The sequence below is a fragment of the Pelobates fuscus genome, chromosome 10 (assembly GCF_036172605.1).
Source record: "Pelobates fuscus isolate aPelFus1 chromosome 10, aPelFus1.pri, whole genome shotgun sequence".
Lineage (NCBI taxonomy): Eukaryota > Metazoa > Chordata > Amphibia > Anura > Pelobatidae > Pelobates > Pelobates fuscus.
The window spans coordinates 92,054,295-92,342,652 of record NC_086326.1 but is presented as its reverse complement, the minus strand read 5'-3'; the positions used below and the strand labels follow the sequence as shown (position 1 = coordinate 92,342,652).

The 288,358-nt window shown below is 44.0% G+C and overlaps 1 protein-coding gene across 1 annotated transcript; it reads right to left on the bottom strand.

Annotated features, from left to right (window-relative positions):
* Positions 1–137,991: 137,991 nt before the first annotated feature.
* Positions 137,992–258,351, bottom strand: LOC134574890 (membrane-spanning 4-domains subfamily A member 4A-like). The gene is made up of 7 exons (XM_063433940.1): positions 258,333–258,351; positions 249,432–249,577; positions 200,674–200,793; positions 178,698–178,754; positions 144,985–145,122; positions 140,442–140,564; positions 137,992–139,045 (listed from the first exon to the last, which is right to left on the bottom strand). Exons 2-7 carry the CDS (start codon positions 249,567–249,569, stop codon positions 138,890–138,892), a joined length of 732 nt encoding a protein of 243 aa, XP_063290010.1. The 5' UTR covers positions 249,570–249,577; positions 258,333–258,351; the 3' UTR covers positions 137,992–138,889.
* Positions 258,352–288,358: the final 30,007 nt, after the last annotated feature.

The following is a 288,358-nucleotide window of genomic DNA, read 5'->3' as shown; positions in this document are numbered from 1 at the left end:
GTTCTTGGAGTACAGTAGGTTATATAGTTTCCTCGTACCATCCGCTCCCTGCCTCCCTTTTACAAACCCCACTTGATCTTGATGGATGATGGTGGGTATCATATCCGCCACTCTCGTGGCGTATAGTTTAGCTAGAATTTTGGCATCTGTATTTAGCAGAGATATAGGCCTCAAGTTTTGTGGTTTGGTTGGCGGTTTGCCCGGTTTCGGCAAGGTAACTATATTAGCGGTCAGCATTTCTTGAGGTATATCACCTGTGGTAATTATATGGTTGAATGTATTTACAAGATGTGGACCTATAGTGCGACTGAATGTTTTGTAGTAAGTATTGGTAAGGCCGTCTGGGCCAGGTGATTTGCCTTTGGGTAATGATTTGATCGTTTGTGTGATTTCGTTCAGGGTTATAGGTGCACTAATTGCCTCTTGTTGTGCTAGTGTGAGGTTAGGTAGCTTTACCTTGGAGAGGAAGTGTTGTATTTCTGTTGGGGTTGGTTGATGGGAGTTCGGGTCATTTCGTAGATTATATAAGGTGGTGTAAAAGTTGGCCATTTCTGTGAGGACTTCCTGTGGATGGTATGTTTTCCCTCCCGCTTGGTTGTGCAGGTAGGGGATTTTTGATTGAGCAAGTTTCTGTCTCAGTAAGGACGCTAGAGCTTTCCCAGCTCTATTGCCCTGTGTGTAGTTGCGCATTCTTAATTGTTGGAGTATATATGCCGTGTTATCTAAGAGCAGCTCGTTTATTTGGTCCGTGACCAGTGTTATTTCTTTTTCTTTTTCTAAGGTGGGGTTTATGTACTGGGTATTTTGCAAGTCGCGCAAGGTTATTAGTAGATCGCGATATCGCCTTTCCCTTGTCTTTTTTATGTGGGATGCCCTACTTATAAAAAGACCCCTTACTACTGCCTTATGGGCCTGCCATGTCGTTGTCGGTTGCAGTTCAGGGAGTGTATTGATTTTAAAGTATTCAGTGATATCTTGTGTGATCTGCGTGCAAAATTCCGTATTATTAAGTAACGTGTCATTTAATCTCCAGGCCGCTCGTCCCCTGTGTTCGTAATTTGCCTGTAAGATTGCTGTTACAGGAGCGTGATCGGACCAGTAAATGTCTCCGATTTCACTGGTGGTAACTTTTGGTAATAAGTCTCTAGAGATCAGGATCATGTCAATCCTGGAATATGATTTGTGGACTTGGGAGAAGTAAATATACCCCTTTTCGTTTGGATGGTGTACCCTCCATACATCATATAGATTATGTTCCTGCATAAGCTTGGTTAACGTTTTGCATTGCTGTGTTAGTTGTTTGATTCTGGGTGCCTCTGGACTAAGGGAGGTGTCTGCCGTTGCGTGCATGACATGATTAATAGCACCGCAGAGGATCATCGATTTTTTCTGCATAGGCGGGATTTTATTTAGAACCTTAAGTAAAAAAGTTCTTTGGTTCGTGTTAGGCCCATATATCCCCACTAAGGTATAATCTACCATATTGATGTTGCAATAGAGTACAAGGTATCTTCCCTGCGTGTCTTTGTGGATTTGTTTTAGTTCAAAGGTGAGGGATTTATGGATGAGGAACGTTACCCCCCTAGATTTAGAGGAGTGGGTCGTATGGTACTGTATGGGGTAGTCCCTGGTTCCAAACGTTGGGGTTTTGTTATGTTTAAAATGTGTCTCCTGTAGGCACATTATATCTACGTGTTCTTTTTTCATATTTTCCAGGAGCACCCTCCTTTTGTGTGGGGTATTAAGTCCTCTCACATTATGAGTTTGTATCTTTATGCTCATTTGATAGGTAAGAAGTAATGCTGGTAACCATATATTGTTAGTTTATATCGTCTTCGTGTATTGCGAAACACCCTTAATTTTACTGTTCGTGTGTGCTGTTGAGACCTGGAGATCATGTCGTATACTCTGGGGGTGAACAGGGTTGACGGGAAACCGGGGTAGGTATAACTGGGATATGTACAAATTGCCCCTAGCGGGGTCATGGCGCCTGACTGTGGAGCCATGGGGGGTAGATAACAAAATATCTTTGCGAGTGGCTAACGGCCTTATGGGTTATTCATGAGGGTTTGGACCTGTCTATAAAGTGTTTCTTTCGTGTAACAACCTGCATGTGCTATACCAACATTCGGGAGGCATCTCCACTAACCAGTCACCCGTGCTTTTAATTACAGTTGGTGCCCCTAGATGCCTTTGTACCTCTGTCTAATGAGTATGTAATGACATCCATTAACCATATAACATTTGATCAAGACATAACATTTTGTTCAGAACCCGGCTTGGTTTAGTAAACAATAGAGTGGTACCTAGCGATTTAGCTCAGCAGTTCTGTTCCAAATTCCTATTTACATCAAGTTTTTACCGGTTGCTTTAGCATATAATCTATACATTCTATTTTTTTTTCTTTCTTTTTTTTTTTTTTTCTTTTTTTTTTTTTTTTGTTTTTTTTTGTTTTTAACCATGTATTTAAGAGAGGACAACAATTCAATCAACTGGGAATGTCTACCTTAGTGGTAATTCGCCCTTTCGGGCGCATACCTGAGCCTCATACCGATGGTGTGATCTGGAGAAGAGGGACGGAGGGTAGTTATATACATGCCATAAGTCTGACCGCATTCGGGTCTGAGAAGTCATGGCTTGAAAGTCTCAGTTCCATAGTCAGTCCCATCTTTGTCTTCACTCAGAGTTCTTCACGTGGCTGTACCTTAGGTAGATCTTCTCAGCGCCAAAATGGAGTCTGTATTTGCGCGTAAGTACCATTACGGGATCTTCTCCTTTTGAGCTGTGTGGGTTCGTCGACCAAGGGTTGAATCAGGTAATGCCGGGCCCCTGACGTGGAGACGCCTCCAGAAATAGGAAGCAGTTCGGCTGCTTTCTTGTAAGTTGTGAGCAGGCAGCAGGGTTGTTCACTTGACGCAATTAACAGTCCTCTCGTCGGGCTGGAGGTGCACTCCAGTCTACCTGCATTCTGCGGGTCGGGAGCCGTGTTGTGTCTGTCGAGCGTTCCATGATGCCCCATGTTTGGAGCTTTTTCATGCCGTCTTCTGGGGATGATATCACGTGCAGTGCTCCTTCTCTTGTAACGAGCATTTTGGTGGGGTATCCCCAGCGGAATCTTAGGTTATGTGCCCGCAGTGTGTCCGCAATGGAGGCGAATTCCTTCCTTCTCCGCAATGTGGATGCCGACAGGTCGGCAAATATTTTCACAGTCGGGTAATCTTTGTGAGGAGTGGGTTTGTTTCTACTCGTGCGTATGATCAAGTCTTTTATGTGAAAGTAGTGGACTTTTGTAAGTACATCTCGTGGGATATCACCTGAGAGATGTCGTGGTTTTGGGAGTCTATGTACTCGGTCCAGGAGTAGCATTTCTTCCGGTATGTCTGGCGCATAGGCCCTCAGCAGGCCTCTAACATACCTTTGCAGCTCCTCCTGCGGAATCGTTTCAGGAATCCCTCGCAGCCGCAGGTTATTCCTTCTGGAGCGATCTTCGAGATCTGCTAGTTTAGATTCAGTCGATAGCAGTTTCTGTTCGAGTTGTTCCACATGGGATGAGAGATCATTGTGTGCTGTTGCAAAGTCATCCATCTTGGATTCTACATGTGTTGTTCTTTTACTGAGTTCTTGTACCTCTCTCCTCAGGGAATCCATGGAGTGCTGCCAGGACATGATGAGCTTCTGGGAGAGCGTATCCAGTGCCTCAAGTAAGTAGCTTTTAGTAATTTGATCAGTCGCCATAACGCGGACTGTGTCCTGTTGTGGGTCTTGGGAGTGTTGGTGTTCAGGGCTCCCAGCGCCATCTTGGGAAGGCCGGAGGTGCTCCAGGCTGTCTACAGACTGTTTGCTGCCAAAGAAATTTAATTTGTCAGCTTTAGTTGATCCTTTTCTTTGTTTAGTCTGTGCCATCTTCTGTTTTGCTGCTTTTGCAGGTCCAAAGTGTGCAGATTACAACGGATTATAGGCCTTGGTAGCCGGAGCTCAGGTTCAAGTGACCATTCAGCTCGGCAGTTAGCCACGCCCCCGAGTATGTGTTTTCTTATAGCTGAATCCTTTGAGTTTCCCTCCAACACCAACTCCACCAGATACATAACGCTTGAGAGGTATGACTGTTTTTGTGTTTTTGGTCGATAAGATTTTGTAATTAGGCCCCATCATAATTGTCAGCACCAGGCCCACTGGGCTCTTAATCCGGCCCTGCTTAGAGTAGGCGTGCTGCTGGTACTCATGTGTTGATCCCATAGGCGTTTGTGATGTGAGATCATGTGCCTACGCAAAGCAGTTGTACCTAGGTGGGTGTTGGACCTCCCACGACTCAGTTTCCTTTGGCATTGCTGTTGTCCGAGGCAGACACACAAAAAAATGCCACACTGCTGAGCTCTGCAATGACGGCATTCTGGTGGTGGACACAGCATGCGTTGATTGGCGTGCTGTCGGGCTGACCCCGGGTGCCAATGCATGCTGTCTGACTGTGCCACTAGCTCCTTGCGACGACCCCCCCTGCTTCCAACTCGTCTCCTCCTCCTCTCTTTCTCCCCATCTGAACTTTCGCCCTGTTCTTCTTCTTGCCGAGCGGGCACCCACGTGACATCCATGGACGCATCGTCATCATCAACCGCTTCGCTTGTATCTGACAACTCAGAAAAGGAAGCAGCAGCGGGTACAACATCATCATCATCACACCGTACCTCCATGTGTTTAATGCTGCCTGCCTGAGACATATCCCTGTTATCTACATCCTCTAGCAATAATGGTTGCGCATCACTCATTTCTTCAAACGGGTGTGTGAATAACTCCTCTGACATACCAAGTAAAGTTCCATATTTTTTTTCCATATTGATAAACCGTATTGGCGAAACGCGTATGTGGACTTTTACTGTGTATTTTATTATATTAAAGATTATTTGGTCACTTTTTTATTGGTACCATCTATCTATTTAATACACTGAGCACTGTTTTTATACCTGTTTACTACCTGGCATCATTTTGGACCCCAAGCAATCCCCAGGTGGGGATAATACCACCAACGCTATCATCAAGGAGCAGTTGGTCTGCTCCATCCTTGTGAGTATTATTTTTATTTCCCTTTTATCCGTGGATTTTACCCAGTGAGCACTATTTGTTGTCTCCTTTCTTTTCTATATATTTGACCACTGACGGAGGAACCTTCCATATATCCCATAAGCGGGGATTATACCGCTGCACGCCTTTCATACTAGAGCAAGTTATAGCTCCTCCACATGTGAGTTTTATACCAGCTTTTAGACTGTTGTATCTTTTTATCAGACGTATTGCACTATCTTTTCTCTCTATTTTTCCCTATATCTGAGTGAATCCCTAAGAAGGAGGAGAAAGAGGATATCCGCTCCGGACCAACATCCACAGATCCTACGTCCCCTATTGGACCTGTTCCAGATAAGACTTTCTTTCCCTTTTTTTATTTGGACTATTTTATATACTGACGTTTTGTGGCGCAGCCCTTCCTCCTATTTCTTGTATCTGCCATTTGTTTAAGGGTTTTTTGAGAGATCCCCTTATAGGGTTGCTGCCTTTTGGGTATTTAGCGCTTACTCTTATTTTCTGTTTATACCAAGTAAAGTGGCTGTGGTGCTAGTTTTGGTGGTGGCGGCAGGCGGGTGAGTGGTAACTTGAGAGGTGCCCGAAGCTAAGCTGGAGGAGGATGGTGCGTCAAGGTTCCGAGCGGAAGCTGTAGAAGATTGTGTGTCCTGTGTTAGCCAGTCAACTATGTCCTCAGAACTTTTCGAGTTCAGGGTACGTGGCTTCTGAAAACTGGGCATTATTCTAGGGCAAAAGGGAATCACAGCACCACGACCACGACGGCCCCTGCGGGGTGGCCTGCCTCTGCCTGTCATTTTTTGGGGGATTAGTGGTACTATGCGTGCAAGCTACTGTGAGACCAGATATGATTGGCAATGTGAACTGTAACAGTTCTGCAGAGCACACACTGTAGGCCTGACACACCAGCTTGAAGACAAGTAACTGCTATTCAATCTATAACAGTGAAAAACAAATTTTGTTTTTAAAAGCACGCTATAGAGACACAAGATATGATTGGCAATGTGCACTGGAACAGTTCTGCAGAGCACACGCTGAAGGAAGGACTGACAGAGCCGCTTGAAGGACACTGACTGGCTGCTATTAGCTTACACTAGAAACCTTTTTTCTTTGTAAAAGCACGCTATAGAGACACCAGATATGATTGGCAACTGTCAAAGCACGCTGGCACAGGTCTGCAGAGCACACGCTGAAGGAAGGACTGACAGAGCCGCTTGAAGGACACTGACTGGCTGCTATTAGCTTACACTAGAAACCTTTTTTTCTTTGTAAAAGCACACTATAGAGACACCAGATATGATTGGCAATGTGCACTTGAACAGTTCTGCAGAGCACACACTGTAGGCCTGACACACCCGCTTGAAGACAAGTAACTGCTATTCAATCTATAACAGTGAAAAAAGAATTTTGTTTTTAAAAGCACGCTATAGAGACACAAGATATGATTGGCAATGAGCACTTGAACAGTTCTGCAGAGCACACACTGTAGGCCTGACACACCCGCTTGAAGACAAGTAACTGCTATTCAATCTATAACAGTGAAAAAAAAATTTTGGTTTTAAAAGCACGCTATAGAGACACCAGATATGATTGGCAATGTGCACTGGAACAGTTCTGCAGAGCACACGCTGAAGGAAGGACTGACAGAGCCGCTTGAAGGACACTGACTGGCTGCTATTAGCTTACACTAGAAACCTTTTTTCTTTGTAAAAGCACGCTATAGAGACACCAGATATGATTGGCAATGTGCACTTGAACAGTTCTGCAGAGCACACACTGTAGGCCTAACACACCCGCTTGAAGACAAGTAACTGCTATTCAATCTATAACAGTGAAAAAAAAATTTTGTTTTTAAAAGCACGCTATAGAGACACCAGATATGATTGGCAATGTGCACTTGAACAGTTCTGCAGAGCACACGCTGAAGGAAGGACTGACAGAGCCGCTTGAAGGACACTGACTGGCTGCTATTAGCTTACACTAAAAACCTTTTTTCTTTGTAAAAGCACGCTATAGAGACACCAGATATGATTGGCAACTGTCAAAGCACGCTGGCACAGGTCTGCAGAGCACACGCTGAAGGAAGGACTGCCAGAGCCGCTTGAAGGACACTGACTGGCTGCTATTAGCTTACACTAGAAACCTTTTTTCTTTGTAAAAGCACGCTATAGAGACACCAGATATGATTGGCAATGTGCACTTGAACAGTTCTGCAGAGCACACACTGTAGGCCTGACACACCCGCTTGAAGACAAGTAACTGCTATTCAATCTGTAACAGTGAAAAAAAAATTGTTTTTAAAAGCACGCTATAGAGACACCAGATATGATTGGCAATGTGCACTGGAACAGTTCTGCAGAGCACACGCTGAAGGAAGGACTGACAGAGCCGCTTGAAGGACACTGACTGGCTGCTATTAGCTTACACTAGAAACCTTTTTTCTTTGTAAAAGCACGCTATAGAGACACCAGATATGATTGGCAACTGTCAAAGCACGCTGGCACAGGTCTGCAGAGCACACGCTGAAGGAAGGACTGACAGAGCCGCTTGAAGGACACTGACTGGCTGCTATTAGCTTACACTAGAAACCTTTTTTTCGTTGTAAAAGCACACTATAGAGACACCAGATATGATTGGCAATGTGCACTTGAACAGTTCTGCAGAGCACACACTGTAGGCCTGACACACCCGCTTGAAGACAAGTAACTGCTATTCAATCTATAACAGTGAAAAAAGAATTTTGTTTTTAAAAGCACGCTATAGAGACACAAGATATGATTGGCAATGAGCACTTGAACAGTTCTGCAGAGCACACACTGTAGGCCTGACACACCCGCTTGAAGACAAGTAACTGCTATTCAATCTATAACAGTGAAAAAAAAAATTGTTTTTAAAAGCACGCTATAGAGACACCAGATATGATTGGCAATGTGCACTGGAACAGTTCTGCAGAGCACACGCTGAAGGAAGGACTGACAGAGCCGCTTGAAGGACACTGACTGGCTGCTATTAGCTTACACTAGAAACCTATTTTCTTTGTAAAAGCACGCTATAGAGACACCAGATATGATTGGCAACTGTCAAAGCACGCTGGCACAGGTCTGCAGAGCACACGCTGAAGTAGGCCTGACACCCAGACGCTTGCAGACAACTAACTGCTCTTCTATTACAGTGAAAAAAAATATGTATTTTAAATGTAAAGCTTAACCTATTGTAAAAACAGATATGAGTGGTGGCACTGACTGTGCAAATGGGCAAGGCATCCAACCTGACACAGAAGCTGGCAGGCAGGCAACTGCTCTTCTATTGCAGTGAAAAAAAATTATTTCTTTTAAATGTAAAGCTTAACCTATTGTTAAAACAGATATGAGTGGTGGCACTGACTGTGCAAATGGGCAAGGCATCCAACCTGACACAGAAGCTGGCAGGCAGGAAACTGCTCTTCTATTACAGTGAAAAAAAATTATTTCTTTTAAATGTAAAGCTTAACCTATTGTTAAAACAGATATGAGTGGTGGCACTGACTGTGCAAATGGGCAAGGCATCCAACCTGACACAGAAGCTGGCAGGCAGGCAACTGCTCTTCTATTACAGTGAAAAAAAATTATTTCTTTTAAATGTAAAGCTTAACCTATTGTTAAAACAGATATGAGTGGTGGCACTGACTGTGCAAATGGGCAAGGCATCCAACCTGACACAGAAGCTGGCAGGCAGGCAACTGCTCTTCTATTACAGTGAAAAAAATATATTTCTTTTAAATGTAAAGCTTAACCTATTGTAAAAACAGATATGAGTGGTGGCACTGGGCAAGTAGGCACAGTATCCAATGTGAACCTCACACAGAAGCTGGCAGGCAGGCACCTGCAATTACATTACACAGGAAAAAAAAAAAAAAAAAGCAGCCTGATGTTCTAGCCCTAAAAAGGGCTTTTTGGGGTGCTGTCCTTACAGCAGAGATCAGATGAGTCCTTCAGGATTGTAGTGGACACTGAATACCCTAGCCTAGCTATCAATTTCCCTATCTAATCAGCAGCAGCTAAACTTTCCCTCCTCTCAGAATGAATCGAAAATGGATGCTGGGAGGGAGGTTGGAGGGTGTGGAAGGGAGGGAGTGCTGCTGATTGGCTGGAATGTGTCTGCTGACCGAGAGGCACAGGGTCAAAGTTTGCCCAATGATGACGAATAGGGGGCGGATCGAACTGCGCATGTGTCCGCCCGCCGCGGCGAACGCGAACACGTTAAGTTCGCCGTGAACTGTTCGCCGGCGGACAGTTCGGTACATCACTATTTAGGACAGTTCATGGCTCAATTATCTCCCAGGCACAGGGGAGGGATTATCCTATTTTGTATGGGAATGTCCTGGACCTGAGAGCCATTGTAATTGTGTAGATGTTTTTATGGTAGTCTACTCTCAGGTCCAGGGGGGAGTGCCCCTTGCATTGGGACTGACATAAAAGGCCAGTTGTGGCTACCAATAAATCCGTTCCTGCTTGCCCTCAACATAGAGTCTCATCTCATGTTTGTAGGTTACCGCTACACCAGCTATAATCACCAGCTCTTATAAGAGCTAAACAGCTATACCGTGCTTGGATGATCATGCTGGGGATGGATGGAATTGCTAAAACATTAAATTGCTAAGAATAGCAACCTGGGGGAACAAGAATAGTACACTTTAAGGTTAGGAATGGAGAAGCACCAGGGGTGGGATGTTCAGAGTAATTTTAGGTGACTTTTTAATAGCATTTATGCAACTAAACTAAATGTCTATTCCAGTATACTGTGAGAGAATTATTTTTTCAGAGCAGTCTTCTGCCCTTGGTCCTGATATCACTCATCTGACCTCTACAATACAAAAACTGTATCAAGTACTATACTGTAGTGGTTATGATACAAGGAATTCCCTAATGCCATCCATTGTAAGTAGTCAACACTTTTCTGATTGATATTTATCTGGGTACCTGTGGGGCCATAGTCCAGCATGCTTTTGTGATAGCACCTCCTGCTTTCTCTCTTTTTTTTTTTTTTTAGTATAAATCTTTATTTGGTTTTAAACAAGAATAATTTACAAATATCTCACACCAAAATAAAAACAAAAACAACAATAAATATCTAACATTCAATCTCTACAATTACTTCTAACATACACCATTCATACACAGAAAGAGTGGGATAAGGACACAGCATACATAGGATACATTATATATCTCTTATAAAAAATAAAAACAAAAACAACAATAAATATCTAACATTCAATCTCTACAATTACTTCTAACATACACCATTCATACACAGAAAGAGTGGGATAAGGACACAGCATACGTAGGATACATTATATATCTCTTATTCTTTAACATCTCAAAAATCTGAAGTGAGTCAGTGAACTACTCATAGTCTTCTAGAATTTGTAAACACTTTTTTCCCATCTCATATTTCTGTACATTATCTTTCCCCCTATATATATCTATCTCATTCTTGATCTGAGAAAACAGCTGTTTCTCCCAATGTTTACAATCAATTACCATATAATTTTTCCAGCTTCTTGCTATCAGGATCTTCACTGCCATGAAAGAATGAATAGTTAAAAAATGTTGGTATATGGTATATCAGGCCAGTGGAGATGTAGAAGCGCCGAAGTTGGAGATTGATCTATCAAAATTTTATCCCAGACATATAATCTTCTGAAAACCTCATCCCATAGTTTCTTAATTTTATAACATGACAGGAGGCTTCGTATTTGCTTAAGTCTCTCTTTACTAGAACTCCACAGCAGCACAGAAAAACAACCAATCAGAAAAAAGTTAGGTACTATAAAACTCCCCTCCCCATGCATCATTTCCTCTTTCTTTGCTGCTCTGCAGACAGTACAGGTCAGAGTACCACTGCCTCCTGCTTATTGTGGGTGGCTTTGGAATTTAATATGACTTATTTAGGGTTAATATTTGATATCATATTATATTTGTTATTTATATTTTATGTTTTTAGTTATATATTCATTCTTTTATGCTATTATTTTATTTATTGCTTATATTTATTTTTATGCATACTGTAGATATACTTTGGTTATGTCTTATAGATTATTTTCTTTTTATATATTTAATATTTATATTTGGGGTTCAGCCTTTCCTTTATTAGGCTTCCAGTTTGGGGCTTACTATCCTTCTGATTCTTTCCTTCCCCTGTACCCCCGGGGATTTTTTCCCTCCACGTGGTGGTTCTTGGGGATCCCTTTTGGTGCTTCCCCTCCCCCACCCTCTAACACCATGCGTTCTGCCAGGATTGCGCTGGCTGCAGTGTGCGCTCGGGGTGTCAGGAGACTAGCCGTCTGGCTGCCTCCTCTGACTCCCCGAGCTCCTTCATGTGTGTCTCGGCGGCCGGCCCGCTCGAACATGTGGCCGCCTTCCGCGATCAGCTCCTTCTAGAGCCGCGGGTGTCCGACCAGGTAGAGGAGGGTGCTCCTGCTCGCGGCCCCTCCTCCATCCACGGTGGTCGGATCTCGGCTGGCGCTACCATGCGGTCTGCGCCGGCTGATTTCATCTGGAGCTTCCTCTCTGAGAGGACAGCTCATGCGGATCACTGTTTTCCTATGACAGTGTTTCTATATTGAGTACAGGGTCTGTGTCCCAGCCGGCTGTAACGTTAGGCAGATTTCTCCTCAGTTTTCTGGTTTGCTGGGTAGATGGCACGGCTTGCTGTGGGTGCTTATGGCAGTTTTTCTCCACAGATCACTGTGTCCCATATATATATATATATATCAGAGATTGCTGTGTCTATTACTGACTGTGTATATTTCACAGATTCTGTGTCTTTTTCTAACAGTGTATATTTCGCAGATTCTGTGTCCTTTGCTGACTGTGTATTACACGGATTCTGTGCCTTTTTGCTGACTGTGTATTACGCAGATTCTGTGTCTTTTACTGACTGTGTATTACACAGACTCTGTGTCTTTTACTGACTGTGTATTACACGGATTCTGTGTCTTTTTCTGGCTGTGTATTACACAGATTCTGTGTCTTTTACTGACTGTGTATTACGCAGATTCTGTGTATTTTTCTGACTGTGTATTACACAGATTCTGCGTCTTTTACTGGCTGTGTATTACACACTGACTGCGTATTACACAGTTTCTGTGTCTTTTGCTGGCGATGTGTACTTCACAGATTCTGTGAGTTTTGCGGTGTATATCACAGATTGCTGGGTGTTTACTGACAGTGTGTTTCTAGCTCTAGTCTTGCTAACCGTGTAGGTCACGGATTGCTGTGAGTTCTTCTGACAGTGTATACCACGGATTCCTGTGAGTTACAGATATTTATGAACTCTGTTATACAAACTCCGTGCAGGGTGTATACGGTGTCAGTTGGCTCTAGGATTCATGTGCCTCTCAGTATATACTTCTTCCGGTCCTGCTATTAGGTCTCAGATGCGACTACTCTGGTATGTATTCTCTGTCCATGGAGACCCTTCTACGCTGATACTATACAATTCTATCAGATTCTCAGGGGAATTCATTGAGTTGGCTATCGTTAGCTCTGCAGTGTCCATGGTTACAATACCCTTCAGGTGGCATGATGATGGTAATCTATAATAATGATAAGAAATTTGAACAGATTCTGTGTGAACATGGGCATACCAACTCACAGTTTAAGGTGAGTATTGTTCAGTGGATCTTACACTCATGGACATGATGGTAACTGGAACAATTTCCGCTTATACCCGATACAGCTGGAATACCACTATTTTCCTGCTGGGCATTTAGGGACTGCCAGTCCCGGTTCAGGCTATTCACACGGCATTACGCTGTCTAAAAGGGTTGATTGTCTGAGAGTCCTAGGTCACAAGATGCCCTGAGGATCTACAATTTCTAGGGACCTCTACCCGTACTCAATGGTCCTCGTTACTCATTCAATACCCACCGTAAAGCGCTACGGAATTGGAAGGCGCTATATAAATACGTGTTAATAATGATATTATGGTAATACACAACCCATTGATTGGCCTGCTATGTCTGTGCCCCATTGATTGGCCTGCTATGTCTGTGCCCATAAGAACGGCCTGCTATGTCTGTGCCCATAAGAACGGCCTGCTATGTCTGTGCCCATAAGAATGGCCTGCTATGTCTGTGCCCATAAGAACGGCCTGCTATGTCTGTGCCCACAAGAACGGCCTGCTATGTCTGTGCCCATAAGAACGGCCTGCTATGTCTGTGCCCATAAGAACGGCCTGCTATTGTCTGTGCCCATAAGAACGGCCTGCTATTGTCTGTGCCCATAAGAACGGCCTGCTATTGTCTGTGCCCATAAGAACGGCCTGCTATTGTCTGTGCCCATAAGAACGGCCTGCTTTTGTCTGTGCCCATAAGAACGGCCTGCTATTGTCTGTGCCCATAAGATCGGCCGGCTATGTCTGTGCCCACAAGAACGGCCTGCTGTGTCTGTGCCCATAAGAACGGGCTGCTATGTCTGTGCCCATAAGTACGGCCTCTGTGCCCATAAGTACGGCCTGCTATGTCGGTGCCCCATTTATTGGCCTCCTATTTTCTTGGCCAACTATTCTGTGTCCATTAGTTGGCCTGCTGGGCCTGCTCTATCCCTTTTGGCCGCAGGCCTGGGGGAATACCACTGAGGAGAAGCCAGTGCCCACCAGTGACATGGAAATAGGCAGGTGTCCGGACAAGCACCATTGCCATACTATCCAAGAGGACACCAATATACGGCCATCTGGATATGACAGGTAGGGTGAAGGCCCTAAACCTCAGACCTGAAGGGCAAGTTTTTCCTATGAAGACCCCGGACACACATCCGGTTTGCGCCAATCCGGCGACGGCACACCTCCAAGGAGAACTTTGCACAGGCAAGGACCGGTACTCAGACACCTACAGGAGAACGCAGTGTTTTCCTTGTCTTTATCAACTAACTTCGTATCTGCCTCCCGGTATCCGGATAGCTATCGGTAGTTATCCCTGCGTGAGGTTAGCTCCTGGCCCTGTTCAGTGGGGCTTACTTGTCTTGCCTTCTGGCCTGCCTTTTGCCTTCTAGCTGAGATAGAATTTGCATTTTTTCTCGTATCTACGTTATTGTTGTCTTTTTCGTTTTCGTGACTTCCTTTTCCTTTCGCTCGGGTCGTCGAGAGGCCGGACTCGACCTCCTCCGACCTCCTGGGTACTCGTGGATTGCGGAGAACGTCTCCAGCTTTCCTCAGACTACCAACGGTCCGCCTGGACCCCGCGCGCGCGCACGGGATCTGGACGGTCAGTTGATAGTTTTTCCAGTGTTTTCCCTTAGATTTCCCTCAGCCTTATGCTGATACTCGTACTTGGTGTACCCTTTAGTTGGTCACCCTGAGCCTCTAGGGACTCTAGCTTGGATCACAGGAGGGTGCGGCCCTCCATCTCTTCGATCCGAGAATATTTTATCTTCCGGAGCAGAGAGCGAACCCTCTCAGATACGGAACCGGACACTGATTTGTTATTGGAGGGCGCAGCCCTCCCTCAACCTCAGCCAGAGACTGAGCTGGATACAGGGGTCATGTTTGGAGGAAACATTTTCATAGAGAGGAACGGTCACGGATGCAGACTCTACTGTTTGGTTATTTTACGGGTGCGGCCCGCTCAGGCTATCAGCCGGACGCTGGCACGTTTTTTGATCACATTAGTAGAGAGCGCGGCTCTCTCATACACTCGACGCTCTACGGTGCCATCCATTTGTTCAGCACACAGACTTGTACCTGTGCAAGACGTCGATGACTACATGGAGGGGCGTCCCTCCTGCACTCCAGTAGATCTGACGTCCGTGCTCCTGATTTCGATATAGAGGACTGCCTGGTCATGCGAGATATCCATATTTAGACTGGATCCCTCTAGTCTATCTACTGTAATGGAGGGATATTCTCACAGGGGTATAACGAGGGGTGACCCCCTCTTATTTATACACATTCCTGGAGACGGTACGGCTATCGGATGGGACTCAGGTATTATGTGAGTGCAGGTTTTGGGTATATTCTGCACCGTAAAAAAAAAAAAAAAGAGGATTGCTTTCTGTTTTTGGATATCCAGACCATTGTGAAAAACTGCTCAGACAGTTTCTCCCATAATTGAGTGGCAGGAGATACGGGGACCCTCATGGAGCAAATGGGCTCTGCCCTGCTCGGGTAACAGGATTAGGAGGGCCCATTACCCACTCTGAGGGTAAAAATCGTACGTATGTTCACATGGTAAGACCGGATAACCCGGTTTGTCTTGACCTCCCCGGTCATCAGATCTTGGGATAAGATGGCAGGACTGCCCCGTCTTCTCGAATAAGAATCCTGGTGATCAGGGTTCGGAGATGGAGGACCCCCCGTCTATACTCTAGTTATTCCTCACTGGAGCCGTTTTTGTTGGATTCGCGCTACCCTACTTTTCAACTATCGTCGAGGAGACCTACGAGACCTTATGGTGGTACCTGGTATACCCCGACTCCTACACAGACATCTTTCACTCTTGGACGGGGGCATTTCTGGATGGGAATCTGCGTTCCTGTTTGCACTTCCCGTTCCTTTGAAGATTTCCGGGATTCCCTATTCCCAGAATAGTCGACCACCGTTCCTCCACTCAAGTTCACGTCGGAACCCTGAATGGACGTCCTTTGGAGCCTTTTCTCTACGACGTCCGAAGTTTACACAGTCCGTTTGGAATGTTGGAATCACTTAGTATACGGCTGGTTTGGCCACACTCTCGCCTGCATTATGAATTTATGCTCGGATGAGACACCCCACCGGGTAGGACAGGAAGGTACGAAAGTTCCTCCTCGGTTACTATTGCGATTTTGGTGGTGGTCTTCGGTGCGTTCCTTGAGATTGGAGATCTCCCTGCAAGGCCGCATCGCGAATGGCCCTGGCACGATCGGAGGAACCGCCTTACGGATCATGAGTTGTGATTTGGTGTCAGTCTTCTTCTCGCGACCCTAAGTCCTAGATCGGATTTCGAAGTTATACTACTACAGGAAGGTAGCTAATAGGTCAGCTTATCAGCTCATGGACCGACTTCTAGGAAACAGGTTGCTACACCACGTACAATGGATTTACCGGCGGAGGGTGCTTTTTTCCGTATTTGAGATACTTCGTCAGTTGACATCTTCTTTGACCCGTCGGCTGTCATTTATCGTATTTGGAATGTCCGATTAGGATTACTCTGATATTTCCTGGAATAATTACCAGCGACACAAACAGCGTTGGATTGGGGAACTGAGCGTTGAAACAGCAAATACGAAGCCTCCTGTCATGTTATAAAATTGTAGATTATGCTAGCTTTAGTGTACCTATAATCTTAATTTTATTAATGACAGGAGGCGAGTATTTCCCACCCATTCTTGTCCCTCCCTTGTTTAATGTTATGGTTTAGATTTTCAGGTAAGTATGCAACTCTGTTTGTTGTCTCTGCTACCTGTCGCTTGTTCCTTATGCCTGTTTTTTTCCATAAGTAGGGTTGGGATATTTACATATTAGGTTAATTTGGTTGCTACATTGGGTACCTACATGTTTATTCAGAGTACATTTCATTGGATAATCAACCTGTTCGATTCTGTTTTTCTCTCGTTTCAGTTTACAGTCCATCTACACTATCTAGATTGACGGTTACACTTGGATGGTGGACATCGTTATATTCATCGTACCTAGGACTTCGTTTCTTCCCCATGATGTTCTCTGCCTTTTATTCTGTTTTGTCGCAGCTTGAAAGAGGAAATGATGCATGGGGAGGGGAGTTTTATAGTACCTAACTTTTTTCTGATTGGTTGTTTTTCTGTGCTGCTGTGGAGTTCTAGTAAAGAGAGACTTAAGCAAATACTCGCCTCCTGTCATTAATAAAATTAAGATTATAGGTACACTAAAGCTAGCATAATCTACAATTAATTTGCAACTCCACCAAATATGGATAAAGCTTCCAGTTTCACTCTCACATCTCCAACAAATGTCAGACTCATTATGGTCAATTCTGTTTAGTCTACTTGGCACTAAATACCAACGATAGCATATTTTATAATACGTCTCAAACAAAATCGTATTATGAATATATTATTTTTAGCTTTAGCATCATATTACCCCAGATCGTGAAAACAATTTTTAAGTTGCATTCCTTTTCCCATCTTTTATTTGTTTAGACATTATGTCTTTAAGAGCCGATCTTATCAAAGCATAGCAAATAGCCATATTTTTCCTAGGACTTTCACTTCCAAAAATTTGCTTTATAAGACCACTGCTTGTTGTGTTACCCTTATCAAGAGATTTCCCTACAAAATACTTTATTCTTAAATACCGGAAGGCCTCTACTTGAAGAAGGCCAAATTCTTTAGACAGAGTTAAAAAATCTTTCATTTTGTCCCTTATTATTATATCATCCAATGTTTGAATATTACAATCTTTCCAGGAATCTATTTTTAAGTCGGGCATTAAAGCCTCCAATAATTCTATCTCCATAAAGCCAAAAATATTACCCACATTTTTTTTATTTTTTCCTTATCGTAAACCAATTATTAAATAAATGATTGAAAATTATATTTTTAACTTCCTTCCCAGTATTCTTGGGTTGCCAAAGATACTTAATTAGTTCCTTCCTATTCAATGATTGGGTCTCTAGTCCAAACCAGCCAGTTTTTTTCAGAATCTTTTTTGCCCAATACTGGGTATGGTATATGATAGTGGCTTCATAATGACTTATAATATTTGGAAAGTTTACCCCTCCTTGCCCTATAGTATTCGTTAATTGGTCTAAACTAATCCGAGGCTTTTTCCCTTTCCAGATAAAATTCTTAAATAGCCTTTGTATTATTTCCAACCATGGTAAGGGAATTTTTAAGGGAACCATTCTAAAGAAGTAGGTCCATCTTAGAACTATATATGCATTTATTATGTTTATCCTTCCCATCCAACTAAAAAACAAATGATTCCATTTTTTTAACGATATCCCAGTGGATTTCAATAGCCTTGTAAAATTAATCTCTACCATTTTTTCTATATTATCCGATATAAGTACTCCCAAATATTCAAAGCTACCATTAGCATCCGTAAAACCATTTGTCTTTATAAATTCATTCTTCCACTCTTTTTTACAATTTTTAAACATCACTATTGTTTTTTCTGTGTTTATCTTATAATTTGAAATATTGCTGTATGCTTCTATTTCCTTCATCAAGTTATTGACCGATTTAGTGGGATCTGTAAGAGTCAGAATAGTGTCATCTGCATACATGCTAATTTTTAGATCTCTATCAGGGGTTGGTACCCCCCTAATAGCAGGGTTATCTCTTATTCTAATTGCAAGAGCTTCCATAGATAGGATATATAGTATTGGTGACAACGGACACCCTTGTCGGGTGCCGTTTTTTAATGGAAACCAATCTGAGCATAAGTCTATACCCACCACCCTCGCCATCGGATTTTGATAAATAGAACCTATTGCTGTCAACATCCGTCCATCTATACCCATTGCCTTCAGAACCCCCATCATAAATCCCCACCCGACCCTGTCAAAGGCCTTTTCTGCATCCAGTGACAGGGGCAGGAGGGCAATAGAGAGTTCTATCTCCCCAATCCAGAACGTAATCATTCTTCTTATATTGGTACTCGCTTGTCTAGTAGGGACAAACCCTATCTGATCTCTATCCACCAAATCCATAACTATTCTTTTTAGCCTGTCGGCTAGTATGGATGAAAATAATTTGGATTCCACATTAATAAGCAAAATTGGACGGTAGTTCTTTAGTTCTTGAGGATCCTTATCTTTTTTTATGAATTGGAATTATATTTGCGTATAATAATTTTTTAGGGCCTAAACCTTTCAATGAAATTTCATTATATATTTTAGTTAAGTGTTCTACCAAGATATCTCCATATATTTTATAAAATCTATTGGTCAGACCATCTGGACCAGGGGTTTTATATCTCACAAGTTTCTTAATGGCAGCTGTAAATTCCATCTTTTGCAGGGGAGCATTTAGTATTTTTTTTTGTTCCTCTGAAAGCTTTGGAAAATTTATTTCCCTCAGATACTCTTATTATATTCTCTTTTGGTTGATTAGGTATATTATACAGCTCTTCATAATATGTTTGAAAAGCTTTGGCTATACTTTCTGTTTTTTTATATAATATTAAATCCTTTCTGATACTGCTGATCCTATTCTTGCCGTTTGTTTTCTTAAGTTTTTTAGTTAGCCATTTATTGATCTTATTATTGTCATAATAAAAGTTTACTTTCATCCTCTCCATATTTTTTCTATTCGTTCTCTTTCTATTTTCTCCATTTTCGTTTTAATTAGAGATGTCCCGAATAGTTCGCTGGCGAATAGTTCCTGGCGAACATAGCTTGTTCGCGTTCGCCACAGTGGGCGAACATATGCGATGTTCGGTCCGCCCCCTATTCGTCATCATTGAGTAAACTTTGACCCTGTACCTCACAGTCAGCAGACACATTCCAGCCAATCAGCAGCAGACCCTCCCTCCCAGATCCTCCCACCTCCTGGACAGCATCCATTTTTTTTTAAAATACTTTATTTTTGCATCCTGTCGGACAAAGAGGAATGATAACATTGCATGGGCTTACGCAGAAGCCACAAAATATATATATGTATAGGAATAACATCCATGAAAACTGTACATAAACTTCAAAATATTTTACACGAGGCTTGATGTCGTCACTGTCTCTGTCCACCAGGGGATTTTTTCCTTTTTAGAGATCCGCATCACATCGTGCTGGTGATACCATTTGAAAGAAGAAACAACCGTGGAACATAAAATATTATATATAACCTCATGCATTGTAACCTGATAGGGTTGCCTCATCCCGTAATATAAAGGGTTTACCCTGGTGCACCTTGCCTTGTGCCTATCTTGTAGCGCAACTTGAGTGTAGAGTGCGTTTAGGGTCATGTTGCGTGGTTATACACCGTTGTTGAGCATCCATTTTAGATTCATTCGGAAGCTGCATTTTTTTTTATTCTTTATTTTTGAAGTGCAGTGAACATACACGAAGTGACAATGACATATGGTGCAATGCAAAACGTTGGAATACAGACTTAGAGTTATGAAACAAAATGTCAAGAGGAACTGCACATTTTTAAAATATAAAACAATCATGCTAGGTAAACTTGTCTTGATATAAGTGAAAAGCATGGCATAGGGAAATCGTCAGACATGTTGAGAGTGTTCGTAAGTTTGAATACACATGCTTGAACTGAAGAGGGGTAAGGGGATTAACACCACCAGTTATAGATCAACTTGTGCGAATCAGAATATCAAAACTAGAAATAAGTAGACTAAATAACCTCTTAGTGAGTGCTGTTAAATGCTAGATAACTGACTACACCTCATAACAAGGGCATTTTAGATTCTCAGCAGCAGAAATGTTTTAGCAAATTCCTCTGACATGCTTCCATAGAGTGGTCGTCTCTACTCGCATCCATGTGCCGCTTAGTAGTGCTTCCACTGCCTGCCGGGTGCACCAGAGGATCGCTCAGACCACGAGGGTCAGCAGGTCGGTGCATCAGCACCCTTGCTCCCTGAGCCCAGTCCACTGTGGAAGAAGATGCCTGGTCGCCCCCCAGCCCTCCAGCTTCAGTGTAAGTAACCTGTGAGGTTCTGGGATCGGTCCTGTTCAGTCATGGGCGGCTGGTTGGCGTGCCATCCCCCTGGCTCTATGTTCCAAAGGAGAGCACAATGCTGGGGCACCTCTGGAGATCTCCTCCATCCTAGGTGAGGTGAGTAGCAAAGCCCTCTCCTGTGATTCAATCCGATTCCAGAAGGCTGCACAGAGAGCATCAAAGGCTGCATGGAACTTAGCTTCCCAGTGTGGGCTTGATTGCTCGGGGCTGTAGATATGAGGTGCAGACACGATGAGAGCTCCAGGCCGGGAGATCGGCCGCTTCTCCCTGCCACAGAACCCCCAGAGCAGATAGGCCGCAGGACAGTGTGTAGTCATAGGCTGCTACAAACTTGATCAGGTAAGCTCCCTGGTGTTCAGGAACAGGTAAGTGTTCAGTGAGCAACCTCCAAAGGTATTATTCCCTCTGTGGGTCTCACTTTGCAGGCTGTATGCAGGGAGCTCACTTCATGCACGTCTGTCCTCCATGCTGGCCAGGCCGTGCCCCCCCGGAAGCTGCATTCTTAGTGAGCGGAGGGACAGTGTAGCTGCTGCTGATTTAATAGGGAAATCGATAGCTAGGCTAGTGTATTTAGTGTCCACTACAGTCCTGAAGGACTCATCAGATCTCTGCTGTAAGGACAGCACCCCAAAAAGCCCTTTTTAGGGCTAGAACATCAGCCTGCTTTTTTTTTTTGTGTAATCTAATTGCAGTTGCCTGCCTGCCAGCGTGTGTGTCAGGCTCACAGCGTATACTGTGCCCACTTGTCCAGTGCCACCACTCATATCTCGTGTCACAATAGCTTGCATTTAAAAAAAACTAAAAAGTTTTTGACTGTAATATAATAGCAGTCAGTTTCCTTCACATGTGTGCGTTTCAGAGCCTGCCAGGGCACAGTGTCACACCAGTGCAACTCATATCTGGTGTAACAGTAGTGTACATTTAAAAAAAAAAAAAAAAAACTAGAAATTTGACTGTGAAATAATAGCAGTCAGTTTCCTTCACACGTGTGCGTTTCATGGCCTGCCAGGGCACAGTGTCACACCAGTGCAACTCATATCTGGTGTAACAGTAGTGTACATCAAAAAAAAAATTGAAATTTGACTGTGAAATAATAGCAGTCAGTTTCCTTCACACGTGTGCGTTTCAGGGCCTGCCAGGGCACAGTGTCACACCAGTGCAACTTATATCTGGTGTAACAGTAGTGTACATTTAAAAAAAAAAAAAAACTAGAAATTTGACTGTGAAATAATAGCAGTCAGTTTCCTTCACACGTGTGCGTTTCATGGCCTGCCAGGGCACAGTGTCACACCAGTGCAACTCATATCTGGTGTAACAGTAGTGTACATTTTAAAAAAAAAATAATACAATTTTGACTCTAATAGATTGAATAGCAGTTAGTTGTCTGCAAGCGTGTGTGTCAGGCTCACAGCGTCTACTCTGCCAACTTCTGCCACTGCACAGTGCCACTCATATCTTTTGTCACAATAGCTTGCACGCATAGTACCACTAATCGAAGAAAGGCAGGCAGAGGCGGGCCACCCCGCAGGGGCCGTCGTGGTCATGGTGCGGTGATTCCCTTTGGCCCTAGAATAATGCCCAGTGTTCAGAGGCCACGTACCCTGAACTCGAAAAGTTCTGAGGACATAGTTGACTGGCTAACAGAGGACACACAATCTTCTACAGCTTCCGCTCGGAACCTTGACGCACCATCCTCCTCCAGCTTAGCTTCGGGCACCTCTCAAGTTACCACTCACCCGCCTGCCGCCACCACCAACACTAGCACCACAGCCACTTCACTTGATCTGTCAGAGGAGTTATTCACACATCAGTTGGAAGAAATGAGTGATGCGCAACCATTATTGCCAGATGATGTAGATAATAGGGATATGTCTCAGTCAGGCAGCATTACACACATGGACGTACGGTGTGATGATGTTGTACCCGCTGCTGCTTCCTTTTCTGAGTTGTCAGATACAAGTGAAGAGGTTGATGATGACGATGCGTCCGTGGATGTCACATGGGTGCCCGCTAGAAGAGAAGAAGAACAGGGGGAAAGTTCAGATGGGGAGACAGAGAGGAGGAGGAGACGAGTTGGAAGCAGGGGGAGGTCGTCGCAAGGAGCTAGTGGCACAGTTAGACAGCATGCATCGGCACCCGGGATCAGCCAGACAGCACGCCAATCAACGCATGCTGTTGCCACCACCAGAATGCCGTCATTGCAAAGCTCAGCAGTGTGGCATTTTTTTTGTGTGTCTGCCTCTGACAACAGCGATGCCATTTGCAACCTGTGCCAAGAGAAACTGAGTACAACTGCTTTGCGAAGGCACATCACAAACACCTATGGGATCAACACATGAGTATAAGCAGCACACAAACTCAAAGCCGCCATCCTCCTCCTGGTCCAGCATCTTCAGCCACGTCAACCACTGCTTTCCTCCTTGCCCCCTCTCAACCATCCGCCACTCCATCTCTCGCCTTGAGCAGTTCCTGCTCATCTGCCCACAGTCAGGTGTCTGTCAAGGACATGTTTGAGTGTAAGAAGCCAATGTCACAAAGTCACCCCCTTGCCCGGCATCTGACAGCTGGCTTGTCTGAACTCTTACTCCGCCAGCTTTTACCATACCAAAATGTTTTAGCTATTGGGACACTGCACTGGAAGGTACCCGACCGAAATTTCTTTGCACAAAAGGCAATCCCCAACCTGTACTCGATTGTGCAAAAGGAAGCAGGGCCGCCATCAGGGGGTGACAACCTTGACGGTTGTCACGGGCCCGGCGTTCCTGGGGGGCCCGGACTGCTTTGGCAGTCCAGGGCCCCACAATTACTCTCTGCACCTATATATAGCGATGATCGCTATATTTAGGTGCAACCGCGGGCCCCCCCCCCGGCTCCCTATACTTGCAGAGGGGGCCTAGCGGACTGTAGCTGTACTTTACAGCATTTCCTGCTCTCTAACTCCCGCGAGATGTGCGGCCGTTAAAGCGTTGCCATGGCAACGCTCCACGCGGCGCTCACACCACATCTCGCGGTTAGAGAGCAGGAAATGCTGTAAAGTACAGCTACAGTCCGCTGGGACCCTCTGCAAGTATAGGGAGCCGGGGGCACACAATGGCACCGGACCACCAGGGATCAAAGAATGTTCCCCCCTCCCTGAACCAGGTAAGAAACAGGGAGGGGGGAATAACATTACATTTACATGCATACACTGCAAAACACACACACACACACACACTGCATCAACTACACTGACACATACACTGCATCCACTACACTGACACACACACTGCATCCACTACACTAACACACACTGCATCCACTACACTAACACACACTGCATCCATTACACTGACATACACACTGCATCCACTACACTGACACACACACTGCATCCATTACACTGACACACACTCTGCATCCACTACACTGACACGCACTCTGCGTCCACTACAATGACACACACACTGCATCCACTACAATGACACACACACTGCATCCACTACACTGACATACACTGCATCCATTACACTGACACACACACTGCATCCACTACACTGACACACACACTGCATCCATTACACTGACACACACACTGCATCCACTACACTGACACACACACACTGCATCCACTACACTGACACACCCTGCATCCATTACACTGACACACACACTGCATCCACTACACTGACACACACACACACACTGAATCCACTACACTGACACACACACTGCCTCCACTACACTGACACATACACTGCATTCACTACACTGACACACACTGCATCCATTACACTGACACACACACTGCATCCACTACACTGACACATCCACTGCATCCACTACACTGACACACACTGCATCCATTACACTGACACACACACTGCATCCACTACACTGACACATCCACTGCATCCACTACACTGACACACACACTGCATTCATTACACTAACACACACTGCATTCATTGCGGGGGAGGCTGGCCGGGCGTGGGGGGGGGGGGGTGTGGGGGCCTAGACCTTGTGCTTGGGCGGCCATGAAAGGAAGTAATGGCATGTCTGGCACACAGTGTTGGGGCAAGGGTCCATCTGACCACTGATACCTGGTCTGCAAAGCATGGTCAGGGCAGGTATATCACCTACACTGCACATTGTGTAAACCTGCTGACGGCTGCCAAGCCTGGAATGCGTGGCTCTGCAGAGGAGTTGGTGACACCGCCACGAGTTGCAGGCAGGCCTGCTGCCACCTCCTCTACTCCTCCTACTCCATCCTCTTCCATAACCTCCTCGGCTGAGTCCTCTTCTGCTGCTGCATCTTGCTCCACATCAACAGCACCCCCCCCAGCTCCCCAGGTACTATTCCACATCCCAGATACGGCAATATCAGGCCGTCTTGGGGTTGACTTGCCTGAAAGCAGAGAGTCACACCGGACCAGCACTTCTGTCCACCCTGAACGCACAGGTGGATCAGTGGCTGACTCCGCACCAAATGGAGATCGGCAAAGTGGTTTGTGACAACGTAAGAAATTTGTTGGCGGCATTGAATTTGGGCAAGTTGACACATGTGCCGTGCATGGCACATGTGTGTAATCTGATCGTACAACGCTTTGTGCATAAGTACCCAGGCTTACATGATGTCCTGAAGCAGGCCAGGAAGGTGTGTGGCCATTTCAGGCATTCCTACATGGCCATGGCGCACTTTTCAGATATCCAGCGGCGAAACAACATGCCAGTGAGGCGCTTGATTTGCGACAGCCCGACACGTTGGAATTCAACACTCCTAATGTTCGACCGCCTGCTCCAACAAGAAAAAGCTGTTAACGAGTATTTGTATGACCGGGGTGCTAGGACAGCCTCTGTGGAGCTGGGAATTTTTTTGCCACGTTACTGGACGCTCATGCACAATGCCTGTAGGCTCATGCGTCCTTTTGAGGAGGTGACAAACCTAGTCAGTCGCACCGAAGGCACCATCAGCGACATCATACCATTTGTTTTCTTCCTGGAGCGTGCCCTGCGAAGAGTGCTGGATCAGGCCGTAGATGAGCGTGAAGAGGAAGAGTTGTGGTCACCATCACCACCAGAAACAGCCGTATCATCATCGCTTGCTGGACCTGTGGCAATGCTGGAAGAGGATTGTGAGGAAGAGGAGTCAGAGGAGGAATGTGGCTTTGAGGAGGAGGAGGAAGACCAACCACAACAGGCATCCCAGGGTGCTCGTTGTAACCTATCTGGTACCCGTGGTGTTGTACGTGGCTGGGGGGAAGAACATACCTTCAGTGAGATCACTGAGGACGAGGAACGGGACATGAGTAGCTCGGCATCCAACCTTGTGCAAATGGGGTCTTTCATGCTGTCCTGCCTGTTGAGGGACCCTCGTATAAAAAGACTGAAGGAGAACGACCTGTACTGGGTGTCCACGCTACTAGACCTCGGTATAAGCAGAAAGTGCCTGAAATGTTACCGAATTACCGCAAGTCGGAAAGGATGCAGCAGTTCCAAAATAAATTAAAAAGTATGCTTTACACAGCGTATAAGGGTGGTGTCACAGCACAACAGGAATCTAACAGGGGAAGAGGTGAAAGTAATCCTCCTCCTCCCACGACCATGCCGGCAAGGACAGGACGCTTTACAGGCGTGTTGTTGATGGAGGACATGCAGAGCTTTTTAAGTCCTACGCATCGCCACAGCCCTACGGGGTCCACCCTCAGAGAACGACTCGACTGACAGGTAGCAGACTACCTCGCCTTAACTGCAGATATCGACACTCTGAGGAGCGATGAACCCCTTGACTACTGGGTGTGCAGGCTTGACCTGTGGCCTGAGCTATCCCAATTTGCAATAGAACTTCTGGCCTGCCCCGCTTCAAGTGTCCTGTCAGAAAGGACCTTCAGTGCAGCAGGAGGTATTGTCACTGAGAAGAGAAGTCGCCTAGGTCAAAAAAGTCTAGATTACCTCACCTTTATTAAGATGAATGAGGGATGGATCCCGAAGGGACTGACAGTGGGCGATACATTCGACTAAAAAAGGCCTGATGAGGGGGACGTAACAGGGATTAAACTGATAAGAATAGTACTACTTAACACACCACTCCTATCTCGTGGCACATTAGATTGCACGCGCAGTGCCCCAAATTTGAAGTAGGAGGACCGACCAAGCATCTTTTTCCATTTCTTTTGGTTCCTAAAATCGATGCCATATACACGTCCCCTGATAGGGGACGTAACAGGGATTAAACTGATAAGAATAGTACTACTTAACACACCACTCCTATCTGGTGGCACATTAGATTGCATGGGCAGTGCCCCAAATTTGAAATAGGAGGACCAACCAAGCATCTTTTTCCATCTCCCGGTTCCTAAAATCGATGCCATATACACGTCCCCTGTAAATGTCTTTCTTGTTTCTGTTTATCTTTGGCAGAGACATATTTTCTTTCCCTTGCTTTTAAACTGTATAAAAAACAACAACTCATAGACAGTAACTATTTTCTTTGACTAATGAATGGCCTGCAGCTCTCCAGTTAAAAGAAAAGCTTCACTGTCTTAGAAGCTAGCTAGATTTTGACATTACAATGTATAGATGATTTTCTATCAGATCCATCTGTATTTTTCTTAAACGTATTAAGTCAGGTCATACTTGATCACAAAAAGGTCAGAGGACTTAATGCTTGTTTATGCCAAAAAAAGTCTGCCTCACTTAGTTTGTGTCATAAACCACTAGTTTAACAGCTCCAAATGCAATAAATTAGAACAGACAGTATTCAGAATGCTGCCGTCAGTGAATTTTCTGTACCATTAACGTTTGATGAGGAAGTTCATGTCCTTTTTGAAAGCTACAAGAAAGGAAGGAGAGGTGGGAATGTGCTCTTTTATAATTTGTTATTGCGGCTTCTTCTTCATGGATAATATATCAAAACCGTACTTAATCTGCAAATTTTAAACTATGACGAAGAAACAGAATGAAAAGTTCAGTTGCCTCTCTCATTAGTGTTATTTCAGATGATGGACAAATTGTCTTTTACTGTTTTCTTTTTAAAAATCTTCAGATATTTCCGTTAAACATGTATGTATTAAATCCTCATGGAAAGATAATCAGCATAAATTTTCTTCATGGTTCAAAAGTTTATAGACTTTGCCTAAAATTGAATGATGCTAGTTACACAACAACATATTTCCTAATCTAGGAGCAGCAGACATTTCGAAGAATATAAAAGGTCAACATCGAATGTCCTACTTTTGTTTACATACTGGTAGAAATTAATCATTATCTATAGTTTGATAATTATCTATGTATAAATAATTGCTGATGTCTTGTGGATGTTTGTCCCTTAACCTCCCTTTTGTGTAATTTTGTGTACGTTATCCATCTTGTGTCTCTTACACCACTTGTATCTCTTAACCCCCTTATATCTCTTAACTCCTTTTTATTTCTTAACACTTTTGTGTCTCTTACTATTATTTTAGCCACGTTCTGTCACATACTCCCCCACGTGCCTATCAACTATCTGTTTTTCTTACTCCCTCTCCCTTTCTATCTTTTTCACATCTATTTCTGCTATTGATCGAAAACAAATGACACAAAGTCCAGTTTGATACTATTTCCAACAAACTAGCAAAAATGAATTCTAGACACCAAAATGGCTGTTAGTTCTCTCCTTTAATTAAATACTTGTTATCCTACATATTAAATATTACATCACTGAATATTATGCTTTTGCAAGAATTATGTTTGAAAATCTGTACAGACTCTGATAAAAACACCTCTTCTGGCAGATAACTCCACATCCTTGTTGTTCTTACTGTAAAAAAAAACAACAACTTTTATTTATGGCTGCTGTTGCCACCTTATGGTAACATCGGCCCTTGGTAAAACGAACAGCAGAGGGATAGTTTACCCTAATGGGCAGCACATTCCATCTTTTTCTCTCCTTCAGCCATTGATAAGAACATAACACATGAAAATGGGGTCAGGTGTAACACGTTTATATGAGCTTAGTCACTTTTTTTTTTTTTTTATCCAAACATTGGTACATGCTTTATTATTCCAGGAGTATCTATTGTACCCCTTTTCCATGTAACTTGTTTCTCCATCATCAGATCTATTAAAACTACTCTTTAGCTGTATACCTGTATACCAGCTCTATAGTTGTTTTATATCTTCTTTAAACTGTATTAACTGTTAATTATAGTTTGACCAACTAATGGCATATAATGACAGAGCAGTGCTTATTCAATAGTTGAGACTGTAAAAGTGTAACCTTCCTCGTTTTTGTATCATGTCAATATATAAAAGCATATACTCACTCACTTTAATTAAAACAATTCAAATATCTGCTCTCTACTCCTAAATCTCAAAAACAAAAAATCCACCTGTGACACCAGTGAATTGTGCAAAAAATGATAACAAAAACTTAACTTATAGATATACAGCCTCCCAAGGTTATCTCCCATATGATAACCAACCAGCATAGATATAAACAACATAGAAAATTTAGGGATCCTGCTAGTGTACCTAAAAACAAGGATAAGACATAGTGCAGTATTGACTGTAAACAATCAAAAAACAGATATTCAATTGTACTCACAAATTGCAGATTATTCAAGTGCCTTATAGGTGCCACCCTTGATGTTATTTGAAAACAAATAGTTTTCATTTTGTTGGTGATTTGCGTCTGTCCCTGAGGACTACAGAACTGACAACAAATCCATGTTTTTGAATTCTGCATCTGCTGTTTTAAAATTACATGTAAGTGATTAAAATAGTTATGCACTTTATTTTCAAACTTGCACTACAATTTTTGCACTTTATCTCCCCATGAATGATCCTGAGACTTTCAAGGGTCTGAAGCAAGAGAGTGATCTCTTAAAAGATTATCTGAAAGCTTGAAGTTGGTATTAAAAGTGTGAGTGACCAATTGAACTTTTAACAAAGGTTTATACACATGTAAACACTATGTTGTGTCTTTCGTATTTCCCTTAGCGAAATCACCCCTACTTTCTTGTTTTAAAATATGGGGTACCTCTAGATTTATGAAGAGTCACTCTTGAGCACTCGAGAGAGGAAAAACCCACTGTGGAGGAAACCTCAGAGGAACCATGGTTTGAAGGACTGCCCTTCCCTCCATGCATTAAGAGACAAATACAGAGAATTGAATAGATACAGGCAGGGGCGGACTGAGAACCCTCAGGGCCCCGGGCAAAATAAATCAAGGGCCCCCTTACAGGCCCCACCCATACTCCGCAGCAAGCGCCACCCATGTCCCGCCTCAATGCACCGCCTCCAGCCACACCCTACACAATCTTTAGACACAAGGAACAAAAGTGCAATAATCCCTTCGAGGCCCCAGTAGAGACTACAATTGAGGGCTAATGGGCCATGGAGGGGGGTCTTTCTAGCAGAGGCTATCTCAGTGTCCTTTAGAGAGTGTGTTAGAAAGAATTTCCTCCAGGTCCCATTAGAGACTACAATGGAGTCTAATGGGGCCTGGAGGGGGGTCTCTCCAACACTCTGGTTCCTATTCACAATATAGCAACACAACATAGCTCGCTGATACCTAGGCCAAGTTAGCTCCTCTTACCTTAATTACTGTTGCTGGCTGGCAGTCTGTGGGCTTGCTGGAAGGCTGTGGGATTACTGGCTGCGGCTGGCAGGCTGTGGGCTTGCTGGCAGGCTGTGGGCTTGCTGGCTACTGCCGGCAGGCTGTGGGCTTGCTGGCTACTGCCGGCAGGCTGTGGGCTTGCTGGGTACTGCCAGCAGGCTGTGGGCTTGCTGGCTGTGGCTGGCAGGCTGTTGGCTTGCTGGCTGCGGCTGGCAGGCTGTTGGCTTGCTGGCTGTGGCTTGCTGGCTGCGGTTGGCAGGCTGCGGGCTTGCTGGCTGTAAGCCTAACTGGTGGCCTGTGGGCTGGCTGGCCGGCCTGTGGGCTGGCTTGCTTGCTGGCTACTGGGGCACTTGTAGATTATTTAAAGAAATAATCCATGCACAATAACCACTACTGCTCTGTGTAGTCGTTATGGTGCAAGGAGGGCCGGACCCCCCTTTCAGAGTAAGTAGTCAAACCGTTTAAGAACAGTTTGACAACTTACCTGGGGTCTGCTGGGATATGAGGCTGTAGTAGGGTATAAAAGCAGTGGTGCAATGTGTAAGGGGTGCAGTGTGTGTGAAAGGTTCAGTGTGTGTGAGGGGGTGTAGTGTGTGAATGTGTAGGGTGTGTGGGGCAATGTGTGTATGAGGGGGCTGTGTATGTGTGTGGCAATGTTAGTATGGGGGGCTGTGTGTGTATGGGTGGGCAGTGTATGTGTGTGTGTGTGGCAATGTGTGTAAATGTGTATGGTGTGTGTGGGTGTATGGTGGGCAGTGTGTGAATGTGTATGGTGTGTGGGGGCAGTGTGTTTATGGGGCTAGAGTTCACTCTCACCACTGCGACCACCAGGAATCCCTGGTGGTCACAGTGTTGAGAGTGAACTCTAGCCCGTAGCTCCAGGGCTAGAGTTTACTCTCGCAAGAGCCGTAACGTTGCCGTGGTAACCGCGGCAACGATCTGTGCTCATGCAAGAAGGACCCAGAGGAGCTGCAGGCTGAGCTCCCGGGTCCTCTCTTCCTCCCTCCCCTGCCGGCTGCCCGCACGGTGCCTGCGGACAGGGGAGGGGGCAATTGCCCTCCTCTTACTCCCCCCCTCCCCTTAATCCCCCCTCACTCTCTTCTTACCCCCCTTCTTACTCTCCCCCTCTTCTTACAAACCCCTCCCCCTCTTCTTACTCCCACCTCTTCTTACTCCTCCCTCTTCTTACTCCCCTCCCCCCTCTTCTTACCCCCGTCACCCCTCTTCTTACCCCCTCCCTCTCTTCTTACCCCCCTTCCTCTCTCTTCTTACCCCCTCCCTCTCTTCTCCTAACCCCACCTCTCTCTTCCTACCCCCCTCCCTCTCTCTTCCTACCCCCTCCCTCTCTCTTCTTACCCCCCTTCCTCTCTCTTCTTACCCCCCTCCCTTTCTCTTCTTACCCCCTCCCTTTCTCTTCTTAACCCCCTCCCTTTCTCTTCTTACCCCCCCTCCCTTTCTCTTCTTACCCCCCTCCCTTTCTCTTCTTACCCCCCTCCCTTTCTCTTCTCCCCCTCCCTTTCTCTTCTCCCCCCTCACCCTCTCTCTTCTTACCCCCCCTCCCTCTCTCTTCTTACCCCCCCTCCCTCTCTCTTCTTACCCCCCCTCCCTCTCTCTTCTTACCCCCCTCCCTCTCTCTTCTTACCCCCCCTCCCTCTTTCTTCTTACCCCCCCCTCCCTCTCTGTTCATTTCCCCCCCTCCCTCTCTGTTCATTCCCCCCCCACCCCGTCCCTCTCTGTTAATTCCCGTCCCTCTCTCTTAATTCCCCCTCACCCTGTTAATTCCCCCCACCCCCTCCCTCTCTGTTAATTTTCCCCCCACCCCCTCCCTCTCTGTTAATTTCCCCCCCACCCCCTCCCTCTCTGTTAATTTCCCCCCCACCCCCTCCCTCTCTGTTAATTTCCCCCCCACCCCCTCTCTCTCTGTTAATTTCCCCCCACCATCCCCTCTCTCTCTGTTAATTTCCCCCCACCACCCCCTCCCTCTCTGTTAATTTCCCCCCCACCCCCTCCCTCTCTGTTAATTCCCCCCCTCTCTGTAAATTCCCCCCCCCTCTCTGTAAATTTCCCCCCACCCCCTCCCTCTCTGTTAATTTCCCCCCCCACCCCCTCCCTCTCTGTTAATTTCCCCCCCCCCACACACGCCCTCCCTCTCTGTTTCTTACCCACCCCTCCTCTGTAGTGTGGCCGAGCTGCTGTGCGGTCCGGTGCCCGGCCGGAGTGATAGGAAGGTGCACACTGAGTGTGCACCTTCCTGTCAGTCCGGCCGGGTACAGGAAACAGAAACTCCTGTTCCGCGTGGAACAGGAGTTTCTGTTTCCTGTACCCGGCCGGACTGACAGGAAGGTGCACACTGAGCACCTTCCTATCACTCCAGCCGGGCACCGGACCGCACAGCAGCTCGGCCACGCTACAGAGGAGGGGAGGTGAGAAGCTGCAGCCGCCTGAGCGCTCTTTAGAGAGCGCTCTTAAGAGAGCGCTCTTAAGAGAGCGCTCAGGCCATGTCCGAAGTGCCCGACCGGTCAGTCCGCCCCTGGATACAGGGCTTACTCTTTTATAAATTATTTAACTTGGCAGAGAGACAAACATATAGACATAGATACATACAGATATACATAGAGAGAAAGACAGGGGATGTACCTAGGCAGATAGACAGATATCTATCTAAACAAATTATGAAAGAAGATTAAACAGAGCTTACGAGATGAAACCTGAAAAAAACAAAAAAAACTGTATTCCAGGCAATTCCATCCTTCCCCTATTTGCAATCCACCCAGTGCAGCACACATAATGCTTAAAATACCCGTTGAAGAACTCTTGATAAGGGGTATATGAGTAGCTGCCCAAAATGTAACGCCTCCTGTTAGAACCTCCATTCCTGAAATTAGATTGAGGGTTATTCAAGCTCCAAGTCTTCAGACACATCCAAATGAGGCATATATCTCTATGCCATTGAAATGGTATGAGAACCATAAGTATAGGTGAAGCTCTGTCAGAGCCTTAGTTATAACTGGGAGGAAATAGAATGTTCAAACAGTTATTATTATTATTATTATTATTATTATTATTATTATTATTATTGCCATTTATATAGCGCCAACAGATTCCGTATCGCTTTACAATATTATGAGAGGGGATTTAACTATAAATAGGACAATTACAAATAAACTTACGGGAACAATAGGTTGAAGAGGACCCTGCTCAATTGAGCTTACATTCTATAGGAGGTGGGGTGTAAAACACATTAGGACAGGAATTTGCAGTCAAATAAGGTGGGCTGTCCTTTAGGAGAGGGCAAGAGAAAGGTATGTGAGGTAGGGGTTAGTCTTGGAGGCCATAAGCTTTCCTAAAGAGATGGGTTTTAAGGCACTTCTTAAAAGATGCAAGACTAGGGGAGAGTCTGATGGCGGTAGGCAGGCTATTCTATAGGAAGGGAGCCGTCCTCGAGAAGTCCTGCAAGCGTGAGTTGGCCATACGGGTGCGGACAACGGACAGGAGGTGGTCACAGGCAAAGCGGAGAGACAGAGAAGGGACATACCTATGGATCTGTGAGGAGATAAAAGAGGGGCTAGAGTTGTTCAGTGCTTTATAGGTGTGAGTTAGTACCTTGAATTGACTCCTATAGCATACAGGAAGCCAATGTAAGGACTGGCAGAGGGGTGAGGTGTGAGAGAAACGATTAGAGAGGAAAATCAGTCTAGCAGCAGCGTTCATTATGGACTGTAGGGGTGCAGTTACAGCAGTAGTTATGTTTATCACATCACAGCATGTCATCACCTATTATGATTTAATTGCTAAGGTTCCTGAGGTGAAAATTATCATTATTAATATAAAAGAGGACTGTGATAAACATATTTACATGTAAATATAAATTATATATGAATTTAAAAGTAAACTTTATAATCCCGTTTGATTTACTCATTGTATCCCTCTTAGAGATACAATTGTTATTCATATATCTACTTTTATCTGTTTCCAACCACCTTATATTGTTTCTATTTAGTTGTCATTCTAAACATGTTACTTATCTTTTTTCTCCCCATACAGTCAGTATCAAATGATATTCTCCATATTATTATTTCTCAACATAGTATATTCAGAAATTTGTGATGAGTTTAGCAAATAAAAAAGTAAAAATCTGTTTTTAGAGTACAGTTGATAATTAAGAGATATTTTTTAACGTAGGATGATCAACATGGTATTATATATTCTGGGAGTGAGCACAATTTTTCAGCTCCCTTTAATTTGTACCAGGAAGGTATGATGAAGGGACAGAGCACTGAGTTAGAGGATGCTATGATGAAGCAATGATGTTGTAAGGGGCTATGATAAAGTTGCTCATTGTTTATTCCACGCCCCCTTTGGTCACAGAAAGCAGCAGTAGAAGAAAAATAATAACCTCTACCGCAGTCCGTGAGGCCATGCTACAGACAATGACAGGTGGGAGGGGATAGCTCTGTGCAGCCCTATGCCCCCCCCCCCCCCCCCCACACTTCTTAAATTTGTGCCGCCCCAGGCCGGTGGGCCCTAATGTGGCTGCCTGCACTGTTTTATGGAATTTTTGGCCCTTTTCATGTGTGCTTTGGTCTAATACATGCCCACAGGAAACTAATATAGAGGAGTTTGTAGGCTGATGTCTCACAACACTCTAACTATAATCTTTTTTGAGCCAACTTCAGCTCAACCTAACTTGTGTGCTGCTGCATTTGTTCACTGTGAAACATTTAAGTTGAGCAGTAGTTGGTCAGATGATAGTAGAATGTGAGCCAACAAGACATTTCAGCCAGAAAAAAAAAATATATATATACACTTTCCCAAAAATAAATAAATATAATTTATATGGTTAAATCTAATTAAAGCACATCAATCCAACCTATTTTCATACTACTTGCATGCAGTGATTGTTAAGACTCCCCAGTCTTCTGAGTCTTATTGCTATCAGGGAACTGATGGCGCTGGGGACCGTTATAACAGTCATGATGGAGATGCAACTGAAAAAGTAAACATTATTGAATTAAAGAAGCTTATTCATTTCTTTTGAAAGTATATCAAGGAAGAGTCAATTAAAACTAGCCTTGGGGCAGATATCGCTCTTTAACAAGTGAAACAGGTACAAAGCTCTATTCACATTGCACTGCTCATGTAACTGCAGGCTCAACAGTGTGAAGGAAAAAATACTCTCACTGCAGCTTTCCCAAGAGGATATAGATAATAAAACAAGGAGGCAGAATCTAAAACGCAGCGGTATACAAAATACCTTAATCAATGTAGAGTGTTTTATACCTTTTTTGTTTAATCCCCTGTTACCAAACATGGCTGAAAATACAATGATTGTGTGACAGAACCCCGGTTGCTCATGTATTCCCCCTGTCTTTATTATGTATGCTACAATGTGTGTTTGTGCAAGATGCCTGTTCCCTGTTCGGGAGTGCCTCCACAAAGGGAATCCATTCGCCTCCTGAACGGGGACCACCCCAATAACCCATTTAGAATGCTCATTAGAACGTTCTCAGCTCGATCTGATGCTAAAACCGCAAGGGAAGCCTTGACGTGTGCCATCCCTAGAGTGGCCGCCAGTTCGTATAGACGAACGCCATCTGTCATCCAGGGGGTGCATTCGTAAACTGCTTCCCACCCCGTTCGGTTCCCGAATGGGGACCTCCCCAGTGCCCATTGGAATGTTCATACCAATCAATTAGAATGTTAACAACACACAACATAAGTTTGAAATCACAAGGGAAGTAATTAATGAGTGCTTCCCTGGGTGGCTGCCGTTCATATAGATGAACACCAACCAGCGGGGGCATTCGTATCTTGAAAGGTGACGCTTCCCTTGCCTGGTTTCACACAGGGCCCCCGTGAACGGAGGGTGTTCACGACAGGTACCGTTCTGGGGGTACCTGGGGTTAGTGTGGGCATCCTTTGGGGACAATGGCTGGGTTGGGCGGGCTTTCTGTAACTGGGAGTCAAAGAGGCGGGTGGTTTTCCTGTGCTGTGACTCCCAGGTGCCAAGGCTCATGGGAAGAAGACCCCCTGTAACCAGAAGTTGGAAACCCTGTACTTGGGTGGCAGGAACAGGGGACAAAGGGACTGGAACTCCTGTGTCACGCTAAGACCTCTGGGAGGGGGAGGACCCTGGGAGGGACACAGTACTTGTGTGGTGTTCACCCCTTGCATGGGGTTTTATTTAAAAGCCATGTGTGGCCAAGAAAGTGTTCTTCTACATCCAGTATTCGGTCGCGTACAGTTACTGGGGGGAGGAAATGGGTCTCTGTATATTTTAAGTGGTTCCTGACTGACTAAAGGAAGGAAAACTAGGGGAGGTAACCGTTTGGGTTACCCGTGGCTCGCTACAATACCTTTTTTTGTTTAAACCTCTGTTACCAAACATGGCTAAAAATACATTGACGTAGGATAGGCATGCAATTTGACCATGGACTCAGAGATGTATCTCGGCCCCATTTACCACCCATTGAAATACTAACTATTATCCTCCAATGGGAAGCTACTTTATGAATAATATTTACGTATGCATTTTTTAATATCCTGTTACAAACTACTCTCAGTTGTTGGCTACTAACCACATTAGATATCACTGAGGTTTTCCATTTCAACTGATTGTTGCTAAGAATGGGAAACTATACATTCTCACTTCATTCATTATAAGTATGAATTTCTAGAAGTTCTCAAGTTCACTACCTTCATGAACTTCATGCCCCACTCAAGATAATCCAATTCAACAGAGCTCAACAGAACCCGTGGCTGGCTTGAATATCACTACACGGAGGTCTAATACTAGTAGTGGGTCTCTGCCACTACCCACAGAAAACGTTTTAGGACAGTGGCATGCCAAAGGGGCTGACAGCTTGAAATGGACTTTACCAAATAGATCAGACAGACAGGTGATGACCACTTGGGGTTACATTTTTGCTGGCTACCCTATGGATACTTACATTTTGTTACATTCTACTTAATATATTCCTTGTATTACTTGTTTTCTTTTAAATATATTAGGAGTCAATTTTGACTGTCATTAACATTATATTGAAAAAGTACTATCAAATCTAAATTTGAATTATGCTAGATACTGTTTCTATTTTTAAATTGGTACACATGTAACATGACATTGGCATTGGACAAGTGATCTACTGTAAGAATCCCCCCTCTACCTCCTGGCAGATTAATTTTAGAAGACTCAGCATCCAGTATTGTCATAGATGTTACCCAAGTCACATCTGTGGCACCCTCCATCATGTCAATTATGTGGTAAGTTACCCCAAGAGTGTCGCTGGCTACACCTTCAACATATAGATGGAAAACTCATCACATGAAAGAAAAAAACAACTAAAATTCATAGGATAGTATATACATATTGTCAAGGGTCTGATTGGGAAGGCATGCTGACTGGTGCAGCAACCTCTATAGGGTGGAACTCAGAATGCAAAGAAATCAACATACACACACATCAAGGCAAAAAAACAAGTGTATTAATATTTACAAAGAAGACAATAAAATCAAATACAAGAACAGATAATGGAATGTAAGAGAAGGGTCTCTGGATACAGGGATGCAGGGTCTCTGGATACAGGGAATTCAGGAAAGGCAGCTAGCATAGGAACTTAGGAAGGAGAGCAGCCAGCTCAGGAACTCAAGAAAGCAACCAACTCAGGAACACAGGTGTCACGGGAGAAGGGACTCCTTGTACGTGTTCCCTTAATTATACTTTGTATCATTTAATATTTCCCTGCATTCAAATGGAATTGTTCCCTTCTGTTCAGTTACCAAACAGATTCTGTGGGGTCCCCTTGTTCATAAATCATGTTTAGTCTTGATTGGAGGATCGTGCTTGTCCCATTCTAAATATGATAAAAATGGGGCTTGAGTATTAATCTGTGGATAGGTATTAATGCCTCTTTTGGATATGATAGTGGAACACAAGGCTTGTTCATATCAAATGACTCCTTATCTAAGAAGGAATCAAGACATATGGCAAATGAGAGAGTTAGTTTATACTGAAACTAGACTTCCAGGTCACTTACGTGTGACTTCTCACACCTTACAGAGTAGCTCTGCTGGGGTCCCAGCTTCAAAGAGGAATTTAGGTTGTAAGCTCTGACCTCCCATCCAATCAAATTAACCCCTTTTGAAATTGACAATACCAAATCTACCAGGCAGCCAGTTCATATATGCATGAACATAACTTTTGTTTTACCGAACCGATCTGAGCGCTTTTTGGATATGTTGTGCACTCAGATGGGGGCTATTAGGTAATAACATTTGGGGTTCTGATCCTGTTGTCATGTATTTTTGTGATATATGTAAAATTGTATATAAGTTTTCCAATCTGAGAGATAATTGGATTAGCTTAATTGGAGCTCAATTATCTCTCAAACGCAATAGCTTGTGGGAAGGAAACCCCTGTGATTCTGTGTTAGACACCCCATGCTAGGGGCACTGCATAACAAGCTGAGTCTGGCCAAAAAAAGTCAGATTGCTGCTTTTACCCAGTACGACTGGTTGCGTCCATTATATAGGGGAAAGTCTACACAAAGGAAATACATTCACTATATTCAGCGCATCTGGAATTAGAACTAGTGGAGGATTGAAGGAATAATAGCAATAGACTGACAAACCCGTGACAACAGGGGTTGCAGCTAGCTCAGATATACAGGAGAAAAGGACCAGGCCAACAACATTATTAACATTAATGAACTGGCAAACAAGAAGGGGCGAGTTTCAACTAAAAAAGAGGGTAGTGGATGCATGGAATAGCCTTCCAGCTGAAGTGGTAGAGGTTAACACAGTAAAGGAGTTTAAGCACGCGTGGGATAGGCATAAGGCTATCCTAACTATAAGATAAGGCCAGGGACTAATGAAAGTATTTAGAAAATTGGGCAGACTAGATGGGCCGAATGGTTCTTATCTGCCATCACATTCTATGTTTCTATGTTTCTATGTAAATAGGGAGAAGATAATTACAAAGAAAGGGCAGCTGGGAACTGAGAGAGTGCAGCAGCTTGCAAAAGCACCACAGACAGATAGTGGCACTGTGAGGTACTACCTCAGACTGAGAGTAAACTGAATCATGACACAGTGGTAAATAAATACAGTTTAAGGTTAAAAGACAGACAGAATAAAACAAAGGTGCTTCAATCACCTAAAGTGAGTCACTTAAACACTAAAAAGTGAATAATAAACAATACAAAATTTGGTGAGAGCACACTATACACAATATAAACTTTACCCTTAGCAATCTGAGAATTGGTAACTTTTGCTTAAAGGGATCCTGCATATAAAATATAAAAACAGGAAAAAATGCACATAGCGTAGTAACGTTTGAGTCTGATTGATACTTTCAACTTGATGAAGGTTTCACTCACATGATTTTGAGCCACTTAATATAAGCTGGCTCAAACTACAGGCAGGAATAATGTAAACACGTGATCTCCACACACCAGGCTGCTCCCCCTCCGTGGTCCTTCCGTTATAATCAAGTATTTCCAGGATGCAAGGAATTATAAATTACAATTTATTGGACACAATTGAATGGGGTTAAAACAAACACTGGGTACATAAAATAAGGAGTCCACTGTGCAAAAATGCAAAAGACTTGACGGTTTCGGCCTGGGCCTTTTTCAAAAGTCTTAATTTCTTCTCATTAACATTCACTTAAAAATGTCCTGTTTTGGCGCCCTTTTCAATTTTGGCGCCAAATTCTTCTAGCTTCCGGTATCAGGGCCGCATCCCCTGCCCTGACTCTTCCTCCAAAGCACTTCCGGTTCGTACTCCGTAGCGTCTGACGCAACTTCCGGTTCCTGCGTCATGGAACTTCCAATCAGACGTACTTCCGGTTCGGACTTGAAACAAAAATGTTTGCCAGTACTCAAAATGTCTTTATCAGCATTGCACATTGGCAAATCTTTTTACATAGAAACATAGAATGTGACGGCAGATAAGAACCATTCGGCCCATCTAGTCTGCCCAGTAATTAAAAGTTATAAAATTATAACCTCTAACATCTTCTCTATACATTTATACTTAAAAAACACATATTACTTAGCTAAAAGTTTACTTTAAAGGGGTAATTATCCTCTTTATTCTTAATACCAACAATATTGTCTCAATCAAAGGACAACAAAACACAACAAAATATAATAAATATAATAAATTAAAGAAAAAGGGGAGAAGAAGGAATGAAATGGTTAGTTATAAATTTACAAAAAAGGAATTAAACTTAAAAATATATAATTGCAATAATTATTTAAATATAAACAACATATACAAAAATTGTATCCCATGCACCAAATATCAGGTAATATATAGTTTAAATGGTCATATTAAGATCAACCCATCTCAAATATAAAATTAATAAAAAATTTATAAATTGTCTAGGTCTAAATAGTGATATACCTTAACAAAAAAATAAAATAAAAAAAATATATATATATATATATATATACATATATATATACATAAAAAATATATTCAAAAAATCTAAAATGAATACATACCACTAAAACCATCTAATAAAAAACTATTTAAAAAAAAGAGACAATAAAAGAACAATAATTAAACACATATAAAAAATTATATATATGGGGTGATCTCAAAGTCGACATTTAACCCTTGTGGTGTTAATGCATCGATATCGAAAATCCACTTCATTTCATTTCTATTCAGGAGGCGTTCCTTATCTCCTCCTCTCCAATGTACTTTTATTTGTTCAATTCCAATGAAGTCTACATTTTTTGGATCTGCGTTATGACATTCCAAAAAATGTTTGGATACACTATGGTTTTCATACTTTCGATTAATATTATAGATGTGTTCCCTAATTCTTATTTTTTTACTCCGTGAGGTTCTACCTACACATTGTAAGCCACAAGGGCAGATGAGCATATATATCACATCCTTACTATTACAGGAAATAAAATATCTAATTTTATATTCTTTCTTTGTAGTATTTTATGTGAACTTTAAAATCTTTTTATGGTTTTCTTTCCTCAATTTACACCTGTCACGTATTCATCTGCTTATAAAAATGTGATTAATGACATTTACTGTCCACACAGGAAAAGTTGTGCCGAGCAGCAACCAAATCCACAGAAGGGTTAATGCTGAGCAGCAATTATGCAAATGGGAACCTGGTAACTGCTTTGGGGTCAAAGGCCGGTTACAGCCTATCAGATCTAGAGGAGGGGTATTTAGGCCCAGTTCTCATCCTGCTCAGTGCCCTGTCGTGGTTTCCCTTGTGATTGTCCTAGAGCGCGTTATTGGTTCTGGTAATTCTGGTTATTTGACTTTGGCATTGTTTTTGACTTCCCTGTTTTCTGGCATCCCTGACTCCTGGCTTTTCCTTGTCGTTGTGTCTCTTTCTGTTTCCCTTGACCTCGGCTATTCCTGACTATTCTTTGGTACGTTAGTCCGGCCATTCTAAGGTCCGGTATACGTTACCTATCAGTCCTCTGTGTTACACAATTCTACGTGCTGGATCATTCTGTAATGTTGACATTACGACATGGCCATAGATCCTGTAGAATTGTGTAAGCACATAGCTGCTTGCGAAAGGAAACTAGAGGAGAATGATCATTGCTTGGATTAATTTGCCCAGGCTTTCAGTACGCTTCTTACTCGTACAGAGCATCTGCAACCTTGAGGCCTCACCGGGATCTTTTTCCACAGACAGAGCTAAAATTGGTTACCTGATGAATAAATTAAAAGGTAAAGCTTTAGCTTGGGCCAATCCATTATGGGAGAGTAATAGGAGTGTGGCACACAATTACCAGGAGTTTATTACGGAATTTAAACTTACGTTTGAACCATTATGCAGGGAGGAAGACTCCTCTACTGCCCTGATGCATATCAGACAAGGGAACCGGTCTATCTCGGAGTATGCCATAGAATTTCGTACCCTAGCTTCCGAGGTAGACTGGACTAATAGTGGGTTAATCTCTGCATTTAAAAAGGGACTATCTGAAACTATGCTAGATGAGATTGCCGCCAAAGACTTACCCAAAAAGCTTAATGAATGTATCACTTTTGTCATGCATATTGATAATAGATTGAGAACCAGAGAAGCTACTAGAAACAAGACCAGACACATGAATATGCCTTTGGCACCCCACTTCTCCAAACCTATTGTCACTGAATTTCCTGTACAGTCCGAACCCGAACCCATGCAGTTGGGGGTCACTAGACTCTCGGAAGCAGAAAGACAATATAGGAGAAAATAAGGCCTATGTCTATACTGCGGTAGAAAAGGACATATGAGAAACAATTGTCCCATACGTCCGGAAAACTACCGCACCTTAAGGGGACAGGTCTTAGGTGTAATGGAAACGTCCTCTGGAATGAATAAAAATAGGTTTCTCCTTGATATTTCTATTGCCTTTGAAAATAAGACCTTTTCATGCAAAGCCCTGATGGATTCAGGTGCCGCTGGAAACTTCATCGACGTTCCATTTGTTAAAGGTAATACTATATCTATCAAGGAGAGACTATCACCCCTAGCTGTTGAAGCTATTGATGGGAGACCACTCTCACAACCATTGATTACACACAAAACCTTACCCATTAAATTGTCCATTGGTGCCTTGCATAAGGAAGAGATTACATTTCAGGTTATTGCATCCCCTTCCTGTCCGATCATATTAGGCTTTCCATGGCTTAACAAGCATAACCCTCATATTGACTGGGCTAATGGGGAAATATTAGAATGGGGTAAGGATTGTTATGAAAGGTGTATATTTAATATTGCCAAAAGAGTGGGCACTATTGGATTACCCACTAGTACACCTCAAAACCCGGAAATCCCTATACAGTACATTAAAGAAGTATTCAGCAAAACTCAGTCGAATACTCTACCTCCTCACAGACCTTATGACTGTTCCATTGATTTACTACCTGGCGCTATGCCACCTAAGGGAGCAGTCTATGCTCTGTCACCTCAGGAGAGTAGAGTAATGGAGGAATATATTAAAGATTCCTTGAATAAAGGCCACATACGAAAATCATCCTCGCCTGCTGGGGCAGGATTCTTTTTTGTATCTAAAAAGGATGGTGAGTTGCGCCCATGTATCGATTACAGGGCATTGAACAAAATCACCATTAGGAACGCCTACCCCATTCCTCTTATTGCTTAATTATTTGATAGACTCCAAGGCGCTAAAGTATTTACTAAGCTTGATCTTAGAAGTGCTTACAATTTAGTAAGAATCAAGGAAAACCACGAGTGAAAGACTGCATTTAATACCAGAAGTGGACACTATGAATATCTAGTGATGCCATTCGGGTTGTGCAATGCTCCAGCGGTTTTCCAAGATTTCATAAATGATGTACTCAGGGATTACATTTACTCGTTTGTCTTGGTCTATCTGGATGATATCCTTATTTATTCTCCTGACATTCAGACTCACCACAATCACGTTAGACAAGTTCTGCAGACCTTAAAGAATCAACTTTATTGTAAATTAGAAAAATGCATCTTTGACCAATCTGAAGTACAGTTTTTGGGATATAATATCTCTGCCTCGGGGTTTCAGATGGATCCTAAAAAGCTGGAATCGGTTATACAATGGCCTTTACCCACTGGTTTGAAAGCCATTCAAAGGTTCATTGGTTTTGCCAATTATTACAGAAGGTTTATAAAGGGATTTTCTTCAGTAATAGCCCCCATCACCAATATGACACGCAAGGGGGTTAGCAGTACGATACGGTCTAAGGAGGCTATAGAAGCCTTTGAAACTCTCAAGCAGCGATTTGCCTCCACCGACATATTGATACATCCTGACAACATTAAACCTTTCATACTGGAAGTTGATGCATCAGAGACAGGGGTAGGGGCAGTTCTCTCCCAGAGGGAGAGCCAGGATACTCCATTGCATCCTTGTGGTTACTTCTCTAAAAAGTTGTCTCCTGCTGAGTGCAATTATGATATTAGCAAAAGGGAATTGTTGGCCATTATTCTAGCTCTCAAGGAGTGGCGACATCTTTTAGAGGGTTCCAAGGACCCCCTTTTGATTATTACTGATCACAAAAACCTGGCTTACATAGGAGATGCTAAACGATTGTCTTCTAGACAAGCTAGGTGGTCTCTGTTCCTTTCTTGCTTTAATTTTGTTATTACTTATAGACCTGGTTCTAAAAATGTCAAGGCTGATGCCTTATCCAGACAGTTTGATACTGAGTCTATACAAGAGCAAGAAAAGTCCCATATAATTCCCCCGGAATGTATCATTGCTTCCATTATCCTTTCATTGTCCTCTCCGCTGCTTGGCTCCATCATGGAGGCTCAGTCTCAGGCACCCCGCGGTAAACCTCAGGACAAATTGTTCGTTCCATTGGGGGAAAGGGTTAATATCATGAAGGTGTTTCACGACAATGTGTCTGCTGGTCACCCAGATATTAATAAATCCACTTCTGCTATCATGAGGTCATTCTCATGATTCCAGGTTTTCTCGGGGCACTTTACAGTACTTGGTGGATTGGAAAGGTTATGGACCAGCCAATCGTTCTTGGGTTCCGGCATCTGATATACATGCTGGCCGCAAGATTTGCTATTTTCACGCCACATTTTCTCTCAAGCCTGGTCCTGCCCGCCCGGTGGGCATTCTTCAGGTGGGGGGTAATGTCACGTATTCATCCGCTTATAAAAATGTAGTGAATGACATTTACTGTCCACACAGGAAAAGTTGTGCCGAGCAGCAACCAAATCCACAGAAGGGTTAATGCTGGGCAGCAATTATGCAAATGGGAACCTGGTAATTGCTTTGGGGTCAAAGGCCGGTTACAGCCTATCAGATCTAGAGGAGGGGTATTTAGGCCCAGTTCTCATCCTGCTCAGTGCCTTGTCGTGGTTTCCCTTGTGGTTGTCCTAGAGCGCGTTATTGATTCTGGTAATTCTGGTTATTTGACTTTGGCATTGTTTTTGACTTCCCTGTTTTCTGGCATTCCTGACTCCTGGCTTTTTCTTATCGTTGTGTCTCTTTCTGTTTCCCTTGAACTCGGCTATTCCTGACTATTCTTTGGTACGTTAGTCCGGCCATTCTAAGGTCCGGTATACGTTACCTATCAGTCCTCTGTGTTACACAATTCTATGTGCTTGATCATTCAGTAATCCTGACAACACCCCCTACACTTGCCACAATAGAAAAATCCATTAGCTTGTTTTAAACAATTATTATTAGTTCTTTTATCCTCAACATTTAAACATTTTTTTGTTAAAATCTGTTTTAGGTTCTTTGCATCTCTGAAGATTATCTTCGGTTTATCTTCAATAAAATTAGACAGCTTGTCATCAGATTTTAAAATGTGCCAATTTCTGTTTATAATTCTCTTCAAGTCCTGATTATTCTTACAATAATTAAAACATTAATGGTACCTTTTCCCTCTCAGTCTGAATCACATTTTTATCCTTATATTTCAAAAGTTGCTTCCTTTCAACTTGTTCAACATCACTAGAGGCTTTTCTTAAAAAGACTTTCATCATATCCTTTATCCCTAAACTGCTCTTGCAGATGCATTACTTGTTGTTTATATTCTTCCTTCACTGTACAATTTCGTTTCAGTCTTAGCATTTGCCCTTTAGGGATGTTGTCTAACCATGGTTTAAAGTGGCAACTTGTGCAATCAATAAAACTATTCACGTCCACAGATTTAAAATATGTTCTACACTTAATTTGTTGATCCTCTGTATAGATGGATAAATCTAAAAAGTTTTCTCCATGACGGCTAAAATCGTATGTGAGGGTAATGTTCCATTCATTTACATTTAAAAAATAAAAAAACGATTTTAAATATTCCTCACTCCCATTCCATATTATAAAAACGTCATCAATATAACGCTTATAGAGGACCAGATTTGCCCCAAATTCCTCATTGGAATAAATAAATAAGTCTTCCCAATAGGACATAAATAAATTAGCGTAACTCGGGGCAAATCTGGTCCCCATAGCCGTCCCCATAGCCATAGGCTAACATCGCAAGTTGCCATTATAAAATTCTCATTCCACTTAAAACCATCTAAAATATTTAAAAAGCTCAAAGTGTCTTTAAGATAGGCCTTACACTTTTTCACAGGACTTTGTAAAAAATAATCAATGTATTGCGATAGTGGCGATAAAAGTGAGCCAATTCCCGACACAATAGGTCTCCCCGCGGGTTATTCATATTTTTGTGAACTTTTGGGAGAATGTATAAAACAGGTATCCTTGGGAACTTAACATTTAAAAAGTCAAACTCTTTCTTGTCTAAAATTTCCTCCTCCAATCCCTCATTTAAAAATACTTGATAAACTGCCATAATATCTGTCAAAGGATAATTAATAATTATGTATGGGAAACTCTACACAAAGGGAATACATTCACTATATTCAGCACATCTGGAATTAGGACTAGAGGAGGATTGAAGGAATAATAGCAATAGACTGAAAAACCTGTGACAACAGGGGTTGCAGCTAGCTCAGATATACAGGAGAAAAGGACCAGGCCAACAACATTATTAACATTAATGAACTGGCAAACAAGAAGGGGTGAGTCTCAACTAAAAAAGAGGGTAGTGGATGCATTGAATAGCCTTCCAGCTGAAGTGGTAGAGATTAACACAGTAAAGGAGTTTAAGCATGCGTGGGATAGGCATAAGGCTATCCTAACTATAAGATAAGGCCAGGGACTAATGAAAGTATTTAGAAAATTGGGCAGACTAGATGGGCCGAATGGTTCTTATCTGGCCTCACATTCTATGTTTCTATGTTTCTATGTAAATAGGGAGAAGATAATTACAAAGAAAGGGCAGCTGGGAACTGAGAGAGTGCAGCAGCTTGCAAAAGCACCACAGACAGATAGTGGCACTGTGAGGTACTACCTCAGACAGAGAGTAAACTGAATCATGAGACATATAAATATTAATATAATAGTTGTGCCAAGGGCCCACTTACACAATAAAAAGATTAGCCAAGGTCAAGTTATAATGAGCATTGACGGTATAATCCCCATCTTCAGATATGTGTAGGTACACTTGTGAAAACATTGGATATAGTTGGCTCAGGATGATCTGGCTCAAACCTTTGTGTGAATTTGATGAATATAGAAAATGTAGCTCTAGTCTAGAGTTTGAAACTCTGTAAAATATCGTTGCAATTCAAAGTAATGGCTTTTTTGTGCGTTTCCTTTGTTTAATTATTAAAGTAGAGCAAAATTCCAAAGATCATCACAGCTTTGTAACTTACAATTAATTTAAATCCAGCTACAGGCATATTTGAAACATTCAAATGGAGGATTCAGTGTCCAGAGAGGCCTTGCTGGTCATGATGATGGTTTACCAGGTTTTACATGGCATGGAGTCACTTCAGGAAGTTTTGGCTGTGGTACCTGGTGATGGTGGAGAACAGGAGCTTGGCAGGTCATCTATGCCAGTACACAGATGAAGGGCCAGACATTCACAGCCTCATTTGCATTTTGGTGTATCTTTTAGAACTAAGGAACAATGGGGCTGCTTGTGCTTTGGTTGAAAGGAGCCTATCAGCAATGTTGTTTCTCTTGCAGGCGTACTGTTGGATGGACCTTTAAAAAGACTACCTCCAGCATATGATAAAAGGCTCAAAAAATTGTGTCACCGGAGGAGGCTGATGCCGGTGAACATTCTCTGGTGTACTTTTCTAGCAATTGGTCATAGTCTACGTGTCGCAATATGAATTCTTCTGTTCCAGGTTGCTTTCTCTATGTTTTTTTTTTTTTTTTTATGGAGCTCTCAGAGTAGGCAAGTTTGTAGCTCCCATTGTGTGCATCTCAGTTCATTTTCTCTTGTCAGACTTCTTGATAGCGCACCAACATATAGGCTTGTTCATGCGGTGGTTGAAGACCGAATGTAACAGGAAGACATAGTTCTTTGGATTTGAACCACTGGAGAAGGGTTTGCCCAGTGTGCTTATTTTTTGCCTTTCTAGCTATTAGGTCTTCCTCTTTTTAATCCATTAAGAGCTATGCACCCAGACTTGTGGTGTATTACCAAACTCTATAAATTATTATGTACACATACACATATAAACTCTGGTCCGTCTACTTTAACAAATATTTATTCAGAGACAAAACAACAACAACATACAAATAATGACACACAATCTAACTAACTATACCAACAACAACAACAACAACAGCAACAGCAACAGCAACAACAACCTAACTAACAATAACAACTAAATCTTATAAAATCCCCAGATCCCACTCACAGTTCACCATGATAAAAATTAGCCCATGTCTGCTTAAGGGTCTGCTTAGTAGCACAGCCAAGAAGGAACAGAAAGGAATGGGTATAGGGGGGAGTGGTTATCTCTTTCCTGACCTGTAAAGGTATTGAATTACCATATCAAAGGTAAAGCTTATCCCACTGTGAGAAAGGCATACATGAGCTTGGTCACATGACCCCTGGTCACCATATTAGTTTGATGACAGAATGTCACCACATTCCCTCACTTTTTTTTTCTCTTATGTTGAGCACATTTAAAAGTGAGAGAAAGAATATAGTCAAACAGGGGTTGCATCACCCCACAAGACTCATTAACAGTTTTCGAGGATATTCCACTCGTACCTAGAGGGTTGATCCGACAGGATATTCCTTGCACTCCTTTTGCATTGGCACTGTCACACAAGTAAGTGAGTTTGGGCTTTCAGATAGGAAGCTACAGCATTTGGGCAGGTGGGGATCACTTCTGTCTGCACATTTGCCCACGTGTGTTATTTCCTTGTAGATGTTCTGACATGTTTCATATGGATTATTGGGCATTTGTTCATTTACTGGGTAACAATTGTATGTGGACTCGGAGTGTGTTTTTCTGAACAGGTTTGTCTCTTGGCTCCTTACATTACTTTCATGCTGTGGGCAATATCTTAGGGCATAGTAGTGTAGACCTATTCATGCTATAAAGCATGCTATGAAGCATGACAATGCACACAGTTTCTCACTTGGTTTGGTGCATTCTCGGTTTAGAAAAGGGTAGGAGAAAGCTCCATATGTACATATTTTGTTTTGTGAGGATTATGGGATATGATATTCATCACAGGTAGCTTGAAGGGGAGAACGACAATCTTATGAGGGCTGTCCAGTTTATTTAAATTTAATTGGTTTAGACATCTTTAATGTAGGATGGCAGACAGGCATCAAAGTGGTGCTGGCTGCTAGGGGTGGGCGTAATCTTAGCCCCAAGTAAATTTAGCCCCAAGTAAATGTATCTGTCTGTCCGTTCTCTCCCAGCAGCTGACAGGTTATTAGTTTGACTGGTTGCTGGCAGATTATGCAAATATAAAATAAAGCTGTGGCCTATGCTGTATGCAATTGAAGTTGTTGTCTGACTTATTATTGGGTTGGGGCAGCGGTAGGAGGTGTGGTGGGGAAATGGGGCATCAGTCATGATTTTTTCATATGGTGACTCTCAATGCAGCAATTATTATTTAAGTATAAATAAACCATCTCAGTCAGTCTACATACCAATTTATAATGAAATATTTTGATTTGGTTCTTTCACTGTACTGCGAAAAGAGAATGGTTACACGAAGCTTGTTCACCCCATTTTCATTAAATCATGGCATTTTCCTACTTTTTGTTGTTTAGTAACTTTACCTAAACCTTGGGCTTAGTAACTTTAACTTTGTAACTAGACACATTTAGAGGTCTTGATTCGATGTATCAGAGTTGTTTTGGCAGCACGAGAGGGACCTACACTATATTAGGCAGATGGCTTTAATGTTGTGGCTGATCAGTGTATATTAACCATTAGCACAAACTCCTATCATAATCATAATCATCATATCATACCATAAAAAAGTTAGTTTATGCTCATAAAATATAAACCTGCCAACATAAAAGCAAACCTTTAGATCAGTGTTTCTCAACCTTTTACGAAGTACCCTGGCAGGTACCAAATAAATGAGAGTACCAAATGAGATACCAAATTCTAAATGAAACATGTAGGCACTGATATTTCAGTTAATACCATATTTGAGGAGTAGTAAAGGTAGTAATGGATTTAAAAAATACACATATATGTCATAATGGGATTATTGTGTAAGTGAGGAGGAGTCTATGAACTATTCATCTGAACTATAAAAGTCACAAAATAAAAATATAACACAAATAATAGTTACACACAGAGGACACTGAAACACACATAGAGGACATTGAAACATACAGTTATATACAGAACACACTGACACACACACACACACATTTACACACAGAAAACAGTGCCACACACTCAGTTACACATAATGGACATTGACACACATACACTCACTGACAGACACACTTATTGACATATCATGTCATCTGCATAGAAATATAATTTCTATGCAGATGACATGAAAATCTACCTGTCCTCTCCAGATCTCTCCCCGTCCCTCTTGACTAGTGTATCTGACTGCCTCTCTGCTATTTCTAACTGGATGGCTGCCCACTTCCTTAAACTAAACTTGACCAAAACTGAAATTCTGGTCTTTCCTCCCTGAAGTGTTGTTACTTCTGTGTCTCCCTCCCTTCAAGTCAACGGTGCTACCATCAGCTCCACCACGCAGGCTTGCTGCCTAGGTGTTTTCTTTGACTCCGACCTCTCCTTCAAGCCTCATGTTCAATCTATCGCCAAATCCTGTCATTTCCATCTCAAAAACATTGCGCGCATCCACCCCTACTTAACGCCAGATGCGACTAAGGTGTTGGTCCATTCCACTGTCCTTTCTTGCCTTGACTACTGTAATCCTCTTCTCAGTGGTCTTACGTGCTCCCAACCTGCAACGTTACAGTCCATAATGAATGCAGTGAGGCTCATCTTCCTGTCTGCCCGCACCTCCCATGCCTCACCCTTCTGTCAGTCCCTACATTGGCTTCCTATAAAATATAGAGCTCAATTTAAAATTCTGGTTCTTGCTTTCAAATCTCTACATAATGCTGCTCCCACCTATCTATCCTCCCTTATACACAAGTATGTCCCGTCTAGGCCCTTACGATCTGCTGAAGACTTACATCTATATTCTGTCCGTACTCCCACCTCTGATGCACGCCTTCAAGATTTCTCGAGGGCTGCACCGTTCCTGTGGAACTCGCTTCCCTCCTCCGTTAGATGCTCACCCAGTCTCCACTCCTTCAAAAAATCATTAAAAACACACTTCTTCATAAAAGCGTATCAATTAAACTGTTAATAGCTCCTGACTGATTCCTCGGCTGCAACTGCCACTAGTCTAATACTATCCTTACCTTTTTGTGTCATTTTACCCCACTCCCTCTAGCATGTAAGCTCATTGAGCAGGGCCCTCAACCCCTCTGTTCCTGTGTGTCCAACTTGTCTGGTTACAACTACATGTCTGTTCGTCCACCCATTGTAAAGCACTGCGGAAATTGATGGCGCTCTATAAATAATAACATAATAATAATAATAATAATTGACACACATTCTTTCAGACACATACACATTCTCTTACACATAATTATTATTTTATTATTTTTATTTTAGTCCACCAAGACTCCCTTCCATTGGAGAGCTGGAATGGATCCTTTCCATGGACAGAGCAAGCACCTGCTGATGTCTACTCTGCGGCTGTCTCCGGTGGGGACTAAGCTGGCCAGCCAGACAGTTTTTGCCATACCCTTTGCTTGTGGTGTGTGTACCCTCTGGGTACACAAAAGAGATGTCTTCAAAACTGGTACTTATTTCAGGCATATGTAATACAATTGGTAATTTATAAAATAGCTCCAGTCTCTTTCTTAGTGTAGCTGTAGTTTTTTTTCCATTCTGCTCCAGGCTATGCACTAAGCCACTGCAGGGATGTTAGCTCCAGTAACTCATGCACTACAATTTTGGTAAAGCAGTGATCATTCAGGCCCTGGGGAGATAGCGCAGCTAAGCGGACAAGGGCACATTTATGAGTGTGGGTATGGATGCTTGTGATTGGCTGTATGTGTGTATGGGAGTGGTTATGTGTTTGGGAGTGGTCAGTATCTCTTGGGATTTAGGCCAGCAAACAACTTCTTACACCCGGCTTGTTCCTGTTTGTCCTGGGCTTTTTTTTATTTCTCTGCTTGAGGATGGATGTGGAATCAACCCTGTCTGCCTCAGAGCTGCAGCTGCCCTGGATGGTGGCAGGCACCTTCGTGAACAATTTGCTCACATTCAGCCTGGTTTGGCTGCCAGTGTGGTTCCCCCCCCATGGCCAGGCCTCTTCTGGGACCTCCCGTGCGGCCACAACCCCTGGAGGCCGCACTAGCAGGGGGCAACGTTCCCGCCTGCCTGCTCATCTGAGCCCTGACATGGTGCCTTGGGACATTATCAGAATTGGAGCGCGGGCCTGAGGCCCCTCCCGACATACAGCCTGCTCCCCCCGTGACTGAAAGAGTGCTCCGCGGCAGTAGGAATCGGCCGTGGGAGCAAATAGAAGGCTGGTGCGGCGCAGACAGCAGGAGGCATCCGGAAGGCCTTCCCAGGCACCTCATGGTTAGCGGGACGACGGACCTATGGAGGTTCCTGCGGTGGTGAGTGGGCCATTGCTCTCTCTCTGTTTGATCCCATTTGTATTGCGAACTTGGTCCATTTACTTTAAGCACTCCCACTTGTGGGCTTCAACTACTAAACATTAATCCCGACACTTGTATACATGCTATGTAAGGTTGGCATTTCTTAAGATCCCGATAGAGGATACTTTTACTTGAAGAATTTAGCCCCTTAACATTGTACGACACTATTTCCATAATATGACAGAGCAAATAACTGCAGCTAATAGATAATCACCTATATTGTACAGGTGTGGATGTAGTAAGAGGACTGGCCAGGCTGTTATGACCAGAAGGGTGTTAGTGTACCTGTAAGGTGGGGAAGGAAGGAGTCTGCAGACTGATGTGTATCTGAGGGTATTGGCCACATTGGGCCAATGAGATTCAGACATGCCATCATGCCAAAATAAGGATTGGTACAGGTCTGGGCATGTTTACTATTTCAATAAGAATTTTAAAAATATCGTTGCAACATTTACCTGGTGTGGTTGCCTTAGGTATCCCTCCATAATACTGGTCCATAAGACCACAAGGACTAGTAACAAATGGACCAGGGATGGGGGTAATGGACAAGGGATTTGTGGAGACCCCTGCTACTAGGAGTTGCTAGTCAGGACAAGGAGATAGTCATTTTATGGCCATATATTGTGCAAAGATGTGGAGGTTACTTTTTTTTTTTATAGGGCTACAGGGATTTGGCACCATCTGGCCCATGTGTGTACTCAAACTGGGGACTAGGTAGCCTCTGGGTTATAGTGGGTTGTTGTATAGATAGGGTTTGTTTATTTATTGGTTGCATACTGGTTATTTACTTTTTTGCTGACACACATGAAGTGAAGGGAGAAGGTATAAACCTTGTACATCCTGGGTATTTCTTGCAATCCTGGGGGCACCACAATGCTTCTTTCTAAATTCCTACATGTGAACCACAGGACTAATGTCATTGCTTTCCACCTGCATTCCCATTTACCATGCCTTTCAACCATTGGCAGAAGGTGAGGGGTCAAAAAATGAAATTAGGATGGGAGAAATGTGTTCAAATTGGGGAGCCCTGGCCAAATGTTTCCATTATATGTAGGAGCAAAAGATTGCATGCCCTCTTGCTCCTAGCCACATTATCCCATTGCAGAATGAGGGAATTAAATGTTTAAAACATTTCTTCTCCCATTCCCTGGACTGTGGGATGGGAGATCACTTTAAATTGTGGTAGACATGGCCAAATATACATTTTGCCTTCTGATCCTTCCTTCAAATTTTAAATGCAGCCCTAACCCTGGTGAAGGTAAGGACATTTGGCCAGCTTTCCCCAATTTTAAAAGCTTTCCAACTATAAACCCAAGGGTTGGGAGTTAAAATCGGCATGCTTCATTTTTTTAACCCCTCTCTTGAATGTAAGAGGCTTGCTAGAAGCTTGTGTGTTACATTGAGATGTCAGCATGCAAATCGCAGGGAGACATGACCAAATGTACTTACCTCAAACTCAGTCAACCAGATGAGGCATTTAAATTTAAAAGGACAGGAGTGGTAGACTAAAGTAGATGAAGACCTAGACAGCATGAATCTGCAGATAATTTCCAAGTGGAATTAATTTAAAGATTAAGGTCGGTAGAAATGTCAGTTAGCAAATAGACCTGTATGTTTATAATTGTTAAACCTCTATAATTGTATTGTGTGGCAATTCATACATATAGTTTATGGGTGCTGAACTCTAAAAACAATTTGAATACAAAATCAACAGGAAATAGGACAGGAAAATCTGGATCTCAAAAAGGGTTACTTTGGTGGTCCGAACATGTAGAATTCGGCTAATGAAATGCAAATTAGAAATATTCAAATTAATACTTTAATCCAGCTTCCTTAATGTAAGATCTTGATTAAATGAATTTTAATTGCTGGTCATGCTAATGAAAGTTTGCAATCATTCAATTACAATAATAATGAGACCAGAAGTAAACATTTCTGAAAATTATGCAATTCTAGCAGTTATTTTAATTTACAAGGCAATTATAATATCACAGAAAATTTACATTGGTACCCATTAAATAGTATTTAGGTTAATAACAATTTTGTTGAGAAAAAATGGGTTTCAGAGATATAAAGTAATAAAAATACATAAAAATACACAATAGTGTAGCTGCAAGCAATGCTGGTGCTGAATACATATCATTGTATAACAAATTGCTTAGTGATACCGGAGAAACTGACGGAAGCCAAGCACAGAGAGATGGACACAGGTTTCTTCAGGAAGGAAGAGATTCTTTATTCGGTTCACCGATCGGGACTCAGAGGGACTAATGTCACCAAAATACAACAAGTTCTGAGCCCCGGACAATAGTGCAGGCTCCTTATATAGGCACATAACTCCTCCCATATTAAGCTCCACCCGCACATTCTCTTGACCAATCAATACGAACAAGAACTAACTTCCTGCTTGACCGCATGGCTTGTCCAGCACAATGGAGGAGGGGAATACTACATCCTGTATTCTCGCACATGCTCCGTACACTACTGATCGTATCTTGCCACGTGCAACCAACTGACCGATACGTCAGTATATGCACGTACACATGCCACGTGGTAATCTCGGCCTACTAAATTTATTTCTACCGAGATTCCACCACATTCCACCCTTTGATGCCTCTTGATATTTCACAATTACTTGAGGCATCACTTAACCTTGGTTTGCATACACCTCAGGTTACCATGAACCAAACCAGACTTTTCTTATGATGTGAATCCCTCAACACTCCTCTACCTGCATTGGTTCTCCCTGATTTAGAGCCTCATATTTATATATGGCCATTATCTGTGTTGCAGCCTTCCTTTCTGCTATATTTTCTATCAGGCTTTGCACAGACTTAACTACTAAGGGAATAAGACAAGGCAGGAGCAGACACAACATTAAAATCAGTATGACTCCGCCTACCAATGCCTTAAGCCCTCCAAACTGCTCATACCAGTTACCAAACCAACTACTTGGATTGTACCCTTTCCATACCTGAGTAGGCACATGCGCTAGTTTAACCATATGGCTAGTAAGCTCAGCTATTGCTTGCCCTTCGTCATCTATTTGAAGACAGCAATTGCTCAGGTTAAACTTCCCACATACACCTCCTTCTACTGCCAATAGGTAATCCAAGGCTAATCTATTTTGGTACACTGCTGTCCTCATCCTGGTATTATGCTTCGCTAGTAGATTGAGCGCTTGTGAGGTCTCATTAGTAATTATCTCAACCACCGCCTGTAACCTTATAATGCGGTTGAGCATATAAATTGGGGTACTATATCCGAAAGTACCATCCTCTGCCCACGTGGCTGGCCCATAATAATCTATAATACGCTGGGGAGGCCATTCATCATCTTCCCAGGCACCTATCTCTATGGGTCCCCTTTTCTTCCTATGATTCACATCATATACTTTAACACCCAAAGTCTCACCTGTTTCAATAGGTAACAAGAAGAAGGATGGTTTGAGCATACCTAACACACATGCCCCTTCCCAGTCCTGTGGCAACTCCGAATAGGCCTTCTTACCACAGATCCAGTACAAATTTGCTGGGGCTTTCCAACTAGATGTGATAGATAAATCAAACCATACGTCCTTTAAATTGGCATATCTTGCAAACGGGTTAGATGGTTCTGAGACATTTGAAGCCGACCACCAAGTTGTATTCTTTGTATCATCATCATAAGCTTTTTGCCCTAGACAAGTTAACTCTCCTACAGAAGTATTAAACATCATTCCTTTCCTTGCTATGCAAACATAACCTATGATGGAGGTCTTTAATCTCCACTCAGATTTACCTCTAACACTCATCTGATAATCGGCTTGTGAAGATATTAATTGTTCAACTGCCTCAGAACTGGACATTACCTCCTTTGCTTCCCAAGGCCATTGGTCTCCCATGTTAGTACCTCCACACACATAGCAGTTGGTTACATTAAGACTACCGGCAATACTCTCAGCTAAATCTATGAACAGGTTTTTAGCGTTATGGGGGATCTAATTATCTATACTCATCTCTTCATAAAACGAATGGAATACCTGAAGAGTTTGGGAGATTACCGTATCGGTCTCTATCCCTATAAACAATACTGTCCCAGGGTCTAAACCCGTCCCGTATATTTGAAACCCAAATAAGTTACCATATCTATCTAAGAATTGGTCAGGATTGTTTATAAGAATATGGACTGGATTGCATTCCATAGACTTACAGTATGGATTGGTAGGCAACTTAGTCACAATCATGTCCTTGTCTGCTGTCTGTCCCCAAGTTGCCCATCCCACACAAGACCAATATGGGCAAAAATTATAATCCCTATTTGGGCATCTAGGACTCACATACTTATTTTTACTACTGGGACATATATATTTATCATTAGACCCATACGTTCTCTCCCATCTCAGATCCCCACATACATTCCACGGCTTTCTACCACTTGATATTGCTTTACATGCATCAAATAGCAGAACACCCGAAGAATGTACGGATTCTAACACCGTTTTATTTATTAGGGTCCCCTGAGGATCTCCATTCCTGAGAGTCAACCAAATTGTACGGGCTTGATACTCTGGATTGAAGCACTTAGGTTCTCCTATCCCTAAATGGCATACACTATACTCTACATTTAAGTATCTACACCTGGACACATCACCTTTACATTCATATTGCGAATGCTAAATTAGGGTCTGGGAAATATGGTTACCTGTTCTTGTAGTCTTAATGCATACCTCACAGCTAGGAGTGTCGGTACCTCTACCTTCCTGAATATAAAAATACATATAAATAAACATTATCACAAATACATCTTTCGTCGGCTGCATCCTCAGTCATCGTCCGTGCGATGGCACCTCAGCTTCCAGGATGTAAGGGCTGCAGGGAATCAGTCTTTAACCACTCCTCTTCTTGAGCTGTATAAACCGGAGTCCATTGAGACAGTGGAGTTGGAATAAGAGCAGCTATATGTTCCACATATTCCTGTCTTCCTGATTCAGCGGCACGCTTAGCTGCACTATCTGCCATCCGATTTCCTTTGGTTACATCACCATCTCCTATCAGATGCGCTAGACAATGTATAATACCGACTTCTTTCGGTTCCCATACTGCTTCCAATAGTTGTAGTATTTCAGCTGCGTACTTGATTTCTTTGCCCTCTGAATTCAATAGTCCTCTTTCTTTATACAAAGCTCCGTGGGCATGAGTGGTTAAAAACGCATACTTGGAGTCCGTGTAGATGTTCAATCTTAAACCTTCAGCCAATTGTAACGCTCGTGTCAGTGCTATCAATTCTGCCTTTTGTGCTGATGTTCCTTTTGACAGTGGCCGAGCTTCTATCACCTTATCTATCGTCGTTACTGCATATCCTGCATAGCGAATCCCTTCTTTCACATAACTACTGCCGTCTGTATAATATTGGACATCGGGGTTCTGGATGGGAAAATCACGAAGATCTGGTCTACTTGAAAATACTTCATCCATCACTTCCAAACAATCGTGTTGACTTTCAGTAGGTTGCGGCAGAAGGGTAGCTGGATTTAAGGTATTTACAGTCTCTAAATGCACTCTTGGGTTTTCACACAACATTGCTTGATACTTGGTCATACGGCTGTTACTAAACCAATGATTTCCTTTGTAATCCAACAACGTCTGTACTGCATGTGGAACTCGTACATAAAGTTCTTGACCCAGAGTGAGTTTATCGGCTTCAGCTACCAGCAGGGCGGCTGCAGCTACGGCTCTTAGACAAGGTGGAAGACCGCTGGCCACTGTGTCCAGTTGCTTAGACATGTAGGCAACAGGTCTTTGCCTTGATCCCAAGTACTGTGTCAATACTCCCACAGCCATTGGGTGTTGGTATTTGGCACACAGCTTCTTTTCTCTCTGGCCCCATTACTCTTTGACCTTCAGAGATATGGAATCCCAGATATTTGACAGTTGGCAGACACAACTGAGCCTTCTTCCTAGACACCTTGTATTCTGCCTTCCAGAGAATGTGTAGTAGATCGTGTGTTGCTTGCTGACATATTTCTCTTGTAACTGCTGCTATCAACAAATCATCTACATATTGTAATAATACACACTCTCCTGGGATGGACTTGAAATCCAGTAGATCTTGACTCAGAGCTGAACCAAATAGGGTCGGTGAGTTTTTAAACCCTTGGGGCAGTCTTGTCCAAGTCATCTGGCGTTTCGAGCCCGTTACAGCATTTTCCCATTGGAAAGCGAAGATACATTGGCTTTCTGCGGCAATTCGAAAGCAAAAGAAGGCATCTTTGAGGTCCAAGACTGTAAAATAGGTAGCCCCGCCCGGAATTAAAGCAAGCAGGTTATAAGGATTGGGCACAACTGGGTGTATACTAACAACCGCATCATTGACTGCTCTCAAGTCCTGCACAGGACGATACTCATCTGTACCGGGCTTTTGAACAGGCAGCAATGGGGTGTTCCAGGGGGAAGTACAGAATTTTAGGATACCATACCGTATGAACTTATCCAGATAAGAATATTTTTCTTAGCCTTCTGCGGGATGTGATATTGCCGTAGGCTCACTGGATAAACCCCAAGCTTTAGTTCGATTCGAATGGGTGGAATATTGCGGGCCAGTCCTGGTGGGTTGTTCTCTGCCCAAAATCCTGGTATGTTGAATAAGGATTCATCACTCTTAGGGTTTTGGCTAGTCAACGCTGTATAAAGTCGCCACTCTTCTTCCTTTGGTACGGATAATGTCATAATGCCTGAAGGTCCATTAAACTTTAAAGATGTTGTTCCGTTTGGTAGGAACGTAATCTGCGCTTGTAATTTGGATAGCATATCACGTCCCAGCAATTGGACTGGACATTCAGGCATGTAAAGGAATTTATGTTTTACTACGTGGCCTCCCAATGTACAGAGTCGACTTTTAAGAACCGGTTTTGCAGCACTCCTTCCAGTTGCTCCTATTACGGTAATAGTTCTTCCAGATGGAGGAGCAACTAGGTCAGTCACCACCGAATGTTCAGCACCAGTGTCGATCATGAATGCACTCCTTTTTCCCCCTATTGATACATCGACCATAGGCTCCGCTCGACCAAGGGGGATGGAGCCCGGTCGGTATCAATAGTTCTCCATGACCGTGTCAGCCAATCCTACAAAGTCCCTATCTTCTCTATCGCGGGACCTTTGCGCTGCGGGATAGTATCTATCTTCTCTTACACTTCCTCTGTTACCACTATTACTCCCTCCGGGACCTCCTCTACCTCTCGCTCTGCCTCTAAAGTTTCCATAACCTGCCCTGGGTGGGTCTCTCTCGTATTGCTCTCTTTTTGGACACTCGCTTCTCCAATGCCCTTCTTCTCTACAATACGCGCACTGATTCCTACTCAGGGGTTCCCTATTCCACCTACTATCGCCTCTATCTGGGCCCCGTCTATCTACGCCTGCGATTGCTACCGCTAGCATATCCGCCTTTTTACGCATCTTGCGCTCTTCCTCTTTCTTACTTTCTGATTCCCTATTCATGTACACCTTATTTGCTACCTCCATTAGTTGGGTGATGGACATTCCTGCAAACCCTTCTAACTTCTGTAGCTTGCGCTTAATATCTCCGTAAGCTTGGCTGACAAAGGCAGAGTTTACCATTCGGGAATTCTCAGTGTCTTCCGGATTAAAGGGGGTATACAAACGGTATGCCTCCAGTAATCGGTCATAAAAGACACTAGGTGCTTCATCACTTTTCTGAATCACCTCAACCGTCTTCGACATATTTATGGCTTTCTTCCCTCCGGCTTTCATGCCAGCAATTATAGCGTCTCTATAGGCTTTTAGTTGAACCATATCTGCGCCATTAACATTCCAGTCGGGATCGGTATTAGGATAATGAGTTGCGGCCCATGCTGCTGGATTTGCTTGGTTTAAAGTACGGGCTTCTTCCTCCAGTGCTTTAATAGCCGCTTGATTTATCCTAGTCCTCTCCTCGTTATTAAACAATGTCATTAATAATTGCTGGCAATCAGCCCAAGTTGGATTATGCGTCTGGACTATCGCGGTGAACAAGTCGGTCATGGCTTGTGGCTTTTCAGTATACGAGGAATTGTGGGTCTTCCAATTCAAGAGATCGGTAGTCGTGAACGGGACATATACGAAGACTGGGTCAGCATACACTATTTGACCTAAATCATTAAGATAGGCTGACCCAGGATTCAAACGAAGAGGCATCTGGTAATGTTTAGGTTTTTGGGTTCCAGTCAGTTGTCGGGTTAGTATAGGGCTTCGTGGAGGGGCGTCGGTTAGAGGTTCCGGTCGGGGGGTAATAAGACGTGCGGATAGGGAAGCTTTATCATGGGGAAGGCCAGTGAATAAAATATTCCGAGCCGGGCTAGAGGAAGCCTGACCGGAAGCTTGAAATGGCGCCAAATCGGAATAGATGGACTTAACGGGGGCTGGTGTCGGAAGGGGAGGTTTATTATGGCGTGGGGTGGATTCTGAACTGGAGGAGGAAGTAGATGGGGAAAATGGGTGAGGGGGTGTGGAACTTCCTGTACTTGTATCACCTCCCCCTACAGGGAAATAAGGGGGCGGCATAGGGATCTCGGACTCAGGGGGCGTGTCCAAAATGGGCTTAACCGTAGTCCTAGTGGACAAACAAGTCCTGACCACCATGAGGCGACATTGCTCCTCGTGGCATATTCGGACCCATCTTGGCAAGTCGTTTACGGCCTGCCTCCAACAATCAATGTATGGAAACTGTCCGTAAAGTTCAGGCCTACCTGATACAGCCACGTGTACACGCTGTACCAGATTTGGATCTAAACTGCCACGTGGCGGCCATGCCGCAACCAAAGTAGGCCATACCCTAGTGCACAAAGTGATCAAACGTGCAGGAGACATTTTAACCCCAAAATCACATACTGTGAATCCCTTTTTAAAATTCTTTACCATACATCCTAAGGGATCCAAAATCGTCAACTCCGACGCGCCCATACTTATCAATGGAGCGTCGTTGACAACGAACACTCTATTCAACAGTCACACCCGTTCCTTCGGCAACAGCACCACGTGGTACAGTTACCAAGTGAAACGTACACAGTAACACAATAAAAACACTCAGGGAATTCCCGTACACACACAGCTGTTACACCAGTCACTAAGTAATCAATATTATGCCCTTTGGCGAAACTATACCGTCACCCACGCTATAATTCTCTATATATGAATTACCCGTCTATAACACACCCCAGTAACATCGTCTTTTACAAACAGCAGTTACAGTACGGTTAGCATAGGTCAAAGTACAATGTAAGGTCACAATACAATTATTAGTGGTTATGGTGTTAGACATGCAATAGGCGACAATTATTAGTACTTATATACAGTGTCAGTAAATATACAGGGTTATGGTACCGTGCACTATAATACAGCAACACACTATTAACACTCTCGCTAGACGGCAGAGCTCACGCTATCTAGCAAGATATACACGCTACTAAACAATCTTTAACACATATACAATCCCAACTAATCTATTGGCCAGTACCTTGATGGACTACCTAAAACTATCTACATCCATTTTGGTTAGCCACACTGCCCAAGCACCACATATAGCGAACTAGAGGGCGGAATTTACAACAGAACCCTTTTAGTCTTTCTACTCTATCAATAGTCTAGTGGGTTCCAAATTTACACGCCTTCCCACTTAGCCAAGATAGGTTGAGAGCTAGCGGACCGAATTTACACAGACGCCGCTTAGTCTCCCGGTCCCTCCGACCTAGCGAACAAATTGTACACCCTAGAACGCTAGTCTAGACAAGACACCGGTGTCCGGCTAGGGCTATTTACACAGAACCCCGCCTGACTCCAAACCAAATCAAACGGTCTTACTAAAGAGCGTTCGATTGAGCGGTGCGCCTCCGCTCCTTCCCTCCGACAGAGGGGGCAGATTCCATACACAGATTAGCCCCTTATGGGCCTACCGCACAATCGGTATACCCCTAGTGGGTCCGCCGTCTAAAACAGCGGTCGTCTTACCTCCTCGTTCCTGAACCTGAGTTCACACTCATCGACGGGGACACCCCAGCACTTACTACGTAGAGGCCGATGATCTCCTGGACAACAGACCAGTGGCGCCGAGACGAAGGGAGGTCCACGCAGAAGTTCAGGGGTGCAGCCGTAGAGAACGTGGGCAAAGATAGACCGTCTCACGCCTCTGCTTCTCAGCTACCGTTGAACGATGAGCTTCCCGGCCAATGCACCAAATGATACCGGAGAAACTGACGGAAGCCAAGCACAGAGAGATGGACACAGGTTTCTTCAGGAAGGAAGAGATTCTTTATTCGGTTCACCGATCGGGACTCAGAGGGACTAATGTCACCAAAATACAACAAGTTCTGAGCCCCGGACAATAGTGCAGGCTCCTTATATAGGCACATAACTCCTCCCATATTAAGCTCCACCCGCACATTCTCTTGACCAATCAATACGAACAAGAACTAACTTCCTGCTTGACCGCATGGCTTGTCCAGCACAATGGAGGAGGGGAATACTACATCCTGTATTCTCGCACATGCTCCGTACACTACTGATCGTATCTTGCCACGTGCAACCAACCGACCGATACGTCAGCATATGCACGTACACATGCCACGTGGTAATCTCGGCCTACTAAATTTATTTCTACCGAGATTCCACCACATTAGCACATTTAACACTTCAAAGTGCTAAGAGATTACCTGTTACATCATATCAGGGCCGGACTGTCCAACCGGGATACCGGGAAATTTCCCGGTGTGCCGTCGGCACCTGGGGCCGGGGAGACATGTGGGTGTCCTGTGGCCGCATGGAAAGCTTGGATGGTGGCCGCAGGGGAAGCTCTTCTGGCGGCCGCTGGGGGAGCAGGCTGTTCTGTCTCTGCTCCCCCTCCCTCGCGTGCAGCTTAATGAGACCGGGGACGGAATATGACGTCATATACCGGCCCCGATCTATTTCTAGCGCGCGAGGGAGGGGGAGCAGAGACAGGAAGCGCCTCTAGTGACCGTCTGAGTGTCTGTCACTAGATGTGTCACTAGGAAGCAATGTAAACACTGCCTTTTCTCTGAAAAGTCAGTGCTTACATTCAAAAACCTGCAGGGACAGGCTATAGACACCAGAACCACTACATTAAGCTGTGTGTGTGTGCGCCTGCTAGTGAGTGAGCTTGCTTGCATGTGTGTGTGTGCCTGCTAGTGAGTGAGCTTGTGTTTTTATGTCAATGAGCTTATGTATATTAGTGAAATTGTTTGTCTATGAGGCTGTGTATCAATGAGCTTGTGTGTGTCAGTGAGATTGTCTGTGTCTGCATGTGAGTATGCTTACTGTATAATTAAATGTTTTACTCTGAAAGGACCAATATTTTATATTAGAAAAAGCAATATATATATATATATATATATATATATATATATACAAAAAACAATATTGCTCCTGCACTCACGCTTAAAGGTCCTTTATGAGCCGGGTGCCAACCAAAAAAGACAGCTTCGATATCCAAATAATTCAAAGGAATGGTTGCACTCACGTAGTTAAAAGTCCAAAGTTTAATGGGAATAATTAAAAATCCAGGATCAACGTTTCAGTCACTACTGACTTTCATCAGGATCATGATCCTGATGATAGTCAGTAGTGACTGAAACGTTGATCCTGGATTTTTAATTATTCCCATTAAACTTTGGACTTTTAACTACGTGAGTGCAACCATTCCTTTGAATTATTTATATATATATATATATATATATATATATATATATATATATATATATATATATATACTCAATCATCTGGGGTGAAGTCTGGTCCATAGGTGAAATCAGTGAAGTCTGGTCCATAGGAGCAGATGGGTAGTGACACCAGGCTATGTTGCAATATTAAAAACAAAAAAACAAAAAAAAAACAGATTTAATGGCATAGAAATAACTCATGATTATTGTGCTACAAAAGAATAACTTGTCCCTGCCCGGTTTTCAAGTTTTTCTTCCACCTACATTTTTTTGTTGGCTTGATATGTTGATGTGAGATTGAGCAATTAATAGTATCATTATTTTAAGGTATCAGATTTCTGATGTCACGTATTGGCTTTTCATTGGGCTTCCAGATCATGGATGTCCTGAGAGCCAGGCATGTATTTTAGGGAAATTATTGGGTGCCAGCTACACGCAATGAGGTCAGACCTCTTTAAAATATTTGTTACTCGAATAGATTTATCTATGGATATATGGTGTTGTATAGGCCATGATAGCTTATTGAGTCAGTGGTAGTGTACTTTGGGATACGTGGGTAGAGCCCAACAAGTCTGGTAATAGATATATTCTGGAGGTATAGTCTAGCAATCTACCATCTGTAAAACAAAAAAGCATCAGCGGTCATGACTAATAACCAGACATCTCTGGAAGATCATAGATGATTGCAGAAGATGAGTGAGTAGAGTATGTCTGATAGTAATAAAAGTGAACTCAAAGGGGAGGTAAAAGACACACTAAGGGTAGTAGAGCAATAGAGACAAATGAAGGAAGGGGGGACAAGAGTTGCAAGTTGTGGTAGGGACAAACGTAATTGGTGAACTGTACAACAGGCCACCTGCTATTTTAATTTTCAGAAGAATGCTTTGAGACTGCTGCCCACGGCCCTCCTGCCAGCCCTCCCATGCAAGTGGCCCTGGGAAATATTTCCTCTTGCTCTTCAGCCCTCTCATGTTCTAGTCATAGAAGAGCCTGCAAAGAAATTATAATTTGATATACTCTTTCGAGTTGTAGTCGGTGAGTACATATAGATATACAGATGTTACTCTTAGTTTCTATAGGGAAGTCATTTTCTAAAAGAAAAGAGAGAGCTATTTTCAGGAAATTACATAAGTCTTAGCATGATATGCTTCATACAACACTGACCAAAGACAAGCTCTCCATGTTTACCGGAGGTAGTTTCGGGTCTGGGTTTACCTACAATTCCATGATTTTTACACACTCCATGCAGCAATCTGCAATAAATGTAATGATATGCAATATTTCCCAAAGATTATGTAGGGGCAATCATTTCCTATATTTTTGAAGCATACAATTCGATATTTCATCCACTAAATTAAGTTATAAGTGGAAGTGCATAAATAAAATGAACAATCTTGTAAAGTAGGGTTGTTTTAACTACAGTGGCCCGACCAATCCAGAACAAGTGTTAACAATTAAAATGTAAACAGTACAATCTAAATGGAAACCAATCTCTCAGAGGGCATAACATTTAAATCTGTAATGGAGGTGTTCAAAATGTGAGACTTATTGTAATTACTTGGATTTCAAGATCAGAGACAATATGGGTTTACTTCAGGCAGATCATGCCAAACTAATCTTATTGATTTTTTTTGATAGGGTAATGAAAATAATAGACCAGAGTGGTGCAGTAGGCATTGCTTACCTAGATTTAAGTAAGGCTTTTGACACTGTTCCACATAGAAGGCTCATCAATAAACGGCAATCTTTACGTTTGGATTTAAATATTGTTGAATGGGTTAGGCAGTGGCTAAATGACAGGCAACAGAGGGTTGTTGTCAACTGAGGATATTCAAAGCAAGGTCTAGTTACCAGTGGGGTACCTCAGGGATCTGTACTTGGACCCATTCTCTTTAATATTTTTATTAGTGATATTGCAGAAGGTCTTGATGGTAAGGTATGTCTTTTTGCTGATGATACTAAGATATGTAACAGGGTTGATGTTCCAGGAGAGATAAGCCAAATAGCAAATTATTTAGGTAAACTAGAAAAATGGTCAGAGCTGTAGCAACTGACATTTAATGTGGATAAGTGCAAGATAATGCATCTTGGACGTAAAAACCCAAGGGTAGAGTACAAAATATTTGATAGAGTCCTAACCTCAACATCTGAGGAAAGGGATTAGGGGTGATTATTTCTGATGACTTAAAGGTAGGAAGACAATGTAATAGAGCAGCAGGAAATGCTAGCAGAATGCTTGGTTGTATAGGGAGAGGCATTAGCAGTAGAAAGATGGAAGTGCTCATGCCATTGTATAGAACACTGGTGAGACCTCACTTGGAGTATTGTACGCAGTACTGGAGACCGTATCTTCAGAAGGATATTGATACTCTAGAAAGAGTTCAGAAAAGGGCTACTAAGCTGGTTCATGGATTGCAAGATAAAACTTATCAGGAAAGGTTAAAGGATCTTAACATGTATAGCTTGGAGGAAAGGCGAGACAGGGGGGATTGGATGGAAACATTTAAATACATAAAGGGAATCAACATAGTAAAGGAGGAGACTATATTTAAAAGAAGAAATACTATCACAACAAGAGGCCATAGTCTTAAATTAGAGGGGCAAAGGTTTAAAAATAATATCAGGAAGTATTACTTTACTGAGAGGGTAGTGGATGCATTGAATAGCCTTTCAGCTGAAGTGGTAGAGGTTAACACAGTGAGAGAGTTTAAGCATGCATGGGATAGGCATAAGCCTATCCTAGACTTAAGATAAGGCCAGGGATTAATTAAAAGTATTTTGAAATATTGGGCAGACTAGATGGGCCGAGTGGTTCTTATCTGCCGTCACATTCTATGTTTCTATGTTTCTACTTTCAGGTTTGAACATTCATAATTAACTTGAGACTCTGATAAAATTGCTTTCAGAGAGTTTCTTAACTCCAAAATCAGAAAAAAGGGTGTCATTTGTATGTACACAGAGAGTTAAATCAGAACCAATGTGTTATTTAGTAAGTTTACCATCAAGACTTACCTCCATTCCCTCATTGCTCTGGCGGAGCCTCCAAGTCATGGCAGCGCGAGGGTGGTCTGAGACCTCAGAACTTTGATCGCATCACATCTCCCAGGCAACGATGGATGCATCGGAGACGTGCATGACCATTCCATGTCGCAGGGCACAACTGTGGGAGCGGCTAGAATCAGTTACAGCAGTATTAATTCCCATGGCAAGTCCTGCTGACTGACATGCCCAAACACTAATATGGTGTTTTAGAGGCATATACGAATAGGTGTGTCTTGAGTTTGGCACCCTATTAAAACTGTGAATAGATGAGCTTTAGTTATTTTATTATAAGTGAGTCTGTCAATTCTCCAAATCAAAATGTTATAGTTTATTACGCTTAATTAATGTATGTTTTAGTGCTTACACATTAAAACAAAGATGTTATGCATGTCATATATGATAGATGAATGATCTAATTACTCATTAGAACAATAATTTTGCATGATACTAAGAGAGTGAATGCAATGTATTTGTTACAATAGGAATATTTGTGTACTTCAATTGGTGGCACAGAAATAGCACTTCACCTATTCTGACTCAGTTATACTTTAGATGTCAAGTCTATAAACTGTGACAGAAAATCGATTGGGAAATCTTTAAATATCATTATTTCATGACAGATTGAAGTTGCTAGTCTGATCGTGCTTTGTATTTTAAAGTCTTAGAGAACATACATTAATCACAAAGAGGGGCATAAAACAAATGTTGAATTTGCAGTGGCAAGTCCTGACAAAAAAATTTGGGGCACTTCAAAACAATTATGTGATTTTATTAAGACATAACACACCATATTTATTTTGGAATAATTAGCAAATTTTAAACTTTAAACTAATACTTATTTTTCCAAAACAAGATTGATCACAATTAAAACCACATAAAGGCTGAAGAGCTGAAAAAAATATATATTTTGTGATGAATCCATGCTTTAATAAAAATATTTAAGTTCAACGGTTATCAGTGCATTCAAATTAATCTGGAATAGCGAAAGTGTAAGATCCCACTACAATTGGACTAAATTATGGATCAAAATGAAAAGCTCACCATAAAACAATAAAGAAGCTAAACACTTTATTCCATTCATTAAAAGGCATATATACTGGAGAGGTGAAAAAATAGATTATAAACAAATACCGTATTTTTCGCTCCATAAGACGCACTTTTTTTCCCCTCAAAAGTGAGGGGAAATGTCTGTGCGTCTTATGGAGCGAATGTGAAGGTTTACTTACCTGTCTTGTAGTGTGGGCGGGCCTTACAGCACGCACCGCGGTACAGGAACTTCAATTTCAGGTTCCGGTTTCCAGCAGGACTGAAAGGAAGTGTGCACACTTCCTTTCAGTCCCGCTGGAAACCGGAACCTGAAATTGAAGTTCCAGTACCGCGGTGCGCGCTGTAAGGCCGGTCCACGCTACAAGACAGGTAAGTAATTATGGGACAAGGGGAGGGGAGGGGGACAGTATGGGAGAGGAGAGAACACTATGGGAGGGGGAGGAGACTATGGGGGGAGAAGACTATGGGAGAGAGGAGAAGACTATGGGACAGGGGAGAAGACTATGGGACAGGGGAGAAGACTATGGGACAGGGGAGAAGACTGTGGGGGGGGAGAAGACTATGGGAGAGAGGAGAAGACTGTGGGGGGGAGAAGACTATGGGAGGGGGGGAGAAGACTATGGGAGAGAGGGGAAGACTATGGGGGGAGAAAACTATGGGAGAGAGGAGAAGACTATGGGAGAGAGGAGAAGACTATGGGAGAGAGGAGAAGACTATGGGAGAGGGGAGAAGACTATGGGAGGGGGGGAGAAGACTATGGGAGAGAGGAGAAGACTATGGGAGGCGGGGGGAGAAGACTATGGGAGGGGGGAGAAGACTATGGGAGAGAGGAGAAAACTATGGGAGGGGGGAGAAGACTATGGGAGAGAGGAGAAGACTATGGGAGGGGGGAGAAGACTATGTGAGAGAGGAGAAGACAATGGGAGGGGGGGAGAAGACTATGGGTGAGATGAGAAAACTATGGGAGAGAGGAGAAGACTATGGGAGGGGGGAGAAGACTATGGGAGAGAGGAGAAGACCATGGGAGGGGAGAAGACTATGGGAGAGAGGAGAAGACTATGGGGGGAGAAGACTATGGGAGAGAGGAGAAGACTATGGGAGGGGGGGAGAAGACTATGGGAGTGAGGAGAAGACTATGGGAGGGGGTGGGAGAAGACTATGGGAGAGAGGAGAAGACTATGGGAGGGGGCGGGTGAAGACTATGGGAGAGAGGAGAAGACTATGGGAGGGGGGCGGAGAACACTATGGGAGAGGGGAGAACACTATGGGACAGGGAAGAAAAAAAAATATTCTGAAGAAACTGTCCCATAGTAAGAAACACTATGGGACAGTTTGTTCAGAATATTTTTTTTTCTGGGTTTCTTCCTCTAAAAACTAGGTGCGTCTTATGGTGTGGTGTGTCTTATGGAGCGAAAAATACGGTATCTTACTTGCTCCATGCTTGACTGTTCTAACCTGGTGCTGAATTTACGCCTCTACAGGTGGAACCTGTGGAATAATAATAAAAATTCCTAAAATGTAAATTGTACCCTACATTTGATCTCGCTTCCAATAAAAAAAGTATTATTGGAATTATTATTAAAATTATTATTATATTTTTATTATTATTATTTCACAGGTTTATTTTACACACACACACACACACACACACACACACACACACACACACTTCTATTTATATATATATATATATATTTTTTTTTTTTTTCATGGACCTTGAGCAGTGAAGGACAAATGAGCTGTGAAGTAGGATATGACTTGGGATGATTAGGAATGGGCAGATTGATAGGATAGGTGGGAGTTTATGTCTGGTTAAGTGTAAGGAGATTGTTGGGGGAGCTAAGAAACTCATGGGGCAGGGCAACACTGTAAAGACAGATTCCAGGTATCACTAAACTGGGAACTGTAAACAAGTGACGAGGAAAGTGAACATTATAGAAGGGCTGAAAAAAAAATGATATGAAGATTTTTTTAATTTTATTTGTTTGATACAATTTGCTATATTGTTGTTAGCTCATCAAAATTCTCAGTTTAGTGAACAAACCCTACAGAGATGTAAATTTGAGTTTGTGAAAAAATGTGTTGATACTGAACAGCAAATGGCTAAGGTGAAGAAGCTCCATGCAGATAAAGAGTTCATAATTATAAGCATACATTGTCAGAACTGAATATATAAGGCAGACTGGTGAAGAAGAGATTGGCAGCTTTCAAAGCAATTCTGGAATAAAAAAAATAGTTTCAAGTGCCTTTCAAGTATCTGAATGCATAATCTAAAGTTAGAAAGTAGAAGACTAAAATAAAATACAGAACCAGAATGGCTGCATATTTTCAAGAAGAGAGAAAAGTAACGTTAGCTGTTTTTTCCAGCATTTTCTATTTGGTCTTTAAGTAATGCATCTATGTATGACTGATTGATAGGGAAATTACTTTTACCACCTCTGACCTTTCTGATGAGCAATCTGCATACTGCAAGTTTCCTTTGATAAGTTGGCTCATCGATCCTTTAACATAAAAATAGAGAACATCACGAGTTAAAAATCAATCTAGAATTTGAAATGTTATAATTTATGTTTCATCAAAGAATCATATTAAGTAATTGGAACTTCTAATATTTGAGAGATAGGCTGCTTTGGGAAATCCATAATCCATCACGTTGAAAGCAACCTCATCTGCAGGAGTTACAGAGATGTGTGTTAGAGATTGACAAAGGTGGGTACACAGGTTATCTACTCCCACCCTTGCAAGGTGTCTGAATGTCTGAATGTTGAATGGTAGACTGGCCATCCACCATACCAAACTAATAGATGTAATAGTAATGGCTCTAAATAGCAAGGGGTAGACCTATTGTCCTCCACACACTCCTTCCATTGGTGATGGGTGGGACCTCTAAATAATGAGTTAAATAATAAGGGGGTATAGCTATTGTCCCCCATTGGTGGCTTCTAAATAAAATTAATTGCCCCCACCTGTTCCCTAGAGCAAGGTCTACTAAAATAAATAAAGGAGCTAGTGTCCCTCTCCAGACCCCCCTTTCCCTTGTGGCAACAGCACCAGTGGACATGATCCCTGCCCTATTGCCTACGTTCTTCTTCTTCCATCAGTAATACACATTTGTGGTATCTTTGCAGATTTTGTTTCATACCAACACTGGTGAGATGACCCTTCACTAACCCCCTACTCACCTCCTTGCTGCACAATGTGCACTTTGTAAGTCGGTCTACTTGATTACATACTTTGCTTCACTGATAAAATACAGTAACCTCAACACTTTAGATGCAGGTGGATTTGTATCTGTGAAAGTGGAATCTGTTGCAACACTAGCCTCTACAGCAGCATTGATGGTATCGCTACTGGTGATGTTGATATTGGTGGTATTCGTAGAGGTGGTGCTCATGGTTGTGCTGTTGATGGTAATATTGACAGTGGGTGAGCTACTTGTGTCAGTGGTAGCAAGCGCAGATGATGTCGCTACTGTTTCCTTTCGATGAGGCAATTCTACAGGAGATACAGGTGGACTTGAAGATAGTGGGCAAGATGCAGGAGGAGAGTACACAGTAGCTTTCAGAGAAAGTACTGGGCTATTGCCTGTCATCTTCACACTCTCCTCTTCTAATTTCTTAGACTCATAGTTGAGTAGAGGTGAAAGCAATATGTTTGCAGTGGTAAGGGAAACAGAATTATCAACAAGAGAGTCATCACTGCCACCACGAGCAACACCAGACACTGTAAGTCCTCACTAACGAGTGATGACCCCCTTAATAGTTCATGGGGGGCACCAAGAAGGTATAAAGGGGCTGAAATAGAAAAACTGCAGTGTCAGAGAAAGCAGCAGCAGCACAAGTTGTTGCCGTATAAATAGGAAGGCCTCCTGGTTGCTGAATTGGACGTCATTGACATGTTGCCTATCTCACTATCCTAAGACTGAATACTACTACTGGTGGAGAAAACGGTAGCGGAGATGTTAGGAGTCCTCATGGCCATGGAAGAGGTTTTCCCGCTCATGAAAGTCATGACACTACTACAGATGGTAGATTGGGGAACATGACCCATGTCTCTACCTCTACCATCCCTCAATTTCAGTTTGATAGTAGTACATTACATTGATGATGGTGAGTTTGTTTTTCTCATTAAAATAAACTAGACAAGGTATATAAATGATTGTGTATTGTGTAAAGTAACTAGACTTTATTCAGTAAAAATAGGTGTTTTCATGTGCCAGAACTAATGTAGAGAGCAATGTTTGTGCGTTTCAAGATAAGCATGTTGTTTTCTTTATGTGTGTGTGCATGTAGGGATATATTTGTATGTACCGCTGCCATTGTAATGCAGTAGTGTACTTCTCTAATGTGTTTGTATGTAGTGTTGGCTATTAAATGCAAGTGTACTTGTGTGTGCATGGTCGGTGCTTAAATGAAGGGTGTTTTTCAATAATTTGGGTATTTTAATGTTTCTCTTTGATTACAGGGCTGGTGGGGGTGGGGGGCTAAATGTTTTGATTGCTGGGATGTATGCATATCTAAACATATACTGCCAATCAATACATACTTACACATATGCACCTACACATTGACACACACACATACACACATACTCTGATAGACACATACAGCACACTGATACATGCATAAATACTCACTCAGACATACACACAGATACACATATGTACACAAACTGACACACATAAAGATAAACACATTGCCACATACACACATACTGACACAGACACAAATATACACACAGTGACACATACACAAAGACTGACACACACACACACAAATATACACACAGTGACACACAGATGCACATATATACACCCACTTATATATACACACATACTGAAAAACACACATACATACACACTGACCTTTGGTGTCGGGAGGGTAGCTTCACTGGGGTTCTGCTGCTAACTGAGGCTGATGTGAGTGTGGGTCTGATGCAGGTTTTCTCTTTGCTCTACCCCTTGCTGTCTGGGCCTCTGCCTCATCTTTGCTTCCCCACGCAGCTCTTCCTGTAGTTGGGAGGAAGTGACATGCTCTCAATTCTTCCCAGCATCACAGATATTACAGAGGCTCAGTCTTGCTGTTAAAGTGCGCTTAGCTCAATTTTCTCTTTTTAGCAACTTCAATCAAGCATATATCTTTTTAAATAAAAACATAAAGTGCAATAGTGTGAAATCTTTTAAACTGTTAAAAGTGTATGGATTGTCAATGTAACACTCACACTTTCCAGAGCTATATGGCCTAGCTCTGGTATGTATTGCTTGTTGGTCCGTTTTGGGATACCACTCCCCTTATTGGTGTAGTAGTTATGGTGTTGACTTTTCATAATGGGACACAATGTGTTCAATCATTAAAATAATCAGCATATTTAGTAATTAGCATAATTAATTAATATCATGATTACTCTGTTGCTAGAGTCACTTATGCAAACAGTAGTGGTTGCTCAACACATACTGAAGAATATACAGAAAACCACATATCTTTATGTGATTATTCATTGTGTAAAATTTCAACATATTATTCTCATCATAAAGTGAATACCATTTTAATTAAAGTGTCCCATGCTTAAAATGTGTTGGTGTGGGTCATAAATGGTCAATAACCATTTATTAAAGCAGGAGATACATCTCTTTCCTCATTAACTCCCTTAGCAAACAAGAATTGTGAATCATAAATTATCTGCTTATCAAATTCTAGCGTAAAGGAAATGATTTAGATCTGGCAGTCTTTTTTAAATTTTAATCTTGTTGCATCTTCTGCCCACAAAAAGTAAATATTGTCTTTTTATCTGTAACAGGAATGCACATATCATTGAAACAAATCTACCTTATAAACAGATGCTTCTTCAAATGTCACCATAACCAAATTGGCACCATATTAGACCCCATTACTGTGCCCTGTACCCGCAAGTAACATCTGTCTTCAAAAGAAAAATAGTTCTAAATAAAAGGTTAATAACTCCATTAGAAACTATATGTGCTCACTACTTGCTCACAAATGTTGTAAAGCAGCAATGCAGCCTTTAGATAATTGAGAAGTAGCACACGTTTACACAATCAGCCTGCCTTGTGGGTCAGTTATACTATTTTTGATAGGACATAGATTTAAGGAATTTGGGGAAATACCACATTTAAGAAATTAAAATGATTCTGACTAATATGGTATTCATTCATGACTTATATGGTATTCATGGCATTCATTTGTGTTTTTGCAGCATCCACAAGAGTCTTTATCATGACTTGTATCTCATCCATTAGATCTGTCTCCAATATATGTAATGCTGACCATTAACCTACAGTCGATTCATTTCACCAACATATTGCTTAATGTCCATCACAATGATTGCATCTCCCATACCAGCTGGCTTTCTTGACAGGCCACCATCCCAACAATCCTATAAGTGCTCTTAACTGCTCTGGGGAGAGATTTGATATAACCAAATCCTACATATGTCTAATATCTAATTTTACATATGTCTGAATCCTACATATGTCTAATATCTAATTTTACATATGTCTGAATCCTACATATGTCTAACATCTAATTTGCAAGCTTTAATAAAAGTCTCAATGCATGCATTGGTCATGGGAGGCGAGAACATACTTTTTGATTGACAGCCAGCCAGATCAAACTTAGCAGATTTCACAGTTTCTGCTACAGTGTTAATATCTGGAACATATTCCTGGGGGGGGGGAAAGAAACAGGCAGACATTTTAGTCGGTAGAGACATTCCAATTTAATATCCATTAATAGTTTATTCCAAAACTAAATGGGAACAAAACCAAAACCCCTCTCTGATTTACTCAAATAAATAAATGTAAAAAAAAAACATAGATGACTTGGATAATGTCAGGTGCTTTGGGCAATTTGGCATGATCTTGGCAGGGATGTAACAAAGTTAATTTATACGTTATATTTTTATAACAGTGCCAATTTCTGTGGAAATCTGCACTTTTTGTAAAATGAAAAAAGAAGACATACACTTCACACATAATGTACTTCAGCAAGATAAAGTGCTTTAGGTGTTTGGAATGTTCCTTAAATGAGCTTCCATCATCAGTGATTTACTCACAACAGTGGCCTTATTCTCCAATTTAAAGCCTTTAGTCTTAGCTTCAGCAATTTGCTCTTGGTCTCATCTAATCCTGTTGCAAGTCCTCTATGGGCAAGGCAATGAGTTCTAAACTACACTTATTGAGTATTGTATACACATTTATTTAAACCTCTTTAAGTGCTTCATATTCTTCCACAAGGGATCCACTTCACTCTCAAATACTCAATGGTAAGGGTAAAATAACATAGACCATCTTTGATATAAGCATCCATATTGTTTGTATTTAAATTGAGCTATACAGCAGAATGAGCTAATAATGGTTTGAAAAGTTAAGGTAAGCATGTTTAACAAAGACATCCTTGCTCGATCCACCCAGATTCTTTAAGCTCACCCTGTGCATGATAGCATGCTTCATAGTCGATCAGTTGTCAGCAGTCAGAGAATAGGAGGCTCTTACCTATTTGCTAAGTTAAATCCAGGTGGCAGTGTATTTAAGTTCAACATATTTTCTTTCCTCTGCACTACTGAGTATATATATTTATTTTCTCCCTTTTTTATATATATTTGCTTCTCTTTTTTCCACACATATTTCTAATTCTTGTTTTCATTTCTTACATATGGACTTCATGCATAACGAGTGCCTTCAGCGCAAAGGATTATAGACCTTGTAGTGTGAATATGAGACACGCTGTAGCAGAGCTCCAATATCTAGCACAGGTATCTCTGCTATTCCTTCTTCATAGCTGAAATAAGCGGTGTAATAATCCAAGACACTCCCCCCCCCCCCAGCAGCTAGACGACACATGGTTCTAGGAGTCAACTGATTTTATTTTGGCCACATATGGCTTGTATGCACAGACCCCTACATGGGGTCTCCCATACAGTAATGTAGGGCTTTTCCTCCCAGTATCCTCTACAGAAAAATATAATATTCTAAAACACTCTAAAAATACATTTTAACAACTTCGGAACCCCACAAAAGTAATATCACCGAATAGCTCGAATCTGAGCGCACACTTTGCCAAAATATCACTCAGATTCCTTTATTGGTTTCTTTCCCTTAGAGCTACTACACAAGCGCAGTGGGTGGGAAGCCAAAAAAAAAAAAAAAGAACAAGTGCTGACAAGCGAGCCCTCTCCTATTGCATCTCTCATCTGGGGGAGGTGTCACGGCAAGGGTACATAATTCATTGTTGCAATATAGAATATTGCCATTTAATTTATTTGTGTAGTGCATATATGAATTGGCTGCCTGGTAGAGGTGGTATTGTCAATTTCAAAAGGGGTTACTTGATTGTATGGAAGGTCAGAAGGTGTCATGCCTTAATTACGGTATTCCCTTACTTCCTGGTTCCACGGAGCCTAGCCACACCTCTTCATGACACGGTCTGCCTATTTAATCTGACCGCACCAGCTGATCGACGCTGGATTATTAAACTACGTTCAGTACCTACCAACCGGTACAACTTCGTTGTGAAAGCCTCTGCTTCCAGACCGGACTGAAAGACTCTGCAAAGTTCCCTTCACCTCTCCTCATCCACGACTAAAGCTTAAACACTCTTCATCCGCCTCTGAGGAGATCTCGGGAACCAGTGTTCTATGTGCCGGAAGCTAAGTAAAACCAATGTGATAAGCATTGCATCTAAAAGCTGTTATTACCTGTCTCCAAAGTCCTACGGTAAAACCAACCCCGTTACAGCTAACTTCAACTCATACTTCATATCAGTTATCTGCATCAGTCTTGCTTCAGTTAAAGTTATGGAACACTATTGTGACTACTTATCACCTAAACCGTTAATTCTACTAAGAGACTTTATTTGATTCAGTATCTGCAATTTACTATCGTTTACTCCTTAAAGCTACAGTGCCTATAATTGTGGACTTCAGTTATCGTTTACTACTTAAAGCTACAGTGCCTATAATTGTGGACTTCAGTTATCGTTTACTACTTAAAGCTACAGTGCCTATAATTGTGGACTTCAGTTATCGTTTACTACTTAAAGCTACAGTGCCTATAATTGTGGACTTTAGTTATCGTTTATTACTTAAAGCTACAGTACCTGTAAATTGGAATTATAGTCAATACCTTTTACTTTTTATAATAAATATTCAAACTATAAGAAATCTGCAGTTGTGTTCCTTCATAACAAATGTTTAGACGTGACAGAATAATCCAGCCCTTGTAATGGATCCAGCAGATTTCGATTCTACTATAACTACACTGAATCAAAGAGTTGATACACTAGCCCAAGGTGTGCAAGACCTGCAAGTTACTAACGAAAGAATTCTCACTTATGTCAGAGATCTACAAACTCATACTCCTCATACTATTCTGCACTCGGCTAGTGATCCTGCTGTATGTAACCCAGAAAAGTTCTCTGGAGATCGTTCAAAATACAGGGAGTTCCTCAACACCTGCAAATCATTAATTGCTTTGAAACCCAGATCTTATCCTACAGAAAGAACTAAAGTGTGTTCGGTTATTTCCTTTCTAAGAGGTGAACCTATGTCATGGGCCCATTCCTTTCTGGAAAACGACGACCCCATCTTAGACTCACTGGATGAATTTTTTGAAGCCATGTCTCTTCTCTATGAAGATCCTAACAAACAAGCAACAGCTGATTTAACAATCAGAACACTACAGCAAAGAAATAGACCCGTTGAAGATTATATTGCTGAATTCAAAAGATGGGCTGTTGAAACGCAATGGAATGACATCACGTTGCGCAATCAGTTTCGAATTGGTTTATCTGAAGCTGTAAAAGATGAACTCTCTAGAACAGAACTCCCTACTACTTTGAACGCTCTAATCCACTTATCAATTAGCATTGATAGAAGATTAAAGGGACACTATAGTCACCTGAACAACTTCAGCTTAATGAGGTTGTTTAGGTGAGTGCTACAGCTACCCGGAGCCTTTTTCTTGTAAGCACTGTATTTTCTGAGAAAATGCAGTGTTTACATTGGAAGCTTGGAACACCTCTTGTTGCAGTCAATCAGACGGCCACCAGAGGGACTTCCGAGTTCAGAGGCCTTAAAAAGGCCTCTCGTCCGATGCATTCTGGGTGAATGCATCAGACGGGCTATCAGCACACAAAGCACTGTGAACGCGCTTTGTGTGCTGACAGCCTGTCAGCACTGCTGTGGGCGTGGCTTCAGCTGACAGCTGAAGCCCGAACCCACAGGGATGCTGTCTGGCCACAATAGTGGTTGAAGGGAGGGGGGGGACGGACCTACTCTCCTCCCCCCCCCCCCCCCCGGCCCCCACCCCTGAGCGGTGAGTGGGGGCCCTAAAAATAAGGGTGGCACATACTGCCCCCCCGGCCCCCACCCCTGTGCGGCGGGTGGGGGCACTAAAATTATCAATAAGGGGGGACCTATTGTCCCCCCCGGCCCCCACCCCTGTGCGGTGGGTGGGGGCCTTAAAATAAAAAATAAGGGGGGGACATACTGCCCCCCCCGGCCCCCACCCCTGTGCGGCGGGTGGGGGCCCTAAAATTCACAATAAGGGGGGGGCCTACTGCCCCCCCCCCCGGCCCCCACCCCTGAGCGGTGGGTGGGGGCCCTAAAATTCACAATAAGGGGGGGGGCCTACTGCCCCCCCCCCCGGCCCCCACCCCTGAGCGGTGGGTGGGGGCCCTAAAATTCACAATAGGGGGGGGACCTACTGTCCCCCCCCGGCCCCCACCCCTGTGCGGCGGGTGGGGGCCCTAAAATTCACAATAAGGGGGGGGACCTACTGCCCCCCCCCCGGCCCCCACCCCTGAGCGGTGGGTGGGGGCCCTAAAATTATCAATAGGGGGGGACCTATTGTCCCCCCCCCGGCCCCCACCCCTGAGCGGTGGGTGGGGGCCCTAAAATTCACAATAAGGGGGGGGCCTACTGCCCCCCCCCCCCGGCCCCCACCCCTGTGCGGCGGGTGGGGGCCCTAAAATTCACAATAAGGGGGGGGCCTACTGCCCCCCCCCCCGGCCCCCACCCCTGAGCGGTGGGTGGGGGCCCTAAAATTCACAATAAGGGGGGGGGCCTACTGCCCCCCCCCCCGGCCCCCACCCCTGAGCGGTGGGTGGGGGCCCTAAAATTCACAATAGGGGGGGGACCTACTGTCCCCCCCCGGCCCCCACCCCTGTGCGGCGGGTGGGGGCCCTAAAATTCACAATAAGGGGGGGGACCTACTGCCCCCCCCCCGGCCCCCACCCCTGAGCGGTGGGTGGGGGCCCTAAAATTATCAATAGGGGGGGACCTATTGTCCCCCCCCGGCCCCCACCCCTGAGCGGTGGGTGGGGGCCCTAAATACAAAGGGGGTGGGGACCCTAGTTAACCCTCTCCCCCCCCCCCCCCAAAAAAAAAAAAAACTTATCTCCCTACCTACCCCCTCACCCTAAAAATAATGAGGGGGGACCCTTTAACTAAAAACCTGTAAAGAAAAAAAAAATAAGATAAAAACAACTTGCCATTCGATGTTTTCTTTCTTCTAAAATCTTCTTTCTTCAGCCCCAAAAAAGGCCAAATAAAAATCCATAATAACCGACGCAATAAAAAAAAAAAAAAAAAAAACCCGAGCGCAAAAAAAATAATCCATCTTCACCCATGGAGGGCTCCGCGCAGACTGAGCTCCGCAGGGCGGGGGAAGGCTTATAAAGCCTTGCCCCGCCCTGCAATTAGGCTAAGAACACTCTGATTGGTGGGTTTAAGCCAATCAGAGTGCTCTTTGTCATTTTACAAGCGTGGGAAAGTTCTTTGGAATTTTCCCACGCTTGTAAAATGACACAGAGCAATGTGATTGGATGGCTTGAAATCCATCCAATCACAGTGCTCTTTGTCATTTTACAAGCGTGGGAAAGTTCTTTGGAATTTTCCCACGCTTGTAAAATGACACAGAGCACTGTGATTGGATGGATTTCAAGCCATCCAATCACATTGCTCTGTGTCATTTTACAAGCGTGGGAAAATTCCAAAGAACTTTCCCACGCTTGTAAAATGACAAAGAGCACTGTGATTGGATGGCTTGAAATCCATCCAATCACAGTGCTCTTTGTCATTTTACAAGCGTGGGAAAATTCCAAAGAACTTTCCCACGCTTGTAAAATGACACAGAGCACGGTAATTGGATGGCTTGAAATCCATCCAATCACAGTGCTCTTTGTCATTTTACAAGCGTGGGAAAATTCCAAAGAACTTTCCCACGCTTGTAAAATGACACAGAGCACTGTGATTGGATGGCTTGAAATCCATCCAATCACAGTGCTCTGTGTCATTTTACAAGCGTGGGAAAATTCCAAAGAACTTTCCCACGCTTGTAAAATGACAAAGAGCACTCTGATTGGCTTAAACCCACCAATCAGAGTGTTCTTAGCCTAATTGCAGGGCGGGGCAAGGCTTTATAAGCCTTCCCCCGCCCTGCGGAGCTCAGTCTGCGCGGAGCCCTCCATGGGTGAAGATGGATTATTTTTTTTTGCGCTCGTTTTTTTTTTTTTTTTTTAATTGCGTCGGTTATTATGGATTTTTATTTGGCCTTTTTTGGGGCTGAAGAAAGAAGATTTTAGAAGAAAGAAAACATCGAATGGTAAGTTGATTTTATCTCATTTTTTTACAGGTTTTTAGTTAATGGTCCCCCCTCATTATTTTTAGGGTGAGGGGGGTAGGTAGGGAGATATTTTTTTTGGGGGGGGGAGGGTTAACTAGGGTCCCCCCCCCTTTGTATTTAGGGCCCCCACCCACCGCTCAGGGGTGGGGGCCGGGGGGGGACAATAGGTCCCCCCCCTTATTGATAATTTTAGGGCCCCCACCCGCCGCTCAGGGGTGGGGGCCGGGGGGGGGGGACAGTAGGTCCCCCCCCCTTATTGATAATTTTAGGGCCCCCACCCGCCGCTCAGGGGTGGGGGCCGGGGGGGGGGACAGTAGGTCCCCCCCCCTTACTGATCATTTTAGGGCCCCCACCCGCCGCTCAGGGGTGGGGGCCGGGGGGGGGCAGTAGGTCCCCCCCCTCATTGATAATTGTAGGGCCCCCACCCGCCGCTCAGGGGTGGGGGCCGGGGGGGGGACAGTAGGTCCCCCCCCTCATTGATAATTTTAGGGCCCCCACCCACCGCACAGGGGTGGGGGCCGGGGGGGGACAGTAGGTCCCCCCCTCATTGATAATTTTAGGGCCCCCACCCGCCGCACAGGGGTGGGGGCCGGGGGGGGGACAGTAGGTCCCCCCCCCCTCATTGATAATTTTAGGGCCCCCACCCGCCGCACAGGGCGGGTGGGGGCCCTAAATTATTATTGATAATTTTAGAAAGCGAGCTGAGCTGTCAGTCAGACAGCTCAGCTCGCGAACGCGCATTCCGCGCACATGCGCGGTAAAGCGCTGAGGTTCTTCATAGGGCGGCATTCAATGCCGCTCTATGAAGAACGCGATTGGTCCAGCGCGAAGCCGTCCCATTGGGCCCCGCGATTTCGTCATTTTGACGAAAAAGGGGGCGCGGCCTAGCGGGGAGCTCGGCGCTGGAACGGAGGTAAGTTTTTAATATAAAAACACCGATTTTTTTTTTTTAATGAATGAAAGTTCATATAAAAGCAAGAAGGAAGGCTGGGGGACCTGTCTTTCTTGCTTTTATATGGTGACTATAGAGTCCCTTTAAGAGAAAGAAAGGCAGAAAAAGCCCTTTTTCATTCTAAAGACCGAAAACCTTTTACTCCCTCAAAAGCTCCAGAAAAAACTTCTTTACCAAGTGAACCTATGGAAATAGGGGTAATAAGAAGTCCTCTCACTCCTGCAGAAAAGAACCGAAGACGTCAATTAAACCTATGCATGTATTGTGCCTCTCAAGATCATCTGGTCTCTGATTGTCCCTTATTAAAACGGACAAAGGCCGGTAGACAAGCCTATACCTCTGCGATCTTCAGTGCACTCCCCTCAACATCGACCACTCCGTTCACACCTGTATCCCTTGTAATACAGTGGGATAAGGTGAGAATTGTGACTGAAGCTCTCATCGATTCTGGTGCACATGGAGTATACATCGATTCAACCTTTGTAACAAAGAATAAAATTCCTTGTGTTCAAAAAGCCATTTCTGTTCCTATTAAAGTGATTGACGGCTCCTTTATCTCTTCGGGACCGATTCTTCATGAAACCATCCCTCTAAAGGTAACCACCAATCATATTCATACTGAATTTCTAGTATTTGATGTTATTCCATCACCTCTCTATCCCGTTATAATAGGGATCAATTGGTTAAGGAACCACAACCCTCAAATTTCATGGTCTCCTTTCTCTATCACCTTTAACTCACATTATTGTAAAGAAACATGTTTACAGCAAATTCCTATTCTTCAAATCTCCAAAGAACCAACCATACCTTCTTGTTATTCAGACTTTTCAGATGTCTTCAGTAAAAAAGAAGCTGAAACGCTCCCGCCTCATCGTTCCTACGATTGTCCTATAGACCTCATACCTGGTGCCCCAGTACCTTTTGGGCACATCTACCCTCTCTCTGAGGCTGAATTACAAATTCTCAAAGAATATCTAGATGAAAACCTACGGAAAGGGTTCATTAGACCCTCTAGTTCACCTGCTGCCTCAAGTATGTTTTTCGTAAGAAACAAAGACCAGACTATACGTCCTATCATTGATTACAGAGCCTTAAACAAAATAACAGTTAAAAATCGTTATCCTCTTCCTCTCATCAATGAACTGGTTGAACGATTGAAAACTGCTACCATCTACACTAAGCTTGACCTTCGCGGGGCATATAATCTCATCAGGATAAAGGCTAATGATGAATGGAAAACTGCTTTCCGAACAAGATATGGCCTCTTCGAATATCTGGTGATGCCTTTTGGCCTCTGCAACGCCCCTGCAACTTTTCAACATTTCATAAATGATATCTTTAGAGACCTATTGGACGTCTGTGTCATCATTTATTTAGATGATATTCTCATATACTCCAACACTCCTGAGGAACATAGAAAACATGTCAGATGGGTGTTATCAAGACTCAGAACTCACAAATTATTCGCTAAACCCGAAAAATGTATTTTTCACGTCAAAGAAATAACCTTCTTAGGTTATGTCATCTCCCCTCATTCAATAGGTATGGATAATTCAAAAGTCGATTGTATTATCAACTGGCCTGTTCCCTCTACAGTAAAAGAATTACAACGATTTCTAGGGTTCGCCAACTTCTACAGAAAATTTATTAAAAACTACGCTGAGATAGCTCACCCTCTCAATCAACTTAACAGTAAAAAACATCCCTTCAATTGGAACGAGAAGGCTCAAACTGCCTTCACTGAATTAAAGAGAAAGCTTACAACAGCTCCTATTCTTCAACTTCCAAATCCTTCATATCTTTATGTCCTTGAAACGGATGCTTCGGAAGTTGCAATTGGAGCCGTCCTCTCTCAACATAAAACTCCTCAAGAACCTCTTCATCCTGTCGCCTTCTTCTCACGATCATTATCTCCTGCCGAAAAGAATTATCCTACAGGAGAAAAAGAATTATTAATTATCAAAGTGGCTTTAGAAACCTGGAGACACCTTCTTGAAGGCGCTCGGAACTCTTTAATCATTTATACTGACCATAAAAATCTCGAATATCTTCACTCCAATAAAACACTGTCTGCTCGACAAGTAAGATGGAATCTCTTTTTTTCCCGGTTCAACTTCCAAATCGTCTTTAGACCTGGGTCTAGAAACAAAGAGGCTGATGCCCTTTCCAGGATCCATAAAGACACTAAAATTGAACCTTCTTCGCCTAAAGTCATTGGAATCTTATCTTCTCTTATTGATGACATTAAAGATCTCAGTGAAGATGCTCTCGAACTTCCTAAATCAATTAAATTATCCAAGAAAAACGGTCTCTACTATTTCAAAGACCGGATTTACGTACCTCCCTCTTTCAGAATTAAAGTACTCGAATTCATTCATGATTCTCCTCTGGCAGGTCATCCAGGTATAAAAAAGACCCTTGAATTGTCTAAAAGATACTATTGGTGGCCTCGTCAAGACCAAACTATTGAATCTTATGTCAAATCTTGTTCTGTATGCCAAAGATCAAAACATGTCCATCATCAACCATTTGGTCAATTATTGAATTTACCAATACCTGAACGACCTTGGCAATCCATTTCTATGGATTTTCTGGTAGAATTACCTCCTTCTCATCATCATACCACCATTTTAGTGGTGGTAGACCACTTCACGAAAATGTCTCATTTCATTCCTTTAAAGAAGTTACCCACATCCTCTGAACTTTCGAAAATATTTCTTGATAACATAGTTAAACTTCACGGACTGCCAGACGAAATCATTTCAGACCGAGGAACTCAGTTTACCTCCAAATTTTGGAATGCATTATGTGCCACTCTTCATATCCAACGTAAACTTTCATCTGCATATCATCCTCAAACAGATGGACAAACTGAAAGAGTCAACCAATGCTTAGAACAATATCTACGATGTTATTGCTCTCACTTACAAGACGATTGGATAACTTGGTTACCTATGGCAGAATTCGCATACAATAACTCTTTTCATACCAGCAGTAAAATGACTCCATTTCTATCCAATTATGGATTTCATCCTTCCTCGTTTCCTGCTCAGACAGTTTCTTCATCTAATCTCTCCGATTCGAATCAAATCTCTCATATGTCCTCTTTATTCAAGAAATTGCATGAGAATCTAGAATTGGCCTCCTCCAATCAAAAGAAGTTTTTTGATACAAAAAGACAACCTTCACCTTCTTATAAAATCGGTGATCTTGTCTGGCTTTCCTCAAAGAACATCTCTACAAATCGTCCATCAAAGAAGTTAAGTTCTCTTTTCCTTGGTCCTTTTCCAATCATATCGGTTATCAACCGTAATGTTGTTAAATTGAAACTTCCACCAACTTTAAAGCTACATCCTGTTTTTCATGTGTCCTTGTTGAAGCCTCATCATCCTGACCCTTTCCAAAGAAATGTCACTACTTCTCCTGATCCCATATTGGTCCAGGGTGAAGAAGAATACGAAATTCAAAGTATACTGGATTCAAGGATCCATCGTGGCTCCTTACAATACCTCATCAGATGGAAAGGATATGGAATTGATGAAGATACATGGGAAAACTCCTCTGACGTTCATGCCGACAAATTAATTTCCAAATTTCACAAACGTTACCCTTCTAAGCCAAGTCAATAGCACCCAGAGGTTGCTCATTAAGGAGGGGATACTGTCATGCCTTAATTACGGTATTCCCTTACTTCCTGGTTCCACGGAGCCTAGCCACACCTCTTTATGACACGGTCTGCCTATTTAATCTGACCGCACCAGCTGATCGACGCTGGATTATTAAACTACGTTCAGTACCTACCAACCGGTACAACTTCGTTGTGAAAGCCTCTGCTTCCAGACCGGACTGAAAGACTCTGCAAAGTTCCCTTCACCTCTCCTCATCCACGACTAAAGCTTAAACACTCTTCATCCGCCTCTGAGGAGATCTCGGGAACCAGTGTTCTATGTGCCGGAAGCTAAGTAAAACCAATGTGATAAGCATTGCATCTAAAAGCTGTTATTACCTGTCTCCAAAGTCCTACGGTAAAACCAACCCCGTTACAGCTAACTTCAACTCATACTTCATATCAGTTATCTGCATCAGTCTTGCTTCAGTTGAAGTTATGGAACAGCTATTGTGACTACTTATCACCTAAACCGTTTATTCTACTAAGAGACTTTATTTGATTCAGTATCTGCAATTTACTATCGTTTACTCCTTAAAGCTACAGTGCCTATAATTGTGGACTTCAGTTATCGTTTACTACTTAAAGCTACAGTGCCTATAATTGTGGACTTCAGTTATTGTTTACTACTTAAAGCTACAGTGCCTATAATTGTGGACTTCAGTTATCGTTTACTACTTAAAGCTACAGTGCCTATAATTGTGGACTTTAGTTATCGTTTATTACTTAAAGCTACAGTACCTGTAAATTGGAATTAAAGTCAATACCTTTTACTTTTTATAATAAATATTCAAACTATAAGAAATCTGCAGTTGTGTTCCTTCATAACAAATGTTTAGACGTGACAGAAGGCTTACAACCTAAATTCCTCTGTTCTCTGCCTACTTCTCCGACCTGGCTCAGTACCGCTCCCAATCTGAACATTCAAGCATCTGGACCTCAGAGTGCTAGCGGTTCTCCGCGGTGTAAACTTGGGACCTGGTGGTGAGTGGGTAGGTTTCTATAGTGGTCTGAGATGGCAGGAACACTGAAGTCAACTGACTGAGGTCGTTCCCAGGCAAGATGTCAGTGGGGAGCTCCTGTATCAGCCCCACATCAATCATACTGGACCTGGCACCCTAATTCAAGTGGCCCATCGCAGTGGGTAGCCGATGTACTGCTCCCAAGGGTAGAGAAATTTAGTCTGCTCTAAACTGAGATGGCATCTTGTACAACATATGCAAACTGGAAGCTGTGATGACGGTAGAAATCTTTATTGGTATTCACAGAATAAAAATGCTTTCCAGGCTGTAAAGTCCCTTCATGTAATGTTTCCTCCATGTAGTAATGAGCTTTTAGGCTCCTCTGGTCCTGCCCCTGCGTTTTACAGGACACTGAGTGCCGGACACAGTCTCTCTCAGTCTACACTTCCGGGAGACGGGGCTTGCGGCCGTTGAGCGTAACGACGTGATTACGTCACAACGTGATGACGCATTTCACCGAAATAGTCGGCTTCATCAGATCTGCCCACAGTTCACCACAGTCTTAATTTAAGTCCCATTGAGGGGCGTGATTGCCCAAAAGAATCTCTCCAATTGGCTATAACTTTATATCTGATTTGCATAAATAATGAGTGCAGACATATGCGGTCGAAGTAATGGGGATTATCATCTAAACTACTAAAAAGTCCAAATGTAAATTTTTTTTTAATTATTTCTGTCATTCTCAAATGTAGGTACTTTACTGAATCTCAGTCCTCTAAGAGTAATATTTTCTTTTAAATATCTTTCCATGGTTGCAATCTCCCACTTGTACTTGATCTCTTTGGCTAATAGTTTTTTAACTAGTTCCTTCAATTTAGCCAAATTCCTCTTAGTTTTAACTGTTAGTTCATCATGATCTTTTGTGCCTACAGTGGGTTCCAATACCTTTTTTATATTACAAATTTGTTCGTCCAATGTAGTGAGGGATTCTTTTCTACATGCAATTACAATACCTATCATTTCTCTCTCGAATCTCTCTAAAGTGTTGTCTACTGTGTTCGGCACTCAGTGTCCTGTAAAACGCCGGCGCAGGACCAGAGGAGCTTAAAAGCTCATTACTACATGGAGGAAGCATTACAGGAAGGGACTTTACAGCCTGGAAAGCGGTTTTTATTCTGTGAATACCAATAAAGATTTCTACCGTCACCACAGCTTCCAGTTTGTATATGTTGCACAAGATGCCATCTAAGTTTAGAGCAGACTAAATTGCTCTACCCTTGTGAGTGTTTTTTTCCATATTTTATACATTTATTTATCAAACATACTGTCCTATGATTGTGTATTTCCTCTTGTGTTCAAAGGTATATTCCAAAGTGGGAAATAAGCCAAGTATTTTTGTGTGGTTTAAAATGTCACTATTTTTGCAGAATATTTGCACAGATTTTTAAGTGTGATTTTGCACGTATGCACTTGATCACTTTCTGTGTTATATAATATTACACATATTATTCTCACTTTATTTCAATATTTGTTGGTCTTAAAGGCACAGCGCACTTTCTGGATTTATTTTTATATGGTCACATGTGATTGAGCTTGTTCACTGTATATAGTGCTGCTTATTATATATGTATCATTAATTAACCAGCGCCATAACATTACTTGTGTGTTTTTTAGTAGATGTACTGCTCCCCCTGCTACCCGCTCTGCTATTGAAGCTCTGGTTCGGTCGGCATCGGGGACTGTCGCTTTACCAATGTTAGGGTGGTTCCCGTGTCTTGGAGACCTTGGGCTGGCTTTCCGTTCGACTGGTGATGGTGCTGCCGGTTATCCGTAGCGACTTGGCTTCATGGAGGGTACCCCATTGTTCCTAGTTGTATTCGGACCTGGGTATGAATGAGGGGGCCTCTGCAGGATAGTAGTGGGCCGCTGCCCTCGCTGTAGGAAGTTGGCCCTGGTCGAATCCACAAAGCTTAGTATCTCCCCTGGGTATAGTCTCATCAATAGTGCCCAAACTGCTTGCACATGTGGCACTGTATCCCACTGCGGGATGGGAATATAAGTACCTGCGAGTTGGAGGGGGGGTGATCCTGTGGTAGTTGTGGTCATGGGGGTGTGATTCTGGGCCTGGGCACTGGTTTGGGGCTAGGTTGTTGCTGCCTGTGAACATGATAGTAGTGGACTGCTGCCTGCGCGGGGGAAGGTGGCACTGTTCAAATCCATGAAGCTTGGCTTCTTCTCTGGTCACAGTTTCTCTGGTAGTGTCCAAACTGTTTGCACCGATGGCACTATATTCTGCTGCATGCTGGGTGTCTGGGTGCTTGAGGGCTGAGGTTGTGTCCTCCTTGTTGCTGTACTGGCGGCCCCGGGTACATGCTCAGGGGTTTGGGCATTGGCCTGATACTGGGTTGCTGCTGCCTGTGGATGCCATCAGCTTGGCGTGCAGCTTCTGTCAGGGTAGTTGGCTTCCGGTCTCTTACCCACTCCTGTATCTCTGGACTTAGTCCATTGTAAAACTGCTCCAACAGGATTATTTGTGTGATCTCCTCTCCATTGTTAGCTTGGCTTGCTTGGAACCAGGCTAGGGCTGCTCGCAGCATTAGGCAGGTCCATTCTGTGTGTGAGTCTTTCTTCTGCCTTTTCATCTCCTGAAAGCATCTCCTGTAAGCTTCGGTTATTATGGCGCATCTTGCCAATATCACCTCCTTCACCCAAATATAGTCTGTTCTCTCTTCAACTATTATGGCTCTGTAAGCTTCCGCTGCTCTGTTAGAAAGCTTACCAGACAGGATATGCACCCAATCTTTTGGTGATGCCTGATACAGGCGGCACTGCCGTTCAAAGTATTGTAGGAAGCCATCTATAGCTTTCTCAGCTTCCACAAATTTTTTAAAGGCATCATGAAGAATCTTGGTTTGTACCTCTGCAGTGGTTGTGGTAGCTGGCAATCTTTCCAGGGCGTGCTGTTCAGCTAACCAAAGCTGTTTCACCCTTTCCGCCTGTGCTGATATAAAGGCATCTACCTGGGCCAAAGTTGCTTGTCTGATTTCTATCAGGTGGTTCTCTCCGTAGAACGCTAGCCTACATTTCACTTATTTATCAAAGTCTGTCTCCCTGGTTTCCTGTTCCAGCATTACATTCCAAAAGAGACATAAACACTTACCCACAGATTAATACTTAAACCTCATTTCTATTACATTTAGAATGAGACAAGCATAATCTTCTAATCAAGCCTAAACATGATTTGCAAACAAGAGGACCACACAAAGTTGGTTCAGTAAACGAACGAGGGTGGTGGGGGTGGGGGGTAAGGACAGCCAAACAAAGGGAATAAAGGTGTAGTTAGATCCTCTATCCCGCTACACGCGCTGTTGAAGCAGAAGTGACACGTCACATCCGGTTCCACATGGAACGCTTTTACCGAAAGAATGAGGAGAAGTAGACGATTATGGGAGACACAGGATGGTCACCCCAGGAACAAATGTTCTGTCCCGCCCATCAAATGGTGAAAATTCATTTGGGCACATACCAAAGACTTACCCTATATAGGGACGAACCCTAGGACATACAACACCGATTGAAAAATCCCAGGAATCGTATGAAACACGTCTAGGAGGCCTTAAGAACTTGTATGTTTACAAACACTTGTATGCATTTTATATTTTATGTTTATTTTATTTTCTATTAAAGTTATAATTTTTTATAATACAACACTACAGTCTACCGGCCTGATACTTACTACCTTGGGTTTGGATAAAGGGGGAACTGCCACTCCTTATTTGACAGTGTGTTTTCGAACTTGGAGCCAGTATTCTATGGACTCCAGAAAAAGTTGAGCAATACTAACACATCGGTGCACTATTTAATCACTTTTAAAGAGGTACTTTCACCATTGTGTGCTCCTTTTATGTCTTTTATGTATTGCATTGGAGGATTTTGACCTAGAAAAGAGGTTAAGTTGCTGCCAGAAGGGTATGTTTGTGTGTACATTTAGAGCCATATCGTTCAAAAGGCTCTAAACACTGTGAGCATAGATCTACCATACGCTTATATACAACTTATTAGTGTTGCACTATTGTATTTTTTCTTTCTCTTTCTTTTCTATGTATATGAGAGTATACAACCCTAAGTCTATACATAGGATACGTTCTTTATAAGTGCTGCACTTACACTTTGATGTTCTAAGGTGGTGGTGTATCACCTAAACATTGCGGTATTCATACACTGAAAATGAGTCTACATTTTTAGCTTCCCTTATTCCACAGTTTTGAATTTAGAATTTCTTATCTCCTGCTCTGTTGATAGCCTGCTAGATCCTGCAACTGCCTGTGTGTGATTGAAATGAATAGAACAAGATATCTTCTAAACCAAATACACTGTGCTGTAATTTTTTTCATGGAGGCTGTGTGAGTCACAGCTGTGGGTGGGATGACTATAACTACATAAGCTAATCAATTTAACTCCAAAATGGCAGAGAAATCTTTCTCTTTGTGTATATGCATATATTGGTTAGCCACAACATTAAAACCACATATAGGTGAACTGAATAACATTGACTATATCATTACAATGACTCCTGTCAAGGGGTGGGATATATTAGACAGCAAGTGAACAGTCAGTTCTTGAATTGCATGTGTTGGAACAGGAAAAATGGTCAAGTGAGAAGATCTGAGGAACTTTGAAAAGGGTCAAATAGTTATGGCTAGACAACTGGGTCAGAGGATTTTCAAAAATGCAAGTCTTGTGGGTGTTCCTGGTATGCAAGTTTATTGAGACACATTGAGGACCAAAGGATAGCCCATCTGGTTTGATCACACAGAAGATCTACTGTAGCTCAAATTGCTGAAAAAATAATGCTAACCATTAAAGATAGGTGTCTGAAAACACAGTGCATCACAGTTTGCTGTGCAAGGGGCTGCATGATTATTATTGATATATTAAGCACTTGTTACAAATATGAAAAATCTATGCCGTTTACTTGACAAGTTGGAGAACTTCATAATTCAACAATCTATATTAACTGTGCTTGGAGTTTAATTTTTCTTTTTTTTGCTTTGTGGCTTAATGTTTATAATTAATGGAACATTTCAATCAATCTGTGTGCTTTTTTCCCCTCTAAGGAACTAATTATCTTTCTTACTACACTGCAATTATCAAAGAGATGAATCCATCATTATTATTTCATTTGCTCCTCAATGCATGTTTATTTACTATAATCAATTACTCCAAAATACTTTGTATTAACTATTAAATGAACAGAACAAATAGCATGTGATATGCATTCTAAATTCTATTTCAGGATTTTTTTGTCATCTTTAGCATTTTTTTTATACAATAACATTGTCTCTAAATTTTATAGATAGTATTTAAAGCCAGCTAAATATCTGTATATATGCAGAATATATTTAACATATACTCAAACACACATATATACATACACATACACACACATGTATGTATACCAGACGACCTCGTTTCACTCCCCACAAGCATCAATGAGCCTTTGGCGCCCATCATCCTGACGCTGGTTCACTAGATGTTCTTCCTTGTACCACTTTTGCTAGGTACTAACTCATTTATACCAGGAACAACCCACACGACTTGTCGTTTTGGAGACGTCATCTAGCCATCACCATGTGGCCCTTTTTAAAGTCGCTCATGTTGTGGCTGATCAGTGAATAAAACAAAGAGTCAAGCTTGTTACTGTAATTCCTCCTTTTCTACTAGTAATATGCAACATAAATGATATATATCCTTTCTTTTTCTCCCGATGGGAAAAAAATCAGAGCAATGCAAGGTAGTTTGGAAGCAAAATATTGGTGGACGTTCACCTCATAAGTTTAACGGACAGGCAGGATCCAACAAGCAAAGATACGGGACGCAAATACTCAAAAACCAGAGAGCGTAATACCGAACCTTAGAACAGTTAGATTAAATGCAAAATAAATAATACAAGACAAGCAAGCAGGGATACATAAGTCAGAATAAACGTGGGGTAAAGCCAAAGGTCAAGGAAAATCAGAAGGGAGAATAGTCAAAGATAAGCCAAGGTCAAAATTCCAGAAATACAAGAGAATAATTGCACTCTTGGATAAACCAAATAAATGGAAACCACAACAGGGCATCAAACAAAGTGAGTTTAAATAGCCCAAGAAGGGCTCCCATTGGTTACTCGGAACTGGTGACACCAACACGCATGTCCGCATCACCAGCGTCAAAATTAGTGACTGTGTCCTGAAATTGTGAACTTTGGAAGCGTCGGGCATCCATGGAATGCCAGCGTGGCTTCCGGCCATGTAGCATGGAGAACAGGGGGACACCTGGCAAGAGGTAAGCAAACTACTTTTAATTTGTCCACGCTATTTGGGTGCGGACAGGCGGTCAGACGGGCAAGGCGCGAGCACGAGGCTGCGCCTGTCTGGCTGTGTGACAATAAGACACTCTCTAAAATTTCCCAAACCACCTCTGAATTGACACAGATAAAGTTCAAACTAGACCCTATCTGAACCTAAAATATCCTCAAATTTCCTCACAAAATTGTCAACAGAGCTGAGCAGCCATGAAATTTAACATGGAGTTGAAGCCTTTAATATGCCTTCTGTCTGAGGAGGACTGCTCCTTTGCCCCTAGATGCCCTACTAGCCTAACTAGTGGATTATGTTGAGTGTACATATTCTTTCCTCATGTAAATAGGGAAGGAAAGTCGTAAGATTAGCATCCCCCTGCCATTTTAGCCTCAACCCACCCACTTAATTTTGGTCACTTGATCTCACACGTGAGTAAACCCATACTTTTGCTGATCTTTCTGCTTGTTTTCTTAACCATCTGATGTTTAAATCCCCCTGGTTATGTGTCCTACTTTTTATCATCCCATTAGGCAGGCTTTAGTCTGCACTCAGAATGGCTTCAGAAGCCAAGTTCATATTACATTCAAAAGGGGCCTTGGGCAGTTAGCCAAACTTTAGTCTCGGGCACTTCTCCCACCATAAATATGTTGCATACTTTTTTTTTTAACACAAACTATACCTTACGTAATTAAAAAAAAAGAAAAAAAAGGAGAAGCAATATATACATTTTTTTTTCGAGTCCACCATCAAATACAAGCCAATGTTCATGATCTTTATTTTTATTTAAAAATAACACATTAGTGGAATGGAGACTTAAATGGATGAATTGGTAACAGAGATGACAATTTGGCTCCACATTATGATATACCCCAAATGACTCCCACTCTCCCCCCCAAAAAAATAAAAAAATAGCATAAACCATACACATGCCTATGTGGTCCAAATTTGGCTATCTCTGTTACATGGTAATAGCTGATAATTTATTTTTAATTTTCTAATTGTCTTTCATATGTTCAACATTTTTGACTGTCTCCTTGATTTCGCACTCAGTCTTACTAATGAATGAGTAAGAGAATCACAAAGGTGAATTAGTAACACAGCCAGTCTCAGCACAGAGGCTTGTTTGCAATCATTTTCTTTCATGCGCTCTCTCCAGGTATTAACTTCTCAATCTGGGCGACTATTCTTCCGCTTTGCCTTCAGTTATAAAGAAGATTGGCGGCAGTTATTGTCTTGGTGCTTGAGCAGCTCGGAGCTGTGGGCTGGCAGATTGTGTGTGGAACAAGTCAGTCAGTTTTTCTTCTGGAAAGAACATGATTGAACGAAGCAGACTTATTTAACCCTTGCCTTTTATATTTTAGTGAAGTATATAGGATTCAAAATTTGCCATTTCATCTGTGCAAATCATTTCGTATTTTATTTTTCAAATATATGTGGGCTTTTGCTGCCACCTCTGCCTAATATTAATTACATTTATACAGTATATATATTTTGTTATCATTATAATCCAATTCTAAATATTAGACTTGGAGATTTATTTAGTTATGAACTGCAATCTGTCTGAATTTGGGCAGATTGGGGGATCATATGCATTCTTTAAATCTGAGCTGAAATGTAACCAAATCAGAAACCAAATGAATCGAGGTATTATATATGATTTGGAATTTTGCATATAGCGCCAAAAAAAAAAAGATGACTGATGAGAAAAAAAACTGATTGTCGTGCCCTTTGACTCGTCTGATAAATTTTCTTGAATTTTCTTGACAACAAAATTTGTGTGAGCAGAACCACCACATGGCAAAAATTAAGCAGTTCTTGTTTGAAACGAATTTTTTCATTGTGCACAAGTCTACTAGTTAAAAAAAAAAAAGTGTTTTTTTTGTGGGGGTTTTTCAGGATAAATCGTTCAGTAAAACCCTCTTTTGCAGCTTTTCTTTTCACTGGATGCAGGCTATTATGTCATCAATAAGAATAGGTCAAACATTTAGCAGAAAACAATAGGGAAATAGCACATTTTTATTTTGGAAACTTTTACACGAAATAGAATGTATTATTCTCACCATGGCCCTCTTTTTCAGTTCTAGAACCAGATCCAAACACTCAAGTTAGTTATTCATTAATCTGGGGGAGGTTGTTGTGTATATCTTGTCCTCTGGATTTGCCACTGATCCAATCTCTTACTAAAAGAGAGCCAGCATGGAGGTGAGTTTGGAGGTGAACACTCATTCACTAGATTAAGGTACCCAAGAAGTTACTTATATGATCAAGGGTTACCTTACGGATGACAATATACATTTTTTTCATGTCTCTAAATCAGCTGTTGATTCGGCACCCATAATGCAAACAAAAAAAAAAAATCATTATTTCCAATTATTATTTTTTTAGCAATTTCATGCACTTTCTTACACATAAAGGTTAATTTAGCACATCATTATTTTAATGGGAGACAAATTAAAAACCGTGTTGTGTGGTAATCAGTCCCAGCTCAGGTATAAGCCCGGTTTTCAGGTTGTGTTACAGATCGAGAAGATCAAGTTCTGAAAATGGCCAAAGCTGTCTTTAGTTTTGTTTTGCCAGACACAGTAACATGAACCCCATGATGTGACACAATGTGATCTGTTACTTATTTGAAGTTTAGTAGTAGAATTTGTGGAATATACTTTATTTTAAAATGGTAATAAAAATAGCAATAAGCTAATTATTCTGTGAATAGATTCCATGAGGATATTGACAGAAGTAAGAGAACTGTCTGAACACTTTTGCAAGGCATATTTGAGCTGAGAAAAATGTGCATTTATTGTGATAACAATGGATGGAACCTTAATAACCCGGTAATCAATATGAAATTAACTTGCTTTGCTCATATTCTCAGTATTTCCAGATTGTAACAGGTGATGCAGAAGTCAATAGATTAAACATATTTTTTTTGCCTTGCAACAGAATGTAGTTAGCCAGCCTGCCATCAGTTATGTTCAGTAAATGAACACGTCTCATGTCCTGTGTAGCTAAAGATTTAAAAAGATGTCAATGCACGGTTTGGCTATCAAATAAATTAAAAAAAAACAGTTCAACCATTTTATATCAAAGGCCCTACTACATAAAATCAATTGTTGTTAATGATGGTGCAATATTGTGCAATATTGTGCAGCAGCCAGGGTTCAAGTACTGATGAATAAAGTGTGGGAACTCACCCAAGATCCCCCCCCCAAAAAAAATAATAATAATATACACCCGTATATATATATATATATATATATATATATATATATATATATGTATACGCATGCACACACACACACTGACACACATACTCAGACACACACACACATACAAACAGACACACACACTCACAGACACACACAGACACACACACACACACAGACACACACACACAGACACACATACACAGACACACACACATACACACACATACACTCACAGATACACACAGACAGACACACACTCACAGACACACACTCACTCAGACACACACACACACACACTCACACACTCACAGACACACATACACACTCACAGACACTCACACACACATGCACTCACAGATACACACATACTCAGACACACACACACTCACAGACATTCACATATTCAGACACACACACTCACAGACACACACATACTCAGATACACACAGACACACACACACAGACACACACACACACATACACAGACACACATACACAGACACACATACACAGGCACACACATACACTCACAATTTTTTTTTTTAGATTAAAAAATGTCCACCCAGCCTCCTTACCTGGAGAGCTGGCGTGAACCTGTCCCTGGGGTCCAGTGGGGCAGGCGCTTGTCTCCCGGTCAGACGTGGCGAGGGAGATGTGTTCTCTCTGCTCCCTCTCGTCGCCTGGGCTGTCTGCTGATGGTGGGAGCCTGAATATGACATCATCAGCAACAGGCTACCTCTTGGGCCCACCCCATGACAGGGGGAACACGGGAGCATTTGGGGGTGCCATTTTTTGCCGCCCCCTGAGTGCCTGCAGGAACAGCGGGAACGGCGTTCCTGCTGTAAAAAAGTACAGGAACACCGTTCCCACGCGTTTCTGCAGGACTCAAGCCCTGGCAGCAGCAGAGATGAATGGTAATCCAAGGAAGTAGTCAGAAATAGATCAAGGGTCAGCAGGCAACAATTGATAATACGTACATCAGAGAGAGTATACAGGAACAGAAATTGAGGTCTGCACCAATGATGAACGGAGTAATTGGACAGGTTACTTTGGACCCACAAGGACTGAGGATGCAAAAAACAAGCAAGACAAGTCAGGGTGACTCAATAATCATGCAGGAAAGCCAGGGGCAATGGTTACATTGTCAATAATTGATGATAAGAAACAGAGTCAATCAAACATGGAATCATGAGCAAGGAACGTAGACCTAAGCTAACCCTTCCCTGGGGCAATCTGGCAACAGCATTAAACAAAACTATCAGGATTATTACAAAATACACATTGTCTGGGCTTGGTCTAGCAATTACAAATTGTATGCTAAAACAGCTGAACTGGAAAAAAATGTCAACAAAGCTGGATTTCAAACTTGTTTTTTTTTTGGAACAAAATTAATAATCCCTTGGTCAAACAAAAAATCAATCCAAGTTTTAACCCTGATAGAAAAAACAAAGATGAATAAAATTTGGTTGGTTTAAGACAATCCTGAGATAATTTCAATGGAATTTTCTATATTATCTAAGACCTTAAACAGGGATAGTCAACCTTTGACACACCAGATGTTGTGGACTACATCTCTCATAAGGCTCTTACAACCATTATGCTGGCAAAGCTTAACGGGGGATGTAGTCCACAACAGTTGGAGTGTCAAAGGTTGCCTACCCTTGCTCTAAGAAAAAAACTCGAATTGATTTGAATTTGTCCAGAACCAGATTGCTATTGAATCACCTCTTCCCCCATTACCCAATCCATCAAGAAGAAGCTTCACTATTTTCTACTTCACCTACTTAATCTGCAGGGAATTTGTCAAAGCTGAAGAGCAACGTCAACGGTTTGAATAAACCTGTCTATATCACATTTGCTTTAGAGAAAGTTACAATAGGCTTCTAAGGATGTTTTTACTTTGGCTATTTCTATGGCAGACGATGACACATTTTGGTTGACAATAATGAAGAAAAAAGGTTTTAAATGTCTGCCTTTTCCTCATCCTCTTTTACTATAAAACCTACCTCTGTTCTCAGTGAATGGACATTTTCATTGTTGAATTGCAGGTCTTAGCTCACAAAAGCTTTATATTCCCTCTTCTTATTTTTTTTCATTTCTTGACTGAGATTCCTCCTAAGCCACATTGGTTTTAATTAGATTCTTTTGAATTTATTATCTAATGGTATATTCTGAAATGAGTATTTTTGCAATACATGTTTCAAGATATTCCATCTTTATCTTCTGTGTTTTTCTCAGAGAAGAGTTTATGCCAATCAATTGTAAAGTTGTCCTTATCTTACTACCCCCCCCATCCCCCTATAAATACATTTTAACCCATCATCTGCCACATATATTATGTAACAGGAAAGGCACTATCACTGGGTTACTACTGCTTACTCAAAGGTTATGTGATCTTTGCTTCTATCTTTTGTACATCATTTTATAACTATTTGTAAATAGTCAAACATTGCAGACTTCTGCAGTTTTTCTTGCAAGATACCGGCAAGCAGAAATCTCGAAGTGTCTCCAAAAGTGTTCACACAGAAACAGCTTGGTACATTTTTGATAAATATCTGAACGGCACACTTTTTATTGTATTCAACTATTTTTACTGTTAATTTGTCTCCTGTGAGGGGCCAAGCTTAACCTGAGAAATATACAAAATTAGCAAATTTTTTATATTTCTCAGGACTGGCCTTCAAATTGTCTTTTTTATAAATTCTTTATTTATAAAGATTTTGATTTTTAGGGGGTAAGGGTACAGAAGAGAAACTGGAAGTAGACAGTTACGATTTAGTTTATACAGCATTTGCATTTGCTTTTACTTTCGTACAATTTTTCAATACATTTGGTTACATAATTTTTTCTAGGATCACTTGGATTTTTTTTAACCAGCAAGCATACCCTTTTCCACAAATATACAAACTAAAATAAGGCAAGAAATGTTTGAAAAGTATGTGATAAATCTTCATAAACTTACTATAATTGTCAGTTTGCTTTCTCTGGCAGAGAGTTTCTTCAGACACCCCCAGCCTCTGACCTACCCACTAACCCATCCAACTCAGTTTCACATGAACTAGAACTAGTGATGTATGAGAAACTAGGTGCACATTCATAATTTTTGCAAGAGAAAAGAATGCTGAGAGTTATGGAAACAATATTGAAAAATTGATTCTCTACATCTCTGCATACAGAAAAGAAAGAGCAAATGTAACGATATATTGAAAGGCTTGGCCTGAAGTTGAGGGAGGGGCTTATGAACCTTTAAAAGTCCCCCCCTTCCCTACCCTACCGTGTTTGGTCTGACGTGCTGCAGGCTGATGAGACCGTTAGGGCTTAACGCTGATTTTGATTTAATCTGTTTTTTATAATTCTTTTTTTATATAATTTTACATTTTTATTTATTTTTATTTTTATTTTCATTTTGATTTTTATATTTATTTTTATTTATTTTTTCATCTTCTTCATTCTATACGTTTTTGGTTTGTTTTCTCCAGAATCCTTCCCTTTATAACTTATAATTTATAATTTATAACTTTTAATTTGTTACTTATTATGTATATTTTATCTGTATAATTGGTTTCGATATATTGGAAATTCCAATGATGTTGATATCCATTCTATTGCATTCATTGCATCTATTGCTTCATCTAACATTTTGCACAGGTGTTTCTATGTGATTAAATATACAAAATCTCATCATACTAATAATCTTCTTTATTTGTATGTTACTGTTTTCTATATCATATGCTAATGTGGACTAATTACAAGGACTACCCTGATGCAAACTGAGAACGAAGTGGAACGCATGAGCGTTCCAGCTGGAGAACGAAGTGGAGCGCATATAAACGAAGTGGAACGCATGTGCATTCCAGCCGCAGGAAGATGACGCGGCCAAACCAGAGGATGAGGATGGAAGGCTTCCGGGTAGGTGAAGCCCGTATAAGGAAGAAAACAAACGAAGAAGTGAAGACAGGTGATACAGGGATCGCGGATTGTCTGTTTGGACTCTAACAACAATAGGAGAGACTTCTAAATAGAGCTTAGGCTATGGACATGCTACAGCACTTTATTTGCACATAATTTGATTTTACTTGTACTTGTACTATTCTATTTTATTTCTCCTGAGGAAGTCTACATACAGTAGACGAAACGCGTAGAGCATACTTTTGTTATTTTATATTTTTATTGATTGTTTCATCAATTTTTGCCTGAGACTTCTGTGCTTAACCTCTATCTTTATTGGGACAGAGGGACGCAAAGACAATTGATGGGCTGTTTTACTGCATGTACATCATAAGTGTACTGAATAAAGCGTGTGATTTATAATTTCAAGCAGTGCTATACTATGTCCATTTGTATATCTCTTTTATGCACCCACGGACACTGAGATCTGAGAGATGGCGAAGTCCTAAGAATTTAAAGCTATATTGATGGGCCTGAAAAATCCATTCAGTCTGTGAGTGCAATATAATTATAAGGGGCCATTCTTTGTCATAGGGTATTTCCTCCCTATGAGTTTTTTTCTCTGTTGATATTTAGGTGTATCTTATACATACATTTGTCTTTTGAGGATTGAGAGGAATCCTTTTGCTACTACCTATCAAAAAGGGAAGTAATTACCTTTCTTTCCATTGTTTATTACTGCACCTGGGTGGTCTTTCTCTATTTTGTTCATTGACTTCTATTATATGTCTTGGCCCCCTACATGGCTAAGTGTCGCTATTGACTGGATTAATCATGTCAAGCCCAGCTTGGGCCTACAAATATGGTTCACAAATATAATCGAACTTGTATATACATTCACTGTACTTACATTAACTACAACTTTTATGGGACTCATCGGCTATCAAAGGTTTACTTTGTTTTAGTTATACTAATAAGGGGTTTTTGGCTTGCTTCCCTTACACTTGTTAGTTTGAATTGCCCACCGTTTTGGTCCCTGTAGATACTTTTCATCGTATATTCTTGTTGTTACTGATACTAGTTACCTATGCTATTTTTGTTATCTTCACTGTTGATACTTTTCCAATTTTAAACCCTTTCTACTCTATTATTTCCCCTATATAAGTTGTATTTAGACATAGTAGACAATCCTTTTAAACATGTGCAGTATTCTAATCGACAGCCACTAGAGGCGCTTCCGCGATATTTAATGCAAAAATCGCATTGAGCACGCTGAACATTCATGGGAAAGCATTGAGTAATATGCGCATTCGGCTCCACTCGGGAGCTGACGTCGGCAGGGGAGGAGAGGTCATCAGCGCCGAGGGAGCCCGGATAAAGGTAAGTGGCTGAAGGGTGGGGGGGGGGAGGGAGCACCTGAGGGTGGTGGGGGGAGGCTAATAATCCTATAGTGCCAGGAAAATTAGAAAAAACTAAACATATTACTATAGCCCTTGATTTTTTTTTTTTTTTTTTAAAGAACATGGAACAAAACTTTTAAATGTAATGCTTTCTAATGAGGTTGGAGTAAATATTCTAAAAAGATGAAATATTCTCTTGTGCTGCTATGTGGATGGAGCCTTGCAAGCAATAACATCATGGGTTCATTTTATGAAGTTATCATTATCTGAGCATGGCTATTAAGTGTATTTGCAATGCATTCCTAAAGGGTAGGGCCAGTATGGCAGCACAGGCGGCTTCCTTCACATGCCTGAATGGGGTTACCGTATCTCTTCAAAAAAATGCAATGTACTTTTTTATTTAATACATTGCTGAAATTCATTTATTTGTTATTGTTTGGTCAGGAAGGGGTGCTGACCACAGCAGCAACCACTATAGGTTGGAACTCATAAGGCAAGAAAACCAGAATACAGCCAAAAACTATGTTTATTATATGCAAGAAACACAAAAGAATAACAAATACAAAACAGATAATGCAATATGAGGAAGGGAGCAGGGCCTTTGGATACACCAGGGGTTTGCACAGGAAAGCAACTGGCTCTGGAACACAGATAATTTGCATAGGAAAGCCTTGTGATTTGCACAGGAGAACAGCCTACTCTTGAACGTTGAGGGTAACAGAGGATACAGGAACTAGACCTAAAACAACATTAATGCACTGGCCAACAAGAAGGGGCGAGTCTTAACTAAATAGAGATGATATAATCGCACAGTAGGGTCAACTGGGAACATAATTAGATCTCTTTAGGTTGGCTATAGCAACCTACAACAGCACCACAGAAAGGTGGCACTGTGAAGTACTGCATGAGACTGATGAGAGAATACAGAATCATGAAAATATTAAAAAAAAAAAAGAAACCCTGGTGGTCCAAATGGAGAGTGTATGCACCACCAGCTAGCACAAGCCACTCTACACTCTACTTCATGGCTGTGGTGCTCAGTTAGGATGTCACAGGGCCGTCTCTAGGATTCCCAGCCTGCACTCTAACTCCTCAACGAACTGGAAGCAGCAATTATTAAGGTCCGCACCAGTCAGAGGTGCAGAATTAAGGAAAAAATTGTGGTTAAATAGCTAAACTAGCAAAGTTGTAATTATAGCTGATTTATATAATAGATAATTTCTCTAAATCAGCTATACTTGTCTTAATTTTGCAATTTGGGATTCAAATCGTTACAATTTAGAGTTTAGTGAGTAGCCCTGCCTGATTTCTCATTAACTCCACGCTACTGCTATATACTGCTGACCAGTGTGTAAGAAATGACCAACAGAATGCATAATTCATAAATGTCCCTAAACAAAAAAAACTAGTCACAGAAGCCAATATGTTTAGGACAGTGTCTGAAAATTGAAATATAAGTTTAGGATAGAATGTAGAGGCACCGAAAAAGGACTTTTACAAATTATTTGCATTAATTTTTAAGTAGTTTTACTCTTTGCTAAAGGTGGTCAACGAATAGAAAAAAATAATGTCAGAAACACTGTGATTTATTTTGTGTGGTCCCATAGAATTATTATTATTTAATTCAGAAAAGTAATAGTTGAAGGATGGGGCTACACTATGACTAGACAATTCTGTGTGCAGTGCTGAACATATTGCTATCACTAAGAGAGATGTTCTAATACATTATAGCCTGATAGATCACTCCTTTATTAGCTTAATAATTTGCTTCATTAACCTTCAGTGTTGCTCATCAAAACAATCTATCTTTGTGGCAAGTAACTAATAATTTAGAATAAGCCAATAAAATCATTATTATATAGCACACTTGGCTGGCAGTCTAATCCTATCCATAATTACTACCATTTTGATAAACTATGTATATATTTTTATTTATTGATGATAATTAGTGTTGTCGCGAACCCGAAATTTTCGGTTCGCGAACGGCGAACGCGAACTTCCGCAAATGTTCGCGAACCGCCATTGACTTCAATGGGCAGGCGAATTTTAAAACCAACAGGGACTCTTTCTGGCCACAATAGTGATGGAAAAGTTGTTTCAAGGGGACTAACACCTGGACTGTGGCATGCCAGAGGGGGATCCATGGCAAAACTCCCATGGAAAATTGCACAGTTGATGCAGAGTCTGCTTTTAATCCATAAAGGGCAGAAATCACCTAACATTGACACCTGTCCTCAAAGCCCAGCCCTGATACACACTGACACAGAGCAGAATAGAGACTGTTCCCCCTACATAGGGTCACTTGGCAGATATGGATTGACACCTGTCCTCAAAACCCCTGATACACACTGACACAGAGCAGAATAGGGACTGTTCCCCCTACATAGGGTCACTTGGCAGATATGGATTGACACCTGTCCTCAAAACCCCTGATACACACTGACACAGAGCAGAATAGAGACTGTTCCCCCTACATAGGGTCACTTGGCAGATATGGATTGACACCTGTCCTCAAAACCCCTGATACACACTGACACAGAGCAGAATAGAGACTGTTCCCCCTACATAGGGTCACTTGGCAGATATGGATTGACACCTGTCCTCCAAACCCCTGATACACACTGACACAGAGCAGAATAGAGACTGTTCCCCCTACATAGGGTCACTTGGCAGATATGGATTGACACCTGTCCTCAAAACCCCTGATACACACTGACACAGAGCAGAATAGAGACTGTTCCCCCTACATAGGGTCACTTGGCAGATATGGATTGACACCTGTCCTCAAAACCCCTGATACACACTGACACAGAGCAGAATAGGGACTGTTCCCCCTACATAGGGTCACTTGGCAGATATGGATTGACACCTATCCTAATGATCCCTGATACACACTGACACAGAGCAGAATAGAGACTGTTCCCCCTACATAGGGTCACTTGGCAGATATGGATTGACACCTGTCCTCAAAACCCCTGATACACACTGACACAGAGCAGAATAGAGACTGTTCCCCCTACATAGGGTCACTTGGCAGATATGGATTGACACCTGTCCTCCAAACCCCTGATACACACTGACACAGAGCAGAATAGGGACTGTTCCCCCTACATAGGGTCACTTGGCAGATATGGATTGACACCTGTCCTCAAAACCCCTGATACACACTGACACAGAGCAGAATAGGGACTGTTTCCCCTACATAGGGTCACTTGGCAGGTATGGATTGACACCTGTCCTCAAAGCCCCTGATACACACTGGGGGGAGCTACTGTCCTCCCCAACCCCTGCGCGGTGGGTGGGGGCCATAAATCACAATGGGGTGACGTACTGTCCTCCCCCCTCGGCTCCCACCCCTGCGCGGTGGGTGGGGGGCATAAATCACAATGGGGGGGCCTACTTTCCTCCCCCCGGCCCCCATCCCTGCGCGGCTGGTGGGGGGCATAAATCACAATGGGAAGGACCTACTGATAGGAGTGGAGTATTGTTCATATCAGTTTAATACCTTCCGCGTCTCCTATCACTGGACGTGTAAATGGCAGAGATTTTTAATTGTTGAATCACCTCCCCTTTTTAGGCCAAGGTGGGAAGATGCTTAGACCACTGGTATATTGGTGCCATCTTGGAGGATTTTAATTTTTGGTTTGGTTTTTGAAGCCACAGTGCTGCACCAGTGGGCCTAAAAATTAGGCATGTACACATGCCTGAAAAATTTGGTATTGTTGCAGCCGCTGCTGTAGCAGCGGCCAGAAAAATTGATGTTTGTTTCACAGGCAGAAAGTGCCCTAAAACATGGCGGCTTGAACCCTAGTTGGTGGCGGATAAGTCACGCAAGTCAAACGTCATTCAGAGCTAAAATACAGCAGCGTGTGGACCATTTTTAGCCCAAGGCAGCTCATCTCATCAGGCCTTTTTTAAGCGAATGTATCGCCCAGTGTCAGTCCCTTCGGGATCCATCCCTCATTCATCTTAATAAAGGTGAGGTAATCTAGACTTTTTTGACCTAGGCGACTTCTCTTCTATGTGACAATACCTCCTGCTGCACTGAAGGTCCTTTCTGACAGGACACTTGAAGCGGGGCAGGCCAGAAGTTCTATCGCAAATTGGGATAGCTCAGGCCACAGGTCAAGCCTGCACACCCAGTAGTCAAGGGGTTCATCGCTCCTCAGAGTGTCGATATCTGCAGTTAAGGCGAGGTAGTCTGCTACCTGTCGGTCGAGTCGCTCTCTGAGGGTGGATCCCGAAGGGCTTTGGCGATGCATAGGACTTAAAAAGGTCCGCATGTCCTCCATCAACAACACGTCTTTAAAGCGTCCTGTCCTTGCCGGCGTGGTCGTGGGAGGAGGAGGAGGAGATTAGACTGTTAGATTCCCGTTGTGCTGTGACATCACCCTTATACGCTGTGTAAAGCATACTTTTTAATTTATTTTGCAAATGCTGCATCCTTTCCGACTTGTTGTAATTGGGTAACATTTCCGCCACTTTCTGCTTATACCGGGGGTCTAGTAGCATGGACACCCAGTACAGGTCATTCTCCTTCAGCCTTTTTATACGAGGGTCCCTCAACAGGCAGGACAGCATGAAAGACCCCATTTGCACAAGGTTGGATGCCGAGCTACTCATTTCCCGTTCCTCCTCCTCACTGATGTCATTGAAGGTATGTTCTTCCCCCCAGCCACGTACAACACCACGGGTACCAGATAGGTGACAACGAGCACCCTGGGATGCCTGTTGTGTTTGGTCTTGCTCCTCCTCCTCCTCCTCAAAGCTACAATCCTCCTCTGACTCCTCTTCCTCACAATCCTCTTCCAGCGTTGCCGCAGGTCCAGCAAGCGATGCTGATAAGGCTGTTTCTGATGGTGATGGTGACCACAACTCTTCCTCTTCCTCTTCACGCTCATCTACAGCCTGATCCAGCACTCTTCGCAGGGCACGCTCCATGAAGAAAACAAATGGTATGATGTCACTGATGGTGCCTTCGTTGCTGACTAGGTTTGTCACCTCCTCAAAAGGATGCATGAGCCTACAGGCATTGCGCATGAGCGTCCAGTAACGTGGCAAAAAAATTCCCAGCTCCCCAGAGGCTGTCCTAGCACCCCGGTCACACAAATATTCATTAACAGCTTTTTCTTGTTGGAGCAGGCGGTCGAACATTAGGAGCGTTGAATTCCAACGTGTAGGGCTGTCGCAAATCAAGCGCCTCACTGGCATGTTGTTTCGCCGCTGGATATCGGCAAAGTGAGCCATGGCCGTGTAGGAACGCCTGAAATGGCCACACACCTTCCTGGCCTGCTTCAGGACGTCCTGTAAGCCTGTGTACTTATGCACAAAGCGTTGTACGATCAGATTACACACGTGTCATGCACGGCACATGTGTCAACTTGCCCAACTTCAATGCCGCTATCAAATTTTTTCCGTTGTCACACACCACTTTGCCGATATCCAGTTGCTGCGGAGTCAGCCACTTTTCCACCTGTGCGTTCAGGGCGGACAGGAGTGCTTGTCCGGTGTGACTCTCTGCTTTCAAGCAAGTCAAACCCAAGACGGCGTGACACTGCCGTATCCGGGATGTGGAATAGTACCTGGGGAGCTGGGGGGGTGCCGTTGATGTGGAGCAAGAAGCAGCGGCACAAGAGGACTCAGCCGAGGAGGTCATGGAAGAGGATGGAGTAGGAGGGGTAGAGGAGGTGGCAGCAGGACTGCCTGCAATTCGTGGCGGTGTCACCAACTCCTCTGCAATGCCACGCATTCCTTGCTTGTCAGCCGTCAGCAGGTTTACCCAATGCGCAGTGTAGGTGATATACCTGCCCTGACCATGCTTTGCAGACCAGGTATCAGTGGTCAGATGGACCCTTGCCCCAACACTGTGTGCCAGACATGCCATGACTTCCTTTTGCACAATCGAGTACAAGTTGGGGATTGCCTTTTGTGAAAAGAAATTCCGTCCGGGTACCTTCCACTGCGGTGTCCCAATAGCTACAAATTTTTTGAACGCCTCAGACTCAACCAGATTGTATGGTAAAAGCTGGCGGGCTAATAGTTCGGACAAGCCAGCTGTCAGACGCTGGGCAAGGGGTTGACTTGGTGACATTGGCTTCTTACGCTCAAACATGTCCTTGACAGACACATGACTGTGGGCAGATGAGCGGGAACTGCTCAAGGCGGGAGACGGAGTGGAGGATGGTTGAGAGGGGGCAAGAAGGACAGCAGTGGTTGACGTGGCTGAAGATGCTGGACCAGTAGGAGGATGGCGGCTTAGAGTAGGCGTGCTGCTTGTACTCATGTGTTGATCCCATAAAAGCACGCTAAAGAGACACCAGATATGATTGGCAACTGTCAAAGCACGCTGGCACAGGTCTGCAGAGCACACGCTGAAGTAGGCCTGACACCCCGACACTTGCAGACAACTAACTGCTCTTCTATTACAGTGAAAAAAAAATATCTATTTTAAATCTAAAGCTTAACCAATTGTTAAAACAGATATGAGTGGTGGCACTGGGCTAGTGGGCACAGTATCCAATGTGAACCTCACACAGAAGCTGGCAGGCAGGCAACTGCTCTTCTATTACAGTGGAAACAAAATTTTGGTTGTAAAAGCACGCTATAGAGACACAAGATATGAGTGGCAACTGTCAAAGCACGCTGGCACAGGTCTGCAGAGCACACGCTGAAGTAGGCCTGAAACACAGACGCTTGCAGACAACTAACTGCTCTTCTATTACAGTGAAAAAAAAATATTTATTTTAAATGTAAAGCTTAACCAATTGTTAAAACAGATATGAGTGGTGGCACTGGGCTAGTGGGCACAGTATCCAATGTGAACCTCACACAGAAGCTGGCAGGCGGCAACTGCTCTTCTATTACAGTGGAAACAAAATTTTGGTTGTAAAAGCACGCTATAGAGACACAAGATATGAGTGGCAACTGTCAAAGCACGCTGGCAGGGTTGTGCAGGGCACACGCTGAAGGAAGGCCTGACAGAGCCGCTTGAAGGACACTGACTGTCTGCTATTAGCTTACACTGGAAACCTTTTTTCTTTGTAAAAGCACGCTAAAGAGACACCAGATATGATTGGCAACTGTCAAAGCACGCTGGCACAGGTCTGCAGAGCACACGCTGAAGTAGGCCTGACACCCAGACGCTTGCAGACAACTAACTGATCTTCTATTACAGTGAAAAAAAATGATTTCTTTAAAATCTAAAGCTTAAGCTATTGTTAAAACAGATATGAGTGGTGGCACTGACTGTGCAAATGGGCAAGGCATCCAACCTGACACAGAAGCTGGCAGGCAGGCAACTGCTCTTCTATTACAGTGAAAAAAAAATTATTTATTTTAAATCTAAAGCTTAACCAATTGTTAAAACAGATATGAGTGGTGGCACTGGGCTAGTGGGCACAGTATCCAATGTGAACCTCACACAGAAGCTGGCAGGCAGGCAACTGCTCTTCTATTACAGTGAAAAAAATGATTTATTTAAAATCTAAAGCTTAACCAATTGTTAAAACAGATATGAGTGGTGGCACTGACTGTGCAAATGGGCAAGGCATCCAACCTGACACAGAAGCTGGCAGGCAGGCAACTGCTCTTCTATTACAGTGAATTTTTTTTATTTATTTTAAATCTAAAGCTTAACCAATTGTTAAAACAGATATGAGTGGTGGCACTGACTGTGCAAATGGGCAAGGCATCCAACCTCACACAGAAGCTGGCAGGCAGGCAACTGCTCTTCTATTACAGTGAAAAAAAAATATTTATTTTAAATGTAAAGCTTAACCAAATGTTAAATCAGATATGAGTGGTGGCACTGGGCAAATAGGCACAGTATCCAATGTGAACCTCACACAGAAGCTGGCAGGCAGGCACCTGCAATTACATTACACAGGAAAAAAAAAAAAGCAGCCTGATGTTATAGCCCTAAAAAGGGCTTTTTGGGGTGCTGTCCTTACAGCAGAGATCAGATGAGTCCTTCAGGATTGTAGTGGACACTGAATACCCTAGCCTAGCTATCAATTTCCCTATCTAATCAGCAGCAGCTAAACTTTCCCTCCTCTCACTAAGCATGCATCTTCCGAATGAATCGAAAATGGATGCTGGGAGGGAGGTTGGAGGGTGTGGAAGGGAGGGAGTGCTGCTGATTGGCTGGAATGTGTCTGCTGACCGAGAGGCACAGGGTCAAAGTTTACTCAATGATGACGAATAGGGGGCGGATCGAACTGCTTATGTGTCCGCCGCCGTGGCGAACGCGAACACGCTAAGTTCGCCGGGAACTGTTCGCCGGCGGACAGTTCGGTACATCACTAATGATAATTATGCAATGCAATATTCTATAAGCTTAGGGTCTTAACTCTACAGTTTATGTTGCCAATGCATTCTGGTGCCTTTTTTAAACACAGGATTTTCTGTGTAGAATGGAAATCAGGGTCTACAGATTTTTTTGGGGACCTACCACACACTAATCTAAGTGGATTTATTCTTCAATATTGAATTCTAATTGGAATACAGGGTGTCAGTCCTAGGCTTGAGGTTGAGAACCAACCTGTTACACCATGTGTCCCTTCTTCAAACCAAGAGAACTCAAGGAAGTTATAAGTACTACTTGACTTGCAGTACTTTAAATCACAGTAGAGCTGCCCAACTGTACTGCAGCCAGACACGAGATAGGGTGGAAAAGAAATCTTTTTTTTTATTATTGGGAGAACAAGGTCATTTTATATCTTGCATATTCCATTTTTTTTTTACTATTTTGAAGATTTGCATATTGTATAACTTTATTATTTAATTTTTGTATTATTTTAATTTATTTTTCATTTATGTATTTTTTCTTACCAGCATGTATCCTCTTAATTTGTATTATCATTATTACTAGCAGTTTTTTTAAGATATGCTGTTGTGATGGAACGCCATCACTGAGTACCATGCCCACATTTGCCTACCCACTTGTCCAGTCACATTGGACCCCCCAGGACTTGGACTGTGGACTTAGGGGAGTCAAACAGTTGTTGAAGGCCTGTCGTGGGTCTGGCCACAAGTCTGTCTATTTCTATGGCAGGAAGATGGATGGCCTGATTTGTTTGGCACAAGCCACAAGCTTGCGGTGCCACTTTTGTGAAGGGTTTCCATTTATCTAGATATCGCTGCATTGTGTACCCATATTCTACATAGAGCAGTGTGTGTGTATGTATATGCAGGTGTGGGTCAACAAAGGAGGGCGGGCAGACACATGGAACACTCCCAACACCGGACAGCAAAGAACCCTACCGTAGCATTTGACAATTGAAAACTCGATTCAATGTAAGTATAATACGTATTCAATTCAATAACATTTCTGAATTACCTCATGTGGGGTTATTTTCCTTGATCAACTACGCACACTAAGTGCACACAAGGTAAATTGCAGATTGTGGGAATTGGACCTTTTGGCAAACAGCTAGCTGCTCTGCTATAAAGTAAGCATATTTGCACTTTATGTTATGAAATCATCTTAAGACCCTGCACATGCACTTCTTATGTTTTGGGGATTTTTGTTTTACAAATTGTACTTTATCGAAACACGCATGTCATATAATAGCACAGTCGTCAAATAACGTAAAATGCATTAATTAAAAGAGCACCTACACAGAGGAGGCCACTTTGCTGTTTAAAAGATAAATTGTAATCACACATATTTTGTCATGCATATGACAAGGTAATAAAATAGATACAAAGAAAAAATATTCACATATGCAATGGCAAAAAAAAAACGAAAGAAAAAGCAAAATAGCCACAAGTAAAAAAAAAAAACATAAAAAGAACTTGAAAAGAAAACTAAAAACGATCATCATGGGACCGTCCCCTGGTTCGAATCCCTACCTCCCTTACTAAACCTAATAAAATGATAATGTATTGTGTATAGTACCTGGCTCTAGGACATTGGTGCAATCCAGGCCTACCAACTTTTTGTTATTTTAAGAAGGCCCCTTGTGTACTCTCCTCATTTACTTGATACCATGGCTCCAACATGAGAGCTATTTGTTTCTTCTGTGGTGCTGTGGCCATGGCCTGTACATAGGTATGATTAAGAGTGGCTATTGGACATTTCATAGTTTTCCAATGTAGGGCTATCAAATGTCAAGCAGCCAAAGCTATATGAAAAAATAATACCGGAGCGCGCTATCAGCTGCAATAAGTACAGTATTTTCAAGTGTACAATCTTGAACAGATAATAAAAATATATAGTGCAGACTATCTGGTTACACCAAAATAGAAATACTGGAGTGTGTCTGGGAGAAAACTCACATGTACCAGAGCCCTATCACCCCTGGCTCTGGGTTTGAATAGCTCCACTTGAGAGGGATATTTCCCACAGCTTATATCCGAAGAGATGTTCGCTATTCCATCATATATGTAACTGGTGCTTCTGTGCAGTATAAGAGGGATAGAGAGGCAAGGACCCCAAATTGAATAGTATCTTAAAACAATTTATTGACATAAAAGGTTAAAAGCTCTTACTTAAGTGGTCAGTTTTCCAGCAATAAACCCACAACTCGGCAAGCAGAGATCAATATACAAAAACGGAAGCAGTCTGTAGTCACTTCTGGGTTTCAGCACTACTCCGATCACTTGACAACTGGAACCGTCTCTTCATGACGTCATGCCACACAGAAAACCACACCACCGACCAATAGGTGAATGAAATGGGAGGCGCCAGGCACTTAAAAGGATGGGCTGAATACTATGACATCGTCGGAAGAAGCACAGGGATGTGGGCTAAACGCGTCACGCATGACGTCATTGAGAGGTGGTCCCAAGAAACCTCTCCAGTACCATTTGCATATACTTCCAATTCAGTCAATCAAATGCCTTTTCTGCATTGAGTGCCAAGACACTTCATCTGATTTAAAGTGGCATGGCAGAGAATATTAAGAAGGTGCCTGGAGTTATCAAGCCCTTCTTACCCTTAACAAAGCCACACTGGTTATAGTGCATGAGTAAAGAACGCAAGCGTGTTAACTATTCCTTCCAATTCAATAGCTGAGTTAGTAACTGTATAGCCGGTGGCCAGAAGTGAGGCAAATGCACTGAATCTAGAAATTAAAAAAAATAATGTATGGGCATAGGAACTAGTACCGACTCTTCCTCTTTTAAATTATACAATTGGCCATTAGTGATGTACCGAACTGTCCGCCGGCGAACAGTTCCTGGCGAAATTAGCGTGTTCGCGTTCGCCGCGGCGGGCGGACACATGCGCAGTTCGATCCGCCCCCTATTCGTCATCATTGGGCAAACTTTGACCCTGTGCCTCTCGGTCAGCAGACACATTCCAGCCAATCAGCAGCACTCCCTCCCTTCCACACCCTCCAACCTCCCTCCCAGCATCCATTTTCGATTCATTCGGAAGATGCATGCTTAGTGAGAGGAGGGAAAGTTTAGCTACTGCTGATTAGATAGGGAAATTGATAGCTAGGCTAGGGTATTCAGTGTCCACTACAATCCTGAAGGACTCATCTGATCTCTGCTGTAAGGACAGCACCCCAAAAAGCCCTTTTTAGGGCTATAACATCAGGCTGCTTTTTTTTTTTTTTTCCCTGTGTAATGTAATTGCAGGTGCCTGCCTGCCAGCTTCTGTGTGAGGTTCACATTGGATACTGTGCCTATTTGCCCAGTGCCACCACTCATATCTGTTTTAACAATAGGTTAAGCTTTACATTTAAAATAAATATTTTTTTTCACTGTAATAGAAGAGCAGTTGCCTGCCTGCCAGCTTCTGTGTGAGGTTGGATGCCTTGCCCATTTGCACAGTCAGTGCCACCACTCATATCTGTTTTAACAATTGGTTAAGCTTTAGATTTAAAATAAATATTTTTTTTTCACTGTAATAGAAGAGCAGTTGCCTGCCTGCCAGCTTCTGTGTGAGGTTGGATGCCTTGCCCATTTGCACAGTCAGTGCCACCACTCATATCTGTTTTAACAATTGGTTAAGCTTTAGATTTAAAATAAATAATTTTTTTCACTGTAATAGAAGAGCAGTTAGTTGTCTGCAAGCGTCTGTGTTTCAGGCCTACTTCAGCGTGTGCTCCGCAGACCTGTGCCAGCGTGCTTTGACAGTTGCCACTCATATCTTGTGTCTCTATAGCGTGCTTTTACAACCAAAATTTTGTTTCCACTGTAATAGAAGAGCAGTTGCCTGCCTGCCAGCTTCTGTGTGAGGTTCACATTGGATACTGTGCCCACTAGCCCAGTGCCACCACTCATATCTGTTTTAACAATTGGTTAAGCTTTAGATTTAAAATAAATATTTTTTTTCACTGTAATAGAAGATCAGTTAGTTGTCTGCAAGCAAGCGTCTGGGTGTCAGGCCTACTTCAGCGTGTGCTCTGTAGACCTGTTCCAGCGTGCTTTGACAGTTGCCAATCATATTTGGTGTCTCTATAGCGTGCTTATAAAACCAAAATTTGTTTTTCACTGTTATAGATTGAATAGCAGTTACTTGTCTTCAAGCGGGTGTCTCAGGCCTACAGTGTGTGCTCTGCAGAACTGTTCCAGTGCACATTGCCAATCATATCTGGTGTCTCTATAGCGTGCTTTTAAAACCAAAATTTGTTTTTCACTGTTATAGATTGAATAGCAGTTACTTGTCTTCAAGCGGGTGTCTCAGGCCTACAGTGTGTGCTCTGCAGAACTGTTCCAGTGCACATTGCCAATCATATCTGGTGTCTCTATAGCGTGCTTTTAAAACCAAAATTTATTTTTCACTGTTATAGATTGAATAGCAGTTACTTGTCTTCAAGCGGGTGTCTCAGGCCTACAGTGTGTGCTCTGCAGAACTGTTACAGTTCACATTGCCAATCATATCTGGTCTCACAGTAGCTCTCACGCATAGTACCACTAATCCCCCAAAAAATGACAGGCAGAGGCAGGCCACCCCGCAGGGGCCGTCGTGGTCGTGGTGCTGTGATTCCCTTTTGCCCTAGAATAATGCCCAGTTTTCAGAAGCCACGTACCCTGAACTTGAAAAGTTCTGAGGACTTAGTTGACTGGCTAACACAGGACACCCAATCTTGTACAGCCTCCGCTCGGAACCTTGACGCACCATCCTCCTCCAGCTTAGTTTCAGGCACCTCTCAAGATAGCACTCACCCGCCTGCCGCCACCACCAAAACTAGCACCACAGCCGCTTTACTTGGTATGTCAGAGGAGTTATTCACACACCCGTTTGAAGAAATGAGTGATGCGCAACCATTATTGCTAGAGGATGTAGATAACAGGGATATGTCTCAGGCAGGCAGCATTAAACACATGGAGGTACGGTGTGATGATGATGATGATGATGTTGTACCCGCTGCTGCTTCCTTTTCTGAGTTGTCAGATACAAGCGAAGCGGTTGATGATGACGATGCGTCCATGGATGTCACGTGGGTGCCCGCTCGGCAAGAAGAAGAACAGGGCGAAAGTTCAGATGGGGAGACAGAGAGGAGGAGGAGGAGACGAGTTGGAAGCAGGGGGGGGTCGTCGCAAGGAGCTAGTGGCACAGTCAGACAGCATGCATCGGCACCCGGGGTCAGCGCGACAGCACGCCAATCAACGCATGCTGTGTCCACCACCAGAATGCCGTCATTGCAGAGCTCAGCAGTGTGGCATTTTTTTTGTGTGTCTGCCTCGGACAACAGCGATGCCATTTGCAACCTGTGCCAAAGGAAACTAAGTCGTGGGAGGTCCAACACCCACCTAGGTACAACTGCTTTGCGTAGGCACATGATCTCACATCACAAACGCCTATGGGATCAACACATGAGTACAAGCAGCACGCCTACTCTAAGCCGCCATCCTCCTCCTGGTCCAGCATCTTCAGCCACGTCAACCACTGCTGTCCTTCTTGCCCCCTCTCAACCATCCGCCACTCCGTCTCCCGCCTTGAGCAGTTCCCGCTCATCTGCCCACAGTCATGTGTTTCTGTCAAGGACATGTTTGAGCGTAAGAAGCCAATGTCACCAAGTCACCCCCTTGCCCAGCGTCTGACAGCTGGCTTTTCCGAACTATTAGCCCGCCAGCTTTTACCATACAATCTGGTTGAGTCTGAGGCGTTCAAAAAATTTGTAGCTATTGGGACACCGCAGTGGAAGGTACCCGGACGGAATTTCTTTTCACAAAAGGCAATCCCCAACTTGTACTCGATTGTGCAAAAGGAAGTCATGGCATGTCTGGCACACAGTGTTGGGGCAAGGGTCCATCTGACCACTGATACCTGGTCTGCAAAGCATGGTCAGGGCAGGTATATCACCTACACTGTGCATTGGGTAAACCTGCTGACGGCTGACAAGCAAGGAATGCGTGGCATTGCAGAGGAGTTGGTGACACCGCCACGAATTGCAGGCAGTCCTGCTGCCACCTCCTCTACTCCTCCTACTCCATCCTCTTCCATAACCTCCTCGGCTGAGTCCTCTTGTGTCGCTGCTTCTTGCTCCACATCAACGGCACCTCCCCAGCTCCCCAGGTACTATTCCACATCCCGGATACGGCAGTGACACGCCGTCTTGGGTTTGACTTGCTTGAAAGCAGAGAGTCCCACCGGACAAGCACTCCTGTCCGCCCTGAACGCACAGGTGGAAAAGTGGCTGACTCCGCAGCAACTGGATATTGGCAAAGTGGTGTGTGACAACGGAAAAAATTTGATAGCGGCATTGAAGTTGGGCAAGTTGACACATGTGCCGTGCATGGCACATGTGTGTAATCTGATCGTACAACGCTTTGTGCATAAGTACACAGGCTTACAGGACGTCCTGAAGCAGGCCAGGAAGGTGTGGGGCTATGGCTCACTTTGCCGATATCCAGCGGCGAAACAACATGCCAGTGAGGCGCTTGATTTGCGACAGCCCTACACGTTGGAATTCAACACTCCTAATGTTCGACCGCCTGCTCCAACAAGAAAAAGCTGTTAATGAATATTTGTATGACCGGGGTGCTAGGACAGCCTCTGGGGAGCTGGGAATTTTTTTGCCACGTTACTGGACGCTCATGCGCAATGCCTGTAGGCTCATGCGTCCTTTTGAGGAGGTGACAAACCTAGTCAGTCGCAGTTGTGTGTGTGCGTGTGTATGGCTGTCTGCCTGTGTGTGTGTGTGTGACAGGGTGAAGATTTCTTGCACATGGGTGTGACAGGGTGAAGATTTCTTGCACAGGGCACCCAAAGGCCTAAGGCTGGCCCTGCGCATGGGTCAGTGGCTCTGCACCAGACTTCCCTCCAATTGATCAAAGTTAAAGGATTTCAAGTGGACTGATTACAATTACAGGGCCTCTAAAGAGTCCTGTATTGTTATTTGTCGTCACTACCTTCCCGCGTCAGAAGTGGGTCATTTGCGCCCCTGCTGCCTTCCTTGCATGTGGTAGCTGTTTGTCAGGGATTTGTCAATCCATATCTGCCAAGTGACCCTATGACAGGGTTAAGATTTCTTGCACATGGGTGTGACAGGGTGAAGATTTCTTGCACAGGGCGCCCAAAGGCCTAAGGCTGGCCCTGCGCATGGGTCAGTGGCTCTGCACCAGACTTCCCTCCAATTGATCAAAGTTAAAGGATTTCAAGTGGACTGATTACAATTACAGGGCCTCTAAAGAGTCCTGTATTGTTATTTGTCGTCACTACCTTCCCGCGTCGGGAGTGGGTCATTTGCGCCCCTGCTGCCTTCCTTGCATGTGGTAGCTGTTTGTCAGGGATTTGTCAATCCATATCTGCCAAGTGACCCTATGACAGGGTAAAGATTTCTTGCACATGGGTGTGACAGGGTGAAGATTTCTTGCACAGGGCGCCCAAAGGCCTAAGGCTGCCCTGCGCATGGGTCAGTGGCTCTGCACCAGACTTCCCTCCAATTGATCAAAGTTAAAGGATTTCAAGTGGACTGATTACAATTACAGGGCCTCTAAAGAGTCCTGTATTGTTATTTGTCGTCACTACCTTCCCGCGTCGGGAGTGGGTCATTTGCGCCCCTGCTGCCTTCCTTGCATGTGGTAGCTGTTTGTCAGGGATTTGTCAATCCATATCTGCCAAGTGACCCTATGACAGGGTGAAGATTTCTTGCACAGGGCGCCCAAAGGCCTAAGGCTGGCCCTGCGCATGGGTCAGTGGCTCTGCACCAGACTTCCCTCTAATTGATCAAAGTTAAAGGATTTCAAGTGGACTGATTACAATTACAGGGCCTCTAAAGAGTCCTGTATTGTTATTTGTCGTCACTACCTTCCCGCGTCAGGAGTGGGTCATTTGCGCCCCTGCTGCCTTCCTTGCATGTGGTAGCTGTTTGTCAGGGATTTGTCAATCCATATCTGCCAAGTGACCCTATGTAGGGGTAACAGTCCCTATTCTGCTCTGTGTCAGTGTGTATCATGGTCTCTGTGGACAGGGAACAGTCTCTATTCTGCTCTGTGTCAGTGTGTATCAGGGGTTTTGAGGACAGGTGTCAATCCATATCTGCCAAGTGACCCTATGTATATCTGCTGTCAGTACACAGGAAAAGTTTAAATATTTCTTGTTCTACGTTCTCTGCAACTCCATGCACCGACTCATCCAATACGTGAAGATCTGGGGTTTCTCTGACTCTTCTCAGTAGTGTATCAAACAGAGTCTGCACTGTGGTAACACGGACATCTTCAGGACATAACTCAACTATTTGCAGATAGGCAGTCTGCAGCTTCTCTTTCACCTGTTCTCTTCTTTCTCTTATGCGTATTCTTGTCTATATGCAGGTGGTCTCTTGCCTTTCTTTTAACCAATTCGTTCCTTCCATATGGTTTCAAAAGATCTCTGGCATCATTACTTTCAACGCAAATAACGTCATCATAGTTAGTCTCCTCATTATTCACCGGGAAGAGAGTGTTTGCACTGACTACCCACAGCATGCTCTTGCCATTGCCTACTCCACCTTCAACGACAGGGTGCAAGTCCCAAGGAGAAGGATCATTCACTTTATTATCTGTCTTTATTTCACAAGTAGTGCCTGGAACATCCTCATGGGTCACAAGATGTAAATCTGGACTAATGTCAACCCCAGGGTCTGGAAAATCATCAATTTGACATTTTTCGAATAATCCCAGTGGGCTGCCACATTTTTCCTCCTCTGATGGTATTAAAGTTTGCAGAGATTCACTATGGGGTGGTGTCAAGCATTTTGGAGAACAATTAAGCATCTCCATCCCAATACGTTTCAGATGTCCTATCAGCTCTTCCACCCTATGCGATACTATGGGCAGGCTACCAGTGACGTCATTACTCACGACCCTATTTCACGCGGACACTCTGTGTCAGTGTGTATCATGGTGTCTGTGGACAGGGAACAGTCTCTATTCTGCTCTGTGTCAGTGTGTATCATGGTCTCTGTGGACGGTGAACAGTCTCTATTCTGCTCTGTGTCAGTGTGTATCATGGTCTCTGTGGACAGGGAACAGTCTCTATTCTGCTCTGTGTCAGTGTGTATCAGGGGTTTTGAGGACAGGTGTCAATCCATATCTGCCAAGTGACCCTATGTAGGGGTAACAGTCCCTATTCTGCTCTGTGTCAGTGTGTATCATGGTCTCTGTGGACGGTGAACAGTCTCTATTCTGCTCTGTGTCAGTGTGTATCATGGTCTCTGTGGACAGGGAACAGTCTCTATTCTGCTCTGTGTCAGTGTGTATCAGGGGTTTTGAGGACAGGTGTCAATCCATATCTGCCAAGTGACCCTATGTAGGGGGAACAGTCCCTATTCTGCTCTGTGTCATTGTGTATCAGGGGTTTTGAGGACAGGTGTCAATCCATATCTGCCAAGTGACCCTATGTAGGAGGAACAGTCCCTATTCTGCTCTGTGTCAGTGTGTATCAGGGATCATTAGGATAGGTGTCAATCCATATCTGCCAAGTGACCCTATGTAGGGGGAACAGTCTCTATTCTGCTCTGTGTCAGTGTGTATCAGGGGTTTTGAGGACAGGTGTCAATCCATATCTGCCAAGTGACCCTATGTAGGGGGAACAGTCTCTATTCTGCTCTGTGTCAGTGTGTATCAGGGATCATTAGGATAGGTGTCAATCCATATCTGCCAAGTGACCCTATGTAGGGGGAACAGTCCCTATTCTGCTCTGTGTCAGTGTGTATCAGGGGTTTTGAGGACAGGTGTCAATCCATATCTGCCAAGTGACCCTATGTAGGGGTAACAGTCCCTATTCTGCTCTGAGTCAGTGTGTATCATGGTCTCTGTGGACGGTGAACAGTCTCTATTCTGCTCTGTGTCAGTGTGTATCATGGTCTCTGTGGACAGGGAACAGTCTCTATTCTGCTCTGTGTCAGTGTGTATCAGGGGTTTTGAGGACAGGTGTCAATCCATATCTGCCAAGTGACCCTATGTAGGGGGAACAGTCCCTATTCTGCTCTGTGTCAGTGTGTATCAGGGGTTTTGAGGACAGGTGTCAATCCATATCTGCCAAGTGACCCTATGTAGGAGGAACAGTCCCTATTCTGCTCTGTGTCAGTGTGTATCAGGGATCATTAGGATAGGTGTCAATCCATATCTGCCAAGTGACCCTATGTAGGGGGAACAGTCTCTATTCTGCTCTGTGTCAGTGTGTATCAGGGGTTTTGAGGACAGGTGTCAATCCATATCTGCCAAGTGACCCTATGTAGGGGGAACAGTCTCTATTCTGCTCTGTGTCAGTGTGTATCAGGGATCATTAGGATAGGTGTCAATCCATATCTGCCAAGTGACCCTATGTAGGGGGAACAGTCCCTATTCTGCTCTGTGTCAGTGTGTATCAGGGGTTTTGAGGACAGGTGTCAATCCATATCTGCCAAGTGACCCGATGTAGGGGGAACAGTCTCTATTCTGCTCTGTGTCAGTGTGTATCAGGGCTGGGCTTTGAGGACAGGTGTCAATGTTAGGTGATTTCTGCCCTTTATGGATTAAAAGCAGACTCTGCATCAACTGTGCAATTTTCCATGGGAGTTTTGCCATGGATCCCCCTCTGGCATGCCACAGTCCAGGTGTTAGTCCCCTTGAAACAACTTTTCCATCACTATTGTGGCCAGAAAGAGTCCCTGTTGTTTTTAAAATTCGCCTGCCCATTGAAGTCAATGGCGGTTCGCGCGGTTCGCCGGTTCGCGAACATTTGCGGAAGTTCGCGTTCGCCGTTTGCGAACCGAAAATTTCGGGTTCGCGACAACACTATTGGCCATAGTATTTTGCAAATTGTTCTACATTACCCTTAGGGTGGATGATTTTTCTCGTCACCTAATCATCAGGTTTTGTTTTACTTAGTATAGACAGTTCAGCTTGACATAGGTTTTTCAGTTCAAAATTGGTTCAAATTCAATTCATCACGTAATAGTAATTGCATAATTGACCATTTTTTGCTGTTTTTGTTGTTAAACTGATGGGGAACATCCTACTGATCATTTACTGAAGAGAGGGCTCGTTATCTTTTTTTTATTGCATTTTAGTGCCTTTTATATCTGAAATGCATTAAGAAATGAAAGGAGGACAGGGATCAAGAGATCAGAGATTATGTACTACATAGGCAAATATGCTATGTTATGTTATTAGCAACTATAATGTTATCAGCAACTGTTACAAAACTGTTAAAAAAAAGCGCAAAGCTTTGCTTATATAATATCGCTAAAAATAAAGCTTCACATAATGAACGCACACCACATAATGGTCACACCCCTATTTTTAAGGAAAGGAATTAGGTATAAAATCTGTGACCATTATGCAGTGAAATATGGTATGTAAAAGTGCCTAATAGGTAAGGCATAACAGTAGTGGTAGCATAAAGGCATGAAACATTTAAATGGGCTCAAAAGAGATAATTGTCCGCCATGTTCAACCTTCCTCACATCAGTTTTTTGCTGTTTTGCTGTTGATCCAAAAGAAGCCAAAAAAAAAAACAGTTTTAAGCACTTCCAATTTTGCAACAAACTAGGAAATTCCTTCTTGACCCCAGAATGGCAGTTAGATTTATCCTTGGATCAAGAAGCTATTACCCTACAAGTGAAAAATTATATCCTTGAATATTCTGTTTTTGCAAGTATGCATTTAGTTGCTGTTTAAACATCTGTACAGTCTTTGAAAAAAACACTTCTTCGGCAGAGAATTCCACATCCTTATTGTTGTTATGGTAAAAAAAAAATTTAATTGCCTTAGACTAAATCTCCTTTCTTCTAGTCTAAATGCATAGTCCTATTTGTGAATAGAGTTCCATAATATGGAATGTATTGGCCCTGGATATATTTTTATAATGTTATCATTATACGTTTTTCTAAACTAAAGAGGGTTTACATTTGTTAACCTTTCTTCATAGCTAAAATGTTCCATTCCTTTTATTAATTTTGTAGGTTTCCTCTGTACTTTTTCTAGTGCCATAATATCCTTTTTTTAGAACTGGTGCCCACAATTGCATAGCATATTCAAGATGTGGTCTTACCAGTGATTTATAAAGAGGCAAAATTATATTCTCATCCCGAGAATTAATGCCCCTTTTTATACATGACAACACCTTCATGCGCTCTAGAATGCATCAACAGACTTCTTAATACAGTCTTTGCGGGAGACCATTAACTTTACCAAATCTTAATAGAATCTGCTAGTACCGAGATCAGCCATGGAGTACATGTGGCCTAGTGTTATTATTGTAAACTACAGAAATTTTGTTATGACCTCTAGACAGTCTAATTACAACTAAACCAAATATATGATTGAACCAATTAAATCTAAGAAATGTGTTACCTTCTCTTCTAACAATGCCTAGCAATGCAAAGTAATACTGTAGTACAGTACAATAATACAAGAGTAATAGTCTGTTTCAGATCCCCATTCCAGAACCTCAAAACCTCTTGCTTCTTCATATTCTTGCATTGAAAAGCATCACATTAGGAAGTGTGAAACTCCTTTTTTTTTTGTATGTACTGTACACCCCCTTTGTTTATCTTTGTGTTTTTTTAAATAAAAGAGAAAATGTATTTAATTTTAGGTTCTTTTTGTTGTGTTACCATTTCTATATTTACCCCTATCAGGAAAGAAAAAAGAATGAGGTGGAAACAATTTCAAGCTGCTAACTTTGTGTTCTATATTAAGAAGAACGAACTATTTATCATTGAAAAATAAAAATAAATAAAAAGTTATGCAGGGAGAGCGTGTCAGGTTGCTTGTGAGATTGGGGGGTAACCCCTGTACATAAATTCAGAAATAACAAGAGAACTATAGCGGAGACTAGGAGAAGATAAATAGTCCGCACTTCTCAAGTCTTCCCTCTAAAAAAAGGGGGAGAACAACCCTTAGTAGAAGTTGAAAACGTCACTTTAATAGGTATAAGAGATAAACAATTACAGCAAAAAGCAAAACAAAGAGAAATGAAAATGAATGTAAAGGTAGGGATCTATATCTATTAGAGCCAGTATTTGGCGAAACGCGAGTCGGGAATTATTGGTAGAGGTTTTGGCTATTATATTAGGGACATTATACTGGTACCTCCATCAGATTAGACCAGCCACCTCACCATTTACTTACTTTGTTCTATTTTATTTTTATTTATTTGTCTTTGTCTTATAATTAGCTATGTGTCGCTGAAGGTGTTTGAAAGCAGGACTCTCCTTTTTTAGTTGGAAGTCCCACGGGGGGGGGGGGGGGGTATGGGGGTGGGGGGGGGGGGAGGAGCCTTAGATTTTTGTTAAGGGATGCCCTCGTAGGCACAATAGGGCACTAGCTGGTTAGGTTTGGTGGACTTGCACTAATAGATACATAGATCCCTACCTTTACATTCATTTTCATTTTCATTTCTCTTTGTTTTGCTTTCTACCCTTAGCTATAATTTGTTTATCTCTTATACCTGCATACAAATATTGTGAATCACTATGCACTAAGATTTATTCTGACAATTATTATAATAACTTTTTGAACATCCCTGTTGTGGGTATTTTAAATAATCTATTAAAAGTGATGTTTTAAACTTCTACTAAGGGTTGCTCTCCCCCTTTTTTTAGAGGGAAGACTTGAGAAGTGCGGACTATTTATCTTCTCCTAGTCTCCCCTATAGTTCTCTTGTTATATTCTGTAACTATTTATCATATACACATATGAGAGACCCCCTGTCAGTTTTTCAAGTAGAGCAATCTCACCCAACTCCTGTGGGTTGGCTGTGATGATTTCCTCCACTTTGTCTTCCAGGTGCACAGTGTTCTCTCCTACAGTCTGGATGTCCATCTTGATTGCATTGCCTGTAAAGAGGAGTCTGTCTTTGGAGGTGGGATGCCCTGAGATGGAAATAGAGGTAATATCACTTCAGCCTGATTTGAAGCTGGTTGGGTTTTCAGCCTCAATTTTCTAGCTTGTTTAGTGGCCATCGAAAGTTAGCAGAGTTTGGTGATATAAATCAGTGTTGAGGTCAAACCAATTGCTATGGAATCATGCTGTATGTAGTCTGCAACGCCGGAGCTCAGCTCTTACACAACTCTCTCCATCAACGTCCAGGCTACACCGAACATGCTATTGTCCACCTCTTCCCAAATATTGATAAGTCCATGAGGCCACAGTGATATTAGGGGTTATGAACTATAGAACCTGAAAGTAATCCGTGAAGATACTTTCATGCTGCTTTCACCCCAGCCTCCTGTTACTTATGCTGGAGAAAAACGGTAAATACAGAATAGAAATAAAATGAGGGCACTGCTCTTTGGAATGCAAAATTTGCACTAAGTGATAGACAACTAATTTGTTGAAGGAATGGATACATACAATTTTTGGGGGTTTGAGGGCATTTGCATTGATAAAGGAAGAAAACCTGATAAGTTTGTATTTATCCTTCAACATATTAGTTCTGTAGCACTTGGTGCACAATTTTGCATATCAAGAAACACTACCCTAATTTTTTATATTTTGTATCAATATGTTCATGCCTTCTACCCCTCAATCACTTAGCTAACTGCCATAAAAAAAATCAATTACCTGGGGGGTAGTCTTATTAATATTTTGGGGAGTGGACATTAGCATGTTCACCCCATCTGCTTTTTTTAATTAGAGCCCCCACCAGCCACCAAGGGACATTAGGCCTTCCCCCTTTAATATGAATATTAGGGGCCCAACAGGCTGCCATGAATGGGGGCTGGGAGGGGACAATAGGACCTCCCTAAATAATATAATAGCCCCCAGTGGGTAGTGGGGGGCATAGGTATACCCCAATATTTTTTTAAATATCCATACTCACTGGCTTTGAGTAGGTCAGGTGTATGGACACTGATCAACCTCCTATTATTATTTTTTAATGTCAATGGGTGGAGGCAGCCTTCCTGGCAACTGGGCAGCAATGGATCCAAGCAATTGCAGCAGATTTGTTTGGACAAACTGACTTCTAACCATATTTGGCTTTAGATAATTGCCCATGCTGTCATTTTCACTGGATTTTGTCCATCCGGTATTTAATAAATAAACCCATGAATGAGACAGTATAGAAAGGCTGACAGTAAGAGGGTGGTGAAACAGACAAGTAAACAAGTACTTTTTTGCTTCTGTTTTGCTACTTGCGCAGCTGCTAGTTTATAATTAAAGTGGCTAAATATGTTTCCACCATGTGCGTTACCCAGGGTAACCCCTTCAGTACAGATGTACACACATTTCCATTACTGGATATACAATCGTACACTTTAAATTCAAATAAGAAAAGAGAATATACTTATGCATACAAGTGATCAAGAGATTTGTATCTCTGGGCTTATGGCAGCAGTAAATAAATACTCCATCATGTCAGATGCGGCTGGTGAAGTTTATAAATGGTGGTGTGCTAGACGCTGCCCCTGAAGTTTGACTCAGCCCCTGACTAGATAAGCTTTGCCCACTTAACTTCATGTTCTCAACCCTTGACCTAATTAGAAATCATGACCTGTAAATAAAGGAATTTAGGAAACGAAAACCAGTTTAATGAGGTCAGACTCACTTTACCCCATGATGCTTTTAAACAATTATAGCACTAAATAAAAGATAATCCTGTCTTGTAGAGCATGCAGGATCTGACAGCCCAATGCAAAACCAATAGGTAATGTCAGCAATCTTGTTAAATCAGACTAAGCATGTTTCTGTCTCTGCTGCCCTGTAAAAAAAACGTCTCAAAATCTTGACAGAATTATTTGTTCATCTTTTTAGCAGTATCTCCAATCGGCACTAGAACAGCGCTGGAGAATATATTACTTGTCCTTTATTTCCACCTTGTGGACATAGAGAATAATGCAGCCATAGCACTGATTGAGATGCATTGCTCGGTGCATAGGTTGCTCATCTGATTTTTGCCAATTTTATTTAAGCTTATTTTGTCCACCATCATGCACATTTGGCCAAAACAAACTTTCTTTGGTGTTTTTTTTTCTCTCTACTACTGTTTTCACAGTCCAATGGGACCCAGTGACTAAACATATAATTCATTGCATAAAATTATTTGTGAAGGACTCTTCAATGACCATGGAGGCACTATTCACTAAATAGTAAATTGTAATTAAAAAAGTGAGCTTTTAATAAATGTAGACTAAAACAGCTAGGTTGAAATAAATATCCAGGGCGCGGAGCATGACTACTGAGCGATTCGGATGCATGCTGAAGCATGCTGAAGGAGCTCCTCAGCATATTCTGTGAAATTGGCCCCTAACTCGTTAAATATTACAAATTACCTGCTGAATTTGAATCCTGATTTTTTTTCAGGAGAAAGCCTGGGCAACTCCTTGACCGATTTTTACGGCTCTTCTTATATTCAAGTGGCTTTGCACTACAATATTAAGCTGTGAAGTTATGAGGTAAGGGAGAGGAAAGGAACAGTGCCTCCCACTTTTTAAGGGACCAAAAGTACTGGGACAGATTAACAGTCATAAATCAAACTTTCACTTTTTAATACATGGTTGCACATCCTTTGCAGTCAATTACAGCCTGAAGTCTGGAATGCATTGACATCACCAGACGCTGGGTTTCATCCCTGGTGATGCTCTGCCAGGCCTCTACTGCAACTGTCGTCAGTTCCTGCTGGTTCTTGGGGCATTTCCACTTCAGTTTTGTCTTCATCAAGTGAAATGCATGCTCAATCGGATTCAGGTCAGGTGATTGACTAGGCCATTGCATAACATTCCACTTCTTTCCCTTAAAAAACTCTTTGGTTGCTTTTGCAGTATGCTTCGGGTCATTGTCCATTTGCACTGTGAAGCGCCGTCCAATGAGTTCTGAAGCATTTGGCTGAATATGAGCAGATAATATTGCCTGAAACACTTCAGAATTCATCCTGCTGCTTATGTCAGCAGTCACATCCTCAATAAATACAAGAGAACCAGTTCCATTTGCAGCCATACATGCCCACACCATGACACTACCACCACCATGCTTCACTGATGAGGTGGTATGCTTTGGATCATGAGCAGTTCCTTTCCTTCTCCATACTCTTCTCATCCCATCACTCTGGTACAAGTTGATCTTGGTCTCATCTGTCCATAGGATGTTGTTCCAGAACTGTGTTAGATGTTGTTTGGCAAACTCTAATCTGGCCTTCCTGTTTTTGAGGCTCACTAATGGTTTACATCTTGTGGTGAACCCTCTGTATTCACTCTGGGGTAGTGATGTCGCGAACCCAAAATTTTCGGTGCGCGAACGGCGAACGGGAACTTCAGCAAACGTTCGCGAACCGGCGAACCGCCATTGACTTCAATGGGCAGGCGAATTTTAAAACCCACAGGGACTCTTTCTGGCCACAAAAGTGATGGAAAAGTTGTTTTTAAGGGGACTAACACCTGGACTGTGGCATGCCGGAGGGGGATCCATGGCAAAACTCCCATGGAAAATTACACAGTTGATGCAGAGTCTGGTTTTAATCCATAAAGGGCAGAAATCACCTAACATTCCTAATTCACAATGGATATGGATTGACACCTGACATATGACATATTGACACCTGTCCTCAGAGACCCTGATACATACTGACACAGAGCAGAATAGGGACTGTTCCCCTTACATAGGGTCACTTGGCAGGTATGGATTGACACCTGTCCTCAAAGCCCCTGATACACACTGACACAGAGCAGAATAGAGACTGTTCCCCGTCCTCAGAGACCATGATACACACTGACAAAGAGCAGAATAGAGACTGGGGGTCTAGTAGCGTGGACACCCAGCACAGGTCGTTCTCCTTCAGCCTTTTTATACGAGGGTCCCTCAACAGGCACAACAGCATGAAAGACCACATTTGCACAAGGTTTGATGCCGAGCTACTCATTTCCCGTTCCTCCTCCTCACTGATGTCAATGAAGGTATGTTCTTCCCCCCAGCCACGTACAACACCACGGGTACCAGATAGGTGACAACGAGCACCCTGGGATGCCTGTTGTGGTTGGTCTTGCTCCTCCTCCTCCTCAAAGCCACATTCCTCCTCTGACTCCTCTTCCTCACAATCCTCTTCCAGCGTTGCCGCAGGTCCAGCATGCGATGCTGATAAGGCTGTTTCTGGTGGTGATGATGACCACAACTCTTCATCTTCCTCTTCACGCTCATCTACGGCCTGATCCAGCACTCATCGCAGGGCACGCTCCAGGAAGAAAACAAATGGTATGATGTCGCTGATGGTGCCTTCGGTGCGACTAACTAGGTTTGTCACCTCCTCAAAAGGACGCATGGGCCTACAGGCATTGCGCATGAGCGTCCAGTAACATGGCAAAAAAATTCCCAGCTCTCCAGAGGCTGTCCTAGCACCCCGGTCATACAAATATTCATTAATAGCTTTTTCTTGTTGGAGCAGGCGGTCGAACATTAGGAGTGTTGAATTCCAACGTGTCGGGCTGTCGCAAATCAAGCGCCTCACTGGCATGTTGTTTCACCGCTGGATATCGGCAAAGTGAGCCATGGCCGTGTAGGAACGCCTGAAATGGCCACACAACTTCATGGCCTGCTTCAGGACGTCCTGTAAGCCTGTGTACTTATGCACAAAGCGTTGTACGATCAGATTACACACATGTGCCATGCAAGGCACATGTGTCAACTTGCCCAACTTCAATGCCGCTAACAAATTTGTTCCGTTGTCACAAACCACTTTGCCGATATCCAGTTGCTGCGGAGCCAGCCACTTTTCCACCTGTGCGTTCAGGGCGGACAGGAGTGCTTGTCCGGTGTGACTCTCTGCTTTCAAGCAAGTCAAACCCAAGACGGCGTGACACTGCCGTATCCGGGATGTGGAATAGTACCTGGGGAGCTGGGGGGATGCCGTTGATGTGGAGCAAGATGCAGCAGCAGAAGAGGACTCAGCCGAGGAGGTTATGGAAGAGGATGGAGTAGGAGGAGTAGAGGAGGTGGCAGCAGGACTGCCTGCAAGTCATGGCGGTGTCACCAACTCCTCTGCAATGCCACGCATTCCATGCTTGTCAGCCGTTAGCAGGTTTACCCAATGCGCAGTGTAGGTGATATACCTGCCCTGACCATGCTTTGCAGACCAGGTATCAGTGGTCAGATGGACCCTTGTCCCAACACTGTGTGCCAGACATGCCATTACTTCCTTTTGCACAATCGAATACAGCTTGGGGATTGCCTTTTGTGAAAATAAATTTCGGCCGGGTACCTTCCACTGCGGTGTCCCAATAGCTACAAATTTTTTGAACGCCTCAGACTCCACCAGCTTGTATGGTTAAAGCTGGCGGGCTAATAGTTCGGACAAGCCAGCTGTCAGACGCTGTGCAAGGGGGTGACTTTGTGACATTGGCTTCTTACGCTCAATGTCTTCTTACGCTTACATGTCCTTGACAGACACATGACTGTGGGCAGATGAGCGGGAACTGCTCAAGGCGGGAGACGGAGTGGCGGATGGTTGAGAGGGGGCAAGGAGGACAGAAGTGGTTAATGTGGCTGAAGATGCTGGACCAGGAGGAGGATGGCGGCTTAGAGTAGGCGTGCTGCTTGTACTCATGTGTTGATCCCATAGGCGTTTGTGATGTGAGATCATGTGCCTACGCAAAGCAGTTGTACCTAGGTGGGTGTTGGACTTCCCACGACTCAGTTTTCTTTGGCACAGGTTACAAATGGCATCGCTGTTGTCAGAGGCAGACACACAAAAAAATTCCACACTGCTGAGCTCTGCAATGACGGCATTCTGGTGGTGGACACAGCATGCGTTGATTGGCGTGCTGTCGGGCTGACCCCGGGTGCCGATGCATGCTGTCTGACTGTGCCACTAGCTCCTTGTGACGACCTCCCCCTGCTTCCAACTCGTCTCCTCCTCCTCCTCTCTGTCTCCCCATCTGAACTTTCGCCCTGTTCTTCTTCTTGCCGAGCGGGCACCCACGTGACATCCATGGACGCATCTTCATCATCAACCGCTTCACTTGTATCTGACAACTCAGAAAAGGAAGCAGCAGCGGGTACAACATCATCATCATCACACCGTACGTCCATGTGTGTAATGCTGCCTGCCTGAGACATATCCCTGTTATCTAAATCCTCTGGCAATAATGGTTGCGCATCACTCATTTCTTCAAACGGATGTGTGAATAACTCCTCTGACATACCAAGTAAAGTGTCTGTGGTGCTAGTTTTGGTGGTGGCGGCAGGCGGGTAAATGGTATCTTGAGAGGTGCCTGAAGCTAAGCTGGAGGAGGATGGTGCGTCAAGGTTCCGAGCGGAAGCTGTAGAAGATTGGGTGTCCTGTGTTAGCCAGTCAACTATGTCCTCAGAACTTTTCAAGTTCAGGGTACGTGGCCTCTGAAAACTGGGCATTATTCTAGGGCTAAAGGGAATCACAGCACCACGACCACGATGGCCCCTGCGGGGCGGCCTGCCTCTGCCTGTCATTTTTTGGGGGATTAGTGGTTTGGGGGATGCGTGCAAGCTACTGTGAGACCAGATATGAGTGGCAATGTGCACTGGCACAGGTCTGCAGAGCACAGGCTGTAGGCCTGACACACCCGCTTGAAGACAAGTAACTGCTATTTAATCTATAACAGTGAAAAAAGTTTTTTGGTTTTACAGAGACACCAGATATGAGTGGCAACTGTCAAATTACGCTGGCAGGGTTGTGCAGGGCACACGCTGAAGGAAGGCCTGACACAGCCGCTTGAAGGACACTGACTGGCTGCTATTAGCTTACACTGGAAACCTTTTTTCTTTGTAAAAGCACGCTACAGAGACACCAGATATGAGTGGCAACTGTCAAAGTACGCTGGCAGGGTTGCGCAGGGCACACGCTGAAGGAAGGCCTGGCACAGCCGCTTGAAGGACACTGACTGGCTGCTATTAGCTTACACTGGAAACCTTTTTTCTTTGTAAAAGCACGCTACAGAGACACCAGATATGAGTGGCAACTGTCAAAGTACGCTGGCAGGGTTGTGCAGGGCACACGCTGAAGGAAGGCCTGACACAGCCGCTTGAAGGACACTGACTGGCTGCTATTAGCTTACACTGGAAACCTTTTTTCTTTGTAAAAGCACGCTACAGAGACACCAGATATGAGTGGCAACTGTCAAAGTACGCTGGCAGGGTTCTGCAGGGCACACGCTGAAGGAAGGCCTGACACAGCCGCTTGAAGGACACTGACTGGCTGCTATTAGCTTACACTGGAAACCTTTTTTCTTTATAAAAGCACGCTACAGAGACACCAGATATGAGTGCCAACTGTCAAAGTACGCTGGCAGGGTTGTGCAGGGCTCACGCTGAAGGAAGGCCTGACACAGCCGCTTGAAGGACACTGACTGGCTGCTATTAACTTACACTGGAAACCTTTTTTCTTTGTAAAAGCACGCTACAGAGACACCAGATATGAGTGGCAATGTGCACTTGAACAGTTCTGCAGAGCACACACTGTAGGCCTGACACACCTGCTTGAAGACAAGTAACTGCTATTCAATCTATAACAGTGAAAACATTTTTTGGGTTTTAAATGCACGCTATAGAGACACCAGATATGAGTGGCAATGTGCACTGGCACAGTTCTGCAGAGCACACGCTGAAGGCCTGACACAGTCGCTTAAAGGACACTGACTGGCTGCTATTAGCTTACACTGGAAACCTTTTTTCTTTATAAAAGCACGCTACAGAGACATCAGATATGAGTGGCAACTGTCAAAGTACGCTGGCAGGGTTGTGCAGGGCACACGCTGAAGGAGGCCTGACACCCAGACGCTGGCAGACAACTAACTGCTCTTCTATTACTGTGAATTTTTTTTATTTCTTTTTTAAATGTAAAGCTTAAGCTATTGTGACAACAGATATGGTGGCACTGACTATGCAAATGGGCACAGCATCCAGCCTGACACAGAAGCTGGGGCAGGCAACTGCTCTTCTATTACAGTGAAAACATTTTTTTTTTTTAAATGTAAAGCTTAAGCTATTGTGACAACAGATATGAGTGGTGGCACTGACTGTGCAAATGGGCACAGCATTCAGTCTGACACAGAAGCTGGCAGGGAGGCAACTGCTCTTCTATTACAGTGATTTTTTTGATTTTTTTTAATGTAAAGCTTAAGCTATTGTGACAACAGATATGAGTGGTGGCACTGACTGTGCAAATGGGCACAGCATCCAGCCTGACACAGCAATTACATTAAACAGAAAAAAAAAGCAGACTGATGGGACAAAAAAGACAAAAAAGGGCTTTTTGGGGTGCTGTTCTTACAGCAGAGATCAGATGAGTCCTTCAGGATTGTAGTGGACACTGAATACCCTAACCTAGCTCTCAATTTACCTATCTAATCAGCAGCAGCTACCCTTTCCCTCCTCTCAGTAAGCATGCAGCTTCAGAATGAATCGAAAATGGATGCTGGGAGGGAGGTGGGAGGGTCTGCTAGGGAGGGTGTGCTGCTGTGCTGCTGATTGGCTGGAATGTATCTGCTGACCGAGAGGCACTGGGTCAAAGTTTGCTCAATGATGACGAATAGGGGGCAGATCGAACCACGCATGTGTACGCCCGCCGTGGCGAACGCGAACACGCTATGTTCGCCAGGAACTATTCGCCAGCGAACAGTTCGGTACATCACTACTCTGGGGAAGTCTTCTCTTGATTGTTGACTTTGACACACATACCTCCCAGAGAGTGTTCTTGATCTGGCCAACTGTTGTGAAGGGTGTTTTCTTCACCAGGGAAATAATTATTTGGTCATGCACCACAGTTGTTTTCCGTGGTCTTCCGAGTCTTTTGGTGTTGCTGAGCTCACCGGTGCGTTCTTTCTTTTTAAGGATGTTCCAAACAGTTGATTTGGCCACACCTAATGTTTTTGCTATCTCTCTGATGGGTTTGTTTTGTTTTTTCAGCCTAATGATGGCTTGCTTCACTGATAGTGACAGCTCTTTGGATCTCATATTGAGAGTTGACAGTAACAGATTCCAAATGCAAATAGCACACTTGAAATTAACTCTGGACCTTTTATCTGCTCCTTGTAAATGGGATAATGAGGGAATAACACACACCTGGCCATGGAACAGCTGAGCAGCCAATTGTCCCATTACTTTTGGTCCCTTGAAAAGTGGGAGGGCACATATGCAAACTGTTGTAACTCCTACACCGTTCACCTGATTTGGATGTACATACCCTCAAATTAAAGCTGAAAGTCTGCAGTTAACGCACATCTTGTTTGTTTCATTTCAAATACATTGTGGTGGTGTATAGAGCCAAAAAGATTAGAATTGTGTTGATGTCCCAATATTTATGGACCTGACTGTATATCCCTTAAAAACAGCTCCTTTAAATCAAATTTTATCAGCAAAATAAAGTAAAGTAAAAACAAAGTGTGCCCATAGTGATGTTTAAAAGAAACAACAAGGAACCCAACATGCTGTTTGGCGCTTAGAATTGCACCTTCATGTGGGGCTGATGAAAACACAATTCTAAGAGTTGAAACGCGTATTGTTTGTTTTTTACCATGGACACATATTTTTTTGTCACTTTACTTTATTTTGGTGATGGACTTTCATGAATTTTTAATTAACTAACTTAAAGTTTATGTAAGTTCTACTGGCGAGGGTGTATAACTTTTGCTTTCCTTCTGGGAAGTATTATTTTTTTTTGCTTAACATAGGGTCACCATTTGTTACTTACTAGATGACTCATCAACTTATCAGAATGACTTATCCGAACCCTTATTGTATATGTGTATTCTGGTGTAAAAACATTAAAATTATTATCAATATACACTGGAGGAGATAAAAACATTTAAAGTGGGGGGGCGGAGCCAGCCACAGACCTGCATGGACATTTCTGAACGAGCTCCGTGTGAACGGGTGGCAATCTACAGGCATCGGACGATACAGATCTCGATGGGGCACCCTAAACGATCCCTGTCCTCCCAACAACAAACTGGAAAACCCTCTGCTACAAAATCGAGCTTCCTCACCAAATATTTCCGGGATAACACCGATCAGCTATCGGAGGCCGCAGGCCCCAATATGGTGCTGTAATCACAGCTGGAAGACTCAGTGCCCTCCAGCCCAGCAAGCTCAGATAGATCCGCGCTCACCCTGGACAAAGACTTACGAGTCACAATCTTGTCTTCCAAAACTGACTTAACGCACATGCTACATACCTTGGAAGTCGCATTTCAGTCCAAGTTAGACCACATTGCCGCTTATATTAGGCAGACCGGTGACAGGGTAACCGGTCCTACAGCTCAGGTCCGCAGTGGACGCACAAAATATTTACCTCTCGGCAGTAAACCGATCCGTTGACGACCTGGATAACCGAGGGAGGCGGAATAATTTACGGGTCAAAGGCCTTCCAGAAAGGGAGAAAGAGAACTTACATGGCATCGTCTCTGAGCTGCTCAATCTCCTCCTAAACAAGCCTGCTGACACTGCGCCCAAGAGGCTCACAAGCTGAACAGCTATGAGATGTGGTCTGTAGGCTGCACTACTACACGGTGAAAGAGGATGTCTTACGGGCCCTCAGACAGGCCCTCTACTATTCCACGGTGCACAGATCCAAATATACCCTGACCTGTCTTCGTCAACTCTTCAAGTGAGGTGGCTGTTGAGACCCATAACCGACCTCCTCAGATCGAGGAACATTCGCACAAGTGGGGATTCCCCTTTGCCCTAATAGGTGGGGATTCCCCTTTGCACAATGGCTCCACACACGCCCATGTAGCTGATGTGGCAGTATTTACAAGGGGCTTGGAACTGCCTGAAGTAAGGGTGGCCGACTGGTACAGTCCTACGCAGATGCCAACACCTCCCCACACTCCTGGAAGACAGAGATCCCACACACCGTCCAAGAGACACAGACCAGACCTGAAAGATACTTTGGGACCGAACCTGTCATCAAGAACCGCCTTGTGGTACTAACTTACTGGTCTCGCAACAGTCCCCCCTCATGTCACTTGTCCCAAATTGTAATTCTTTAAGCCAAATACTATAAAGCGTTCACGCACATTCTAGCAACACCATTTGTATCTGTGTTCAACTCTCTCACCTGGAACACCACGCTCCCAGCAGCATCACTAGAAGCACACATCGCCCTCATACCCAAATAGGGGAAAGACCTGTCTGAATGAGAGAACTATAGGCCTATCTTCCTCATAAACATTGATTTAAAAATATTCACCAAAATCTTGGCCATTTGCCTTAGACCCCTGTTGGAACACCTGATCCACCCTGATCAAGCCGGGTTCTACCGGCAAGGGAGGCAAAAAATAATATGACCAAAGTTATAAACCGCCACCAACCGCAACATCCTCCTCTTGATCGACGCTAAAAAAACGTTCGATAGGGTGAACTGGACACTTTTGCTGGAGACACTGACAGCGCTAGGATTTGGCCCCAACCGGCTCAGATGGATTGTAGCTATATATTCCACACCAAAATCAGAATCAATGGCCAGCTCTCAGACCTGGTCCACATCGCGAACAGCACGAGGCAGGGGTGTCCACTCTCCCTGCTTCTGTTCATATTAATGTTAGAACCATTTCTACAGGGTATTAGGATCACCCACAGATCGCGGGCATACAGGCAGGGACACAGGACTACAAAGTCTCTGCATTTGGGGACGATCTACTATTCAACCTCTCGATTTCTCTTTATAATCGCATTTCCAACTTTAAGGTCAACTTCGCCAAAAGTGAAATACTCCCCCTGCAAGTTGAACCTGACACCCAGAAAGACCTGCAATCATCATACCGCTTCAAATGTCAGGCCCTTACTCCCGAACTCTTAAACCGACTCTTTGACCAGAACTTCCCATCCTTACTAGACTCTATCTCAGGAGACATGAAAGCCTGGAGCAAGCCCCACTTTGGATGACTTTGTAGGATACATATCTTAAAAATAAACATCCTCCCCAAGATCCTATACCTTACTGCAAACTTTACCAAGATCCTATACTGCAAACTTTACCAATAGCCCTCCCAGCTTTGTACTTTCCACAGTGTAAATACTTTTCACTTTCTATATATGGGCCAATAAAAATCCCAGGATCCCATACAGACTCCTGACAAAGCACACAACTCTATGTGGTTTAAACCTCCCAGATGTGGAATCATACCACAAGGCCACCATTCTCACTAGAATTTACGAATGGTCGGGAAGTGCGCCAACAAAACAATGGGTCCAACTTGAGCAACTAGCTCTGCTAGCGCCCATACACACTGTAGCCTGGCACAAGACTGGAATCCCACTCTTAGACACGACACATACCTTGCACCCCACAGTTCTACCCACACCGAAACTTTGGAACCACATCAGAAAGACAAAAAACATCTCTCCCCACCCATCTCCATTATACCCACTGACCAAAAATCCACTATTCCCCCCCGGCTGTCACAGTCAACCCTTCAAGATCTTCCATGACTCACCATACCTACAACTGGGGACATTCCTAACTGAGATGGGGATCAAACCCCTAAAAGATGTACTCTTCCCCCACACACACATCCCCCAAGCACCAATTCAGGTACCATCAACTGACCCATTTAGTCTCCTCTATCCCGGGGCTAACTCAGGGTTCCAGACCGAGTACAACATTCGAAAGGACCTGCGATTTACACACAACCAAGAACAAACACCTATCTACATTCTATAAGCATATAAACCAGGGAGCAGCTCCCGACCTTCCACCCTTCACGAAAAAAAGGGAGGATGACTTGGGCCTCTCCATATCAGGGGAAGAGTGGAAACGCATTTTTTCTAACCTATTTAAGTCCACAACAAGCAATAGTATTCATGAGAGTAACTACACAAGACTCTCAAGGTGGCACGACACTCCAACAAAGTTGCATAGATTCTTCCCTGGAACCTCAGAGGTATGCTGGCATTGCCATCAAGACAAAGGTACAACAGGTCATATCTGGTGACAATGCCCAATAATCTAGGGGTTTTGGGACAGGGTAAGTACTCTCTAACACATGATCACAGGCATACTCATCCCGAAGGACCCCTTAGCAATATTATTTATCTTGCACCACACGCCAGTGAAAAAGCCCCAACGTGTCTTAGTCAACCACATCCTCACAGCAGCCAATCTCCTCATTCCATCCTGTTGGAAATGCTCATCAGCACCCACTGTCAGGAAATGGATTCAATGGGTGGAGTCGGTGAGACAGATGGAGGAACTCACATACTCTTTAACAAAGAAGTATAGGGTAAACTCCGTTACTTGGGAATCCTGGCAAGAATGTATGCAATCTTATGCAATGTTATAAATAACATAATAATAATCTCAACCATGTAATATACCTCATGTCACCCCTTAGATCTTCAATGAATCTTAAACGACTCTCTCACAAGGATAGCCCACACATTCACACGACTTGTAACCGCTTCCGACTGTTTTCTTGCACCCTCCACGGGTCAAATGGATCCTCCATTTAATCTAGGTTCTCGTTTTGAATGTTAATTCTTTATTGCAACTGAAAATTTGCTCAATTTATGCATGCCACACTAGTTTCATTCTGTTTACAATGCCTGAGCTTGTGACTGCTGTTGTGGCAATACAAGCACTGTTGTACTTTTATGCACGACAAACATATAAATAAAAAAATAAAAAAAATAAAAAATTAAACTTTTAAAGTTAGTTACGTCTAATTGAAAATGAAACCATTTTGTTTTCATTCAGGCACCGCCAGGGAAGGTGTGGATAGGGATGTATTAACAAAAACAAAAGTTTTAACTCCTAAAGGGCAGTGAATTGAGCAGTTAAAATTTAGAGGCATGATCTATAGAGAAGAACTGATTTATTTAGCTAAAGTTGTTTTGGTGACTATAGTATCCTATCAATTAAGTTTGCATTATTTGGAATTCTCACTTTAGTAAATAACCCTCTCAGGCTTAACACATTTTGCATGATAATTTATTCACCTGATGGTATCATATAAGAGTCATATTAGAGGAAATAAACCAAAGGGGAAAAAACATGTAAATCTAATATTTTAAATGGGCTCTATACTTATTATGGAGAACGAAACGTGAAAAAAGAAACAATGACCACACTTAAAAATTATTCACAGTTTTACTGTCATCACAAATGGCAATCATTGTCTTATTTACTTCCATGAATTTCACATAATGTATATGCACAGTCAGAAAAGCAAAATTGAATGTTACTTTATAGATCAGTCACATTGAAACTGTAGTGAGCAGCTGACAATGTCATAAATCAGTTATAATCCATGTCAAGTTACAAAATAATAAAATACAATACAAAGAGTTCATTAACATCATACCATTATGCATAGCCACTGAAGTCACTGATTATAACAAAAGTGGGCATTTCTCAGACCCTAAAATTTTAATAATATAGACTAATAATATAATAATTATTAAAATATGGATATTTGGTTCAGTTGAAGAGATGTGTCATTTGCCCTAGTAAAGTTACATGTTTTCCGAGAAATCATTTGCTACTTTCACCATCAATTTATATGTCAATGATATAGAAAAACCATAGTGGGCTATACACTAAACCCCACGTGGTAGCAAATTTAAGCTAAAAGTGACAATAATCAACCATAGCTGAGCTGAAGACAGTTTCCATATCAGGCATTTAAGCCTAAGTGTTGCCATTTGGTAAATACTGCGGTTTGGATTTTAGTAAATAACCTTTTTCAGTGAAGCTAAGAATCATCTTCAGTTACTCAGACATACTTTAGAATTTTTAGAATGATTTCATTATCAATTAATTACAGCTTTTCTTAAGAAACACAACTCAAAGTAATGCATATTCAGGATTAAGTTTATGAAGCGTATGTATACACATTGGATATTGCTTGGAAATTTCATATTTGTGCCCATTGCTTTAGTTATGTGAAGGTCAATATTTAGCCACAGGTGCATGTCCCAAAGCCACAGGAATTCCTGAACCAGTATTTGTAATATTACTATAGTTTGGAGGTGTTTCATATTGGTTACCAACCAGAGGATTAAAGTTTGGTCCAGGAAATCTGGCATCATTTTGTATCACGAACACCTGATATAGGGAGATGGAATACAGTGTTATTTTTTTTTTCTACATATTGTATATTACATTTTGGAACAGCAAACATTATCTATATAAAATTACTTTCAAATTATGTTTTATTAAACATTTTAAAAACATTTTTTAAACAGACAAAATCTATACAAAATTCCAAGGTCCGTCTCTGTAATAATTGTTTAATTGTTTGTTTGATATACATATAGATGTATACCTTTCAGTGTATAAATAAACTAGTCTTGTGGTCTGTGTTGTTATTTTCTACTTTTTCTAATTTGAATATCAGGAATGCCAAAAGAAAAATAAATACAGCAAAAACAGAAGTCAACATTCATTGGTGCTATGTTGTCCTGTATCAGTGGTATGCTTTCCATCTGTTGCTGAGCTCCAACTTCCATGATTTGCAAGTAGATTACAAAAAATGGTTCAGCGCTAATCAACAGAAAAAGGCAGCAACACTAAAAGGGGAATCCCTCTAAACCTTTTAGAGAATATACAGAAATAAAAAAGGCTGCGTCAATAGACAATATAAAAATAATAGAAAACAGAATTAAATACATATGTACTGTACATGTGTGAGAGGGAGGCTTGGACCCAGGCAACACAGTCCTGAGGAGTTAGAAACATATGAAAAGTCAGAACCGGTTACTAAAATCTTTTAATCCCACTACTGGATACACAGATATACATGCATACAGACACACATACACATACACTGCAATACACACTGACACACATGCTGGTCAAAATTCACACTATTACAGCCACCCTCCAATTTCCTATATTTTGGGTTCAGGGTGATGGTTTTCTTGGGGTCCAGTTGTGCTGTTAAAAGGGCCATAGTGCCTGACCGTCCCCTTGCCTATCGTGGGCCTTAAGTGCATTGGCCACCTTAGTGTGCTGGCCCCGGTGCCATGCTTCCCCTGCACGTTACCACTTTTATCACATCAATTGTCAACATGAAAGCGAAATAAATATGAATCAAAAGTCGTAAGGTGATTAAGGAGCAGGCACTGAAAGGTAACAGAAGGACTATGAGAAATAAAATGGCATGTATAGTGAGTTCCACAAGATTGGTGATAATGCTAAAAGACGGGCATTTAAAATATACATATTTATACTACAAACAAAAAGGAGTGGTGGTAATTCAATGTTTTCAATGTTCAATTCAATGTTTTCTGTGTTAATGTAAGCTACTTCTTTAACTCTTCTCATGGTTATGGTGTTGAGAGAAGCCATGGCCATCCCCTGCTCATATAATCTATCAGTCATATGAAACACTTGATGCAGATGACATATCAGATCTTGGATTGCAAAGGATAGAATTAAGACTACTCATTTTCAAAATATATTTAATCTACTTTTCAATTAATGATTATCTGTCTCTTACCTGAGCTGGAGCATTGGAGTTATGGCGCAGAGATTTACATCCAAAGGCAGATAGAGACACGCACACACAGAATTCCAGGAGAGAGGCAATGATCAAAAAGGACAGCACAGTAATTCTATTGCTCTGAAGAAGAGAGAAAAAAAAGCATGGTCAAGTTATGCCTCCATCTAGTGGTAATACAATATATTATCTTTATACACTCTATCAATGACAATATTAAAAGTTATGTTTTAAATATTAACCATCCATACTTCAGGGTTAACAGCTTTTTATCTTCTTTCTATTTGAAATGTGTAGACTTTTAGTGTTCAAGACAGACTCTAAAGTATTTCCGCCTAAACTATGGGTGACGTTGGAATATTCATTCTGGAATGTCCCAGTAAATAATTTCAGTTACATGATAAAAATAATTAAAAACAATTTCTGTTATGGAAAAACTGCATTTCCTTGATATTAAATATTTAAACTGGTGCTTAAGCATCATGTATAAAAGAGATTCCCATTGAAATGAAAATTTGGTATTTTGCCATTTGTATTATTGTGACATTTTTGTATTTTTGTGAGTTGATGACTGAGACAGTTTTTTCATATTTCTGTGTGTTCATTCAGCCCTAATTTTCATCTTTTACAATGTGTCCCCGCATATATTCTATATCATATCTTAAAGAGACGTTGTAGTCACCAGAACCACTACCGCTTAATGTAGTGGTTTTGGTGTCTATAAATTGTCCCTGCAGGCTTTTCAATATAAAACCTGCCTTTGAAGTAAAAGCAGTGTTTACATTGCTGCCTTGTAACACCTCTAGTAAAGCTCTGCATGGAGATGCTGAACATTTACCATAGAGACGCACTAATTCAAAGCATCTCCATGAGTAGATGCTGATTGGTGCACCATTGGGTTTTGCCGCACATATACATTAGCTCATGATGATTTCCTATGGGAAAGCATTGGATTGGCTGAGATCATGAAAACTGATGATCACAGCCATGGGGCGAGACCAGTGCATTCTTACTGTGATTGGAGGAGGCTGGTAACCTTAATAGCCACTTCATGACTATACTTTGTATTCCTAACACTTTAGTATTCCTTTAAAGGTAAAATCAGGCTCTTGTAATTATATATTTATTTATTTATTTATAAAATATTTTAGGAAAGATACATTGCGATTTCTCTAGTTTTCAAGTATGTCCTGGGTCCACAAACCATTGCATTGTTACATTAGGGTACAATAAAATGCAAATACAATACAAATACAAAATACAAAAACAATATTAATACACAATATATACAAAATTTACCATAGAACAGGTAGGAAATATATAATCACCCATGACATGTGCATTCTGTTTTGAGGTATGTAGAGAGAGATCTCTTAAAGGACTCTAGGCTTGGGAAAGATTTTAAAGTGTGCGGAGGTCGTTCCACAATTGCGGTGCTCTGTAGGAAAAGGAGGATCGGGCTGCTTTTTTTTTGTATTGAGGTAGACTAAATTAAGTGCTTGTACTGGATCGGAGGTTATAGGAGGTGGGAAAAGCTGAGGAGAGTACTTTGCTCAGGTAGGGTGGGATTTTCCCAGAAAAGCTCTTAAACACATGGCTGGAAAGATGAAGGGTGCGTCTGGATTCCAGCGACAGCCAGTTTAGTTCTTTTAGCATGTCACAATGGTGGGTCCTGTAATTACATTGTAGCACAAATCGGCAGAACGAGTTATACAATGTATTGAGTTTATTAATGTGGGATTGCGGTGAAGATGCATATACTACATCCCCATAATCAATGATTGGCATCAGCATTTGCTGGACAATCTTTTCCTTTACTGTAGGGCTTAGGCAGGATTTGTTTCTGTACAGGGCACCTAGTTTTGGATAAAGTTTAGATGCAAGTTTTTCTATGTGGAGGCCAAAAGATAGATTGGGGTCGAACAACAAACCCAAGTATTTGAAAGCGTGTACTGCGGTCAGTGTGCCATTTGAATTTGTTTTGATGGATAGGTGGGAATTGTGTAATTTGTGTAATTTAGGTACTGTTCCAAAGATCATTGTGACAGTTATGTCCGTGTTTAGGAAGAGTTTGTTTTTTGTGATCCACTTTTCTACCTCCGTAAACTGGTCTTGGAGCACAGCCTCAAGCTGCGGTAGCTCGGATTTGCTCACATAGATCACTGTGTCGTCTGCGTACATGTGTACATTTGAGGATTTGCAGACACTAGGCAGATCATTTATAACTAATGTAAATAGTAGAGGGCTGAGAATGAAACATTGGTGAACACCACATGTGACTGGGAGAGGGAGGGAGTCGCTGTCAGATATGGACACATATTGCAAGCGATCCAATACATACGATCGAAACCAGGTTAGCGAACAATCACCAATACCTGAGTTTTTGAGTTTGTGCAGTAGAATGTTGTGGTCTACTGTGTCAAAGGCCTTTGCAAAATCAAGGAAAATAGCTCCAGTTAGGTTTCCTTGTCCCATGCCAGTTTGGATGTCATTGCAAACTTTTAAGAGGGCATTTGTAGTGGAGTGATTCTGGCGAAAGCCTGATTGATCAGGTGTCAGATAGTTTGATTGTTGGTAATACTCACAGTTGCGTATGGGCAAATTTTTCTAAGATTTTTGACAATACCGGGAGCAATGATATTGGGCGATAGTTAGAAACCAAAGTAGTGTCACCACTTTTATGGATAGGCACTACTCTCGCAGTCTTCCAAAGTTTGAGTATGTATCCAGACATCAGGATTCGTTAATTAGGGTTGCGATGGGTTTAGCAATTGCCGGCGCACTGAGCTTCAACAGCCTTGCTGGGATTTGATCAGGTCCCGACTGGTTTTTCATTTTTAGATTATTTAGGTGTTTTTTAACGACACTAATGGGTTCAGGTCTAAAAATGAACTTGTCTATATTGGGCCTTTGCAAATTTAGTGGTGCCTGATCCACATTTGTAGTTTCAGGATGTGTGTCATTTATTAGCTTGGCAATCAGGGCAGTAGAGCATCCAACAAAATAATTGTTAAAGGCATTTGCTACATCTAAGGGAAGTTGCAGGGTTTGGTTATCCACTTTGACAGTGGAGGGTTGTGAGTGGATTGGGAGAGTTTGTAATTTATGTATGACTTTCCAAAAGTTTCTAGGTTTTGATAGGTTATTGTTTAGATTTTCACAGAAATATTGGGCCTTGGCCAATTTTGTTTGTTTTGTGCATATATTTCGCCATTGTCTATATGCACAGTGATCATTCATAGAGCCAGTACGCTTGAACTTTGACCACAAAGAATCCCGAAACTGGTACATTTGGATGAGGTCAGCTGTGATCCAGTTCATATGTGCTTCTTTTACCCTCACCTTACGCAGCAGGGCATGCAAATTCCAAATTTGTAGGAGTTCAGACTGAAAGAATTCAATAGCACAGTCTAAATCTGGGATAATGTTTAATCTGTGCCATGGGAGGTTTATGATGTCATTAAGAAAGGATTCAAGATTACAGTTTTATTTAAATTGGACTATGTCATATAGGGAATGCACTGGGGAGTTAGGTGGGTGGTAGATTCCGGCAACAATGATTGATTTACTGCACGGGATCTCAATTGTGCCAGATAGGAAATCAAAGGTGGCAGAAGGGCTAAAGTTTTGTAAGGGGGTAAACTTTATGGAGTTGTCAACATAAATAACAATGCCTCCTCCTCTCTTTGCTCTGTCATTTCTAAAACATGAATAACCCTGTATTGCAATGGCGGTGTCTGGTATTTTAGTCATTAACCATGATTCTGAGAGTACAATGATATATGGTAAATAGTCATTAGTTATGATGCAGTGTAAATAAAATAGAAATTAGGAAGCATGGGCTGCTGAGACCTGCTTTCTCTATAAACAAACTCCCAAGGAAACTGGACAGAAAAATCTTGTAAATTAAGTAGTAAAGGGTTTTATAAACCAAATTGGAGGGACTCTTCGGATCTGCACAGACCTCAATTAACTAAAAGCATAACCATGACTAGAAGAGTTAGCAATCCCATATATGTCTTCACTCTAACCATGTGAGTATGTGATCATCTGACTTATCCAATATTAGTGAATGTGTTCAGTCTCATTTCTCCCAGCTTGCCACCCATTGCAATCAATAAAGGCATGAAGGTAATACAGTCCTCAAAGCCACCAACAAAATAGAGTAGTTTAGGTTCCTTGACACCATACCAAATTTGTACAACAATTAGTTTTGAAATGGTATTATGCTCATCATTGTATGTAACTTAGAACTGACACAGAACACATCATTGTCGTTCTAGGTATTTTCTAAATTGGAAATAATAGTTACAGCTATATTGGAATACTTTCTTTAACTATAGTGACTATATATACATGAAGAGAAAAACACTACTTGAGATTTTTTTAACACTACTTTAACACTACTTGAGATTTTATTCATACTAAATGGTTTTATGAAAGTGCTTATATTCAGAGAAACAGAATTGGTAAACATATTATTTACAATATATTCCTGATCATGTTGGTTTTCTGTTTAATAAATGAATCAGTCTTTACTTACACTTAGAGTATAACTGTTATAACATTCATAATAATACCCATTGCAATAATAGAAAATGCATGCATCAGCTATGAAAAGGCAAACTGAAATAAAAGAGGCCAGCGAGCTAATAATATTCATAGCCAGGAATCCTTGGATCTGTAGAGAAAAAAGAGAGAAATGCAAGATTAGATAATAGGTTTATATGAGAAAATGCTTAACCAGTTCACTACCAAGCACTTTTTTATTGAAAAAATATTAACATTTATTTAAAGTAAGGGATGCATATAAACATATAATACAGCAACTTTGTCTATAGCTGACTTTGCAGACAAACATAAAAAAATATAATATGTAAATGTACACAATTTTATGTTTTACTTATTCATACATCATTTATAAAAAGCTTTAGACAGTATCTTTTATCTTGGACACAGAGTCCAAACTGTTAGTATAAAAGCAAAAATGCAATCTTTCTTACATACAGTAGGTGTGACAAAAATATATAACAAAAAATGGTCAAAATCTTTTTTCAGGTATTTGTAAGGATCCTGAAATCATTACTAGCAGTGCAGTTTACTAAAAATTGCAAAATAATATACAAAGAATGTCTGCATTTGAACATTTGAGTAAATACAGTTTAATCATATATTCGTAAAATAAAGGGATTTAAAGCGACGGTTTTGTCCGACCTTTATCTACTTCCCTCCCAACTACCTCCTGACATTATGTCAACGATTGGAACCAGGTTGCTAGGATACCACACTCAACTTTCGGTTCGTGGGTTTCCCAGCTTAGAAAGGTGGAGGAGAATTTGTTCATGTTCATGAATAGGTAGCCTGATACTTGGTCAACCTCCCTTGGTTCTTTTTTTTAACATTGTACATTTGGTCTTTATTCCACCACATTACATATTCACTATGATTCAGTGCATTCGGCCTATGCTTGGTCATGCTACATATTCACTATGTTATAGTACTTTCAGCCTATGTTCTGCACATTATATATTTTGGTGAATATCATGTTAAGAGCCTTAATGATATATCCATATATCCTTGTATCACTAAAATGAAAACCAGTATAGTCCAAATGATATATTGAATAAGCCTTTCTTGTAATAGAAGTGTTAATAAGCCAAAGTGTATGCTCAGCAGTATAATTGCTTAGCAGTATTATTATTTTGTAACAAAACTATCACTGTTTGTAACTAACCTTAGGTCAGCAGGTGTGTGAGTAGTTGCTCTACTCCCAATGTGAGGAGTTACCTTCCTCCCAATTAGAAGAGTCTACTTTCCTGTTAGGAGAATAGACAAATAATGGTGCCTGCTAAGCCTACCAAGATATAATTCCTTTGTGTTTTTATTTTTTTATTTTTTTATTCTATATTACTGATATCTTGTATATATTCAAGAGCTTAATGTGTATGCTCTCAGAACCAGCTTTGACTGCTTCTCCTTTATTGCAATAAAGACATGATCCTATACTTCCACTATTCTGGCTGCTGGTTCATTGGTTCATTGGAAAAGGCTTTTCAGAGGGTACTAGCTATTTACCTAACACTATTTACTGTGGTTTAGTATACTCAGCCTATGTTCGGCCATGCTACATATTCACTTTGTTTTAGTACATTAGATCTACATTCAGCAATGCTACATATTCACTGTGTTTCAGTACATTCATACCTATGTAAAGCCCTAACCATTTTATGCTGGAATGGATTCTCTCCACTTGTCTTGATAAAATCCAGGATGCAAGCGTTCTCCCTGACAGTTTCAGTAATCACTGCCCAGTGTAATGCGTGCGCAAAATAAAGGTTATCAAATCCACCCCCTAGGTTATAATCACCAGCCTTTCAAGAAATGTAATCTTAAATTCTTTCTAAATGATCTAAAGAACCTCCTATGGAACAGATTAAGTCTAATTTGAGATCTAGACGGTGCAATTTAATTCTTTCAGTCTGAGCTCTTGCAATTTTGGAATTTGCATCCCGCACTGTGTAAAGTGCAAGTAAAAGGGGCACATCTCAATTGGAATACAGCTGACCTCATCTTTAAATGTACCAGTTTAGAAATTCATTGTTGTCATTGTAGTTCAAGCGTCCTGGCTCCATGAACAATCACTGTGCCTACAGACAATTGAGAAATGCATCCACAAAACAAACAAAAATATCAAAGGCCCAATATTTAAGTGACAATTTTAACCCCGTAAGGACACATGACATGTGTGACATGTCATGATTCCCTTTTATTCCAGAAGTTTGGTCCTTAAGGGGTTAACAATAACATATCAAATCCAAGACACTTTTGGAAACTCATAAGTAACATACAACACCCCACTCCACTCCCAACCTTCCACTGTAAAAGTGGAGAAACAATCCCTGCAATACCCCTAAATCAGGGGTGCCCAATAGGTAGACCCCAGATGTTGTAGAACTACAACTCCCATAACAAAGAATGACAAAGCATCATGGAAACTGTAGTTTTTATTAATTAACATTTTTTATTTTCTGTTTGCATCACAAATATCATCAATTCACAAGTATCATTGTAAGGGATACAGAATTAAGAAAAAAGGGAAGGTAGGGGTACATGTTTAACATTGCAGATTTTCCTAAAACATTGGTTATACAGGTGATTTGTCTGCATGGTCATCTCTTACCCACTTGACCAATTTGCCAACTTTGGTGTTTCTGCATTCGGTCTGTATATGACCTTTGGTTTATGGACGTAGGTATGGTAAATTCCAGTGTAAGAACAGGAAGAACTATATACAAGTGTTATTTACATCCTATGATTCCTATATTTGTATGTTTATGTCTCCAATGATGGCTGTGTTATGAGGGCAGGTCCCTGTGATTATTCTCAGCCGTCTGTAATTCACTGTATGGGGTCTCGTCCTATGCAGTCAGTAATCTCCTGACTATGCTATTGTTTTCTGATTTTATTGTTTTTAGTGTATTTCCCCGTTCAAGGGGGTTCATGGTTTCTGTTTTGATCCCTTAGTCGGGAATTAGCTAAGTATGTATGCCACAAGGTGTATGAATCCGCACTTATACAACTCCTGTGACCTTGCGTTCCTGTGAATTTTTCGTAGGCCACGTTTGTGGATACGAGGTTCTGTATTTCTAGCTTAGTTGGGACTGCTGATGATCTCCAATACTTTGCTATGAGTGTCATTGTTGCTATGTTTATGAGGTATATCGTTTTGCGTATGTGTTTTGGGATGTTAGTTGGTAAGATGTGTAGAAAGCATGTTTCTATAGAAGGTGTCATCACCCAACCTGTGCTTTGAGTTATAGTGTTTCCCACCACTTCCCATACCGGCTGTATCTGTGGGCAATTCCACCAAATGTGCAGCATACCACCATCAGGTCCCCCGCATCTCCAGCAGATGCCATCTGTGTTTTTATACATTCGCGCCAGTCTATCTGGCGTGAGGTACCAACGGTATAAAACCTTCCTTGCGGTTTCAATGTGCAACGCACATCTGGTCATTCCCTTATGGGCTGAGAATGCCGAGCTCCATTCCTGAGGTGTAAGGTCTTTCCCTAGATCCTTGTTCCACTCTCTCTGAAAATTCCAGAGCTGCGGTTGTGGTTCTCTAATTAGTAGGTTATAGCACATAGACAGGGATTTACCCTGTTGTCTTGTGTCTAGGCATTTAGATTCAAAGTGGGTCAATTTCGGCTCACCTTGACCTGGCTGTGTTCCTGTGCCCTCTGGACGCAGGGTGTGATTCATTTGGATATATGAGAATTGGGCCTTGTTCGGTAACACGAATTGCGTTTGTAGGTCATGGAAGCTCTGAACTGCTCCCTTGCGGGTCACTTGGTGGATATGAGTTATGTTGTGTTCTGCCCATAGTTTATAGTTAAATGAAGGGTTAATAGCGTGTAGTGTTTTCAGGGGGGTTGCCGGGGACCAGTTTTGTTGCGAGCATACTCTGTGCCTATTTTTGTCCCATATGGTCAACATGAGCCTGGTGGTCGGCAGCATCTTGGGTGTGTGGGGTCTCTTATTTTTGGGTGCCCATAGGAGATATGTTAAGTGGGACCCTCCTAGTCTACTGGATTCCAGAGACAGCCACTGAGGAGGTCGCAACAGTTGGTGGCATCCCAAGACACTAGCCAGGTGTGTAGCTCTATGATATTCTTTCACATTGGGGAACCCCAAACCTCCGTCCTCTATTTTTCTAGATAGGAGTTTCCAGGATACCCTGGGTTTTTTATTTAGCCAACCAAACTTAAGTAAAGTCGTCTGCAGTGCTTTGAGGTATCTAGCGGGGACCTGAATTTGCAGCGATCTGAATAGATACAGTATTTTAGGCAGAATCATCATCTTGACTGCTGCGCACCTGCCCATCCATGATAAGTACTTTCCCTCCCACTTCTTCAGTGTGGTCTCTATTTCTTTAAAAAGTTTTTGGTAGTTCATGGAGAAGAGCGCGTTGTGCGATTTAGTTAGTTTAACACCCAAGAACATAAGGTAGTCTTCCCTCCAGTCATAGTGGAATGCTGATTTTAGTCTGTCTAGTGTGTCCCGTGCCATACCTATCCCCATTGCTTGTGTCTTGGAGGTATTGAGTTTATAGTATGATTGCATGCTGTAATGTTGGAGTTCTTTTTGAAGGTTCGGGAGCGATATCAGTGGTTGGGATAGTGTTAGTAGGACATCGTCCGCGAAAAGGTTAATCTTGTATTCTCTGTCTCCTATGTTGATACCATGTATGTTTGGGTTGCGTCTGATTGATTCCGCAAGTGGTTCAAGGGCCAATACATATAGAAGCGGCGATAGGGGGCAGCCTTGTCTAGTTCCATTAGTAATGTCAAAAGGCTCCGATTGGAACCCGGACGTCGATACTGCTGCATTTGGATAACTGTATAGGGCTTTGATAGCTTTGAGAAATGTGGGGGGAAATCCAAATTTAGTGAGGGTAGCCTCTAGAAATAGCCAATTTAGCCGATCGAAGGCTTTCTCCGCATCTAATGAGATTATGAGTCCTTGGGTCTTGTCTATTTGTATTGTATGTAAGACGTCTATTACTTTACGTGTGTTGTCCGATCCCTGTCTCCCATGTACAAAGCCTACTTGGTCGTCTGAGATTATAGTGGGGAGGATGTTTTTGAGTCGGTTGGCCAATATTTTCGCGTATATCTTGGCATCTGAGTTTAGGAGAGATATAGGGCGGAAATTTTGGCAGTGTGTTGGTGGTTTGCCCGGTTTCGGGAGGGTAATTATTCTGGCCGCTAAATACTCCGCAGGGAAGCTTCCGGTATGGAGTGCCCTATTAAAAGCCCTGCATAAGTGTGGGGCTAGTTGGGGCATGAACGTTTTGTAATAGTCGTTAGTGAAGCCGTCTGGGCCTGGTGCTTTCCCTGTTGGTAGGGCATTGATGCATTCTACTACTTCGCTTTCTGTGATCTTGGCGTCTAGAAGTTTTTTTTGGGTATCGGATAACGTCGGTAGTGGTATGCCCGACAGATAGGCTTGTATATCACTCGTGGTGGGCTGGGGAGTGTTTGGGTCTTTCGAGAGGTTGTAAAGTTTGCTATAATATTGCGCAAACTCGCCACAAATCTCTAGAGGTAAATGTACCCTCTGTCCTTTCGTGTTGACTACGTGTGCAATTCGTGTTTGTTGTTGCCTTTCCCTTAGGTGATGTGCTACTAGCTTTGTGGCCCTATTCCCCTGGGCGTATGTGCGGGCTTTCACCCTGTTCAACATTAGCCCAAATTTGTGGAGTCGAAGCTCCTGGAGTTTGTTTTGGAGTGTAGTGATTTGTGTTTTGTGTGCGGCTGAGGTTCGTGTCTGGTTTTCTGCGTGGAGGTTTGCTATATGCCGCTGTAGTTGTGTCTCCTCTTTCTCCTGTTGTTTTTTAAGGTACGAGGCTCTGCTGATTAGCAATCCTCGGATTACCGCTTTATGAGCGAGCCACACCATGTGTGCGTTCATGTTTGTCGATGTGTTCGTGTTGAAATAGTGTTGGAGTTCTGCTGTCAAAGTTGCGCAGTATTTCGTGTCTGAGAGTATGCTCTCATTCAGGCGCCATGGATTCCTGTGTTTGTACTCGTAAGAGGTCGCTAATGTTAGTGTTACAGGTGCATGGTCCGACCAGTCAACCGTCAGGATGTCACAGTCTATTATGCCCGTCATGGTTGATTCGTGCATAAAGCAATTATCGATTCTGGAGTATGAGTTGTGTACTTTAGAGTGGTGTGTGTATGCTCGTTCCGTCGGGTGGAGTGCTCTCCAAACGTCGCGAAGACCATAAAGAGACAGCAATTTTCTAATGCCTTTGCTTTGGGTTTTAAGGAGTTTGTAGTGTTGTGATGATGTCGGCCTGGTGGAGTCCAACCCCGGATCTAGTACGTGATTGATGTCACCGCTAATTAGTAACGTGCCCTTTCGTATGCTCTCTATTTTGGTAAAGACACTATGTAGGAAGTTCCTTTGGTTGGTATTTGGGGCGTAGATATTTACCAGGGTGTAGTCACCGTCATTGAGTGTGCATTGCCATATGAGGAACCTGCCTCCTGGGTCAATGATTTGGTTATGGGAGGATACCGTGAGGTCCTTACCAAGGAGAATAGACACCCCTCTAGATTTTTTGGAGGTGGTAGCATGCGCTTGGTGGGGATAGGAGGTTGGGTTAAGCTGCGGGTGGACACCTGACTTAAAGTGGGTTTCTTGCAGGTATACAATGTCAGCTTGTGACTTTTTGAGTTCTCTAGTCAGGACATGTCTTTTGTACGGTATGTTTAGTCCTTGCACATTATGTGAGTATAGTTTTAGACTGAATGTGTGTGTTGTTAGTATTGCTGCGAGGATGCAGAGTACCTTGGATGATATCACGCTTTTTCTGTAACAGTTAACCGGGTTGTTTACGCTGGCTACTGTATAGCGGAGGAAGGGTTCGCATTGTCCCTTTGCTTTGCCCTTCTGAGCTTCGTGTGTGGCTGTGTGCGGGAGACCTGATGGTGGACCATAGGAATAAAACAAGCAATAAACATATATACAAACAAAAATACAACAAGAAATATAACTTAGCCATTTTGCCCTGACTTTCCCTAAGGGCACCAGTTAACCCGCTAGTTACCTTCACTAGCTCGCCCTATCTGAGGGGTTGAGGATGCCTGGTCTAGCCTGCAAGCTGCCCAGGTGAGTACTATCCCGAGCCTACGGCTCTCAAACTATCCTAAGTCTTTTTTTTTTTTTTTTTTTTTTTTTTTTCATTTCATAGATTACCTTGCTTGACCCTGGACATGCTCCTAGATGTGGAGCCTGGGGAAGCGTAAGCTTCGGCACATATAGTGAGAGACCATTCCGCGTATTTATTAAATGGGCCTGGAGTGATGGTTATGTTAAGGTTATTGGTATGCGTGGGGCGTGGGTAGGGGTCAGAGTCTCGTCCGCCGTGAGAAGGCAGGAGAAGAGGGCCAGCTTGTACGAACCGGGCAAACCGGACATTTACTCCCTACGGGTTGGTACAGTAGGTTAAGTTAATTAAGTTATCTAAGGTTAGGCCCTTTTCCCTTCTAATGGACACCTCATTTGTCAAAGGTGGTACCGTTTAGTCATGAAAGGGCTAATCTCCACACCCGTTGCCCTCTGTACATTACCCACTCCCATTCTTCGTCCGTATCGTGTGGACATTCTGTGTCCCTGAACCGTGGGAAATGTCTATATAGTCCAGGATTAGAAAGTTCATTACAAGTTGGTTGTCTTGTTACTTGTGGGATGGATGGATGCTCGAGTCAAGTGCCAGTGGTGGGTTAAGGACTGTCCTGTTCAAGGCTCCTTTAGGCGAGATTGGTGTTCCTGGGAGATGTATGTCGCCTCACCGTCTGCCAGTCCGGGATTAATGGTGATCTCTGTAGGGGTCTAGCTGGACCCGTCGGAATGTCGATACCCCAGGAATGAAGCAGGCGGGTGCCGGTGTCAACGTCTGGTGCTACATGTGTTTTACCTTCTTTGTGGATTAATAGTTTGATCGGGAATCCCCATTTATATGGGATTTTCCTGCTTCTCAGTTCGGAGGTGATCTCTCTGAAGGTTCTTCTGCGCTTCAGTGTTTCTGCTGAGAGATCCGTGAAGATCTGGATCTTCTTATATTGATCCGGTAAGGTTTTTTGAGGCCCAACAGCTCGCATGATAGTTTCTTTTACATGAAAATAGTGGAATTTGAGGAGCACATCTCTTGGCGTGGATGCAGGTAGGTGTTGGGGTTTTGCTACTCGGTGCGCCCTGTCCATGAGCAGCATGTCTGTGGGAATGTCTGGCGCCAGGGTCTGAAAGAGGTCGGTTAAAAATGCCATGAGGTCTGAATTGTGTACGTCCTCCGAGATCCCTCTTACCCTCACATTTTGTCTCCGAGACCTATCTTCAAGGTCCATATTTTTTACTTCTTGTTTCTCCATTTGGGCTGTTAGTAACTCCAACTTTTCGGCTAGGCTGTTATGGGCCTCGGCGTATTCCGCCATCTTGTTTTCCACATGTGCCGTGCGGTTACCTATGTCTGTAATGTCCTTTTTTAGATCTGCGATTGCCGTCTGGACAGATAGCTGGATTTTCGCAGCCATATCATCCAGCATTTTTTGGAATATATCCACTTGAATTTGCATGGTGCGTTGTGGGGAGTGCTGTGGGGATTGTGGCTGGGAAGGCACTTTTTCTTCACTGCAGCCGTCGCCATCTTGTGAGTGATTCGCTGTATTTTTTTGAGATACCGTTTTCGTGGCGAAAAATGCATGTTTATCTTTATTTTCTCCCGTTTTTCTCAGTCCCCGTTGGGACATTGTGCTGCTCCACCTTTTGGAGTGGTATCTTGCTGATTTGCCGTTTAAATCGTTGCTTTAGATAGCCGCTGGCTCGGGAGCTCCGTCCTCACACAGCCATTCAGTTCGAGCGCAGGCTCCGCCCCTCGGAAACTGTAGTTTTAAAACATCTGGGGATCTACTTTTTGGGAACCACTGTCCTAGATGTAGCACATTTAATAACTATTTTGTTGGATGTGCCACCACCCTGATTGCTAAGCTAACAAATAATATGCATTTTGAACTTACAAAAATGGATCAGGCCATAATAAATTTGCACCGTATAGACCTCATATATTCCTGTGTCTGTTAGTGTCATTAATAAACACCTTACTAATCGAAAAATCAAAACCCAGTTTAGACCTGATCAAATTCCAGTGATTTTGCTGAAGCTCAGTGCGCCAGCAATTGCTAAACCTATCGCAAATATAGCATATAACATAGCCAAACATTGGAAGACTGCAAGAGTGGTACCTGTGAATAAAAGTGATGACAATACTTTAGTATCTAACCATCGTCCTATATCATTGCTTCCTGTATTGTCAAAAATCTTATTTGTATTGGAAAAATATGTTCATTCACAACTAGTGTGAGTATAATTGTGACAGATCACCTGCTCTCCTAGCTGTGTATATGTCTCTCAACCACCACCTCCCTCCTAAAAGGACAATAAGCACCACCGTTACCCTTCGAACCCATGCCTCCCAGCCCAGCTATAGCCACTGATAAAACAAAATATGTGCACAATATGGAGGCAAGTGAATAATAAAGCTCAAACACCTAAAAAGTGGTATCCCCTACACCACTTAAAAACACAGTTATACACACATATAAAAGGTGGAGCTCCTAGGTAATAATTCAGCAGATATTCAAATAGAGCTTGACAGCTGCTTCTCAGAGTCTGCTTTTTAAGAAAAGATTTTCTAATAAACACAAGTAGCAGTATTGGGGCTTGAAAGTTTGGAAATCAGGCGTTGCTTATTGCAGACGCGTGTTTGGGAAATGCTTCCTCCAGGAAGACATTGGTTTTATTGGCCCCAAATATATTTGTACAATGCTATCATATCCCTTCTGAGGCACCATTTTTCTAAGCTAAAGAGGTTTAAATTTGCTAAACTCTATTCCTAACTAAAATGTTCCATACCTTTTATTAATTTTGTTGGTTGCCTTTGCACTTTTTTAGTGCCATAATATCCTTCTTTAGAACAGGTACCCAAGATTGCACAGCATATTCAAGATGTGGTCTTACCAGTGATTTATAAAGAGTCAAAATTATATTCTCATCCCAATAATTAATGCCCCATGTTAAACATGACAACACCTTACTGGCCTTAGCCACTTCTGATTGACATTGCAAATTGTTACCTAGTTGGTTGTCTATAACAATTCCCAAATCCTTCTTGTGTGTTGTTATCCCTAATTAACTACCATTTGGGGTATATGTTGCTTGTGCATTCTTTACCGCAAAGAGCATAACTTCACATTTTTGTACCTTATATTTCATCTGCTATTTGAGTTCCCAGTCCCTCAATCTATCTAAATCCCTCTGCAACAAAGTAATATCGTGCTCATAATAAACAATAAAAGAGAGCGCAAACAAACAATCGTTAAAAATAAAAAAAATCTTATACTAGATAGCTGCCAATTCATGTATGCACTATACAAGTTACATTAAATAGCAATATTCTATAGTGCAACAATGAATTATGTACCCTTGCTGTGACAGCTATGGTTGAGGATTCGTAAACAGCATTATTCTGAGCAAATTCAATCAAATATGAAACAACGGAAATATTGCTCTAGAGACTTAAGACTTGTTAGCACATTCGGCAGCTCCAATACTCTGATGGTGGCAGACGGATGAAAAAGACAGTTCAATACCCATCTCAGAGCAAAAAGACCCCCAGAAATCACAAACAAATTGACTACCTCAGATACAACCTTTTCCAGTATACCACAGAGACAAAATACCTCCATGGAGACAATATTTGCCCATTCTGCTCAGGAGAGGAGTTTAAAGAGTATAAAATGAGCCATCTTGTAAAATCGGTCAATAACCATATGAATAACTGTGAGCCCATTGGAAGGGAGAAGACAACAATAACAATAAAATCAACAGATATACTAGACCAAGGATTAGAGGGTATAGGTAACGCTGAAGTAGACGACATTGTACTTTGTGTACAACCTTATTGTACAAACATCACAAGCTTGAACATATTCCCTAATGTCTCCTTTAAAAGAGTGCCACCAGAAGTTCTGAGATATAAAGGTAGTAGATTTGGTAATATCAGGATGTCCTGCTGATTTGCTCTCATTAATTAAGTGCCCAATGTCTTCGCTGACTTCTGGTGTATCATATAACCTCTCTCTTTAGGTTTATTCTCAGGGGATTCATCTTGTTTTGATTCAACATGTTTTAACAAGGAAGATAAGACGAAAAGTATAGTTGTAGCTATAATTCTTTTTGGAGGAATGATAAAACTATCTATAAACTAGTCTTCTTCAGCAATATCAAATTGGCTAGACCAAGCATTGCTTTTAGCATTAAGTGGTTGTGGTCTATACAAATTTAGAAAAGATACTTTCTAGCCTGCTGTGAATTTAGCCAATTTGCCTCTCCTAAGTTTATTGTGATCGGTCAACACTATGATAGGATCTTTAGATCCTTCTAGGAGAGTCCTCCATGATTTTAATGAATCAATAATGGCTAGTAACTTTATATTACCTATGTTATAATTGTGCTCAGCCTGCAAATTTTCTAGAATATAAGCCATAAGGGTGTAATGGTTGGTCAGGGGACTTGCGCTGTGAAAGTTAAGCTCCTACTTCTATTTCAGATGCATCCACCTCCAATATAAAAGGAAGTGTAGGATATGGATGTCGGAGAACAGGAGCAAAAAACAAAACCCTTTTTAGCATTTCAAATGCTTCTATAGCTTCAGGGTGCCATGTATAGTATTTGAACCTTTCATAGTGAGGTTTGTAATTGGGCTATTACAGAAGAAAATTAAATTATACATTTTCTGTAATAGTTGGCAAACTCTTTAAACCTTTATATTGGTTTTAGACATTAAAGGGACACTCTAGGCACCCAGACCACTTCTCCTCATTGGAGTGGTCTGGGTGCCAACTCCCACTACTCTTAACCCTGCAAGTGTAATTATTGCATTTTTTTTTATAAACTGCAATAATTACCTTGCAGGGATAACTCCACCTCTAGTGGCTGTCTATTAGACAGCCACTAGAGGTCACTTCCTGGTTTCTAGCTAGAGCGTCGCTGGACGTCCTCACGCTGTGTGAGGACCTCCAGCGTCGCTCAAAATCCCGTAGGAAAGCATTGAAATTATTTTTCAATGCTTTCCTATGGGGAGACGTAATGCGCATGCGTGGCATTGCCGCGTAATGCGCATTAGGTCCCCTCGGCCGGTGGGCGAGATCAGTCTCGCCCACCGGCCGACGCAATGGATAGGAGGAGCGTCGCGGAGGCGGAGACAGCGGCGATGGACATCGCCGCTGCCTCAGGTAAGTCACTGAAGGGGTTTTTACCCCTTCAGGAACCGGGGATTGTGGGGGTGGGAGGGAGAGGGACCCTCCAGTGCCAGGAAAACAGATCGTTTTCCTGGCACTGGAGATTCCCTTTAAGGTAACAACCACTCTACTATAGCCAACAACTTTTTTCCATTTTGAATCCAGAGGCGGATATCATGTAACCCAAGAAATGTATCTCACTTTGGTCAAATAGGCATTTTGCAGTATAGACCATTTTGAAGAAGAGTTTGTAATATTCATGAGACATGAGACTGATGTGTACTTAGATCAGACAAGTAGATCAGAATATCATCTAAGTACCAGGTACCAGGTTATACGAGTTAAAGGAGGAGAGAGATGATTTAAACTGGAAACACAACCTCTCTGTGTGCAATAAACCAGAACATATATATTTAAAAGCTCAGTCTCATGTTTAATAAAAGGAGAATACAATGGTCTACCATCAATGGCCTCAACAGCCCAGATTTTCTCCTTTTTTCTTAATGGGAATGTATGGATATTAACAAAACCTTTATCAGGTGTAGTGCTCTAATGGTAGTGGATATATAGAAATAATCAAGGGAAACCTTGCTGTACCTTGATAGGTCATATACGCTTATGGGTAGTCCCAATGTTTTCAGGTTAACTTTAAACAAAAAACACAAATATACAGAACATAGTGTAACCTGTATACAGAGTGTAAATGAAAATAAAGTGCGGCGATCACTAACTCACACTTTTTTGAGCTATCACACTAGCTCAGGTATATGCGCCTTAGGGTCCGTAGAGGCGACCCTCGCCCTCCTTTAGGTCCAAGTTTTCTCCAGGTGCAGTGTCCTAGGTAATAGGTATAGGAGGGAACATATAGCGTAGTACAGTCTGTGTATATAGGGTGTATATTATGAGGTAATGCTTATATACTCACAAACCCTGAGCCAATATATTGGCTCGCTTCATAAGGTGTATGTGGTTAAGGACCACATTCCTTCTTTATAAAAGCAGGTAGGAATAAAAGCCGTAAGTGTAAAAAAATATATATATGTAATTTATTATGTATAAAAAATAGTATAACATGTAACTTTAAAAATAGTATACAGATAAAATAACACTTGTGGCTATAATCCAAAAGGAATTCTGTCTGCTCACTGTTCATCCAGGATGCGTTTCACCAAATTGGCTTCCTCAGCTGGAAAAATGTTCAAAAGTTTTGAACATTTTGAACATTTTTCCAGCTGAGGAAGCCAATTTGGTGAAACGCGTCCTGGATGAACAGTGAGCAGACAGAATTGCTTTTGGACTATAGCCACAAGTGTATAGCCACAAGTGTGAGTTAGTGATCGACGCATGGTGGTATAGCAGCTCACGAAAATATTTTTGGTACTATCCAGATTGTAATCTATATACATAAGCGCTTGTACTTCCCATTCTATTAACAAAACCTTTGTTTATAAAGTTATCGGCTGCTCCTGATTCAATTAAAGCTTGGATGACTATTGGTTTGTTTTCCCAAGATAAGGTGACATTGAGAAGCAATTGATAATTGATTCTGAGGCACGAAATGGGACTTTGTCACACCAAAGGCCAGTCCCCTGAGCGACCTTAAGTACGAGAGTTTCAAGACACAACGGACAATCATTTCTGAGATGCCCTTTCTTCCCACAATATAGGCAGAGCCCCTCATTTCTCCTATATTGTTTCTCTGCCGGGCAGCTTGGTTGCCCCTAAATGGGTTCAGAGTCTGATGCAGAAGAGGTATCAGGAACTGTGACCCTACTACTAACAGCCACAGCAGGACATCTGACTCTATTCTTCTGCAAATGTATTTTCCTTAAATGATTATCTATATCTATTAGATAATCGATGTAGTCCCCCACTGCTGGAAGATCTCTCACTGCCACCTCATCTAGGATATTATCATTAACCCCCTCCATAAATGCAGATACCAAACTTGTTTGTCTAATCCACCTCTTGTGCAAGAGTGTGGAAATTGCATACTCTGCTATTGATTTGTTTCCCTGATCGATTCATCATCAGGGCTTTGTCTGCACTTCTCTCCCTACCTGGTGGATCAAACACCTTATGGAAAGCCATTGCAAAACTCTGTTAATCATATACCAGAGACCTATTTGCTTCCCATAATGGATTAACAAACTCCAAAGGCTCTCTGAACTTTGCAATACGAGTTTACCACAGCATCACTACTTAATTTCCCAACTTCTCAGCCTGCTCCTTGACTACCTTCCAACAATTGTGCTGATTGATAAACTGAAGAGGGAATTGAGGCAGGCATTTCAAGTATTGGTCACGTAATGTCAACACATATTAAAGAGTTAAACAGTTTTTTGCCCTATTTTCACAAGGCCTACCCAAGCATCCGTTGCAGTACACCACAACCAATTTACACCAACACTACTATAACTCGGCGCTGACCACAAATAGGAAGGCTGAGCCTGCAGTTGTGGGAAGGGTTACCCGGCCTATAAATACACAAGCTGCCCCATCTTTTGGGCCAATAGTGCTTAGTTCAGCCCACCCACCACTCCTTTTATCAAGCCATTTAATTTTGGGGGGCCTTCTTTTTACAGGCCTACTGGAACATTGGTTTTGGCACACCACATCCGACTTACACCACCACTACTATAATTTGGCTTATTTCCCTGACCACAATGTATACAAATATAGAAGGGGGTTTATTCACTAAACACCAAGCAATGAATTACAATGTAATGAAGTGCAATAGAGCTAAGCTGTGCCTAGGCTAAATTGTAGAATTGTATCAAATCAATTGTTTTTGTCTATAATTTAAAATAAATATTTCAATGCACTTCATTTCACAGTTTAATGAATAACCCTCTGTAAATTATTCCTTAAAATAAATAATTATGAATAGAGAATTGAAAAACAAATTACAAAATAAAGGCCAAAGTAGTGGATTTGGAAAAATTCTCCAGTTTGGCTATCGTTGCATTATGGCTATTTATGGCTTGAATTTTGTAATTTGATGTTGCCTTTAAGTATCTAGGGGTGAATTTTATAAGGCATGTTATAAGTACACTATAGACATAGGAAGCAATTCAGCTGGCTGGATTGCTGTATGTGTCTGCAGTTTGTCATTTAAAAAAGAAACAAGTTTATAAAAGTGCAGATTTCAATAGAAAGTGGGTGCCAAAACGCCTCCTAGCTGTATGAGTGACAATTTGTTTCTTCTACTTCCTTTAGCTCGACAGAACTTTCCATCCTTGTCAATGAGCAGTACTACATCTCATTGTGAAATATCATGTGTGACTGATATTTATGGCTCCAGCATAGAGGCTTCTCAGTGAGAAACATCTAAACTGGAGTATTCCCTAGCAGAGACTGAACAAGGGGATGGCTTGCTAGGTTACAGACAGCAAGTCTGCAGCTGTGTTGAACTTTTTTAATGATATTTTGTGTGGAGGTATATCTACTAAACCGTGGAAAAAAAGCAAGAGAGAGTCTGTAACGGGATCCTGAGTAGGGAAGGAGTTAACGCCGCCAGAGCTGTTCCTTTTCCCGAATGTGGTCAGCTACCGAACACTCCTAAGCGCCGAACGGGAATCATATGAATTATCCCCCCAAATATAGCAGGATCTGTTTAATGTGGGCTACATGTCAGCCTTTTATGCAGGTATTCCAGCAAGGGACACTCCCATAGGGACCTTGTGGAAGACTGAGACAGTTTTGTTAGATAACCAATTACATGCAACACAGTATGAAAACACTCCCACATGAACAGTACAACTCCTCCTCTCTATCCTGGAGATAATTAGGTTAAGTGCGAGAAGTAACTAAATTATCTCCAGGTAGAGAATATCCTCCATTTTACAGTAACAGTAAAAACACACAAAAAATATATATTTCCACATGTACCGAATGGAACCCCCCTATTCAACGTATCCCCAGATAGCTTAGATCTGAATGCTCAGTTATAACCGAACAGCGCTCAGATCCCATTCATGCAGTTCAATCGCCATGGAGTTAAAGTCTTGTGCATTGTGCGTTCGACAAAACAAATGCTCCATGGGTTTGCTATCTGGTAGAGTTCCGTTCGTGCATTGTCAATTTTCCGAACGGCACGGCATTTGTATGAACTTTGAACAGAACGATGACGGGTCGGTGATTTCAGCGGTGTTCATGGGAAGCAGTGTCCAAAATCAGTTCCATGAATTTGTCGACTAACACGGCTGGGCGTTCGACTGTCCAAGATTGCCGCCACCACATGTTCGTTCATACGAACGACGATCACCCAGCCGACCGTTCAGGTGTTGGAAGTGTCTGTGGTTAACCGCAATGTTAATGAGGGCAGAAAGGTTGACAAGCAGCACACTTCCCTGTTGGGTAGTCTGCCATTCAGTAGTTTAATCGTATTTGGGTGAATGCAAACAGAAACATATGAACAACCGGCAATAAACGAACAAACACACTAATCAGGTTTAAATAATAATCCAAAGGCAGAGAGATCTGCCACAGAGACTAATATTTGGTCTGAATAAATAACAGACCAAATCACCTGCCATATTGGTCCCAGTGCATGGCCCTTCAAAATACAGACAATAGTTACTGTATATACTCATGTATAAGCTGACTTTTTCAGCACATATTTTATGCTGAAAAAGCAACCCTCGGCTTATACTCGAGTGAGGGTCCCACTAATATATATATATATATATATATATATATATATATATATATTCTCCCAAAAGAGTTGACTTAATGGGCTTTTTCAAAGAAATCTTTAAAGTGCTTTATTGTGCCATTTTTACGATAATTTGTGATTTAGTCCCTAAGGACTTTTTTCAGACAATTAATATAGTGCAAATCAACCGTTAAATACGTCCTACAAGAATATAATTAATTGGAGGGTGAGTGATGAAAACGAGACTCGTGATGCTGTGTAGAAATTTGAAGCGCGTCATCTGCCCCATTAGCCCTACATCAAAAAGGGATAAGGTACTGTATACAAAGAAACATATACTGTACTGTACATAAGAGATAAAAAGCTGTGGAGAGAGGCAAGTCTGGAATACCACAGAAGTGGGAAGAAATGTGTTTTTGAGCCCACAGGCAAATTCAAGAAAGACCAAAGATGTACAACGTTAAACTCTGACTGCAACCCCCATCACCACTTGGAGATTAAGGTTGGAGTTTTATAATCAGTGCCATGTTTTCCAGTATGTGTTATACTAATTTGCAAACACTAGTCTATCTTCTATAGGCAGCTGTTTTGCTACCACTACCTGAATAATCCTTTATAATAATCCTTTATTTCGATTTTACAGAGTCAGGGTTTTACAGAGTCAGCGGTCTCCCCTTCCTATGTCTGTTGGCGAGCGGCGTCCTCACTTCCTCGCACGCCACTCGCATCCTCCTTCTCGTCCCCCGGCGGCAGCGTGTATAACGCTGCACGCTGGGAGACAGCACGTTTATGCAAACGCCGGGGTCAGCCACGTGACCCGGCATTAAAGTCACAGTACGACAATCACAGTGGGAGGTATAGATATCTCCCACGTGTGATTGTTAATTCTGATTGGAAGTTATCCAATCAGAATTAACCACAGGGTTTAAATACTTACCTTTCCTGTCCCTCAGTGCCCTGTTGTGGTCTTTGATACCTGTATTGCTGTTTGCTTGTGTTTCTCTCTGGTTACTGATTATTTGGCTTGTTTCTCCGACTCTCCTGTATTCTCCATCCCTTTGACCTCGGCTTGTTTCATGTTCTCCTGTTTTCTGGCTCCCCTTACTCGGCTTGTCTCCTGACTATTCCTGGTGTGCTTAACCCGGCCATTCTAAGGACCGGTACTGCACCTTTTCCTCTCTGTGACCTGTTAGCGTGTTAGGTTCCCCGAATCGTGACATACAGTAATTAATCTACATAGACAACAGTTGTATTGTGTTTCTTGCTGTTTTGTATAAATCTGCTCACTATAATATACCGATAAGTAGATTTTACTGGTGATACTCAAAAAATTTGAATATTGTTCAAAACTTCAGTTATTTCAGTAATGCAACGTAAAAGGGGAAACTAATGTATGAGAAAGACGCATTACATGCATAGCAAGATAGTTCAAGCCGTGATTTGTCATAAGTGCGATGATTATGGCTTACAGCTCATAAAAAAAACAAATCCACAAACTCAGTAAATTAGAATATTACATGCAATCAATAAAACAAGGAGTGTTCATAGAACAATATCGGACCTCTGAAAAGTATAAGCATGCATATGGACTCAGTACTTGGTTTGGGTCCCTTTTGCAGCAATTACTGCCTCAATGTGGCGTGGCATGGAAGCTATCAACCTGTGGCACTGCTGAGGTGTTATGGAAGACCAGGATGCTTCAATAGCGGCCTTCAGCTCTTCTACATTGTTTGATCTCATGTCTCTCATCTATCTCTTGGCAACGCCACATAGATTCTCTATGGGGTTCAGGTCAGGCGAGTTTGCTGGCCAATCAAGCACATTAATCCCACGGTCATTGAACCAGGCTTTGGTGCTTTTGGCAGTGTGGGAGGGGCCAAGTCCTGTTGGAAAATTAAGTCAGCATCCCCATAAAGCTCATCTGCGGAAGGATGCATGAAGTACTCCAAAATCTCCTGGTAGATGGCTGCGTTGACTCTGGACTTTCCTTTTCGACTGTCGCATAGCTCACTTCCCGGGGTAATAGTTTGCGGCGGATGTAAGCGACCGGGTGTTCTCCTCCGTCCTCTCCCACTTGGCTTAGAACTGCCCGCAGTCCGAACATGGAAGCGTCTGTGTGGGCGATAAAACGTTTGTTAGGGACTGGTGCAGCCAACACAGGAGCATGTACAAGGGCGTCTTTCAGGGCTTGAAAAGCATATTCACAGTCGGGAGACCACAGGACCTGTCTGGGAAGGTTCTTTTTTGTGAGATCATTCAGGGGCTTAGCTAAGGCGCTGTAGTCTGGTACAAACCATCTGTAATACCCTGCTGTCCACAGGAAGGCCAGGACTTGGGTCTTGGTCCGGGGTATGGGCCAGTTAGCAACAGCTTCTATCTTGGCAGGCTCTGTGGTCCAAATACTGGACTTCCGACATGCCTATATGGCATTTGTCTGGCTTCAGAGTCAGGCCAGCAGCCGGAATATGCTCCAGCACTGCCCCCACATGCCTCAAGTGCTCTTCCCAGGACTCGCTATAGATTGCAATGTCATCCTGGTACGCACAAGTGAAATCCTGGAAGCCATCAAGGAGTCTATTCACCAAGCGTTGGAACATGGCTGGGACGTTTTTAATCCCGAATGGCATGACTCTGAATTGGTACAAGCCAAATGGGGTGACAAAGGCCGACTTGGGGATATCCTCCTCGGCCAGGGGAATCTGCCAGTACCCCTTACAGAGGTCAATGGTGGTCAGATATCGTCCCCTGGCGATGCGATCCAATAACTCATCCACCCAGGGCATAGGGTAGGCGTCTGTCACCGTTTTCTCATTTAGCCGTCGATAGTCCACACAGAACCGAGTAGTCCCATCCTTCTTTGGTACTAGGACTACTGGCGATGCACAGGGACTATCGGAGGGCTCAATGACTCTTAACCTCAACATTTCCTGGATCTTTTCCCTCATACCGGCTCTGACGGCGTCAGGTATCCGGTATGTGGGTTGCCTAAGCGGAGCCTGTCCTGGGGTTTCCACCCTGGTTCTTGGGAGAACATGTGGCTTTTACTGGCTATTAAGCAGTGTATCTGTTCCCTCTCAGTGGCCGTCAATTGGTCCCCTAGCTTTATCTGACTAAGGGGATTAGTCTGGGGTTGTCTACTCAAGAGGTCAGGTAGTGGTAAGCTGTCTGGGTCGTCAGTGGTTGGGGCGCATACAGCAGTTATATCCTCAGGGGCCTTTCTTGATAGGCTTTGAGCATATTAATGTGGAATGCTTTGCGTATCCTCTCATCCTGGTCGCTGGCGATTACATAGGTGGTATCGCAGAGTTGGTCTACCACCGTGTAAGGGCCCTGCCAAGCTGCTTGTAACTTATCACTTTTGGTCGGTTTCAGCACTAGAACCTTCTGTCCCACCTGAAACGTCCGCTGGCGAGCACCCCGATCGTACCATACCTTTTGCCGCTCCTGGCCACTTGGAGGTTTTCTTTAACCATCCGTGCTAGCTGTTCCATGCGGTCCCGGAGCTGCACCACATATAATACGATGGGGGCTCCCTCTTGTTCGGTGGTTCCCTCCCAGTGCTCCCTAATGAGGTCAAGGGGGCTCGCACCCATATAGTAGCTCAAAAGAAGAGAACCCCGTGGATTCCTGCGGCATCTCTCTGTACGCGAACAGGAGATGAGGCAGGAAACGTTCCCAGTCACGGTATTCGTCTGTCAACGTTTTCAACATTTGCTTGAGCGTACCGTTGAAATGCTCACAGAGGCCGTTGGTCTGGGGGTGGTATGGAGAGCTAAGTAGAGACTTGATTTGGCAGACTTTCCACAATTGATGAGTCAGTTCAGCGGTGAATTGGCTCCCTTGGTCAGATAGGATTTCCTTCGAGAAGCCCACCCTAGCGAATATCCTGACCAGGGCATTGGCCACAGTGTCCGCCTGAATATTGGACAGGGCGACAGTTTCGGGATCGCGGGTGGCATAGTCCACAACGGTAAGGATAAATCTCTTACCGGAGGGACTAGGCCGTTTAAGGGGCCCTATCAGGTCAACTGCTATCCGGCTGAAGGGCTCTTCTATTATGGGCATGGATATCCGCTTCGCCTTAGGTAGATCCCCCCTTTTACCCACCCTCTGGCAAACATTGCAGCTCCTGCAATAATATTGCACATCTGTGGAGACCCCCGGCTAAAAGAAGTGCTGGGTTACTCGGTGAGATGTGCGAGGGTTACCCGCTAAGGGGATGTCGTGCCCTATTCAGAGAAGTTCCCGTCGGTCCTTCCTGGGAACTACCAACTGGTACCTCTGTGAAGGGGCGGCCCCAGGGTGATGTTTTTCCAGTACACGGTAAAGCTTGACCTTCTCCCATACATATTTTTCCCCCTCTGAACCTGGCTGACCTGTATCTGCCCTAAGGCGAAACTTTTGGAGGGAGGGGACAGCCCTAGTCTCCCTACCAAATTCTTCTGGGGTATCCCAGGCTAGGGTCGTCATAGCAAGTGTCTTAGTCAAGGGGTCAGTATGTTTCCATGACCGGTGGGTTGTTCTCTGCGTTGCGGGCTTGGGCACGGGTGGTGACTGGATGAGCGGCTGCGGTAGGAGCATAGGCTGAGGTGAGAGGCCCAAGGTCGTTGCCCAGCAGGATTTCGGCTGGGAGGTTGTCCATTATTCCCACTTGTACAGTACCGGCTCCAGCTCCCCAGTTGAGAGGAACTCGAGCAGTGGGGAGACGGTTATCAGCTCCTTTCGGCGACTCAGACAGCACCAGTCTTTCCAGTGCGGTCGTTGTTGTGAACCAAGGGTTTTCGTATAAGAGTTATTGTGGCCCCAGAGTCTCGCAGACCCTGAGTGGGTTGTCCATTGACCCGCACCTCTTGGTGGTGCTGTTGCCTGTTATCCTGAGTGGCGGCTTGGATGGGGTTGGCCTCGTATAGGAACCCTAAGTACTCCTCCGTCTCGGCTGCAGTTTCCAAACAGTGAGCTGCTGGTGTAGGTTGGGGTTGGTTGGAAGGTCATCCCCAGGTGGTCCTGGGGGGGTTCCATAGGGAACTTGCTCCTGATGTGCCCCAGCTGGTGGCATCCATGGCACCGTACTTGGGACTGGTTCGACTGCAACCTGGGGGGCCCGGAGTAGCGGGCTGGGCCTGGAGGGACCGAAGCACAGAACTCCATCCTAGGGGGTGGTTTTGTCATGGTCGGCTCAGGATGTCGACGTACAATGGTAGGTTCTGGCTGTCGGGGATCAGTATACTCATCTGCTAGATGCGCTGCGTCCTGTAGGGTGAGTGGCCGCCGATCCTGGACCCATTCCTTCAGGTCCGATTGAAGTGTTCCTATAAAATGTTCGAGTAGGAACAGTTGCAAAACTTCTTCTCCAGTGATGGCCTGGCAACCCTGTACCCAATGAGAAGCGGTCCTGTGTAACGTACAGACTAGGAATCTCCTCCTTTCCGTTTAGATTCCCTAAACCGTCGCCGGTATGCTTCGGGGGTTATAGCATACCGGAACAGTAGCGCTTCCTTTAATGTAGCATAGTTTGTAACATCCTCGGTTGGAATGGCATGAAAAGCTTTGTTGGCTTTTCCCGACAGTTTGCCCGACAAAATTGTAACCCATTCCTTGGGCGGCACCTGATGTAGCACACATTGCCTTTCAAAATAGGCCAAATATCCATCTATCTCTCCATCAGTCTCTTGATATGCTTTAAATGCAGCAAATGGTACCTTTTTTCCGCTCACTGAGGGTTCCCATCGGTAGTACTGTTGGGCTCTCTGGTCTCTGTGCGGTCAGTACCTGTAGGTGGTAGGCTCTTTTTTCCCTTGCCTCCTCCATCGCTGCGTTGAGGAGCTGGGTTACCAGTTTTACCGGTGGATTTGGCCCATAGAGTGTCAGCCTTCTTTGCACGATTCTCTGGATCTCGTCCTCTTCTCCGTTTGGTGAGTTAGCGTTAGCTATGATGTTGTTTTGGTCCATTTCGACCAGTTCAGCTATTAATTCCCGTCTCGGTCTGTTGCTAGCTGAACGCCCACAGCTCTCTAGCAAATCCTTCAATGTTGGCCGTTTCAGAGAGTTACTCTCCTTTGATGCAGTGCTCCCATGCAAGGGAGACGCCCACAGACAATTAGACATTAACCAATCCAAAAAGGTTACAACCCACAGATTCCCTCCCCTCTGCTTGGGAGATAATTGAGTTTCTTACTGTATCAACTAAATTATCTCCAAGCTAAAACTTATACTTTTTTTATGCATTTTTATAACTTTATTATTTTTCATCCTACATGAATAAAACTTATATTTTTATGAACACAACTTAGGGACAAACATATTCAAAATTCATACAAATCCGTTTAGTGGTCCAGAGATATTGAAAAGTCTCTTTGGACCGAACTCACACCTGTTTGCATGCCCAAAACAGTTCCACAGATTCAGGCTGTTCGGTCGGTCTATTTCTGCCTTAAAAAATAGCAAAGTCCCATCCGAAGGTGGTGTTCGAATAGTCGAACGCACTTCGACTTCTGTCGAAGTGTCGAAGTAAAACGGGGTTAAGTTTCTGCAGTGGTCGTTAGTTGAGTGGCTGTCTATTTTACACAAAAAAGATGACAAAGTCCCATTCGAACATGTGTTTGAATCTTCGAATGGGACTTAGTCTCCAGCTGCAGTGTCGAAGGGTAGGGGAAGGTACAGGTCAGCGGTGTTTGTTCAAACGTGTGGCTGATTTCCGTTCCAGGGATTTGACGACACACATCTGACCGCGTTCAACTGCACTAAAATGGCCGCCGCCACGTGTTCGATTGTCTAATGGCGACCACTTCAACTACTTCGGCACTTCGGCTGTATCCGAAGTGCCATATCAAACGTACCCATTCTTTGCACAACACAGTTAAAGGGCCAGAAACAGTCTTTGTTCTTAGGTGCAGGGCAATGTGGATGATGGCAGGAAAACAAAAGGTAGAGGTTCCCAGGCAACATGGTAAGAAGCTGGTACAACATATATTACAGATCCAATGAAAAACAGGGGGATCTGTTACAACATCTGCACAAGATTCTGTGCTAAACTGTACCAGAGGGCCTCAATTAATGTTATTTTATTGGTATCTATTTTTATTTTTGAAATCTAACAGTAGCTGCTGCATTTCTAACCTTACACTCAAGTCAATAAGTTTTCACATTTTTTTGTGGTAAAATTAGGTGCCTCGGCTTATATTCAGCTTGGCTTATACTCGAGTATATACAGTAATTGCTCTCCTAAAAAAGTATAGGAAGAGCTGTCTGGTCGATACAATGAATCCCTCAAAATATAATTATAAGCCACTAAATATAAAAGTAACCCATAGTAGAAAAAGCTCAAAATCAAACCTAGACTAGAGGATTCCAACACAAGAATTGCATTTGAATGCCAACACTTATTCTGTCATGTTACCACAAATGACTAAAGGCATTGGAATGATATGTGATCTGAGGCTTTATTCACATAGGCCAATATCTACTATCGATCATAATGAAGCCCATGGAACAGCGCAGTCAGGGGAGTGGGCCTTGACAGAGCCAGGAGTAGGCAGGGGAGTAACCAGTTAAAGGGGCGTGGTTATTGGTAAATGGGGGTTGGACAATAGGAGTATATTAAGCGGCCATTTTATGACTAAGGGACATTTTAACTAAACTGACACTTGCCTGGTAATTGTCCCTCCCACCCTCCCTGTTGTTTTGGAGTTCCCGTTTGGTCACAGCGGCGGGATAGGGCTTGGGTAATTGGAAGGTAGGAGGAGTATAAATTGGTTAGGCTGGATTAGACTGGAGTGTGAAATGGTTTGTGGGTTCGAGCTCATCGGTGGCTCCGAACCAGGTGGTGTAGGGGGGTCTCGGTACACCCCTACAGTTAAAAAAGTTATGGATATGGGGCCTCTTTGGTAGGCCATGTCGAACCAGGTGGTCTAGGGGGGTCTCGGTACACCCCTACAGTTAAAAAAGTTATGGATATGGGGCCTCTTTGGTAGGCCATGTGTTATGTGTTATTTGTTATTTATAATGTTATTTATTGTTATTGGGCGGGGTCATTGCCGGGGGTAATTTATGTACGGTGGGGGGTGGAGGTATATTTACATTTGTGGCAATGACCCCAATTTGTTAACTTGTTTATAAAAATAAATAAAGCTGTGGACTTTTATATTCCAACAGAAATACGGTGTCTGTAAGTTATTGGGGGGTTGGGGTAAACAGCGCACCTGCCGAATAATCGACTGTGCGCATGTCATGAAGCCCATGGAACAGCGCAGTCAGGGGAGTGGGCCTTGACAGAGCCAGGAGTAGGCAGGGGAGTAACCAGTTAAAGGGGCGTGGTTATTGGTAAATGGGGGTTGGACAATAGGAGTATATTAAGCGGCCATTTTATGACTAAGGGACATTTTAACTAAACTGACACTTGCCTGGTAATTGTTTTTGGCAGGTCTGTGTTGGTTTTTTCTTTTGTCTTGCAGATCATGGCATCAATGGAAGAAATCCTGGAGGGAGTGAGAGCTGCTGTGCGGGATAGAGGACTGGCCTGGCTTCATGAGCAACTGGGGGCTCAGGGTCCCCCCCCTACAACCCCTGCGGCGGCTGCACGACGTTTCATGAGGAGGGCGAGACCGCCCCAGCGGCTGAGCCCAGGCATGGAGCCCGAAGTCGGCAGACGGAGGAGCCCGTCAGCGGAGTCTGTTGGGGCCCTAGATGAGGTAGCGGGCCCCAGCGGAGTGGAGGTACCGCGGCCGGCACCGTCGGTTCGACGCGGTGCTGGCCGGGCGCGGGCAGCAGCTAGGCCGAGGCCTACCACGCGGTGTGCGCCCCGCCGGGAGGCGGCAGGCGGGACGGTTGCGGCTGGAGCCAGGACCCAGAGCGGATCGGATGGTGGAAGCAGAGAGCGGATGCGGCCCGGTGAGTCAGGGAATGGCGCTGGGGCCGGGCAGCGGGCGGGGGGCAGAGCTGAGGCCTCTAGTGACCAGGCGGTCCCCCTGATGGCAGGGGGAGCCCCTTTGCAAGGGGACACATCGGGGGCGGCCTCTAGTGGGGCCAGGTGCAGCACAAGGGACTCAGACGGCGGGTCCGCTCAGCCAGGTACAGTGGGGCCGGCAGGGCCCGCGGCTTTAGCGGACCGGAGGCGCCGGGACAGACAGGTGGAATCCCCAGTTCGCAAGGCGGCCCAAAAGGGGCCAGGTTCAGCGGGTCGGGATAGCTCCCAGGAATCAGCCCAGGGCATGGAGACAGGACGGGCTGGGAGAGAGCGGGAGGGCCACAGGGGCGGCTCCCGGGGACCGAGGGGTCTCTCGCGGAGCCCTAGGCCGCATCGCAGCAGGGAGCAGCGCGGCGTCAGTGCCAGGCATAACAGGAGGCAGGCTGACGGGTGGAGGGGTAGAGAGAGGAGCAGGTCAGCAAGCAGGCTTAGCGGGAGGGGATCGGTCTCAGGGGAACGGAGGTGGAGGCAGCGGCGCAGTGCATCTGGGTCATCAGGCAGGAGCTCGCCAGGTCAGCGGCGCAGCGCTTACGGCCGGGAGGGCCAGGCAGGGAGACGAGATATGGTGCGGAACTACAGGCAGGAGCATAAGGAGGTTGGGCGGGTATGTGATCATGTGGACACACTACCCAGGTGTCGTTCTCCTTGCAGGTCTCGCAGCAATACACCCGCGGTCCTGAGGCAGGGCCAGGCTGACGGGAATCGGCGCCAATTGGATGCTCCGGAGCCAAGCATGGCGGACGGAAGGGAAACGAACCCACGGCCTTCTGCGGCTTCGGGCTCAGGCGGTGAGTCAAATGTTACACCACACGCAGGAACACTATTGACTTGTTTAAAATCTTTCTTAGATTCATGGGCGGGTGGGGAAATGGCTTCACCTCAGTTTGGGAGAGTGTGGACGTGTGAGAAGGGCCAAGGGTTACCAGGTAGGGCCGTGGGCCCAACACAGGATAGCGAAGTGGGGTTATCTGTGTCCAAAACTAGTAAGGAGTCGGGGGAGAAGGTTGGTATTGGGGGCGAAATTACCGACGCTGCGCGGCAAAACGTGCACGTGTCTTTCTCGGGCCCATTAGGTTGTCATCTGAAAATGGACATCAAGGAGAAAATTTGGAAGGGTGAGTTTGTGGAGGTTTTTTCCTTACTCCCGCTGGAGGAGTTCTTAGACATGAAAGAGGAGGACAAGAAGGACGCGAAGAAGGAGGAGGAGGAGAAGAAGCGTAGGTATCGGAAGATTCCTAAAACATTTGGGAACTGGCTAAGGGCCTTTTGTATCCTGGCCAGCGTGATAGGGGAAAAGTCGCCGGATAAATGCTCCCAATTGTTTTGCTACCTAGACGGGATTGGGGAAGCGTACCGGACTTATGGCGGGGTCGCCTGGTGGCGGTACGACGAACAGTTTCGCCAGAGGTTAGCGGCGAATCCCAGCATGCGGTGGGATCAAATGGACCTTCCCCTCTGGATGCGGCTCATGATGGCGCAAAAGGCTGCGCCCTTTCACGGGACGGCCGGTGCGGCCCCTGGGGGACCTGCATCGGCCGGGCAAAAGAAAGGCTTCTGTTGGCTCTTTAACGAGGGCCAGTGCAAGTGGGGTACGTCGTGCTGGTTTAAGCACGAGTGCTCCGGTTGTGGGGGTGCACATGGAGCCAGTCGGTGTTTTAAGCGAGGTAAGTCTGCGCCAGGAGTGGGAGCCAATGGAGCGTCGGCCCCCTCCGCTGCCGCCGGGGGCAACCCCGGTGCAAGTAGGCGAGATGCTGCCGTGGCTAAAACAGTACGGTAACCGTCAGGACGCCGAATTCTTATGGCAAGGCTTTACGGAGGATTTTTCAATACCGTTTCAGAGTAGGGAAGTGGGGAGGTTATGCAGTAACCTCAAGTCGGTGGGGGAACACCCGGGAGTTGTGCGGGACAAGTTGCTGAAGGAGGTGCAACTGGGTAGGATGGCTGGGCCGTTCGAGGCTCCGCCGTTGCCTGACTTGAGGGTATCCCCGCTAGGGGTAGTCCCCAAGAAGGAGGCGGGTAAGTTTAGGTTGATTCATCATTTATCATTCCCGAAAGGGGCGTCAGTAAATGATGACATCGATGAGGCCCTGTGCTCCGTATCGTATGCATCATTCGACCATGCTGTCGAGTTGGTTCGGAGAGCAGGGCGAGGGGCCTTGATGGCGAAGGTGGACGTGGAGGCAGCATTCCGGCTCCTTCCTATCCACCCAGACTGTCACCATTTGTTAGGGTGCCTTTTTGAGGGTAAGTTTTTCGTGGACCTGTGCCTACCCATGGGTTGCTCCATTTCATGTGCGTATTTCGAAAAGTTTAGCACGTTCTTGGAGTGGGTAGTGCGCAGGGAAACGGGCGGGGGTACGGTGGTCCATTACCTGGACGACTTTCTGTGTGTGGGCCCGGCTGGGTCCGACAGATGTGCCCAAATACTGCGGGTGTTTCAGAGGATAGCTCAACAGTTTGGGATTCCTCTGGCTGAGGACAAGACAGTGGGCCCGACCGAGTGCCTGAGTTTTTTAGGGCTGGAAATCGACTCGGTCGTGGGGGAATGTAGGCTGCCGGAGGAGAAGTTGAGGGTGCTCCGCCAGCAGGTGAACGCGATAAAGGGCGCTAGGAAAGTTATGCTTCGGGGACTGCAGTCCTTGCTCGGCAGCCTTAATTTCGCTTGTAAGGTGATTCCTATGGGTAGAGTTTTTTGTAGATTGCTGGCTAGGGCTACCTGTGGTGTTCGACTGCCGAGTCATTACATCAGGGTGTCGGTAGGCATGAGAGAGGACTTGGACATATGGGACCGCTTCCTCACCAAGTTTAATGGACGGGTGTTTTTCAGGGATGCGATGAAGGCATCTGGCGACGCCGGGCTGTTTACGGACGCCTCGGGGAGCATTGGCTTTGGGGCTTACCTTGGGGGCAAGTGGTGTGCCGAGGTCTGGCCTACGGCTTGGTCCGAGAGCCCCTTGATTCGGAACCTCGCCTTTTTGGAGCTTTTTCCAGTTGTGGTAGCGGTATCACTATGGGGCGAGGAGCTAAGGGACAAGAAAGTTATCTTCCACTCTGATAATATGGCAGTGGTACAGGTAATTAATAGTCTATCGGCTTCGTCCCTTCCAGTGGTTAGGTTGTTGCGGCAGCTAGTGCTCTTGTGTATGTCTTGGAACATTGTCTTCCGGGCACGGCACGTGCCGGGTCTGCTGAATGTGGTCGCTGACGCTCTGTCTCGTTCACAGTGGGTGCGGTTCCGGGAAGCAGCACCGGACGCGCAAGCGACAGGGCAGGCGTGCCCGGAGGAGATGTGGCGGCTCGGGACGTTGTGCTTGGGCGATACATAAGGAGCTCGCTGGCGCCGGGGACTTGGACCGCTTATACAAAGGTTTGGAGTGAATGGGAGGAAATGTTGTCCCAGGCGGGAGCAGGCGATTCTGCAGCCGGTAGGTTGGATACGCTGTTGTGGCTTCTTTGCAGGTTGGTGGCAGGTGGGTCGTCCCCCTCTAGGGTGGAGCGCTACATGTCTGCGTTAGCTTTCCTGTTCAAGTTTAACGGGTGGGAAGACTTGACGAAACATTTCTTGGTGAAGCAAACTTTGAAGGGTTTCAAGAAGGGCAGGAGGTCCGTGGATACGAGGAGGCCGGTGTCCTTTGCTACCCTTCAAGGGTTGGTGGGGTTGTTGAACGAAGTGTGCAGTTCGGCATTTGAGGTAACTTTGTTCTCTGTGGCTTTCGTATGGGCTTTCTTTGGGGCCTTTCGTATTGGCGAATTGGTGAGCGCCAATAGGTCGGGGGCATCGGGCCTCCGGTATGAGGATGTGGTTATCGAACAGGACAAGGTCGTGATTTGGCTCCGGCGCTCGAAGACGGACGTCTTTGGAAAGGGTAAGAAAATTGTCCTGCCCTCGCTACCAGGGTCCCCGGTGTGCCCGGTAGTGTGTGGGGACGTGTTTTTACGGGTTCGCCCGAAGGTTGGTGGTTGCTTCCTGATTCACGAGGATGGGAAAGCGTTGTCGCGCTTTCAGTTCTTGCGAGTCTTCCGCATGGGGTTGACGAGATTGGGCTTGCAGCCCGGACAATTTGGTACGCACTCCTTCCGTATCGGGGCTGCGACTGAGGCGGCGCGTCTCGGACTAGGGGAGGAGCGGATAAAGCAGATTGGGAGATGGGAATCCATCAGGTTCCGGGCATATGTAAGGCCGGAAAGGTTGGTGTGAATGGAATGTTGTGGATGTGGGTAAAGGGTGCTCTGCCGGTTAACTGAATTTGTTTCCTTTCAGGCTTGGTCGCTTGGCTGGTGGGTCACTCGTTTGTCTACTGGGCGGAGAAGAGGGCCGCAGTTCGGAGACAAGGCACACAACTGGGTTTTCTTCTGGACACAGTGGACCTTCGGTGGTTTGGTTTTCGGGGTTTCAGCTGGCAGAGCATAAGTGGTGAAATTTTTGGGATGTTGTCAAAGGGGTTTGCCCCGGATATACTTTTGATTCACGGTGGGGGCAATGACTTAGGTTTGGTCCCCCAGAAGGTGTTGGTCAGGAGAATGAAGAGGGACCTGGATAGGGTGAGGGCACTGGTCCCTGGAGTTACAATAGTGTGGTCTGAGATGGTGCCGCGGTTGAACTGGAGGCATGCCAGGGACACGGCGGCTGTGGCACGTTGCCGAGGGAAAGTAAACAAGGCCATGTCTGTCTTTATTAGGAGGATAGGGGGGGTCCCAGTGAGGCACTTTGAATTGGAGGGCGGGTTGCCCGGTTATTTTAGGAGGGATGGTGTGCACCTGTCTGAGGTGGGATGTGATCTATTAAATCTAGGTTTCCAGGAAGGTATTTCTAAAGCCCTATTTATGTGTGGTGGGGGTCGCTCGAGACATTAAGGGTTCAAGTCTCTTGCTATGGCGGGATAGGGCTTGGGTAATTGGAAGGTAGGAGGAGTATAAATTGGTTAGGCTGGATTAGACTGGAATGTGAAATGGTTTGTGGGTTCGAGCTCATCGGTGGCTCCGAACCAGGTGGTGTAGGGGGGTCTCGGTACACCCCTACAGTTAAAAAAGTTATGGATATGGGGCCTCTTTGGTAGGCCATGTCGAACCAGGTGGTGTAGGGGGGTCTCGGTACACCCCTACAGTTAAAAAAGTTATGGATATGGGGCCTCTTTGGTAGGCCATGTGTTATGTGTTATTTGTTATTTATAATGTTATTTATTGTTATTGGGCGGGGTCATTGCCGGGGGTAATTTATGTACGGTGGGGGGTGGAGGTATATTTACATTTGTGGCAATTACCCCAATTTGTTAACTTGTTTATAAAAATAAATAAAGCTGTGGACTTTTATATTCCAACAGAAATACGGTGTCTGTAAGTTATTGGGGGGTTGGGGTAAACAGCGCACCTGCCGAATAATCGACTGTGCGCATGTCATGAAGCCCATGGAACAGCGCAGTCAGGGGAGTGGGCCTTGACAGAGCCAGGAGTAGGCAGGGGAGTAACCAGTTAAAGGGGCGTGGTTATTGGTAAATGGGGGTTGGACAATAGGAGTATATTAAGCGGCCATTTTATGACTAAGGGACATTTTAACTAAACTGACACTTGCCTGGTAATTGTCCCTCCCACCCTCCCTGTTGTTTTGGAGTTCCCGTTTGGTCACAGCGGCGGGATAGGGCTTGGGTAATTGGAAGGTAGGAGGAGTATAAATTGGTTAGGCTGGATTAGACTGGAGTGTGAAATGGTTTGTGGGTTCGAGCTCATCGGTGGCTCCGAACCAGGTGGTGTAGGGGGGTCTCGGTACACCCCTACAGTTAAAAAAGTTATGGATATGGGGCCTCTTTGGTAGGCCATGTCGAACCAGGTGGTCTAGGGGGGTCTCGGTACACCCCTACAGTTAAAAAAGTTATGGATATGGGGCCTCTTTGGTAGGCCATGTGTTATGTGTTATTTGTTATTTATAATGTTATTTATTGTTATTGGGCGGGGTCATTGCCGGGGGTAATTTATGTACGGTGGGGGGTGGAGGTATATTTACATTTGTGGCAATGACCCCAATTTGTTAACTTGTTTATAAAAATAAATAAAGCTGTGGACTTTTATATTCCAACAGAAATACGGTGTCTGTAAGTTATTGGGGGGTTGGGGTAAACAGCGCACCTGCCGAATAATCGACTGTGCGCATGTCAAGTATCTGACATCACCCTAATGGTGTCTAGTGTGGAATACAATGGTAAAAAGAGATGAGGACGCAGTCTCTTAGAAGGTGGTTACGATGTGTCTCCTGTGTAATATAAAGACACAAAGTAACACATGCTCACAAGAGTGAATACAATTTCCTATTTAAATAGGGAGCTGTCATTTTTTAAATAGATAGGCTGGTTGATAGCCTCCACACAGTGGTGGATCCTGGTTTTGTGCTGCCCTTGGCATGAAAAAACTCAGGCACCCCCCCCCCACCCTACAGCACATCCCACCGCGCCACCCCCCTACCACGCCCCCCAACCACCAGCCCTCTAAATACACACTCACTGACAGACACATATACACTCAGTGTCAAACACACACATTCACTGACAGACAGACACACGTGCACTAGCTAACAGACATACACACTTACTAACAGACACATACAGTCACTAGCAGACACACACATTCACTAACAGACATGCACAAACTAACAGACACACACATAGTAACACACTCCCTAACAGACACACACACACTCAATAATAGACACACACACTCACTAACAGACACACACACACATGCGCACACCCACACACACTAACAGACACACACTCACTAACAGACACACACAAACACACACATTAACACACTCACATTTCTTTTATTTAATCCCCCAAGCCTCCTTACCTCTGGGAGTGCTGGGGTGGATTATCCCTTTCCCTGGGGTCCAGTGGGGCTGCTGGGCTGCTGGGATGCTGGGCGGCCAGTCGGTGTCTGCAGTCGGCGAGGGAGCACTAATCCTCCTGTTCAGCTACCTTGCGCGCCGCGTAGTGATTCGTAGTGAATGACATCATATTCCAGCTCCGGCATCACTGCAGATTGCGCAAGGGAGCTGAACAGGAGGATTAGTGCTCCCTTGCCGCCCGCCCGGGAAGTGCCGCCGATGCCAGCCTGGGGGGCCCCGAGGTGGCCACCCAGCCAACTCCTAGACCCCCCAGGACAAGAGGCTAATAAGGCATTTGCCAGGGCGATTGGGGGGCGGCTTTTTTGCCACCCCCCAGAAAGTGCCGCCCAAGGCAAATGCCTTGTTTGCCTTGGGGTAAATACACCCCTGCCTCCACACAAAGGCAACGTGTTTGTCCACTAGAAATTGGAAATCAAGAAAGACATACAAAACAACCCTCTTTTCCTTGCTAAGACTGAGTAGACAAAAAAAGGTGACTTTTGTTGGGTTTTGTCAGAGGGGTACAGCGAACAAACACAAATTTGTATTCCTAGCACTATAGTATCCCTTTAAGTTAACTACAGAATCTTTCAGCCATATATATGTATCTTGGGTCGATGTTTGAAAACTAACAGTTAGTATCTATAGTCTTCTCTGCTTGTTTACATGGAATGAAGCAGAAAAGATCAGTTTTCAAAATACTATCCCACCCAAGATGCGTGTATATGACTGAAGGATCCTGTCATACACTAAAGTTACTAATGAGTTGTTGTTTTTTAAAATAAATTATTAAAAACATATATATACGAAAGAAATCTGATGGGATGGCCTTGAGGTAATTTTTTCCAAAGGATTACAGATTTACAGATTTAATTATGTAAACAATGTACATACTCACCAGTGAACGAGATGGTTTATTTTCTACTGCAACTGATAGAGAACCTGAAATGATGTACTGCAGAGACAAAATCCACATTATAATATATAAAACATGCGTGAAATCACAAATGTAAGCATGCCAATTTTACGAGGATTACTGTTACAAATGGAGACCCATTCTTTCGAGAGAAATTTCAAATCTAAATTAATTTATTTAAATCAGCTTCAGCATATAGCATTTTTCTTCATTATCATATTATACAAAAAATATATCAAATGGCTTCTTTGCTTCATCATTAAAATAAAATCACAATATTGAGTAAATGGTAAATAGACAATGTTTGGTCTGTTTAATGTGGTTTTATGATGCCAAGATAGAACTGCCATAGAAGCATCAAACATTAAATACTTTGGGGGTACTGCTATGTGTTTAATATGAAACAGCTTGATTTTGCCCTTAATTTACATTTTAAAGTGTGTCCTAAATCAAGTTAAATACATATTGATGCTGACTGTCTATCAGAGCCATCTTTAACCCCTTAAGGACAGAGCTTCGGAAGCTTGTCTTTCACTTAAAGGACCACTCTAGTGCCAGGAAAACTTACTCATTTTCCTGGCACTAGAGTGCCCTGAGGGTGTCCCCACCCTCAGGGACCCCCTCCCGCCCGGCTCTGGAAAGGGGAAAGGGGTAAAAACTTACCTTTTTCCAGCGGTGGGCGGAGAGCTCTCCTCCTCCGATCCTCCTCTTCTCCTCCCCGTCGGCTGAATGCGCACGCGCGGCAAGAGCTGCGCGCGCATTCAGCCGGTCACATAGGAAAGCATTCATAATGCTTTCCTATGGACGCTTGCGTGCTCTCACTGTGATTTTCACAGTGAGAATCACGCAAGCGCCTCTAGCGGCTGTCAGTGAGACAGCCACTAGAGGAATTAGGGGAAGGCTTAACCCATTCACAAACATAGCAGTTTCTCTGAAACTGCTATGTTTATGAAAAAGTGGGTTAACCCTAGAAGGACCTGGCACCCAGACCACCTCATTAAGCTGAAGTGGTCTGGGTGCCTAGAGTGGTCCTTTAATGACAACGACATTTTTTGCATTTTTTGCTGTTTGCGTTCAACTGCAATTTGCATTTGACTAATTTATTGCACAGACGCATATTATATACCATTTTTTAAAGGACAGAAAGGGCTTTAATTTTGTGTAACATATATATATATATATACATGCTTATTTATTATAAAAAATACAGAAAAATGCAAACAAAATGAAAAATGTGTTTTTTTTTACAGTTTTTGCAATAATAATGTGTGCACAATTAGTGCAGGTTAAGGAAAGTAATTAAAAATAAATTTGTTTAGTTGTTCAGATTTACAGAATATATAATGTGTCTGGGATTTTAAGTTTTTTTTTGGTAGTTACAGGTGACAAAGCACAAGGAGTAAAATAAACTTTTAAAGTGGAGCAATTTAAGAATTTGGTATGTTTGTCTTGTAAGCTTAATAGCCATAAAAGAAAACAAAATTGCCACACAAAAGTATATATTTATATAAAGTAGACACCACAGGCTATTTACCTAAGGTTGTTTTGACACTTTCTACGTAGCCATTTCATCGCCAATCTCTGCTAAATATTGGAGTAAAATTGTGTTTTTTGGGGGTTTTGGCACACAAACTTATAACAAAGAACTTCTCATGTGTATTTTGTAAAGTTGGTGTGTGCTATTCCTGTACAAAGTTTTATTTTGTGTTCAGTTACATCTGCTGAGTAAAATGACACCCCCATTGTATGTATTTGGCACTATTTTGTGAAGCTACAGTGCCATATAGGAGACCTGTCCTTTTCAGTATTCACAGTCGAATTTTGAGAAACGGATTTAATGAGCCTATGCTTCCATTTGGGGTATTATAGTAGTTTGACTGTTCCAAAAAACCCACAAAGGCCTACCATTTGTAAAAAAGTAGACACTCCAGGGTATCTCATAAGGTGCCTATTGTGCCTTAACATGCCCCCAATCTTTTACCAATATATGCCAAAGTATGTGGTAAAAAATAATTTTGTGCATTTTTTTACATACGGATTGCATTTTTGCTGGGCATTTTGTATATTTCATATGTGCCACTAAGTTCAACCTCCCAAATTATGCTCAGCTAAGTCTTCTGAGTAAAAGGAAACCCCCATTGTATGTCTTTGGCACTATTTTGTGAAGCTACAGTGCCATACAGGAGACCTGTCCTTTTCAGTATTCACAGTCGGATTTTGAGAGACGGATTTAATGAGCCTATGCTTCCATTTGGGGTATTAAAACAGTTTGACTGTTAAAAAACCCCACAAAGACCTACCATTTGTAAAATTAGACACTCCAGGGTATATCATTGTGGCAAACCTAGCCACTTCTGAACTATATGGATTGCAGGTTGTCCATAGGCTGAATGTATACTGTAAGTCCTTACCTGTATAAGTGCTATGTTATGGCCGTTCGCATACTGGCAGCCGTACGCTGCCAGGATACAAAGCATTCGTTCGACGAAAACACGGCTATCCCGGCTGTTCGCCGTACGAATGCGGGCTCCCCAGGTAGACCACACATTCACAAGTCGTGTGGCACCAATTAACCGATTGCAACAATGTTGCAATCAGTAATTAAGGGCTCTCCTAGGTGGCCGCCGATCGGCTACCGACCATGCGGCGGTCGGCCATCTTGGATCCTTTGTCTCTGCAGCGGTGTTCGGTCGTCGAGAGCCTGGAACTGAAAACGGCTACTCAATGATCCGAACACCGCTGGACTTCCAGAGCGTTCGGGAGTTCCGCGTTCGGTACATTATGTTCCCCACAACGATTCGGTACTTTTAAACCGAACTCAATGTTTGAATGTATTCTGTGCGGCGTTCGGTCAATTCAGCTGGGATCGGAGCGGTATTCTCACAAAGTATGCGCTCCGACCCCAGCTATCTGTCGAACGTTCCGCCAGCGCAAAGTACCGAATATTGTGTAAAATATATATTTTAAAGTCAATTGTCGGTTTTGCTGCACGAGTGGATAATCCACTTAATCGTCCATTTTAGTGGGAGTATCCCTCTCGTGCAGCGGTGCCTATTGGGAAAGTCACAATGCATGTTGGGAGAAATCCCCTGGATTATCTGTGTGGAAACCCCTTGCATGGGGAACTGCTTAAATATGCCAGCTTGCGAATAAACTGAGTTAGTTGACTCCCAAACTGTGTTTCGTCCGGTTATTGGGAGGATGGGGAATATTGCCGTGCTTTCTGTTCTGACTGTGGATTTCCTGAGGATACCAACGGATATCGTGGACTAATGTACTGCATTCCGTTACAATTGGTGGCAAGCGACGGGATCCGAACCTTACAGCCGAAAAACGGAGTTCGTGTAACTGGAACTACCGAACGAGGAAAGCAAAGGCAATTCGTATGGAGATTGATTATACCATACTGAAACGACAGACTTTAAAGGAACTACTGGAAGCCAGAGGGAAAGTAGCCAGCAGCAAAACCAAGGCTACACTAATTGCCGAGCTGATGGAGGGAGACCAAGCCCGCAGCGCTACACCCCCAGTAGTTATGGAGGAAACGCTCTATGAAAGAGAGATGAGGACCAGGCTAGCATTTTTGCCGCAACCTATATCGGAGGCCATGTTGACAATGGTAATAGCAAATGTGCAGGAATATGTTATGGCACACAGCCCGCAACACACCTTGACTCGAACCGAGTCCAACACAGGGTCCCTCTACAACCCGGTAAAGCCCAAGATCCCGTACCAGGCCTTCAGGGCTTTTTGCGAGGAAAAGGACGAGATAGATGGGTACTTGCAGGACTTTGAAAGACTGTGTGATCTGCACGAGCTAGAACGGTCAGTATGGGTGCAACTGCTAGCAAGCAAACTAGCAGGTCGGGCAGCTGAAGCGTACCGTGCTGTACCCAGTGAGGACAGCAAAGATTATGCAAAAGTAAAACGCGCAATCTTGGAGAGGTATGCCATTACCCCAGAGGCATAGCGGCGCAAGTTCAGACACTTACGCAAACCAGAGCGAGATTCGCACGCAGAATGGGCACACAAATTGGATCAAGCCTCCCAAGGGTGGATACAGGCCAGCAACGCCACCACCATGGAGGAATTGCGTCAGCTGATGTTGCTGGAGCAATTTTTTAATGGATTATCCCCGGAGACTCAAGAATGGGTGCGGGACAGGAAACCCCTCACCCTAACGGAAGCGGCTAGATTGGCCGATCAACACTTTGATGCCCGGAGGCACCAGGGACCTGTAGCCAAAAGCTACTCCCGACCCCCAGGACTACCTAGCGCTACACCTCCTCTAGCGCCCACCGCCGCCCCGTTCCGTCCCTCACAAGGACAGATACCACCACCCTCCAGATACAACGGGCGGGCCAACATCCAGTGCCATTCCTGTAAACAATGGGGGCATATGGCCCGAGAATGCACCCAGAATCGCGGCAGGCCCACCTGGAATCAGGGGCGTCCAAACCCCGCACCCAGGGCGGCTGCTCACCATTACCAGAGGGAACCAGCCACTCAGGATTTATGGAGTGTGCATGCGGAGGAACCTCTGGGTATCTTACACGAAGTAATGTCGGTCCGAGCCACTGATAACCGGCAGCATCACCGACAGCTGGTAACACTTGAGGGGAACGAGGTTCAGGGACTGCGGGATTCGGGAGCTACCTTAACACTGATAGCCCCCCATTTGGTTTCGGAGGGCACGCATACCGGCGGATCTGTGGCTGTTCGGGTAGCCGGGGGACCTGTATACCGACTACCCACGGCAAAAGTACATTTGAACTGGGGTGCGGGAGAGGGGACAGTAGAAGTGGGGCTAATGCAGAACTTACCAGCAGATGTTGTGCTAGGGAATGATTTGGGTCAGATGACCTCTGCCTTTGTTCCACAGGCCCCCTACCAGGAAGCCCATCCAGTAACCACACGGCAACAGGCTCGCACCACGGCTACACCGATGCACTCTGAGGCTCAGGTAAGAGACCATGACCCCCACCCGACTCCCATATCCTGGGATACCCCGACTACCTTTGTCACTGAAGTACAGACCGATCCCACTCTACAAGTCTATAGGGACCGGGCACAAGCTGACCAGACCGGGCTAGAGGGGGAGCATTACACGTGGGAGAAAGGGTTATTGTACCGTGTCACGGCCAAGGACGTGGGGGGGTCTGTCACCTTGACTAACAAACAGTTAGTGGTACCACGGAAGTATAGGCAGGAGCTGCTCAGAATTGCTCACGATATCCCCTTGTCAGGACACCTAGGGATGACCCGTACCCGATACCGCCTAACGCATGCGTTTTTCTGGCCCGGAATCTCGCAGGATGTGCGACAATATTGCACCTCCTGCGACGTCTGCCAGCGAGTAGGTAAACGAGGAGATCGCCACAAAGCCAAGTTATGCCCCCTACCCATTATCGCCGAACCCTTCAGCAGGGTAGCAGTCGACATCGTAGGGCCCCTGCAAAAACACAGTCCCTCTGGTAAAAAGTACATTCTAACCGTGGTGGACTACGCCACCAGATACCCCGAAGCGGTGGCCCTCACTAACATTCACGCTGAAACCGTGGCGGAAGCTCTAGTGAAAGTATTTTCCCGGGTAGGGTTTCCCCAGGAAATAATATCCGACCGGGGCACCCAATTTACTGCTGAGGTCACCCAACATATGTGGAAGGTATGTGGCATTAAGCCAATAGTCAATTCAGCCTACCACCCCCAGTCCAATGGACTATGTGAACGATTCAATGGGACACTGAAGCAGATGCTTCGGACGTTCGGGGAAACCCACAAAGACTGGGAGAGGTTCCTACCTCACCTGCTCTTTGCGTATAGAGAGGTCCCCCAAGAATCGACCGGGTTCTCCCCATTTGAACTATTGTTTGGGAGAAGAGTACGGGGACCCTTAAACTTGATTAGAGAGCACTGGGAGGGGGAGAGTACCGCTAGCGAAACCCCTATCGTATCGTATGTACTGGAGTTCAGAGACCGTCTGGAGGCGCTAACTCAGGCTGTGCACACCAACCTCCAGGCGGCACAGCAACGTCAGCGACGATGGTACGATAGAGGAGCCAGGGACCGCAGCTTTCAAGTAGGACAGAAGGTTTTAATTTTAAAACCTGTCCGCACAGACAAGCTGCAGGCCATCTGGCAAGGCCCATACCAGGTAGTGGAGCAGCGATGCGACACTACCTATGTGATCGGCCCCTGCTCAGGGGTGGGGAAGAGACGCATGCTTCACGTAAACATGCTCAAACCCTACCATGAGCGGATAGAGGATGTGACGGCAATCTGTGCCTCCGCCGTAGAAGATCAGGAGAACTTGCCACTACCTGATCTACTAGAACCGGAAGAACCGGTAGAGCCCTCCCAGGGAGTTCAACTGGGGGAGCGGCTAAGCCCTCACGAGCGTGCCCAGATACAGGCGCTGATCGTAGCTAAAGGGGCTACCTTCTCCAATTTACCTGGGTACACTCCGCTGGCCACCCACCGAGTTGAAACCCCGGGACAGCTCCCTATGCGACAGGCGCCATATAGAGTTCCGGAATCAGTCCGGACCCATATGAAGGCCGAGCTGGATGAAATGCTGCAGCTAGGGGTTATCGAACCCTCAGATAGCCCCTGGGCATCGCCGGTAGTCCTGGTGCCTAAAAAGGACGGCACGACCCGATTTTGCGTTGACTACCGGAGGCTGAATGACAAGACAGTGTCTGATGCCTACCCGATGCCTCGGATAGACGAGCTGCTAGATAAGATGGCACGGGGTCAGTATCTCACTACCATTGACTTATGTAAGGGATACTGGCAGATTCCTTTAGCCGATGATGCCATCCCCAAGTCGGCGTTTGTCACTCCGTTTGGCCTGTACCAGTTCAAGGTCATGCCCTTCGGAATGAAAAACGCTCCGGCTACTTTTCAGCGGATGGTAGATCGGCTACTGGACGGCTTCCAGGACTATGCCTGTGCCTACCTGGACGACATAGCCATCTTCAGCCAGACCTGGGAAGATCACCTCCAACATATAGGGGCGATCTTAGACCGTATTGGGGAAGCCGGGTTAACGTTAAAACCAAGTAAGTGCCACGTAGGTATGGCCGAGGTGCAGTATCTAGGACACCGAGTAGGGTGTGGGCAGCAGAGACCCGAGCCAGCCAAAATTGAAGCCGTAGCTAAGTGGCCTACCCCAAGGACCAAAACCCAGGTGCTAGCGTTTCTAGGGACTGCAGGGTATTATAGGAAATTTGTACCCGACTACAGCACCCTGGCCAAACCCCTGACGGACCTGACCAAAAAGAACCTTCCTCGACTGGTTGTCTGGGCCCCAGAGTGTGAGCAGGCATTCCAACAGCTCAAGACCGCCCTAACTAATGCTCCTGTGTTAACGGCTCCTGATCCAACTAAAAGATTTCTTGTCCACACAGACGCTTCAATGTTTGGATTGGGGGCAGTGCTGAGCCAAGTGGGAGACGATGGCGGAGAGCATCCCGTAGCCTACTTAAGCCGCAAGTTGTTACCCCGTGAAGTGAGCTACGCCGCCATTGAGAAAGAATGCCTGGCCGTGGTGTGGGCCCTTAAAAAGTTACAGCCGTATTTGTATGGACAACCTTTTTCCTTACTCACAGATCACAACCCGTTGGTGTGGCTAAACCGTGTATCTGGGGACAACGCCAGGCTGCTGCGCTGGAGTTTGGCACTGCAGCCCTTTGACTTTACCATCCACTACCGGCCAGGAAAACAAAACGGTAACGCCGACGGGTTATCCAGACAGACTGAACTAGAGAAGTGATCTGTGAGTACTCCCCCGGACATCCCCAAGCCGATCCGTTGGGATCAGACTGTGTATGCCGGCTTGGTTCTGGGGGAGCATTGTGGCAAACCTAGCCACTTCTGAACTATATGTATTGCAGGTTGTCCATAGGCTGAATGTATACTGTAAGTCCTTACCTGTATAAGTGCTATGTTATGGCCGTTCGCATACTGGCAGCCGTACGCTGCCAGCATACAAAGCATTCGTTCGACGAAAACACGGCTATCCCGGATGTTCGCCGTACGAATGCGGGCTCCCCAGGTAGACCACACATTCACAAGTCGTGTGGCACCAATTAACCGATTGCAACAATGTTGCAATCGGTAATTAAGGGCTCTCCTAGGTGGCCGCCGATCGGCTACCGACCATGCGGCGGTCGGCCATCTTGGATCCTTTGTCTCTGCAGCGGTGTTCGGTCGTCGAGAGCCTGGAACTGAAAACGGCTACTTAATGATCCGAACACCGCTGGACTTCCAGAGCGTTCGGGAGTTCCGCGTTCGGTACATTATGTTCCCCACAACGATTCGGTACTTTTAAACCGAACTCAATGTTTGAATGTATTCTGTGCGGCGTTCGGTCAATTCAGCTGGGATCGGAGCGGTATTCTCACAAAGTATGCGCTCCGACCCCAGCTATCTGTCGAACGTTCCGCCAGCGCAAAGTACCGAATATTGTGTAAAATATATATTTTAAAGTCAATTGACGGTTTTGCTGCACGAGGGGATAATCCACTTAATCGTCCATTTTAGTGGGAGTATCCCTCTCGTGCAGCGGTGCCTATTGGGAAAGTCACAATGCATGTTGGGAGAAATCCCCTGGATTATCTGTGTGGAAACCCCTTGCATGGGGAACTGCTTAAATATGCCAGCTTGCGAATAAACTGAGTTAGTTGACTCCCAAACTGTGTTTCGTCCGGTTATTGGGCGGATGGGGAATATTGCCGTGCTTTCTGTTCTGACTGTGGATTTCCTGAGGATACCAACGGATATCGTGGACTAATGTACTGCATTCCGTTACAATCATAAGGTGCATATTGTGCCTTAGCATGCCCCCATTTTTCACCAATATATGCCAAAGTTTTTTTTTTTTTGAATTCTTTATTTTTGTAGTGCATATTGAGAGAACAACGCGTATGTGGTGCCCCAACGGCAATCCAAGTACGCTTCAACGACAATTATTACAATGGGGTACATGGTAATCGTTGCACAAATTTATAATAATAAGTGAGGTCGGTTCTAGTGCGAGTAGTTAGTGTGTAATTTGACTATGTGAAACAAACGAAAAATGAAAATAAAGTTATGCATAGAGGTTGTATCATGAGTGACATGAACTTACTCAGCTAAACTTACTGTGTGTATGGAAGTTGTGGCTTGTTAATCATGTATGCTTAGGTTTGTTGGGCATATATAAAATGTTGTCTGTTAAGGTGGTCTAGACAGATGGCACATCGTGTTAAAGATTCACACAGTGTAAGTGATAGCTTAGTGAGCCTAGCGCTGGTGTTCTCATGTGGTCTTAAAAAGCATGTTTGCATGTTGCATGGAGGATTAAGTATGTGGTATGAAGGGCTTCTCTGTGTATAAATCGTAGTTAGCGGCAGGCTGTGTAAGCATATAAAGTAGCTTTTAAACATATAAATGTGTGCTTAAGCAGTTTGTTGCGTCATCTTAGTAGAAAGGGTCCCATAACAGTGAGTCGGCATTGGCAGAAGGAGATACAGCTCCCAGTGTCCAGTGTGGGGCAGTGTGTCTGCTTTACAGCGGTCAGCCGATTCCCCTTTTCACGTCTCGCGCTGGTCCTGCTAGGCAGTCGGTGGGGGTGTCATCCTGTTGGAGCTGACAGGATAGGGCTGGAGAGACTTCGCCGCTTGTGGTCTGTAGTACTCCCGGTCCGGCAATGCGTGGGTGGGGTGTCTGAGCGTGGGCCTGCATCTGCTGTGACAGGTGTGAAGCGGCTCCGATGTTGGGTGCTGCCCGTCTGTGTGTCTGTAGGCTGTGTCTGTGCTCGTGGCATCGTGCTATCGTGGCCCCCATTATATGCTTTGTGGTCAGTCGTTTGTTGGTGTGAGTGGGGTGCTCAGTACCTCTCGTAGTCTGTTTTATGGTCGGGCGGTGAGTCTGGTTTTTGCGCCGCCATCTTACTGCTGTGCCCCCAGTATGTTTTGCCTGGGTCCGGCTGTGGTTGCCCTTAGTGAGGCTTCGGGTCTCCGTTATCAGGGCGGTCTTTCTCGGGAGCCTGTGGGGTCCGGGTAGGGAGCCGGCGGTATATGCCGGTATTCCCACTGGGGTCTTACGTGCTGGTTCTCGTGGCTTACTATCCTGCTGGGTCCCCGGCTCTGAGGGCCACGCCAGTTTCTCCAACTGTACCCAGAAGGAGTCAAATATGCGGGTGAGCCGGAGCTCCGTGTCCCGCCTGACCTCGTGGAGGGCTGAGGCGTGGTTGCTGTCCGCCACTTTGTCAGCCTTGTCTGCAGCTTTGACACCGCGTGGTTGTTTCGTCCGTTCATCTCCTTTCAAAGGGATCGTGGGGGGGTGGACCGGGATGACCCCCGCCGGTCCAGGGGTGGGGGGGGAACGAGGGCTCGGAGGCCGGTACCTGGCTGGTGGAGGCAGCGGGAAAGCGTCCGTCTTCCCCGTGCCCGCCATGCTGGTAGGCCCCGTCCTGAGTCTGGGTGCGCCTGAGGAGCATCGTCGCTTGTGGGGTGTCAGCTTGTGCGCCTCAGTATCGCCTGTCGCTTGGTGGCCATGAGGGATCATTTTAATGCCTTTTTCATGTTTTAAATCCGCTTTGGATGCCCTGAATTGCAGGAAGTGGTGAGGCATGCTTCCTCACAGTTCAGCGGTCAGGCCCCGCCCCCGTAAAAAAAATTATTTGGGCATTTTTTTTTACATACGGATTGCATTTTTGCTGGCCATTTTGTATATTTCATATGTGCCACTAAGTTCAAACCCACCAAATTATGCTCTGCTAAGTCTTCTAAGTAAAAAGACATCCCCAATGAATGTCTTTGGCACTATTTTGTGAAGCTACAGTGCAATATAGGAGACCAAGCCATATAAGTTTTTACAGAACTTTGAATTTTGACGGTGGGCCTATGTGCAATTTCCAAGCATCTTCGCAGGTTTTAAATTCATACTACCCCACAAAGGCATCCCATTACTTAAAGTAGACACCCCAGGGTATTTCAAAAGGCATATTTTGAACCTTAGCGTGGGATCATTTTTCCGCTAGCTTGTACCAGGTGTAGTGGCAATAAGCGTTTTTTCTGCCTTTTTGACACACAAAGTGAGTTTGCACAGTATATTTTGCAAACCTTATGTGTACTACCACTGTATAATACTTCATATGTTGCTCAGCTATGTCAGCTGAGTACAAAAATACCCCCATATGTACCTTTGCCAGGTATATGTGGACATCAGAGGGGCACATTTGGGACATAGCCATTCCAGTTTTTTTCAAACTTTAAATTTTTACGCTGTGCCCATGTCCCATTTTAGAGTATTTTACCAGGCTATATAATTCAAACTACCCCACAAAGGCATACCATTTCTTAAAGAAGACATCCCAGGGTATTTCAAAAGGCATATTTTGAACCTTAGCGTGGGATCATTTTTCCGCTAGCTTGTACCAGGTGTAGTGGTAATAAGCGTTTTTTCTGCCTTTTTGACACTCAAAGTGAGTTTGCACAGTATATTTTGCAAACCTTATGTGTACCACCACTGTATAATACTTCATATGTTGCTCAGTTATGTCAGCTGAGTACAAAAATACCCCCGTATGTACCTTTGCCAGGTATATGTGGACATCGGAGGGGCACATTTGGGACACAGCCATTCCAGTTTTTTTTCAAACTTTAAATTTTTACGCTGTGCCCATGTCCCATTTTAGAGTATTTTACCAGGCTATATGATCCAAATACCCCATAAAGCTATACCATTTCTTGAAGAAGACATCCCAGGGTATTTCAAAAGGCCTATTTTGAACCTTAGCGTGGGATCATTTTTCCGCTAGCTTGTACCAGGTGTAGTGTAAATAAGCGTTTTTTATGCCTTTTTGACACACAAAGTGAGTTTGCACAGTATATTTTGCAAACCTTATGTGTGCTATGACTTTATAATACTTCATATGTTGCTCAGCTATGCGGTCTGAGTACAGCAATACCCCCGTATGTACCTTTGCCAGGTATATGTGGATGTTGAAGGGGCACATTTGAGACGCAGCCATTCAGTTTTTTTCTAACTTTGAAGTTTTTCGCTGTGTCCATGTTCCAATTTGGAGTAGTTTAGATGGTTGGTTATTGAAACTTCCCCACAAACACATACTATTTATTAAAGAATACACCCTGGGGTAATTTAAAAGGCGTATTTTGAACCTTAGCGTGGGGTCATTTTGTCTCTAGTTTGTTCTAGGTGTAGTGGTAATGAGTGTTTTTAAATGTATTTTTTATACAATATTTAAATTAGTTAATTAAATAAATTGAACCCCTGAGGATTCAAAAACAAATAAAAGTTAATGCTGTCAGAGCGGGCACATGTGCTGGGACAGCCCGATCCGGTGCTCCCGGTCTGCCTCTAATACAGAGGCAGACCGGAGCACCATTAACCCCGCGATCGCCGCGATTGCGGCGATCTGGGGTTAATTTTACCGCGTGACGGACGAGGTCCGTCACTCGTCGTTAATGGGTTAAAGAAGGGCAAACTGGGTGACTGCCCTAGTTACTCCTGGGGGGACCCAAAGCAGCTTCACCATGGGCCCTTTTCCAGTAACAGGATTGCCGGGTGGAGGGTGTTATTGCATGCCTGGGAGTAGGGGGGCAGGGTCGATGAGACTTCAGCAAATGCTTGCCCAGAGTCCAATCATTATTAAAGACAGCTCTGCTGTCTATAATACACAATTTGTCAGAATGTAACCTTGAACTTGAACTGGTGAACAGAAATATCACCTTGACAATAATTTTCAGCAGCTCCTGACCTGACCTACACATTAACTTATTTCCTCTATAAACCATTGGAAATATGCACTCACATTTGCAACAGCAATATTTTGTTTGACTGGAGGGTTGCTTGGTCATATACACTATAAATACATGTTTACGTATGTTTTAAATTTTAGAGGTTTTGTATCAATTCTTTTATGAAATTATTAGTTTCCACTTTTAGAGGTTATTGTTAATATGCTGCATTACAATTTTACATTGCCTCTAGAGCACGCTGTAGTGGTTATTGAGCCAGGAGTGCCCTCGTGTCCCACCAATGTAAGTATTGAAACTGTTTTATAAAAGTTTAGCTTGTTACCTGGGGTCTGCCAGACTCCACTGCACACCTCCATTACTACAGACAGAGTGTTTCCGGCTCTCATTGTAAGCTACGACCAATGGTGCACAGCTTAGTATACTGCCAGCTAATGTGTTAGACCTGCTCTTCTCTCTGACTGAATCAGGGGAAGTGGGAAATTAACCTGGTGACCCCAAGGTAAGAAGTCAAAGCCTTCTTAAATGTCTGTTAGCGTTTCCAAAACTTCTTTCTTAATAGACATTTTAACAAGCCATAATAGTTCAATCTCTTTTGGGTGGAATTAGAACATGTTAGTGATAGGGGATGGAAGTCTGCACTAGGCATGTGCATGGGGAAATTTTTTCGGTTCGGCATTCCGAAATTCGGGACTTCAGGACTTTGCCACTTCGGTTCGGTTTGGCACTTCGACACTTTGACACTTCGGAATTTCGGCACTTCGGCACTTCGGAACTTCAGCAACTTCGACACTTTGACACTTCAGAATTTTGGAACTTTGGCATTTCGGGACTTTGGCACTTCGGGACTTCTCTTGCAGCTGCTTAGTAGATAACTCCCCAATTCCCACGGTATTAGGGAGTTATCTACCAAAAGGCTGAAAGACCTAAATTGGTCTTTCAGACAAATTTACTAATACTAAGTAAAAATTATTAAACAGTGAGCAGACTGTGGCGAGTGGGGGCTTTTAAACTAGGGTGAGGGCCCTAAAGTAAAATAATGGGGGGACCTATTGTCCTCCCACCAGCCCCCACCCCTAAGTGGTGGGTAGGGGCCCTAAATTAGAAAAAGGGGGAGGGACCTAATGTCCTTCCCCATGGCCCCCACCCCTGAGCATTGAGTGGGGGCCCTAAATAACAATAAGGGGTAGGACATATTGTCCTCCCCCCTGGCCCACACCCCTGAGCAGTGGGTGGGGGCCCTAAATACTAATAAGGGCAGTACCTAATGTCCTCTCCCTGGCCCCCACTCCTGAGCGGTGGGTGTGGCCCTAAATTAGAATAAGGGGGGACCTAATGTCCTCCCCCTAGCCCCCACCCCTGAGCGTTGAGTGGGGGCCCTAAATAACAATAGGGGGGGGCTATTGTCCTCCCCCTGGCCCCCACCCCTGAGCGGCGGGTGGGGGTCCTAAATAAAAATGTACCCCCCAGGTGACTAGGGGTCCCCAAACCCCTAGCCACCCCCTCCCAAAAAAAAAAATAACCCCTATCTACCCCACTCACCCTAAAAATATTGAGGGGGGGACCATTAACTAAGTACCTGTAAAAAAAAAAAAAAACTTACCATTTGATGTTTTCTTTCTTCTAAAATCTTCTTTTTTCAGCCCCAAAAAAGGCCAAATAAAAAATCCATAATAACCGACGCACTTTAAAATAACAAACAAAAACGAGCGCAAAAAAAAAATCCTTCTTCACCCATGGAGGGCTCCGCGTAGACTGAGCTCTGCAGGGTGGGGGAAGGCTTATAAAGCCTGGCCCCGCCCTGCAATTAGGCTAAGAACACTCTGATTGAATGGTTTAAGCCATCCAATCAGAGTGCTCTGACAGGTAAATGAAGAGACTGACAGATATGTCTCTACATTTACCTGTCACAGCACTCTGGTTGGTTGGCTTGAAATCCAGCCAATCAAAGTGTTCTGTGTCATTTTACACAGCGTGGGAAAGTTCTTTGGAATTTTCACACGCTGTGTAATTTGACTCATAACACTCTGATTGGTGGATTAAGTAACCAATCAGAGTGTTATCAGTCAAATTACAAAGGCTGCTCACTGTTTAATAGACATGCCCCTACTCGCGGTATTGCGAGTAGGGGCATAATTTACTAATACTAAGTAATCTTTACTTAATATTAATAAATTTGTCTGAAAGACCAATTCAGGTCCTTCAAGCCTTTTATTAGATAGCTCTCAAATACCGTGGGAATTAGGGAGTTATCGATTTATTCATTCCTGTCATTACATTGACTGGCTAAGTGTCAGGATCGGGACAGGGATCCAACACGCAGAGTACAAACAGTAGAAAGGTACGTATACCGGACCTTAGAATGGCCGGACTAACGTACAGAGAATAATAGAGAATGGTCAGAGACAAGCCGAGGTCGAGGGAACGAGAAGACAGGTAAGCGAGAGACAAGCCGGGTCAAAGGGGTAACAGAGATAAGCAGGGTAGTACAACAAGCCGGGTCAGAACCAAAGAGAAAACTAGAATACAAGAGCACTGAGTGACTAGACAAGCTAGAACCACGACAGGGCAATGAGCTGAAGAGAGAAGCAAGCTTAAATACCCTGGCTCCGGAGAGTAGACACGCCTCCGACGAGTGCTGATTAGATATCAGACAATTGAGTGACAGGTCGCTCAGGATTGGCGTCATGACGTCAAGTACCGAACGTCATGTTAGAAAAGGAAGTGGATCCCTCGCGGCCAGCGTTTAAGTGACCGGATGGACAGCGAGGAACAGAGGAAACGGCTCGTCTGGACGGATAAACGTCTAAGTCTCTACCTCTCTCAGAGTTAGAGACTTCAGGTACCCTGACAGTACCCCCCCTCTCAGATACGCCCACCGGGCGGAAGGAACTGGGACGAGATGGGAAGCGGGAGTGAAACGCCCTGCGGAGGCGAGGGGCATGAACATCCTCTTGAGGTACCCAACTCCTCTCCTCAGGACCATATCCCTTCCAGTTGACCAGGTATTGTAGCCTCCCCCGGGAGAATCGGGAATCGATGATGGAGTTGACCTCGTATTCCTCCTGACCCTCCACCTGAACAGAACGAGGTGAGGGAACCGTAGAGGAAAATCTGTTGCAAATTAGCGGTTTCAGCAAAGAAACATGAAAGGAGTTAGGGATGCGTAAGGCAGGTGGAAGAGCTAAGCGATACGCAACCGGGTTGATACAAGTCAGAACCCTGTAGGACCTATGTAGCGAGGAGCGAATTTCATAGAGGGAACTTTTAAACGAATGTTCCTAGTACTCAGCCATACTCTATCCCCAGGAACAAAAACTGGAGCCGCCCTTCTGTGCTTATCAGCGTGTTTTTTGAACAACATAGAATTATGCAGGAGAATTTGACGAGTCTGATCCCACAACTTCTTCAGATTGGCGACATGATCATCAACCGACGGTACTCCTTGGGAAGAAGAGACCGAAGGAAAAATGGAAGGATGAAAGCCATAATTCATGAAGAAGGGGCTAGAACGAGTAGAATCACAAACGAGATTATTGTGTGCGAACTCCGCCCAAGGAATCAAACCGACCCAATCGTCCTGGTGTTCGGAAACAAAGCAGCGCAGATATTGTTCAATCTTTTGATTGGTACGTTCAGCAGCTCCGTTAGACTGAGGGTGATAGGCAGAAGAAAAATTCAATTTGATGCCTAATTGAGAACAGAAGGATCTCCAGAATCGTGAGACAAATTGAGAGCCTCTATCAGAAACAATTTCTGAAGGTATCCCATGTAAGCGAAAAACTTCACTCGCGAAAATCTCTGCCAATTCAGGAGAAGTCGGAAGTTTAGGTAATGGCACGAAATGAGCCATCTTAGTAAATCTATCAACCACCGTGAGAATAACAGTCTGTCTCTTGGAAACAGGCAAATCTACAATAAAGTCCATGGCCAAGCAGGACCATGGTCTCTCTGGAATGTCCAAGGGGTGTAATAAGCCACATGGAGATGTATGAGGTTGTTTAGTCTTGGTACAAATCTCACAAGCTCCGATGAACTCCTTAATATCCTTTCGTAGGGAAGGCCACCAGAAATCCTTGGAGATCAGGGAATATGTCTTGCGAATGCCAGGATGACCAGCCAGCTTACTTTCGTGGAAACACTGTAAGAGCTCCAGTTGGAGTTCAGGAGGAACAAAGTTTCTTCCCTCAGGAGTCTGTCTAGGTGCCAGATGTTGTGACTTCATGATCTGGGCAAGCAACGGAGAATGGATTTTGAGACTTGTGTTAGCAATAATATTGCATTTAGGTACTATAGAGGACAGAACCGGTTCAGATGAAGCAGAAGGTTCATATTGGCGAGATAGGGCATCGGCTTTAGAATTCTTCGAACCAGGTCTATAAGTGAGAACGTAATTGAAATGGGTGAGGAATAGCGACCAACGAGCTTGCCTGGAAGACAATCGCTTGGCCTCTCCAATATAGGACAAGTTCTTGTGGTCCGTTAAAATAGTAACAGGATGTAATGTCCCTTCCAATAAATGTCTCCATTCTTTTGAAGCCTTGATAACAGCTAGTAGTTCTCTGTCACCAATGTCATATCTGCTCTCAGCACCAGATAATTTTTTAGAAAAAAATCCACATGGATGTAATGGTTTATCCACACCTAACCTTTGAGATAGGATAGCACCTATACCAGTCTCTGAGGAGTCTACCTCAAGTAGTAAAGGCAGAGTAGTATCAGGGTGAACTAAAATTGGAGCGGAAGCAAAAATCTCCTTGAGAGTTTTGAAAGCAAGGAGAGCTTCAGTAGACCAATTCTTAGTGTCAGCCCCCTGTTTGGTCATATTGGTAATAGGCGCAATAATTGAAGAATATCCCTTAATGAAGCGCCTATAATAATTGGAGAATCCAATAAATCTCTGAACGGCCTTGAGACCCTTAGGTAAAGGCCAATCTAGAATGGACTGGAGTTTATCCGGATCCATCTTAAATCCCTCCCCAGAAATCACATAACCAAGGAAGTTTACTTGGGATTGATCAAAGCTACATTTCTCCAATTTGCAGTACAAGCCATGTTGAAGAAGTTTGTGCAAAACCCTTCTGACTTGTTTGTGGTGAGTCTCAATCTCTCTAGAATGTATGAGTATATCATCCAGGTATACAATAACACAATCATGCTGAAATTCCCTAAGAACCTCATTAATCAGATCCCGGAATACAGCCGGTGCATTACATAACCCAAAAGGCATTACTGTATATTCATAGTGACCATATCGAGTATTGAACGCTGTCATCCACTCGTGTCCCTGCTGGATTCTCACCAAGTTATATGCCCCTCTGAGATCTAACTTGGTGAAAATTTTAGAACCCTTTAAACGATCAAAGAGTTCGGTAATCAAAGGAATGGGATAAGCATTCCTAATGGTTATCTTGTTCAAACCTCGATAATCAATACAAGGTCTCAGTGTACCATCCTTCTTTTTAACAAAAAAAAATCCAGCCCCGGCAGGAGAGGAGGATCTCCTAATGAATCCCTTGTCTAAATTCTCGTGAATATACTCTAGAACTGAGTTTTCTTTAGTAGATAACGGGTATACATGACCCCTGGGAGGCATGGTACCAGAGAGTAGGTTAATCTTGCAATCAAAGGACCTGTGTGGAGGTAAGGTATCGGCCTTCTTTTTATCAAATACCGCCTTTAAATCCAGGTACTGAGGTGGTATTTGTGTCTCTGTAGAGTTGGAAGAATTAGCCGATGTGTTAGCTAGGCAAAGGGGCGAGACCCTCCGCAAACATCTCTCTTGACAACTCTGACCCCATGAGACTATCTCCCCTAACTCCCAATCAATGATAGGGTTATGTCTCTTTAACCAAGAATACCCCAGGACTATGGGAATAGATGGAGAGGAAATAAGCAATAAAGATATGTCCTCTTCATGTAAGATACCAACAGTTAAGTTAACAGGTATGGTCTCACGGAAAATAACAGGCTCAAGTAAAGGTCTACCATCTATGGCCTCAACGGCCAGGGGTGTCTCCCTTAACTGGGATGGGATAGCATGCTTGGTAACAAATACTTGGTTGATAAAGCTCTCAGCAGCTCCAGAATCGATCAATGCCATGGTCTTTAATACTCCCTTCTCCCAAGTCAAAGAAACGGGTAACAGAAGCCTGTGATCTTTATAATTGTGAATAGAGGACAAAATAGAAACACCCAAGGCCTGTCCTCTAGAGAAACTTAGGTGCGGGCGTTTCCCGAACGATTAGGACAATTTAGGCGTAAGTGACCTCTGACTCCACAGTACATACATAAACCCTCCCTTCTCCTGTACTGTCTCTCCTCCTCTGTGAGGTGAGTGTTACCTATCTGCATAGGCTCTGGAAAACGTAAGGTTTCGGTCTCAGAATTTTGAAATGGAGGGTCTACGAGTCCTATCTCGAGTGTTCTGCCTCTCTCTTAAGCGTTCATCAATGCGAGAGATAAAAGAAATTAAATCCTCCAAATTCTCAGGGAGCTCTCTAGTAGCGACCTCGTCAAGGATTACATCTGATAACCCATTCAAAAATACATCTATATAAGCCTGTTCGTTCCACTTAACTTCCGCCGCCAAGGACCTGAACTCTAGTGCATAATCCACAAGTGTTCGATTCTCCTGTCTAAGGCGCAACAGTAATCTAGCTGCATTGACCTTTCTACCAGGGGGGTCAAAAGTTCTTCTAAAAGCAGCTACAAAGGCATTATAATTATAGACTAACGGATTATCATTCTCCCATAAAGGATTGGCCCATCTCAGAGCTTTCTCAATGAGTAACGTAATAATAAATCCAACCTTCGCTCTATCTGTAGGATAGGAGCGGGGTTGTAATTCGAAGTGGATGCTGATCTGGTTCAAAAAACCACGACACTTCTCAGGGGAACCACCATAACGTACTGGTGGGGTAATACAGGAAGAAGCACCTACAGTGGCTACCTCTAGACCTGAACTTACAGGAGAAATAGAAGGAGTACGCGTCTCCTCTGGTGGGTTACTAGCACGAGACAATAACGCCTGTAGTGCTAGGGCCATCTGATCCATCCTGTGTTCCATGGCGTCAAACCTGGGGTCGGAAGAACCAAGCTGACTGTTTGTACCTGCAGGATCCATTGGCCCTGTCGTAATGTCAGGATCGGGACAGGGATCCAACACGCAGAGTACAAACAGTAGAAAGGTACGCATACCGGACCTTAGAATGGCCGGACTAACGTACAGAGAATAATAGAGAATGGTCAGAGACAAGCCGAGGTCGAGGGAACGAGAAGACAGGTAAGCGAGAGACAAGCCGGGTCAAAGGGGTAACAGAGATAAGCAGGGTAGTACAACAAGCCGGGTCAGAACCAAAGAGAAAACTAGAATACAAGAGCACTGAGTGACTAGACAAGCTAGAACCACGACAGGGCAATGAGCTGAAGAGAGAAGCAAGCTTAAATACCCTGGCTCCGGAGAGTAGACACGCCTCCGACGAGTGCTGATTAGATATCAGACAATTGAGTGACAGGTCGCTCGGGATTGGCGTCATGACGTCAAGTACCGAGCGTCATGTTAGAAAAGGAAGTGGATCCCTCGCGGCCAGCGTTTAAGTGACCGGATGGACTGCGAGGAACGGAGGAAACGGCTCGTCTGGACGGATAAATGTCTAAGTCTCTACCTCTCTCAGAGGTAGAGACTTCAGGTACCCTGACACTAAGTAACTTACATTTTATATGAATGTGTGTTACTTGATTGTTGTAATGGTTGCAAATGCTTACAGCTGAATCCTGGCTATGTTTGTATACTTTTTATTTAAAATTGTATACAGTGTAACATTCTTCTTCTTCCACTGGTTAAGTATATTAGTACTTAGGCAATACTGTGCTTCGGCACTTCGGCACTTCGGCACTTCGACACTTCGACACTTCGGAACTAACTTCGGAACTTCAGCACTTCTGCACTTCGGAAATTCAGTAATTTTGGGACTTCGTCAATGTGGCAATTCGTGCAGACCCGAATGTCCGAATTGCCCGAAATTCGTCCGAATACACATTCGGACCGAAACGAATTGCACATGTCTAGTCTGCACCTGTCATTAGCATTTCAGCAGTTATCATACATCAGAGAGAGGGATCTAGGGGGCCTCTGTAACAAAAATATTGAATTGATGTTATTATCATAAACCATATTTATATTGCACTTTATACCATGGTAACACTCTGAATCTTAACCCAGAGCCAGACAGAGAGCTGCCACTTGCTGTACATGTGGTCTTTACTGACTGAGGGTGTAGATCAAATGTTGAGCCCACTGGACCACCAGGGATCAAATTCCCCCATCGCTGGCCAAAGGTAAGCAAGAGGGAGGAATTAACCTAACTCCCCCTCTACACCACAAGCCCTATCACACTACACTACAGCCCCTACCCTCCATACTACCTACCCATCCCCTACACTGCAGTCGCTGTCTCCCATCTGCCTCCTCACTACAGCCCCATCCCCCTTTACATTACAGCCCCTATATTCCCCTACTCTACAGCTCCTTCCTCCATGCTGCAGCCTATACCCCCCCCACACTAAGCCTATATCCTGTTCCACACTGAAGCTTCTCTACCTTCCTATATTATTGTTTTATCCTCCCACACTACAGGCCCTATTTCCCTCTTCACTACAATCACCATCTATGCCACAGCCCTTATCCACCTCTACACTACAGCCCTTGTCCTTCTCTACGCTATCGCTCCTATACCACTCTATACTACAGCTTTATCCTCCATACTACAGCCGCCCCATCCCCCTTTACATTACAGCTCCTTCATATACCCCCTTACAATACCACTCCATACTTCCAAGCTACAGCCTCTATACCCAAACAGTACAGCTCCTATCCCCTCACACTACAGCTTCCCTACAAGCATTCAATACCACAAGCAGCCTACACATACTCCCACAACACCACATACAGCCTACACCCACACATGCAATACCATAAAACAGCATACACAACACCCTCTTCCAGCCCTGTCTCTCTTGTCCTCTGGTGTTTTATTTATAAGGACTCCAAGGACAAGAAACCAGATGAGCAAGTGTATTTACTGTACTTTGGGTGTGCATTATTTTCTATGACCAGCTTTATTATCATAAACCTAAGTGAAAATGGTCTGCTAGAGACACAGTAACAGATAAGGAAATCAGTTTATACTTACAAATGCTGCTCCCCAGAAGTTAATGCCAATGTATGAACTGATTGGTAAGTCATAAGGTGTAGTGAAAAACAAAACAGTTCCCATGCCTATTTGTAGAAAAGCCAGAACTAGCTGTGTCGCCTGTGTGAAAAAAAAGTTACATGTTTTAATACCATATGATATTGTTAAAAAGATCCAATACACTAGAAGCAGGTAAATTATAGTTAATAAAGTTGTAATCAAAGTTATTCAATCCCCACTAAAAATATATATTTTTTTCAAAATGTACAGACTTTTAGCTGTTTACAAAGAACAAACCCAACAAAAGCAATTGAAATAGCTCAACTCAACAAATGCTTCAAGTGGTTTCCCCAAATTCAACAGAAATACAACTTATAATGACTTCTACAGTCTCAAAATTATTCAACACCCTGAATAGAATCACTCACAACAGTACAAAATTGAAAAACAGGTGTTGCCTCAAGCACACATGATGTATTTGCTTCAGGTGTGCTTGAGCTGGAACACTTAAAATACCTGAACTGGCTAGGCGTTTGTTGAGAGTCATGTTTGACCGCATACTTGAAAACAAGATAAATCTCAATGCATCCTTCATGGTAAAATATTTTATAAATAAATGTTAGAAACATGGCTAAGTCAAAATAATGATCCACAAAGATAAGAGAAGAACTCATCACCTTTCACAAACTAGGAACTGGATACAAAAATATAGTGAAGGTAATGAATGTTCCTAGAGACAACGTTGGAAGCGTAGTTACAGTGACAGTGACAGTGGTGACACTACCTGGACCGGGCAGAAAAAGAAAAGCTATCAATGACTTCCTTCATGGTAAAATATTTTATAAATAAATGTTAGAAACATGGCTAAGTCAAAATAATGATCCACAAAGATAAGAGAAGAACTCATCACCTTTCACAAACTAGGAACTGGATACAAAAATATAGTGAAGGTAATGAATGTTCCTAGAGACAACGTTGGAAGCGTAGTTACAGTGACAGTGGTGACACTACCTGGACCGGGCAGAAAAAGAAAAGCTATCAATGACTTAACCCGATTTCTGAGAAGGCTGGTTGTGAAAAACCCTTGAGTTACTGTTAAAGACCTGCAGCAAGACTTGGAGGCAACAGGCATTAAGGTTTCAGTGAGCACAGTAAGGCGCATACTAAATGCAGGAGGTTTCCATGCCAAAATTCCACTGTACTATTGACCCCAAAAGAACAGGAAAAAATGCTCAAATATGCTCAAAATCATATAATTAAGCCACAGACGTTTGGGATTCTGCTCAGTGGAGTGATGAAACAAAGCGGCGGGTGGGGGCTATAAATGACAATGAGGGGACACACACCTATTGTCCTCCCTCCCCCGGCCCCCACCCCTGAGCGACGGGTGGGGGCCATAAAGGAAAATGTTATTTTTGACCCCACCCAACACTCAGGGGTGGGGGCTGGGGGGAGGACAATAGGTCCCCCCTTATTGTCATTTATGGCCCCCACCCAGGGGTGGGGGCCGGGGGAGGACGATAGGTCCCCCCCTCATTATCCTTTAGGGCCCCCACCCACTGCTCAGGGGAGGGGGTCGGGGGAGCGGACAATAGCCCCCCCACTATTGTTATTTAGGGCCCCTACCCACTGCTCAGGGTGGGGGGACCTATTGTCTTCCCCCGGCCCCCACCCCGAGCAGTGAGTGGGGCTATAAAGGAAATGAGGGAGGGGACCTATAGTTTTGGGATTCTGCTCAGTGGAGTGATTCTGCTCAGTGGAGTGATGATACAAAACTGGAACTTGTCGGCCCAATGGATCAACAGTATATCTAGAGGAAGAAGAAAAGAACACTCTGTCTACAGTTAAGCATGGTGGTAGCTCAGTGATGCTCTTGGGCTGCTTTCCTCCGGCACTGGAAACCTGCAGCATGTGGAAGGCAAGATGGATTAATTAAAGTATCAGGAAATTCTAGAAGAAAACGTCATGCTGTCTGTGAGTAGGCTGAAGCTTGGGCATCATTGGACCTTCCAACAAGACAATGATCCCAAGCATACCTCAAATTCCACCAATGCACTACCAGGAGACAGGCCAGTACATCAGGAGACATGGAGGAGACCGCTACCTCCGCCTTTGTGCAAGGAGGAACAGGAGGAGCACTGCCAGAGCCCTGCAAAATGACCTCCAGCAGACCACAAATGTGCATGTGTCTGTGCAAACGGTCAGAAACAGACTCCATGAGGGTGGTATGAGGGCCCGATGTCCACAGGTGGGGGTTGTGCTTACAGCCCAACACCATGCAGGACGTTTGGCATTTTTCAGAGAACAGCAAGATTGGCAAATTCGTCACTGGCGCCCTGTGCTCTTCACAGATGAAAGCAGGTTAACACTGAGCACTTGTGACAGACGTGACAGAGTCTGGAGACGCCGTGGAGAACGTTGTGCTGCCGGCAACATCCTCCAGCATGACTGGTTTGGCAGTGGATCAGTAATGGTGTGGGGTGGCATTTCTTTGGGGGGCCATCGGGCTTCCATGTGCTCGCCAGAGGTAGCCTGACTGCCATTAGATACCGAGATGAGATCCTCAGACCCCTTGTGAGACCATATGCTGGTGTGGCTGGAGTGTGTCATAGAAACATAGAAACATAGAATGTGACGGCAGATAAGAACCATTCGGCCCATCTAGTTTGCCCAGTTTTCTAAATACTTTCATTAGTCCCTGGCCTTATCTTATAGTTAGGATAGCCTTATGCTTATCCCACGCATGCTTAAACTCCTTTACTGTGTTAACCTCTACCACTTCAGATGGAAGGCTATTCCATGCATCCACTACCCTCTCAGTAAAGTAATACTTCCTGGTATTATTTTTAAACCTTTGCCCCTCTAATTTAAGACTATGTCCTCTTGTTGTGGTAGTTTTTCTTCTTTTAAATATAGTCTCCTCCTTTACTGTGTTGATTCCCTTTATGTATTTAAATGTTTCTATCATATCCCCCCTGTCTCGTCTTTCCTCCAAGCTATACATGTTAAGATCCTTTAACCTTTCCTGGTAAGTTTTATCCTGCAATCCATGAACCAGTTTAGTAGCCCTTCTTTGAACTCTCTCTAAGGTATCAATATCCTTCTGAAGATATGGTCTCCAGTACTGTGTACAGTACTCCAAGTGAGGTCTCACCAGTGTTCTGTACAATGGCATGAGCACTTCCCTCTTTCTACTGCTAATACCTCTCCCTATACAACCAAGCATTCTGCTAGCATTTCCTGCTGCTCTATTACATTTTATGCCTACCTTTAAGTCATCAGAAATAATCACCCCTAAATCCCTTTCCTCAGATGTTGAGGTTAGGAGTCTATCAAATATTCTGTACTCTGCCCTTTGGTTTTTACGTCCAAGATGCATTATCTTGCACTTATCCACATTAAATGTCAGTTGCCACAACTCTGACCATTTTTCTAGTTTACCTAAATCATTTGCCATTTGGCTTATCGCTCCTGGAACATCAACCCTGTTACATATCATAGTATCATCCACAAAAAAAACACCTTACCATCAAGACCTTCTGCAATATCACTAATAAAAATATTAAAGAGAATGGGTCCAATTACAGATCCTTGAGGTAACCCACTGGTGACAAGCCCAAACTTCGAATATACTCCATTGACTACAACCCTCTGTTGCCTGTCACTCAGCCACTGCCTTACCCATTCAACAATATTGGAATCCAAACTCAAAGATTGTAGTTTATTGATAAGCCTTCTATGTGCAACAGTGTCAAAAGCCTTACTGAAATCTAGGTAAGCAATGTCTACTGCACCACCCTAATCTATAATTTTAGTTACCCAATCAAAAAAGTCAATAAGATTAGTTCCTGCAAGACGAAGGCATTGATGCTATGGACTGGCCCGCCCGTTCCCCAGACCTGAATCCAATTGAGCACATCTGGGACATCATGTCTCGCTCCATCCACCAACGTCACGTTGCACCACAGACTGTCCCGGAGTTGGCAGATGCTTTAGTCCAAGTCTGGGAGGAGATCCCTCATGAGACCATCCGCCACCTAATCAGGAGCTTGCACAAGCATTGTAGGGAGGTCATACAGGCACGTGGAGGCCACACACACTACCAAGCCTCATTTTGACTTGTTTTAAGGACATTACATCAAAGTTGGATCAGCCTGTAGTGTGTTTTTCTACTTTAAGTTTGAGTGTGACTCCAAATCCAGACCTCCATGGGTTGAAAAATTTGATTTCTATTTTTTAATTTTTGTGTGATTTTGTTGTCAGCACATTCAACTATGTAAAGAACAAAGTATTTCAGAAGAATATTTAATTCATTCAGATCTAGGATGTGTTCCTTTTGTGTTCCCTTTATTTTTTTGAGCAGTGTATATATAAACTGTAATAAAAATGACTGCATCTGGTCCTTAAAATTCCAATTCTTTATTTCATCAATTTAAAATGATCAACAGGATCCTTTCCTCAGGATCAAAAATACACAATACATATAACTAGGTACTCTCTGGGATTGAACAATAATGTTTGTCACATGACACTCGAAGAAATCTAGTAGCCTGACCACTGAAGCACTATTATGCACTTTCAAATATTGGTCGTAGGCACTTTAAGTTTTTTTTTTCAAAAGCACAATTTGGCACTTTTAATAACTTTAACCAATGATTCTATACACCTAATATTTCCACAGTTACTTTTAGTCATGTTTCTGAATATGTGTTTGTCTTTTTAAATTGCACTTTCCCATAACATTATTCATTGCTGATATCTGTTTATTCTTTCCATGGTAACACGGCGCTTTCGCTCGCAACCATGGCAATGGATTGACAGCATGACGTCGTCACGGCCGCTAGGCGGTGGAGCACTTCACGCATGCACGGTTCACACAGTGGGACGCTGGAGGTGATGCACGGCAGCTTGGGTGAGTCAATTTACTAATTTAACTGCAGGTATATATTTTCTAATAGGCTGTAATTTATATGTATTGTGCATTTTTGATCCTGTGTAAAGTCTCAGGAGGGACTGAAACGTTGATCATTTTAAATAGATTAAATAAAGAATTGGAATTTTAGGGACTGGAGTGCAGCCATTTTTATTACAGTATGTATTACTTGGAGCCCAGGCCTTTTTGCACCCGGCATTTAACCAATTAACTCCGTTACGGCGTTCTTTGCCGTCACCATTTAAATGGGATTTAAAGCCGTTATGGCGGCATAGAATGCCGTAACGGCTTAAGCCCCCAGGACCTCGGCGGTACTCACCTCCATCGCGATCCTCTTTGGGAGGACTGCCTGACAGCCCAGGCAGCCCTTCCCCGGCAAATATGGCCCCCTATAGCTGGCTGTGGATCTGCCAGCAGGGGGACTGTCTGAAATGTCAGACAGCCCCCCTGCTGGTGGGAAGTGTAAAAAAAAAAATTAAACATGTTTTAAAGTAAATTAAATGTATTTCTATATATATATATATATATATATATATATATATATTTAAAAAAATATATATATATATATAGTTAAGACCTGCAGTTGTTATGGTACTGCGGTCTTCTATTCCTTTCCCAACAGCTGAGCATAAGTGATTATAGCTGCAGCAGGGAGTGGAGGAATAGTGTAGATGAATGCAGCTTCCAAGACGATTCTCCCCAGCAAATAGAATATTCCCCAAACAAGAGCCTAGACTTCATGAAGGATGTAACAGGAATGATCTTTATTGAAAACCCACTGGCTTTTATGAGAAATCCTCCTGCAAGAGGACCTCCCACAGCAAACAAAGGCATTGACCAATCATCATACAGTTTTACAGTAATACACGCCTTCCCTCTGCCTGGGAGATATTGAGATAAGTTAAGGAATAAATCAATTATCTCCAGGCAGAGGGCACACAATTTCCCCAAAAGTTGGAACACCCCTTTCCCCACAAGGTATCCCCACAAATTACATATCCCCTGATAGCCTCAATCTGATTGGTTCAGGGGTTCTTAAAAAGTATGGAAGTCATGTTTTACCGACCACACACGAGGCTCCTGCCCAAAAGGTAAAAAACGAACAAAGTACCGAATGGATCCTCCTGGCTCATAGGAGCGACTGTTCCCCTTGTCCGTACGAACAAAACTACCGAATGGCACTCTTCTGGCTGTTTGGTAAGTAAGAGAAGCCGGCATTCGGTAGTTTCAGCGGTGGTTCGTGAGGTCGAGTGTCCGATTTTAGTTCCAGACACTCGACGACCAAGTCCCGCTGACTCCCCTCGTGTGAACAAGATGGCCGCCGTTTTCTTTTCCAGGTGGCGTTCGGCTATACGAACAGCGGCCGCCCAGGAAGCACTTAATCGTCGGTTCTTTTGAACTTAATGAGCCAGGAGGGTGGTCGGTGTTCGGTAGTTTCAAACTACAGAACTAATATCCAATATACATTCAGTGAATGGAGGAAACAAACGAATAAAGAAGAAAATGTCAAATAAAAGTAAATTTTCTTCACAATACTCCCCCTTAGTTCCATGGGTCGGCATACCCACCTAGACCCTGCCGGGTTGGCTAGGAAATGTCCGGATATTGTATAATTAAACATCCAACTCAGTCTGGCGGGAAAGCCCATCCGCATTGCCGCTCTGCTTGCCCGGTGCGATACTGCAGTGTAAAATTGTAGGGCTGCAACGCTAAACTCTAGTGCAGCAACCGGGGATTGTCTTTAGAAACTCGGTTGAGCCAAATGAGGGGATTGTGGTCAGTAAGTAGGGTAAAAGCACGCCCATAAAGGTACTGTTGGAGTTTCTTTAAGGCCCATACTAGCGCCAGGCATTCTTTTTCCACGGTGGCATAGCTGACCTCCCGAGGTAGTAACTTACGGCTGAGATATGCTACCGGGTGTTCCATGCCATCTCCCCCCACTTGGCTCAGCACGGGTCCCAGCCCAAACATAGAGGCATCTGTATGAACGAGAAATTTCTTATTAGGGTCTAGGGCCACCAATACTGGAGCTTCACTCAAAGCCGTTTTAAGTCTCTGGAACGCTGTTGCACACTCCGGGAACCACGTTACCTGCTTGGGTAGGGACTTTTTGGTCAGATCGGTGAGGGGTTTTGCTACGGTGCTATACTCAGGGACGAACTTTCTATAATACCCTGCTGTGCCTAGGAAGGCCAATACCTGCGTCTTGGTGCGGGGCTGGGGCCAATTGGCTCTGGGCTCTACCTTGGCTGGTTTGGGTCGCTGTTTACCAGACCCTACTCTATGCTCTAAGTATTGGACCTCTGCTATACCCACATGGCATTTCACGGGTTTCAGGGTGAGGCCGGCTTCTTGTAACTTCCCAAATACCGAAGCCAAGTGCAACAGGTGTGCCTCCCATGTGCTGCTATAGATGGCAATATCATCTAGATAGGCACATGTCGAAGTCCTGCATTCCTTCCAGAAGTCGGTCCGCCATCCTTTGAAACGTAGCTGGGGCATTCTTCATCCCAAACGGCATAACCCGAAATTGGTATAGCCCGAATGGGATGACGAATGCCGACTTAGGGATGGCGGCCGGGTCTAGCGGAATTTGCCAATATCCTTTGCACTGGCCATGCGATCAAGCAATTCGTCGATCCGTGGCATGGGGTAGGCATCAGTGATAGTCCGGTCGTTCAGTTTCCGGTAATAAAACCACCGGAGACACCCATGGACTTTGGGAAGCCTCAATAACCCCTAATTCTAGCATTTCCTGGATTTCCTTCCAAATGCTAGTTCGTAATGCTGCCGGGATACGGTATGGCTGCTGTCACAAGGGGGTATCCCACCTGCGTCTCCACCTGGTGCACTGCGGCGGAGGTGTACCTGGGTAGAACTGAGAAAAGCCCACTGTATTCCTGCAGCAGCTGTTTAGCCTGCTGAGTGGGGTGTAGTTTCTCCCCCAACCCGACCTGTTCTAAGGTACCTTGATTCGCGGCCAGCAGGTCGAGTAAGGGGAGCCCTTCACTATCATCTGTGGACGGGGCGCATATAACGGCCACGTCCTCAGAGCGTTCGAAGTATGGTTTCAACATGTTTACATGAAAAGCTCGTCTGATCCTTTCATCTGAACATTTCGCTACAATATAAGTGGTGTCGCTAATTCATTCCACCACTTTAAATTCCTTTTTTGGAATGTCTGAGGGCTAGTACCTTTTGCCCTACTTCCAGGTTCCTATCTCGGGCTCCCCGATCATACCATTGTTTCTGACGTTTCTGGGCCGCCTGCAGGTTCTCCCGAACTGATTCGGTTAGGGCCTGCAAGCGGTCCCGGAACTCCAGCACGTATGGCAGAACTGGGATCCCTTCCTCTCCTGTGTTGCCCTCCCAGTGCTCCTGTATGAGGTCCAGGGGTCCACGGACTTGTCTCCCGTATAGGAGTTCGAAGGGGGAGAACCCGTTGGATGTCTGAGGCACTTCCCGGTAGGCAAACAGGAGATGAGGTAAAAATTTCTCCCATTGACCGTAGGACTCTGTGAACGTTGTGAGCATTTGCTTAAACGTGCCGTTGAACCATTCACAGAGACTGTTAGTCTGGGGGTGGTAGGGTGAGCTAAATAATGGTTTTACTCCGCAGCTCTGCCACAACTGTTGAGTTACAGTTTCCGTAAACTGGGTTCCCTGGTCTGAAAGTATTTCCTGGGGAAACCCTACTCGGGAAAAGATCCTGACTAGAGCCTCTGCTACTGTCTCTGCCTCAATGTTGGAGAGCGCTACAGCCTCAGGGTATCTGGTGGCGTAGTCCACCACCGTGAGGATGTAGCGCTTACCGGAGGAGCTGGGTTTGCTGAGATCTACTGCCACTCTGTAGAATGGTTCTTCTATAATAGGTAAGGATCGTAACTTGGCCTTAGGGTGATCCCCCCTTTTCCCTATCCTTTGACATGTGTCACGTGTCCTGCAGTAGGACTGCAAATCTTTTGATATCTCTGGCCAGAAGAACGTCTGGGTAAGGCGGTCCTTAGTCTTCTTGATACCCAGATGCCCTGCTAGCGGGATATCATGGCTGAGCCTTAGAAGCTTTGCCCTGTATTTACGAGGTACTACCAACTGTCTTTTTATAACCTGTGCTGTCCCCTTTCCCACTCCCCCTGTGACCCTAAACAGCAGCCCCTTGTCCCAGTGGAAGCTCTCGTGGGCATTACCTTCCTTAGGGGTACCTACTGCCTTCCTGTAACCTGCTAAGGTGAGATCTGACTGCTGGGCTTGGCCAAGTCTTGGGGAGTGCCCCAGAAGGGGATAGGGGTAGGGCATGCTACGGGGATTTCGGTTCCTACTAGTGATGTCGCGAACACAAAATCTTCGGTTCGCGAACAGCGAACGGGAACTTCCGCAAACGATCGCGAACCGGCGAACCGGGCGAACCGCCATTGACTTCAATGGGCAGGCGAATTTTAAAACCCACAGGGACTCTTTCTGGCCACAAAAGTGATGGAAAAGTTGTTTCAAGGGGACTAACACCTGGACTGTGGCATGCCGGAGGGGGATCCATGGCAAAACTCCCATGGAAAATTACATAGTTGATGCAGAGTCTGGTTTTAATCCATAAAAGGCATAAATCACCTAACATTCCTAAATTGTTTGGAATAACGTGCTTTAAAACATCGGGTATGATGTTGTATCGATCAGGTAGTGTAAGGGTTACGCCCGCTTCACAGTGACAGACCAAACTCCCCGTTTAACGCACCGCAAACAACCGCAAACAGTCCATTTGCACAACCGCAAACTCCCCATTTGCACATGTTTTAGTGCAAACTAGTCTAACTACTAATATAGTTGAAACATGCTACTTTTATTCATGCCAGACAACCATGCAGGCCAGACTAACAAACATGCCAGGGCCAATCATAGTTAACCACCTCAGATAGTAACATGGCTCCCTCTATATACAGAGTAAACATGGCTCCCTCTATATACAGAGTAACATGGCTCCCTCTATATACAGAGTAACATGGCTCCCTCTATATACAGTGTAACATGGCTCCCCTCTATATACAGAATAACATGGCTCCCTCTATATACAGAGTAACATGGCTTCCCTCTATATACCGTGTAAACATGGCTCCCTCTATATACAGAATAACATGGCTCCCTCTATATACAGAGTAACATGGCTCCCCTCTATGTACAGTGTAAACATGGCTCCTCTCTATATACAGAGTAACATGGCTCCCTCTATATACAGTGTAAACATGGCTCCTCTCCAGGCCCGGACTGGGGAAAAAATTCAGCCCGGGCATTTTTGTTTCACAGCGGCCCACTGAAAAGGGGGCGGGGCCAGATAGGGTGTGTTTTGTCATCCCCAATGACAAGCACGCCCCATCTCAGTGAGCATGTTGGTCCAATGCTCTTCCAGGGCATGAGAAAAGGGCCCTGTATTTTTTCTGCACAGTGCAAGCAAATTTAATAACATGCTTGCGTTGTGTTTGCTTGAAACTTGTCTCAGTGGTTTCCATAATTGGGATACTCACTGTATTCCATTTATGGAGACACTATGTGTTTGCTTAAATAGAATCTAGTTTGTGCATGGGGATCCAGAGTGTGTATGTCAGAAATGTAGTGTGTGTAGGTGGTGCAGCGTCTGTGTGTAGGAGATCTAGTGTGTGTTTGAAGGACTCAGGAGCGTGTATAGGAGATCTAGTGAGTGTGTGTGTGTGTGTGCGTGTGTAGAGGATTCAGAGTGTATATAGAGATCTAGTGTGTGTATATCTGTAGAGTTGGGTAGGAATCTAGTGTTTGTCTGGAATTTAATGTGTTTAGGGGTGCAGTATGTGTGTGAGGGGTTCTGTAGTATATATACATATATGTTTGGTGTGTAGTATTGTGTGTGTGTGTGCGTGGTGCAGCGTGTTTGGGGGCTGCTTTGTGTGTGTGCTTGGTGCAGCATGTTTGGGGCTGCTTTGGGTGTGTGAGGTGTGTGCTGTGTGTGTTAGGATGCTGTGTGAGGGTGATGTGTGTGTGTGTGTGTGTTTTAGGGTGCTGTGTGAAGGTTCTGTGTGTTAGGGCGCTGTGTGTGTTAGGGTGATGTGTTAGGGCACTGTGTGCGTTAAGGTGATGTGTGTTAGGGTGCTGCATGAGGGTGATGTGTGTTAGGGTGCTGCATGAGGGTGATGTGTGTTAGGGTGCTGCATGAGGGTGATGTGTGTTAGGGTGCTGTATGAGGGTGATGTGTGTTAGGGTGCTGTATGAGGGTGATGTGTGTTACGGTGCTGTATGAGGGTGATGTGTGTTAGGGTGCTGTATGAGGGTGATGTGTGTTAAGGCGCTGTATGAGGGTGATGTGTGTTAGGGTGCTATATAAGGGTGATGTGTGTTAGGGTGCTGTATGAGGGTGATGTGTGTTAGGGTGCTGTATGAGGGTGATGTGTGTTAGGGTGCTGTATGAGGGTGATGTGTGTTAGGGTGCTGTATGAGGGTGATGTGTGTTAGGGTGCTGTATGAGGGTGATGTGTGTTAGGGTGCTGTATGAGGGTGATGTGTGTTAGGGTGCTGTATGAGGGTGATGTGTGTTAGGGTGATGTATGAGGGTGATGTGTGTTAGGGTGCTGTATGAGGGTGATGTGTGTTAGGGTGCTGTATGAGTGTGATGTGTGTTAGGGTGCTGGGGGGAGGCAGGTAAATGCCAATATTGATGTCTTTTTTTTTCAAAGTTTTATTATAAAAATAAATTGATTATACCCCCCTCTCTCCCCCCCCCTTCCCTTCTTACCCGTAGCCTGGAAGGGGGGGGGGGGGCTGCTGACATCCATCCCTGGTGGTCCTCGTGGTAACACTCTCGCGAGACCCGGCCGGTTGCCATGGCAACGGCCCGGATCTCGCAAGAGAAACCCGGCGGAGCTGCAAGTTAGAGCTCCGCCGGGTCCTTTCTCCAGACTTGCTGGCTCCCTCCTCTCTCCCCGCCGGCGGCCGCATTTGACAGCATGTGGGCCGGTGAGGGAGATCCTTGATCTCCCCACCGGCCCTTCATGGAACACAGCGGGGCCGGCGCTCGGATAGCGCCGGCCCTGCATAGACCAGGTAGATCTCCCTGGCCTCGGCCCGTGGCCATCGCGGCCCACCGGGCATTTGCCCGGTTTGCCCGATGGCCAGTCCGGGCCTGCTCCTCTCTATATACAGAGTAACAGGGCTTCCCTCTATATACCGTGTAAACATGGCTCCCTCTATATACAGTATAACATGGCTCCCTCTATATACAGAGTAACATGGCTTCCCTCTATATACCGTGTAAACATGGCTCCCTCTATATACAGAGTAACATGGCTCCATCTATATACAGTGTAAACATGGCTCCCCTCTATATACAGAGTGTGGCAAACCTAGCCACTTCTGAACTACATTCAGTACAGGTTGTCCGTAGGCTGAAGATATAATGTGTAACGTTAAATGTATATGTATTGTCCTATGGCCGTTCGCATGCTGGCAGCCGTATGCTGCCAGCATACAAAGCATTCATACGACGAAACACGGCTACCCTGGCCGTTCGCCGTACGAATGTGGACTCCCCAGGTAGACCACACATTCACAGGTCGTGTGGCACCAATTAACCAATTGCAACATTGTTGCAATCGGTAATTAAGGGCTCTCCTAGGTGGCCGTCGTTCGACTACCGACCATGCGGCGGTCGGCCATCTTGGATCCTTTGTCTCTGCAGCGGTGTTCGGTCGTCGAGAGCCTGGAACTGAAAACGGCTACTCAATGATCCGAACACCGCTGGTCTTCCAGAGCGTTCGGGAGTCCCGCGTTCGGTACATTATATGTCCCGTACTTATTCGGTACTTTTAAACCCACTTTAATGTTTAACTGTATTATGTGCGGCGTTCGGTCAATTCAGCTGGGATCAGAGCGGTATTCTCACAAAGTGTGCGCTCCGACCCCAGCTATCTACCGAACGTTCAATTATTCCAAAGTACCGAATATTGTGTGAATTATGTATTTTAATGTCAATTGTCGGTTTTGCTGCACGAGGGGATAATCCACTTAATCGTCCATTTTAGTGGGAGTATCCTTCTCGTGCAGCAATGCCTGTTGGGAAAGTCACAGTGCATGTTGGGAGAAATCCCCTGGAATTACTGTCTGGAAACCCCTTGCATGGGGAACTGTATAAATATGCTGCTTGTGAATAAACCGAGTTAGTTGACTCCCAAACTGTGTCTCGTCCGGTTATTGGGAGGATTGGGAACATTGCCTTGCTTTCTATTCTGACTGTGGATTTCCTGGATGTACCAACGGATATCGTATGCTATTACACTGCATTCCGTTACAATTGGTGGCAAGCGACGGGATCCGAACCTTACAGCCGAAAAAGCAGCGTTCGTGTAAACTGGAACTACCGAACAAGGAAAGCAAGGGCAATTCGTATGGAGATTGATTATACCATACTAAAACGACAGACTTTAAAAGAGCTACTGGAAGCCAGGGGTAAGATAGCCAGCAACAAATCTAAGGCTGTGCTGATCGCTGAACTGATGGAGGGAGACAGAATCCGCAGCGCTACACCCCCACCAGCCACGGAAGAGACCCCATTCCAAAAAGAGCTACGATCCAGGTTGGCGTTCTTACCGCAACCAGTACCGCTGGAAATATTGACCGTGATGGTATCGGATGTACAGGATTATCTGATGGCAACCAGCACACCAGCGACACCGCCTAGGGCAGAGTCTGTTACTGCCTCCACCTACGGACAGGTAAAGCCCAAAGTCCCACATCACGCATTTAAAGCGTTTTGTGAAGAAAAGGACGAAATTGATGGGTATTTGCAGGACTTTGAGCGGCTGTGCGATTTGCACGATTTGGAACCCGCAACATGGGTGCCGCTGCTGGCAGGCAAATTATCGGGTAGGGCGGCTGAAGCCTACCGTGCTGTACCCCGAGAGGACAGTAAGGATTACCCTAAAGTAAAGAGGGCGATCTTGGAGAGGTATGCTATTACCCCAGAGGCGTACCGGCGGAAATTCCGGGGCTTGCGCAAGCCTGAGAAAGATTCTCATGCAGAATGGGCGCACAAGCTGGACCAAGCATCACTAGGCTGGATACAGGCCAGCAACGCTACTAACATGGAGGAGTTGAGGCAGTTAATGCTGCTGGAACAGTTTTTTAATGGTTTGTCCCCAGAAGCACAAGAATGGGTGAGAGACCGTAAACCACTCACCCTACCCGAAGCCGCTAAATTGGCGGATCAGCATTTTGATGCCAGGAGGCATCACGGTGCCCAAAATAAGACTCTCCCTCGGATTACCGGGCCACCCAATAATTTTATCCCTACCGGCCCCACCGCACCCCTGCACAGGCCGGCACTGAATACTTCACCAACCCCCTCCCGATACAACGGCCGGGCTAACATTCAGTGTCACACCTGCAAGCAGTGGGGGCACATTTCTCGAGAGTGCACCCAAAACCGGAGCCGACAAGCTTGGAATCAGGTGCGACAAAATTTGGCACCCAGGGCTGCTGCGCACCATTACCAGGTAGCACCCGCCACCCAAGAATTGCTGAGCGCTCAAATTGAGGAGCCTCTAGGGGTGCTGCACTAAGTAATGTCAGTCCGAGCCACCGACAACCGACAACATCATCGGCAGCTAGTGACCCTGGATTCGGGAGCCACTTTAACTTTGGTTGCACCACATTTGGTACCAGGCGCAACCCACACTGGCGGCTCCGTGGCAGTACGGGTGGCCGGGGGAGCAGTATACCGGCTACCTACTGCCAAAGTTCATTTGGATTGGGGTGTGGGAGAGGGGACCGTAGAAGTGGGGCTGATGCAGAATTTACCTGCCGATGTTGTACTGGGGAATGACTTGGGCCAAATGACTTCCGCTTTTATTCCCCAGGCTCCGTACCAGGAGGCCCTTCCCGTAACCACCCGGCAACAGGCTCGCACCACGGCTACACCGATACACTCTGAGGCTCAGGTAAGAGACCATGTTCCCCAACTGACCCCCATGTCCTGGGATACCCCGACTACCTTTGCGACCGAAGTCCAGACCGATCCCACTCTCCAAGTATATAGGGACCGGGCACAAACAGACCAAGCAGGGTTAGAGGGGGAGCGGTTCATCTGGGAGAAAGAATTGCTATACCGTGTCACGGCAAAAGATGTGGGGGGATCTGTCACCTTAACTAATAAACAGCTAGTGGTACCCCAGAAGTATAGACAGGAGCTGCTGAGAATTGCTCATGACATCCCCTTGTCAGGACACCTAGGGATGACCCGTACCCGATACCGTTTGACACATGCCTTCTTCTGGCCCGGGATCTCTCAGGATGTGCGCCAGTATTGCACCTCCTGCGACTTCTGCCAGCGTGTAGGTAAACGAGGGGATCGCCACAAAGCCAGGCTATGCCCCCTACCCATCATAGCAGAACCCTTCAGCCGAGTAGCAGTGGATATCGTAGGACCCCTGCCAAAACCCAGTCCCTCTGGCAAAAGATATATCCTAACTATAGTGGACTACGCCACCAGGTACCCCGAAGCTGTGGCCCTCTCTAATATCCACGCTGAGACCGTAGCGGAAGCATTAATGAAGGTATTTTCCCGAGTAGGTTTTCCCCAAGAGATAATCTCGGACCGAGGTACCCAATTTACGGCCGAAGTTACCCAACATATGTGGAAGGTGTGTGGCATTAAGCCAATAGTTAATTCCGCCTACCACCCCCAGTCCAATGGGCTATGTGAGAGGTTCAACGGGACGCTGAAGCAGATGCTTCGGACGTTCGGGGAGACCCACAAGGACTGGGAGAGGTTTCTGCCTCACCTACTCTTTGCCTATAGAGAGGTCCCCCAGGAGTCGACAGGATTCTCCCTGTTTGAACTACTATTTGGGAGGAGGGTGCGAGGACCCTTGAACTTGATTAGGGAACACTGGGAGGGAGAGAGTACCACTAACGAAACCCCTATCATATCATACGTCCTGGAGTTCAGGGACCGTCTGGAGGCGCTAACTCAGGCTGTACACACCAACCTCCAGGCGGCCCAGCAACGCCAGCGACGCTGGTACGATAGAGGAGCCAGGGACCGCAGCTTTCAGGTGGGACAGAAGGTTTTGATCTTAAAGCCCGTCCGCACAGATAAGCTGCAGGCCATCTGGCAAGGCCCATATCAGGTAGTGGAGCAGCGATGCGACACTACCTATGTGATCGGCCCCTGCTCAGGGGTAGGGAAGAGACGCATGCTCCACGTGAACATGCTCAAGCCCTACCATGAGAGGATCGAGGATGTGACGGCAATCTGTGCCTCCTCCTTAGAGGATCAGGAAAATTTACCCTTACCCGACCTACTAGAACCCGAGGAACAGATAGAGCCCTCCCGGGGAGTTCAGCTGGGGGAGCGGCTAAGCCCCCAGGAGCGTGCCCAGGTACAGGCGCTGATTGTAGCAAAGGGGACTACCTTCTCCAATTTACCTGGATACACTCCGCTAGCCACCCACCGAGTGGAGACCCCGGGACAGCTACCTATGCGCCAGGCTCCATATAGGGTTCCGGAATCCGTCCGTACCCATATGAAAGCCGAACTAGACGAAATGTTGCAGCTAGGGGTTATCGAACCCTCCGATAGCCCCTGGGCATCGCCGGTAGTCCTGGTACCTAAAAAGGATGGCACCACCCGATTCTGTGTTGACTACCGGAGGCTAAATGACAAAACGGTGTCTGATGCCTACCCGATGCCCCGGATAGATGAGCTGTTGGATAAGATGGCACAAGGCCAGTACCTCACTACCATTGATTTGTGTAAGGGGTACTGGCAGATCCCTCTAGCCGATGACGCCATCCCCAAGTCGGCGTTTGTCACCCCGTTTGGCCTGTACCAGTTCAAGGTCATGCCTTTCGGGATGAAAAACGCTCCGGCTACCTTTCAGCGGATGGTAGATCGGCTACTGGACGGTTTTCAGGAGTATGCCTGTGCCTATCTAGATGATATAGCCATCTTTAGCCAGACCTGGGAAGACCACCTACACCACATAGGGGCGATCCTAGATCGCATTGGGGAGGCTGGGTTAACGCTAAAACCTAGCAAGTGCCACATAGGTATGGCCGAGGTGCAGTATCTGGGCCACCGTGTAGGGTGTGGGCAGCAGAGGCCCGAGCCAGCCAAGATTGAGGCCGTAGCCAAGTGGCCTACCCCCAGGACTAAGACCCAGGTGCTGGCGTTCTTAGGGACAGCCGGCTATTACAGAAAGTTTGTCCCCGACTATAGCACCCTGGCCAAACCCCTAACAGACCTGACGAAAAAGAACCTTCCCCGACTGGTTGTCTGGGCCCCAGAGTGTGAGCAGGCATTCCAACGACTCAAGACTGCTCTCACTAATGCTCCTGTGTTAACTGCTCCTGATCCAACTAAAAGATTTCTTGTTCACACAGACGCTTCAATGTTTGGATTGGGGGCAGTACTGAGCCAAGTGGGAGCCGATGGCGGAGAACACCCCGTAGCTTATTTAAGCCGCAAGTTGCTGCCTCGTGAAGTGAGCTACGCCGCCATCGAGAAAGAATGCCTGGCCGTGGTGTGGGCCCTTAAAAAGTTACAGCCATATTTGTACGGACAACCTTTTTCCTTACTCACAGATCACAACCCGTTAGTGTGGCTAAACCGTGTGTCTGGAGACAATGCCAGGCTGTTGCGCTGGAGCTTGGCGCTGCAGCCCTTTGACTTTACTATCCATTACCGGCCAGGAAAACAAAACGGTAACGCTGATGGGTTATCCAGACAGACTGAACTCGAGAAGTGATCTGTGAGTACTCTCCCGGACATCCCCAAGCCGATCCGTTGGGATCAGACTGTGTATGCCGGCTTGGTTCTGGGGGAGCATTGTGGCAAACCTAGCCACTTCTGAACTACATTCAGTACAGGTTGTCCGTAGGCTGAAGATATAATGTGTAACGTTAAATGTATATGTATTGTCCTATGGCCGTTCGCATGCTGGCAGCCGTATGCTGCCAGCATACAAAGCATTCATACGACGAAACACGGCTACCCTGGCCGTTCGCCGTATGAATGTGGACTCCCCAGGTAGACCACACATTCACAGGTCGTGTGGCACCAATTAACCGATTACAACATTGTTGCAATCGGTAATTAAGGGCTCTCCTAGGTGGCCGTCGTTCGACTACCGACCATGCGGCGGTCGGCCATCTTGGATCCTTTGTCTCTGCAGCGGTGTTCGGTCGTCGAGAGCCTGGAACTGAAAACGGCTACTCAATGATCCGAACACCGCTGGTCTTCCAGAGCGTTCGGGAGTCCCGCGTTCGGTACATTATATGTCCCGTACTTATTCGGTACTTTTAAACCCACTTTAATGTTTAACTGTATTATGTGCGGCGTTCGGTCAATTCAGCTGGGATCAGAGCGGTATTCTCACAAAGTGTGCGCTCCGACCCCAGCTATCTACCGAACGTTCAATTATTCCAAAGTACCGAATATTGTGTGAATTATGTATTTTAATGTCAATTGTCGGTTTTGCTGCACGAGGGGATAATCCACTTAATCGTCCATTTTAGTGGGAGTATCCTTCTCGTGCAGCAATGCCTGTTGGGAAAGTCACAGTGCATGTTGGGAGAAATCCCCTGGAATTACTGTCTGGAAACCCCTTGCATGGGGAACTGTATAAATATGCTGCTTGTGAATAAACCGAGTTAGTTGACTCCCAAACTGTGTCTCGTCCGGTTATTGGGAGGATTGGGAACATTGCCTTGCTTTCTATTCTGACTGTGGATTTCCTGGATGTACCAACGGATATCGTATGCTATTACACTGCATTCCGTTACACAGAGTAACATGGCTCCCTCTATATACAGAGTAACATGGCTTCCCTCTATATACCATGTAAACATGGCTCCCTCTATATACAGAATAACATGGCTCCCTCTATATACAGAATAACATGGCTCCCCTCTATATACAGTGTAAACATGGCTCCTCTCTATATACAGAGTAACATGGCTCCCTCTATATACAGAGTAACATGGCTTCCCTCTATATACAGTGTAAACATGGCTCCTCTCTATATACAGAGTAACATGGCTCCCCTCTATACAGGGGCGTACCTGGATCATTTGGCACCCAGGGCGGATCCTTTATTTGGCACCCCCTCCCCAACTTTGCAATGTAAAAAACAACTGCAATTTTTTTTAAATGTATGTGTATGCAGTGTATGCAGTGTGTGTATAGTGTGTGCAGTGTGTGTATAGAGTGTGCAGTGTGTGCATAGTGTATGCACTGTGTGTATAGTGTGTGTGTATAGTGTGTGCATAGTGTATGCAGTGTGTGTATAGTGGGTGTGTGTATAGTGTGTATGCAGTGTGTGTGGTGCATGTAGTGTATGCAGTGTGCATAGTGTGTGCAGTTTGTATAGTGTATGCAGTGTGTAGTGTGTGTATATTGTGTGCAGTGTGTGTAGTGTGTGTGTATAGTGTGTGCATAGTGTATGCAGTGTGTGCATAGTGTGTACAGTATGTGTATAGTGTGTACAGTGTGTGTATAGTGTGTGCAGTGTGTATAGTGTGTGCAGTGTGTGTATAGTGTGTATGCAGTGTGTGTATAGTGTGTATGCAGTGTGTGTATAGTGTGTGTGTATAGTGTGTGTGTATAGTGCGTGCATAGTGTATGCAGTGTGTGTATAGTGTGTGTGTGTATAGTGTGTATGCAGTGTGTGTAGTGTGTGCAGTGTGTGCAGTGTGTATAGTGAGTGCAGTGTGTATGCAGTGTGTGTAGTGTGTGTGTATAGTGTGTGCATAGTGTATGCAGTGTGTGCATAGTGTGTGCAGTGTGTGCATAGTGTGTGCAGTGTGTGTATAGTGTGTACCGTGTGTGTATATTGTGTGTATAGTGTGTGTGTATAGTGTGTGTATAGTGTGTGCAGTGTGTATATAGTGTGTATGCAGTGTGTATATAGTGTGTATGCAGTGTGTGTATAGTGTGTGCAATGTGTATAGTGTATATAGTGTGTATGCAGCGTGTGTATAGTGTGTATGCAGTGTGTGTATAGGGTGTATGCAGTGTGTGTATAGTGTGTGCAGTGTGTGTATAATTAGTGCAGTGTGTGCATAGTGTATGCAGTGTGTGCAGTGTGTATGCAGTGTGTGTAGAGTGTGTGTAGTGTATGCAGTGTGTGTAGAGGGTGTGCAGTGTGTGTATAGTGTGTGCAGTGTGTGTATAGAGTGTGCAGTGTGTGCATAGTGTATGCTATGATTGACAGAGCCTGCATGAAAAAAAAATGTTTCACTTTCAAACAGATGTAATTTACCTTAAATAATTGTATCTCAATCTCTAAATTGAACTTTAATCACATACAGGAGGCAGGGGGATAAGAAAATCTTAATTAAACAAAACTTGCAATAAAGAAAGCCTAAATAGGGCTCTCTTTACAGGAAGTGTTTATAGAAGGCTGTGCAAGTCACATGCAGGGAGGTGTGACTAGAGTTCATAAACAAAGGGATTTAACTCTTAAATGGCAGAGGATTGAGCAGTGAGGCTGTAGGGGCATGTTCTATACAGAAAAACTGCTTCACTAAGCTAAAGTTGTTCAGGTGACTATAGTGTCCCTTTAAGCATGTTGGGTCGGTCAGGTAGGAGCAACATTGCTGGGTCATCCCCTTCTGGGTGAAAGTCGCTTGTTGATAGCTGCTTAAAGTGAGATATTGAGGGAGCTCACACGAGTTGCGTCTTTCCTCCATGACAGATAGGCCCCGCCCCCCAGAAGCTGCATTCTTAGTAAGAGGAGGGACAGTGTAGCTGCTGCTGATTTAATAGGGAATTCGATAGCTAGGCTAGTGTATTCAGTGTCCACTACAGTCCTGAATGACTCATCTGATCTCTGCTGTAAGGACAGCACCCCAAAAGGCCCTTTTTAGGGCTAGAACATCAGTCTGCTTTTTTTTTTCTGTGTAATCTATTTGCAGTTGCCTTCCTGCCAGCGTGTGTGTCAGGGTCACAGCGTATACTGTGCCCACTTACCCAGTGCCACCACTCATATCTGGTGTCACAATAGCTTGCATTTAAAAAAAAAAAAAAAACTTTTTTGACTGTAATATAATAGCAGTCAGTTTCCTTCACACGTGTGCGTTTCAGGGCCTGCCAGGGCACAGTGTCACACCAGTGCAACTCATATCTGGTGTACCATTAGTACATTAAAAAAAACTAGACATTTGACTGTGAAATAATAGCAGTCAATTTTCTTCACACGTGTGCGTTTCAGGGTCTGCCAGGGCACAGTGTCACACCAGTGCAACTCATATCTGGTGTAACAGTAGTGTACATTTAAAAAACAATTACAGGGGGCTTGTTGTCACCTTTCGGGGACCCTTGGTGTTGTTCGTGGCTGGGTGGAGGAAGAGACCTTCAATGACATCAGTGAGGACAAGGAAGGGGACATGGCTAGCTTGGTATCCAACCTTGTGCAAATGGGGAGTTTGCGGTTGTGCAAATGGACTGTTTGCGGTTGTTTGCGGTGCGTTAAACGGGGAGTTTGGTCTGTCACCAGTGGCGTACATACCAGGGCCAGCCTCTTCTCTTTGGGGGCCCTGAAGCCGGCCACCTCCGGGCCCCCCGAGGCTGGCCCTGCTTACACCCGGCGGGCAGTCAGGCTGGCCGGTGCGCGAGGGAGCACTCTCCCCTGAGTGCTTCCTCTTCAGCTCCCTCGCGCACCGCACTGATACCGGAGCCGGAAGATGACGTCATCTTCCGGCGCCGGCATCCGTACGTGGCGCGCGAGGGAGCTGAAGAGGAAGCACTCAAGGGAGAGTGCTCCCTCGCGCACCGGCCAGCCTGACTGCCCGCCTAGGAGCCCAGCAGCACCACTGGACCCCAGGGAATCCCCTCAGCACTCCAAAAGGTAGGGAGGCTGGGGGGATTAAATAAAAAAAAAAAAAAACATGTGTGAGTGAGTGTGTGTGTGTGTGAGTGTGTGTGTGTGTGTGTGTGAGTGAGTGTGTGTGTGAGTGTTAGTGTGTGTGTGTGAGTGAGTGTGTGAGTGTTAGTGTGTGTGTGTTAGTGTGTGTGTGTTAGTGTGTGTCTTAGTGAGTGTGTGTGTGTGTGGGTGTTAGTGTGTGAGTGTTAGTGTGTTGGTGTTTGTGTTAGAGTGTTAGAGACCACTTCATTGAGCTGATGTGATCTGGGTGTCTGTAGTGGTCCTTTAAGTGTGTGTGCATCTGCATGCACTGGCGTACATACCGCGGTCGCAGCCCTGCAACCCCTGCGACCAGGTGCCCGCCGCCATGTGTTGCTGCCCCGGCCCGCGCAGAGTAAGCGCGAGGTGGGGGGGCCCACGGATCAATTTTCGCACCGGGGCCCCATGGGTCATGTGTACGCCACTGTCTGTCACTGTGAAGCGGGCGTAACCCTTACACTACCTGATCGATACAACATCATACCTGATGTTTTAAAGCACGTTATTCCAAACAATTTAGGAATGTTAGGTGATTTATGCCCTTTATGGATTTAAACGAGACTCTGCATCAACTATGTAATTTTCCATGGGAGTTTTGCCATGGATCCCCCTCCGGCATGCCACAGTCCAGGTGTTAGTCTCCTTGAAACAACTTTTCCATCACTATTGTGGCCAGAAAGAGTCCCTGTGGGTTTTAAAATTCGCCTGCCTATTGAAGTCTATGGAGGTTTGCCTGGTTCGCCCGTTCGCAAACATTTGCGGAAGTTCGCGTTCGCCATTCGCGAACAGAAAATGTTATGTTCGCGAAATCACTAATTATAAGGCATTTGATTTGATTAGTTAGCTACTTGCTATTGATTGCTGTTTAAATTAGCTATTGTTTGCAAATAAGCAGAGGCCTACTCAGGTGTTAAATATTCCTAGTGGGTAGTGATTTTAGGAGTATATAAGGGTTGTTGTCATTAGCTTGGCTAATATAGCTTGGTTGCTTCATCTAAGTGTTGCTTCTAAGTGTCTGTGGTTGGAGATAAACTGGAGATAATCTGAGTTATTCAGGAGGATAAATTAAAAGTTAAGATTTGTTTGATTTAAATTATTCGCCTTATTGGAATGGCAGACTTAGTTCAGTGTAATAGTTGCTATGCATTTGTTTCACATTCCACTTTTTGGAGATTTGGTTGTTGTCTAATCTGTAGACAGTTCTCTATCTTGCGGCAGGAGATTGTATTTTTGAAGTCTGAGAATAGTAAATTATCTGGTAAACAAACTCAGGCTGGAACTGCTGCAAAGCCACTGCCGCAGAGACATAATAGGAATGGCAGATGGATCACTGTAGGATCTGGTAGACTTAGAGTTGTGGATAAAAGGCATATTGCACAGTCTGTTGCTCTACATAATTCATTTTCTGCACTTTCAGAGTGTAATGGTGTTATGGAGACAGGCACTGAGGGTAGTGGTGTTCTGGACAGAGGCACTGAGGCTAGTGGTGTTGTGGAGAGATGAACTGAGGCTAGTGTTGTTGTGGAGAGAGGCTCTGAGGCTAGTAGTGTTGTGGAGAGAGGCACTGAGGCTAGTGGTGTTGTGGAGAGAGGAACTGAGGCTAGTGTTGTTGTGGAGAGAGGAACTGAGGCTAGTGTTGTTGTGGAGAGAGGCACTGATGCTAGTGGTGTTGTGGAGAGAGGCACTGAGGCTAGTGGTGTTGTGGAGAGAGGAACTGAGGCTAGTGTTGTTGTGGAGAGAGGCACTGAGGCTAGTGGTGTTTTGGAGAGAGGCACTGAGGCTAGTGTTGTTGTGGAGAGAGGCACTGAGGCTAGTGGTGTTGTGGAGAGAGGAACTGAGGCTAGTGGTGTTGTGGAGAGAGGAACTGAGGCTAGTGTTGTTGTGGAGAGATGCACTGATGCTAGTGGTGTTGTGGAGAGAGGCACTGAGGCTAGTGGTGTTGTGGAGAGAGGAACTGAGGCTAGTGTTGTTGTGGAGAGAGGCACTGAGGGTAGTGGTGTTTTGGAGAGAGGCACTGAGGCTAGTGTTGTTGTGGAGAGAGGCACTGAGGCTAGTGGTGTTGTGGAGAGAGGAACTGAGGCTAGTGGTGTTGTGGAGAGAGGATCTGAGGCTAGTGGTGTTGTGGAGAGAGGCACTGAGGCTAGTGGTGTTGTGGAGAGAGGCACTGAGGCTAGTGTTGTTGTGGAGAGAGGCACTGAGGCTAGTGTTGTTGTGGAGAGAGGCACTGAGGCTAATGGTGTTGTGGAGAGAGGCACTGAGGCTAGTAGTGTTGTGGAGAGAGGCTCTGAGGCTAGTAGTGTTGTGGAGAGAGGCACTGAGGCTAGTGGTGTTGTGGAGAGAGGAACTGAGGCTAGTGTTGTTGTGGAGAGAGGAACTGAGGCTAGTGTTGTTGTGGAGAGAGGCACTGATGCTAGTGGTGTTGTGGAGAGAGGCACTGAGGCTAGTGGTGTTGTGGAGAGAGGAACTGAGGCTAGTGTTGTTGTGGAGAGAGGAACTGAGGCTAGTGGTGTTTTGGAGAGAGGCACTGAGGCTAGTGTTGTTGTGGAGAGAGGCACTGAGGCTAGTGGTGTTGTGGAGAGAGGAACTGAGGCTAGTGGTGTTGTGGAGAGAGGATCTGAGGCTAGTGGTGTTGTGGAGAGAGGCACTGAGGCTAGTGGTGTTGTGGAGAGAGGCACTGAGGCTAGTGTTGTTGTGGAGAGAGGCACTGAGGCTAGTGTTGTTGTGGAGAGAGGCACTGAGGCTAATGGTGTTGTGGAGAGAGGAACTGAGGCTAGTGGTGTTGTGGAGAGAGGAACTGAGGCTAGTGGTGTTGTGGAGAGAGGCACTGAGGCTAGTGGTGTTGTGGAGAGAGGAACTGAGGCTAGTGTTGTTGTGGAGAGAGGAACTGAGGCTAGTGTTGTTGTGGAGAGAGGCACTGATGCTAGTGGTGTTGTGGAGAGAGGCACTGAGGCTAGTGGTGTTGTGGAGAGAGGAACTGAGGCTAGTGTTGTTGTGGAGAGAGGAACTGAGGCTAGTGGTGTTTTGGAGAGAGGCACTGAGGCTAGTGTTGTTGTGGAGAGAGGCACTGAGGCTAGTGGTGTTGTGGAGAGAGGAACTGAGGCTAGTGGTGTTGTGGAGAGAGGATCTGAGGCTAGTGGTGTTGTGGAAAGAGGCACTGAGGCTAGTGGTGTTGTGGAGAGAGGCACTGAGGCTAGTGTTGTTGTGGAGAGAGGCACTGAGGCTAATGGTGTTGTGGAGAGAGGAACTGAGGCTAGTGGTGTTGTGGAGAGAGGCACTGAGGCTAGTGGTGTTGTGGAGAGAGGCACTGAGGCTAGTGGTGTTGTGGAGAGAGGCACTGAGGCTAGTGATGTTGTGGAGAGAGGCTTGGAGACTATGGTGAGGCCCAATAGAAAGCAGTTGTTGTTGGGGGATTCCATCAAAAGAGGTGTCGAGATGGACAATTGTGGTCTTGTGAGGTGTCTTCCCGGAGCTACTGCTCACAGAGACAGGAGACGTATCTGTAATAATGTTAAGCGAGCAAAGCAGGAAGGGGATTTTGATGTACTTGTCCATCTAGGGACAAATGACTTGGCTTGCAATGAGGATTCAGAGGTTAAGGAAGTTTTTAGTGTTTTTGCCAATGATATGCTGTGAGGTATGCAATGAGGTTGCTTCCACACTGTTATTCTCTGAAGTTCTGCCTGTGCATAACACTCAGAACGACAGGCGGATGCGTATTAGGGACTTTAACCTGTGGCTTGGTGAATGGTGTCGGGAGCAAGGATTTGGCTTTATTTCTCATGGTAGCTCTGTTTGGAATGGAAATAAACTCTACAGAAAAGATGGTTTGCATCTTTCTCAAAAGGGAACAAATGTTCTCAGTAAGCAGTTCAGAGGTTTTGCTAGGATGTATTTAAACTAGGAGGGGAGGGCAAAAGGGTGATAAAACATCAATCCAATTGTCCCCCAAAACAAGGACAGAAGGTGCCTGTAGCAAGTGTGTTAAAAAATTATAAGCTTAGAGTCATGTCTACAAATGCTGGCCGTTTAGGGAATAAGATCCATGAACTTATGGCAATAATGGCAACTGATAGTGTAGATTTAGTCGCTGTTACTGAGACATGGTATAATGAGAAAAATTACTGGGACATATCAATACCAGGGTACTCTTTATATAGAAAAGACAGGGAAGGCATGAAAGGGGGAGGGGTGGCCCTGTATGTGAAGGATAGCATAAAATCTAGCCTAATAAAAGTTAGTGAGGTGAACATAGAGTCCGTTTGGGTTACGTTAGAATTTGGTAATCACACAGTAATTCGTGTAGGTGTGATTTATAGGCCCCCAGGACAAATTGAAGAGTTAGATAATCTACTAGTTGAAGAAATAGCTAAAATGACAATGAAGGGGGAAGTTATCATGATGGGTGACTTTAATCTTCCTGATGTGAATTGGAAAACAAAAATAGCTGCTTGTGCCAGGAGCACACATATTCTAAACTCCCTACTGGGATTGTCTCTAAAACAAGTCGTTGAGGAGCCAACTCGTAAAGAGGCTATTCTAGATTTAGTGTTAACAAATGGAGATTTGGTATCTGATATTACTGTAGGTGAAAGTTTAGGATCCAGTAATCATCAATCAGTGTGGTTTAATATAAGAACAGTGACTGAGTCACACCACACAAAAACAAAAGTTTTAGACTTTAGAAAAACAGACTTTTCTTAAATTAGAATATGTGTAAAGGAGTCATTATCAGACTGGAGCAATTTAAATGGCGTCCAAGAGAAATGGGATTATTTAAAAGTTGCACTACTGAAGGCAACAGAAAATTGCATTAGGCTTGTCAGTAAAAGCAAAAAATTCAAGAAACCACTGTGGTTCTCCGCAGATGTGGCCAAAATAGTACAAAAAAAAAAAGTTAGCATTTAGTAATTCTAAAAAAAAACAGAGTGAGGAAGACAGAATGATCTATAAGATTAGGCAGAAAGAGGCTAAGCAAGTTATAAGAGCTTCCAAATCACACACAGAAGAGAAAATAGCACAGTCAGTAAAAAAGGGAGACAAAACTTTTTTTAGATACATGAATCAGAAAAGTAAAACAAGGATTAGTTAGATTAAAAACAAACGAAGGAAGGTATGTAGAAGAGGATAAAGGTCTAGCTGACTGCCTCAATTAATATTTTTGTTCGGTATTTACAGATTAAAATGAAGGAGAGGGACCTCAGTTAAGAAAAAGGATAAATTAGTTATTTATTACACGTGAGTTTACAGAGGAAGAGGTTCTATTTCAACTGTCAAAAGTAAAGACAAATAAGTCAATGGGACCTGATGGAATACACCCAAAGCTATTAAAAAAGCTTAGTGGTGTACTAGCAAAACCATTAACAGATTTATTTAACCAATCATTGATAACAGGAGTAGTCCCAGAAGATTGGAAGTTGGCGAATGTTGTGCCCATTCACAAGAAAGGTAATAGGGAGGAGTCGGGCAACTAAAGGCCAGTAAGCCTTACTTTAGTAGTGGGGAAAGTGATGGAAACCATGTTAAAGGATAGGATTGTTGAACATCTAAAAGCACATGGATTTCAAGATCAGAGACAACATGGGTTTACTTCAGGGAGATCATGCCAAACTAATCTTATTGATTTTTTTGATTGGGTAACTAAAATTATAGATCAGGTTGGTGCAGTAGACATTGCTTACCTAGATTTCAGTAAGGCTTTTGACACTGTTGCACATAGAAGGCTTATCAATAAACTGCAATCTTTAAGTTTGGATTCCAATATTGTTGAATGGGTGAGGCAGTGGCTGAGTGACAGGCAACAGAGGGTTGTAGTCAATGGAGTATATTCGAAGCTTGGGCTTGTCACCAGTGGGGTACCTCAGGGATCTGTACTTGGACCCATTCTCTTTAATATTTGTATTAGTGATATTGCAGAAGGTCTTGATGGTAAGGTATGTCTTTTTGCTGATGATACTAAGATATGTAACAGGGTTGATGTTCCAGGAGGGATAAGCCAAATGGCTAATGATTTAGGTAAACTAGACAAATGGTCAGAGTTGTGGCAACTGACATTTAATGTGGATAAGTGCAAGATAATGCATCTTGGACGTAAAAACTCAAGGGCCGAGTACAGAATATTTGATAGAGTCCTAACCTCAACATCAGAGGAAAGGGATTTAGGATTTCTGATGACTTAAAGGTAGGCAGACAATGTAATAGAGCAGCAGGAAATGCTAGCAGAATGCTTGGTTGTATAAGGAGAGGTATTAGCAGTAGAAAGAGGGAAGTGCTCATGCCATTGTACACAACACTGGTGAGACCTCACTTGGAGTATTGTACGCAGTACTGGAGACCGTATCTTCAGAAGGATATTGATACCTTAGAGAGAGTTCAGAGAAGGGCTACTAAACTGGTTCATGGATTGCAGGATAAAACTTACCAGGAAAGGATCTTAACATGTATATCTTGGAGGAAAGACGAGACAAGGGGGATATGATAGAAACATTTAAATACATAAAGGGAATCAACACAGTAAAGGAGGAGACTATATTTAAAAGAAGAAATACTACCACAACAAGAGGATATAGTCTTAAATTAGAGGGACAAAGGTTGAAAAATAATATCAGGAAGTATTACTTTACTAAGGGGGTAGTGGATGCATGGAATAGCCTTCCAGCTGAATTGGTAGAGGTTAACACAGTAAAGGAGTTTAAGCATGCATGGGATAGGCATAAGGCTATCCTAACTATAAGATAAGGCCAGGGACTAATGAAAGTATTTAGAAAATCGGGCAGACTAGATGGGCTGAATGGTTCTCATCTGCCGTCACATTCTATGTTTCTATGTTTCTATGTTTCTATGACTTGCATCACCATCCCAAGTATAACAGTACCCCCCCATGTACAGTTTTTATGGTGTTTTGGAAAGTTAGAGAGTCAAATATAAGGCTTCATTTAATATTTTTCACATTGAAATTTGCCAGATTGGTTATGTTGCCTTTTGAGACCGTATGGTAGCCCAGGAATAAGAATTAACCCCATGATGACATACCATTTGCAAAAGTAGACAACCCAAGGTATTGCAAATGGGGTATGCAGCTTAGTCTGGTTAACCACTTGGGCGTCCCAGTACCCCTTAAGAAACAGAAGGCCCAGACACTATCATCACATTACTGGGCATACGACTTGAGTCGGCATCCATACACGCAAGTTACCACAAGACAAATAGGGAACATTCTCAACTACATCAATCATTGCCTCCTGCTTAGTACTTACAACTGCAAGGAACTACAATCCCTACCAGGTTCCTTAATTTTGCCATGCCAATCATACCACAAGACCACGCTTTCACATCCAGAGTACTTTTTCCACACTTCCAACATGACAATCAGAGGGTGTCCCTAGACACCCCAGCAACAGCAGACCTGCACATGGGGGGGGGGGGGGATTTCTTAACCACTTTGCATGGTAAAAGGATTGTCTGACACTTCTCCAACCAGATGGTCAGACGTGGCGTCTACCACGGGTTTGGCACCGATCTACCGGGATCGATTGCTTTGGAGCGGTTGGCCATGGCATCCAGGTTTGGAAATGTTTCCACCACCTCAGCCCCTTTGGGGGATCTACCCCATTGTAGCAGCTGCTGTGGCATGGGGTAAATCATGGTCAGGGTCATTAATCTGTTGTTACTCAGACAACTAAGCACATGTCATATCATCAACAAACGCCACTACTCATCCATAAGGTCATGATATTTCTGGGGAACTCACTTGGTTGGCAACTTATCACATTTCTTTTACTTTCATGTACCAGGCGGGGGTATACATCCCTGCCGACAACTGTCTCATGTATATTCCAGGCATGTTCGTTATACGCTTCCTACAGCCGCCCATACAGTCAGGGCCACTCTTTCGTTCCAGAGACAAAAACATGGATTAGACATACTCATGCAGCATAGCATGCACTATCCCACCTAGCACTTTCGTCCCATACTTGTAGAACGCATAACACAGCTTTTCACCTGGCTTAAAGAATCTCATTGGAACACGACCTAGCTCAACCTGTGTCATAACATTTCTCCTAGGTTTTGCTTCTTTTTGCCACCTTAAACTATCTCACACACCATTAATTATATATTTTACAGGCATTCAACAACACAGGATAACCTATGGCCAAAACTACCATAACTTCATGCTATCATACCAGACAAGAATATACTCAGAGGCAGAGGCGGCTCTCTAATTAGGCGGTTTAGGCGGCCGCCTAAGGCCTCGCGCTGGCGGGGGCCTCGCGGCCGCCTAAACCGCCTGTTGGCAGAGTGTGTCAGGTCCTCGGTCACTGACCGAGGACCTGACACCAGGAGGGGGCCCGGCGGCTTGCCCGGTATGCCGCCGGGTGCGAGGCCCCTCCTGGCTGCCGGCCACCATCGCAGACACTGGTCTGCAGCTCCGCAGTGTGCAGAGCTGCAGACCATGTGACTCGCGAGAATTGGCCAATCAGAGCGTTGCCGCGGGTTACCACGGCAACGCTCTGAAATCTCGCGAGATTACACGGCAGTGGCCACCGGACCACCAGGGAGCCCACTGGACCACCAGGGAAAGGTAGGCTCTCCCACCCCCAGCTTCGCCCCCCACCCCCCACCACCATCACCCCCACCACCCTCAGCCTCACCCCCACTACCACCATCACCCCCACCACCCTCAGCCTCACCCCCACTACCACCATCACCCCCCACCACCATCACCCCCACCACCCTCAGCCTCACCCCTCCCCACCATCACCCCTCCCCACCATCACCCCTCCCCACCATCACCCCCCACCACCATCACCCCCACCACCCTCAGCCTCACCCCCACTACCACCATCACCCCCCACCACCATCACCCCCACCACCCTCAGCCTCACCCCCACTACCACCATCACCCCCCACCACCATCACCCCCACCACCCTCAGCCGCACCCCTCCCCACCATCACCCCTCCCCACCATCACCCCCCACCACCATCACCCCCACCACCCTCAGCCTCACCCCCACCACCCTCAGCCTCACCCCACCACCCTCAGCCTCACCCCCCCACCACCATCACCCCCACCACCCTCAGCTTCACCCCCCACCACCATCACTCCCACCACCCTCACCCCCACCACCATAACCCCCACCACCCTCAGCCTCACCCCCCATCACCATCACCCCCCACCACCCTCAGCCTCACTCCCCACCACCATCACCCTCAGCTTCACCCCCCACCACCATCACCCCCACCACCCTCAGCCTCACCCCCACCACCATCACCCCTCCTCACCATCACCCCCCACCACCCTCAGCCTCACCCCCCACCACCCTCAGCCTCACCCCCACCACCATCACCCACCATCACCACCCTCAGCCTCACCACCATCACCCCCCACCACCCTCACCATCACCCCTCCCCACCATCACCCCTCCCCACCATCACCCCTCCCCACCCTCACCCCCACCACCCTCTGCTTCCCCCCACCACCCTCACCACCATCAGCCTCACCCCCCACCACCCTCAGCTTCACCCCCACCACCATCATCACCCCTCACCATCACCCCTCCCCACCATCACCCCCCACCACCCTCAACCTCACCCCCACCACCCTCAGCTACACCCACCACCACAGTCACCATCACCCCCCACCACCCTCAGCTTCACCCCCACCACCATCACCCCTCCCCACCCTCAGCCTCACCCCCACCACCCTCAGCCTCACCATCCCCCATAACCCCTCCCCACCCTCAGCCTCACCCCCACCACCCTCAGCCTCACCATCCCCCATAACCCCTCCCCACCTTCAGCCTCACCCCCACCACCCTCACCATTATCCCTTCACCCTCAGCCTCACCCCCACCACCCTCAGCCTCACCATCCCCCATAACCCCCCACCACCCTCAGCATCACCCCTCACCCCCCTCAGCTTCACCCCTTTCAGCATCACCCCTCTCAGCATCACCCCCCTCAGCATCACCCCCTCAGCATCACCCCCTCAGCATCACCCCCCTCAGCATCACCACCCACCACCCTCAGCATCACCACCCTCAGCATCACCCCTCACCACCCTCAGCATCGCCCCTCACCACCCTCAGCATTAATCCCCACCACCCTCAGCATCACCACCCTCAGCATAACCCTCTGTCACCACCCTCAGCCTCCCCCCAATCACCATCACCCCCTCCTTCTCACATCACCCCCTCCTTCTCACATCACCCCCCTCTCACTCTCACATTACCCACTCTCACATCACCCCCCTCTCACTCTCACATTACCCACTCTCACATTACCCTCTCACTCTCACATTACCCCCCCACTCTCACATTACCTCACTCTCACATTACCCCCTCTCACTCTCACATTACCCCCCTCTCACTCTCACATTACCCCCTCTCACTCTCACATTACCCCCTCTCACTCTCACATTACCCCCTCTCACTCTCACATTACCCCCTCTCACTCTCACATTACCCCCTCTCACTCTCACATTACCCCCTCTCACTCTCACATTACTCCCTCTCACTCTCACATTACTATCACCCCCCGCTCCCTCTCACATTACCATCACCCCCCGCTCCCTCTCACATTACCATCACCCCCCGCTCCCTCTCACATTACCATCAACCCCCTGCTCCCTTTCACCATCACACCCCCCGCTCCCTCTCACCATCACACCCCCCGCTCCCTCTCACCATCACACCCCCCGCTCCCTCTCACCATCACACCCCCCGCTCCCTCTCACCATCACACCCCCCACTCCCTCTCACCATCACACCCCCCCGCTCCCTCTCACCATCACCCCCCCCCGCTCCCTCTCACCATCACACCCCCCCGCTCCCTCTCACCATAACACCCCCCCGCTCCCTCTCACCATCACACCCCCCGCTTCCTCTCACCATCAGCTACCCCATACACATAGGGTCTCAGACAAAAACGCAAACATGCTCACAGAGACATACATTCGCACACACAAGGATACTCTCTGTCAGACACACTCTCAGGCACATACACAGGTAGACAGTGCATCAATGTGTATATGTGACACTTTTTTGTTAGTGGGGCCTCATGTTTGCGTTTCGCCTAAGGCCTCATAAAGTCTAGAGCCGCCTCTGCTCAGAGGTTTTCAGGAATCCATTCCCCCACGTTCCTCTCAGAGATTACCAATAGCCATCCAATTTTTCATCCTTATCGGACCTATTCGATCTACAACCATTCAATTATGCTACCAAGTCGGCCATTATCAGCCATGCACATTGCCTTTTATGCCTTTCTCAGGCCAGAGAATCCACTACCATCACCACCACTCGGACAGATCATTGTCTTCAAACGATCCCACATACGTAAAAACATATATCATTACCTATTGGCTCTACCACATTCCGAAATGAGTCAACACGCACCAACAGTAGAGATAACATACTATCCTACCCACAACAAATGGTGTCCACTTTCGGTCCTACATTCCTACCTTCAAAATCCTTCCAGGAATTAAATACTGTAATGCATTTAAGGAAATGTCTGGTTAATTTGTATATATTTGTTGACTGTATTAAATCTTTGATTATTCATTTTTGCCCTCTTTATTTACAGGCCTACCGTATCGTCGGTCTCGGCACACCACAACCGACTTGCTCCCTTTATACTATCCTACGCTTACGCTGGATCCTTACTCCATATACGGCTATTTGCCCCTTACACAAGTATTAAGGCCGTTTGGCCTGTATTTGTGGGAGGGGCTTAAATTAATTCACTCCCCTATATAAGGGACAACCCTTACCTGACTCATATCGCTTGAGGTCAGCATCAGAATGACCCTCCCACCCACTCCTCATTTCAACACTTTTCTTTCCATTTACTTTACTTTCTTACTCCTTGGTGGGCCCTCTTTATTTACAGGCCTACCGTATCGTCGGTCTTGGCACACCACAACCGACTTGCTCCCTTTATACTATCCTACGCTTATGCTGGATCCTTACTCCATATACGGCTATTTGCCCCTTACACAAATATATATATATATATATATATATATATATATATATAAAATCCACATATATATGTGTGTGTGTATGTATAAAGTGTGTATATGCATGCATACACATATGTATATGTGAATAGGTGTATGTGTACATATGCATTTATATGGGTCTATGCATGTGTAGGCACATTTATATATGTGTAGGTACATGTATTGCTGCTTGTGTGTGGATGTATGTGTAGGTGTGCATGTAGATATATTTGGGCACGTGGTTATATGTATATTGTTGTATGTACTCATGTATATAATGTATGTACTTGTGTATACTTGTACACATACACTACGTGTGTGTGTGTGTGTGTATGCTGGATATAGGCCTTCATGCATATTCTGTAACTCTTGGATGGGAATTCATACATTCTTAATATAAGTAATTATTTTGTTTTTACTCTCCCCTTTTAGTGCCATCTTCTGCAAGGTTTGCTGGTGTGTTTTTTCTCTCTCTCCCCCATCTTTACAACCCTCTATGAGAATGGTGTCTATTTTCTATCAAATGTATGCCTTATCTGCACTAATGTCACTTTAACCTCTGTATCACAACTCAACTTTGCATTCTATGTGCCACCTTGCTCAGAAATGCTTCAGACTTGAGAAAGGGAGGTTCTCCTGAAAGCTTGTAATTCATCTAAAATTACGTTAGTCCAATAAAAAAGGTATTATTAAAGTTTAAGCAGATTTTGAGCTGCTTGAAATGTGTGTATATATATATATAGTTATGCTCAAAAGTTTGCATAACCTGGCAGAAATTGTGAAATTTTGGCATTGATTTTGACTGATCATGGAAAAAAATTATTTTATTGAAGGATAGTGATCATATGAAGTCTTTTATTATCACATAGTTGTTTAGGTGATAGAAATCACCTAAATGGCCCTGATCAAAAGTTTACATAGCCTTGAATGTTTGGCCGTGTTACAGACACACAAGGTGACACTGGCAAAATGGCAATTAAAGGTTAATTTCCCACACCTGTGGCTTTTTAAATTGCAATTAGTGTCTATGCATAAATAGTCAATGAGTTTGTTAGCTCTCACATGGAACCACAAGTGCCAAAAGCATTGTTTGGGATACAAAGAAAAACCCACAGGTAACTTCAGGAGCAATTCAAGCTGCTCTGGAAAACGACTGCGTAGTTGTTTCAAGGAGCACAATACGACGATGCATGAACAAAATTGAGCTGCATGGTCGAGTTGCCAGAAAGAAGCCTTTACTGTGCCAATGCCACATAAAAGTCTGGTTACAATATGCCCAGCAACACCTTGACACGCCTCGCAGATTCTGGCACACTGTAATTTGAAGTGATGAGACCAAAATAGAGCTTTATGTTCACAACCATAAGCACTATGTTTGGAGAGGGGTCAACAAGGCCTATAATGAAAAGAATACCATCCCCACTGTGAAGCATTGTAGTGGCTCACTGATATTTTTGGTTGGGATGTGAGCTCTAAAGCACAGGGAATCTTGTGAAAATTGATGGCAAGATGAATGCATGTTATCAGATAATACTGGCAGACAATTTGCATTCTTCTGCACGAAGGCTGCACATGGAACCATTTTGATAAAACCCCAGTGGTGAAACGCGTTAATGGATTTTATTGTGTATTTTAAATAATAAATTAAGTTTGGCTATATGACTGTGCCATTCATATAATTTTTATTTTATTACACCTATATCATTTTTACTATTTCCTTTCCTGGCATTTTATATATCCTGAGGTGGGGATTATACCGCCCACGCTATATTTCAAATGCAGTGAGATCTGCACTCCATTTGTGAGTATATTTCCTTTTCTTTTTTTTTATACCACAATATACCATCAGAGAGCACTATTTGCTGTTCCTATTTCTTCCCCTTTTTCCTGAGAGTTGGATACCATCATACCCCAAGAGGACAAGCATTCATTACATCCTACAAGCAGGGATTATTCTGCTGAACATCTGTTACCCCTGAGCTGGTTATAGCTCATGTAAATGTGAGTGTAATACATCTTATTATTTTTACCACCACTTATTTAATACACTCTGCACGATTGGTCCTTTCCCTTTGTGTTTTCCATATCACGAGAGGATCTGAAGTATCACAGACAGAGGAAACACCAGTGGAACTTGTTGAACGGACATTTTATTCTTCAATACATATTGGGACTAATTTTATTATTATTAATTATATTTTTTATTCTGTTTAATTTTTGGCGCAGCCTTTCTCTCTTTCTGTTGTACATTCTTATCCTAGAGGGTAAGAGGGTTACCCTCTGTAAGGTTGCTGCCTATCTATTATATTATTAGCGCTAACCTATTTTTTTACCTTTTCTGCACATGGAACGCTTTTGGACTTTCCAGCATGACAATGACCCAAAGCACAAGGAAAAGTTGACCCTCCAGTGGTTACAGTAGAAAAAGGTGAAGGCTCTGGAGTGACCATCACAGTTTCCTGACCTTAATATCAACGGGTCACTCTGGGGAGATCTCAAAAGTGCGGTTCATGCAAGACGACAAAATACTTTGCATGACCTGGAGGCATTTTGCCAAGACGAATGGGCAGCTATACCACCTGCAAGAATTAGTGGCCTCACAGACAACTATTACAAAAGACTGCACGTCGTCATTGATGCTAAAGGGGACAATACACAGTATTAAGAACTAAAGGTATGCAGACCTTTGAACAGGGGTCATTTCATTGTTTTTTTTTTTTTTGCTGCCATGTTTTGTTTTATGATTGTGTCATTCTGTTGTAACCTACAAGTGAATAAGAATCCCATAATAAATAAAAGAAATGTGTTTTGCCTGCTCACTCATGTTTTCTTTAAAAATGGTACATACATTACCAATTCTCCAAGGGTATGCAAACCGTTGAGCACAACTGTGTATATATATACACATGTGGGTTAGCTACTCCCCTTACAGGACAGGAATAAAACAAATTCAGGTTTTTTCCTGTCCTCCAGCCCTTAGGATGTGAGCATTTTGCTCCCATTACTTCTGGACATTTATGTTTTTTCTCTTCATTACTTTTATTTGTTTTTGCTCTCTCCCAGTCTCTAAACAGCTAATGCACTTCGAAGACGCCCGCTCATGTGCAGTTGCGGCAGCCATCTTGGATAAGGGAAATTGCCAGAAATTACCTAAAATGGAGGGAAATTACTGTAAACATCCCAAACGTATTTGGAAAGTATTTGCAGGTTCTCCAGACATGGGCACGTGCTGTTTTCAGCCAGTTTTAAATCTGTTTGACTGTTTTCTTGGTAATAGAATTTGTTTATTTAATGTATTCTACACCATGCTCTGATTGTGATGGGAATGCAGTGGTAGAAAAAACGTTATGCTCTGACTGCCTCCATAAGGTAGCCTCTTCAGCATCACTTATACCGGCGCAGCCACATGACATGCGGTCAAAGGCCTTAGAGGTAAGAAGAGGACAAACTTTATCCTGTGGAAGAAGGTACTTCCAACCCCTGGACTACACCACCTAAGGTGGATGCATCGATTTCCAGGGTAGCCTGTGGGATGATCCTACCTCTTGACCACTCTGCTTTTTACGCAAGCCTATGGATCGAAAGTGGACAGTGGACTGTCCAAATTTATACGCCTGCCAATGCAGGATGTCATCCAGCTTTAGTTTTCACTGTTGTTTCTAGAACCATGTAAAGTGTGGTTAAGGATCTAAATGCTACTGTGGAGAGAGATATTAAGAACCAAGACTGAAGATACAGTCTGGAGTCTACAGGTTACAAGTGACTACCTCACAGAACTAGGATGTAACTAGGAAATTCTCTCGAACAAATGGCTTTATCTATAGCAGCTAGGAAAGCATTATGGTTCTGCTTCTGAGATTCATCCTCCAAGTCTGCCCTCTACGCCATTCTAATGAAGGGGAGCTGCTGTTTGGGAAAGCTTTGGATGAATCCATTAAAGAAACAGATGAGGGTTGCAAGGTATTTGTACCTCAGGACTGAAGATCCAAGAATCCCGGCTCCTCGTGGTTAGACAGGAGAACCTCCAGTGACCAGTTTTTCTGAGATACATGGAGTTACTGACCCTGCAGGAAATACTCCAGAGGTAACTCGTGGCAGTTGGTAAACCTGCCTTTCAAGGTTATAATAGAGCTATGGACGAAGATGTGCTTTCTTAGGTCCAATAACAAGTGCTGTTCCTGGGATAATATTCGCCTCTCTTCTGGTGCTAAGAGTAAAGGCACATGGAAGCCTATACTGGACCTAAGAAGGTCCAACAATAGGCTTAATGTCAGAGCCTGAATCAATCAGATCCATATCCCCAGCAATTTAGTAGGACAATGTCCTTGTCTCTATATATCTCAAGGATGCTTACTATCATCCCTATATAATAGCCCTAGATCTTCAGCATTATCTCAGAAGAGAACTTCCAATTTAGTGCTTTACCATTTGGCCTCACTGCAGCCCCAAGAACCTTATATGTGCTTATAGTGATATTGAGAGTCCAGAACACCAGAACACCACTTGGTTCCATTATCTGGATGATCTACTTTTGGTAATCTCAGACCCACAGTAAGGCGCACAACGGGGATATAGTTATTTCTATTGTGGTAGTTTTCTCTTCCAGTTTCTTCATTTTTGCTTGGTAACAGCAAGAAAGTAGATGCAACTACTAGGAATCCTGGCTTCTACCATCAGACTTGTCAGGCTCAATGGCATCTCAGGATTCCTCAAAGATCCTTTCTAGCTCAGTTCAACAAGAGAAAGATTAATTGGAACCAGCCACTGACGATGTTACCATCAGTGGAGTTACACCTTACCTGGTAGCTGAAAAGAGAGAATATATCTCTGGGTTTCCAATGAACAGAACCTCATTGGGCAATTATAAGCTCGGATTCCGATTTTCAAGGATTGGATACACATTGTCTGGAGTAATTGAAAGATATAGTCACTTGTCAAATTATAAACTTAATGTTCAAAAAACAATGGCATTACCCTTTTATATGAAAGAAAAAGAACTGCAACAGTTAAAAGAATATTTTGCTTTTAAATGGGAAAAAAAGGGATTTGTATATCTTGGAATCAATATAGTGAAAGATCCAGAGAATATAATGAAGGCTAATGTAATTCCTCTGATCAGAGAATGTACTCACTCTCTGAAACAATGGAATGCCTTGCAGTTATCATGGTGGGGTAGGGTTAATTTTATTAGGTCATATGTTTTCCCTAAGTTTATCTACTTATTGAGGATGATTCCACTACAGATCCATCCCCAGCGGCTTAGACTTGTGAATAAGATATTTAGGGACTACATATGGTTTGATAGGAAACCTAGAATAGGCCAGAATCTCTTGTACTTGAGTACAAAGAAGGAGGGATTGGTTTTCCAAACATTTTTTTATACCATCAAGCGGCACAGTTGATGCATACTCTTCCTTTAATTAAGCAGTATTGTTGCTCACAAGATTGGTTTAAAATAGAAGGTGCAGATATTACAGATCCATACAATAACGTTAGATTAATGTGGCCTACAAGAAATAATAGTAGAACCAAAAATATAAGATGCATGACGGATAATTTGATAACTAGACCCCTCCTAAAGTTTTGGTCCCATCTTAAAAATCAATTAGACTTGAAAAACAAAGTTTTACCCATTCTGACTTTTAAAAATTTAGATATATGGATACGTTCGAATGGACTAGACGTGGCGTTAAAAAAATTAGCAGATCTATTAGTAGATGGGCAGATTATTCCCTTTGCTGAGATACGAAGAATTTATGGTATTTCATATTCACAAGCGTTTAATTATATCAGGATTAAAAGCTTTTTGCAAAGTTCCCTCGGAAGTAATACGAGTTCTTTTTCATTATCTAAATTAAATGTTTTGATAGACACTAAAATATTAACTAGTTGTGTTGAGGTTATAAAAAGCATAAAAGGACTTGTTTATCCTATAGCTAAAAGTAAATGGGAAAGAGATTTATTAATACAATTTGATATAAAGGAATGGTATAAGGCTTTACAATCAGTTTATTCTACAATACATTGTCTAAATATTAGGGAAGCACATTTTAAAATACTTAATAGATGGTACATGACTCCCAATAAGATCCAGAAATTTGCAAAGGCAGGGACATCTAGATGTTGGAGATGTGGAAATGAGGGAGCAAATGAATTACATATATGGTGGGATTGTGCACCAATTAAGGAAGCATGGGCTCAATTTTTAGGCTATATAAATAAATTGTTGGATATTACCCATATCTGGACCCCAGACAACTTGCTTTTACATTTAAACTTTCCGCAACTAACCAAAGACAAAAAAGACCTGTTGATTCAGGCTCTGATGGCCTTTAAGATGGCTATTGCAAAAAATTGGAAGACAACAATTGACTCATGGCCGCAAATTAAGGCATCTATTATTATTCAATGTAAAATGGAAAGGGGAATAGCCTCTAATTTAAGTATTAATATTCGCCAATATGAGATTTGGGATGATTGGATAAAGGTCCTTGAGAACTAAATATCGGAAAGCATATTGTGTATTAATTAATTAGAAATCTCTGAAGAAGTGGGAATCTAATCTAATTTTATGTAATTTGAGTGCAGAGCTGAACGAATAGGGTAGGGTGGTCAACTTTGTTATATGTTTGTTAGTCTATATGTATTTGTTTATCTACTGTATCTATTCTGTATGCATTGTATGATATAAAATAAAATAATAATAAATAAATTATATATAAAAAAAAAGGATTGGATACACATTGTCTGGACCAATGAGACAATGTGGATAAGAGAAGGAATAATATTTCCAGGTTGCTGAAGAACAAGTGGGTCTGAATTTGCTCAAATATCAATGCAACTGCATCCTATATCAATCGTCAATGTGGGTCTCACAGCCACTTATTGATGAGGAAATTACAGCCCATGAGGATCAGGGCACAGAAGAACAACCAGGGGTTCAGAATACAGTGTCTGATTACCTGAGCCGAGTAACAGTGGACAAGGTGGAATGGCAATTTTGCCCCGATGTATCCTCAGGGTTAACTCAGATTGGCTGGCACACTATGTAGATCTCATGGCCACTTCTTGGAACTAACAGGTCCAAAGCATATTTCTAGATTTTAGGACCAGAATGCTTAAGGTCAGGATACCCTGACCCAAATTTGGAATTTCAGTCTGATGTACATATTTCTCCTGTTTTCAACTTTCCTAAAGGGAATTTAAAAGGAGACAGTAGAAGGCCGCAAAGACTCTAAATCCCTATGTTGAGTAAGATGAATCTGGAACCTCCAAAGGAAAGTCTAGTACATCCAGACCTATTGCAAGATCCCTTGGCACACCAAGATCCTTAAGCTCTGGTGTTGATGCAGGAGTCTCTAGAAGTATAGGCATCCCTGAGACGTTCATTAAGATCCTCTTATATATCTGGTGCTAATATGTTATATTAGCACCAGAAATCCTGCCTAAAGTAACAGCTTACCAATGACATTATCTACCTCTACTGAAGGATACCCATTGGGCATTGAAGCCTCTGGTGCTTTGCTTCATGTAAGCTGAGATTGAACTCAAGCCTTCACTAAGGGTGTTGAAGCCAATCTGTGACCTACCGCTGTTCTTACAGGCTCTGACTAAACCATTGTTCGAACCTCTATCAGGAGCTTCCATGATGTTAGCACAGAAGGTGCTGTTGCTGGTGGCTAGTAGCTCAGAAAGGAGAATGTGTGTACTCCAGGCTTGGTCTTGTGAACCTCCATTCTCTGATTTTCAACAGGATATGGTTGTTGTAACGAAAATATACCCCAACACGCAGGATTAAGCTAAACAGAAGACAACCCAGAGGGGAGATACGTCTACCGGACCTTAGAGTGGCCGGACTCGACGTATATAGGAGAAGTACAGAGTCAGGAGCGATCTGGGCACAAAGAGACAGCGTAAACTAGGACTAGCCGGGGTCTGGTACATAGTAAACAGCAAGTCGCCAAACAGAGCAGATAAGGATAAAGAGATAACGTAGTCAGAAAACAAAGCCAAGGTCAAGTACGAAGGAACACAACTGAATACAACAAGCGCTAAAGGAAACTGAAACAGAAACCACGATAGGGCAAGGAACTAAGGGAAAGAGGTGAGTATATATATCTTAACATCTATTTTGATTGGTCGCTGTCACATCCACGCCCCCAAAAGGTAAGTGTATGGGGAGTGTGGCATGACAGGGACCAATGGGAGGCCTTTGCCAATTTAGGCTCCCACTGTCCCTTTAGGAGCGCGCCCGAGACCCGCGGCGCGCTCTTAGAGTCAGGCGGGACACGTGACCGCTTCTTGCGGTCACTGCCCGCCTTCCTGTTGTAGCCGTCGGATGAGCCGCGTGCGGCTCGTGCAGCAGCAGGGCCGCGCGCGGCTTGAACAGAGGACCCTGGCCGGCCCCTGGAAAGGGTAAGTACCGCTACAGTTGTCTTGCATTATCACCAGGGATCCTGCCTAAGTTGAAAGCTTATCAATGCCATTCTCTTCTTGTACTAAAGGGTTTCGGGGCACTCTCCTCTCATGCAGTCAGGGCCGCCATCAGGGCATGACAACCGCAACGGTTGTCATGGGCCCGGCGGTCCTGGGGGGCCCGGACTGCTCAGGTCGTCCGGGCCCCACATTCAGTGGGAACATACCGGGTCGCAGTGGGCCCTGCGACCCCGGTATGTTCCCACTGGGCCAGCCTCTTCTCCTGGGGGGCCCAGCAGCCGGTCACCTCAGGGCCCCCCAGAGGCTGGCCCTGCTGACACCTGGCGGGCGCGCGAGGGAGCACTCTCCTCTGAGTGCTTCCTCTTCAGCTCCCTCGCGCACCGTACTGATGCCGGAGCCGGAAGATGACGTCATCTTCCGGCTCCGGCATCAGTACGCGGCGCGCGAGGGAGCTGAAGAGGAAGCACTCAGAGGAGAGTGCTCCCTCGCGCGCCCGCCGGGTCACGAAATTTGAGTGGGTGGGGGAGAGGGAAGGCAGGAAATTTGAGGGAGGGGGAGAGGGAGGGAAGGGAGGAAATTTGAGTGGGTGGGTGGGTGGGGGGGGGATTTGAGTGTGGGGGGGGATTTGAGTGGGGGGGGATTTGAGTGGGGGGATTTGAGTGGGGGGGATTTGAGGGGGTGGGGGGGGGATTTGAGGGGATGGGGGGGATTTGAGTGGGTGGGGGTGGGGGGGATTTGAGGGGGTGGGGGGGATTTGAGTGGGTGGGGGGGGGATTTGAATGATTGGGGGGAGAGGGAAGGCAGGAAATTTGAGGGGGGGAGGAAATATGAATGAGTGGGGGGGAGAGGGAGGGGGGAGGGAGGAAATATGAATGAGTGGGGGGAGAGGGAGGGAAGGGAGGAAATTTGAGGAGTGGGGGGAGAGGGAGGGAGGAAATTTGGGGGGAGAGGAAGGTAGGAAATTTGATGGGGGGAGAGGAAGGAAATTTTTGGGGGGAGAGGAAGGTAGGAAATTTGGGGGGGGAGAGGAAGGAAATTTGAGGGAGGGGAGGGAGAGGTAGGAATTTGAGGGGGGAGAGGAAGGGAGGAAATTTGAGGGAGGGGGGAGAGGAAGGGAGGAAATTTGAGGGAGGGGGGAGAGGAAGGGAGGAAATTTGAGGGAGGGGGAGAGAAAGGGAGGACATTTGAGGGAGGGGGAGAGGAAGGGAGGAAATTTGAGGGGGGAGGAAGGAAATTTGAGGGAGGGGGGAGAGGAAGGGAGGAAATTTGAGGGAGGGGGAGAAGAATGGAGGAAATTTGAGGGAGGGGGAGAGGAAGGGAGGAAATTTGAGGGGGGAGAGGAAGGGAGGAAATTTGAGGGGGGGAGGAAGGAAATTTGAGGGAGGGGGGAGAGGAAGGGAGGAAATTTGAGGGAGGGGGAGAGGAAGGGAGGAAATTTTGAGGGAGGGGGAGAGGAAGGGAGGAAATTTGAGGGAGGGGGAGAGGAAGGGAGGAAATTTGAGGGAGGGGGAGAGGAAGGGAGGACATTTGAGGGGGGAGAGGAAGGGAGGACATTTGAGGGGGGAGAGGAAGGGAGGACATTTGAGGGGGGGAGAGGAAGGGAGGACATTTGAGGGGGGGAGAGGAAGGGAGGAAATTTGAGGGAGGGGGAGAGGAAGGGAGGAAATTTGAGGGAGGGGGAGAGGAAGGGAGGAAATTTGAGGGAGGGGGAGAGGAAGGGAGGAAATTTGAGGGAGGGGGAGAGGAAGGGAGGAAATTTGAGGGAGGGGGAGAGGAAGGGAGGACATTTGAGGGGGGGAGAGGAAGGGAGGACATTTGAGGGGGGAGAGGAAGGGAGGAAATTTGAGGGGGGAGGAAGGAAATTTGAGGGAGGGGGAGAGGAAGGAAATTTGAGGGGGGGGAGAGGAAGGAAATTTGAGGGGGGAGAGGAAGGAAATTTGAGGGGGAGGGAGGAAGGAAATTGGAGGGGGGGAGAAGGAAGGAAATTGGAGGGGGGAGAAGGAAGGGAATTGGAGGGGGGAGAAGGAAGGAAATTGGAGGGGGGGAGAAGGAAGGAAATTGGAGGGGGGAGAAGGAAGGAAATTGGAGGGGGGAGAAGGAAGGAAATTGGAGGGGGAGAAGGAAGGAAATTGGAGGGAGAGGAAGGGAGGGAATTGGAGGGAGGGGGAGAGGAAGGGAGGACATTTGAGGGGGGGAGAGGAAGGGAGGACATTTGGGGGGGAGAGGAAGGGAGGAAATTTGGGGGGGGGGAGGAAGGAAATTTGAGGGAGGGGAGGGAGAGGTAGGAATTTGAGGGGGGAGAGGAAGGGAGGAAATTTGAGGGAGGGGGGAGAGGAAGGGAGGAAATTTGAGGGAGGGGGAGAGGAAGGAAATTTGAGGGAGGGGGGAGAGGAAGGAAATTGGAGGGGGTGGAGAAGGAAGGAAATTGGAGGGGGGGAGAAGGAAGGAAATTGGAGGGGGGAGAAGGAAGGAAATTGGAGGGGGGAGAAGGCAATGAGAGGGAGGGGGAGAAGGAAATGAGAGGGAGGGGGAGAAGAAGGAAATGAGAGGGAGGGGGAGAAGAAGGAAATGAGAGGGAGGGGGAGAAGAAGGAAATGAGAGGGGGGAGAAGAAGGAAATTGGAGGGGGGGAGAAGAAGGAAATTGACGGGGGTAGGGGGAGAGATTGACATCACACACACAATGCACCCCTTGCACACAGAGAAACACAATGCGTTACACACAGACACACATACACAAGCAATGCATCCCTTACACACAGCAACACACAATGCACCCCTTCCACACACTCAGTGCATCCCTTACAGACACACACACTGCATCCCATACATACACAAACTCACCTTGCAGCCCTTACACATACAAACACAGATTCACACAATGCATTCCCCCCCCCACACACACACCCCTGTGAACAAACTCATTGGTGGAACATGAAGGTGGACCCTGGGACCCAGACCTTGAGCTGTGTAAAGGGCCCTCAAAAAATGGAGCTGCTTCTCGTTCTCCCAGAACATTGATTTTTGTGACCACAGTTACAAACCGCCTCCAGAGAGCCTGTTCTACACCAGACCAGTGGAGCCAGACGGCAGCTGAAGCCCATCATCATCCTCATCTGGTTGTAAGTAGGCAATCTAGTATATTATTCGTGGCACTAATCTTTAATTTACCTCACATTAAAGGGACACTATAGTCCCCAGAACCACTGCAGCTTAATGTAGTGGTTATGGTGTCTATAGCCTGTCCCTGCAGGCCTTTTAATGTAAACACGGCGGCACTGCAGCACTGTGTTAGTTAACATGGCAGATCATATGGGTGGGGCACTGTGATGTCACATGGGGGGGCGGCAAACTTTACTTTTGCCTAGGGCTGCAAAAATCCTTGCACCGACCCTGCAGACACTGCATCCCTGTGGGCGGACTCAGGGGGGGAGGAGTGGACACTCGGGTGCAGGTGCCAGGGGGCCCAGACCTTGAGCTGTGTCAGGGGCCCCAAAATTTCTGATGGCAGCCCTGCATGCAGTTGCAGCATCGTGGGCTTTTATGGCAATGGTCTCTGCTGAAACTTTTGTAAAGTTGGCATTTGGACCTCTTTGAACTCGTTTGTCCAGCATTACATACTTAAAAGCTATTAATGAGGTGCAATTTGGACGTTAGATCTTCTAATCTATGTTGAATTGTTCTGTCTATTTGACAGTTATTTATGTTTCTGTCCCTCCCTGGTAAGATTGGGTATTCCCATATGTATATGCTGCCATAATTATCCAGGAAAAAAGAAAATGTATTCATACTTTCCGTAATTTTCTTTTCCTGGCCATTATTCATTGCAGCCTATACTACCCATCCAGTGTTGGTTTTACTTCTTCTGTAGGAGCTTGTTACTGACTGAGGGACCTATGCAGGGATACTCCTTTTAAATGAATTTGTTTTATTCCTGTCCTATCAGCTGTAAGGGGAGGAGCTAATCCATATGTATATGCTGCCATGAATAATAGCCAGGAAAAGAAAATTAAGTATGAATAATTTTTCCTCTATATATTTCCTGGCCATATCGATGGCAGCACAACAATGTCTTTGAAAATTACGGTAAATAGGAATACATTTTCTTTTTCCGGGTCATAAGCCATGGCAGCAGAAATACATTGTTGTGCTGCCAGATCTACGACCAGGACAAGAAAATTAAAGAAAGTAGGAATACATTTTCCTGTGTGTGTGTATATATATATATATATATATATTTATATTGTAATTTCATTCTAAGCTATTTTTAGATATATTATAAATCACACAATAAATTATAGAAGTTAGCTCCGACCGTTTGGAAGTAAACTTAAAATTTAATGTTTAATAGTATTAAAATGTCAAAAACAAAGTACACAAGAATACATTTTATAGTTCAAATATGAAGGAAAAGAAAAAAAATCTACCAAATTATTTACATAAATCAGTGAAAAAATTAGAAATAAAATTAAATTAGTCATAAATCCTGCAACATCCCTGTAAGAGAATAGCTGGCCATGGAGTATAAATTGATACTGAATTGCAAGGCAAACAATTACAATCAATGATTCTAAAATGAAAATCTTTCTGATACTAGACATCATGGCAGGAAATATTTTAGCCATTTTAGCTTTTTTTGCTGCTGTTCTATTGTTTTATTCAAATGTTGGTTCAGCAGAGCATAATTTCAGAATCAAGATTCTGATTCAGAATCAAAATCAAAGAAAAACCCTGCAAAAACAGGCCTATCAGTATCAAAACAGAAATAATAGCCACAGAGGGAAAACAGGCGGACCCTTAAAAATAAAATTACATTTATATATTACATTTATATTTAATATAGCATAAATTAACCCCTTAAGACCGCAGCCAAATGTACAAGTTGTGAACCAAAAAAAATGTAAACAAACCACAGATTTTGACTATATGTCTGTTCAACAATAATTTACCTCTTTCATATTAAATGCACCTACACTTATTATATATCATTTTATTCAGGGGAAACAGGGCTTTCATTTAACATCAAATATTTAGGTATGGAACATAACGTAATATGAATACAATATAAAAAAATGAGAGAAAATAAGATTTTTAAAAATTTTCTTAGTTCTATGTGACATTCTAACTGTGAATGTCATAATACTGTTTGCTTTTACTGCAATAAAATATATACATTTGTATTCAGCGACGTCTCACGTGTAAAACAGTACCCCCTATGTACAGGTTTTATGGTGTTTTGGGAAGTTACAGGATCAAATATAGCATGTTACACTTTTCAGTTTTTTCACATTGAAATTTGCCAGTTTGGTTACGTTGCCTTTGAGACTGTATGGTCAGTGGTGAAAATGCCGCGGCTCCATGTGTCAGCCGATTTTAAAATCGGCTGACACATGGTAAATACCGATCGCAGTGACAGCCTGTCACTGCGATCGGAGGCTGCAGACCGCGGTCACTGGGCACAGGGGGGCTGCCTGGGGGGCCGGGCATGCCCCCCGACCGCAATCTGCAGCGGCCATGTGCCGCCGGCCACGTGGGGGGTAAGACTGCCCAGGACGTACCATGCCGTCCTGCGGCGTTTAGAGCCGGCCAATTAAGGACGGCATGGTACGTCCTGCGGTCTTAAGGGGTTAATATAGATTTACTGCTCTCTTTTTCTTGTGTTGTTCACTTCTCAGTTTTCTGTAACTAAAATCAACATGTAGTGACTGTCCCCATCAACCTGTATTACTTCCCATAAACCATCTCTTTTTTTGGTGCCATGACATGAATTCAGAACCCCGTCTCTGAACCAAAAATGATTGGATTTGCATGTTTTAGTTAGTTTGTCATTGGATAAAATTCAGCTTGGAGTTCAGGAATTCGCCTGATTGTCCAATCAGACAAATTGCAGTTTAACCAAAAATTAATCTCCAAGTCTAGATACCAGTGTTAATGAAAGTGTCATAAACAGAATAGAAAAACAAATTGTAAGACTTAACCTTTTACACAAACAACATGGGTAGCATAATATGCTATGGAAAATATTTCAACACATTTTCAGAATAATTCCTGAGGTTTAAAAAGATTCCATCTTTAATTTTATAATCGATATTGTCCTTAGTTACTGTTTGACTTCTTATCTATGGTCCATTGGGAACTTCTCCCCCCTCCCACCTGAGTCCAAAACTCTCCATTGAACTAAAACTGACAGTACATGTCTTTGTTCTGGAGAGCTAATTGAAGCTCCTAAACAGAAGTTTCCAGCACATCTGAAGGCTGAGAGGAGGTGTGCAACATCCTGTAGACCCCAGATAAGTCAAACCGCTACTAAGGAGAATATAGCGTATAAAGAGATTAAATCTTTCTACTCCTCAGGAATCAGTGGTTTGACTACTTACATTGGGAGGGAGGCAGGACACAGAACATTCTTGAAACATAACCACTGAAGTACACTGCAGTTATTCTGCATGGAGTGTTGCTTTATTTAAATAACTTACCCCTAGTGCTTTAGGTTGGCCTTTGTTTAAAATCTGATATGATTGTTGGATATTTGCAGGTGCAACAGACACAGGTTGGAGTATTTGGTTTGCAGTCCATTGAGGAACCATTATAACTGAAGTTGGAGGCGAGGCCATCGTAATTTCTGTATGTAGACAAGATAACATAAAGATACATTAAAAACTGCATTGTGATGAAATCTTCAATAAAATAAAAAAAAATGCAAACGAGGGGCTTTTAGCTCTTTAATTAAAGGGACACTGTAGTCACCAGAACCACTACAGCTTAATGTAGTGGCTAGTAACACCTCTAGTGGTAGTCAATCAGATGGCCACCAGAGCTGCTTCCTAGTCACTGGCATTCAGTATCACCACGCATGGAGATGGTAAATGCTCCCCTTAGAGACGAATTGATGCAATGCATTTATATAAGGAGATACTGACTGGCTCAGTGCGGCATTTTGCCACGCATGTTTGATAGCCTACCTATGGAAAGGTATTGGAAAGGCTGAGATCATCAAGATGGATTGTGGTGAGGAGGGTGCAGTGGTGGACAAAAGGTAAGTAAAATAACCTTTTCACTCCAGAAAAGAAGGGGGCTGGAAAATAGCTACTCCAGCACTATGAATACATGTTTGTATACCTGCCAGTATAGTGTTCCTTTAAGCTTTTTCGTAATGGAAAATAATTGGTTAGCTTTAAACAGCACTTAATATTACTAATTATTCAGTAGAATAATGGCTTAAAGACTGAGTACAGAGAGTTGTCATTAATGGTAATTTTTTAAGTGGGACAAAAGTGGTAAGTGGTGTCCCTCAAGGCTCTGTTCTGGGTCCGCTTCTATTTAACATATTTATAGATGATCTTAAAATAGGTTTTGAAAGTCAGGTGTCAGTGTTTTCAGTCACAAAACTAGGTAAAGTTATACTATGTGACCAGGCCACGCTACAGAGGGATTTTGATAGATTAGGGGACTGGTCACTCATATGGCAGATTACGTTTAATGTACATAAATTGAAAGTTATGTACTTCGGCAGTTGCTAAAGCCAGTAAGTATTGTCTAGTCATTAATAAAAAAGGAGCAATGATTCTCGGGAATCATTAAAAATTATTATTTTTAAAACACTGATAACATCAATTAATTATTCTAGACCTTACAACACCGCAAAAACAAATCCCATTTATTTGTAATTATTCTGGTAATATCAGTGTTTTAAACAGAATTATAAATAAAAACTGGCATATTCTTAAACAAGAACATGATAGTTATGATTTTTTTTGGAGGAAAAGCCCAAATTTATTTTTAGAGGGGCAAAAAAATATAAGCAAATTTTAACTTCTAGTTTTGTTGAAAAGGAGATAGAAAGTAATTTTATAGAGGATTGGTCAAATAAACAAAGGTTTTTATCATTGTGGTAAAAGCACTTTCATTTCCAAAAAAAGAGAGAACATTTCACATCTTCTGTAACAAAAAAGGATTTTAATGTTCTCTCCTTTATCACGTGTGAATCAAAAAATGTCATTTATTTATTAAAATGCACATGTAGATTACAATTTATAGGGAAAACATCGAGACCCCTTAAAACTAGAATAAATGAACATGTCAGAAATATTAACATTGGATTTTTAAACCACAGTTTGTCAAAGCATTTTTTGGAAACTCATAAATCAAATCCGAAAGAATTTATGGAATTTATGGAAATCCAAAATATATCTACCCATTGCAGGGGTGGAAATGCTTCTTTTAAATTAAGTAAAAAATAAATCAATTGGATTTTCGAATTGCAAACTTTAGGTCCTAAAGGACTAAATATTGATTTTGAAATTGGACCTATCCTCTAATTAACTTATTTCCCACCTCTTAACCTATTTATTATATGCTGTAGAATTATTGCATTTCCTTTTTATATTTTAAGATATCTATATGTTATTTTTAATGAATATATTATATCCCCCTGATTTCCTATTTTCAAAGAAACAAGTTTATTTTAATCTCTTGATTCCCCTGCCCTCACTTATTCCATCATCCAAAATGGCGATTCTGTGAAACCCTCCTTTTGTGTGGTAAATGTGTGTGAGACTGCATAGACAGTTCTTATTGGGCAATAAGGACGCAGTGACGAACTTGCAAGCCGCATGATCTGATGCCCGCCGGAAGAATGAATAGAGGATGTTACCGGAAGTAATTATTACACTTGACTGGCAGACTTGGAATTAAAGCGCGGCCATCTGTTTTGTTTGTTTGCACTGCCACTGAATAAACAAGGATATCCTCCATTTTTAGTGTGGCAAAATAATCCTGGAATCTCCATAAATGGACAAGGGGTTGGGTCTGTTTTTAATTGATACATGTGTATTACGTTTAATTGATTGTATATGGTATATACAAATCTTTAAGTTCATACCTTATGTTATATGCACCTGAGGAAGACCTATTTTATAGGGTCGAAACACACTGTGCTTGTTTTAACTCCTTTTTTTTTTGTTCTAATAAAAGTTATACATTTACTTCTGATTTGGTTCCTAAATTATCATAACAGAGAAATTCCAACACCTTCTGGGGGACCTTCACTTGATCCATCTGCATCTGATTGATGTAACTGCAATTACAGTTTAGAGTCGAATAATAAGGGCTCTAATTATTGTGAGTGTTCCAAGTTATTTTAACGTTTTATCTTTGTACATACATACTGTCCAATGATGGCATTTTATGTTTACAATATCTAGGTATTTTCACAATAATACCAAAAGAACCATCTACCATAGTGTGCGCAATCATCCTATCTTTGTGTCCAAATATTTTATTATATCTTTTCACGTGACAACACTGAAGAAATGACACTCTGCTATAATGTTAAGTAGTAAGTGTACAGCCTGTGTAACAGTGTAAATTTGCTGTCCCCTCAAAATAACTCAACACACAGCCATTAATGTCTAAACTGTTGGCAACAAAAGTAAGTACACCCATAAGAGAAAATGGCCAAATTGAGACCAAAGTGTCAATATTTTGTGTGGCCACCATTATTTTCCAGCACTACCTTAACCCTCATGGACATGGAGTTCACCAGAGCTTCACAGGTTACCACTGGAGTACTCTTCCACTCCTCCATGACGACATCACTGAGCTGGTGGATGTTAGAGACCTTGCACTCTAATTTTTGTTCAAGTATGGTCGTATTGTGCTCCTTGAAACAACCACATCGTTTTTTTCCTGTGGTTTTCCTGAGGTTACCTGTGGGTTTCTCTTTGTATCCCGAACAATGCTTCTGGCAGTTGTAGCTGAAATCTTTCTTGGTCTACCTGATCTTGGCTTGGTATGAAGAGATCCCCGAATTGTCCACTTCTTAATAAGTAATTCAACAGTACTTACATGCATTTTCAAGGCTTTGGATATCTTTTTATATCCTTTTACATTTTTATAAAGTTTATTACTTTGTTACACAGGTCTTTTGACAGTTCTTTTCTGCTCCCCATGACTCAGTATCTAGCCAGCTAGATGAGTTTGAGAGCTAACAAACTCATTGACTATTTATACAAAGACACTAATTGAAATTTAAAAAGCCACAGGTGTGGGAAATTAACCTTTAATTGCCATTTTAACCTATGTGTGTCAACTTGTGTGTCTGTAACAAGGCAAAACATTCAAGGTTTTGTAAACTTTTGATCAGGGTCATTTGGGTAATTTCTGAAATCATTATGACTTAAAAAGGAGCCAAACAACTATGTGATAATAAATTGCTTCATATGATCACTATCCTTCAATAAAATATATTTTTTTGCATCATCAGTCATATTTTCAAAATCAATGTCAACATTTCACAATTTTCTGGCAGTGTATGAAAAAGTTTGAGCATATATATATATATATATATATATATATATATATATATATATATAAATATAATGTGATGTCCTTGCACTCAGGCTAAACGCAATTGTGCAAATGCCGGGTGCCAGTCCTGGGGTTTGATAATACAAAATAGATAAACATATGGGCTGCACTCACGGTCTGTCTTTTATGAAGTTCCTTTATTCCATGTAGTACATAAGCAGATTGACGTTTCGGTCCTCTTTGGGACCTTTCTCAAGATCAAATGGCATGCGATCACTCCTGTACTCATACATGTCCCTCTACCTCAAACACTCTTAACCAAAAAATTATGTTTTTACAGATTGAAGTAACACTTTCAGTATTGCTCAGGCTCCCTAGTTAAAAATAAACTTTAAAAATGCTAACACTCTCCTTGCTTCCCTTGCAGAGTTCTCCTTGCAGCTTGATTCCCCGTGCCTTATATCACTCCTCTCACTGGTGGGGAAAGGAGGTCAGGGTAGAGTAACTGTAGTAACTGTTGGAAGGACAGGGATGGCAGGGAGGGCATTGCTACCATTTGCCATCTGATGCTAGCATGCCATGCAATTTTGCACAGAACTTTGTACTGGGCTGGCTAATGGAGTTTCATCACTGGCAACTAAGAGGTAAATCCTCTGTATGTGCCACGTTTCAAAAGCAAAACGCTGCACATACAGACTCCAGGCACTATAACCACTTTAAAACAATGAAGCAGTCATGGTGCTTGGAGTAACTTTTCAATAAAATGCAGCATCCATTGGTGGCACACAATAATGGGCAAGTGAAGTTTTTACTTTTAAATGCTCAATAAATGACCCTTATATTGAGATCAATCTACGGTGCACACACAGTAATTGACATTATATCACGTACCTAAAATAAATTTGTACATTTTACCTTAGTCTTTTCAATAACAGGGAGTTTCCTTTCAACCTTTTTAATGCACTGATGATTCCCTAGCATGAAACAGGTTTACCGAAATATAATACCACTTTCTTTGAATTTTTATATTTTCCATTGTGGCAAACAAAACCTTTCTAAGTATGCTAGTTTTTAAAACTCACTAGGACAGACAATGTATTTGATGCTTGCTCTTAAGGAAATGCCTGTTTTTCTCTACAATAAACCCGACAAAACTAAAATGTTCACAAAGCAAGGACATTAAAACAGACTATACCTATTTATTGTGTCCCCTGCATTCAGATTCTAGATTTCCAAAAAAGGCTTCCCTTCAATAATAGCAGGTTTACAAATCATTATGGCAAGGGGAATGAATTATGGAAGAAAGTTATCAATCATACAAGTTAGGAGGGTAAATTAGGGAAAGCTTGGATAAAATATAGTGCTCACCATGTCGCCCGAAAGCTCACCCCAGAACAGGAAGCAGACCTAGAGCTACCTCTCAAAATCGAGGAATTAGCAGGGGCACTGAAATCAACGAAAGCACAACGGGCCCAGGTCCGGATGGATTGCCTGCCTCATACCTACGCTCCTTCAAAGAGATCCTACTGCCACGACTCCTGACCGGCATAAATTCAATACAAGAAGGAGGCCGATACCATGAAGAAACCCTGAGAGCGACAGTCACGATCATACCAATGGACGGCAAGGACCCAACAAACTGTGCCAGCTATAGGCCCATCTCGTTGTTGAATGCGGACCTGAAACTTTTCGCCAAAGCATTGGCACACAGGATGGCCCGGATGCTTCCGGACCTGATACACCAAGACCAGGTCGGATTTGTACCTGGGAGGGAAGCCAGGGACAACACCATACGGGCCCTCAACACCCTCCATGTGGCTAACACTGGCAAAAAGGAGATGGTGCTGCTATCCACAGATGCCGAAAAAGCGTTTGACAGGGTGGATTGGATCTATATGTCTGAAACCATGAGACATATGGGATACGGACCACACCTGCGGACCTGGGGGGCTGCGCTATACACCTCGCCTACAGCACGCATATGGGTAAATGGAGCGTTAACTAGCTCGTTTCACATTAGCAATGGAACACGCCAGGGCTGCCCCCTGTCCCCACTCCTGTTTGCCCTCACTCTGAAACCCTTCCTAGAGGCGGTCAGACGGGACAGGGGTATTACGGGGTGCCGCGTGGGCGGGAGAGAACACCGTGTTGCGGCATATGCCGATGACATGCTCTTTTTCCTAGAGCAGCCCAGAACATCTATTCCAAACCTCCTAGAAGCATTCTGGCAATACAAGGAGATATCCAACTTGAAACTCAACCTAGATAAATCCGAAACGATGATGCTCATACGAGACACAGCCCTCCAACAACATATCCGAACACATTTCCCCTTCAAGATATGCTCAACCAAACTACATTACCTTGGGGTGTGGCTCCCGAAGGACTTAAAATAAATCTACCAAATGAACTTCGCGCCCTTACTCACAACCCTGCAACAGGATATGAAACGCTGGACAATCCAATATATATCATGGTTCAGCCGTATAAACGCAATAAAGATGAAAGCCATGCCCCGATTGCTATACTTGTTCCAGACGCTACCCACAAGTCTCCCGCGAGCGTTCTTCCAGGCACTAATGACATCCATTAGACAGTTCGTCTGGAATCAGAAACCAGCACGCATTCGGAAGACAACCCTAGAACACCCAAGGAGCGAAGGAGGCATGGGACTACCATCAATTCTCACGTACTATCAGGCAACACACCTGCACAGATTAGTCGACTGGCACGCTAGCCCCAACGGAAAGCAGTGGGTGGACTTGGAAAAACAACAAGCCCAGGGAAGGATCCCCGCCATACTGTGGCTGGGGGAAGCAACGTACAAGGAACTGAGTATGGGGAATCCGATGATAGACGCCACACTGTGGGGGATTCGCTATTCCAAGAAGCTCACCTCGTCGCCCAACCCGCTCACGCCAATAACTCACAACCCTAGGCTAGCCGGGGGACTGAAACCTGCCGACTTCAAGAATTTCGGAGCAATGGACTGGGTACACACACACCAGTGGTGCAACGGAACGACTCTCAAGCCCCTGGCAACGCTAATGCAGGACCGCAGACCTAGCGGCCTAGATGAATTCTGCTACCACCAAGTGAAAACCTATATTGCCACTATAACAGGCAAGGCCCATCTAAATCACCCATTGTTTCCCCTGGAACACCTATGCGCGACCAGACAGCACCTAACGCACGGAGTCTCGCACCTATACTCCGCGCTGCAAAACAATGGTGACAAGAGCCCGCTAGGCTTCACTGAAAAATGGGAAAGAGAGACAGGGATAGAACTGTGATGCTGCTCAACCACACGCACACACCCCTGAAGACCTATAAAAAGGGTGTCATCATACATCTACTCACAGCGGCGAAATCTCTCATCCCACTACTATGGAAGAGCACGGCAGCACCCACCCTACAACAATGGATAGAGAAAGTGGAAACGATTTTCAGCATGCCTCAGCATGCCTCCCTGCAGGGACATTCGGACAAATGCACCCTGACATGGTTTCCAGCAAGAGACACCCTGGCGGGACCCGGGGGCGCACCCACACTGGCACAAACACCCCGACAGACAGATGAACAGCAGTAGGAACGATCTGACACGAATAACTCTCTCACACACAACTGACCCATACACCTCCCCCAACCCCACAAAACCCAAGAATATAAAAGACCCAGGGAGACGCTCTCGCTGACGGCACCCACACCAACCCACAACACTACACTGAGAGAAACGGGCTGCAGGACGACACATATGAAGAGGGTGACAGGCGTAGGGCAGCCACGAAAGACAGTGGGGGGAAAACAACAAGGCAATATGCACACAGACACACATGAAGTAAAAACACTGAGAAGAACAAAGACACCGGGAGGCAGGAACCGTCCACACACGGCCCCTAGGCTTACGAGAGGCGAGTACAGCCCAAGATAGCCTGAAATAGACAATTTCCAAGACAGGTCCAGGATAGACGGACCCGTCGAGGTGGACAGACACACCATACAACACACATATACATATTGGTCTTACGACGCAACAAACCGCAAACTACCAAAATATGGTCACCTTGACAATAAGAGATAACCACAATACACCGGTAAGGGGAATAAATTGACACACGGCAACACACACGTAGCACATACAAACTAGCATGACCTATACACTACCCAACCTACCCCATACCTACAAATGACAACACCAGGACCACCATTGAACCACGAATAAGCCAACCGCAGACCCTGACGGAACACAGACGTAACAAAAAGGGCAACACTGCAGACAATACACTAGTAAAGCAGGCCGGTATCGATATACAGCGACACACACCTCTGAAGCCTAACTAGAATTAACCGGACTGTCCTCACGGACGCACAATCATGGCCAAAGACCGTTAACAGAGAAAAAAAAAAGGGGTCACCAAGAAGCCCTGACCGTAACTCAGTAAACTACCACATCAGATGTGAAAGAACACGGTACCAACCACCGAAGCACAGTTTAAGCACTCACCTAGAACTGTCGATTACCATGTTTGAGCCCTCACTATGAGCTCCCTGTTGTAATAACGAATGATATGACAGTGTAAAATAATGTCGCACTTACAGACTTCCCTAACATTGTATTAAAACAAAACTATGTATACCACAAAACGAAAAATGAAAAATAAAGAATGTCAAAAAAAAAAAAATATATATATATAGTGCTCAAATCCAGTATTGCAAGGAAGGCAATTAAATCAAATATGACATGGGTATATAACATAGTCCTACATGTGTTACAGCTAGATGACCATGCCACATTTTGTAATGCTGTCTCTACCAATTTTGTACATAACATACTTTTACATTATTGGTGAGAACAAACTGCAACAGAAAAAAGTACTAATCAATCATTGGAATATTCAGTATACAAATTTGAGACAGTTTTTTAAATGTATTTATTAATTTCTAATAAAACATAATGGTTACTTGCATTGCGTTATGGATATATTAGAAAATAAATAGGCATTTTGTAATTTATATTCCCACGCCACTCATTGTGCAAGTAACTACTTAGGACAAACATTCATGCTTACCGTGGTTGTCTGTGTTCTTTTTTTCTCTGTCTGTTACTGTTTCTTTGTATTGTAAAGGAAACTTTACAAAGTCTAATAACAAAATCTCAGTAGGTGTGTATTTTTATGGCTGTAACAAAGTTCCACTAATAGTGAAGTGTCAGATCGTGTGTATTTCTCAATATAATGAATCACTGCTTCAGAAAATGTTGACTTTTGAACTCAGTTTTATTCAGCTGTTGTCTTGGTGCTTGATAATCAGTGTATGAAGGCTCTATGTAATACAGGATACACAACGATTATTATATGATTCCAAGAGGAATAATTTAATACTTAGGCTAAGTTTAACAATCATGCATGATCTAACCAAAAGTAAATAATATTACGCCACAAGTTTAAAGTTTATCTCTGTGTTTTTTTAGTTCTACAGGAATCATGAAGTAAACAGCGAAATGACCATGTTTTTCATTTATATGAAAGATTCATATACTATTATTTCAAAATAAATAAGATGTTGAACTCTAAAATCAGTATGAGAATACTTTGTAGTCCTGGATGCAGGGAATGGATAATAGAACTTTTTTTCTTTGTTAGTTAGTTTTTGTTTTTAATTTTTATTGTTTTATTAATATTGTAATTGTTTCTTTCTACACTTATTGTACTAGTTGTAACTATCGATATGTACAATTATTATTATTTTTTTAAAATTCTTTATTTTTGCGGGCATATGATTCAACCATTTGCAATTGGTTACAGGTTACAATCATAAAATCAAGGTTTGCATAGGTAACATGCTTATCGTGCCCATTTTTGTAAATTAAACAAGATAATACAGTTTCATGAGCTAACAGAGATAAAACTGACTTTTTTTCATCTACACAGGTCAATTATGTTTACTATAGCTAGGGTCCACAGGAGAACATTCACGTGTATCAAATAGTAGTGTTTGTTTTTTTAACCCCCTCCTGCACTGTGCTCTGATGTGTAGACACTTAGGTATTAAAACACAAGATGGGGAAGGAGAGGGGGGGGGGGGGGGGGGTGCGGTGGTGACTTAGCTAAGCGCTGGGTGCATGGAGATGGTCTGGTAGGTTGAGAGGCCTTGTCAAGCGTGTGCATAGTGGTGTCAGAAGTGCTTTGTGGGTGGAGGAACCCTGTGTGCCTATTGCTTAAGGCGTCAAAGGTATGGTAGTGTGTAAAGGATTAAGGGGCTGCTATAATCTGTGTATGCGTGAAAATCATAAATATAATGAGACTAACTAAAAAAAAAGAAAAAAGAACCAGTGGTAAAAGAGAGTAAGTCTCTGTGAAGTTAGGGACCTGGCTTTCAGCTCCTAGTCCATGTCAATTGTTCAGGTCACTGGCTGCTCTGGATGACGGTGGAGCCTGTGTAGATCAGAGGGTGAATTATTTTATCATCGCTGGGTCTAGGCGAGATAGGGATACTGTGGCAGATGTGGTCTGGGTGAGAAGGCCCATCGTGTGAAGGTGAGTTTCTCCCTGGGCAGTAAATATCAGGGCTCTTGGTGGGCCCCAGCGATAGGGAATGTCCTTAGCGTGCATGAGCTGGAGGAGAGGGCGCAGAGATCGACGCCATGCAAGGGTATTCCTGGTTGAGTCTGGAAACAGTTGTAAATTAGCTCCCTCAAATTGCAGTGGGTTCTTTTCCCTCAAGGCTGACAAGAGTGAGCCCGGTCTTGTAGAGACTGTAGAGACTGGAATCTTATTATAATATCCAGTGTGGAGGTCAGTGGTGCAGTTGCCGGTTTAGGGAACAGTTTGACAGTCCTGGCTTGTTTAGGCAGCAGGGTAGCAGCCATGAATCTTCTGATGAAGTGTGGTAAGTCTATGGGCTCAGTGTCTCTGGCACTCCCCTTACCTTTAGATTATATCCCCTCTGCTGGTCCTCCAGGGCATACACCCTGTCCGTGGTTGCTTTCTGCTGTTGGCAGAACTCCCCCAGTTGCTTCTCCATCTCTGAGAGCCTGGTGTCCTGTGTGTTGTGTGAGGCCTCTAGGTCGGCAACTTTTGGGTGAGTGCCGTCCACAGCCTTCTGGAATTGGGCCATATCACTGACTATATTGGCTCAGAGCTCCTCTAGCATTTTCTTTAATATGGACTCGGTAACAGTTCTCTATCCTCAGTCAGAGATGGCCGGGGTCCCGTTTGCATACCGTGTGTGCTTTCTTCCCCCACATCCAGAAGGTTTTTTAGATGAGCATGAGTAATCCCTTGCGATGTGCGCCATGTTGTTCCATAAGGCCATCTGGGAGTTGTGGAACAGTTCGCTGATGTCCAGGGCTGGCAGGCCCTTGTCCGATCTGGGTTTCTTGTTTTTCCTACCCATGTCAGTATTCTCAAGTGGGTGAGTCATCTTTTATGCACGTTTCGTGGGTTTTCCCCTCCGTTTAGCAGTCTCTTTAGGGTATCCTTCACAGAGCTCAGGGAAGATGCGGCCATTCAGATCGGCAGCCAAGCTCCGCCGATATGTACAATTATTTTAATGTGTAAAATTAAAATTAAAATATTTGAATTTAAAATCAGTATGAGAATACTTAATAGTCCTGGATAAATAGAATGGCTAACATGACCAGTTTGTAGGGCAGGGGAAGGATCCATGGTCACTAGCACATATGTTTTGTTGGCTGTAGCATCAGAACACCTTTTTTTTGTTATTGAGATGAATTGTGTTATTCCTACATGTCTGTTGATAGTGTATTGCAAGAGTGAGGCAGCAGGCATAAATTCTTCAGGACTTTTGCTAGCCCATCACTATGTGGGTGTGTGCTTGGCCTTACACTCTCCAAATCTGGACTTTCCCACTAGAATATTTTCTGGGATATGAGATGTGTGAGGTTCATGTGCTTCCCTTTTCAGACCTTACAGTCCTCCGCTGCTGTAGGTTAATCACATGCAAGCAAGAGTATAACGGGAGACTCTTTGTATTGTAAAAGTGTCACATATTCATCTGCACATAAAAATGTGATTAATGGCATTTACTGTTCTGACAGGAAAAGTTGTGCCGAGCAGCAATCAATCCACAGGAGGGTTTGTGCTGAGCAGCAATCATGCAAATAGGAACCTGCTAACTGCCTTTGGGGTCAAAGGCCGGTTACAACCAATCAGATCCACAGGCAGGGTATTTAGGCCCAGTTCTCCTCTTGCTCTGTGCCCTGTCGTGGTTTCCCTTGTGGTTGTCTGAGAGCGCGTTATTTATTCTGGTTATTCTCCTATTTTGACTTTGGCATTGATTTTGTCTTCCCTATTTTCTGGCATCCCTGACCCCACCTCTTTCTGTGTCCCTTGACCTCGGCTATTCCTGACTATTCTTTGATACGTTAGTCCGGCCATTCTAAGGTCCGATATACGTTACCTATCAGTCCTCTGTGTTACACAATTCTACGTGCTGGATCATACTGTAATCCCAACAAAAGGAAACTGTCTAATAACCAAATCTCAGTAGGTGTGTATTTTTATGGCTGTAACAAAGTTCCACTAATAGTGAAGTGTCAGATCCTGTGTATTTCTCAATATAATGAATCACTGCTTCAGAAAATATTGACTTTTGAACTCAGTTTTATTCAGCTGTTGTCTTGGTGCTTATTACTGATTTATTATTTATTACTGCTATTTATACTGCTTGATAACAATCTGTGTATGAAGGCTCTATGCAGGGAATGGCTAATAGGACTTTATTTTTTTTGTTCGTTAGTTTTTGTTTTTAATTCTTACTGTATTATTAATATTGTAATTGTTACTTTCTACACTTATTGTACTAGTTGTTACTATCAATATGTACAATTATTTTAATTTGTAAAATTAAAGAAAGTATTTGAATTTAAAATCAGTATGAGAATACTTAATAGTCCTGGATAAACGGAATGGCTAAAAGCACCGATTTGTAGTGCAGGGGAAGGATGTCAAGAGGATCCATGGTCACTAGCACATATGTTTTGTTGGCTGTAGCATCAGAACTCCTTTTCTTTTTGTTGAGATGAATTGTGTTATTCCTACATGTCTGTTGATAGCGTATTGCAAGAGTGAGGCAGCAGGCATAAATTCTTCAGGACTTTTGCTAGCCCATCACTATGTGTGTGTGTGTGCTTGACCTTATACTCTCCAAATCTGGACTTTCCCATTAGAATATTTTCTGGGATATGAGATGTGTGAGGTTCATGTGCTTCCCTTTTCAGACCATAAGTTACAGTCCTCCACTGCTGTAGGGTAAACACAGGCCACCAAGCAAATACAATTAGGATAATAACACAAGCTCACACAGAAAGTGCCTTTTTCTTTTTGATATCTATATATCATGTTTTATAAACAAATATTCAACCTGGAACAGCGGTATTTAGGAAATATTGCCATACAGTGATCGCATCTGTTGGCAGGTACGCAGTTATACTGTACATGGAAATATGGACTATTAGTTATGGAGAAGACAAACATATGCCAGACAAGTAAAATATTTTGAGGAAGTCTAGACAATTTTCTTTAAAAAAAAAAAAAAAAAAAACATTTTTTAAAATATAAATTATGTTTCATATGGGACCACCATGGGTGAGAAATGCATGTACCAGGTGTTACTCCAATTCCCCTTTTTCCTAGACTTTTTTTTCTGTCTTCAGCATTTTTAAAAATAATTTATAAACAGTTGTGCTCAAAAGTTTGCATACCCTTGCAGAAGTGGTAATATATGTACCATTTTTAAAGAAAACATGAGTGAGCAGGCAAAACACATTTCTTGTATTTCTTATTTGATTCATATTCAACTGTAGGTTAGAACAGAATGGCACAATCATAAAACAAAACATGGCAAAAAAAAAAAAAATGAAATGACCCCTGTCCAAAAGTCTGCATACGCATAGTTCTTAATACTATGTATTGCCCCCTTTAGCCTCAAGGACAGTTTGCTGTTTTTTGTCATAGTTGTGTATGAGGCCCCTAATTCTTGAAGATGGTATAGCTGCCCATTCATCTTGGCAAAATGCCTCCAGGTCATGTAAAGTATTTGGTCGTCTTGCATTAACCGCACGTTTGAGATCTCGCCAGAGTGGCTAGATGATATAAAGGTCAGGAGACTGTAATGGCCTCCCTAGAACCTTCACCTTTTTCTGCTATAACCACTGGAGGGTCAACTTGACCTTGTGCTTAGGGTCATTGTCATGCTGGAAAGTCCAAGAGCATCTCATGCGCAGCCTTCTTGTAGAAGAATGCAGATTGTCTGCCAGTATTTTCTGATAACATGCTGAAATCTTCCCATTAATTTTCACAAGATTCACCGTGCCTTTAGAGCTCCCATCCCCCAAAACATCAGTCAGCCACCACCATGTATTACAGTGGGGATGGTATTCTTTTCACTATAGGCCTTGTTGACTCCTCTCCAAACATAGCGCTTATGGTTGTGACCATGAAGATGTATTTGGGTCTTGTCACTCCAAATTACAGTGTGCCAGTAGCTGTGAGGAGTGTCAAGGTGTTGTCGGGCATATTGTAACCAGGTTTTTTTTTGTGGCATTGGCGCAGTAAAGACTTCTTTCTACCAACTCGACTATCTAGCTAATTTTTTGTTCAAGTATCGTTGTATTGTGCTCCTTGAAACCACCTAAGTGCTCCTTGCATAAGTGACAGTACAATGTAAAAATTTCTTAATTAAATATGTTTTTTTGGGTACATTGTACTGTCACTTATGCCATATATCTGCTCCAATGTGGATGCGAGGCACAATATGTGGGCAGGACCACCCGTAAATTACACATTAGGTTCAGAGAACATTTTCTTAATATAAGAAATAAAATAAATCGACCACAGTGTACCCAGACACTGTAATACATGCAGTTTATTTGAATGGTCGACTTTTCGTGCCTTTGGAATCGACAAGATAGATGTACATTGGAGAGGAGGGAATAGAATGCAAGAAATAATTAAAAAAGAAGCAGAATGGATATATAATTTAGGAACATTAAAAATGGGTTTAAACCAAGACATTGACTTAACCGGTTTAATTTAGCTTTATCCAATAATGCATAGACCTGTTTTCCTTTTCTATCTTTTTTCTTTTTTTTCCTTTTCTTTATTCTCATTTCATTAAGTGGAGTTTGGGGTTCTTTATTTTATTTTATTATTAATGTGAAATTTTTATAACCATATATATAAGTCCACTATCTGGACATATTATAAAATGTACAACGATATATGGATACTACTCCTTATTTTTATTTTATAGATGGATATTGAATCAAGTTCATTCTGCATGTATATGTTGTTGAATTGTATTCTTTGTCGTTTTTTATACATTCTGTAACATATTTATATTTACACAAATGTTGATATGTATCAGTATAATAACTTTATTTGTGTTGTTCCCCCTATATATTGTGGGTTAGAATTTGAAGATTATAGATTATAAATCATTTCTGGAAAGAAAGCAATGATACAACCATTTGTATCCATTCAAAAAAGTATCTTTGTTGTCAAGCATGCCATATATTTATGTTGAGTGTTGGTTATTTGTTCGGGCATAGCTGCTGCCAGCATCTCGTACCTAAGGTATTATCGTATCTTGTGACCCAAAAGCGTTGGAGAGGGGCACACCGTTTGTCCCCAGTGGCCAGCAATGAGGTTACATGCTGCCAGGATCATTATCACCAATAAATGCCTTTCAAGAAGAGGGATATTATTGGGGTAAGGAGAAAGAGACCCATCATGGGTGTTAACGACAACTGTTGGATTCCCAGTATGTCACACAGTTTCTGGACTTCTGTCCACAATGGGGGGATGTCTGGGCAGTCCCACCATATATGGGTCATAGTTCCTTTGGATTGTCCACATCTCCAGCACTTATCTGAGGAGAGTGGGTATATTTTATTTAATTTGTCAGGTGTGAGGTACCATCTGTATATGAGCTTTTTATTAGCCTCTATATGAGAATAACAGGATGTGATACCTTTCAAGGCCAAGAGTGAGTCTAACCGTTGTTTATCTGTGAAGGCCTGTGGACTTTCCTTTTCCCATTGAGTTCTACATTTAAACTCTATTGTGGGGGGGTGGAGGGGGGGTGAGTTCTCAAGGCAGAGTAACCTAAGGACAGAGTTTTAGATTTGACCGAAACTTTGTGACATCGGTCGTACAGTGCGAGTAAGTCCTGGTCGGAGTTAGGTGTGTGTTGTGCGGAATGTACCACTCGGTCTGCGAGTATACTCTTTAGTTGGACGTATGGGAAAATAAAGGACGGGGGTAGGTTATATGTAGCTTGTAGCTCTGGGAAAGGTATTATTTCCACCTCTTTACATCGATCGATGATGCAGTTTGCACCTAGTTCTTTCCACCTGTTTAGAGATAACCATGGGGAAATGGAGTTGAGCGCCCAATGGAGTTGGAGTTAAGGGGTGCCCATGGTGAGAATTTGCGAGTGGCCACTTGTGGGCGGTGAAGGTGGTCCCATGCTTGTACCGAGTATCTAGTGAGGGGTAGTAGTGTACAGCATTTGTCTCTTAAATGTTTAGGAGTCCACATATAGTCCATTGTTGAGCCCATGGGGCTGTAACTATTTTCCAAGTCCACCCATTGTAATGTTAGTTTTTTGGGCATGTAACTTAACCGCTGTCTCTAGTATTGCAGCTCTCTGATAGTTTATGATATTAGGGAACCCGAGCCCTACTGACTTGACCGGGGTTTGGAGGAGAGCCATAGGTATGCAAGTTTTCTTTTTCTCCCATATATAGGCTGACTGGAAATTTTGGAGTTGTTTGCCTAGGGAGGGCGATAGGGGTACCAGTAACATTCGAAAGATATACCATAGTTTCGAAAGAATCATCATCTTAACTTCATTGATCCTACCTAGCCATGATAACATAACGTCTTTCCATTTGTAAAGTAGTTGTTTGCATGTTTGTGGGAGGGAGGAAGAGGTTGAGAGTGGTAATACCCCTGAATGTATACGCTATCTTTACCCCCAGATAAGTGATATGTGAATGTCTCACCAAGAATACGATATCCTTACTTTATTCTGTACCCTGATTTTTTTGTCTTACTCGTGAATTATTATGCTTCCTCTCAGTGTTTACTATGCCTACACACTGTCAGTGTTGACATTGTTAGTGTTGACACAAGAAGCACTAGCCATTGCATCACTCCCGCTTCTTTATGTTTCAGTGGACTATAATTCTCCCACACTCCCAGACTCAACTGTAAAGAAGACAGTGTAGGCCTCCTTCTCTCCCCTCAATGTACCTTTCAACCTATACTCCCTGCCCCGCCCTTTACTTTACTTCCTTTGAAGTTCACACTGTCTGCCAAACTAATCTTGTATTTTTTTATTGATTGGGTAATTAAAATAATAGATCAAAGTCGTGCAGTAGATATTGCTTACCTAGATTTCAGTAATGCTTTTGACACTGTTGCACATAGCAGGTTTATCAATAAATTGCAATCTTTCAGTTTGGATTCCAATATTGTTGAATGGGTAAGGCAGTGGCTGCGTGACAGGCAACAGAGGGTTGTAGTCAATGGAGTATATTCGAAGCATGGGCTTGTCACCAGTGGGGTACCTCAGGGATCTGTACTTGGACCCATTCTCTTTAATGTTTTTATTAGTGATATTGCAGAAGGTCCTGATGATAAGATATGTGACAGGGTTGATGTTCCAGGAGGGATAAGCCAAATTGCAAATGATTTAGGTAAACTAGAAAAATGGTCAGAGTTGTGGCAACTGTCATTTAATGTGGATAAGTGCAAGATAATGCATCTTAGGCGTAAAAACCAAAGGGCAGAGTACAGAATATTTGTTAGAGTCCTAACCTCAACATCTGAGGAAAGGGATTTAGGAGTGAGTATTTATGAAGGTAGGCAGACAATGTAATTGAGCAGCAGGAAATTCTAGCAGAATGCTTGGTTGTATAGGGAGAGGTATTAGCAGTAGAAAGAGGGAAGTGTTCATGCCATTGTACAGAACACTGGTGAGACCTCACTTGGAGTATTGTACGCAGTACTGGAGACCGTATCTCCAGAAGGATATTGATACTTTAGAGAGAGTTCAGAGAAGGGCTACTAAACTGGTTCATGGATTGCAGGATAAAACTAGCAAGGAAAGGTTAAAGGAACTTAACATGTATAGCTTGGAGGAAAGACGAGACAGGGGAATATGATAAAAACATTTAAATACATAAAGGGAATCAACACAGTAAAGGAGGAGACTATATTTAAAAGAAGAAAAACTACCACAACAAGAGGACATAGTCCTTAATTAGAGGGGCAAAGGTTTAAAAATAATATCTGAAAGTATTACTTTACTGAGAGGGTAGTGGATGCATGGAATAGGCTTTCAGCTGAAGTGGTAGAGGTTAACACAGTAAAGGAGTTTAAGCATGCGTGGGATATGCATAAGGCTATCCTAACTATAAGATAAAGCCAGGGTCTAATGAAAGTATTAAAAAAAAAAATTGGGCAGACTAGATGGGCCGAATGGTTCTTATCTGCCGTCACATTCTACGTTTCTATGTAACATCATGACTATACACAATACACAACTGCATTAAAATTGTAGATTATGCTACCTTTATTGTACCTATAATCTTAATTTTATTAATGACAGGAGGCGAGTATTTGCTTAAGTCTCTCTTTACTAGAACTCCACAGCAGCACAGAAAAAAACAACCAATCAGAAAAAAGTTAGGTACTATAAAACTCCCCTTCCCATGCATTATTTCCTCTTTCAAGCTGCGAACAAAAGGCAAAAATATAATGGGAAGAAACGAAGTCCTAGATACAATGAATACGACAATGTCCACCATCCGAGGAGAACTGCCACACCAGATAGTGTTGATAGACTGTAAACTGAAACGAGAAAAAACAGAATCGAACAGGTTGATTAGTCAATGAAATGTACCCTTAACAAGCATGTAGGTACTTAATGTAGCAACCAAAATACCCGAGTATGTAGAGATCCCAACCCGACTTATGAAACGTAGACATAAGAACAAGTGACAGGTAGCAGAGACAACACGCAGAGTTGCATACGTACCTGATGAACCCAAACTATTAAAATTAAACAAGGGAGGGATGAGAATGGGTGGGAAATACTCGCCTCCTGTCATTAATAAAATTAAGATTATAGGTACACTAAAGCTAGCATAATCTACAATTTTATAACATGACAGGCGGCTTCGTATTTGCTGTTTTAACGCTCAGCCATCAGATCCAACGCTGTTTATTTCGCTGGTACCTATTTTGGGAGATAACCAGAGCAATCCTCAATGGGCCCTCCAACTGTGAGAAGTGACAGTAGATGGATAAATGAAGATGCTAGCTGTCGATATATCTCAAATACGGGAAAAACTCCCTCTGTTGTTGGAAACACTGTATATGGGATACGACCCGTTTCCTAGTAGGCGACCCTGAACTGCAAAGCTGACCTATTAGCTATTTCCCTGTAGTTGTAAAACACTGAGGGTCCTACGTGGACTTTGCGAGAAAATCTGTCACCAGTTCTCGACCTTTGATGTGGGAGATGGCTCCTTCGATCGTGTCGGGATCACTAGGTAAAGTGGTCTTGTAGACAAAATTCCAACCTCAGGTAATTCGTCTGAGTCTACCATCATTTCCGTAACTGAATAGAGTCTTATCGTTCTCTCATGATCCACCCGGTTGGTGGTCTCATCCGAGAATGAACCTATTATGCTGAGTGCTACCACTCCAAATGGACTGCGTAAACTGCAACTGTGGTAGAATAAGGTACTCCCCAGGGACGTCCAATCTGAGTCCCTACACTGAACTAGCGTAGCGAAACGATGATCGGCTACTCTAGGGAACTGTGCATCCTAGATATAACCAAAAGGGGGAATCAAAACTAGAGTATGAGATTTCCCTCCAAATATATCCTTGTCAGGGAGTGACAGATGGTCCGGATCCAAGGGAAATTGGGCCCTGCATAAATCGGTTCGAAGTGTAGGCCTGCTGATGAAAAACAAAATGGCCCTGGTGAGCGGGTCTGGAGTTGGACTTCCGTCTGCGAGACTGGCGACTGATTAGGGGGAGAGTGAATAATCCGATAGTCTGTACGATCCCGTTCCATGTCCAACCTGCCAAAGTTCGTGGAGGGACTCATGGTCAGCACGCCACTTTCAAGACAGGGTGCAATATGGTGAGACCTTAGGTCCCTGTATCCCTGACTGTCCGGGCACGTATCTCCCCAATAAGGCCCTAGGCCCAGGTACCCAGGAATGTGAATTCCAGAACCGAACTATAGGAATTCCTCCCTTCTTAGCCTGGAGTCTCGAGAACCCATAGCGTTCTCAAATACGCAGGTAAGACTAAAAGTCCCTTCACTAACGATAGGAGAACCGGAATAGCGAACCAACAAGGTCCCAGCTACAACCGTCCGAAGCAGAGGCCGTTCAGTTTGGGAACGTCGGCCGTCATATCTGAGCTTGCTACCACTCCAGAGCAGTTCTCAAGCAGTAGGTTGCGTCCCGACCTTGTGACATCTGTGCAGGAGTCGGGGTACCCAGGGTTCTCCCCATAGGGTCCAAGCAGGCCTCCTTGATGGTAGTTGGCTAGGTGGGTTAGCGGAAAACCACAACCCAGACGGTTCCCGTGAGGGATTAAAGCCTAGAAAGAGGGTCCTCCATAACCGAATCATGTTCTCAGAGGAGCAGAGGTAGTCCTGTCATCTATCCCAAGATTGTTAACAACCAAGGAAACCAAGGTCAACTGAAGATTCCATACTTTCCACGCGGCCTATGTGTAAGGTGTACCTGCAGCCTGGGTTGTGTGCCTTCCCCAGTCTTGTCACGCGAGTAAGACAGTGCACACTTGCTCTATGAAGGCCGCAGGATCTCCTGTCACTTTGCCATGGGTAAAAACAGTCTGAACCGTTGGTACGCAATGGTCTGTATAACCTAGACAGATTTTGATTGTTTGTATGATATAGGCTAGATTATACTAAAACCTGCACCTGTAATAATCGACGCACCTCCGTTGGCCGCACCATCTTCCTGGAATATATCCAATAGGAAGGTATGGGGTCACCAACAAATTGGGTTGAACCTGGGAGCTGTACCCAGTTCGAACAGCCCCTACGTTATCCCATCAAATCTCAGGAGAGCGGGGCGTGGCCTACGCCGGACCTGAACGGACGTCTTTTCACGGAGCTCCGTTCTGACCCAGAGACAAACAACCGAAAATACCGCGAAATCGCGGAACTCCAACCCGAGATAAAGACACCCCCCAAGCAGAGAGCATGGGGAAGAAAAATAAGAGACCCCAAGGCCCGACCAAGCCCCAGCAGCCAGACATCAGACATGCCTTTGAGAGGCCCGCGACCTCACAGAGACCCAAGATGGCGCCGGAGGCCCGCGGCACACCCGAGGCATCTGAAACCTCCCAGGAGGAGGAGGACTCAATGCCCTCTCCTCGATCCTATATCACAGAGTCTGAGGAAGACGAAGCACCTGCCACAAGAGGAGATATTAAAAAGCTCTTGACGAAGATGAGACAGATCTGGAAGAGTGACCTGCAGACAGTGCAGACAGAGGTGGAGGAGGTACGACATAAAATCACTAACCTGGAAACAAGGGAAGCCGCCAGAGAGGACAAACTCCAGACCTACGGTCGAGACATACAAGACCTTACCTCACAGGTAAAACACATTAGATGCACAATCACCACGATGGAGGTCAGACACAGGCGACGTAACTTACGCCTCAGAGGCATCCCAGAAGAGGTCGGTGACATACAGCTCCTACCCTATGCGCACTCCCTCCTGACAACCATGGGAATAACTGACACACATAACCTACCTCTGATCACCTCGGCGTTTAGGGTAAGGAAGTCTGCTACAGCGCCCACCGCAGCACCCAGAGATGTCATTGTGCTGGCCCGGGATATCTCCGTGAGATCCGCTGTAATGTCCAAGTCCAGAGAAATGGGAACAGTATTACTGAAAAGGCCACAGGGTAGCCATATACCCAGACACTCCATTATCCGTACTTGTGGTGAAAAGACAACTAGCACCGATAGCCAGGTCACTAAGAGACGCCAACATCAAGTATCGCTGAGGCATAGAAGGATCCCTCCTCACAGAAGTGGGGGGGAGAGAGATACGAACTCACCTCAGAGGATGACCTGGAGACCTTCCTACAAAAGGCCGACCTGAAGCGCATGCCGCAGCAAAAGTCATCACCTCCTACCGAGAATCGAAGACAACAGGAGAGGACCGTCGAAATCCGGCAAAATGCACCGCCCAGCAGCACCGTAAAGAGGCTGACTCCCCTTTCCAAGGCTGCTAATTCTAGACCCAACAAGTAGCGGAGACCACACTGAGTCTGGAGGAGCACGAAGAATCTCTACAGGGCGCAAAGACTCAATGGCCCACGGGACTTAGCCACCGAGCTTCACCATAAAGACAACCAAGAAAGACCAATACAGGGCAATAGATCCATATTGTTAGACCCGTTGCCAAACCTATACCCATTATGACAGCACTATGTACACATTGTATACTTAAACGAATATAATGGAACAGATGTATATGTTATTCTAAACCGAATAAAAAATACAAATTGAAAAAAAAAAATCTCAGGGGAGCGTGAAAATAAGGTGCGGAAACTCCCCCAGTAATACCTCAGTGAGTATTTCTCGAGTGGGATACAGTGGTACGGACCCAGCAGATCCTATAGCGAAGTCAGTAGCCAGATGTAAATAAAATGGAGGGGTTCTCTCCCCTTACCCAGTTGTTATGAAGTATCGTCTCCCTTGCATACCGGTGAGGTACTATACCCCTGTACAAGAGCTGAAGCATCAGCGGTAAACCCGGTATGTGACACGTACCTCCATATTGCATTGAATGTAGGAGGGACGCCCCTCTATGCAGACCTCATTGGCCTGTACAGGTACAAGCCTGTGTGCTCAGCAATGGTGAGGCACCGCAGTGCGTGAGTGCATGAGAGAGACGCACCCTCTAATAATGTAATCAAACTTGTGTCAGCAGCAGGCTGATAGTAGGAGCGGGCCACAAGGTAGTGTCTACGTCCATGTCCGGTTCTTGCTATGAGAGTGGAGCACACTCAGAACCTGTCTCCTGTAACCATCTCAGTATCGGACTGAGGATGGAGGAGGGTCGCGCCCTCCAATAACGAATTAGTGTGTGAATATGAGAAGGATACGTTCTCTACTCGTGTAAATAAATATCAGTCTCAGGCCGAGGTGATGGAGGGCCGCACCCACTTGCAATCCCAACTAGAGTCCATATCAGACTCAGGGTGACCAACTGCAGTGTACACCATTTAATAATATCAGTGTAGGACTGAGGTCCTGATGGGGGTTCCTCTGACCATGAGACCTTTCTCTGAATCACTCACCTGAGAGGTGGTATCAACTGGTAATAAACCCAACCAAAGGTAGATGGCATAGTCTACGACCTCGAGCCGTGCCCATCCTTAATAACAGAAAGGTATGGTGAGAGATTAACCTTCTGAAATAATGATGGATTCTACCAATGGACCGCCCGGATCCCATGCGCACGTGGGGTCCAGGATGACCGTTGGTTGCCTGAGGAAAGCTGGAGACGTTCTCCGCAATCCACGAGAGCCCGGGAGGTCGGAGGGGTCCAGGTCAGGCCTCTCGACGACCCAAGCAATAGGAAAATTGGAAGGCACGAAAACAAAGCAATGACAATTGATGTAGATAAAAGGTAAATACGTACCTCGGAGAGAAGTTAAATGGTAAATCAGGGGAGCAAGACAAGGAAAAAACTATTGAAAGGGTCAGGAGCTAAACTTGACGCAGGAAAATTTACCAATACCTAAGATAGGTACCTGAAAGGCAGCTAAAGACTTGCTAAATACAAGGAAACACCGAGGTCCTCTGTTGGCATCTGAGCACTGGTCCCTGCATGTGCGAAATTCTCCTGGGAGATGTGTCGCCGCCGGGCTGGAGCAAACCATGGTTTTTGCGCCAGTGGTTCTTCAAAAGTTCTTGCCCCTAGGGCATGAGGTTTAGGGCCTTCACCCTTCCAATCACATTTAGGTGGCCGTATACTGGTGTCCTCTTGGATAGTATGGCAGCAGTTCTTGCCTGGACACCCCTTATCTCCATGTCAGTAGTGGGTACTGGGCTGTCCTCCATGATATCCCCCTAGGCCTGTGGCCAAAAGGGGGTTCGGGCACAAATAGATCAGGCCAAGCAATGGGCAGATATAGCAGGCCAATCAATGGGGCATAGACATAGCTAGCCAATCAATGGGGCACAGACATAGCAGGCCAATCAATGGGGCACAGACATAGCAGGCCAATCAATGGGGCACAGACATAGCAGGCCAATTACAGGTGTAGTGTTCTGCCAGCAGCAGGAGACTAAACAGCACGGATAGAGCTCCCTCTATATGTATATATATATATATATATATAGAATCTTGGATAATTGGGTGCAAGCCATACAGTATACCAAAACCCACATGGTAGGGAGGAAGTGTGCTAATAGCACTAACATAGGAACTCTGGCAGTAAGTATGAAAAACATCCAGTAGTGTATACGGTCTCATGAATTCCTATCAAAATATGCATGTCTGTTATGATAATGTATATATGTAACATAATCCAATCAAATTGCCTATTAGCAAAGCTAGTTGCAGAAGGACTGAAAAAAAAATATTTGCCAGGATATTTTTATCTATTTAGATAAGGTTAGAAGACCCATATTATATGACAGTGTTTTAAATTTCCTTCATTCCTGAAATGACTTGCCTTAAGGTGAACTATAACCTACCTGGCAACTCTATGGTGTTTAGAGAGCCAGCCACGGTAAGCGGCCATGCGGGAAATAAGTTCTGCCCACCGGGTGCTCACGCTGTTCGGGAGCACTCCAGGGCTGGTAACCCGCATACGGGGCCGTCAGATCTGAGCGCCGCGGTCCCGGGGCTCGGAGGTCTCATAGGGGGCTGGATGCCTAAAGCCTCCTGAGACCTCCAAACGGCTTAACCCGCCGAAAGTAAAACGGCAGAGGGAAAGAAAAGGGGGGGGGGGGGAACAGTAGGCAGAGGGGTTGGGGGGATATGAGCAGTCACAGAAGGAAAATGGCAGTGCAGTAAAGTACATAAAGGCACCGAAGGAATCCAAAAGGGCACAGTAAGGTATAAATACAGGCACTGAAAGGTACATAGATACTGCAAGGTATATAACAGGCACTAAAAGATATATTTAAAATACTGCAAGGTATATAACAGGTACTGGGATATATAAAGGCACAGTAAGGCCCACAAGACCCCCCATGAATCCAAAGACAGTCTAACACAAATATAGGAAAGCATAAGCTGCACAGAAAATCCCCCCCAAAAAACTCTAAAAACAAATGTAAATAAGTAATAAATTCCAAAGCCCCCAACTAATATTAGCAGGAGGCAGTGGTACTCTGACCTGTACTGTCTGCGGAGCAGCAAAGAAAGAGGAAATGATACATGGGAAGGGGAGTTTTATAGTACCTAACTTTTTTCTGATTGGTTGTTTTTTTCTGTGCTGCTGTGGAGTTCTAGTAAAGAGAGACTTAAGCAAATACGAAGCCTCCTGTCATGTTATAAAATTCTAACACTACACACACACAAACACTCCTACATTCACACACACATATTTCATACAAAGCATACTTGTATACCAACAAATAAACACTGCTCATAAATACAGCCCTGCAAGAATGGGCAAACAGTTGATCCCCTGCTGGCAAGGCATTGTGGGAGTTGTACAATAGTTTAGGATCTACCTTTTGGCCACTCTTAAGAGAGTATCTTAAGAGAGTATCTCTTAGAGAGATACCCAAAACATTTCTTGCACCAGAACCCTCTGTAGTGTCTATATTAGTTATGCCAGTAGTTGTAGCTGTAGAATCTCAGCCTGGCTATTCTTGCTTAGCTTTTACAGTTCTGTAGTATGTTGGGTACTGTTTGGTGTTTAGTGAATAAGAACATGAGAACAGAGAATGTTGATAAACCAGCTCCTTTTCAGTATTCTCAACGAAACATTCAGTAACTCAAAGAAATATTCCAAGCAACATAAACACTTCCTGCTTAGAAACGTCCGGCTATGTGGCGTCAGCAGTGTAGGTGGAGAGCGATGCCCAACGGACAAATAGAACTTACAATTATAATTTATTTATATGAAATATGGTCAAGAATTTTATTAAAACTGGGGCTCTTTGAATTTTGTGATTGTGAAAGTACTGATTTTAATCTGTAAGCAGATTGGCAATTGGGCAATTGGGCATCTGGGCAATTTCTACTGATTCACTCAGACTGACCTAATTTGGTAATTTTTACCAGATTGTGTCCACCTGTTCAAAATTAGGTGTTTAGTGAATAACCCTGTTAACTTTTAAACAATTTTCCATGTTCTTGAATATAATTATAAGTGGCCCTCACCCGCTGGCAATGTGGGGGGCCAGGGTGGACACTAGGTCCTCTCGCCAGAATATTTGATTAGCCCCCACTCATTGACCAAAAATGGGTATGGAAGGGACAAAAGCTTATAATCCTATTTATTTTGTCAAATAGCCCACAACCGATGCCCACAGGTACGGTCAGGGTGGTGGAGAGTTGCTTGATTGTTCCATTATAGTAATATGAGGGATTATTGAACCCATAGGCTTTTTTATTTATTTTTAACTTTTTTAAACTGAGAACTGGAAGTCTGATTGTATATTTCAGATCTGATAAAACAGTAAAATTTGCATACTCAGTGGGATGTATTGCTTTATTTATTTTTGGAGCCCTAGAGGTTATTGTAAGTGGGCTACATAGACTACTATGTTTTAAAACTAGGGAAACCGGTTTTTAGTTTTGTCTTTTTAAACTTTTTATTTATTTATAAATGAGAAGGTTACACTCTGGCTAACTTGTTGTGGGGACTGAAATACTTTGAGTAAGTTGAAAAACTTGTCAAAAAGGAGCAGTGAAGAATGTCAGTTTCATGTTAAGAAAGTTCGCAAAGTAGGGTTTAAATGCGTAGATCAAGGCTGCTGTGTTCTTGGTGGTGGAGCAGTTCCATCAAGGAAAAGGGCTGGCATCTTGTGCGACATTGACTGCTAGCTAAAGAAAAATGATTTTGGTGCACTAACATGAATTAATAGTGGGCTTGATACTGAATCCAACAAGTGCCCTGCTTTTAACAAATGGTGTAACTCATTCAACAAATGGAATCACTTTGTTAAGTGCTGTAGATCCAAGCCTCAAAATACAGGTGCATGGATTACACCTAGTGGAACTAATCAAAAATATGCACACAGAATAAATGTCGTGGAAAAAATTGCCAAGATTGTTTTCATTGTGAAAGTGTGGACCTAATTGCAAATAAATGAGAAATATGTACTACTCTCTCAACAACCTCTAACAAGCAGGTCAAACTGTAAATTGACACTGGTGCAATATCATGTCCTCAACCACATTGCAGTGCATTGACCCCGATGCCCAAATTGATCAGTCAAATAAAGTAATCCCGATAGCTTATGGCAGTCAAACAATTGCCTAAGGTTTACTTTATTTGACTGATCAATGGGCACTGCTAGCCTGGCTCTTTTAAGAACAAGTTGTTATTCCACATCATGGATAGAGATTTTAAAACCCTGTTAGGCGTATCAGACAGCATCCAGTAACATCTCATCCAACTCAGCCCAGAGGTACATTCTGTATTATATCGGGCTCCAAAGATGGCTAATTATGAGGACCTATTTTGTACTGACAATGCTGGTAAACTTCCAATCACATATCACACTCACCTGGATGAATCAGTGCTTACCACTGTATATGCCCCCGTAGGGTCCCACTGGCTATGAAAGACAAAATTGATGAAGATTTAGAAACAAGACTGGGCTAGACTGGGCACCAGCTAACCAGTAGAGGAGGCTACCCTTTTGGTGTCTGCCATGGCAGCCGCAGTCAAGAAGGATGGCATGGTACCTGTGTACCTCAATAAAGCTCTCATGAGGCCTCATCACTGATTAAATACTGTAAACGAATAGGTCACTGATGTGCCACAGACAAAGGGCTTTAGCATTTTAGATGCTGATCATGGATTTTAGCAAATCTTTCTGGATTCGGAAGATACAATTTCTTACGAAGACCATATGGGATATTGACTGGAAGTGAAATCTTTCAAAGATGGATAGAAAAGCTTTTTGCTGGACACTCATGTGAAATAGTCATGGATAATAACTTGATTTAGGACTCGTCTGTTCAGGAACATGACAAATTGCTCAAATGCATACTAGAACCATTGATCTGCAGTTCAATCCAACTAAATGTAATTTCAGGGTCTCAGAGGTGCCATACGTAGGCCACCTTCTCACAGATAAAGGTGTTAAGTCTAACCCCAAAAAATAACAAGGCCACCCACCAAATGCCTGCCCCAGAAGACAAACATTGATAACAAAGGTTTCTTGGCATCACCAATTATCTCTCAAAATGAATTCATTGCTACAGTGAGATAACATCTCCCCTCAGTTCCTACACCAAGATCCTGACATGCTGCTGCAGATGCACTCAAAGCACATCTGACAAGTCCACCCATCCTACAGTATTTTGATGTACAAAAGCAGGTGATATTGTCTGCTAACACTCAACAGCACAGACTTTGCGCAATCTGTCTTCAAGATGGCAAGCCTGTGGGGGGCGGAGCCGACAGCCGAACTGACTGGTCGCACGCACTGAGAGCTCCGTGACTTTTCAGCACAAAATACTGACAAAACCGCTCAAATTCTCCCCCAATTTGGAAGACGAACCTGACCCTACCTGGTAAACAACGCAGAAATGGGCAGGAAGACTAAGAAGCTCAAACCAGACCAACCACGGCCTGGCACAAGCATCGGGGAACTGTGGCGGCGAGCACATGGCGCCATAGAGCCTAACATGGCTGCCTATCTGGACGACTTCGATGAACCCGAGGAACAACTCTCGGACCCCGAAGAGCTATGCCTACACACGACACAGGTGCCAGCACCACCCAAACCGCAACCGGACTCGGCCCCGGTCACGAAAACGGTCATGCAAGAACTGTTGGCGGATCTCCGCCAGAACATCAAGGCTGATGTGGCGGACATGCGGAGGGAAATCCAAGGCTTGGCAAAACACACCGACACTCTGGAACTAGACACCCGCACCCATACGCGGCAGATGTCATCGATGCAGCAGGATCTAAAATCGCTGCAACAGCAGCACCAGCTTCTGGAGCAAAAGTTGGCGGCAATGGAGGACTCGCGCCGCGCCCGAAATATCAAAATCAGGGGCATAGCAGAAGCGGTCCCGGACACCGAACTACCTCATCTCATGAGGCGTCTGATGAGCACCTTGATCCCGACCAAGCAGCTCAAGGGCACATGCTTGGATGGCATGCTTCGGATTCCCAAGTCACCAATGGCCCCAGCGGCAGCGCCACGGGATCTAATTGTTAAATTCCAGAACTTACAGACAAAAGAGCAGCTATGGCAGCCATCAAGGGCAGCACTCCGTTCACTTTCGAGGGCATGACCCTTTCCTTCTATACTGACTTATCCAGAGGAACTATGGCAAGGCGCATGGCCCTGAGGCCCTTCACCACCCTGCTTCGTGCGCACCATATTACATACCAGTGGCGCTCATTTTGTAAGCTCCATGTACTCCACGGAGACACAGCGTACTCAATAGCAGACCTGCAGGAGGCAAGTAGACAGCTGTCGACCTTGGGATTACCTCTAAATTCTCTGCGGCAACCCCACTCATCCTCTAAGCCCCATGAGTGGCACCCGGCCACTACCGAGACATTTGTTCCGAGAGAGTCCACTCTCGCCCCCCAGAAACCGGGCCCGGCCTGAATTCACCTAGGGAACCTGAAGGGACAATCCACCCTCTCTTACCACGGCCCTAGTGTAGCACTGCTACTATCCTTGATACGCCTATAAAGCTCACGGTGCCGGCATCGGCTACTCGGGATGGACTAATCCAGTAACGTTTGATGTTTCAAGTGGTCTTTGTTCCTTTTTTTTTTTTTCTCTTTTCTCGCTTTATCCACTTACACATGCTTTCCTTCACTGTTTTCACTGCACCGCGACGATGCTGCGGGCACAGAGGACATTGTAGACCGTATCCCAAGTGTTAGACCCCCATTCGACTAGTATAGTATGACGTAAATTTTTACGCTTATCTACGACGAATCCACAACCTAACAGATTACCAGTTAAATGCAAATACGCGATGTTACTCTAATCATAAGCATGCAATCGCCAGGTATATTGTGAACCCTGAATCCTATGTAGGTACAGCGCAACACATCTATCACTAGCTCAGCAGACCCTGCACAAGTGAGACTAACGATTACTCCATTGTCACAGACGATAGTGAGCTATTGTAGAAAGGCAATTGCCTGGCCTGTTTAACTCATAACTAGTCATAATGTTTATCTAGGTTTTTGTTTTCTTTTTGTTGTTTGTTCTCTTTCTTTAACACGAAAAGTAACCTTAGTTAAGCTTGTGACCCTGCAATTTACCAAAAGTCAGTACGACAACCCGAACCAGTATTCTGACTGCCTTCTCTTCTAATTGACGTGTTGATATAATCCTTGATGAATCTACATAACATATAAAAAGTGCAATGTACTAATATGCCAAACATGTATTTCAATGTCGACCTAAAAGCTGGCAATAGCTGTTGTGGCATTGCTCGCATCTTGGTATTTCTTTTGTGCACAATAAAATAAAGAATTTAATAAAAAAAAATAAAAAAAGATGGCAAGCCTGTGATATTTGCATCAAGAGTTCTCACTGATACTGAAGCACGCTATCCAGAAATTGAGAAAAACTATTGGGACTAGTCTTTGCTTGTGTAAAATTCCATGATTATATCTATAGTGACTGTAGAGACGATCAACAGACACTCATAACTATATTGAGAAAGCCTCTCTAGCTTTCAGCACACATCCAGCAAATGATGTTCAAACTTCAGCACTACCATCTGAATGTGATCTATAAAAAAGGCCGTGAATGTTGTGGATGCTCTTTCACATGCACACCTCCCCCACATGCACTGATTCTCTATGAGCTATTAAAGATTGTGATTTCTTACTAGCTCTGGAGAGGGTGTTGTCATCAAGAATAATTAAGTAACTTTTAAAAAGCACACAGGCAAATGCCACCTACAGGTGTCTCATGGACACAATTCTCAACGGGTGGCCTAGTTCATTTAAGGAAGTCCACATAACATATTTCAGTGGGTAGGCAAGAGTTACCTGGTTTTGGTGAATTTATACTCTGACTGGTGATAGTTTGACACGCTCCCAAACCTTTCCAGTAACATTGTGAGCAGGACATTAAAGTGGCAATTCTCTACACATGGGATTCCCCACCAATTGATGACTGACAATGCAACATAATTTTCAAGTAGGAACTTTGCTCACCAGTTGGATTTTCAGCATGTTCCGAGCAAAGCCACTAACCCTAGATCCGATGGTCTGGCAGAGCTTAATGTTAAATGAGCCCAACATCTCCTAGATAAATATGCACATGACGGTTCTGAAATCTATGCTACCCTACTCAATCTGCACAACACACCCAGGGATAGCATGCATCATTTACTGTCACGACGCACTAGGACTCTGATCCTATTCTTATTTAAGCTATTTTGCATTGAAATATTGTGTTCATACACTTGTTTAGTCAACATTCATATTTGATGCAGCCTGTTCCCTTTTTTAATTTTTCTTGTCCTCTCATTTTGGATTGTTAGGGTATCCATACTACAGACTTGCTGCCTTTAGAGTTAGCGCCGTATCTCCCCCCTCTGTTTTGTATATCATGATTTATGGAAAAGCTCACCAACCCAACAGCTATGTGCTCTCCGATGGTAAAACCCATGTAAGAAACTGTCCTCACCTACAGGTACCTGATTTATATTGTCCTATCACTGCCTCATCAGTTCCCATGATCTTTTCAGAACCCCCAACCACAGCCACCAACTACACTGACAAATGCTGTTTTTTTTTAAAATGGATGTAATATACCACTACCACAATATAGTGAAATTTAATGCACTGTAATGCAAGAGTTTTAGACTTACAAGCCCCATTGGTTGTTACTTGATCGGGAAGAGTGTAACAACTATATCACACAATAATTTTCCATAGCATTTTGTGTTTTATGTTGCATGTTGTTACTAGAGGTCAAGATTAGAGAGGTCAATGTGTGGCTGAAGTCTTGGTGCAGGAAAGAGGGTTTGGGGTTTTTAGAGCACTGGGACAATTTTACGCTTGGGTACAACCTATATTGTCGTGATGGATTGCACCTAAATGGAAAAGGGTCTGCTGTGCTGGGGGATAGAATGGCTAGAAGGTTGGAGGAGATTTTAAACTAGTAGTAGGGGGGGAGGGTCAAAACAATCTAGAAAATGGAGAGAGGTTAGAATGGAGATGTGATTTAGCTCAGTGTAAGGGTGGTGGAGATGGGGGGGAGTTCAGAACAGAGGAGGTATGTAATATTGATGAAAATTCACAAAAAAATACAAATTAATCATGATAATATTAAATGTATGCTTACTTATGCAAAGAGCCTTTATAACAAAATGGGGGAACTAGAAGCAATATCATACACTAAACAATATGATATAATAGGCATAACAGAAACATGGTTGGATGAGACACTTGACTGGGCAGTTAACTTAAATGGGTACACGCTATTTCGGAAGGATAGAAAAAAACAGAAGGGTGGTGGGGTATGTTTGTATGCCAACCATCAGTTAAAGTCAAATCTTAGGCATGTGGAGTGTGACAAGGAAAATGTGGATGCTTTATGGGTAGATATCTGCTTGGGGCAAGCGAAGGGAAAGCTGCAAATCGGGGTAACACATTAATTATTGGAGACTTTAATTACCTGGACATAAACTGGGATAGAGTGATTAGTACTTTAGCAAGGGGAATCAGGTTTTTACATTTGTTAAAGGACACCTTTATGTCACAACTGGTACAAGTACCAACTAGAAAGGAGCCTGTCTGGATCTTCTTATAACAAACAATGTTGATCGTTTGACCAACATTGAAGTAGGGCAGCATTTGGGAAATAGTGATCATAATATGGTAATTTTTTAAATAAACGCAAAAAAGCGAAAGCACGCATATATTAAAACGTATATTTTTTTAAAAGGCAGTTTCAATAAGATTAGGGCAGCTCTACAACATATCGACTGGCATAAACTCCTTAGTGAAAAAAACACTGAGGATAAATGGAAACTATTCAAACAAATATTAGAAAGGTACATTTCTCAGTATGTACGACTGGGTAATAAATATAAAAGAATCAAATTGAAACCAATGTGGCTTAGTAGAGAAGTAAAACAAGAGATTCAAAATAACAAAAGGGCATTTCAAGTATTTAAATCTGACAAATCGGAGGCATCCTATATAAGATATAAGAAAGCCAATAATACTTGCAAAAAGGCAATTAAAGTGGCTAAACTAGAAAAGGAGTAATTGATGGCAAAAGAATGCAAAACCAACCAAAATATTTTTTCAAGTACATAAATTCTAAAAAAAATAAAAAATGAAAGGTACACTGGAAACAGAGATGGATCTGTTAGCTAATGAAGACCAGGAAAAGGCAGAGATTTTAAATAACTATTTTTCTTCAGTTTATATTAATGAGGATCCTATGGCAAGAGATATGCAAATGATTGCTGCAAAAAAAGTGATAACTTGTGATTGTATGACTCGAGACAAGGTGCTACAGCAGTTAAAGAAAATTAATGTAAATAAAGCTCCGGGGCCTGACGGTATTCACCCACGAGTACTTAAGGAGCTAAGTGGGGAAATAAGTGAACCTCTGTATTTAATTTTTCAAGATTCTTTTGTTTCAGGTATTGTACCAGAGGATTGGAGGAAGGCAGATGTCTTTCCTATATTTAAAAAGGGTTCAAAATCCTTGCCTGGGAATTATAAACCTGTGAGCTTAACGTCTGTGACTGTGAAAATATTTGAAGGGCTAATAAGGGATAATATTCAGGAATTCATTGGGAAGAACTTTGTTACTAGCAATAATCAGCATGGTTTTATGAAACATAGATTGTGTCAAGCTAACCTAATTGCATTCTACGAAGAAGTAAGTAGAAGTATAGATCAGGGTGTTGCAGTGGCTGTGATCTACTTGGATTTTGCCAAGGCATTTGATACGGTTCCTAACAATAGGTTAGTCTTCAAATTAAAAGAAATTGGTCTAGATGAATATTCTTGTTCTTTGGTAGAACATTAGCTTAAGGATAGAGTACAATGAGTTGTCATTAATGGTAAATTTTTAGGCTGGACAAAAGTGGTAAGTGGTGTCCCTCAGGGTTCTGTTTTGGGACTGCTTCTATTCAACATAACATATAAATGATCTTGAAATAGGCATTGAAAGCCATGTTTCAGTGTTTGCAGATGACACAAAACTTTGTGAGCAGGATACTGCTTTGCTGAAGAGGGATTTGGATAGATTGGGGGACTGGACACTAAAATGGCAGATGGATTTTAATGTGGGGAAATGCAAAGTTATGCACATGGGGGTCAAGAATGCACAAGCAACTTACACCCTAAATGGTAGTGAATTAGGGATAACCACACATGAGAAGGATTTAGGAATGGTTTTAGACAACAAATTAGGCAGCAATATGCAATTTCAATCTGCCGTTGATAAGGCCAGTAAGGTTTTGTCATGTATAAATAGGGGCATAATTTCTTGGGATGAAAATATAATTTTGCCTTTTCATAAATCGCTGGTAAGACCACACCTTGAATATGCTGTGCAATTTTGGGCACCTATTCTAAAGAAAGATATCATGGAACTAGAAAAAGTGCAGAGACGAGCTACAAAATTGATAAAAGGAATGGATCATTTTAGTTATGAATAAAGGTTAAAAAATGTAAATCTCTTTCGTTTGGAAAAACGGCACCTGAAAGAGGATATGATAACAGTATCCAAATATATTCGGGGCAAGTACAAACCATTATCTGGAAATCTATTCATAAACAGGTTCTATACATAGGACACGAGGTCACACATTTAGGCTGGAAGAAAGAAGATTTCATCTAAGGCAAAGAAAAGTTTTTTTACAGTAAGAGCAATAAAGATATGGAATTCTCTGCCTGAAGAGGTGGTTTTATCAGAGTCCATACAGATGATTAACCCCTTAAGACCGCAGGACGTACTATGCCGTCCCTATTTTGGTGGCTCTAAACGCCGCAGGGCGGCATAGAACGCCCTGCGATCTTTTAACTTACCCGGTCGCCGGCGATCCCACATACCTGGGAGCCCCCATACGTCCTCTTCGGCCCCCTTGGGCCATGTGATCGCGAGGCCATGTGATCACATGGACGGCATAGCCGTCCATGGCATTGCCAGCAAGGGGAGTGCCTGGAAGGACAGTTACTCCCCCTGCTGTCTGAAAAAAAAGGAAAACATGTTAAAACAGTGTAAAATTAAATTATTTATACTTAGATCATATATATATTAATATCAAAATACACGTACAATGATATTGATTAAAAATTTATATATTTATATATAATAAAAAATAAATAGATAAATAATATTTATACATGCGTAATTTCGGTCTAACTGTATTTTAAAATTAATATATATATATATATTGATATCCAAATACATGTAGAACGAAATAATATATATATCTATATACATAAGTATATACGTATACAGTTGCAAGAAAAAGTATGTGAACTAGTGATGTCGCGAACATAAAATTTTCCGTTCGCAAAAGGCGAACGCGAATTTACGCAAATGTTCGCGAACGGGCGAACCCGGCGAACCGCCATAGACTTCAATGGGCAGGCGCATTTTAAAACCCACAGGGACTCTTTCTGGCCACGATAGTGATGGGAAAGTTGTTTCAAGGGGACTAACACCTGGACTGTGGCATGCAAAACTCCCATAGAAAATTACATAGTTGATGCAGAGTCTGGTTTTAATCCATAAACGGCATAAATCACCTAACATTCCTAAATTGTTTGGAATAATGTGCTTTAAAACATCAGGTATGATGTTGTATCGATCAGGTAGTGTAAGGGTTACGCCCGCTTCACAGTGACAGACCAAACCCGTTTAACGCACCGCAAACAACCGCAAACAGTCCATTTGCACAACCACAAACTCCCCATTTGCACAATGTTGGATACCAAGCTAGCCATGTCCCGTTCCTTGTCCTCACTGATGTCATTGAAGGTCTCTTCCTCCACCCAGCCACTTACAACACCAAGGGTCCCTGAAAGGTGACAACAAGCCCCTTGGGACGCCTGCTGTGTTTGGTCTTCCACCTCCTCAAAGCCACCTTCCTCCTCTGAGTCCTCTTCTTCAGACTCCTCTCTCTGCGTTGCCTCTCTCTGCGTTGCCTCTCTCTGCGTTATTATAAGGTGTGTTAAGTAGTACTATTCCTATCAGTTGGTCCTCCTACTTCAAATTTGAGACACTGCGCGTGTAATCTAATGTGCCACCAGATAGGAGTGGAGTGTTAAGTAGTCCCCCTCATCAGGCCTTTTTTAGTCTAATGTATTGCCCACTGTCAGTCCCTTCGGGATCAATCCCTCCTTCATCTTAATAAAGGTGAGGTAATCTAGACTTTTTTGACCTAGGCGACTTCTCTTCTCAGTGACAATACCTCCTGCTGCACTGAAGGTCCTTTCTGACAGGACACTTGAAGCGGGGCAGGCCAGAAGTTCTATCGCAAATTGGGATAGCTCAGGCCACAGGTCAAGCCTGCACACCTAGTAGTCAAGGGGTTCATCTCTCCTCAGAGTGTCGATATCTGCAGTTAAGGCGAGGTAGTCTGCTACCTGTCGGTCGAGTCTTTCTCTGAGGGTGGACCCCGAAGGGCTGTGGCGATGCGTAGGACTTAAAAAGCTCTGCATGTCCTCCATCAACAACACGTCTGTAAAGCGTCCTGTCCTTGCCGGCGTGGTCGTGGGAGGAGGAGGATTACTTTCACCTCTTCCCCTGTTAGATTCCCGTTGTGCTGTGACATCACCCTTATACGCTGTGTAAAGCATACTTTTTAATTGATTTTGGAACTGCTGCATCCTTTCCGACTTGCAGTAATTTGGTAACATTTCAGGCACTTTCTGCTTATACCGGGGGTCTAGTAGCGTGGACACCCAGTACAGGTCGTTCTCCTTCAGCTTTTTTATACGAGGGTCCCTCAACAGGCACGACAGCATGAAAGACCCCATTTTCACAAGGTTGGATGCCGAGCTACTCATTTCCCGTTCCTCCTCCTCAGTGATCTGACTGAAGGTATGTTCTTCCCCCCAGCCACGTACAACACCAACACCTGTCGCAAATCAAGCGCCTCACTGGCATGTTGTTTCGCCACTGGATATCTGAAAAGTGCGCCATGGCCGTGTAGGAACGCCTGAAATGGCCACACACCTTCCTGGCCTGTTTCAGGACATCTTGTAAGCCTGGGTACTTAAGCACAAAGCGTTGTATGATCAGATTACACACATGTGCCATGCACGGCACATGTGTCAACTTGCCCAAATTCAATGCCGCCAACAAATTTCTTCCGTTGTCACAAACCACTTTGCCGATCTCCAGTTGGTGCGGAGTCAGCCACTGATCCACCTGTGCGTTCAGGGCAGACAGGAGTGCTGGTCCGGTGTGACTCTCTGCTTTCAGGCAAGTCAACCCCAAGACTGCGTGACACTGCCGTATCCGGGATGTGGAATAGTACCTGGGGAGCTGGGGGGGTGCCGTTGATGTGGAGCAACACGCAGCAGCAGAAGAGGACTCAGCCGAGGAGGTTATGGAAGAGGATGGAGTAGGAGGAGTAGAGGAGGTGGCAGCAGACCTGCCTGAAAGTCATGGTGGTGTCACCAATTCCTCTGCAGAGCCAGCATGCTTGGCAGCCGTCAGCAGGTTTACCCAATGCGCAGTGTAGGTGATATACCTGCCCTGACCATGCTTTGCAGACCAGGTTTCAGTGGTCAGATGGACCCTTGCCCCAACACTGTGTGCACAATCGAGTACAGGTTGGGGATTGCCTTTTGTGCAAAGAAATTTTGGCCAGGTTCCTTCCACTGCGGTGTCCCAACAGCTACAAATTTTTGGAACACCTCAGACTCCACCAGCTTGTATGGTAGAAGCTGGCGGGCTAACAGTTCAGACAAGCCAGCTGTAAGACGCTGGGCAAGGGGGTGACATTGTGACATTGGCTTCTTACGCTCAAACATGTCCTTGACAGACACCAGACTGTGGGCAGATGAGCAGGAACTGCTCAAGGCGAGAGACGGAGTTTCGGATGGTTGAGAGTGGGCAAGGAGGACAGCAGTGGTTGACGTGGCTGAAGATGCTGGACCATGGGGAGGATGGCGGCTTTGAGTTTGTGTGCTGCTTGTACTCATGTGTTGATCCCATAGGCGTGATGTGAGATCATGTGCCTTCGCAAAGCAGTTGTACCTAGGTGGGTGTTGGAATTCCCACGACTCCGTTTCTTTTGGCACAGGTTGCAAATGGCATCGCTGTTGTCAGAGGCAGACACACAAAAAAAATGCCACACTGCTGAGCTCTGCAATGACAGCATTCTGGTGGTGGCAACAGCATGCGTTGATTGGCGTGCTGTCTGGCTGACCCCGGGTGCCGATGCATGCTGTCTGACTGTGCCACTAGCTCCATGCGACGACCTCCCCCTGCTTCCAACTCGTCTCCTCCTCCACTCTGTCTCCCCATCTGAACTTTCCCCATGTTCTTCTCTTCTAGCGGGCACCCACGTGACATCCACGGACGCATCGTCATCATCGACCACTTCACTTGTATCTGACAACTCCGCAAAGGAAGCAGCAGTGGTTACAACATCATCATCACACCGTACGTCCATGTGTGTAATGATGCCTGACTGAGACATATCCCTGTTATCTACATCCTCTGGCAATAATGGTTGCGCATCACTCATTTCTTCCAACTGATGTGTAAATAACTCCTCTGACAGATCAAGTGAAGCGGCTGTGGTGCTAGTGTTGGTGGTGGCGGCAGGCGGGCGAGTGGTAACTTGAGAGGTGCCCAAAGCTAAGCTG

What these genes read in the sequence shown, in the direction of transcription:
- LOC134574890 (XM_063433940.1), bottom strand. Translation starts at nt 249,569, where the DNA reads ATGGCCTCGCCTCCAACTTCAGTTATAATGGTTCCTCAATGGACTGCA. An exon ending in ACTTCTGGGGAGCAGCATTT is followed by an intron (nt 178,755 to 200,673) that starts GTAAGTATAAAC and finishes TTGTCTCTGCAG; the next exon opens with TACATCATTTCAGGTTCTCT. An exon ending in ACTCCAATGCTCCAGCTCAG is followed by an intron (nt 139,046 to 140,441) that starts GTAAGAGACAGA and finishes TCCCTATATCAG; the next exon opens with GTGTTCGTGATACAAAATGA.